General features: G+C 38.0%; 3 protein-coding genes and 2 long non-coding RNA genes across 5 annotated transcripts; 3 read left to right on the forward strand and 2 right to left on the reverse strand.

Moving 5' to 3' along the window:
* Positions 1 to 1,528: 1,528 nt before the first annotated feature.
* LOC117339459 (probable JmjC domain-containing histone demethylation protein 2C) lies at positions 1,529 to 183,748 on the reverse strand. The gene is given in 24 exon segments (XM_033901044.1): positions 1,529 to 4,343; positions 4,515 to 4,826; positions 6,176 to 6,441; positions 6,625 to 6,846; positions 7,117 to 7,288; positions 10,576 to 11,316; positions 11,458 to 11,570; positions 11,895 to 12,200; positions 12,415 to 12,632; positions 16,311 to 16,503; positions 16,730 to 17,381; positions 22,146 to 22,328; positions 33,620 to 35,947; positions 36,199 to 36,366; positions 36,733 to 36,970; positions 40,791 to 42,765; positions 45,942 to 46,110; positions 63,693 to 63,784; positions 97,608 to 97,692; positions 111,916 to 112,122; positions 132,398 to 132,514; positions 136,191 to 136,295; positions 136,297 to 136,344; positions 183,522 to 183,748. Coding segments are annotated over 24 exon segments (9,141 nt in total). The 5' UTR covers positions 183,678 to 183,748; the 3' UTR covers positions 1,529 to 4,268.
* On the forward strand, positions 43,336 to 45,464 carry LOC117339460. The gene is made up of 3 exons (XR_004535218.1): positions 43,336 to 43,441; positions 43,614 to 43,706; positions 44,711 to 45,464. It is a non-coding gene; the product is annotated as an uncharacterized LOC117339460 (long non-coding RNA).
* Positions 183,749 to 184,234: 486 nt separating the features above from the next.
* On the forward strand, positions 184,235 to 207,045 carry LOC117340097 (receptor expression-enhancing protein 1-like). Its single transcript, XM_033901885.1, has 10 exons — positions 184,235 to 184,384; positions 194,840 to 194,912; positions 197,414 to 197,490; positions 197,871 to 197,991; positions 199,585 to 199,698; positions 202,190 to 202,304; positions 203,333 to 203,356; positions 205,510 to 205,626; positions 206,041 to 206,129; positions 206,875 to 207,045. The coding sequence occupies exons 1-10, from the start codon at positions 184,353 to 184,355 to the stop codon at positions 206,941 to 206,943; spliced, it is 831 nt and encodes a 276-aa protein (XP_033757776.1). The 5' UTR covers positions 184,235 to 184,352; the 3' UTR covers positions 206,944 to 207,045.
* A 15,374-nt stretch (positions 207,046 to 222,419) lies between these two features.
* On the forward strand, positions 222,420 to 229,000 carry LOC117339416 (ADP-ribosylation factor-like protein 2). The gene is made up of 4 exons (XM_033900987.1): positions 222,420 to 222,625; positions 223,206 to 223,389; positions 224,313 to 224,491; positions 224,928 to 229,000. The coding sequence occupies exons 1-4, from the start codon at positions 222,467 to 222,469 to the stop codon at positions 225,099 to 225,101; spliced, it is 696 nt and encodes a 231-aa protein (XP_033756878.1). The 5' UTR covers positions 222,420 to 222,466; the 3' UTR covers positions 225,102 to 229,000.
* Positions 229,001 to 260,561: 31,561 nt separating this feature from the next.
* LOC117339360 lies at positions 260,562 to 262,540 on the reverse strand. Its single transcript, XR_004535178.1, has 2 exons — positions 262,330 to 262,540; positions 260,562 to 262,004 (listed from the first exon to the last, which is right to left on the reverse strand). It is a non-coding gene; the product is annotated as an uncharacterized LOC117339360 (long non-coding RNA).
* Between the last annotated feature and the right edge of the window lie 6,649 nt (positions 262,541 to 269,189).

The raw sequence follows: 269,189 nt of genomic DNA on the forward strand, positions 1-269,189 counted from the left end.
AGGTCATATGAGGACTGGTGTCATGGAGACACCTAGATCGAAGGTCATATGAGGGCTAGTGTCAAGAGACACCTAGAGAGAAGGTCATATGAGGACAGGTGTCAAGAGACACCTAGAGAGAAGGTCATATGAGGACAGGTGTCGAGGAGACACCTAGAGTGAAGGTCATATGAGGACGGGTGTCAAGGAGACACCTAGATCGAAGGTCATATGACGACGGGTGTCAAGGAGACACCATGAGTGAAGTTCATATGAGGACGGGTGTCAGGGAGACACCTAGAGTGAAGGTCATATGAGGACGGGTGTCAAGGAGACACCTAGAGTGAAGGTCATATGAGGACGGGTGTCAAGGAGACACCATGAGTGAAGGTCATATGAGGACGGGTGTCAAAGAGACACCTAGAGTGAAGGTCATATGAGGACGGGTGTCAAGGAGACACCTAGAGTATAAAGAGTAAGAAAGTACAGAAAGATAGCAGTGAGGAAAGAAAGAAAAATATTATGTGTGATCAGATCAGTATATGATATTTTACTAATTGGGGAGACAAGGCCCATTGTTAATGGTTGAATTTGAATTATTTTCACAATAGTAAGTACAAATCACTCCCTTTCCCACTTTCCAAGGATCAGTTCTATACTGCCAGCAGGGATCATACTTAAGCTTGTACCTTGCGTAAATAATTCTTATTTTGGAACAGAGTAAAACTGCAATGGAGTATATATGATGGTATATATATTAAACCACTATGACAATCTTTAACCGCAAACTTTTCTCATGAACAGGAAATTGGCTGTAGAATGTATTCAAGTCTGTAAATAAAGTTTTTGCTTTGATTGATTGTCTGGTAACAACAGATGTACAATGTCTAGAGTGGGCACATACAAGTCTTTGGCTTTTCTGTCTGGTGAACTACAGATGTATATTATACCTAGATTGGGCACATACAAGTCTTCGGCTTTTCTGTCTGGTGAACCATAAATATATACAATAATGTCTAGATTGGGCACATACAATGTCCAATGTCTAGATTGGGCACATACAAGTCCTCGGCTTTTCTGTCAGTTGAACTACAGATGTACATTATATCTAGATTGGGCACATACAAATCCTCTGCTTTTCTGACTGGTGAACTAGCTCATACAATAATATCTAGATTTGGCACATACAAGTCCTCGGCTTTTCTGTCAGGTGAACCATTAATACAATATCTAGATTGGGCACATACAAATCCTTTGCTTTTATGTCAGGTGAACCATAAATATATACAATAATATCCAGCTTAGGTACATGTAAGTCCTCAGCTTTAATTTCCTGTCGGGTGAAAAAGACGTAAAGTAATGTTCTATTTTACCTGTAAGCAAACAAGTGTGTTGACTTTGGTGAGCCAAAGACATAAAATGTGTATGACCAGCCGTCAGCGAGTCTGTTCAGTGAACCATGACGTATGATATTGTCTACAGACTAAGGCACATACAAGCCCACAGCTAGTATGTCAGGTGAACCATGTAAAATAAAAGTTAAGAGTAATTTATAGAGCAATGGATGTTTTATTAAGAATAGTAGGACATCTCTACGTCTAGTTGTAACACGCTCCAATGTGAGGTTATAACCTCACACCATATACCTGGCATTTCATAAAAAAATAATCCGTTACACACACACATATATATATGTATTATATATACATGAGGCTTGTCAACATCCAATGAACATTGATATCTATTTCTTCACATATAATCATCTGTTATCATACAAAAATCTGATGAATAATAATAATAATTTTAATAAATGTAAATTTGAAATTTGAACAAAGAAATTTTCAACAAATGTGATATTATATGAACTACAACAAGGTTTATCAAAAAACCAAAGTGAATTATAGGTAATAATAATGTAATAGTAATAAATGGCGATATCCATTAAATGGCCAGATGAGGCTATAATTAATGGGACAAAGCTGATTTTAATGTATTGTGCTACTTCTTCAAGCCTTCAATGGATAAAGCTCCAAAATTATATAATACACCAGTAATGGAACTATAAAATAATAGCCTTTACTCCACTATATCCAACACCCGCCCAGTCTCAGCGAAAAGCCGACCCCAGCCCGCCCAGTCTCGGCCAATGGAATGGATATATAAGTAAGAAAATGGGGAAGATTGGATCGCTTCAAATATGTGTGACCTTCACAACAAGCATACACAACAAGAGCTAGTTGTCAATTTTTTATTAAACTGAATGAAAATATTTTAATGAATTAAAAAAAAAAAAAATGTAGCTCCTCGACTACTGGCCCCAAATGATGAATCTTGAATATTCATGATTACAGAAAATGTATGAATTGGCAGTTTCGGCTTTGGAAAAAATGATATTTTTCACGGAACATTTTATACTGATTTTCATTCCGAATGAAAAGAATGTGAAAGAAAACTTACTCCAAATTCTCCTGACAAGAAGCAGTACTTTGGATACATCTATATATTCACTTAACTGAAGCAAGATGTTTTTCTGCCCTGGTCAAAAATACTTTCACTTTGATAAATTTTAATGAAATTTTACATTTATTTCAACAAAAATATATCTTTTTTCATTCATTGTATACAAGTAGCATTTATATTGATATTCATTATCAGCAACCAACGTTATGCAAATCACATCTATACTTAACCATTTACCATATGGTTGATGAGCACATAATTTGTCAAACAACATATCACGAACTTTCACGCCATACAACATCTTACAGTGACCTAATAAAGCTGGTACGCAAATTTGTGTTTTGTAAACAAACATGATGACCTTCAAAATTACTGTATGACCTTGACTACTGACCTTCCGAATGAGCACAAATTTTATAAACATAAATGCAGTTATTAGTTGCCTTATCTAGAAGCGATTCTCTGCTGATACACAATGCTAGTTATATATCACATGCTGCAGAGGGTCAAAGTTCACATTGTAATAGTAACCATGGAGACAGGTTGGGTAGAAAAGGTCAATAGAGGTCAAAACAGTCGGTCATCAGTATAATAACTATATAATCTATATATATATATATATATATCCATATACATAGATATATATAGATATAATGTACTTCATGTAATAATATTTATAATATATATTCTATTTTATCCCTGAAAGTTAAATGAGATCTAAGGCAATCAAACCTGCGAAGATGTATTCCGTTTGTTCTGGTTTCCCATTACATAACATATCCCCACAAGCTTGGCAACCAAGTTGTGCCTACTCCCAGCACACATAATAATACCACTGGCAAAACGTGGGTAAGGAGCGAAACAAAGATCACTTCAGCAGCTGTATCGTCCTCCCGAGACACAGCTGCCCAGTCGGGATGTCACTGAATTCCTTGTTTCACTTCCTACATCCACGCGCCACACATGTTTGTAACGACAAGGACTTTATATAAGATAAAAGAAAGACAAACACATTTCCAACATCACAACATAGCAATGGTATCTATCCGGTTGGCACTGTTCAGAATGTGTAATAATTCCTCCTTCCAGGAAACTGGAGAATCACATTTATGGGTAAAGAAGCTCTGAGAGTCTACACTAAGTAGTATCAAATGTATTGCTCTGTTTTTCTGTCGGGACAGATAAATAGGTCATATCCATGGGGGCCAAACCCTCCCCTCAAAGGGACGGCCCCCACACATCCTCACCGAGCAGGGCCTCGTATAAACGGCCTCACACTTCCTCAATGAAGTCCGGTGCGAAGCACATCCATGGCCAACACAACCTCACTGAGCCTTACTAAAGCCCTCGTACATCCTTGGCCCTAGTATTTCCTCACATGGCCTTTTGTGTCCAAGGAAGAACTCTCCTCACAGAGTTCCTCCAAGGTAATGTATCCACACGGCCCTGTTCTCATCACTTCCCTCTCCCTAGTGTTATATATATCACCTAGCCGGCACTCCTGTAGCACTCTTGTGGTCATAATGTCTTTGGCAGTGGTTTAAAGGTCAAGGTCATATAAATCCAGGTTAAACACTCTCAACTGAAAGCAATCTGACCATGTTGCTCTCCTCAGTGTTTCCTTCATGACCTGTTATTATGTATTAAATATCTGGGCTTTCGCCCATATTGTCCAATTCTTCTCGTTCTATGGTAAAAGTTTTTCACTTTTGAAGGAATAAATACAGATTTTTTATCTGAAATCTTCCAAGTTTCTCTGTCCATGATATTGGTTTTGATATGCTGACAACTTGTTGATATAAAGTACGTGGTCTACATGCAGCTGTTGTTTACTCGTTGTCCCGGTCTGCCTCGTTCAGGACAGCAATGGCATCCTTAACAGCATGATAAACAATGTTCTTCACCTACAACAACAACAAACAAAACTTAACAGGTGTTTGAATTTAAAATCAAAGTATTTTTTTTACTTTACTTTTATTTTTTGAATACATTTTATGTACTTCAGTTTTTTCAGATTTTCTGAGGTCAAAGACCAAAACATTAATATAGAGTAAAAAGTTGATAGAGGTACGTACCTGGAGTTTATCCTCATGGTTGGAATGTGTATCTGACAGCAGACGGAACTCCTGTGTCAATGAAAAGCAGTGGTTGAGGTGTTCAGGTGACACAAAGTCCTCGGCCACCTTAATACAGCTATGAAGGTTGCGCACCTGGTGGGGAGCGCCAGCTGGGATGAAGATGGCGTCTCCTGCACATTGGACGATGGTATATCCCAACACACCGTACTCCTTGTAGAGTCGATCGCGGAGATCCTCGTCAAGGTACCAACTCTGGTCGTGAATAGGGTCATGGTGCTGCTCGATGACCTCACCACGCTCTTTAGCAACCTACAACAGGAGGACATAACTTAAAACTACAATTCAAATCCAATATTTCACGATTAAACACCAATTGCATTCAGGAAATTGAGTATCATAATATTATCTTGTAACACAAATTTGTTGTCCCAGAAATTTTCAGTTTATTGAAATTTGAAGATTTAAAGACGAGTTGATCAGTTTACTGGGGCTGGTAATTACAGGTTTTAGGAGAGAATTCATATAGGATTGGCCTGTTATTCGATCCTTTTGACTTATACTAACGAGCGTCAATAAAATTTGTTGAAATGAAAAAATTAAAGGTTAATTTCTATGTGTTATTTCATCACCAACTAGTTGCAACGTTCTACAACAAAATTGATCACAATTCAACCTGTAAAATCTGTTTTCAAGTTTTTCTGTCGGTGATGGCAGACACATTTAGCCTCTAGAGGTTTGAATTAGAAAGTAATAACCTGCCATGATGCCTGGTAAAATTGGTTTGCATTGCTCCCCTACTGAGCTGTGTTATCTGAAGTGTACTTGGTACAGGTATTGGCAGCGTGTCACAACATTAGATTGATGTGACCTAAACAAACACATGAACGCCACGTAAGACAGGCACCCCCTGTACTCACATGTACTAATACAGAGATAGCCATGATTTACAGGTATCCATGGGCAGGTGCTCGCTGTGTACCCAGGTAAGATATCGTCCTACATAGCGATAGTCTAGCTGGCAGGAAATTGTCTACCTACAGATTGTTTGATTAGACTCGGGGCCAATCTCCGGTTTTACATGTTATAAAATGCTTTTATTTTCGGTTTGGATATATGTATAATTAACTTTAAATAGCAAACTGCTGAAAATTAAATAAAAAACTGCTGAAAATTATCTTCAGAAAGATTGGAGAATACCACACAAAATAAGCCCTCTCTCCCTTCACCACCAGAATATTCCCATCAGCTAATTGAGTGGTGTCATATTTTGACCTCTGTAGCTGATAGAGGACACTCCCAAAGTAACATCAACATCCTACATTACTGCCAAACAGCTGGAGGACCCAGACACACCTGTTAAAAAGTATACCACTTCCTGCATCACCAGTATTGCTTTTCATGTTTTGAACTTGAGATTCTATAACCAATGCTTGTATTTTTAGAAAGTTTTCCAGAGGCTTTGTTTTTAACAGTGACTACATAACATGCAGCTGCCAAAAGGGATGTAGACAAAGTTACCTTCACATGCTCCCAATATAGATTTTACAGCTGAAACACTTGATTAGACCTTCCTAAGATTCTAGATTTTCTTGTCTAATTGAACTGCTTGTCTACTCTTGAACTGCGTAGAGAGAATCTTTAAATTTCTGTGGGCCTACCTTGTTGAGGAAATCCCTCATTTTGTCAGCATCTCTTGCATCCCAGATCTGCCACAAAGCACCCGGCACTTCATGGACTTCTCGGACACGACGCTTGGTGATCATGTCACAACCAGCCTCGTCGATGGATTGGAGGGCAGCGTTTTCATAAAAGGCACGACCTCCTGCATCGTCATCAGGGATTCCGACATACACCATAACGTTGACAGCGTCCGATACGTCCAAATGTAGGTTCGTGGTGCCTTCTTCAGGGTGAAGTGCAGATCCTGTATGGGGTACAAAAATTGATGGTCAACTTTGGATAGGAAAATTGGGAAACAAAACTTGTGTAGAAACAATTTTTCATAATCAAAATCAATAGATTGTGAGAAAAAATATTATGATGCATCTGAAAGCTTTCGTTGATCGTCAAAAAAACAGGTATAACTTGAGCATGTGGTCCAACATACCATAAGCATTGTACATCTTCGGACCCAGGTCGGGCCTGACGAGGAAGTCGGGAAGTCTGGAAGCGAGGTTGAGGCGTCCCTGTCTATGTGTGTACTCTGGTAGGGGCAGGGCCTGCATCAGATCCTCAAAGTGCTGGGGCATGAGGTCACTGAAGTCGTCACCTGGTGGCCAGTCCTTCAGCTTCAGCAGGATCGGATCTCCCTCGTCATCAACCAGACGCTCTGTAAAACGTAGCAGGACATATAGAAAGAACTCAAATTGACCAAAAACAATACATCACAACTATTACATATATATGTCAAGTTCATCTGTATACTATTCACTCTCTCAGTCAGGATAATTCTGCGTCAATGTCGTTATGGGAGATTTTCAGGGTTTTGGAGAAAGTGGGTGGGATTTCCCTGTATGCTAAAAAGCTATTTTACCAAAATCAGCAAAAATCCTTGTACTAAACAGGGTCAGGATATTTGACAGGGAGGTTATCAACTCACCTGAGATTTTGTCAAATCCGTCCCAGAATGTGGCCATTGGGTGACCAACAATGAGACAGCCATTTCTGGTATTGATGAGATCGTTCTTGTGTTTACCAAAGTCCCGGGAGAAGGTTTTTGGACTCCATAGGTCTCTGTTCAAGCAGTTGTCCACACCAGACACCAGGACAGGCTGAAAGGAGAAAACATAGACAACATTACCGGATATCACTATCATGATTCTAATGTAAAGGACAGTTTTTTGTTTGTTTGTTGTTTTTTTTTTTGAGAAAATATTGACATCATAGGATATCACTATCTTGATAACAATTAATTTCTTGTTTCTTGTTACCTAACCTATGTCATCTTGTATATATATATATATAGTTTCCTCTGGCCCTGACACCATGCATGTCTGGTGTAGACATGGTGTCAGGGTCAGAGGATACTCAGGCTAGTATATATACTACAGTACATGGAATACATTTGATTTTGCCATTTTTTACTTATTTTTTTAGAATTTAGTGACACTTGAAAATTCTTCTTAATATTATTCATTATGTCAATGATTTGTGAAATATGTTTAACTCAACTTCACCAGGATTCATGTAACCATACAGCACTTAAAGTTAAACGTATATTGACAAAACAATCCAGCCAACCTTGAATTCATCATTGATTATTGAATGAAAATTTTCAAATTTTTAAGACTGAGTAGGTAGGTCAATTTACTTAAAGGAACGACTCAAAATTTAGAATTACAGGAAATTGTGTATCGACCAGACTTATTTGTGAATTGAAAACTTTGACTTAGATACACCTGTATACATTAATGCCATTAATATCTGTACTTTGAGGCTCATTCCTACTACAAATAAAACTGAACTTAGAACCAACAAAGGCTCTCTAAAACCTCTCAGATCATAAAACTACCTTGAAAGCATGCCAATTTGTGAATTGGTACCTGGCATAGATTTATAGCGGTGTATTTACATTCCCTCCGACCTTTGATATTTGTTTATTCTGTGGTGGGATACAGAATGTTGTTATGTATCAGGGTGACAATGATCTGCCTCACAAAAGACCTTTTATGTGAGAACAAATATTGAATGAAGTGTCCATTGATTTCTGTATGCTACAGTTTGATATGTTAGTGATCTATGGCCGGTGACGTGATTGGTGTGCAGGCCTGATCGACTCCACACAACACACCTTTTATCTCAACTCAATGCCACTGTAAGGCATCTGGGAAATGTTTGTGGGAAGTATATTTTAAACAGGAAGTATAATAAATAATAGGGGATTTATAGTACATTTATAGACCAAATATACCTGGCACGGCCAAAGACTGGTGCTACATTTTATACCCAATACAAAATATCATATATCAATACATAGGGCCGATGATTTATAACTAATACTAGAAAGTCGGTAAGACATAAATGCCCTGCTGCAACTTGACACCCCGAAACAGAGTTTGGTGAGGATGCCACTTGACACATCAGCAGTTTCTGAGATTAGCTATTACATTGCATCAGCACAGGACCAGACGGACATGGGTAACACTATATATGCCACCCCCCCCCCCCCCCCCCGCCTCTTTTCATGGCTTGGGGAGGGGGGGGGAGGGGGGGGGGGGGGGGGGGGGGGGGCATAACAACAATCTCTTACACATGGTGTCATACAACCATGGACACATGACAACAGCCTCCAGGAACTATGTATAACAGTATACATAAGATAATCAATGAATCGACCATTGAAATATCACTGGCTTATAAGTTTGCCTGTTTATATATTAATGTTGTACTGGGTAGCCCCTGACAGAGATGTACACCTCCATAATGGACCATTAATCACTCATAGCTGTAACACCAGCCATTAGGTACTACATACAGGTCTAACCAATCAGAGTTCTGTAATACTGCCAAGTGTATTGTACAGCCAATAGTTCAAATTCACTTAATTCATGTTTTGGTTTATTTTGTTTAACGTCCCATCAACAGCCAGGGACATTTAAGGACGTGCCAGATTTTGGAGGTGGAGGAAAGCCAGAGTACCCAGAGAAAAACCACCGGCCTACGGTCAGTACCTGGAAACTGCCCCACATAGGTTTCTAACTCGCAAACCATGCACCTTAACCACTTGGCCACTGCGGCCCCATCCTACTTCATGGTTTATGTCCATAACTATACAGCAATGCTTATGGGACTCATACTGATAATCCGAGAACCATAAATAAAGATGAGTGGTTAATCACAGAATTATTACATCCACACACTGATTATATGGTGCTAGAATTAGGTCATACAGATATTTCATATCAAAATTCAAGCACTTTTCCTGATGCTTCCAGGTACTTGCTTTTGTTGTAGGAAATTGGGGTATTGTTTTATCTGTTTTAACGTGATTAAAATACCTGTGACCCACCAAATAACAATTAAAACAGTAACATTACAATTGCATTACTTATTATCCTAACCAATTTAACTAACTGCTGACTTGCATCTCAGAATCAATGTTAAAATGTGTTTGTTTAGCTTTCATCAAATAAAATGACGGGTGATATTATGTAATTCTCACGTATGTTGTCTTTTTCCTTCACAAGCAATAAGACTTTAGAAAACACTGCTATGGAAACCTTGCAAATGTTTTCATTCAATCTAAAGGATGAACAACTTATTACAGTTTACATTGTCCACAAAATTTCTGCTTGCAAACAGGATGTTTCACTTCCATATTGTAAAGAAAAGGAGATCCTAGAATAGGTTGTACTGTTGGCGACAGAGATCTAACATTATAAGCTCTTTGAACTTTTTGGTGTCATATTTGTTTGACGAACATTTTCATGTTAGCATCAACCCTTCTTCACATTTTCAAATGTTTCTCTGACTGCCGATGAGATATGTTGGTGTTTTCTTCCATTATACTAATTTCTAAGCTTCCTACACACTCCACACCAAGCTGTATATAATGTCATACTGCCCCTGATATGGCTTTTATTCATTCCACCCATTTGTAGGTATAAACTAATTTATGGGACACCATCACTCACCCAGTGATCTACTTTCCATTTGTAACACACACTGCCTGGTTACTATGAATGGATAAGATCAATGAACTACATTTAAAATCCATATTATATAATTAAAATTTCTTTGATTTTTTTCTTAATTCTGCAACAAACATAAAAATAATATCAAGCACTCCAAAGTAAAACTCAAGGACACAATATGAAAATTCCAGGATTTTTCAAGCACTGATCTGAAATTCAAGCACTTTTCAAGCACTGATCTGAAATTCAAGCACTTTTCAAGCTCTGTATGAACCATGCCAGCTTGTATTCTTATCTCACTGATGCAATTCATATCTGTACCGACAGAACCCTTGGACTCAATATTGCCCCAAACCATCCCCCTATTAGTTACAGAAGCCAAAGACTGTCTTAAAGTCCAGTACCAAATATAATAACATGCTTACCTGTCCACGTTTCATCTGTTCCTGGAAGATCTTGAAGTTTCCGCGGTGTTTTGGGTCGTGGAGACGGAGAAGACGTCCATCACACAGCCAGGAGTGAGGTACATCCGGGTATAACACGCTGGTCTCCGTCAGGTTATGGACCAATATAGGCGTATCACATGCAATCATTCCACTATATCCAGAGCGAGGGATGTAATGCATTAATTTGATTGGCTGACTATTCTCGTCTCTAGGTAACTGCTTTTCAACAACTGACTGAATAATATCGTCTAGCGTACTACTTGTGTTGTTCTTTGACTTGGCCGGCTTTTTGTTACTTTCGCCACCAGATTTCACTTTGCCGGCCGTTTTTGTAAGTAATTCCCGTAATGTTGAGCAACTGGTCGGGGCTTTCTTGTCACCTTCACTTTCACCGACATTGCCCTGACCACATGGAGACACGGGCTCTGTGATTGGGTTGTACCCTTTCCCATATTTATCAGTCTCTCCACGGCGTTTGTTATACGGAGACTCACTTCGCTCTCTACTGTTTTCAGAGTCCATAGAAGCAACATCGGCCAACATTCTGAGCGGTGATGAACTGTCAGGACTATAACCACCCAGCGATGACTTTACGTTGCCATTGACCGCCTGAGAATCATGCTTCCTGTTGCCTTTGTGAGACTTGTGGTCATCACCGACGCCGTTGACCATCTTTCTGTTCTTCTCATTGGATATGTGGTTTAATGCATTGAGATACTTCTGGAAAAACAAAATTGAAACACATTACTACAGAGAAAATACAAATTGTACAGCAACATTGGTTAAAATATTCAAATTGTTTGGTTATTTTTATCATTTAACATTTCAGATAGAGGAAACTTCAATAGGTTGTAAACTCACCTGTGTTATTCCATTTTTTGGCGGGTATTTTATTGACTTATCACAAGCGCACTTGGATGGAATATCCCACTTGTTACGAATTTCGTGGATTAATCGGCCAACTTCCCAAAGGGCTGTAAAAGAATGTAAACCATCTTGATAAGTATCAATGAATTATGAAGTCACTTCCAGTAGATATGGGCAAACTTCAAACCTGTCCAACAGGTTCATTCATTGTAAAATTTCTGGCATCAAACTTCACAGAGTTACAAATGGCAAAACAGGCGTTTAAGTCTTAGTCAAAGTTAGAAGGAAGCAACATAGAGCAGTAAGTCCATATTTCATAACAACTCTGGTCCAACCAGTTGAAGTATTATATTTAAACCGTTTAAAAGTGAGCTAATTTTTGTCACAAAAAATAAACTGAATGAGCTACCGATGATTAGAATGAGACGTACCATCACGTGGAATGATTTGAGTGAGCATGAGTTTGTCGACCTCATGCTGTTGGCGATTGGAGCTGCAGGTTAGCCATCTCCTCTGGTCCTCACCAGGTGGAATCTCGTCCTCGTCATCTCCTTCCATCTCTTCTTTCTCCTCCTCGTCTTCCTCGCGCTTCAGGGCTTTCATTCGGACCTTGTAGCAGTCGAGGCAAACGACAAAGCCACACTTATGACACACCCAATGCATGTTGAAGAGAGTTGTGTCACAAACATCGCACATTTCTCTCACACCTGTTACTGCACGCTTCCACGCAATCTTGGCTGTAAACAGGTGAAATAGCATTGAGAATTTTGTTCAGTATTGTTCTACCATAATTCAAAATCAACGAAATTTGAAACAGAAACGGAGTTTAAAGGATATGTTGTTAAATAATCAGCATTTAAATTCATTATGGCGGGAATAATATTAATTTCTACCTTAGATGTCTTGGAACATTAAAGAATTAAATTATAAATCCTAATTAACGATGCTAACCTTCCTCGCCAGCCCATGAGCGTGCCTCCCTCTCCTGCTCCACCAGTTCACAGAACCGATCTCCGATTTTGGCCACAACATACTTGGATGTTTCAATGTCCATCTTCGGTTCCATGACGGGTGTGTGAGGAAGCCATGGTTCAATGTCATCATACTCGGCATCGGACAGTTCCGAAAACCCAGCGATGGTCAGGAAACCTTTCTGACTATATCTCAACCTGAATAAATAAATAAATAAATAAATAAATAAATAAAAACATAAACAAATAAACATGATTTTTATTGATGCTTGATTTAATTTGTAAAGGTCTAAAATGACTAGTGAGGTATGTTCTTTGTAGTAAATGACCAACTTAGAATATAACTGGTGACGGTTGTGCTATGAAAGCTGCGGTAGAGATGATCCACCACATGAGGTGTTTATGTGTACAGGCCAATACATTAGCCAGAGTTATGACCTTGACCTGGGATCTGATTTATCTCAGTTTCCTGGTCCTGTCATTTCCATTAACTCCATCAGTGCCCCATGTTTACAGCTGAGCTGGCCATGATGGTGGTGAGTAAAAACTGCAGGGAGCATCTCTCTTAGATAACAATATAGCCTACCAAGTTTATTTAGTTTGTAGATTCCTCTATAAACAGTACAATAACAGCATGGATAAGTTTTGAGACGGCCCCTAAAGCATTACTACTTTGACCTATTCTATCACCCCACTCCTCTTTATGGGTCATGAGTCTTTCCCCAGAACAGCTGAGAGAGTTTTCTGTCAACACATGGTGTTTCTTCATGTGGAAATCCCTCAGTACCATCAGGCCAGGGGTCCAAGGGGGGGAATGTTGGAGGTGGATAAACAACATAATTAAACTGTATCACCGGCCTGTCTCCTTCACTAAGTAAAGCCATTCCAGAGACCCAGCAACTATCTACAGATCAATATACTGGACAGAAATTCATTGTCCATCACCACTCACAACATTTATCATCCCTACAATAATCCCATATGGAATTCAACCAATTTTTTCAAATAATTAATTGAATTTTTTTATCTACAGAATCAAAATTCAAACATTCTATAACCACCACAACATGTGATTATACCCTGTACATGTTGTATTTCTTCATTAACAACCTATAAACATTTCTGGGCCTCTCAAGTCTGATGATCCATCATTCTGTGAGGGATTCATGGGTGACAGGAGGATGTGTGTATTCTCAAAATGGCTCATAAAAGTCTACAGCTATCAGAGTGATCTGTGCTGAAACAAACTAGGCTTGCTTGACTGAGTTTACAACAGCACCTGTTGTCAGCCTTACTCTCTGTATGACATCAGCTTGCTGGTGACATCAGTCAAGACCACAAAAACTAACCCTGACCTCTAGGATCCCCAGTCTAACATCAGTAAAGGTCACAAACCCTGACCTCTAGGGTCCTCAGTCTAACATCAGTAAAGGTCACAAACCCTGACCTCTAGGATCCCCAAGTCTAACATCAGTAAAGGTCACAAACCCAGACCTCTAGGACCCCAGTCTAACATCAATAAAGGTCACAAACTCTGACCTCTAGGATCCAGTAAAGGTCACAAACCCTGACCTCTAGGGTCCCCAGTCTAACATCAGTAAAGGTCACAAACCCTGACCTCTAGGATCCCCAGTCTAACATCAGTCAAGGTCACAAACCTTGACCTCTAGGATCCCCAAGTCCAACATCAGTCAAGGTCACAAACCTTGACCTCTAGGATCCCCAGTCTAACATCAGTAAAGGTCACAAACCTTGACCTCTAGGGTCCCAGCCTACAGATTCCCTAACCTGTACTATTCCCACTCCTTCAGAACAAAGACATACCACCAAATCACTAACTACAGAGCTGGGCTTGTTTGTAGCCATGCGAGAGAATCTGTAAAAACCAGAGTCTTCATTGACTTCTAAACACCCACATGAGTAATCACCACAAACACCTCCCGAACAGGAAATTGTCTGATTGTGGGAACTACACCTGTATCTTGTAATAACACAGAATTCAGCTATAATATTGTTATTACTAAATGTTTTCACAAGATACCCAAGAGACTAGGGAGGAAGAATGATAACAATTTAGTCTGGCAATGTAACTGTGCCAACACATATATTAATACAAAGTTGTGGGCTCCAGGAAAATCCGCTCCCCTGGCAACAGAACCTAAAGTATACCAACAACACCATGGGGGTAAAAGGACTTTAACATGCAATATTCATCTGGAAAGTACATTGTAGCTTATACAAGTGTTGAAAACAAAGACATTTTCTGTGGCGCTCAACGCTCGCTGGGCCATAACTATCATAATGGATGTATAAGGCATCGGGCGGCTAGAGGAACCAGAAAAACTACCTGATCATTTAAGTAAAGAGGAAAGAGCTCTTCAGAGAGTTACTAGGCAATTTATGGCTACCAAAAATTGTGTGTTGTTGAGCAGAACTGAACAGTTTATAGCCGGAAAGAGAAGAACACATGTTGAAGTGTGGATCGTTAGTGATGGGAATGTGTGCTGGAATTGTAGACGGCTATGGCCTCCGTCCCAGACTCCATCAATCCCCACTAAGTACCGGGCCAACTGTGCAGTATTTGGCTGCCTCGATTCTCTTTACACTCCAGCACAAAGAATCAAGTCTAGTCTGTTTACAATATTTCTCATCTTCATTTCTATTTTCCACTATGCGTAATTTATTGATTAAAATTGATTGATGGTCAAGAGAAAATCTTAAGATTCCAGCTTGTATTTTTATATTTTATATTTCATTAAATTTTGTCGGTGAAATCTATCGCTATTTATTGGGAGTGGAAGTTGATGATACTGGAGTTGAATTTTTACGTTGCCAGCTTCAGTAATCAGCTCCAGATGTCTGGCTACATGAACCTACACACTATCAAACAAGCACTCACTTCAAAATTTCAAGAGATTTTTCCCAGATAGTGCTTCAGAGTTTCTACTTACTACCTCTGTGACCCTACCTACAAATACACTACATGGTTTTTCTTCCGGCAATATTATAGGGATCAACACTTCAACAACAATCTGATAAACGTTTTAATTTTTCATTTTTTCAACCGACAGATTCTTATCTTTGAAGTGGTTCTTTTTATTTCATCTTCTGTACAGATCACCTTTTATCTCCAACGTTAGAAAAATTGTTTATCTCCGAAGGTTTTCCCATCACGTGATGTATATTGATGTTACATGCCCCCGTGATAGTATTACCAACATCACAGTGTTGGTAAGATTGTTGGGAGATGGTAAGAGCTGGGAAAACAAACACCATCCAGCATCAGGACCTTCATGGTGGAAGAGGATGTATCTAATCTATCACTCCACTATCATGGGTTTTAACGTTAGTGTGGTTTCTGTACCAAGGTACATGTAATTAAAGTCTGGGTAGATATGAATGCCATATGAATGCCATATGAATGCCGTAGGTTGATGGGTAGAAGCAGAAAGCATGTTGATATATGTATGTAAGCTTGAGAGAACCCCAGGTATATTTACGAGAGTTGCGTACAGGTAGGTTATAACAGATATGCCCAGGTGATCATGCATGCTGAGCTGATCATGCTGATATCATTATGGCTCCATAAAATACACAGACCTGCCAGGTGACAAGACAAAACCTCAGGCATTCTGACTCATCACAAAATTAAAACCACGTTCTCATCACATTTATTTGGAAATTCCAAACACACAATTTCTATATATACACGTACACAACAACATTCTACCTTTGACAAAGAATCAATAATCAGACTAGTAAAATACATATAAATTTCTAATATAAGTGTTTGAAGTTGAACCAAACGACAAAGATTACTTGTTTTGAATGAAAGAGAAATATTTATGTATATGTAAGTGACTTTTTTGTCCTCACCTCCTGAAGGCATAGAACCTGCAGAATATGTTGGGAAGTTTCTTGCTGCGCTGGGTGGGCGTCATCTTACATTCCCGACACTTCATGAGTTTTGGGGTGACCTCACTACATGAGCCATCTTGCAGAAAAGGCTGACATGTCCTTTTTAGGGTTGCTACTGTCGCCTTCACCAAGGGCTTATTGAATGAGGAACCTGTTAGGAAAGAAATGTCAAAGTTTAATTTCTCTCGGGACACAAATAAAGACATTTATTTATGGTCACAGGCAAAACAAATGAAGACTGGAGAAAGATCAAATTTTTTTTCAAGTAGCAGATAAATCTATTGACATTTTGTCAAACAAAACAACTATTCTGATATAATAACATTTACTGGGTACCGTGTAGTTTGTGATAGCCAATGCGGGCTACAAATACTTACCGTTGTTCTTGGCAATGAATTCCACTTCTTTAGGAGGAATGATGCTGTTATGTCCCCTATTCTTTTCTCTTTCCCACTCACGCTCTCTTTCCTTCAATTCGATATCTACTGCTTCCTGTTCTTTTCTTTCCCTTTCCCTCTCTTTCTCCTTTTCCCTTTCTCTATCCCTGCTTCTATCTCTTTCCCTGTCTTTATCCCGTTCGCGGTCTTTTTCAATTTCCCGTTCTCTTCCCCTTTCCCGTTCTCTTTCCTTTTCCCGTTCCTTTTCCCGCTGTTTTTCCTTTTTGTGCTTCTTCTTCTCCTTGCTGCTGATACTGCTGAGACTGCTAGATGAAGAAGAGAGAGAGGATGACAGCGGTGCCTCCATAGGCTTGGAAGTGTCCATAGGCTTGGGTCCATCGTTGGAAGACTCGCCTTGCTGACTGGAAGATTCCTGGGAGATATAGGAAGCATGTTTAGCTTCCTTTTTCTCTTTTTTGATAGGTTGGGTGGGGACGGGAGGACTGTTAGGGATACTGCTGCTGCCATTGTTCACTTCTGCCTCAAACTTGGGCTCTGACTTAATCTCTGTCTTGACTTCCAATTTGGGCTCCAGTTTTGGCTTCTTTACAGCGCCCCCATTGCTACGCTCATCCTCACTCGACTCTTTACTCTGTGAAAGTGTAAGAAGGAAACCATAAAAATGTTTTCTCGTGACAAAAACGAAAATATATTTTGTTTTGATAATCAAGGGTATGCATATACATATTAACAATGAGGAAAATTGAAAAATAAAATTTTAAAATCAGTAGAGGCCTTTGTAGTGAATATTTCCAATGTTTTGTAGTAAATGATTTCTAACATTATTGGTGAGATTTGAAATCCTTTCTGGGTGAGTGATAAAGACAAATCATCCAAATCTCACATCCAGCTACTTCAAAACCTGTGTCCAATCCATTAAAAGAAGCTGAACATCACTTCAACATTATAAACAACATTTTGACATCAATGATGGGCAAAACAAAGTTCTATAACAAGATACTTCAAGGATAGAAGCTTTAAAAGCTCAAAGTTTTGAGATGGGATTACAAAGCCACGACTTCAAAGTGGGTATAAAACCGATTGACTGATTACAATACACAAGAGGACTTGAACAACCAATAAGTCGCATGAAACCTAACATTAACAACCGCCATGATTGAGCATCATCCAGTTCTGGTAAAACCCTCAACGCAACAACAACACTGTAGACCTACACAATGCATTGTCAGATGGCTTTGTGCAAAGGTTCAATAGCCCCGTGTCTTTGTCCTGTGTTGGCATTGCTGACTACCGACTAGCACACAATGGCCTGCTCCATACAGAGGTGGGAGACTGTCAAGGCAATCAGGAGCAGGTCGATGGAGGCACATATTACACCATCAGGCCAATAGCTTACCCAAGAATATTGCCCGATCAATGACTTTTATTTTCTTTACAGTGTCGTGTGTGTTCAGTGAGTGATACAAGTGGACAACATTCCTGAGTTCTGTCTGAGTATTGATTTAATACTCCCGCGATTTCTTCCTGTATAGACTCTCACCTACAACCTCCTACCGACAAATCAGTTTACTTGTGGTGTATCAGCGATTTCCTAAGATATCCCTAACACTATATTACTCATCCTGTTATGATAGAGAGGCATTAAGACCTACAGCTTACCCTACAATAGACCCTGACAAACAACCAGGTAACACAGGCCCGGCTAACCTGTTTGTCTAGTACACATGGTGCAGGGCTTTACTAGGACGCTTTACTGGGACGCCATTGATTTCCTGCTACAATGTCCGCCATCACCACCACCACCACCACACTTACGACCCTTCTGATCTACACTACCTGTGGCTTAGTATAGCCCCCAAACATCTCTGCAATCCTCGTAGCCATCTCACTGAGTGTGCTGGATCTAAGCCACTATCCTACCAAGTCCTAATGTCATTTCTACAGCTCCTAGACAGATCATATCTGGGGCCCTCCACTACTAAATCAGCCTATTGATTTTCCACAACAGAAATTCCAACAAAACCCAATTTCGTGCCAGGCGTTGTGCTGATAACCCAGTGTATAAGCTGTATACCTTAGCGGCAGGCTTACTCCTCACTGCAATCATCTCATCTTATAACACATTCCTTAACACTTCAATTATTTATGCTCATGCAACAGTATTCCTAAGGGAATTACACCGATATCTAGGTTTATGGTTTTATATATAACCAGCCGCTGTAATAAACCCTGACATCTGTAGCTGTGTATCTGAGCCTGCATATCAGCTAGAAATTCAATTTAGACATGATGATTAACACTGATCCACTTGGTGATATAACCAGTCCTTACCTAAAGATTGTTGTGACCTATATATAGCTCAAGACAGTTTGCATATACAAATATTTATGAGCTAAGATCCTGAATAAAACTCAAATTACACCTGTACACTTATTTCAGTGTAAATTGCTAAATAAAGTTTCCCATTAATCAGTGTGATTAATGGAAGTTTGAGTAAACAGAGGTTAGAGCAGATTACTCTTGTAGCATTTAAGGTTCAGTTGGAGGTCACCTTCAAAGGAGAACTTGTAAACATAGGTACATTGAATTGTCGGAGCCTCACAGCTGGGCCATCAAACTTCTCATCTATAAGCTGTTACAATGGATTCTACACATGAGGGGTGATGGTAGGGGACTGGTGGGACCTGTTGAGCTGGTATGCGTGCCCAATAGTCAATAGACTGTGATCAGGATAAGTGGAAGTGAATTAATCTTATACAAGTATATATATTTTTTTATATTGTTCAAATGTCTAAACACAACATGGCAAATCACATACAGATTGGTGTCTGCAGATTTTAACAGAACAGGAAGCAGGAGTGTAGGAACTAGAAAAGACTCTGCAGTGGAATAAGCCCAAGGTCACTGGATAATACCTTAAACAACAACACACAAAGATCTGATGTATCCTCCTATCAGAGCCACACGGCCCATTCTCACAACCTCACAAGCCCCTGCCCACTCACCGTAAGATAAACCCCGGAGATGGTATCTATGGCGGGGATGTTTACTACACTAATATGCCGGAGGAGTGTTACAGCTGTACATGGGGCCTGTATCGACACTCCCCCAACACCACAACACTATCGTTGTTATGTCACAGTTACTTAACCATTAACCGGGGACATCAATTACATCTCCATTGAGAAAGTGTATATTCTTCCAGGTAGATATGGGATTAACATTTGAATCTATGTCATATACTCCTGAGGCAATATCTATATAATATGATACCAGCCAGTTTTTTCACGATAATAAGCTGCCTCTTGATTTATTCCAGGTAATGTTTACTATACAGAACGAGCTTTTGTTGGGCGAACTCATTACCATTAGGTGTCCGATCTAACTACCATTCACTGGGCAGACAGGTAGATTAAGCTTAACCGCAAACTTCCGGCTAGATGAACAAGGCTGTGTGTTGTGAGTGTTACACCCACGTCACCGTGAACGCCACATCACACCACAACTCCGGGTCACCACCATCAAACCCTGACAGTGACAAACAGCAATTAAGGTACAAGCCAGCGTTGCCATGGATAGTCATCAATGTTAATAAGCCGAAATCACTGGAAAAACCTTGGTACACTTTGAAGTTTGGTGGTCATGATGTTTTGATGAGTCAGACGGGGGTTATTCGGTGCTTTGTTCTGTGGAAGAGATCATGTAGTAGGGAAAAGATCGGTGCAAATTTCCACTGGATCCAACACGCAGGGATTACAAAGCTGACCCAGCTTTTGCAGGCCAAGTGGTGTGTACTCGGTGACTGCCGCCACTGTCATAGAACAACCCCAAAAAACTCTAACGTGTGGTTTTATAGCAACAGTTACGAGGGCTATTGAGAGCGTGCACTGGTGCAACTTCAACGTGTAATATCAACTGACTCAAGGACCTTATCTAGTATGAATAGCTGACATCAACAGCAAAACAACCTCAAAATAAATCTACAGCATAAATTGGAAATGAAAATAACTGAGGCGTAAGCCATTAATCACATCGAACTACTAAGACCTAGATTAAGTACACGGAAGATTGCTTAATTTTAAATCAATATCAACAAATACCAAGATGAGAATTACACTCATTATGTGTGACGCCTTTCCGACATTCGGTGTAGGCAAAACAAAAACCTCAAGTTATTTTTATTAGTATTGTGGTATCAACCATTCTATCAACTTACAGGGCTAAATATCCTTTAATCCCAGTAAATGCTAAAAGGTTCTATTTAATTTTCACAATTGGGGAACCAGCTCCCTACTTAAGCCAAAGAAATAATCTAGAAGACAAAAATAATCAATAACAGGCCCCCCCCCCCCAAATTTATTTCTGACATGAAAATTTAAGACCTTGTGGAGTGCAGATCTGGTGATGTGGAGAAGGGGGGGGGGGGGGGAGGAGGGGGAGGGGGAGGCTGCTGACTAGACTCTCTAATCACTTCAGGCGATGCTGTTTGCACACCATGCATGGTGGAGCAGAACCTTCTGCAGTACTTGACCCCCACTAGGGGTCACAGATCTATAGAGGAAGGACATCAAGCATGTAAACCTGCTCAACATGCTGCAGTAGGTACAGGCACTGCATGTTACCCCCTCCCTAACTATACACACAGCGGGAGAGGTTTATATATGCAGGTCGACCTGTTTTTCTGCAAACAAGGTGCCCCCTTCACTTCTATGGTGGTCTATAAACAGCTGTGATTGGTTCCACACCTCCAATGCAAAGTCTTCTTGTCAACTGTAGACAAGTAATTTGCCTGAATACTCTTTCAGCCAGCCACACTTCAAAGCCTGGAATTGCACACAGCCCAAAAGATGAGGTCTGGCGATAAAACAGGCACTTAATTAAATTGCATGGGGCAGTACAATAAATCGGCCATGTGCAGTATCACTGTGAAGCAGTCCATGAGAGAGATAGTATCTCCCATCAATGCTTGTAACATTCTATTACATAATAATGCAGCCAGAGCTACAGCCAGCCAACACTAGATGGTCTGCCCTAGGGAGCCTCGCCCACCCTGGTATAGACAGAGGATGGCATTTATGTAGGCTGAGAGTTGTTCAATACACCGGCCATACCATCACAATCCAAACTTATCCAAAAACTGGTACAGGAAACGAATTGTTGTAGGAAGATAACAGTCCACTTTTATCATGGAAAAGTAAATTTTATATCTCCTGTGTCCTCCAACGGTGAAATAAACACGATCACTAATACTACCTTCCAACATCTCACGACTCCAGAAGAGGCAAACATTGCTACCACCTATAAACATCCCAGAACAATACAGGTAACTCAGGAGAAATCTCTATTGTCTTCTGAGCTGAGTTCATACTAATCCTTTCTCTATAAATAGTATTACCTTGCTGTTATCCTTGTTTTTCTTGCCCTTCTTTTTGCCGACTGGGGCGGGGTTGGTGTTTGGGGTAGGGTTTGGGTTAGGGACGCTGTCTGCTGTAGCGTCGCTCGGTTGCTGTTCTTGTCGCTGCTTTTTACTAGTGTTGCTTCGCTTTTTCTGACGCTTTTTTCCTGGAACTTCTGGGTTCTGAAAATATAAACAAAATGAAGAATGATACAGAAATTAATATACACAAAATCTGGCAATTGGATCTGGAACACAGGTGTCTGTAAAGTGAGACAAACATGGAGATGCAGAAACTGACTACTAAGTCTGAAATGTGAGACAAAGATTGACATGCAGAATTGAACTACATGTATTAAGTTTTTAATGCAGTTGTTTTAAAGATGAGAACATTTTTTATACTCTTCTTAAGAGCCCAAAAAACATTGTATGAACACATCAAAAACAACATGTTAGTACATTTTTTCATGCTGGTACTGGGTTTAACACTTTTGCTGTGAACATTTGTTATCACAAGTTATCAGCGTTCATGCTTTTACATAGTTTACAACAGTTTTTCTGTGAATATGAATTTATCACACACCACATCAACACTGATAATGTCAAATGTATATTACAAACACACCTTTAAACAACAACAGACTTGTGATTGGCTGAGGGTCCCTGTTTCAATAATGACATCACAACATCAGATCAGATCCATATGCATTGTGATACACGCATAAGAGAGTTATAATCTAAATTTAAATTTCATTTCAACCTGAGAAATATTGTTTCCATGAATATTTTTAACAATATCATTGTGTGACGAACAGAATATTTGATACGACATAAATTTTTTTCACAAAAGCTCTCAAATAAATATGTTTCAAAAAATCTTATATGCGGTACAAACTCATGTAAAATTCTCTATATAAGCTATTAAAATGCGATCTGTTGTGATTTTGAATTTGAATAGTTGACATGTGCTGCTACATGATAACCTCTGATCTACTGTTAACTGTGACCAGAAACGAATGTATACAATACTTAAAACAGCTGATTTATTCCACCTCTTAATGTTGAACCATAAAACATTTATTCCATCCCTTACTGTTCTACCATAATATATAGAGACGATTTATTCCATCCCTTACTGTTCTACCATAATATATAGAGAGACGATTTATTCCATCCCTTACTGTTCTACCATAATATATAGAGAGACGATTTATTCCATCCCTTACTGTTGTACCATAATATATAGAGACGATTTATTCCATCCATTACTGTTCTACCATAATATATAGAGAGACGATTTATTCCATCCCTTACTGTTCTACCATTATATATATAGAGACGATTTATTCCATCCATTACTGTTCTACCATAATATATAGAGAGACGATTTATTCCATCCCTTACTGTTCTACCATAATATATAGAGAGACGATTTATTCCATCCATTACTGTTCTACCATAATATATAGAGAGACAAGAGCCTAATGTAAATCACAAACATCACAGAAAGCTTGGTAACAGCTGACAGCATTCAAAGTCACAACACAGCCCAGAAATAGATATTTCCAAAATGTCAGGAGGCAGCTGTTGTTGTTTGCCCACCAGCCATTATGCATGAATGCAACCAGGTCAAATTTTACACACTGCTACACAGGAAACAGTAAATATCATCTGTCAGAGGATAAAAGGCTGTGGGAAACAGCTGGGGCCTCCACTGAACCTGCCTCCACTGATGGCATGTAGAGATGGGGGCCTCCACTGATGACATGTAGAGGTGGGGGCCTCCACTAAACCTGTCTCCAGTGATGACATGTAGAGGTGGGGGCCTCCACTAAACCTGCCTCCAGTGATGACATGTAGAGGTGGGGGCCTCCAGTGATGACATGTAGAGGTGGGGGCTTCCACTAAACCTGTCTCCACTGATGACATGTAGAGGTGGGGGCCTCCACTAAACCTGTCTCCACTGATGACATGTAGAGGTGGGGGCCTCCACTGATGACATGTAGAGGTGGGGGCCTCCACTAAACCTGTCTCCAGTGATGACATGTAGAGGTGGGGGCCTCCACTAAACCTGTCTCCACTGATGACATGTAGAGGTGGGGGCCTCCACTGATGACATGTAGAGGTGGGGGCCTCCACTAAACCTGTCTCCAGTGATGACATGTAGAGGTGGGGGCCTCCACTAAACCTGTCTCCAGTGATGACATGTAGAGGTGGGGGCTTCCACTAAACCTGTCTCCACTGATGACATGTAGAGGTGGGGGCCTCCACTAAACCTGTCTCCAGTGATGACATGTAGAGGTGGGGGCCTCCACTAAACCTGTCTCCAGTGATGACATGTAGAGGTGGGGACCTGCACTGATGACATGTAGATGTGGGGGCCTCCACTAAACCTGTCTCCACTGATGACATGTAGAGGTGGGGGCCTCCACTGATGACATGTAGAGGTGGGGGCCTCCACTAAACCTGTCTCCAGTGATGACATGTAGAGGTGGGGGCTTCCACTAAACCTGTCTCACTGATGACATGTAGAGGTGGGGGCCTCCACTGATGACATGTAGAGGTGGGGGCCTCCACTAAACCTGTCTCCAGTGATGACATGTAGAGGTGGGGGCCTCCACTAAACCTGTCTCCAGTGATGACATGTAGAGGTGGGGGCCTCCACTGATGACATGTAGAGGTGGGGGCCTCCACTAAACCTGTCTCCACTGATGACATGTAGAGGTGGGGGCCTCCACTAAACCTGTCTCCACTGATGACATGTAGAGGTGGGGGCCTCCACTAAACCTGTCTCGATGACATGTAGAGGTGGGGGCCTCCACTAAACCTGTCTCCAGTGATGACATGTAGAGGTGGAAGCTTCCACTAAACCTGTCTCCACTGATGACATGTAGAGGTGGGGGCCTCCACTAAACCTGTCTCCACTGATGACATGTAGAGGTGGGGGCCTCCACTAAACCTGTCTCCAGTGATGACATGTAGAGGTGGGGGCCTCCACTAAACCTGTCTCCAGTGATGACATGTAGAGGTGGGGGCTTCCACTAAACCTGTCTCCACTGATGACATGTAGAGGTGGGGGCCTCCACTAAACCTCTCTCCACTGATGACATGTAGAGGTGGGGGCCTCCACTATACCTGTCTCCAGTGATGACATGTAGAGGTGGGGGCCTCCACTAAACCTGTCTCCACTGATGACATGTAGAGGTGGGGGCCTCCACTGATGACATGTAGAGGTGGGGGCCTCCTCTAAACCTGTCTCCAGTGATGACATGTAGAGGTGGGGGCCTCCACTATACCTGTCTCCACTGATGACATGTAGAGGTGGGGGCCTCCACTGATGACATGTAGAGGTGGGGGCCTCCTCTAAACCTGTCTCCACTGATGACATGTAGAGGTGGGGGCCACCACTGATGACATGTAGAGGTGGGGGCCTCCACTAAACCTGTCTCACTGATGACATGTAGAGGTGGGGGCCTCCACTAAACCTGTCTTCAGTGATGACATGTAGAGGTGGGGGCCTCCACTAAACCTGTCTCCACTGATGACATGTAGAGGTGGGGGCCTCCACTAAACCTGTCTCACTGATGACATGTAGAGGTGGGGGCCTCCACTGATGACATGTAGAGGTGGGGGCCTCCAGTGATGACATGTAGAGGTGGGGGCCTCCACTGATGACATGTAGAGGTGGGGGCCTCCACTGATGACATGTAGAGGTGGGGGCCTCCACTGATGACATGTAGAGGTGGTATGTATACAACCATATCATACTTAGAGTGCAGGGTTTATTGATTATAACATGAGGCCATTGGTACAGAGGCATAGTTTGGGGGTATGGTGGGGGGTTTGGGGCTGTTAACATACTTTGATATATTAACGGGGAGGGGGAGGGGGAGGGGGCAGGGGTCAGTGGGGTTTTAATGAGAACCCTCATTGAATGTATCCAATACCAAAAAAAAAAAAGTAGTTACTTAGAAATTAGACATGAAATTTGTGACTAGATGAGGCATCTACCAAACAAAGGTATATTTACTTGGTACTTATAATATACACCCTGTAAAACACAAAAGATGTAAACATAGTGTCATGATAAATATGTAGAATGGCATGGCTGTGATCTGTATTGTATAAAAGGTCATCTCCTCGGCCAATCACCATTGAATGAAATTCCTGTGTTTCTTAAACAATACACATTCTACCAAAACAGTTTCCTTACACAGCTTAGTTTAACACAACATAGTCTGTCTTTAGTTCTGAAAATGTCAACAAGTTCAAACAATTATCAATTGATTCATAAGTTCTGAAAATGTAAGCAAGTTTAAACAAATATGAATGGTAATCCATCAGATAAAGGATGTGATTCAGGATTTAACTGAATGATAAGAGTATGTAAATTTGTTCTGAGGGGCCGAGATAAGGATTGTGGTAAGGTAAAAACATTTTTGTGGCTTAATGTTCTCACCTGAACAATTGTGTACATGCAGGTAACAAATATATACCTAGGGTTGGGTAATATGAATGGTTTGTTGGTCAGTGGTGGTCCGTGGCATAATGATGAGCGTGGATAGGTATAGGAGAAGTATATTAACCACTGGTAGCCTTTATGATAAATAAAACCTGCTCCTATACCTACCACACTGTTATGTACATGGTGGCCTAAGGTAGAGATTAATGATTCTATAATGTAATGGTGTCTATCCCACACACACATGGTAAATGAGTCATCTCCATACCTTCCCTAGTCACCTTAGCAGGCTAACATTTCAATGTTTACACATCTTAACTGTATGCTATATCTTTGTTTACAATACACAGTGTATTGTGCAAACTGGACAGTCTCAAGACCAGAGATTTCAGACCGTTTGTAGGCAGTTCCAGGGTTGCAGATTCAACTTATTCACACTGCTGGAAGCAATTTACATTTTGTTTGAATCGGTTGTTTAGAGAAAAATCTATATTGGACATAAGTATAGAGAAAAATTTGGATCAGAGTTTAAAATACTTCATGTTTGTGTTAGTATCTGATCAACAACTTTTTTAAAACTCCATAATTTGTGTTTCTTCAATCCGTGAAAAACATTTTAAAATGCCTTGAATATCTTATTTAAATCTAAAAACATTTTTCATAAAACTTTTAGATGACTTTGATGCTTTTGATAGCGTTGATATCTCTATCTAGGCCTTTACTGATAGACCTCTATCTCATGGTAATCTTGAGTACTTCCTCTTTGAAGGAAATATAAATACTTCGGTACACAAATAAATCTATAGAACATCCCAATACAACAGATATAGATCTAGAAATCTAGAAATATCAATAAATCTATATAATACATCTGAATACAACATACCTGGATCTAGAAATGTCAATAAATCTATGATAAATCTCAATACAACAGAACTGGATCTAGAAATATCAATAAATCTACAGTACAGTACATGTTACAATGCAACAAACCTAAATCTAGAAATATTAATAACTATAATACATCTCAATACAACTGATCTGGATCTAGAAATATCAATAAATCTATGATACATCTCAATATAACAGATCCGGATCTAGAAATACCAATAAATCTATAAATATCAATAAATCTATGATACATCTCAATACAACAGTTCCGGATCTAGAAATACCAATAAATCTATAACACATCTCGATACAACAGATCTGGATCTAGAAATATCAATAAATCTATAACACATCTCGATACAACAGTCACCTGGATCTAGAAATATCAATAAATCTATGATAAATCTCAATACAACAGACCTTGATCTAGAAATATCAATAAATCTATAAACAGTCCCTATAGACAACTTATATCACACCAATAAATCTATAATATGATACACCTGGACGCAGAACAAACAAAACAATAACATTTATATAGCAGACATGGATATAAAACTAGAAATACAAATATATCTACAATATAAACCTTAATTTATACACACGTTGAAACATGGAAATATCTCTAAGTAACAAACATGTCAACCATATCCGACATGGGAATACACCCTACATATAAATCTAAAGAAAAAAATTGATATAGCTAGTTAAACATCAATAAAATATGTAATACTAGAATAAAAGTTGAAGGGGATACATAATCTTTTATACACAACAGCCATAAATAGATTCAATTTATCAGTTGACCTACATTTCCTGGGGATCTTTTAAAAAATACTGACTTGATTGCCCTTTGTGTTTCAATGTTTCCTGTGCCCTTTTTGAACCCTGTGTGTTTTTCACATTCCCTTATTGAGACTTCCTGTAGGTTTTCCCCAGCGAAGGACAAATCTTAACACTCAATAGATATTGCTGCCAACATGTTATCAGACAGCTTTAGGAGGAAATGGAACAGTGTGAAAAGACCGCTAGAATCTGGCAATGCTTTTCACCGCTTTAAATTTCATGAATATTTTGATTCCAAATCTTCACTGAAAAATGTAACCTGAAAACATGTATAATTTATGATCCGATGTACTAGGTGTAATTTAGCATTCCTGGCATGGGACCAAGATGATAATGCTGGATAATTGTATGAGCATGTTACACTTGTCTGCCTACCTACTGGTAGTCTCTTCCCTACACACAGCCATGAAAACAACTTCGTAGAAACCGGACTTCGTGAAACACGACCAGTCCTCCCTGTCTAAAATTAGTCTCGATATATATACCGTTCACCAGCTGGCTAGCTAGGCCTAGCGTAAATGTGTAAACACTAACTGTATGATCAGTATTTAAAAACAACAATCACTGGACATTTTGTTAAACTTGTTTTACATTTTGATTATTATTTACAAATTGTTATTAACACAACGTAAGCTAAACGCATGCATTGAATCATGTGTACATTAGCCTATATACAGTACACGTGTACGTATCAGTTACACAGGAAAATATACCGGCGAGCGATCATCGAACTTTTTTTTTCATACTTTCGTAAAAAAGTCAGTCATTTGTTTCTGTTTTGAAGAATAATGACACTTGTCAGCAAAGTCAGAAAGTTTGGTGATACACGCAAACATTGTTTCATCGACATTCTCGCGTGACTCTACGAACATTTTTATTTTGTCAACACTGTCCACGAACTCTACGAGAGTAGGAATTTTCAATTCAACCCCGGTATCACTATCGCTGTCCGACTCAGAGTCTTCCGATTTGTTATCCATTTTGTTTTTTATTTCCTCAATAACATCACTCTGTGTTGTTTGTTCAGTGGTGACAATATCCTCGTTGATCGTCACAAAATCGGCAAGCGAGATTTGGTCCTCGGAGATTGATCTCCATTCATTGGCTAACGTTGCCAGAGGGATGTTGTCATCTTCGCTTGATGAGCTGTCACTCATCGAGGTCACGACCTCGTTATGCACGATTCCGGCCTTCAAAAAACAGTTACGAATCGTGGTGGGCGTGACACACTTCCACGCTCGGTATATCCAGTCTACCGCAAGTCGAAGATTGATTTCAGGAGTGAGACTTTTATCAAAACATTTCAGCAAGTATTCAATGAGGAATCGACGGTACTTCTGTTTCAAATTGTTTATTATGCCTTGGTCCATCGGTTGTAATTTCGATGTCGTGTTTGGAGGCAAAAACACAAGTTTGATTGAACTCAAACCCTCCACATGCGGATGAGCAGTGCAGTTGTCTAACAGCATCAAAACCTGACGACCCTGTCGATTGAACTTGCGATCAAGTTTTAAAATCCATTCTCGGAATAGTTCCGTCACCATCCAGGCTTTCTTGTTCGCGTGGTATTCCACGGGAAGACTTTTTACATTCTTAAAACATCTGGGATTTTTAAATTTCCCGATCACCAAAAGTTTTAATTTTTCGGTTCCCGAAGCATTAGCTCCAACCAAAACCGTGATCCGTTCTTTACTTTTTTTACCCCCATGACAGTTTTCACCTTTTACTGTAAGTGTTCGATTAGGCGTCAGTTTAAAAAACAGGCCGGTTTCGTCGGCATTAAACACATTGTCTAGAGTGTAATTAGAAATGATGTCACCAACTTTATTTTTCCACTCATCCACAGTTTCCTCGGAAACGGAGGAACTTTCCCCAGAACTCACTTTGCTTGAAATACCCCTTCTTTTTTTGAAACGTTCAATGAAACCATTCGAGGATTTGAAGTCACTGTATCCGAGATCTTTCGCAAGATCCTCTGCTTTCGCGGAAAGTATTGGTCCATTGACGGGAATATTTTTATCACGCACATTGTGGAACCATTTAAAAAGCGCTTCCTCAATATCTGAGTGGTTTGCTGTCCGTAAATACTTGCGTTTTGGACTGAAAGTTCCAGTATTAAAAGCTTTCTCTATTTGTGCCCGATTTTTCAACAACGTACTCAACGAGTTTTGCGGTATGCCATAAGCCTCCGCTATGTTTTTTTTTGATTGAATTCCTTTGTCGACATCAATCAAAATTTGGTGTTTCGTTTGAAGATCCAATATCTTTCTCTTTTTCGGAGTAGCCATTTTGACACCTTCCTTCGTGTATAAAGTGACAAACAAATGAACAGTGACTTGTTTTTACAGCGATTTATATCGGGTAGGGTTAATGAGTTGTTTTCACAGTTCGTACATACAGGTAAATTATCCCGTGGGGACCCCCAGACCATATCGCACAAAGCGATAGTTCGTACATAGCGACTTCGTGAATACAGGATTAATTTACAAAGGTTTATATAGAGGCTCAGTAGGGGATTTTTAAAGACTTCGTGAAATGCGGTATATCGTTAAATCCGACTTCGTGAAATGTGGAGTTTACTGTAACTGGTAGTCTCTTCCCTACACACAGCCAACATCTATATATACCATCAACAACCCTTCCCCACCAGGTCTGGAATCTTAGGCACTTCTGCCAAATCACCACAGTTGGGGAGTTTCTCCTGTGTTTATTGTGATATATCTAGATCTATAAACATTTCCCAAAACAGTAATCCAGTGTATGATATATGATTCCAGTACCACGAGGGTCAATCTCCACACTGGACATCTGCCCTACTGGTCAAGCGGCACCATCAGGGTCAATCTCCACACTGGACAGCGCCCTACTGGTCAAGCGGCACCATCAGGGTCGATCTCCACACTTGACAGAAACCACATACCATAGTTAGGTGATAACCTACCAGTCCATAGTTAGCCAACTATCTAGGTAGATAGCCAACTATCTACCAGTCCATAGTTAGCCAACTATCTAGGTAGATAGCCAACTATCTACCAGTCCATAGATAGCCAACTATCTACCAGTCCATAGTTAGCCAACTATCTACCAATACATAGTTAGCCAACTATCTACCAGTCCATAGTTAGCCAACTATCTACCAATACATAGTTAGCCAACTATCTACCAATACATAGTTAGCCAACTATCTACCAGTCCATAGTTAGCCAACTACCTACTAGGTGATAACCTACCAGTTGATAGTTAGCCAACTATCTACCAATACATAGTTAGCCAACTACCTACCAGTCCATAGTTAGCCAACTATCTACCAATACATAGTTAGCCAACTATCTACCAGTCCATAGTTAGCCAACTATCTACCAATACATAGTTAGCCAACTATCTACCAGTCCATAGTTAGCCAACTATCTACCAATAAATAGTTAGCCAACTATCTACCAATACATAGTTAGCCAACTATCTACCAATACATAGTTAGCCAACTATCTACCAATACATAGTTAGCCAACTATCTACCAATACATAGTTAGCCAACTATCTACCAATACATAGTTAGCACTGTCCAAGTTAGCTAACTATCTACCAGTCCATAGTTGCATGACTATCTAACAGTCCATAGGACATGGATATCTACCAGTCCATAGTTACATGACTGTCAACCAGTCCATAGTTACATGACTGTCAACCAGTCCATAGTTACATGACTATTTACCAGTCCATAGTTACATGACTATCTACCAGTCCATAGTTACATGACTGTCAACCAGTCCATAGTTACATGACTGTCAACCAGTCCATAGTTACATGACTGTCAACCAGTCCATAGTTACATGACTATCTACCAGTCAGTAGTTACATGACTATCTACCAGTCAGTAGTGACATGACTATTTACCAGTCCATAGTTACATGACTATCTACAAGTCCATAGTTACATTACTATCAACCAGACAATAGCTACGCATGTGTGGTACAAGGCAAACACAACCCTAAACCTCTTAACACTAACTCTGGTGTATCCAAAATCTTTTCTTGCAAAACAAGTCACCCAGGACTCACACTGAATCATACAAAAGCACCTGTGTTATGAATCACTTAGGAAAGTTATATATATTTACATTAATGTAGTTTCCATGAATGATATAACCCATTCTTGATAAGTTACGCATTCAGAAGTCTCTAAACCTCTCCCTATATGAATATAACATATTTAATATGCAGCCCAATGATTAAAAAGAAGATTAGTATCACCAGAAAAAAACATTATCAGCAATCATCATCGGCTACCATTGGGCAATCGAACATGTCTAACATTCCAACAGTCCCATTAACTGTGTACAGCTGTCGTCAACAACACTAATAGGAAAACCTGATGATGCATGGGTAAGTCTATGAATAATTCCCCCCATTCTTCCTAAAATAACAACAATAAATTATATAATAACACTGTTATCAAGCATCTTGCCTCGTTTATTATGGCATGTCTGCACTTCTTATGATGTGTACACATTGGATATTCATAGTACATGCTGATCTGAAGGATAGGTGTCATTTGGCTATAGAGGAAAACAACACAAGACGGGACAAACAGGTTAGAGGACGTCAAAATAAAAACACGAGGATAATGAATATTTACAACACAATCTTGTTAGGAAGATTACATTCTAAAATCTAAACACATGGAGGTGCAGCCTTGTCAGATGGTGTAAAAAAGTTGATATATACACACACACAAGTGACAGCTGGTTTCCTGGTCTGTTTAGTCGTGGATTATGATTAGAAAATCTCGTTAAACATGGCACACACATATATATATATATATATTATATATACATCCCAGTGCAGCAATGTCACATAATGCATTAGACTACATGGGCAGTTCATGTGAAATACAAAAACAGTACAAATGCAGCCACCATGAGAAAAAGCACATGTCTGCCCTCCAGTTTCTGACAGCTTTCAGCATGTCTTAACTTACGACAGCTTCCATGCCCCATCTCATCAACAAATCATTCATGTACAGTAATAACTAAATACTTTTTAACAACATGATTTACACCAACCACTTCTCATGATGGCCATAAATATGTTAAATACAAAACACATCATAACAGAATAAATTAACAAGTTGAAAACATAACAAACATCACCAACGTTAGAAAGGTGTAAAGAAATGTTATAACTTCTCATACTTCAGTCAAATGGCACAAAATATAAATCATGTCTCGTAATTAAGGAGGCTAACAGGGCCCATTTCACTGTTACAGACAACTTACCTGAGCAGATTCTGTTTCTGATGCAGACGTAGTGGACTCGTCGTTACTGATAGAGTGATCCTTGAGGTTACCATTGATTCTAAGAGCACTGATTGGGGAACGGCTACCTCCTTCTTTACTCGGCGAGATGTAAGAACAATTCACATAACAATTCCGCACAATTTCTGCCTTTTGCTCACGACTATCTCCATGAGGAACTGGTGAGTTTTTTAACTCCTTGTCCTCGTCGGAGTGGCGTTGCAACCACGCCTTTTTCAGTTTGGGCGCGTTGCCGGACTTGTGAGGGGACGTATTGTCTGATTTGACGTGGGGCGGGGGACTAGGGGCACTGAGTGTGTCACTGTCGGTGTCTATCTGACCATTGGCCACACGATTGATGGTCTCCATCAGAGCAGTGTGGCTGCTGATACTACTGCTGCTGCTGCTGCTCAGTGTCTGAGAGTTGGAGTCATCAAGACCAGCACTGAGTTGTAGAGGATCACTTTTCCTACGTTGGTTTTGGGATTTGGGCTGAGACTGGGGCTGAGGCTGGGGTTGGGGTTGGGGTTGAGGCTGAGCCTGGGGCTGGGGCTGGGATTGGGGTTGGGCCTGGGGTTGGGGAGAGTTGTGCACCACTGGTTGAGGGGGCGGGGTCTGTCCCATTTGAGCTGGAGGAGGTGGGGGACTTTTCCCAATTGGATGCCATGATTGTTGCTGTTGTTGTTGTTGTTGTTGTGGTTTGGTCTCTGTGGTTGATGTTGGATGTAGCTGTTTACTACTATTACTGCTACCACTGTTATTTGACTTGCTTGATTTGTTCAAGTCCTGGTCTTGAAGAAATGCATTCTGAACAGCATTTTCCACAAATGACTTAAAACTATCCATAAATCCTGAAGCAGTTTGAGAACCTGTTGCTAACGAAGATGGGGAGGACATAAACGATGATGTAGATAAAGTTGATGACGAAAATGACGAGGATGGAGATGAAATTGTGTTCATTGCTGATTTGGTTGTCATGGTGACATTGGAGAGAGCACTAGACACAGTTGTACATGTTGTACTACTTGTAGTTGTATAAGGAGAGTGATTGGTCAATATCTGCGGAGTTGTCACTGGCACATTCAGTGCTGAATTGGCAACATTTTCTGCCTTCTGTCTCTTGCGTTGTGGTCCGTCCTTGATGACCTTGCGCTTAACTCCCTGTTGCCCAGCTGAACTGCTGGACTGGGAGGTGGGTGTTGGAATGTTTGCAGAGGAGTTACCTTTCTGCTGGTCATTATGAGTTGATGGCATTGACTTGACGGTGCTTTGTGAGTAGATTGGGTTGGGCACAAGTCCTTGCTGAATGAGACTATAACTGTAGGCCAGCGACCGCCCCGGTAGGGACACAGGAGGCTGGGCTATGGCTGCGGACATATAGTGACTGTTAGTACTGGATGCTGAAGACCCACTGGAGGATGAAGAGGACACTGATTTACCCCGATGATAATCCACGGGCTGACCTAGCATGGCGGATGCAAGCTGCTGGTGAGTCAAGCCCTGGCTGAGAGGGCTGTTGGATGGGATATGTTTATTTTCTCCTTTAAGGGAGCTGAGTGATACATGAGATCCTGATGAGGACAAGTCCATGGACCCAGAGATGTCGTGATGATAAGAACCTGTTGAGGGACTACTGCTGGCTAGGGCCGAGCGGGGCCGGTCGTGATGGTGACGGTCTGGGGTGTGGGCTGGCTTGGGTTGGGGTCGTGGGGAGGTGGAAGGGGGCATGGGAATAGTACTACTGTAGTGTGAATGGGCAGGGCGTGGGCTGGCAGACTTGCCACTGTCTTTACCCTTGTTTTCCACTATCACAGAGCTATGAGATTTGATGTCCTTTATCAATGGCGGAGGTACACCAGTTTTGGGTCGCTTGGGTGACGTTGAGCATGTGGACCCAGATTTAGAGTCTATATTCATTTTCTCTTCACTTTGTTTCTCTGCAGCTGCTAATCCATGCAGATGAAGCTGTTCTGGTGAGATATAGGTGTGCTGGAATGGTTGATAGCCATACAAACTGAAGTTAGGTTCCTGTTTCACTCCTGACCCTGAGCCAGACGATGAGACGGGAAAACCTTTGAACCCCTGTGCCTGTTGGTAATTGTGTGGTTTACTATCACTGGAACGGCTTGAACTGACCTTCTCCACTTTCTGTTCTGACTTATGTTCTGCAGCGAGAGCCTTCTGGCGCTCCTTCAAGAACTCTTCTTGCTTAGCAGCAGCTACATAGAGTTCTTGCTGCCTCATGATCTCATGTCGTCGAAGCATCTCTGTGTTATATGAAAGGTGACGCATCTCCTCTCTTTCACGGTCCTACAACAGACATAAGACAGTTTTCCAGATTAACAGTCTAACAACTCGGTTTCAGAATTCACGTTTCAGTCATTAAAATATAGTTGTTAAATATTGAAGTCCTTCAACAATATGCTTAAGATTTTCACTGAACATATTAAGTTTTCCTCACTTAACACATCCTTACCACAAAGACAAAGCTTAAGGTACAATGTGAAATGGTGCGGCACTTCCATAAATCGTGTAAGGGACACCAGTATATATATATATACCTGTTTGACTTTCTCTTCCATGCTCTTGATGATGTCCTGTTTATCAAGCTTCTCGCTGTGACTATAGTGGTAAGAGGAAGGGGACTGCTGTTCTGACTTGGGAGGGCCACTCTTGCCTGTGCCAAGGGTGATAGAGGGAGGGGCCCAGATCATGCCGGACTGCTGTGCCTAAAACACACCAGGGTATTGATAACATAGCTGTACTCTCAGACACGAGTGTTGAGAACAATGTACAGTCGAGTGAGCTCAAGTACAAGTCAACTTTCTGACAAGTATTTTTGGCTCAGGTGAGAATTGGCCAGGCCATCAATGTAAGGTCCAGTGGGCTTAATCACAAGCCAAGATTCTGGCAAGGATAAGACCACATCTTGTGTTAGTAGTTTAAACAACAGTTAGGTCTAAAGTTCTCTCCCTTAGACAGACCAAGCTGGAAGTGTAACTTAGCTAGGTACGTCCAACCTGGTCACACAAGGGGATGGTTTAGACGATACTGAACCAGGGTTAGAGATTAACTCAACATGGTGTTTCACTTACCCTTTGTTTAGCCAGCCTTAGGGATTGCTGGAAATGGTCATCCACAGCAGCTAAGGTATCGGCAGATTCTTTCAGAATTCTTTCCCTCTCCTGCCGCTGTTCGTGCTCGTGTTCCCTGCGTTTTCGTTCTAGCTCACGCTCTCGTTCACGTTCCAGGTGCTCCTTCTCCATGCGTTCTCGTTCAGCTCGCTCACGTTCAGCTCTTTCTCTTTCCATTTTCTCTCTTTCAATACGCTCCCTGAAAGTACAAAATCAAGAAATACCACTGGTCAATACTTATAAAACATTTGATACATGAAACAGGAAGACATGATTGTGTCAACAGAGACAGAGACTTTCAGTTACATAGGTTTAATCTTGCTCAACAACAAACTAACATACACTTTGTCAAATACATCCGAAAGCCTTTCAAACATGCACACAATGATTGTTTGGTGGAGAATGAAGATTCAATAACTACATTTGAATAATTATTTCAGCCCTTTCCTCGGCCAGACTTCCCAAGATTTCCTTACATGTTTTATTTATTTATCATGTTTTAATCAAAAGTTTAGTTACAATAACACGAATTTTAATGCGACTTTCTGTCATTTAATTCATGAAAAGATTGAGTAAGGATTGAGTAAGGATAGATCCCATCCCCCACACGTAAGATTTAAATCTGAGGAGACATGAAATGATTCCGCTAAGTCCCAATCCTTTTATAAGGCTTGCCTGATTGAACTGATTTATACCTTTAGAAATACACTGTTAGATATAGAGGATAATAGGACACTGCCCCAATCGGAATTGGTCTGATCATGCCGTACAGACAGGTCGAGTCGTGGTAATTAGCTCTGTAACTATACAGATCAGACTAGGTAAAAATTCAACATTCTCACTGGAATAATGGCGTTTAATTGACCAAAAACATCACCACAATGCGTGTATCTATAGATACAGGTACCTGGTAATGTAAGCCAATTACTTAAACCTTTGCCAGTTTTTGTCTACCTCCAGGGATCACAGATCCAGTTTTTATCAGGCTTACACTTTCCGTGGGTATTGTTGATGATTGGGCCTAATGGAAATGTGTTAAAGCCTACGTATTCGACATACATCAATAATACAAGATTTAATCAATGTTGTGGACCTGGCCGAAATCCAACACGGGAAATTACCATATTGTTAGATCAGATTTAATTTTTTTCTTTTATGTATATAACACACTTTTTTTAGGGGTGATAATAGGGAAAGTCAATGAAACAATATAAAAGAACTATTCAGAGATATTCTATGGGATAAATATGATGATTACCTTGTACCGGAACGAAATACAAAACGCCAACCTTAAGTTGTATGACTGATTGATATATATATACACAGAGCCTTGAGGTCAGATCTAAATGACATTTTAATATCACCGAGCCAAATGCGGACAAAGTCCAACAAGTAATGTTATGGAGTTATTAAGGCCAGGCAATTATGCTTGACAAGGCCCTGCTGACAACTACACTCTGTCTTTATCTCCACCTGATCGGTGGTTCTGTTGACGTCACTAGTAGACGGATTACCCCTGTAAACCTCTTACAATGCTACTTATAACTCGTGTGTCAAGGTAGTTCTGCCAATCATACACAAACAAATGTTACACAAATGCTTAAGTTGTATCGATACAAATGAAAATGTCGAGTTGCAACAATGCCGTTCCAATATTTCATGAATACACCTAATCCAGTTCCTAAAGCAGTTTACATTGTGCATGTTAATTCACAAATTCATTAACCTTTATTACCAAAGCAAAACCAAAGCAAATGTATTTGGCCTAATAAACAGACAGTTTGTATACAGAATAAGAGCTAATTTTTTTTTTTTAGAAATAGTCACTATATTACTTTTCTGCAATGACAATTCACACATAGCTCTCAAATGGTATGTATTGCCATATTAGAAAGTAAACAATTGTTTCATGAACTTGAATTAAGCATACCCCTCCCCCAGAATATAAAGGTGTGAGCGATCTTATTGGGTAGAATACGGTATATATATTTTGTAAGAAACATATGATCGTACAAAATCCCTACACTTCAACGAACATAAGTGGTATTGAATATTTCCCACAACTGCTGCCCAGATCAATATCGTTGGCCAATCTTTTCTTTGTCATATTTGAAGAGGAAATTCCTTTTGACACCTCATCGATATTGTTATCAGGATAAAATCAATGAGAGTGTAATCTCTATGGACATTTTATGATTTAAACATGGGGTATTGATCCAAGGGGCGTTGGTGCACAGGACCTTACAGCACACCATATATATAATATTCAGGCTAATTAAATCAGGTACATTATCTATCTCATGTATCTTAAACCTGCTTCAGATGAATAAATTCAAATAGGTAAAGAAAGAATATGACAAGAAAAAATCCATTTCCAAGAACCAGTTGGGAATTGGTGATTGCTTGTAACATACATATTGTTTTAATGAAATGTCAGTTCCATGGATTTTAAGGTTGGTTAGGTGGCACATTGCCTGCCAGCTTGACAGCTTGGGTTTTGATTCCCCAATCTGATGTGGAAAGCTTGAGGTATGAGGTCACCTGCCTCGACCATGTGATATAAATTGTTTCATAATTGTTGTAGAACAAACAGGTTGGCATTCATTCATTAGTTCTAATCTGATAATCCTTGGTAATGATGAAAAAATATTTTGTACATCAAATTTGTAAAATATGCAGCATCGAAATGGTTTTAATATTTGGATGAAATATGTCTGGTTGAACATCAACATAACTCGTGGTATTTGTGACCTTTGTGAATGTATACACACAGTAGATAAAATACTATGGTGAGAAGAGGCGATCTTGTCCACGTGTCACAAACACACACGACACACGCCTGGTGAAATGTGTTTGTCCATCACACTATCACTGACCAGGTTTGATTGACAACAGCTGCTCAATACCTTGGTATCAAACTGTGTGAGGTAAAAAGGTGCTAATATCATAGTATCAAACTGTATGTAGCATAGTGTTTATGAGGTTGGAAACTCTCTCCAGAAAGTCATGACAGTCATAAAAACACCCAAGGATTGTTAGAAAGCAACAACAAATGAGTTGTGAAAAATAATCGAAAAATTCAAATACAAATACTGTTGTTTGATTTAACAATTGTAAAATATAGTCATCTCACTAAATCAAAACCCTGTTTTCCAAGGGAATTCTAAACCTGCTAATGAGCCGTAGGTTGTCTACAGGGCAATGGTTCACAAACCACCAACAATAAAGATGACTACACCTCTATATAAAACCTGAAAATTACCTGTGTGACAACATGTCAACAGGGTATTTAAAGGTTTATTGTTCAATACCATTAGTATTTCTGGGGCATGACAGATTATCAATATTTCTCACTCAGAAATATTAAAATTATTGACAATTCTGCCCTGGGAGTTAAAGACGCATAGTACAGCGACTTGTCACCAATTCCATGGCCCATTTATAGATATTATATGTAAAAAAAAATATACTGACTGTGGATTTGGAATTTGTGCAAGTCCTTGTGACTGTATACAAGCTTATACCAATATCATCAGTAAGGGAACTTTATCCTTTCATTAACCTTTAAGTCTTTATCACATTATATATTACAGAGAATCACATTTCCAACTCTATATTCAGACACAAGAAGCTTACGACTAAGAGCATTATGGATTAACAACGAAAGTACAAAATGGATAAGAAAATAATACAGTATTACAAGTTATTGTCGAGACCACACAGAACATGATTCATTAACACAATCGCGATATAATAGGGGTTACTATTTATGTTCTGTAAGTAAACCTTCGTTTCTCATTCAAACTTTCACACAATCATACGCATAATCGAAATGTAAGGTAAGTGTGACCGAAGAACGGCTTTCAATCGAGAGGAAACAATAGCGAGGAAATAGACAAGAAGCAACATTCAAACTTACATTTGGAATCATATAATTGTCCTGTTGCGACACACTTGATCAAAGAATCAATTCTCAATAATACTTAAAAGCAGTCAAAGAATAAGAACAAATATCTCACCTTTCAATTCGCTCCCTTTCCTGTCGTTCCCTTTCTATCTGACGGTCTCTCTCAATTTTTTCTCTTTCCAGTCGGTCCATACGTTCCCTCTCTAAACGTTCACGTTCAATACGATCACGTTCGTATCGTTCCAACTCCCTTTCCTTCATGCTAAAGATGTCACGAAGAAGGTCCTCCTGTTTGCTGGCCAGCATCCACTGAGGTGGAACGGGCACTGAGGGGTACTTCTGCTGCCAGAGGAGTTCCAACTGGGCCATGGTCAGGTTGGCTGGAGGAGGGTATCCAGCCGACCTCTGAATCAACAGCGAGTTGGAATATTGCAAGGCAAGCTGCTGCTGCTGAATGGCCGCTAAGGTGGCATGGTCAAGTTGTCCAAGCCCCGGTGACAAGCCAAGCTGAGCCGCCGCCGCCGCCCCCATGGGATGGTATGACATGGAAGGGAGCACATGTGTGCGCGGGAGGGGATGGGTGGGGAATGATGTCGTGGTGGGCAGACTCCCTGAGGGGGGAGCTGAAGGGATGGGGTTATGTACACCAGGGTATGTTGAAGACTTGTGAGGGGGTCCCAACATGCTTTGCACATTGCTCTGAACTGGATTTTTCCTCATTAATTCGGGGTCCCTGTAGGGTAGAACAGGCTCTGTTCTATCGATGATGAGAGGACTAGATGCTGGACTGTTTTTACTGGATGTTGTTCTTAGATCGTCGAGCCGTGAGGACGGTCGTCGATCATCACCATAACCAGAATAGCTAGAATGTTCACTTGTCCGGGAACTGGACCGATCATTGGGTGTCTGATTGGAATTTCCGTAGTTGGATAAATCCTTGATGGGAACACTATCTGACCTTATGTCCTTTGATGGTACCACAATATCTGAAGACTCGCTATGAGGGGACACAGATTTAGTTTGGTTGATTGAGCTGCCAGTGTCTTCCCCATGGAGAGCTAGCTTTTCTGTCCTGGCTAGTTTCGTAATTTGGTCGGTTAGTGATCGGTTGACATCAATGCCAGCCAGAGAATTGGAAGGTGGATTACTACTACTTTCAGAAGAATTGTTACCTGCTAACAACCTCCGTTTCATAAAGTGCATATTATCGTCTGTGTCTGTTGACAGTGTTTCCACGTTAAGGTGCGAACTGTCGTAAGCGACAGCTTCACTTTCACTACCTGCACATTCCCTCGTCAGCAGTGTATCGCACAATACCACACTATCTGACACAGCACAGCATGTTAATACATCCTTTTCACTCGTAGATTTAGTTTTTGTATCATCATCTTTATTAACGGTTTCCTCTGTTACCTGTGATGAATCAGAGTCTGTTGTGCTCTTTACCACAGAGGTTTCTGAATCACATTTAGAAGCTTCTACCTTGTCACTAGCCTTCTTAACATCACAATGTTGCTCTTCCACATTCTTCCTCCTAGCAACAGCTGCCGGTGAAGTTTGTTTCCCTGAAACTTTGGATCTACGCGATTCTCTTTCACTTACTTTCCTAGAAGATTCAGTTTTTATAGGAGACGGTGATATTTGTCGTCGCTCTTTGGAATTAATTGATCTTGGAGTAGTCCGTGGTTCACTTCGATTTCGTAATTTTTTAGTAATTTCTGTCTGTCTTTTCTTTGAGACCACTGAAGAACATTTGTCTGGAGATAAATTGATATCACACTTTTTTAACTGTACTGTTGGCTTCCTGTCAAAAGACTTTGGCCGTTTAGTAACAGTTGGAGACACTGGAGGAGTCCTATCCTGATTTCCAGCACTTTTCCGACTATCGGATGACCTTGCCCTTTTCACAGGACTTAAAGTTTTCTCCTTTTTCTCCTCTAAAGATAAACCTTGTTTGCTGATATCCTTTGGTTTTGAACGTTTTCCTGTAGGAGTTGTCTGTACTGGGGCTGAAGGACTCCAGTCACTTTGATCATCAGTTCTGCGTTTGCGTTCCCGTGTTGGTTTTGTACGAACATTGGTTTTATCTACAAGGAACAATAGGAAATATTAGGCCACATCACAGATAACAGCTACACTTCTACACAAGTTAAAATGTCGTCTGGGTGAAATATTTAAACTGAGTATTAAATATCAATTCAGAGATTAAATTGTCCTGGCCCCAACTCAAGTCACAAATCATGTGCTAGTACCAATAACAAAATACCGGAGTTAATAACGTGTTACTCAAAAGGGAAAATCCATCTACTCCGATGTAAACATGAACATACATGGTAGGCATTAAAATTAATAATCCCATGTTCCATTACACACAGTGATTAATGGTATTACTGACCTGTACCCAGTCCTCTGTGGACTACTTGGGTTAATGCTATGATCCACAGTGGGACTAGCTTGGAGTAGAGATGAGGTCATACTGAACCCGATACCCAGCAGGGCCAGTATAGGTTATACACAACTATACAATGGGACCCGGCCACAGTACAAACTACACACTTTATCTAAGCTCTCGATCTTTTGAGAGTTACTGAACTGAATATAACAACACATCAACAATAATGCTGCCTCGCATGGCTGGTCGCGGCACAGAGCCAAGCCTTGGTGATATATCATTGACCTCCGGTACACACTATTGTAACCATCATAAAAGGTCTGTGCTTGTACTTCTCCACAATCCAGTGAACCCCAGATCGGATTTGTCAGGTATTTTTGTCTGCGCCTATACTCTGATCCTCTACACTTGTGCGTGATGTCATAACTTGTATCAGCTACACACACCATAAAGAAATTCTATATCTTTACAAGTTTGTATATTTTTTAGCGATAGAAGATAAAAGGAGATCTGGCTTTGTTTTCATTTGTGTTTTCTTTGCAGAAAAGCCAGACGAGCCAGCATGCTAAGATGACTAACATATGGGTCTGGAAATACACATGACTGTACTACAACGTAAATTCTCCATCACCTCAAGTATGTAACCACACAGTACAGAGACCACATGTACGATCACATGATCACTCCCCGCTTATCTTATTTGTACAAGCTCTTCCAGGGGCACATAAACTGGTGGTAAAGCAGGATCAAGTATTTGGCCTATTTTAAACAACTGTTATCAGTTTCTCTACGTAATTCATTGTGTAGTTATGTGTAATGTACTTTATTATATACAGGTTAAAGCTGGTCAGGGGGAAGCACGAGACACAGGAAAACATTATTGCACAACACCTTAACATGCCTTATCATTCTCCTTTATGTAAAACCCCGGCTATTTAACTTGATCATATTTAAATCATGCATGACTTCAGACTAATTACCATACAAATTATAATTAGATTGCTATTGATATCTGACAAAGATCCATCACACAAGATGAAAGATTGCTCTGTAATGAACAATGGAGTAAGCAATTGGCACATTTATATTCATCAGCCTTAGAATTAAGTGTATATCTTTTAAATACAATTATTTATCCCGAGACTGATCTTAAGGACTAATTTATTCACAACACCAGATATGAAGAGAAGAATATCATAAAAATAGCATGAATAGCTCATACGAACAATAAATTAGCACGGAAGAACAATACCACCTTTTTCCCTGTCATAAAGGCATTACAATATCCACACCTGCCAGGCAACAATGGGGCAGGCTGTGCTAATCAAGCCTTTGTTTGACTGCGACTAACAAGCAGGAGGTCAACACTGTTATACAAGTTCACCTGTCACCTTAGCCCAGCTCAGCAATATTGGTCTTTAGAGCTAACCTAATTATAGCATGCCTACATTGACACTAAATTATACAAGCTAAATCTCAATGTTGATCATGTACATTTAACAAATAAAACTCGAAAAAAAAGAAAAAAATTATTTTAGAATTTCATGGATATTATGAGACATCTTATAACAGTGAGATATCATGTAGAGACTTGACCTCCATGGATTTGAGATTAATATAAATCTTCATTGCTTTCACAGAATAAACACCATTTTGAAACGGGACACCCTCTGTAGTACATCAGGCTATGGGATCTAGCACATTGTCAGATGTCAAAACCGACTCATCAAAGTGTCAGACTGTGATACAACCGTTTTGCGTGATGCGAATCCCCTGTGCATACAATTAACCCGCGGATTCTCACCATCGCTAGACAAAGGATTGCCTTGATTGAAAATAAATTGTTCCTCAAAAACAATAAAAGTTTAATAGCCCCATCTGTAATTGATAGCAAGTTGAAATCGTAGTCAATACAAATACATTACTCACAGATGGGATATCAAAAACGACTCCGCGGCCGTACAAGGAACACTGGTGTTAAATATAACCAGTTTATTCTAAACAGCCCAGCTATTATGTAACTGTCTAAAAGCTTGCTGAAATATTCCTTTGTGAATTATGACCAACAAATTTTCTTGAAAAAAAATTTTGGGTAATGAAATATTTTTACTAATATTCCTCAGTAAACATTAAAAAAAAGTGTTTAGAAGTTTATGTGAATTTAGCTCGAGTGAGACATCAGATCTGTGCTTGCCTGCCAACAGCATGGCCCCATACACATGTATGCTACACGGCCATATTGGATAGCCTCACAATTCTACACTAAAAGCAGGTTAACATATGTTTATCATTCAAAGTTTTTTCCTTTTTTCATTTCCTAATCTCTCATTTCGACATAAAACATTTTTATACTTGAATGCCTTGACTATTAAACTTTCCTCAAGTATTGATTTTGAAAATCCATTTGAGGTTGCATAGTGGCGGCTACCATAACACAATAACAATATACGTACTGCATGTTAATGAAACATTTTTATATATACGGATTATACCCATACATACCTAACACAACACAGTATCTGAGATCTGGTCTCTAAATGTAAAATTCTCAGACATTTCAATAATGAATGACCTACTGCCTGACTAGGGTGAAAGCCCACCCAGACAAAGAAGAGGCAATATCGACCAAAGTCTACCGAGTCTGCTTTGACGATTTCCGATTAAACATTCATGTACAACATTGATTGTACCAGTGTAATGGAGAGAGAAAAAAACACTCGCAAGGTTTCATCAAATATGTACCTAGAGTTAATTTTATATCACGATTTCACACAGGAAAAACATTTGGAAATGCAGCGGAGGTGACCTAAATTTCCGTATAGAAATCCAACTTATTTTGAGTAATTGTGTAAAAGAAACGTAAATTCTTACCTTTTTCAGAATCTGGTGTGGGAGTGGTATTTCCAGTGGTAATTCCTTGCTGGCTTTGTGAAGTATTTTGTGGTGTAAGAAGTCGAGTTTTACTCGTCCGAGAGGGAGCCTTTGGAGTAGAATTGGCTGACTGTTCGGAAGGTTTTGGTGTACTCCGTGGAAATGTATTCTGTAAAGCACAAACAAGAATCTTGTTATTCTACATCCCAATATTCACATATGGATCCCCTCAAATCCACTTGTCTTAATCACACAGTAAATGCAGTCCAGTGAATATGGCGGACAGGCTGATTACAGTGTATCACATATAACAGCAGCTATGTCAGCCAACAGAAAAACAAATGTACTTGTATCATAGTAGTCCCTACCCTGTAGTCACTACTCGGTCTACTGGGGGTCAAAAAGCACTGGTACTACATAGAGAACCTGGGTGTGACTGAGGCCATGCTGTGTACACTTCGGTGGTGGCAGAGTATGACCTATCTACTCCAGCCCTGGGCGGTTGAGTCAACAGATTGTATGCCTGCCTTGTGTATGTATGACCTTCACAGTGAGGTTTGGCGGGCTATAACACCAAGGTCTATCATACCAGTGTGACTGCACTACCATCATCACTGGGGTACTACACTGAGTGTGGAAGCTGTCCAGTCAAGTGGCCATATACACAGCTGTGTAGTACAGGATACTTTCCGGTTATAATTGAACTATTTACCTGTGTAACTGTACATGTATACATACAAATCAGCTATTTGGCAGTGCGCCAGAATTACACACAATATCAATCATCTCTGGCAGTGGCATAGACATAGAAGGCTAAAAACAGGCATTTACACAGACAGATAGCAGGAAGGCTGGCACAGCCGCTTCTCCATAGATTAGGGATCAGTTATTACCATGATGAATGACACAGCCCCAGTACAGGCATGTCATCAATGGCTCCTACACACCATTAATGATAGACAGATGGTAATGATGGAAAAACAATCACTTTCTCAGATGGCCCAGCATGACATACATAAAGAGGCCAGTAAAATCAAGTTTGACTAACAGATTTTAAGATATTGGCAGATCGATAAAAACACATGAAATAAAGACCCAAAAACTGAATATCTTCAAAAGTAATAAAATGTTTTTATTCACGACCATACACAAACATTTAATTATTTCTGACAAGGTTTTTTATTGCGAGTACTTATTATTCCATGTCAAACCGTTTTGTACAACAATCGAGTTCATGTCTGGGTCATATACATGTTTAAAAGGTTAAATTTAAATTCCATCATTTATATTTTAATTTAACCTGTAGATGTTAAACCTTTTTAAGTTGATGATATTCAACATGGAGAAACCCGTAGTTGATAAAGTGAAATAGTTTTAAAGCCACAATGGCTACCCTAATCTGTATAGCGGAGCGTGACCTCATTTCTCTTACTTACCTTAACAAGGAGTGTACATATATCCCAAAGTTTAACAATACACTTAGGGCCGCTAAGAGACTTTACAAGTAAATGTCCATGGAATTAATTCCAGTCAAATTTAAAAGTTTTTATAGATTTGCCATGAGGCTGCCAAGTGCGTGTAGGGTACACACTGGTAACACAAGTGTGAAGTGGAATGGCCGGGGAATACAGACCCCCAGTTCTCTGAACAGCCTGCTTGTAATCTCTGGCATTCAGCGCTTCAGAGGTTTTATCATGCTAATGTTGCCTGCCTAGAGCAAGTTTCACAAACAGTCCCAGTCAACAATTACTCTGTTGATTATCACGGTCAGGGGGCGTCTTGCAATACTCTACTGATTACCACTAAGAGGGGGTCGTCTCAAAAGGTACTTTGTACTTGCCAGGAGACTTGTATTTTATTTATCTAATCAAGAACATATTACATATCAAAAGCCCCTGGCACTGGATAATCCCCGTTGAATACTTGAGCCTAAATAGCTTGTATCAACATGTTCAGTCAAATGTCCTTGTATTAACTGGTTATATTCAGACAATGATACAACTATTAAAAGTACAAATTAAATTAAAGCTCTAATGTGAACAGATAAAGGTTTCCTGAACAATACAGATTTGAATTATATATAACCTAAGGCCTATTTATACTAACGGACATGACACAAAGGTCAAGGTCATCCAACCTACCATTAACAAAACTCTCATCCTCATAGCCAATGGCTATCAATTAGCCTTGGGTACATTGTCACATTAACTGTTAATATATTGTACAATAGCATGTATGTAGCTCTCCACTCTTACCCCAGTTTTATTGTGGAAATGCAGATAAAATGCTGTCAATGTTAGAGATTAATTAAGTTTTAAGAGAATTTGCATGTTGGTTGCCACTCAATATTGGAGGTAGAAACGCAGTTAAGAATCTCTATGGAGTTTGTATTATTATCAAAGCTGACAGAAACAATAGACTAAGAGTTGATCAATACTGCGTCTGCCCGATTCCCTCCATAGTTTTATTATTCATCTGTGAAAAAGAGCGAAATAATGGACTCGCGTTGGCACAGCAATCACAGCCCTATATTTACTATGAATGTTGATCGATCAGCCCATATCCCTGAAGTTGTAGTATCTACACCAGCGGGGGTAATATTGTAATAGCTGTAGTGGTATCGGGACCGTCACCCACACTTTGTATGTCAATAGTAACTATATGCCTCACTTTGACTTCAGTCTGCTTTCCTCTGATGGCTCTCTTTGATCAATACACTGACGTTTGACTTGATTACTTTCTGAACGGTGCAGACTTTTACAACGTTCTTTACAAGTCGAGCAGCGATAGATTTTCTGCCAGCACTCTTTTGTCATGACTAAATGCGCAGGTGACAATGTATGCAAATTGCATGCGATTATATACATCGACCAACATAATTAGCATTACATGACCAGGCACTAAAATCTATATAAAATTGTCTCCTTCATGCCGACCTCTATTGTTAACCATTATGAAAGACGTACCTCTCAACAGCAGACAAGCCAAATTACCATTACAATTCAAAAACACTCGGCTTTGATATCGCCTCTGTTTTTATGCATAAGATTGCCAAAGAAAATTTGCATAATTTTCTTTCCAGGCCGTTTGATTCTGTACTCACGGTTGTAACATTTAATTCTGAGAGATTCTTTTGATGGCAAGTGAAACAGATTTTTTATACTGACAACTCCAACACAAATCTATTTGCATTTCAAATTTTGAATTATGCAGAACGGCAGCATGGATCATGTACCTTGATCTGAAATTACTTGTCTATTCTTGCCAAGTGAACTTACCACTCAGGTATCTAAGTTTTAACTGTCTGTGATAAACGATACATTTATTTCTGAAATCCTGCACTTTTTGTGCACTTTCAACATGATCAACTTAAGCATGAAATTTTTACCAAGCAGTGTCGGGTTCTTGCCAAGCTATCCAGAGATTCGTTTATCAACAACACCAGATCTCTTGCCAATTCACCTTGGATCAGAAAAGCAAATCTATCACTAGAACACTGATTATTAAACCAAGCCTAGCGACCTTCACCTTGCTTCAGGCTGCAAAGGGGACTGACTCCCCAAGAGGCATCATTATATTTTTCCTGCTGTACAAGCCTGCTGGTGATTTAGATCTTCTGACTCACAAAAATAAAATATTGCTTCCTGATCAATACAAATGGTGTTTGTAAATGAATGAAAAATAAATCGCCTGTGTGCATGTGCTGGTTAAAATACACTCATGGCAAAATGAATTTTTCCCTCGTTTGTTTTACAACTTTTTTTCATACTATTCCATGAGTAATTGATTTGCCAATTGAGTAACAAAATGGAATTACAGCACCAGAAGATGACATTGTGAGTTTGATGAAGGCGCTGATCAATACTCGCTGCATTCTTTCCTTCCAGCAAATACATCACAAGACAGCACCATCAACCAACTAATGCACTTCAATCATCTCAAAGGATTTTTTTTCTATTTACCATACAAGCCAACATGGGAGAAGAAAATGGATTTAAAAAATATCTCATGATTAAAATGGTAGTATGGGACCAGCACTTCAGCATGCAAGTAAAAGCATGGATGATCCATTTATAGGAATTTATAATAGAAATGGTAGACCCTACAAACTGACCGATCTCTGTAGGGATCGAAACCCCGAATTGATACAAACCCTGTGACATACCAGGCTAACATGTTTAGCATAAAGAGAAACATTAATGAGTGTCTAAGAAACAATACACCACATGTGACCCTACAGGGCCCTCAGGGTATTTGGTCAGGTGTGGTAGTGTGTCTATCAGGCCTCATGTGACAGACCTTTCATTACCACAGGCACCTGTCTACATCAGGATGTCAGGAAATAAACAGAATTCATAGGAAATAAATCACATACAACTGTGAACTAAGCTAGAACATCAACAGGAAAATAGAGTACAGCCTCGATCTATTGAATCATCAACATTGTGGTACAACTTAGGAAATAAACAGTCACAGCAAGAGTATTCACATAGATCAGACAAAGAGATACCAACAGGAAGAAAGAGAAAATCACAAACACTATTCTTGTCTACACTGCGGAAATAAATAGTATCCTGGTCGACCCAACACAGGAAATATACAACACAAACCTCATTTAGTACTGGGTGTTGTTTATATATTCAGATAGACCATATGAAGGGTATATATAATCACAGATATATATGTAGTATTTAAGTCACTCTAGGTATGTTAATAGGGCACCTGCTCAGGTTCAAATAATCTCTTTAGTCCTGTGTATTAGACTATTTAGTCAAATTTACCACGGATAATGTATGGTGTATGTTATCTGGATGACAACTCAATGTGCCAAGGAAGCAAGAGGTCTTGGTTCTGTACTGCCAGCCACATATTCTCTCACTCTTGGTTCTGTACTGTCAGCCACAGATTCTCTCACTCTTGGTTCTGTACTGTCAGCCACATATTCTCTCACTCTTGGTTCTGTACTGTCAGCCACAGATTCTCTCACTCTTGGTTCTGTACTGTCAGTTACATATTCTCTCACTCTTGGTTCTGTACTGTCAGCCACATATTCTCTCACTCTTGGTTCTGTACTACCAGCCACATATTCTCTCACTCTTAGTTCTGTACTGTCAGCCACATATTCTCTCATTCTTGGTTCTGTACTGTCAGCCACATATTCTCTCATTCTTGGTTCTGTACTGTCAGCCACATATTCTCTCACTCTTGGTTCTGTACTGTCAGCCACAGATTCTCTCACTCTTGGTTCTGTACTGCCAGCCACATATTCTCTCACTCTTGGTTCTGTACTGTCAGCCACATATTCTCTCACTCTTGGTTCTGTACTACCAGCCACATATTCTCTCACTCTTGGTTCTGTACTACCAGCCACATATTCTCTCACTCTTGGTTCTGTACTGTCAGCCACATATTCTCTCACTCTTAGTTCTGTACTGTCAGCCACATATTCTCTCACTCTTAGTTCTGTACTACCAGCCACATATTCTCTCACTCTTGGTTCTGTACTACCAGCCACATATTCTCTCACTCTTGGTTCTGTACTGTCAGCCACATATTCTCTCACTCTTGGTTCTGTACTGTCAGCCACATATTCTCTCACTCTTGGTTCTGTACTACCAGCCACATATTCTCTCACTCTGTACTGTCAGTTACATATTCTCTCACTCTTGGTTCTGTACTGTCAGCCACATATTCTCTCACTCTTGGTTCTGTACTACCAGCCACATATTCTCTCACTCTTGGTTCTGTACTACCAGCCACATATTCTCTCACTCTTGGTTCTGTAATGTCAGCCACATATTCTCTCACTCTTGGTTCTGTACTGCCAGCCACATATTCTCTCACTCTTGGTTCTGTACTACCAGCCACATATTCTCTCACTCTTGGTTCTGTACTACCAGCCACATATTCTCTCACTCTTAGTTCTGTAATGTCAGCCACATATTCTCTCACTCTTGGTTCTGTACTACCAGCCACATATTCTCTCACTCTTGGTTCTGTACTGTCAGCCACATATTCTCTCACTCTTGGTTCTGTACTGTCAGCCACATATTCTCTCACTCTTGGTTCTGTACTGCCAGCCACATATTCTCTCACTCTTGGTTCTGTACTACCAGCCACATATTCTCTCACTCTTGGTTCTGTACTGCCAGCCACATATTCTCTCACTCTTGGTTCTGTACTACCAGCCACATATTCTCTCACTCTTGGTTCTGTACTACCAGCCACATATTCTCTCACTCTTGGTTCTGTACTGTCAGCCACATATTCTCTCACTCTGTACTGTCAGCCACATATTCTCTCACTCTGTACTGCCAGCCACATATTCTCTCACTCTTGGTTCTGTACTGTCAGCCACATATTCTCTCACTCTTGGTTCTGTACTACCAGCCACATATTCTCTCACTCTTGGTTCTGTACTGTCAGCGACATATTCTCTCACTCTTGGTTCTGTACTGTCAGCGACATATTCTCTCACTCTTGGTTCTGTACTACCAGCCACATATTCTCTCACTCTTGGTTCTGTACTGTCAGTTACATATTCTCTCACTCTTGGTTCTGTACTGTCAGCCACATATTCTCTCACTCTTGGTTCTGTACTGTCAGCCACATATTCTCTCACTCTTGGTTCTGTACTACCAGCCACATATTCTCTCACAAGAGATGGAGTAGTATTGTTCCCAGTATACATGTCTACCACATATGGTGTAATAATGAGGGCCGTGTTTCTCCACTAGAGTACTACATCATATGTGTGTAATAAACAGGTTTGGCCTCCTTCCCAGACACAGTATTTGTACTGGTGGGAAGCATCACAGCCATACAGTGTAAACGTATTGTGTTGGTTAAACCTGTGTTATTTCGGTTAAACCTGTGTTATTTCGGTTAAACCTGTGTTATGTTGGTTAAACCTGTGTTATGTTGGTTAAACCTGTGTTATTTCGGTTAAACCTGTGTTATGTTGGTTAAACCTGTGTTATTTCGGTTAAACCTGTGTTATATTGGTTAAACCTGTGTTATGTTGGTTAAACCTGTGTTATTTCGGTTAAACCTGTGTTATGTTGGTTAAACCTGTGTTATTTCGGTTAAACCTGTGTTATGTTGGTTAAACCTGTGTTATTTCGGTTAAACCTGTGTTATGTTGGTTAAACCTGTGTTATTTCGGTTAAACCTGTGTTATGTTGGTTAAACCTGTGTTATTTCGGTTAAACCTGTGTTATGTTGGTTAAACCTGTGTTATGTTGTTTTTCTGTGTGTCTCATCAACTATCAGATGTCTTTATGTGTGTTTAACAATACCCTAAATACAGTACTATATGAAGTTCTCAAAAGTATCCTCCAACACAAGCCTCCATAAAATATCCGGGTGGCAAGAAAGATTTTCATGAAACATGCAATTTTACAGAATTCTCTGATGAAGTTGCAAATCAAAAAGGCTTTGTATATTTTGGTAAATACAATGCCCCGTGAAATTTGACCTGGTTATAAATACCATTACAAAGCCCAGTGAAATTTAACCTAGTTATAAATACCATTACAAAGCCCAGTGAAATTTGACAGGTTATAAATACCATTTCAATGCCCTGTGAAATTTGACAGGTTATAAATACCACCACAATGCCCCATGAAATGTGACCTGGTTATGAATTCAATTACATTAGCCCATGAAATGAGTCATTGTTATGAATGCCAATGCATTGCCCCATACTTTTGGATGAGGTCCAGGAGAAACAGTCCTGATACAGATGTAGATTCTGTTTCTCCACGGTTTGGCAGGAGTATGTGTAGGAGACAACAAACACCAACACTATTGTACAGGGTGCCAGAAACATGTGTCATATAGTATAAAACATCTCCCAATTCCTACCATGTTCTTCAGCAGCTACTACACTGCCTAGTATGAAACCATCACGCTGCATCACATTCAAACTATTTTGGGAAAACCCTAACTACGATCCGCACTACAATTTACAAATTGTAAAATAGACAGCATTAATGCAAGACCAAAATTTAAATTTACACTCAAATTACAGTCTATCAGATACGGGGCTCATTACTTGGAATAAAAACAAGATATTTGTCAGAAAAGCTTTCTTTTTTTTCTTCCAGTTGCTAGGAAACCAAACTTATTAGTGGAAGTGGCAATATCTAAAGAGCGGCACTATAGACAGCAGACTGTAATGATCTCTGGAGTAACCAGAACAATATATTGGCGTGAACTTAAAATTCAGGAGTTCACCATTGTATACTAAAGATACAATTGTTCTATTAGATTTTAACCAAGGAACAAATAGGAACCTGCATATAAAATTTAAAAAGGTCCTTACGGAGAGATTGAAAGAAATACCAATAACAGGAATGGTTCAGGTCACCAATGAACGGTTTCTGGTTTAGGAATGGTTCAGGTCACCAATGAACAGTTCTGGTTTAGGAATGGTTCAGGACACCAATGAACAGTTTCTGGTTTGGAATGGTTCAGGACACCAATGAACAGTTTCTGGTTTAGGAATTGTTCAGGACACCAATGAACAGTTTCTGGTTTAGGAATGGTTCAGGACACCAATGAACAGTTTCTGGTTTAGGAATGGTTCAGGACACCAATGAACAGTTTCTGGTTTAGGAATGGTTCAGGACACCAATGAACAGTTTCTGGTTTGGAATGGTTCAGGACACCAATGAACAGTTTCTGGTTTAGGAATGGTTCAGGACACCAATGAACAGTTTCTGGTTTGGAATGGTTCAGGACACCAATGAACAGTTTCTGGTTTAGGAATTGTTCAGGACACCAATGAACAGTTTCTGGTTTAGGAATGGTTCAGGACACCAATGAACAGTTTCTGGTTTAGGAATGGTTCAGGACACCAATGAACAGTTTCTGGTTTAGGAATGGTTCAGGACACCAATGAACAGTTTCTGGTTTGGAATGGTTCAGGACACCAATGAACAGTTTCTGGTTTAGGAATGGTTCAGGACACCAATGAACAGTTTCTGGCTTACTGAAGGACATTAAGAACAACCAACCATCTGATGATGCCGGACTAAAAATCAATCAGATTTGGAGTAATTTTAAAGAGACATGTCAATCATGCCTTTTTGCAGGAGAGGATATTGAATGGTGTCTGGTTTGTGGGTACCTTCGGTTGGTTATGTAATCGTGTTATCCACAGCTGGCTATAAAAGCTAATGGCATAAGCAAAGTGCCAATGATTGTCTACCTTAATACCTACTCAGAAAGCTTGGAAAAGTGCAACGGGGTGGTTTTATGTCACATGTTGACAGTCTTACAGCTAACAAAGCGGCTTTGTCAGGCAAAGCAAATCCTCTCAGCTTTAATAGGATTCAGTGAAGACAAGGGGCACTCATGAATCAATACTGTTCCGTATTCACCTCAGTCGAGCGAAGCAAGTTCGATTTCAAACTGAAGTCTTGGATCCATTAGGGAATCGAGCAAGCTAATCTACCTGGTTTTCAACTTCATGTCTTTAAGTTTTCTTTTGAGCCATTCTTGATTATGCCATATCTAAACTGTTTTACAGGTTTATTAAGGTCTAAACTCAATTTGCATCAATTCCGCTATCTCATTACATCAACATGTACTTAACAGTTAAATGAAGTATTCAATAGTTTAAATAGAAATGCAACAAATATTTTTGGTTTTGGTTGAATAAAGACATAGCAAGGTAAAATATCATGTATAAAATTGTTGCTTTAGAATGGTTAATCCGATCAACAAGAATACAATGCTACAGCTGAAACTTCCCCTTCGGGCCTCAGTATCAATGACCTTCACCTCACAGTGAGTAAACAACAGCATGGACCCTTGCCACCGTATCAAGTAATTAATTACTTCATGATCAATAGGAGCTGTGTTACATCTGATAGACCTTCATCTGGACATCTCTACTGCCTCAACTGTGGACCTGCTGTGGACCTGCCTTTCCATCTCCAATGGACATTCTAACCAGTCATCAACAAACGTACAGCCAAGAAAATAAACCCTATGTCACATTCATCGTAAAATTCTATTTTTGGTGTTGTTTATCACTGTGGCAGCCATTGGCTGAGCAGATATAAGGCAATTCACGTTGATGGTTCCGTATCCTCTGGGCTTCAACTCTTTCACAGACCAGGTAAAAACTGCAGTCAAGCCTAATGGTTTATTGACATAAAACAAGAATGATTTTCTTTACATCCCCTCCTGCTTCCTCTCTCTGCTCATTGATTGCCCCACTAATTTGATTCCCCTGCCTGAAGTATCTCTAAATGTAATTAGGAGTCTGTGGTATTGTTAGAAAGGCATCCACAACTGGTCGGTGTGGGTCTTCAAACACATGTGACCAACAGGAGCTCTAGACAAAAGTATAGTGGACAAGCTGTCCTTATAAAGCTCCATTTTATCTTCAGCAAAGGTACAGAGGAAATACAAAGTTAATGTTTAACAGTGGGCCAATGGAACTCACAACCAACAATATGTCAATGGAACTCACAACCAACAATATGTCAATGGAACTCACAACCAACAATATGTCAATGGAACTCACAACCAACAATATGTCTAAGGAACTTACAACCTTCTAAGAATACACCAATGGAAATCATGTTCTAACAATAGGCCAAATGGAATTCGAAACGTTCTAACAATGTGCCAATGGAAATTACAACGTTCTAACAATAGGCCAAAGAAACTCACAATGCTCTAATATTAGACCAAAGAAACTCACAATGTTCTCCTTACAATAGGCCTATGGAACTCACAATGTTCTTACAATAGGCCAATGGAACTCGCAATGTTCTTACAATACGCCAATGGAACTCACAACGTTCTGACAATAGGCCAAAGAAACTCACAATGTTTTAACTACACCGATGGAACTCGCAACGTTTTAGCAAAACTGCTTCGCAAATAAGCACTCTACATCACAAAAGAAGTCTTAGCATGTAAATCTTGCAAATTAACCGAAATAAACATTCCCTTTAGTAATGTTCGTGTCTTTATAATAATAGCTTACTTCAACAAAACGAAAGTAACAAGCAAGTACCTTTTTAATACTCATACAACAAAACTACTACAGTGGAATGTAATGCTATTTTTATTTTCCCACTGCATGCGATCTGTCGGTGGACTGAAGGAGAATAAAGACACACATAAAAGTCCCAGTGACCTTCCCTTTACACAGGGCAGCCCACACTATATATCAAGTAGCCTATTCTTCCTGAAGCGCTAGGAATCTTCTACCCTATCTATTCTTAGGGCAGGTGAAAAAGATAGGATGAAGGGCGATAAGTAGGTCAGCTGGCAGACTGGGGATCCTGTGGAATGTTTACTCAGTTCATTGTCAGGCTTATCACAGCTCCGATAACCTATGATCTCTATTGTTATCAGGGACGAGTCCCACCTAGTCATGTGACAGAGTTCATCAGGGTCTACCAGACTGATGGTGATCACCGGGCCTATAGTCATGTGACTGAGTTCATCAGGGTCTACCAGACTGATGGTGATCACAGGGCCAAGTCATGTGACAGTTCATCAGGGTCTATCAGACTGATGGTAATCACCGGGCCTATAGTCATGTGACTGAGTTCGTCAGGGCCTACCAGACTGATGGTGATCACAGGGCCAAGTCATGTGACAGTTCATCAGGGTCTATCAGACTGATGGTGATCACCGGGCCTAGTCATGTGACTGAGTTCAGCAGGGTCTACCAGACTGATGGTGATCACAGGGCCAAGTCATTTGACAGTTCATCAGGGTCTATCAGACTGATGGTGATCGCAGGGCCTATAGTCATGTGACCGAGTTCATCAGGGTCTACCAGACTGATGGTGATGGCAGGACCTAATCATGTGACTTGAGTTCATCAGGGTCTATCACAATGATATTAATCACTATATACATGGGCCAAGTCATGTGACCGAGTTTAGTAGGGTCTACCACAATGATGGTATTCACCAATACATGAACTTTGACTCAAAAGTATTGGACTGGCTTAGTGTAAGACAATAGAATAGTATTTGTTGGTATTTTACTGAACTGCAGCAGGCATGGATGGGCTTATTACCAGGCATGTGCTTATTGCTGGATTAATACAGTACCTGACCGAGGATTTCACGAACAGTTTCAGAACTGTCATGGACTGGGGACCCCACATCCCACAAGACCACACCTTATACAAAGACACACAAATACACCTGTACACAACACCAGACATCTCCGCACAAACCGGATCTAGTGCGACCTTCAAACCAACTTGTACCTAACCACAGAGTACTTCCTTTGTTCCGTCAATCACAGGTAAATCTACACAGGTAAGGTGATTTGTCGACAGGCCTACAGGTACCTGGCATTTTACACACAACAAAACAAACAATAACAGAATGTACATCATTAAATGCCTTATTATGTCCCCTGTAATTGCGAAATACAGCGAGAGACTTTAAACGTCACAGTACGAATATCATCTCTCGGTTTGACCATATACAACCTAATGTCAGCCTGGATTTACAGGTAATTTACTGACAAGTTTTAATGTCTGAAATGTTTCAGTTGTCAACAAAACCGCCTGCCTTTCTCTCATTGAGGCCTAGGCAAAACACATAAACAAACATTTATATACCCAAGCCATGGTGACAGACAAAGTCATGTTCCTCTTTGCCTGCCCTGTGGGAAAGCCTTTCCTGAGCACTCATGACAGCTTTTATGACAGACTATAATGAACAACAGAATGATTAATGTTCTGGCAAGCTATTGCTTCAAGCTTGATAGAAGTGAACTATTTTTGTAGCTTAGCTCCTCAATGCTTGGCAGATAAAGGCATTAATTCAAGACAGCCCCTTGAAACCTGACAGACAGTGTTTTGAGAGGAGTTGAGCGTATATACCTATGTAAATGTGGTAATGTATGGTATGGGCGACCTTCACCTCACTGACAGGATGAGTCATACCTTGCCTTTCAGTGTATTGTAAACTGGCTACACCAGCCATGTAGAATCTCCACAAAAACTGTGTCACTGATCTGCACAAAGAGATAGGGCCCAACACCCATCTGATAAGCCCCACGATTATCACATTACAAGTTCATCTACATAATATGTAAAATCTGAGGGGTGTACAATTAGTCCGCCTTTAGTTAAGTCCTCCAACAAAACCTGACTATACATCTAAAATAAGATGGTACAGACATGCTTTCAGGCTTACTTCATCTTCACAGAAAACAGATCCCATAATCAAATATGCTGTCCATGAAAGTCATGCCTGGTTATATTTTCCCTGTAGAATAATTACATATATTTTGACATGATCAGGTGGGCTGAATCATAAATCATGTTAGAGGCATTAAGTTCGGTTCTATATGTGTATGTTTATGGCTGTGTACCAAGTCGGGATGTATTACTGAGTATTATACATTACCAGCTCAACTTACAGAGCATTAAGTCACCATCAACAGACAGCTATGTATGAACAGTTAGCAGGAATATATTTACAAGTTTGTTTACTAGGCTTTTACCATCTGTTGTGGTTTGGAGAATTCATCATATATATATATATATACAGAACCTCTGCTGTGCTGTTGAAATAGGTTGATTTGTTTTAAAGTTTATTCACCTTTAAGATTATCACTCTGATTTGTATTACATCTGAAGCTGGTACAGTGTTTATCCTTCTCAAAGCAGCAACATATATTGGAGAACAAATGGCCTGCTGAAGACATATGTTGAAGGACAAATATTGAAAAAAATAATCTCATCTCAAAATGGCCACAAATATGTTTTCATGGCAGCCATCAACATCACTTAATTAAAAAATCGTTCTTGAAAAATAAAGAAGATTATGTCAGACTTGTGTAAACTCTCGAATGGTTCTATCAAGGTCTGATCCAATGACCACACAATCACTATCCCAGAAAGCCATAAAAAAAGAAATAATTATCACAAGGTCAAATCTTGACCGCCTTTGAACGCCACAACAGTCAGTACATCATGACCATCAAGAAGTGGATTTGTCACCATAAAGCAGCCTATAAAAGCTGCCGACTTTTTACCATGATGCGACGTGTTGAACCTTGGCAGGTTTCTGGCTTACGTTTTGCACAAGGGTCACTCACAATTCAGATGACGATGACACAGCAGTTTCCCTATTGGTATTTCTGACCCTAACACACAATTTATTCTGTAATGAGCCCAGGGGGCGACACAAACTCTTACTCAATGTAGAGGTGGGCTTATTATAGGATAATAACATAGAGCATTTGTAAGTATTTTACTGAACTTCAATAGATATAGGTGGGCTTGTTACTGGTATTGGCTTTTGCCATATAACACAACTATATCCTGAAGGCTGATTAAATTAAATATCCTCTCATGATCACCACATTTATTCATTCAAAGGTAGTCAACACTTTTCAATACTGAAATCTGTCTATAGATAGTCAGAACTGGTATTGCGCCCTATTCATGGTGATATTGTCCACAGGCTGTTACTGCCCGCCCTTCCCATGGAGGTTTCTGTTTCTATCCCACTATTGTCCCCGTGTGTGTGTGTGTGTGTGTGTGTGTGTGTGTATATATATATATAGGTGATATATAGAGGTAGGACTATACCAACACCATCCAGTAAAGATTAGCCAATACTCTCCACAACAATGCTCGAGGTGGAAATGGATTACGCTCAGTCAACCGAAAACAAACCCGATCAGGCATATGTATATGAAGGATTATTTTTGGAATGTTGTATAGAGAAATATGACTTTTTATGATATCAGTCATATTTAAGTTGACAGAGAAATCCTAGCTGTTCCATACCTCCTGGCTAATCACTGTAGGGACAAGTACCAACTGTAATGGCTGGTATGTTCTACAACCCTTCCTCTTCCCCTGTGGTAGATGTACATGGTCCTGTAGGTGAATAGGTACACCAGTTCCAAACTTTCTCCAGATCTGAAGCTGATTAATACCCTATGGGCTCCTATCTGGTTACTGAGACATTCCTGGACAGTGTATTCAGGTCATGATTTCTGGACAGTGGTCAGTTTAGTGTTACAACCAACAGATGACCTGTGGCTGTACTGGCATGATGACTGATGTGTATGTGTGGTACACTTTGGGGCCCAGGGCAGGTCAGCTCCCTAGGGGGTCAACACCATTACTGTGACAAACACCTAACAGCTGTCTTATTATGGCTCAAGGTCAAGGTCACAATCTGTGCAGCTATCCAGTGGTATGCCTTCTACTTCAGGGTGGGGGTGTTCTCACAACACACAAACTTGTAGTCTAAATAGGTGGTGAAACTAATCAAGGACAACCGATTTGGAGAGGCATAAACAGGCTTATTAACAGACATTGACTTATTGCTGAATAAATACAAAACCATTTAAAATTTGATAATATGGTGAATTTGGTACATGATAAATACTAATATTCATAAACAACTAGTTGCCATGGTGACTGTTCACATACCTGGGGAATGCCAGTAATAAGACTTTATTAGGTGGTTTTATTCAGTAGATTTTATGGGAGAGAGTGTATTACACCTCATAGTCGTGATGTTTGCTCGTTATACATCAATATTTCACTGCCATAAATATTTCACATGCTCAATATTTAACAGTAAACATAACAATGTGTGCTCTTTCACCTGATCCACTGTACCAATACTATGTACACAAAGGAAAATAACAATGGTACACATATATCAACCAAATGTAATCAATTTTAAAGAGCATCATCAGGGGAGACAACTTTACAGGACAACAGAGAATATAATTCAGTTAATTGTACAGAGGACAATTTGACAGAGGGGTCAGTTGTACAGAGGACAATTCAGGGAAGGGGTCAAATGTAGAGGACAACAGAGAAATGGGGTCAGTTGTAAAGGGCAGCAGAGAAATGGGGTCAGTTGTACAGGACAACAGAAAAATAGGGTCAGTTGTACAAGACAACAGAGAAATGGGGTCAGTTGTACAAGACAACAGAGAAATGGGGTCAGTTGTACAGGACAAGAGAAATGGGGTCAGTTGTAGTGGACAGCAGAGAAATGGGGTCAGTTGTACAGGGCAACAGAGAAATGGGGTCAGTTGTACAGGGCAACAGAGAAATGGGGTCAGTTGTACAGGACAACAGAGAAATGGGGTCAGTTGTACAGGACAACAGAAAAATAGGGTCAGTTGTACAAGACAACAGAGAAATGGGGTCAGTTGTACAGGACAAGAGAAATGGGGTCAGTTGTAGTGGACAGCAGAGAAATAGGGTCAGTTGTACAGGACAAGAGAAATGGGGTCAGTTGTACAGGACAACAGAGAAATGGGGTCAGTTGTAGAGGACAACAGAGAAATGGGGTCAGTTGTACAGGACAACAGAGAAATGGGGTCAGTTATAGTGGACAACAGAGAAATGGGGTCAGTTGTACAGGGCAACAGAGAAATGGGGTCAGTTGTACAGGACAACAGAGAAATGGGATCAGTTGTACAGAACAATTATAAAAGGGATAATTAGCACAGGACAACTTGGGAAAGGGGTCAGTTATACCGGACAACTCAGGAAACACGTCAGTTGTACATGACAACTCGGGAAAGGGTCAGTTGTACAGAACAACTCGACAAAGGAGTCAGTTGTTCATGACAACTCGGGAAACAGGTCAGCTGTGCTGGGAAACACAGATGGAGTTAATGTGTATAGTATACAATAGTAATGAAGTATTGATCTACAATGATATTGATTCGATGTAAGCATTTCTTTACATAAACTCACTTTATTGATAGTAACTCTTCGTCTTGTCAACTTAACAGTTTGCAACATATTTTATTGATCATCCCTGTTTTCTCTTGCTTCATTACACAATAAAACACACGGATCAGAGAATCTATATGTGTAACTAAATTACTTCAAAACAAGCTACACAGATGGTATCACCACAGAGCGTAACATCTACTGTACAATATCATCTGTGAGTGGGTACAAAGTACAATCACTAGAGTGTATGGTGGAGTACCATGATAGGTAAACACGCCTTGTACGCCAGGTAAACATGTAGGTATAGGCACCATGTGTGATAAAAGGTCGATCATCCCCCCACTGTACCGATCTCCTTGTGAGATACTGTCACAGATGCCAGATATATAATCATTTAGTACCCAATACGTTTGTATTAAAAGATACAAGATTTATTATGGAAAGATATGTTCTCAGCTTTCAATAAGCCCACAAATATTCTAACAGGGTAAAATAACTAGGCTATAATAATATTATTATTTACCCTTAAATGAAACACAGATAAAAACAATTTTATGATATTTAAGTTTTTTTCAGTAATCAGACTATTTTGGTAAGGCTGCATGGGCAGCAAAAATTTTGGTAGAGTGAAATTTTGGTGAAGTTGACTTCAATATCTGTATCCTTCAGTAACTGTCGATAGTTCCCTGTACCAAAACCTGTGTATTCAGCATGGAATCATTTTTAGACCATTTTCAGACTGACCTAATTTTAGTCAAGAAAATTACTGGACCAAAAATTTAGAAATAACAATTAACTTAATAGCAGAAAGAGTCCATTTCACCTAAAGTTTTTGTGTACATAATTTTACATATCAGCTAGATTATATACACTACACAGCCTGCTTTTATTTTCAGGTGTGGGCATGCAAAGACTATCTACCTCCACTTGTTAAACCACAGGTTTTTAAAGTATAAATTTCCATATTTCAGACAGTGTTTTGTAAACAAAGCCATTCCTACAATAAGAGTTATGACAAAGAGACTTACCGATGTGGACTGGAGATCTTTATCCTTATTAGTCTGTCTTGTGCGTCTTGGTCCAATGCCCACTTCCACTCCACGTAGTATAGAATCTACCACTGAAAGTACACAACCAGTTAACCAGTTAACAATACAGATCGTATGTAATATTGGGTGGTATAGTCCAGATACAAGTATACACAAATCACACCATTATCTACCAGAGACTGCAGGCAGGCTGGTCAAACTAAATCAAAGCTCTACAGCAGACGATGACAGAAATATCACAAGTTGTGGAGTTGAAATGTTCCAAGGTTGAATTTGAAACAGCCTAAAATGTTGGTGATATGAATCATCCTTCAGTATACTGCAGGTGTAAAGTGTGACCCAGCTTGGAGCTGCCACAGGCTGTGTGTTACAGACAAGTACAACAACATGGCAGCCACTGCAGAGTTAATGTAGGTCACTCGACAACAACACAGCTATCCTTCCTTACTGGGAATAAATACTCACATCTATCATCTTTTGGGGCTCAATCACAAGGAAATTTTCTTATGGGGCTAAACGAGCTTACTGTGTCATCAACCGTACAGATACATTCTGATCATACTACAACCCAAAACTAAACACAATTTAAACCAAAATATTGATGGTAGACCCATTTCCATTACCTCATAAGCTCTTTAGTAATGCAAAAATGTCTATCAGTTATACACAGCATGTTACTTTAAGACTTGATGAGTGTACGGCCTGTAAATATATCTTGCCTCAAAACCCACTGAGTGTTTGGCATGTAAATATATCTTACATCTTACCCCTAAACCTACTGAGTGTACGGCCTGTAAATATATCTTACCTCAAAACCCACTGAGTGTACAGCCTGTAAATATATCTTATCTCAAAACTCACTGAGTCTACGGCCTGTAAATATATCTTACCCTAAAACTCACTGAGTGTACGGCCTGTAAATATATCTTACCTCAAAACCCACTGAGTGTACTGCCTGTAAATATATCTTACCTCAAAACCCACTGAGTCTACGGCCTGTAAATATATCTTACCCTAAAACTCACTGAGTGTACGGCCTGTAAATATATCTTACCTCAAAACCCACTGAGTGTACTGCCTGTAAATATATCTTACCTCAAAACCCACTGAGTGTACTGCCTGTAAATATATCTTACCTCAAAACTCACTGAGTGTACGGCCTGTAAATATATCTTACCTCAAAACCCACTGAGTGTACGGCCTGTAAATATATCTTACCTCAAAACCCACTGAGTGTACGGCCTGTAAATATATCTTATCTCAAAACCCACTGAGTGTACTGCCTGTAAATATATCTTATCTCAAAACCCACTGAGTGTACTGCCTGTAAATATATCTTATCTCAAAACCCACTGAGTGTACTGCCTGTAAATATATCTTATCTCAAAACCCACTGAGTGTACGGCCTGTAAATATATCTTATCTCAAAACCCACTGAGTGTACTGCCTGTAAATATACCTTACCTCAAAACCCACTGAGTGTGCTGCCTGTAAATATATCTTATCTCAAAACCCACTGAGTGTACTGCCTGTAAATATATCTTATCTCAAAACCCACTGAGTGTACTGCCTGTAAATATATCTTATCTCAAAACCCACTGAGTGTACTGCCTGTAAATATATCTTATCTCAAAACCCACTGAGTGTACGGCCTGTAAATATATCTTATCTCAAAACCCACTGAGTGTACTGCCTGTAAATATACCTTACCTCAAAACCCACTGAGTGTGCTGCCTGTAAATATATCTTACCTCAAAACCCACTGAGTGTACGACCTGTAAATCTATCTTACCTCAAAACCCACTGAGTGTACGACCTGTAAATATATCTTACCTAAAAACCTACTATCTTACCTCAAAATACACTGACTGTCAATCTATATTACTTCAAAACCTACTGACTGTATGGCCTCAAAACACATCAACTGTACAATTGCACGATCTGTAAATCTATCTTACCTCAAAACCCACCAACTGTAAACAAATCTTACCTGGGAGCCTAAAGAGTATATAAATCTACAGTTATTCCTGACAGAAGCCAGCTACATCCTACTCCTTGTGGAGAGTGAAGGTGGATCTAGTGTGATCACTGTCTGATGGTGCCAGCACTAATGACCTGTGACATGATCATTAGACCCCCACTGTGTCCAATACCAGCAAATCAATACTACACCAAGGAGGAAACACTCTCCAGTAAGGTAGTGTATCATACACCAGTAGGGTAGAGGTGGGGACACTCTCCAGTAAGATAGACAGTGTATCATACACCAGTAGGGTAGAGGTGGAGACACTCTCCAGTAAGGTAGTGTATCATACACCAGTAGGGTAGAGGTGGAGACACTCTCCAGTAAGGTAGACAGTGTATCATACACCAGTAGGGTAGAGGTGGAGACACTCTCCAGTAAGGTAGACAGTGTATCATACACCAGTAGGGTAGAGGTGGGGACACTCTCCAGTAAGGTAGACAGTGTATCATACACCAGTAGGGTGGAGGTGGGGACACTCTCCAGTAAGGTAGACAGTGTATCATACACCAGTAGGGTAGAGGTGGAGACACTCTCCAGTAAGGTAGACAGTGTATCACACACCAGTAGGGTAGAGGTGGGGACACTCTCCAGTAAGGTAGACAGTGTATCATACACCAGTAGGGTAGAGGTGGGGACACTCTCCAGTAAGGTAGACAGTGTATCATACACCAGTAGGGTAGAGGTGGGGACACTCTCCAGTAAGGTAGACAGTGTATCACACACCAGTAGGGTAGAGGTGGAGACACTCTCCAGTAAGGTAGACAGTGTATCACACACCAGTAGGGTAGAGGTGGGGACACTCTCCAGTAAGGTAGACAGTGTATCACACACCAGTAGGGTAGAGGTGGGGACACTCTCCAGTAAGGTAGACAGTGTATCATACACCAGTAGGGTAGAGGTGGAGACACTCTCCAGTAAGGTAGACAGTGTATCATACACCAGTAGGGTAGAGGTGGGGACACTCTCCAGTAAGGTAGACAGTGTATCATACACCAGTAGGGTAGAGGTGGGGACACTCTCCAGTAAGGTAGACAGTGTATCACACACCAGTAGGGTGGAGGTGGGGACACTCTCCAGTAAGGTAGACAGTGTATCATACACCAGTAGGGTAGAGGTGGGGACACTCTCCAGTAAGGTAGACAGTGTATCATACACCAGTAGGGTAGAGGTGGGGACACCCTCCAGTAAGGTAGACAGTGTATCATACACCAGTAGGGTAGAGGTGGGGACACTCTCCAGTAAGGTAGACAGTGTATCATACACCAGTAGGGTAGAGGTGGGGACACTCTCCAGTAAGGTAGACGGTGTATCATACACCAGTAGGGTTAAGGTGGGGACACTCTCCAGTAAGGTAGACAGTGTATCATACACCAGTAGGGTAGAGGTGGAGACACTCTCCAGTAAGGTAGACAGTGTATCACACACCAGTAGGGTAGAGGTGGGGACACTCTCCAGTAAGGTAGACAGTGTATCATACACCAGTAGGGTAGAGGTGGGGACACTCTCCAGTAAGGTAGACAGTGTATCATACACCAGTAGGGTAGAGGTGGGGACACTCTCCAGTAAGGTAGACAGTGTATCATACACCAGTAGGGTAGAGGTGGGGACACTCTCCAGTAAGGTAGACAGTGTATCATACACCAGTAGGGTAGAGGTGGGGACACTCTCCAGTAAGGTAGACAGTGTATCATACACCAGTAGGGTAGAGGTGGAGACTCTCTCCAGTAAGGTAGACAGTGTATCATACACCAGTAGGGTAGAGGTGGAGACACTCTCCAGTAAGGTAGACAGTGTATCATACACCAGTAGGGTAGAGGTGGGGACACTCTCCAGTAAGGTAGTGTATCATACACCAGTAGGGTAGAGGTGGGGACACTCTCCAGTAAGGTAGACAGTGTATCACACACCAGTAGGGTAGAGGTGGGGACACTCTCCAGTAAGGTAGACAGTGTATCATACACCAGTAGGGTAGAGGTGGGGACACTCTCCAGTAAGGTAGACGGTGTATCATACACCAGTAGGGTAAAGGTGGGGACACTCTCCAGTAAGGTAGACAGTGTATCATACACCAGTAGGGTAGAGGTGGGGACACTCTCCAGTAAGGTAGACGGTGTATCATACACCAGTAGGGTAGAGGTGGGGACACTCTCCAGTAAGGTAGACAGTGTATCATACACCAGTAGGGTAGAGGTGGGGACACTCTCCAGTAAGGTAGACAGTGTATCATACACCAGTAGGGTAGAGGTGGGGACACTCTCCAGTAAGGTAGACAGTGTATCATACACCAGTAGGGTAGAGGTGGGGACACTCTCCAGTAAGGTAGACAGTGTATCACACACCAGTAGGGTAGAGGTGGGGACACTCTCCAGTAAGGTAGACAGTGTATCATACACCAGTAGGGTAGAGGTGGGGACACTCTCCAGTAAGGTAGACAGTGTATCACACACCAGTAGGGTAGAGGTGGAGACACTCTCCAGTAAGGTAGACGGTGTATCATACACCAGTAGGGTAGAGGTGGAGACACTCTCCAGTAAGGTAGACAGTGTATCACACACCAGTAGGGTAGAGGTGGGGACACTCTCCAGTAAGGTAGACAGTGTATCATACACCAGTAGGGTAGAGGTGGGGACACTCTCCAGTAAGGTAGACAGTGTATCATACACCAGTAGGGTAGAGGTGGGGACACTCTCCAGTAAGGTAGACAGTGTATCATACACCAGTAGGGTAGAGGTGGGGACACTCTCCAGTAAGGTAGACAGTGTATCATACACCAGTAGGGTAGAGGTGGAGACACTCTCCAGTAAGGTAGTGTATCATACACCAGTAGGGTAGAGGTGGGGACACTCTCCAGTAAGGTAGACAGTGTATCATACACCAGTAGGGTAGAGGTGGGGACACTCTCCAGTAAGGTAGTGTATCATACACCAGTAGGGTGGAGGTGGGGACACTCTCCAGTAAGGTAGACGGTGTATCATACACCAGTAGGGTAGAGGTGGAGACACTCTCCAGTAAGGTAGACAGTGTATCACACACCAGTAGGGTAGAGGTGGGGACACTCTCCAGTAAGGTAGACAGTGTATCATACACCAGTAGGGTAGAGGTGGGGACACTCTCCAGTAAGGTAGACAGTGTATCATACACCAGTAGGGTAGAGGTGGGGACACTCTCCAGTAAGGTAGACAGTGTATCACACACCGGTAGGGTAGAGGTGGAGACACTCTCCAGTAAGGTAGACAGTGTATCATACACCAGTAGGGTAGAGGTGGAGACACTCTCCAGTAAGGTAGACAGTGTATCATACACCAGTAGGGTAGAGGTGGAGACACTCTCCAGTAAGGTAGACAGTGTATCATACACCAGTAGGGTAGAGGTGGGGACACCCTCCAGTAAGGTAGACAGTGTATCATACACCAGTAGGGTAGAGGTGGGGACACTCTCCAGTAAGGTAGACAGTGTATCATACACCAGTAGGGTAGAGGTGGGGACACTCTCCAGTAAGGTAGACAGTGTATCATACACCAGTAGGGTAGAGGTGGAGACACTCTCCAGTAAGGTAGACAGTGTATCACACACCAGTAGGGTAGAGGTGGAGACACTCTCCAGTAAGGTAGACGGTGTATCATACACCAGTAGGGTAGAGGTGGGGACACTCTCCAGTAAGGTAGACAGTGTATCATACACCAGTAGGGTAGAGGTGGAGACACTCTCCAGTAAGGTAGACGGTGTATCACACACCAGTAGGGTAGAGGTGGGGACACTCTCCAGTAAGGTAGACAGTGTATCATACACCAGTAGGGTAGAGGTGGGGACACTCTCCAGTAAGGTAGACGGTGTATCACACACCAGTAGGGTAGAGGTGGGGACACTCTCCAGTAAGGTAGACAGTGTATCATACACCAGTAGGGTAGAGGTGGGGACACTCTCCAGTAAGGTAGACAGTGTATCATACACCAGTAGGGTGGAGGTGGGGACACTCTCCAGTAAGGTAGACAGTGTATCATACACCAGTAGGGTAGAGGTGGGGACACTCTCCAGTAAGGTAGACAGTGTATCATACACCAGTAGGGTACAGGTGGGGACACTCTCCAGTAAGGTAGACAGTGTATCATACACCAGTAGGGTAGAGGTGGAGACACTCTCCAGTAAGGTAGACAGTGTGTCATACACCAGTAGGGTAGAGGTGGAGACACTCTCCAGTAAGGTGGACAGTGTATCATACACCAGTAGGGTAGAGGTGGGGACACTCTCCAGTAAGGTGGACAGTGTATCATACACCAGTAGGGTAGAGGTGGAGACACTCTCCAGTAAGGTAGACAGTGTATCATACACCAGTAGGGTAGAGGTGGGGACACTCTCCAGTAAGGTAGACAGTGTATCATACACCAGTAGGGTAGAGGTGGGGACACTCTCCAGTAAGGTAGACAGTGTGTCATACACCAGTAGGGTAGAGGTGGAGACACTCTCCAGTAAGGTAGACAGTGTATCATACACCAGTAGGGTGGAGGTGGGGACAGTCTCCAGTAAGGTAGACAGTGTATCACACACCAGGAGGGTAGAGGTGGGGACACTCTCCAGTAAGGTAGACAGTGTATCATACACCAGTAGGGTAGAGGTGGAGACACTTTCCAGTAAGGTAGACAGTGTATCACACACCAGTAGGGTAGAGGTGGAGACACTCTCCAGTAAGGTAGACGGTGTATCATACGCCAATAGGGTAGAGGTGTGGACACTCTCCAGTAAGGTAGTGTATCATACACCAGTAGGGTGGAGGTGGGGACACTCTCCAGTAAGGTAGACAGTGTATCATACACCAGTAGGTAAAGGTGGGGACACTCTCCAGTAAGGTAGACAGTGTATCATACACCAGTAGGGTAGAGGTGGGGACACTCTCCAGTAAGGTAGACAGTGTATCATACACCAGTAGGGTAGAGGTGGGGACACTCTCCAGTAAGGTAAACGGTGCATCATACGCCAGTAGGGTAGAGGTGGGGACACTCTCCAGTAAGGTAGACAGTGTATCACACACCAGTAGGGTAGAGGTGGGGACACTCTCCAGTAAGGTAGACAGTGTATCATACACCAGTAGGGTAGAGGTGGAGACACTCTCCAGTAAGGTAGACAGTGTATCACACACCAGTAGGGTAGAGGTGGGGACACTCTCCAGTAAGGTAGACAGTGTATCACACACCAGTAGGGTGGAGGTGGGGACACTCTCCAGTAAGGTAGACAGTGTATCATACACCAGTAGGGTAGAGGTGGGGACACTCTCCAGTAAGGTAGACAGTGTATCATACACCAGTAGGGTGGAGGTGGGGACACTCTCCAGTAAGGTAGACAGTGTATCACACACCAGTAGGGTAGAGGTGGGGACACTCTCCAGTAAGGTAGACAGTGTATCACACACCAGTAGGGTAGAGGTGGGGACACTCTCCAGTAAGGTAGACAGTGTATCACACACCAGTAGGGTAGAGGTGGGGACACTCTCCAGTAAGGTAGACAGTGTATCATACACCAGTAGGGTAGAGGTGGGGACACTCTCCAGTAAGGTAGACAGTGTATCATACACCAGTAGGGTGGAGGTGGGGACACTCTCCAGTAAGGTAGACAGTGTATCACACACCAGTAGGGTAGAGGTGGGGACACTCTCCAGTAAGGTAGACAGTGTATCACACACCAGTAGGGTAGAGGTGGGGACACTCTCCAGTAAGGTAGACAGTGTATCACACACCAGTAGGGTAGAGGTGGGGACACTCTCCAGTAAGGTAGACAGTGTATCACACACCAGTAGGGTAGAGGTGGGGACACTCTCCAGTAAGGTAGACAGTGTATCACACACCAGTAGGGTAGAGGTGGGGACACTCTCCAGTAAGGTAGACAGTGTATCACACACCAGTAGGGTGGAGGTGGGGACACTCTCCAGTAAGGTAGACAGTGTATCATACACCAGTAGGGTAGAGGTGGGGACACTCTCCAGTAAGGTAGACAGTGTATCATACACCAGTAGGGTGGAGGTGGGGACACTCTCCAGTAAGGTAGACAGTGTATCACACACCAGTAGGGTAGAGGTGGGGACACTCTCCAGTAAGGTAGACAGTGTATCATACACCAGTAGGGTAGAGGTGGGGACACTCTCCAGTAAGATAGACAGTGTATCATACGCCAGTAGGGTAGAGGTGGGGACACTCTCCAGTAAGGTAGACAGTGTATCATACACCAGTAGGGTAGAGGTGGAGACACTCTCCAGTAAGGTAGACAGTGTATCATACACCAGTAGGGTAGAGGTGGGGACACTCTCCAGTAAGATAGACAGTGTATCATACGCCAGTAGGGTAGAGGTGGAGACACTCTCCAGTAAGGTAGACAGTGTATCATACACCAGTAGGGTAGAGGTGGAGACACTCTCCAGTAAGGTAGACAGTGTATCACACACCAGTAGGGTAGAGGTGGGGACACTCTCCAGTAAGATAGACAGTGTATCATACACCAGTAGGGTAGAGGTGGGGACACTCTCCAGTAAGATAGACAGTGTATCATACGCCAGTAGGGTAGAGGTGGAGACACTCTCCAGTAAGGTAGACAGTGTATCACACACCAGTAGGGTAGAGGTGGAGACACTCTCCAGTAAGGTAGACAGTGTATCACACACCAGTAGGGTAGAGGTGGGGACACTCTCCAGTAAGGTAGACAGTGTATCATACACCAGTAGGGTAGAGGTGGGGACACTCTCCAGTAAGATAGACAGTGTATCATACGCCAGTAGGGTAGAGGTGGGGACACTCTCCAGTAAGGTAGACAGTGTATCATACACCAGTAGGGTAGAGGTGGAGACACTCTCCAGTAAGGTAGACAGTGTATCATACACCAGTAGGGTAGAGGTGGGGACACTCTCCAGTAAGATAGACAGTGTATCATACGCCAGTAGGGTAGAGGTGGAGACACTCTCCAGTAAGGTAGACAGTGTATCATACACCAGTAGGGTAGAGGTGGAGACACTCTCCAGTAAGGTAGACAGTGTATCATACGCCAGTAGGGTAGAGGTGGGGACACTCTCCAGTAAGATAGACAGTGTATCATACGCCAGTAGGGTAGAGGTGGAGACACTCTCCAGTAAGGTAGACAGTGTATCATACACCAGTAGGGTAGAGGTGGGGACACTCTCCAGTAAGGTAGACAGTGTATCATACACCAGTAGGGTAGAGGTGGGGACACTCTCCAGTAAGGTAGACGGTGTATCACACACCAGTAGGGTAGAGGTGGAGACACTCTCCAGTAAGGTAGACAGTGTATCACACACCAGTAGGGTAGAGGTGGGGACACTCTCCAGTAAGGTAGACAGTGTATCATACACCAGTAGGGTAGAGGTGGGGACACTCTCCAGTAAGGTAGACAGTGTATCACACACCAGTAGGGTAGAGGTGGGGACACTCTCCAGTAAGGTAGACAGTGTATCATACACCAGTAGGGTAGAGGTGGAGACACTCTCCAGTAAGGTAGTGTATCACACACCAGTAGGGTAGAGGTGGGGACACTCTCCAGTAAGGTAGACAGTGTATCACACACCAGTAGGGTAGAGGTGGGGACACTCTCCAGTAAGGTAGACAGTGTATCATACACCAGTAGGGTAGAGGTGGGGACACTCTCCAGTAAGATAGACAGTGTATCATACGCCAGTAGGGTAGGGGTGGGGACACTCTCCAGTAAGGTAGACAGTGTATCATACACCAGTAGGTAAAGGTGGGGACACTCTCCAGTAAGGTAGACAGTGTATCATACACCAGTAGGGTAGAGGTGGGGACACTCTCCAGTAAGGTAGACAGTGTATCATACACCAGTAGGGTAGAGGTGGGGACACTCTCCAGTAAGGTAGACAGTGTATCATACACCAGTAGGGTAGAGGTGGGGACACTCTCCAGTAAGGTAGACAGTGTATCATACACCAGTAGGGTAGAGGTGGGGACACTCTCCAGTAAGGTAGACAGTGTATCATACACCAGTAGGGTAGAGGTGGGGACACTCTCCAGTAAGGTAGACAGTGTATGATACACCAGTAGGGTAGAGGTGGGGACACTCTCCAGTAAGGTAGACAGTGTATCACACACCAGTAGGGTAGAGGTGGGGACACTCTCCAGTAAGGTAGACAGTGTATCATACACCAGTAGGGTAGAGGTGGAGACACTCTCCAGTAAGGTAGACAGTGTATCATACACCGGTAGGGTAGAGGTGGAGACACTCTCCAGTAAGGTAGTGTATCATACACCAGTAGGGTAGAGGTGGGGACACTCTCCAGTAAGGTAGACAGTGTATCATACACCAGTAGGGTAGAGGTGGGGACACTCTCCAGTAAGGTAGACAGTGTATCACACACCAGTAGGGTAGAGGTGGGGACACTCTCCAGTAAGGTAGACAGTGTATCATACACCAGTAGGGTAGAGGTGGAGACACTCTCCAGTAAGGTAGACAGTGTATCATACACCAGTAGGGTAGAGGTGGAGACACTCTCCAGTAAGGTAGACAGTGTATCATACACCAGTAGGGTAGAGGTGGGGACACTCTCCAGTAAGGTAGACAGTGTATCACACACCAGTAGGGTAGAGGTGGAGACACTCTCCAGTAAGGTAGACAGTGTATCACACACCAGTAGGGTAGAGGTGGGGACACCCTCCAGTAAGGTAGACGGTGTATCATACACCAGTAGGGTAGAGGTGGGGACACTCTCCAGTAAGGTAGACAGTGTATCATACACCAGTAGGGTAGAGGTGGAGACACTCTCCAGTAAGGTAGACAGTGTATCACACACCAGTAGGGTAGAGGTGGAGACACTCTCCAGTAAGGTAGACAGTGTATCACACACCAGTAGGGTAGAGGTGGGGACACTCTCCAGTAAGGTAGACAGTGTATCATACACCAGTAGGGTAGAGGTGGGGACACTCTCCAGTAAGGTAGACAGTGTATCATACACCAGTAGGGTAGAGGTGGGGACACTCTCCAGTAAGGTAGACAGTGTATCACACACCAGTAGGGTAGAGGTGGAGACACTCTCCAGTAAGGTAGACAGTGTATCATACACCAGTAGGGTAGAGGTGGGGACACTCTCCAGTAAGGTAGACAGTGTATCATACACCAGTAGGGTAGAGGTGGGGACACTCTCCAGTAAGGTAGTGTATCATACACCAGTAGGGTAGAGGTGGAGACACTCTCCAGTAAGGTAGACAGTGTATCACACACCAGTAGGGTAGAGGTGGGGACACTCTCCAGTAAGGTAGACAGTGTATCATACACCAGTAGGGTAGAGGTGGAGACACTCTCCAGTAAGGTAGACAGTGTATCATACACCAGTAGGGTAGAGGTGGGGACACTCTCCAGTAAGGTAGACAGTGTATCACACACCAGTAGGGTAGAGGTGGAGACACTCTCCAGTAAGGTAGACAGTGTATCACACACCAGTAGGGTAGAGGTGGGGACACTCTCCAGTAAGGTAGACGGTGTATCATACACCAGTAGGGTAGAGGTGGGGACACTCTCCAGTAAGGTAGACAGTGTATCATACACCAGTAGGGTAGAGGTGGGGACACTCTCCAGTAAGGTAGACAGTGTATCATACACCAGTAGGGTAGAGGTGGGGACACTCTCCAGTAAGGTAGACAGTGTATCATACACCAGTAGGGTAGAGGTGGGGACACTCTCCAGTAAGGTAGACAGTGTATCACACACCAGTAGGGTAGAGGTGGGGACTCTCTCCAGTAAGGTAGACAGTGTATCATACACCAGTAGGGTAGAGGTGGGGACACTCTCCAGTAAGGTAGACAGTGTATCATACACCAGTAGGGTAGAGGTGGGGACACTCTCCAGTAAGGTAGACAGTGTATCACACACCAGTAGGGTAGAGGTGGGGACACTCTCCAGTAAGGTAGACAGTGTATCATACACCAGTAGGGTAGAGGTGGGGACACTCTCCAGTAAGGTAGACAGTGTATCATACACCAGTAGGGTAGAGGTGGGGACACTCTCCAGTAAGGTAGACAGTGTATCATACACCAGTAGGGTAGAGGTGGGGACACTCTCCAGTAAGGTAGACAGTGTATCATACACCAGTAGGGTAGAGGTGGGGACACTCTCCAGTAAGGTAGACAGTGTATCATACACCAGTAGGGTAGAGGTGGGGACACTCTCCAGTAAGGTAGACAGTGTATCATACACCAGTAGGGTAGAGGTGGGGACACCCTCCAGTAAGGTAGACAGTGTATCATACACCAGTAGGGTAGAGGTGGGGACATCTCTCCAGTAAGGTAGACAGTGTATCATACACCAGTAGGGTAGAGGTGGGGACACTCTCCAGTAAGGTAGACAGTGTATCACACACCAGTAGGGTAGAGGTGGGGCATCTCTCCAGTAAGGTAGACAGTGTATCATACACCAGTAGGGTAGAGGTGGGGACACTCTCCAGTAAGGTAGACAGTGTATCATACACCAGTAGGGTAGAGGTGGGGACACTCTCCAGTAAGGTAGACAGTGTATCATACACCAGTAGGGTAGAGGTGGGGACACTCTCCAGTAAGGTAGACAGTGTATCATACACCAGTAGGGTAGAGGTGGGGACACTCTCCAGTAAGGTAGACAGTGTATCATACACCAGTAGGGTAGAGGTGGGGACACTCTCCAGTAAGGTAGACAGTGTATCACACACCAGTAGGGTAGAGGTGGGGACTCTCTCCAGTAAGGTAGACAGTGTATCATACACCAGTAGGGTAGAGGTGGGGACACTCTCCAGTAAGGTAGACAGTGTATCATACACCAGTAGGGTAGAGGTGGGGACACTCTCCAGTAAGGTAGACAGTGTATCACACACCAGTAGGGTAGAGGTGGGGACACTCTCCAGTAAGGTAGACAGTGTATCATACACCAGTAGGGTAGAGGTGGAGACACTCTCCAGTAAGGTAGACAGTGTATCATACACCAGTAGGGTAGAGGTGGGGACACTCTCCAGTAAGGTAGACAGTGTATCATACACCAGTAGGGTAGAGGTGGAGACACTCTCCAGTAAGGTAGACAGTGTATCACACACCAGTAGGGTAGAGGTGGGGACACTCTCCAGTAAGGTAGACAGTGTATCATACACCAGTAGGGTAGAGGTGGGGACACTCTCCAGTAAGGTAGACAGTGTATCATACACCAGTAGGGTAGAGGTGGGGACACTCTCCAGTAAGGTAGACAGTGTATCATACACCAGTAGGGTAGAGGTGGAGACACTCTCCAGTAAGGTAGACAGTGTATCACACACCAGTAGGGTAGAGGTGGAGACACTCTCCAGTAAGGTAGACAGTGTATCACACACCAGTAGGGTAGAGGTGGGGACACTCTCCAGTAAGGTAGACAGTGTATCATACACCAGTAGGGTAGAGGTGGGGACACTCTCCAGTAAGGTAGACGGTGTATCATACACCAGTAGGGTAGAGGTGGGGACACTCTCCAGTAAGGTAGACAGTGTATCATACACCAGTAGGGTAGAGGTGGGGACACTCTCCAGTAAGGTAGACAGTGTATCATACACCAGTAGGGTGGAGGTGGGGACACTCTCCAGTAAGGTAGACAGTGTATCATACACCAGTAGGGTAGAGGTGGGGACACTCTCCAGTAAGGTAGACAGTGTATCATACGCCAATAGGGTAGAGGTGGGGACACTCTCCAGTAAGGTAGACAGTGTATCATACACCAGTAGGGTAGAGGTGGGGACACTCTCCAGTAAGGTAGACAGTGTATCATACACCAGTAGGGTAGAGGTTGGGACACTCTCCAGTAAGGTAGACAGTGTATCACACACCAGTAGGGTAGAGGTGGGGACACTCTCCAGTAAGGTAGACAGTGTATCACACACCAGTAGGGTAGAGGTGGAGACACTCTCCAGTAAGGTAGACGGTGTATCATACACCAGTAGGGTAGAGGTGGGGACACTCTCCAGTAAGGTAGACAGTGTATCATACACCAGTAGGGTAGAGGTGGGGACACCCTCCAGTAAGGTAGACAGTGTATCATACACCAGTAGGGTAGAGGTGGGGACACTCTCCAGTAAGGTAGACAGTGTATCATACACCAGTAGGGTAGAGGTGGGGACACTCTCCAGTAAGGTAGACGGTGTATCATACACCAGTAGGGTAGAGGTGGGGACACTCTCCAGTAAGGTAGACGGTGTATCATACACCAGTAGGGTAGAGGTGGGGACACTCTCCAGTAAGGTAGACAGTGTATCATACACCAGTAGGGTAGAGGTGGGGACACTCTCCAGTAAGGTAGACAGTGTATCATACACCAGTAGGGTAGAGGTGGGGACACTCTCCAGTAAGATAGACAGTGTATCATACACCAGTAGGGTAGAGGTGGGGACACTCTCCAGTAAGGTAGACAGTGTATCATACACCAGTAGGGTAGAGGTGGGGACACTCTCCAGTAAGGTAGACGGTGTATCATACACCAGTAGGGTAGAGGTGGGGACACTCTCCAGTAAGGTAGACAGTGTATCATACACCAGTAGGGTAGAGGTGGGGACACTCTCCAGTAAGGTAGACAGTGTATCATACACCAGTAGGGTGGAGGTGGGGACACTCTCCAGTAAGGTAGACAGTGTATCATACACCAGTAGGGTAGAGGTGGGGACACTCTCCAGTAAGGTAGACAGTGTATCACACACCAGTAGGGTAGAGGTGGGGACACTCTCCAGTAAGGTAGACAGTGTATCACACACCAGTAGGGTAGAGGTGGAGACACTCTCCAGTAAGGTAGACAGTGTATCATACACCAGTAGTGTAGAGGTGGGGACACTCTCCAGTAAGGTAGACAGTGTATCACACACCAGTAGGGTAGAGGTGGGGACACTCTCCAGTAAGGTAGACAGTGTATCATACACCAGTAGGGTAGAGGTGGGGACACTCTCCAGTAAGGTAGACAGTGTATCACACACCAGTAGGGTAGAGGTGGGGACACTCTCCAGTAAGGTAGACAGTGTATCATACACCAGTAGGGTAGAGGTGGGGACACTCTCCAGTAAGGTAGACAGTGTATCATACACCAGTAGGGTAGAGGTGGAGACACTCTCCAGTAAGGTAGACAGTGTATCATACACCAGTAGGGTAGAGGTGGGGACACTCTCCAGTAAGGTAGACAGTGTATCATACACCAGTAGGGTAGAGGTGGGGACACTCTCCAGTAAGGTAGTGTATCATACACCAGTAGGGTAGAGGTTGGGACACTCTCCAGTAAGGTAGACAGTGTATCATACACCAGTAGGGTAGAGGTGGGGACACTCTCCAGTAAGGTAGACAGTGTATCACACACCAGTAGGGTAGAGGTGGGGACACTCTCCAGTAAGGTAGACAGTGTATCATACACCAGTAGGGTAGAGGTGGGGACACTCTCCAGTAAGGTAGACAGTGTATCATACACCAGTAGGGTAGAGGTGGGGACACTCTCCAGTAAGGTAGACAGTGTATCACACACCAGTAGGGTAGAGGTGGGGACACTCTCCAGTAAGGTAGACAGTGTATCATACACCAGTAGGGTGGAGGTGGGGACACTCTCCAGTAAGGTAGACAGTGTATCACACACCAGTAGGGTAGAGGTGGGGACACTCTCCAGTAAGGTAGACAGTGTATCATACACCAGTAGGGTAGAGGTGGAGACACTCTCCAGTAAGGTAGACAGTGTATCACACACCAGTAGGGTAGAGGTGGGGACACTCTCCAGTAAGATACATTAAATGTAACAAAAGCATTCAAAACAATATATGTTGTAACCATGACAACATAAACCACATTTGTAGATCTTGTGATCATTAATTTGATGTCACAGTTTTAATGGTGATTTGTCGAAGAACATCTCAAAACATACATTTCTCCCGTTCCTGCTTTGGTGATATAGATCGAAATATTGAACACACTTTTGATAGTCTAACCCAGCAGAGCTCAATGAAAAATTGAACTAATATCAACAAAGGTAACAGTGACCTATATTTGATAAATTGGTGTCATTCCCAAATAAGATTTCAATAATGTAGCTTGATGATGGTTGGACCTCTGGTATTAATAAAGCTGAATGCCAGGTCAGGTAGAGATGATGGATAGACAGCCATACAGATGTCTGATTTCCATCATCACTAGTATATTGGATATAAAGTGTGTAATACCAATATCTCTATTGTTATTTCCTAGAAACTGTCACTCTAAATCTATATACCTTACAGTACAATAATATACACCAAGACAATATTCCAGCTGTCATATACAAATCTGTACAGGTCAACATCGGTAGGTATTATGGAGACAAAGCCCGACTTAAAGTACACAGGCATCTGTTACAATCAATATTTACCATATCCCTACCCAGCAAATCAATATCTACAGATGATGCTGTGAATTCTACCTGATAATGACAAGTCTCCACTTCTCTGAATTCAACTCATTACATCAGTTCCAACTGGTCTTTATCACATTACAGGCTATGTAAAGTATTTACTTCCAACACAAAGGAGGCAAATCAATATTACTACACTTGTAATAGTTGTAACATATTTCTTTATTTACACAATCCTCTGTTCTCACTTAAGGATGTATGTGACATCACCTGGATTTGACATGCAAACCTATGTTTTGTTCATTTGTTCATCTATTAGCTCCCCCCCCCCCCCCCCCACTCAGTATTACTACACTTGTAATACCTGTACCATATTTCTTTGTTTTCACAATCCTCTGTTCTCACTTAAGGGTGTATGTGACATCTCCTGGATTTGACACGCAAATCTATGTTTTGTTCATCTATTAGCCCCCCATCCATTTTCAATTGTCTCGATGCCAACCTGTTAAGGTCATATTTTGCCCCTTTAGTCCTGACATCAAAGGTAGGTCTCTAGTTTTAATCAATCCTACAACTTCAGGTACAAGTTAATGGGTGATGACTGCTATAAAGTAGTCGTTACAAAATTTATGGAAAAGCTCACAAAAGAATTCAAATTAACAACATTTTTGCTGGGAATTCTAAAGGAACAAATGTACATGCACCTAATTAAAATTCCTCATTAACACTAGCTGTGGATAGCTAATCAGAATATGTGCTATCAAATTAGCTGTTAATGAGGACAGCAGTGGAAATACTGGAGACAGGATGCTGTTGACTGCCACCAGGAAGACAAGGGGTAGGGAATGTATTAAAAAACAACTGAGAATAAAGACACGCAAAGAAAACTAATTCCAACTCAAAATCAATAAATTGTGGGCAAAATACGAGCAAACTATAGATTCACAAGGAGAATCTAAAGTAAAAGACCAGTAGTTCAAAGCAAGATATTTCCTATTCACAGGAAAGAATTGATTCAAAGCAAGATAGTTCCTATTCACAGAAAAGAATTGATTCAAAGCAAGATATTTCCTATTCACAGAAAAGAATTAATTCAAAGCAAGATATTTCCTATTCACAGAAAAGAACTGATTCAATGTGTAAAGCTATGTTGTAAGTAAATATTGAAGGAGCTGGAGAATGCATGAAAAGATCCTTATCGTCAAGGATTGCCGGTATGTGTAACATTATAAATTTTTTACATTAGATAGCGATTGCTCAGTTGGTTAGAGTGCCGGCCACGTCATCTCAAGATCCAAGGTACATGATTTGATGATCCCTACAAGTATCGTACTTAGATTTGCATGACTGTGTCATCCATGAAGCAGAAGATGCTTATCCTTGAGGAACACCTGGTCTTATTCTCCATTTTACTTTGTTAAGGGTATCTTTGTAAATCTATATTTGTTCATGTTTTGGGGTCATTTGGATAATCAGTTACACAATATTATAGGTAACTATTTATTAGACACAATAAATTTAAAATCAACATAAAAAGTTTGGGTAACAAGGAATAGATGATCTTTTCTCTTGCACTTATGCATACAAGGAAATTAATATATGAATTAAATCTTACTAATTAATTTTTTTTCCATATTTCAGAAAAACACGAAATATCTGTTTGATTTTTTCACAATTTCATGAATAATGAAAAATGCTCAGTTAAACCAACCACAAGGAAAAACCAAAGCAGATAGACATTCCAAAAAACCTAAGCAGATACACATTCCGAAAAACTAACTGATATAACATCTTAAGTTGATTCCACTTACTAAGAATCTGTTTGCTACGTAGCATCATTTTTTTCCCCTGCCAAAAATAGCATACCATCAAGCTGAAGTTTGTGCACAAGTAACATTACAGACCTTTAGACGCAAGATAAAACTTGGCATGCATGAGGTCCTGTAACTAGATAATTGGGATCGCTACAAGAAACCAGACCTTATCTCCACTGCTCTCTTACAACATATATCTTCCTCTATGCTGGAGATCAAATCACTGCTTCGTGAATATTCAAAATCCTTCTAGATACTCATCAACAGTTTTTATACCAATATTTTGAATCCAAATTTATCGTAACATCTGTGGGTAATCATCAAATGTTTATGTACATTGCAGACATTGGATGTGTATATCCCTCTAACTGGTACCTGATGCAATCAGTGGAAACTTCCTACTTAATCTCACCGAAGGTCTCTTATCTTAAATATGCAAATTCGGCTTGATTAAGATAATGCTGCTGTTGTGTGCAACATATCATTTCTCACTTACACTCGACTTGATTTTCAGGAACTCTTGTACTTCTACAGATTATGTTTTATATCTTTTAAACCTCCACTTGTTTAGAAATTGATTTTACCAATAGAAGTTTAATGGAAAGTTATTTCCACCACATTTAAATTCAGGGAAGACATATCCATTGCACTATCATTATGTAATATTCCAAAGAATGTCTTTCTGAAGTACATTCTTGAACACAATTACTTGTTGAAAGTGTGTATGCATCATACCAACGAAAGTAATGAATCATATTGATAGAATGGGGAGAACAAATTTCATAAAAACAAATAAAACTAAGACAAATTTTCTGTCATACCTTTTTTTTTTAATCTGAAAAATAATGAGTTGCCCGAAAAAGGGTAGCATAAATGCTTTAAAATCAATTTAAATGCTTTGCAATTCGAATGTCTAAGCAGGATGAAATGTAAAGTGAACCTTCAATCAATGGAAGGAGGTGTTGAGTGAATGTAGTTCAAGGTTGGTACTGTCAGAAGCAGGCATCAATCAGACATCCTACAGTAACACTTCAGCCTTGAACACAGCAAATTCTGACAAACGGCAGAAAACAAAACACACAAGACTGCTTCATTGATTTCTAATTATTCCTCAGTGTTAATCAACTTGCTTTTAATGACTTGGTGAAATATATATGAGAGAGGAGGAAACAGCCAATTAGAACGATAAAGAAGAGGGCTGCATAAGTGAGAGAAGATGAGAGAATAGCATGATCTACTTCCAAAACATATAACTTATTATTAGCACAACGGATGATGATTCTATCTTTATTGAGAGCTATTATCATAAATTTACCCCATCGTCTATATAGCTAGTAGGATTGACTACAGACATACCTGTTTAATCAGAGGTAGACAGACAGGTGCTACCGTTTAGTAGACATACTATCTCGGAAGTGCTTTCACAAACACAAATTTTTATCAAAATGTAAGAAAACAGTGATGTAATCTCAATTCAATTCTTCCACTTTATCACATTGACTACGAGGCGATGTAGGCCAACAGAATGGTATACAACACAGGACTGGGGAACAGACGAGACACGTAGGAAATGTATGCTACACAGAGGGGGCATCAGGAATGGGGGCGATATATGGCTAGTATGGGGGCATTAGGGAATGGGGGCAATAATGGCTACTGTGGGGGGCATTAGGAATGGGGGCAATACATGGCTACTGTGGGGGCATTAGGAATGGGGGCGATATATGGCTACTGTGGGGGCATTAGGAATGGGGGCAATACACGGCTACTGTGGGGGCATTAGGAATGGGGGCAATACACGGCTACTGTGGGGGCATCAGGAATGGGGGCAATATATGGCTAGTATGGGGCATTAGGAATGGGGGCAATACACAGATAATGTGGGGGCATCAGGAATGGGGGCAATATATGGCTACTGTGGGGGCATCAGGAATGGGGGCAATACAAGGCTATTGTGGGGGCATCAGGAATGGAGGCAATGCAAGGCTACTTTGAGGGCATCAGGAATGGGGGCAATGCAAGGCTACTTTGGGGGCATCAGAAATGGGGGCAATGCAAGGCTACTTTGAGGGCATCGGGAATGGGGGCAATGCAAGGCTACTTTGAGGGCATCGGGAATGGGGGCAATGCAAGGCTACTTTGAGGGCATCAGGAATGGGGACAATGCAAGGCTACTTTGAGGGCATCAGGAATGGGGGCAATGCAATGCTACTTGTGGGGGCATCAGGAATGGGGGCAATGCAAGGCTACTTTGAGGGCATCAGGAATGGGGGCAATGCAAGGCTACTTGTGCGGGACATCGGAATGGGGGCGATATATGGCTACTTTAGGGACACACAGGATAGGTACAGGGCAACAGATGAAAGATGAAGTCAAGTGGTACTGCAAGAAAGAAAGTTAAATGGTACAGAGGTCAGTATGAGGTGGCAGGCTGGTAGATACATTCAACACAGTCCAGACAGATAGGGATTGTACTGGGGAATGTTTTAGCAAGTTGGGTAGGGCATGATTCAATACAAATCCAAATCAATAGAGCAGTATAAACAGAGGAGTAGCTCCACTAAAAACAATAACCGGAAGTTGTCAATAAAAATAACCCAGCGTTATCGCTTTTGGGAACTTGTGTTTTTAATTTGAATGCATGATGCATAGAGTTAGATAATTTGATAATCATGTTTCTAATTGTAGCAAGTGTATCATTAGCAACAAAACACGCCACATAGCAGGCATGCCACAGGATTCTTTGTACATGTTTCCAAACCAGCACAACCAACTCTGGCAAGTCATCAAGCTATAAAAAGTAAGCAGAGCTTGTGCTATGGAGAAATGGAAGAAAGATTGATGCGAAACCCACAGGAGCACACGGAAATCAGTCATAGAATTGACAAGAAAGAAGAAAGTATGAAACAGAGGAAGTTTATTAAATTTTCCATCTGACACAATTACTGTTGAAGCATCCACCAGGCTGATACGGAATCAATGTACTTGGTTATTGAATTATCCAGCCAGACAAGGCAAATAGGTGGTGTTGTAGGGTTGTGTGATGATGGCTATTCAGGGCTAAAGGTTACAGGCACAGTGTTCAGTCACCCTCTCTCGGCTGTCTCCTTACACCAGGCTAGGCTATTGATTTTTTGACAAGATCAAGCAGACCCCTCCATCACCCCCAGTTTGGTTATCCACTTGTAGCTATATTACACATTATTATCCTACTGAACACAGGAGTCAATGAACGAAAGTGAAAACCCTCAAACAGAGGTTCAAAGATATCTTGAAACACCTTCGTGTTACTCGCCGTTAGCAAAGTTAAATGTAGGAATTGACTAATCAAATATGTATTCAACAAATAATAACTGATCAAATAGTATAATGATATTAATTTTTTGATTTCCGGGGCATTATTGGCGAAAAATCACACATTTGAGATATTAAAAGCAAGTGGAAATCTATAATTGAATACAGTTTATCGTTGAAAAATAAAACCAGAATAGTGTAACTTGTGCATGCAACAGAAAGACATTATGAGCTCACTGTCAGATATGGGCTTATTACCAGGCATAGACTTATTACGAGACATGGGCTTATTACCAGGCATAGACTTATTACGAGACATGGGCTTATTACCAGGCATAGACTTATTACGAGACATGGGCTTATTACCAGGCATAGACTTATTACGAGACATGGGCTTATTACCAGGCATGGGCTTATTACCAGGCATAGACTTATTACGAGACATGGGCTTATTACCAGGCATGGGCTTATTACCAGACATGGTCTTATTACCAGGCATGAGCTTATTGCCAGACATCGGTTTATTAGCATAATTGAGCTTACTGCCAGTCAGGGGCTTATTGCTGGATAAACATGGCAGAAGAAACCAATAACTTGTCATGTTCATTATAATATGAAATACACATGGCTTTGACAACTCAATCAAACCTTACATAAAAACACATGTGGATAAGAAATAAATGCAAATTATCAAGTGCAAGGTGTGTAGGTTGGCATCTTGACCTAGACATGATTTATCAATAAGCAGAATTGTGTAAACACACCAGGAACTACAGACAACACCTAACAACCAGGAGGCTCCTGTACACATGCCACACCAGATCACTAAAGTACACAGGATCCTTCAGAACCCGTCTCGATGATTCACCAACTTGTCTAAGGTTTTCTTAAAAAAACATTTATTCATTTTCAAGTAATGACAAAGGAAAAATGCTACAGATGAGATGTGAAGATTTGGAATGGTTAGAGCCAGGTAAACCCAGATGTGTATTGACTCTCAGGGATTCATCCCCTACACAGTTCTGGTGGAATAGTAAGAAAATCTCTTCCTTTATGTTCAGTCTACAGTCTCAAAGTGCCTGGATCAGTTTGAGAAGTTAGTATTTCAGATTTGGTAACCATTATCCATCAATTGAGTCTGGTTAATCCAAACAGTCATATATACCATCTTTATACACCCTTCAATATACCACCTTAATCTTTTCAATCATCCACTGACCCAAGTTTTGTCTTTTCCTTTGTTTTTATTTTCTCTGGAGCACCTGGTTATACTTTACAGGTGTCTCCAGGCAAATCCATATTTTTGTTTATATTTTGTCTTGATTTAATCAATTTAATGTTTGAATTATGGTTTTGTTATTATGATCTTATCATTATGGTGGTATTCTTGTTGTTTTTGTACCACACAATCCTAAACTCCCATCCTAACCCTTCCCCAACACTGTTTGATTTCTTACTACAAACCCTTCCCATCCCCTGTTTTAATCTCTTACCTCCAACCCTTTCATCATATGCTTACTTTACCTATGACCCCATCTCCCCCTCCACCCTCCCTTTTTTTATTTTGAGTTCATATAAAAAGATCACATCCTCCCATTAAGAATCTATTCAATACACAGACATGTCTGCGTAAAAATGTATCAACTTTCCTCATTCCCAGCTATTAAAAGAGAAACTAACACCAATGTCTCCGACATTTTCTCATTTCATAATCACATCTTTTCTCCTCAATTCCATTAACGCCTTACAAGAGGGCAATTTACAATTCAACAGTTTTGGTATGTAAAGATTAGTGTATTCCCTGCTGAGCCCTTGCCATTCCAATCCCATTATAAGGTACATCCTACCGGCTCATCGTGGCTCCTTCCTTCTATTGTGACACTAGAGGTTTGTTGTTGCCCCCCTCCCCCTCCAGGGGCCCCAGTCATCACGCAGACATAACCCCATAATGAAGAATGGGTTTTATGGGCCAGAAGCAGGCAGACTAAAATCAATACCTCCTGCACATCAGCCTCACAGAACACCATAATAAACGGTCTGGTACAGAAAATCAATTGGACTTGGTCCTATGATTACAATGGATACCAGCCAAGGAAAGCTGCTCATCATTCAGGTCAGCATTGTATGATCCCTTCAACAATGTGATTCCGAGACCCCTTGTATTAGTATGCTAATTAGTTTGTCCTTAGGGACCAATACACGATGAGACATGGCCGCAGAACAATGACCTAGTTTGTTGAAAATGTCCAATCTGAAAATTCATATTCTGCTGGGTTTAAGTCAGACAGGGACCTATAAGATGGGACTAGTCCTGTCGCTGAAGAACCGATGGTATTTACATAGAAACATCTTTGTCTGACAGTCTGTGTAGACTTAACTGCACCTGCTAAAACACAGTGACAGGATCCATGCTTTTCTTAGGATGCAGGGGCTACCGACCCCAGAAAAGATTGAGGAATTACGATAAAAACAAAATGGATGTTCTTTGCAGCTGCGATGCAGACAAGAGAAAAAGCGATTAGGACAAACCAGTGCTATTAAATTAAGCCTTTTTAGGCAATAAATCTTGCTATAGTGGCATCACCATGAATGCATTACTCTAGATTAGAATACATTAAATTTGCAAATACCAATTAATTTCATTTTTTTAATCAGATGATTTTGAAACATTATTCAATAGTCCACTTTTGATTCCCATAAAAGACAAATATTTGCATGTAATAGTTACTGGTGAAATTGACTTTATTATAAGACTTCAGTAAACTGTTTTGGTTGTTGGGTAGTCATTTACTTATGAATTGTGGAATTATCACTTGTACAATGGTAAGTAACCAGTAACAGGATCATCTATTCTATAGCTAAAGTGTTTCTGTATCTAACGGTTTGAAATCCATATGAAAGTACAGCTTATATGGGATATGTAAATATTCATAAAAGACTACAACATTGCTGGATAAAGTCACCCATCAGAATAACACTTTCAGTGTTGTTACTTTGACAATAAAGGTCCTGGTTTTATTTATTGTTTTACAGCCCGTTGGCAAGAGCCATTTGGTGCCAAATCGTCACAAAAACTAGGAAATGACTAAATATACAAGGGGTAAGGAACCATTTGGTGTCAAATTGTCAGTAAAACTAGGAAATGACTAAATATACAAAAGGTAAGGGACAATTTAGTGTCAAATTACTAGGAAATGAATAAATATTGTTACAAAATAGATTGGGTAGATACAAAAGGTAAGGAATGTCAAGGTCACATCGGCAAGGACATCGCAACAATGGACTTGATAGCAACACAAGTCAACCCATCAGTCTTTCCAAAAGCCAGACAACTATTTGTAATAGGGAGATGTCTACTCCAGTCCGCAAATGTTGGAACACAAAAGAACAACAAAACCCTGACAAGTTCACAACTACTACAAAATCAGGCAGACATGATGGGGCACTACCTCAACCGGAGAACACAAACATGCCCCCTACAGCATGAGAGAGCACAAACATGCCCCCTACAGCATGAGAGAGCACAAGTATGCCCCCTACAGCATGAGAGAGCACAACGATGCCCCCTACAGCATGAGAGAGCACAACCATGCCCCCTACAGCATGAGAGAACACAACCATAACCCCTACAGCATGAGAGAGCACAACCATGCCCCCTACAGCATGAGAGAACACAACCATAACCCCTACAGCATGAGAGAACACAAGCATGCCCCCTACAGCATGATAGAACACAAACATGCCCCATACAGCATGGGAGGACACAAACATGCCCCCTACAGCATGAGAGAACACAACCATAACCCCTACAGCATGAGAGAACACAACCATGCCCCCTTCAGCATGAGAGAACACAAGCATGCCCCCCTACAGCATGATAGAACACAACCATAACCCCTACAGCATGAGAGAACACAATCATGCCCCCTTCAGCATGAGAGAACACAAGCATGCCCCCCTACAGCATGATAGAACACAAACATGCCCCATACAGCATGAGAGAACACAAGCATGCCCCCCTACAGCATGATAGAACACAAACATGCCCCCTACAGCATGAGAACACAAACATGCCCCCTACAGCATGAGAGAACACAAGCATGCCCCCCTACAGCATGGGAGAACACAACCATGCCCCCTACAGCATGAGAACACAAACATGCCCCCTACAGCATGGGAGAACACAAGCATGCCCCCCTACAGCATGGGAGGACACAAACATGCCCCTACAGCATGATAGAACACGAGCATGCCCCTACAGCATGATAGAACACAAACATGCCCCCAACAGCATGGGAGAACACAAGCATGCCCCCCTACAGCATGAGAGAACACAAGCATGCCCCCTACAGCATGAGAGAACACAATCATGCCCCCTTCAGCATGAGAGAACACAAGCATGCCCCCATCAGCATGAGAGAACACAATCATGCCCCCTTCAGCATGAGAGAACACAAGCATGCCCCCATCAGCATGAGAGAACACAATCATGCCCCCTTCAGCATGAGAGAACACAAGCATGCCCCCATCAGCATGAGAGAACACAATCATGCCCCCTTCAGCATGAGAGAACACAACCTTGCCCCCTACACATGAGAGCACAACGATGCCCCCCTTTAGCATGAGAGAACACAATCATCCCCCCTTCAGCATGAGAGAACACAAGCATGCCCCCTTCAGCATGAGAGAACACAACCTTTCCCCCTACACATGAGAGCACAACGATGCCCCCCTTTAGCATGAGAGAACACAAGCATGCCCCCTTCAGGATGAGAGAACACAACCATGCCCCCTACAGCATGAGAGGACACCTTTGTGTAGTGATTAATCCATCAAAATATCTTAATACAGAAATTCATTATGATTTGGTTAATCTGAATCAGGGACAGGGGTAATTGATAAGTAATATTGCAGGTATTTTGTGATGTTTAGGAGGTTTCCCTGAGCCGTCGCCTCACACCAGAATCTGTCGGTGGTAAATACTTGTTAGTACTATATATGACCTTAATCATCACTACAACACGTCATTTATTGATAACTTCCTTCCTGAACCCATTTATCTGGTGCAGAAAGAGAAATGCCCCCGTAATGAATGACAGCCAATGGGACAGAGTTCTACAAAGGTATGCTTCTCCATCTAATCACAATCTACTACCAACATACCAAGGCGGCATGCCACCTAGAGAAATGCTTGGATGTGTTCCACAAACAAGTTACGGTTGCCGGGCCAGGAATGCTGTTTTGGCAGGATCTATTCTATAGTGATGTTAGGAATAGGCAGTGGCACTTATGGGTGCAAGTAAAATTGGGCAAGTGTTTACAAGCTCTAAATAACAAACCACACGATTGGCAGGGGGCCAAACATATACATCCCACTTACAGGACGGGAGGAGGTGTGCAGGTACACCAATTATAGTGCCTTAGGAACCACGTATGCTGGTACAGCGCGATGGTGAGAGAATATGGCTAATTCCGAGTGTAGTCTATCGTCACGAGGCACGTGCAAGAATTGTAGATCAATTTAAGTGAAAAACATCACGGTTGTTCTCTCCAAATCCTCCGGTCTCTTAGGTACCAACATTTTGACGATATAAACAGACATTGGCCATGTGTTCACCCTACAGCAACAAACATGGTCACTTCACTTTTAAGCCCTCAATAAGTTCAACAGATGCTTATTTCAAAATTTACGTTTTTCAGTCATGATGTGTAAACATATCCGCCCAAATAAATTGAGGGTGTCTGTGTTTCTTTTCCAATTGCCTTTTCAAGCATTTGCAGCCAAGCCCATTGATGTAAACATTACAAACATCAAACCTTATTTTGCCATTATTTCGTAAGCCAGACAGAAACAAATGTGGCCATGATCTATGTTCTTAATTGAAAACTGACTTGGTGTTACCTACATTGTTGTCTTTAATGTCTGAAGTTAATGATATGTACGCGACCTTTGTCATTTAAGCCACATAATTTATCGTGCCATAAAGGTCTCATCGTAAGTCAAAGATGGTGGCCGATTCTAGATTGTATACAAATCAAACTGAAAACAATAACCACACCCCCTACTTCTCTCCGTTTTCATTGCAGAGTCCCACAGGGTTTTTACCATGAAATATGATGTAGTTAATCTCTGTATTAACAGCTACAGCCAATCCAGGTATCGGTAGTTTAAAGCCAATCAGTAGATGGCCGTATTATAAGGCTATATAAATCTAGGTGAACCTTAGCCTCAGGCGTAGAAATACAAGGGTGGATTTCTAACATCAGCCATTTATAGCGATGAAACAATGACTGTGCCAAAAGTTAATGAAATGCATGCCTTACAGCAGAAATCAATAGGCATCAGTTTAGTTTGACATCCAGATTAAATTGTAGTCAATGCCCGATTACTATACTAGCTGTTCACCCCAGATTTAGGTTAATTGGTTAATGACTACTTAACTTTGTGATACAGAGAATCTACAGACATCATTATCTTCATCAAATTTCATTTACAGAGAATTCTCACATTGCTGTAACTTTCATCTAAAATGTTCAATTATGTTACAGCAGGTCAAATTTGGGGTCTGAAAGTGACCATAGTGATGTCATTAAAACCTGATATTTACCAATTACGATGTTACTTAGCTTTTCATCTTTTTGTAAGATTCTACGTATTTCATTGTAGGCCGATATAGGGACACAGGCCTTTAAGGTGATATCCGACAGCCTTTCTCATCATTGATTCTGTGCGACATTAACACAAATTTATTTGAAGTGACTCCATTGTCAAGGATCTAACTGTTGAAAAGTGTTGTTGCCATTTTAATGACCAAACACATTGAGTTAATGTGATGTTTTGGGAGAGCTAGATGCCTTAATTACAGGCCCGTGTTAAGCAGGTCAGAATGTTCTTAGCTGGCATTTACTGGTTTAGAAGTTACGCTGCCAACAGCGTGACTTGCCAGCGATATAAATATTCCTCTTCTCAAGGCTCTGCTGGGCACAGAAACAGTAAATTGCTGTAGTTACCTTGTCCAAAATATTTCCTTCCCTTACTAATGACGCTTCAGGCAAATTTATGAGGCAACTTCTTTAAGTGTACATGTCTAAACAACAAAACATCACCATCTGTTTGGGGATCGTAGACAGACTAATTTCATATTGTTCAATAATAAAGAGTTGAATTTTTCAGTTACTGTCAGTGAGATTACAACTCAATGTATATAAAGAACACATTTCACTGTATAGCCGCAGTGTTTTAAATCAACGTCTGCTAAACAGTACATCTCCTGTCAGACAGAACATTACACCAGTGGAACATTAAATCAGATAATGGAATCTATACCTTAGAGATGGCTTTGTCTACCGCAATTTATTTTCTGAACACTGTATATTTTTGCAATTGTCTTCCCAAAAACTGTAATTTTATTTTTTTGCAGTTTGGACAACAGTGGTCAAGGTTTGGTGTGACAGCAACCACATCTACATAACAAGAGATACCAAGCTCATCTTTACTTGTGTTATCAATATGTCGTTAACAGCAACAGGTAACCCTTCCTAACACCTTCACCATACCAACTTAAGAGGGGGTTCCTCAAAGGCATTTGAAAATAACCAGGACATTTCTGTGATTTATAACCTTGTGGTTATGTACAAAACTGCATAAAAAGCCTAAGATACAAACCTGCAAACATGCCTAGTTCTACCTTATACCTATGCTGTGTTACTCTAGACTATATTTATACCTCAAAATATTGCATTTCAAGGGCAAATAGGTGAACTCCACAGACCAGTTGGCATAGCTCCAGTAGGTGACAGTTTCAAGGTTTATTAGGCTTGGAAGTAAACACCACTTAACCAGACTAAATATCAGCCATTTCCCACATCACATGGCCAGCCCAAACAGAGAAGTGAAGTACAGAGGTTGTGAGCCAGCTATAATAATATCATCACATAGTTATACAGACAATCGGGCCCAACAGGCTAGACAGGCCCTAATCACTAGTAGTGATGACTTCACTCTGCCATTCTCTAGTCAGCACTGTTCCAGTCTAATGGACTAGTACAAATGTCTACTTAAGACATCATTAATTAAGGGTCATAAACTTTAATGTAAGTCAAACCTTTCTCAGCCAGGGAGTGTTGTACCAAAAATTCAGCACCGATGCCATTCTCTAGTCAGCACTGTTCCCCCGTCTAATGCACTAGTACAAATGTCTACTTAGACGTCGTTAATTAAGGGTCATGAACTTTGATGTAAGTCAAAATTTTCTCAGCCAGGGAGTGTTGTACCAAGAATTCAGCACCGATAATAAGATATGAAAATAACTGTTTATATTAGACTTGGTATACAGATGTGCTACAGATTCATTGAGATGACAAGCTAAGGGTATTATGCTTGGCATACAAAGCTGAGATATGTAGCGAAGGGTGGTATTACAGTTATTACAGGGTACTAAACCCGAGATATATAACTATGAGTATATGTAAGCTACATTGACATATGTTGTAGCCAGGAACAGCTGGGGAAATTAAAGCATGTTTTTTCTTTGATAGTAAAATTTGTTAGATATTCCCAAACTGATCATAAACTGGCTATGTTACATCAATCTTGATCATCTGCCTCCGGGCTCTCCGAGAGAAAAAAAATAGTGCATCTGATTATCATAAGCCAAACAGGTGAAATAAATTGTTATAATGCATATCAATATTTGAACCTCCCCATCCCCTGAGGTTGGAGGTAATTACTCGGCCTTCTCCTGTTTGTCTACAATGTTATCAAGTGCATGTAGACACGTCTTGCTCGTCAGCAGTGTGGAGTGAGATCAGCAGCCAAATTAAACATGAAAGTCCTTGTCTGGCGTGTATCAGCAGAAACTCTACAGGCCGTCCCAATCTACTGGGTTATTTATGAGCCTCTTCCTCCCAATTATCAGTACAAATGAAAATTATCTAATGATTAGTTGTTCGAAATATAGCAATTCATGTCAACATTGAGAATGAATGCTACCGGGAATACAATAATCATGTTTTTTTCCCTTTGCTACACATTTTTAAGGTCACAAATCCTTCAGAATATAAAGGTGGTTGGAATCATCTATTTTGGAATTTGAAAATTTTTATTTGCAAGTGATGAAAGTTCCAGGAGACTGAGATAAACCTCCTTCACCAGGAAGTGTATGAGAGTTTTAACAGGCGTTACCAATGGTTACATGTGCCATCATTAGACTGAAAATGCCACTTCACACTGGAGTCTTTTAGAATTTTAGAGCATTTAATTTCATCAAATGTTCAAAATTATTTGTAAGAGATGAACTTTTGAGGAGATTGAGGAAGAACCGCCAGAAAGTTCCATCAGGTATTAATGTAAATGGCTGTGTGTGCCATCATCAGAAAGCTCCATCAGGTGTTATTGTAAATGGCTGTGTGTGCCATCATCAGAATCTAAATGCTGCTTTCCTGACCACTGATCAATACCCATTACTACACCAGTAATGTTCATAGCATGATAAGATAAAATCCATCAAACTCTCAGAGTAATTTTTCCTGGTGACAACTCCCTAAGACCAGCCCTGTAGCCTACAGCCAACACCATCTCTTAATTATTTATCTGTAATCCATCAGCCTCATTAAATCAATTGTGAGAGTCTGAGCGTGCAACCTTCGCCTCATATCCGACACTTGACGAGAAGGGAACTTTCACCTGAGAGTGACACAGGATGCTCATTATTAATTTTACAAGAGAAACATTATCTCATTCTGCATGACGTCATATAAAAATATTGCTGCACAACATAATGATGTCTAGTGCGCAAGAAACTAGACTCGGACTTCATGTATCATTTTGTTACATGGACACCTAGAGCCATCTTCTAATCAGTCTCGAGGCAAACCAACAAATGTAATTGGAGAAAGAACCATCCAGTACTTCTTGAGAGATATGATAATGAAAATAAATAATAATTTAAAGATGAATCAATGACCATTGAAAGAGGGTGATAGCTGTAGGAATCATATTAGACAAGTTAGATTAGATAAGATTTGGAGCCAACCAGACAAAGCTGACAGAATTTTAAGAATGGAAAAAGGTCTATTTTAAATATGTAACAAGAAATGAATGTCAGACTGAAATGGTTATTCCTAACCAATAACCTAATGGCAATTTAAATAACCCTGCACTGGGTGATTCCATATATCAAACAGCTTCAAAAGTATTACATCAGGCCCTGGACGTAGAAAGACACCAAGGAATGATCTTCAATTAAGATTGACATCAAAACAAGGAAACTAAATTGCCAAACTAAAAGAAAAACATATTCGGTCAATGCTTTTGGTCGAGAATATCACCAAGGAATACACTAAGGTACTGCAGTAGACTGTGTCTAACTACAATTAACAGAGTTATAATCTTAGGGAGTGACAAATTGTTGTCAGTAAAATGAAGGTGACGTAATATTTGTGTGTTTACTTGTATTTCTGTCGTTGTCCACAAATAACAATGGAACAGAGCAAATGAGATGTGAGGTACAATACATCATTTGTGATGGAAGGCTAAAGGTTGGGGAAAAAACCCATAAACATGTCTTATTAATTCAAAAACAGACCGGCCTCTTGCATTAAGGTGTTTACATTAAAACATGTGTCACTCTTTGACACTGCCAAAGTAAACCAACTTCTAATGGCATTCATATTGGCTATGACTGACATGGACTAAGGTTGAAATAGTCCTTACATTGACATACTATTTTGAAGACATTTCCCCCTTTTTTTTTGTAAGAAAGCAAAGAAACACTGAATTTGAATGATTTGTCTCATTTGCTATGAGGCAAAAATATTCCAAAAGTACCAATGATTGGCTAGTTGGAGATTTAATTTGCATGAAATCCACTGAGGTGAGTATTAAATCCTACCGTGTATATCCTACTGAGGTGAGTGTTAATCCTAGAATGTTGACAAGTTATTAAATTACATATCTATATCTCATACTTTCTACTTAATAATGTCAAAATCAATAGGACTTACAACAGTCCTGTGTCAACAAAGATCCCAAAATTGAATTCCGTGGAACATTAAATAAACTCTTTGTCACAGTAGTGTAATTATGAGAGCCTCTCCGCTACTGAGCGTCAGATCCATTAAAATCTACCACATACTGTAAGTAATTACATCTTTAAAACATTTCCCTTTTCAATGTAGGCATAATAAAAAGCTATTTGCCTGTGGCAGGCAGCTAAATAATTATAAATCAACTGCCATTTTCATGTCTGAGGTCACGTGTGGAGATTAAAAAGTAATTTATGCGACAAAACCTCGATCCCATGTACACTAAAATTACACTGGGCTTAAAGTAGACCATAATTTGTCTCTGCTTCAAAAGAGTCATCAGTCAAAAAATCCCATTAAACACGAACAATATTTTATCGCGGAAAGATAATTGTAAAGTTTCACAAATAGCATTTTGAGACAGTCCCTGAAAGACACAATGTCAAGGTCTCTTTTAAATTGAGATATAAATCTATCTCGCTCAGAGAAATTTACTAAACACCCTCTTACACGAAAAAATAATTAATAACACAAAACCAAAAACCAACACAAATATTTTGAAGAAGGACAATGCTTTATCGACACCAGTATTTAAAGATTGGTAACGCTTGGATGATGACGTCTACATACAGAAATAACTGCTTAGTCATAAAGAGAATGTCCCCATCACAACAAGTTCTGCCTGCTATCATACCTGGGGTTATGTGTAGGTGAAATCTTGGCCTATCCTTGTATGATAACTCTACTATCTATAGCCGGGAGGCTTGGGTGATATATTTACCTTAACAACATGCTGCTAAAAAGTATTGAAATTATACCTTTCAATATGAGTAACAGGACAATTGTTGATATGTTTTTTTTTTTTAAATTTAGAACAGGGCTGATGACAGGAAATGACCTCTGACTAATATTACTGTGTTAAAAATCCCCAAAGACACAATGAACCTCCCTAATTCTTTAAATGTGTCGAGAATAAACAAAACAAAGGGCTATAACTCTGTAAAAAGTGAAATACAATTCATCCATATGGCACTCGGTTCTTCGAAATTTCATAAGTGAAATATAAGTTTAGTGAATGTTGGCAGAAAAGCACCGAAGTCAACTACCCCAGACAAGTGTCAGCAAATAAGTCTCACATTAGTAACACAAATCATCTTAACTACATCATATACTACTGTATTACAGAAAATTTTGACTACAGATATTAAGTTTATTTATTACGACCATGAGTCATGTGACAATAAGCAAGTCACCATGGTGACATGGCCATCATTAGGTGTTGTAGTGACTATTAGCTGGGTAAATGATCACAGTTATTTGCGGCTATATAGAGAACGAGCTAGGTGGTTTTACACGAACATCAGATCAATGGTAATAAGACTGATTGGGCCTTACCTCCATCATCAATTAATCGCATCTGTATGAGGGCTGGATCTTCATTGTGTTCCTCTAGTACGGTGTCATCTGTGACGGATAGAGTCTGAAACGACAACCAAGCACAAGATCACAATCTCGTCAACATTATACATTACACAAAGCCAGTGTCACACTGCTATTTAAACCCTGATCTCATTTCTGTAATGTCAATACTGCAATTCACACAAAACAGGCTGAAGTGGACTGCCTCTGCTGTAACAGAATCAATCGTCATCAAATTACAAATGTGTAAGGCATACCAGCTGTCCTCTGGTCACTCAATAATACAAAGTTACAACATAATGGAGGATGGTACCACATAGCTATCAGATGTAGGTCATCTTTTATGTCATTGTCAATTCATCAATATCTAAATTTGGGATAAGGGATAATATGTTAGAGCCACACTCCCTTGGAATTGTTCGTAATGGTGATTATCGGGATGTATTTTACCAGTGTGGGACAGAATATTGTAGCAATCAGTATGAAAAGGCGATATGGATGACATATATGTGTTTATCAAATGTCCTGAAAAATTCATAAATAGATACAAAATTTGACTAACTTAATCTGTTTCTGAAGCTTTAAATCTGATAATATGAAAGACTTAGGATTCTTTAGAACTCCAGCACACGAGTTGCTGTTCGAACAGAAGTATTGTCCTCATATCTTCTACAGTATGGGTACATTACTGAGGAGGCTGTCAACATTTGTGCTGATGATTGCAGACACAAAATGTCTATTGGCCTTGTGATAATATTCAATATATTCGACCACAATGTTCATCTAGTACACCATCCTTTTTTTAAAGTTCATCTTGTGTGTAAGCCTTTTGTTGTGCAACTTCCTTATACCTATGTGATGTCACTTCCTCCTGCCAACGTACCATTTTCTTCTCTAATGCAGAAAGATGGACAGTGTTCAATACAAAGTTTCAAAATATGGAGAACAACAGAGCAAGTTTGAAAATTATATTTTACCAATGTAACAAAATCACAAACGGGCTATCAACCACTTGTGAATCAGCAGTAGACATTAAAATTTCAATGAAAGCTCATGAATGAATATTGTAAATAAACTTATTACATTTTACAGAAATATCACCGTATCCCTTCTGTTATCAAGATTTCAACGGCCTTAGATATAATAGATTTTGTATTTTAACAAGACAGTTGGGATAAGAAACAACTTTGAATTTCTTAACATTTTAAACTCGAAATTGAAATAGCAAAAGTTAAAATTTATAAAAGAGGGGAAATCCTCAAAGAACCAACGTCCATTCGGTGTAGTTAAGGAAAAAGTTCGTATTCTAGGTCTCAAAAGTTAAATGTGTAACACAATTCGCAGGCAATTATTTTTAATGCCTACATCGGGATTCAATGTCATACACTAGGATACTACACTTCAACTGATTGAAATAAAAAAAAGAGAATTTCTCTCTAGCATGTTCTCTGGAGATTTCAGCCAAAGAAAAACTTTGGAATTGTACAGACAACATTTGCTATTTACATCTGATAATGAATTCTGCCACCAATAAGAGTCCAGTGTGACCTACAGTAGGAGAAGTTATATCCTGATTAGATTGGTGTTCAATATTCATCAGTTTGAAGGTTGATAAGTCAGAAGTTGTTTTGAACTCTATAAATACACACTTATCTACTGGCATGTTGCCATCTATCACTGGCCATCAAAATTTACATGAACTTCCTCAACCCTTCACAAACAGTGATAACCATGAATTATGTAAATACTGACAGTAACTCTGTGACTTTACATCTTATGTTAGTCAAGTCATGGCTCAAATTACACCTGGCTTTCATAGCCCTTACTTCAATATTTTAGGATTGCTTGTTACCCCAAAATATCCATAGCACTCAAAATACATTCAATATGCTCCACAACACAAAATTTCTAAGTATCGCTGCTTTTTTCCCTTCATGATTGCAATTTTAAGCAATCCTAAAAACTAAACACCTGTAAAAAGATTTTTATTTTTATTTATTTTTTTATTTTGGTAATGGCAGTTATTTCAACTGACACTTGATTTCTATTTAAAGCCAAACAACCAACTTACAACTACTATACAGTTCCTCGGAATGCCCACTCAGTACTGATAAAATCCAGTATGTCAACGACACACCACTTGTATCAGCTATGTGACCCTGGACTTTTAGCCCTGTTTACACCATGTCAATGTTTGCTGACTGAATTAATCATGACAAAGCCACGAGTTTGTCTGTATCAGCCCCATTATCTGTACTACAGCTTCATACCTGTACGTCTCAACTCCCTCACCTTGCCCACCAACTTTAGATGTATGGATAGTCTGACATTTTTTTAGACCACCAACTTTAGATGTATAGATAGTCTGACATTTTTTTAGACAAGTGCTGCTAATTGACCTTTTGCCACAGAAAATGTCATATAGCAATTAACTTCTCTAATAACTCATTACGAGATATTTTGAAGACTCGGATGACGATGCTTATAAGGAAATATGGTCATTTCTGCTTAGTGACTTGGAGACATACCAAAACCAACACTTCAGCTTTACTCATAAAAACATAATTGGAATAACAAACAGAAAATGCTGATTTATACAAAATGTGGCCCTTGAAAAAGAAAAATTGAGAATAAGACCAGGTTTTCCTGAAGAGTAAGCGTCCTCTGCCTCATCAATGAGACACGTTGTGTAAATCTAGGTCACATCCTGAAAATAAATCCACTGCATTCTCAACAAACAACACCCTTCATGTTTCTACCAATGAATGACCATTTCAACATAAAACATTTGAATTTAACTTTAAAATTTTCAGGATGTGTCAACCACAGAAATGCTTATATTTGCTTCACACATGGAAATTATTTGCCTTTGTTTCAATTAGAACCAATATTATTTGTTTCAGCAAAAAAAAAAAAAAAACGAAAAAAACCCCCATCTGTATTTGGCCTAAGACAATTAATTTCAATCTAAGATATTGAATCATCATTTGACATGAAATCCTTAAACCAGGCATACAACAACAGTGCTTTAGTGTCACGAAAGATTGATTAAATTAAAAAGGGACAGAACTGACAATGAGAATTTGTAATGGTGGCATAAGTTTATAGTTTTCCCTAGTCAGGAAAGACAGAATAGCTATTAATAAACTTATGTTTGCATGATAATTGCCAAGGTTTAGTACTATTTCTAACCTCCTCTACCATTAAGTTAAATCGTTAGCCTACCAGTATTATGTTGGCTGCTTCACCAGATTTATATCGTTCAGATTACAGTTTCAAGGTCTCTCGGTAGGACAATTATCTTGGTAATCTTGCCAGGAGTTCACTGATCTTATCAATATTCCTTATAGCTTCAAAAAATTTATTTGGATTTTAACAGCCTGCACCTAATGGAAGATGATGAGACATTTTCCATCCGCTAGGAAGTCATAATGCAGCTAGCTTCAAAGGAGAGCGGCATCATAAAGATTTCTGATCAATGAAACGTTGCAGTAATAGACTCATCATTCAAGTGATGTAGTGGCCCGATAGTGTATCAAATATTAAATATACCTCATGGATGATACATGGCAAAACAATTATCAAAAATACGTAAGGGTCAATGGCCATGTTAAAGATGAATAAATTTGAGGGTCTGCGCTTTATTTTCTAGAACATGGTTTATGCGAATAGAATCTTACACTTGTGACGATGTAACGCAGAAATTTCACATAAGATAGACACTAAAAATCCTTTATTTGCTTGGTTAGTGTTGGACCCAGTAATGAACTTCTGTGCAACATTTACAGATTTTTTACTATCTCCCTTTTCATATAATTTATTAATATGAAAAACAAAGATTTAAGCTGTATTAGAGGAACAAAGATGTTTTTGAAGATTTCGATAAAACTGTGGTTTAGAAGAATTTACCATTCAGGAAATTCAACAAAAAATCATTTAAAAACATTTAAATCTCTGCAGGTCCGTTTTTACAAATCCAGGATGTACTTCAACATTGACATAAAACATCAGTACTAAATCCTCGTTGACCTTGACCTGTAGTTGACAGGTGCCCAATCTGAGTGAGATGATTAAGTGAATGTACAGCAATGTTGTATGCTACCTCAGATCTAATCAGGATAAAGATATTCTAATCCTGTTTTTATGCGATTGATGAAGAGATTTGGAGACAAATATCACCAGTCACAAGGTGTTAGCCTTGACCTTGAGAGATCTGGCGCCTGCTCTCATATCCTGTATCAATTACTGCCGTCCTTCTACAAGACGGGAGTCCTAGCCTAATGCATTCTTTTTTCATGCCTTTCTCCAGTTTTACGACCAGAGAATTAATGTAGTACCTGGGAAATTGTCAGATGTTGAAAAAAAAACATCCTTTGAAATTTGAAGTTGTGAATACCATGTTACATTGTCACACATTAAAGCTTGCAGCCTTTTCCTCAGCCTCCATTGATCAGGAAACTGTTTTTATCTACCAGCAGATCCGTACTAGTCCTGTTATACAAGCTACTTTAAACTTATTCATTGTTAAGAAATAATATGCATTATCTAATCAATAGTTGAAATCCAACTTACAAACGATCAGGTGATCAATTTTTTATTGATTGTAAATTTCATTTCCAGATTCTAGCAAATGGTTGCTAATTACATTTCCTCTATAGAAAGTTCCAGTACGGAAAAAAATGTCTGTCATTTACAGGAATATCTTTTTTTACTGTCTGCAGTACATAACAGAATCACATAATAACATAGATGTTCCAGGAGCACTGATAATGGCTTCAGAGGGAGCTACTGTCGATATTGTCAGGACATTCACTTGGTGCTTAGTGAAAACTGACATTTACACCCTTTCCAACATTAATAATTCTACAGAAACAGCTTTGATCTCAGACTAGCTAGAGGCAGATTTTATTTATCAACTGTAAACTGTTGGCATATATTGTATTAGATCAAATCATCATTTGTTTAAAAAACAACATGAAAAGAAATATCTAATAAAGATTTGGAGGCAGTGTGAAAAGAGTTGAAACATCAATTTGAAATGAGCTGTACCAGATGTTTCACGGTATATTAGACAGCAAGTGAGCGACCTTGACCTTCAGAAGGTTCTGGGTACAGCAAGGTCACCGACTGGAGAGAAACATCAGTTTATATTTTGGTGAGGAGCCATCAATTTACACCATAAAAATATCTTCACATCAACCAATCCAATATCATCACCGAGATACAAATTGGTTCCATGGAAACACTCTTTCTAGCACACTTGCTGAAGACAAAACAGATCATTATTTTTCATATAAGTCCTACAATAGCTTGAACAATAGACCTTTATTTGTTTGCATGAGACATAAAATTCCTCAAGTGACATCTGTGACCTCTGGTATTAAAACATATTTGAAATTGTCTGAGAAACCTATTGAAGGTCAAATCCATTAAAAGACATGCTCTATTCTGATTGGACAACATATACCACATGGCCTAGATGGCTAACTGAATTTCCTTTTGTCAGATTGGTTTAATCAGGCACCTTGCTGTCTCACTCTGGTCCCTAGCTCTTTCCTAATGGAATTACTAATGGGAGATGGCATTGTCAGTGCAAGAATTGACCCAGATAAAATCCACCAGAGGAATCCCTCGACTGTGATGAATCTCCAGTAAACAATACAGTATTGTCTCCCCCAGGAAGTACATGGTTACCAAGAATTCCATGGAATATCATCTTAAAATCAGGAAATGGGAAATTAGAAAGGAACGCACAGGAGATGGTAAAATGAGAAATGACAAACCAATAAATATTCAATGAACTACACCGTAATAATGGTTGTGAACAAACATCACTTTACAATAACTAAAGAGGAAAGAATTTTTTTGTGGGTTGCGAGACGGTTTCAGAAATCGTTTCCTGTAAAAGCAATCGGCAATATGCATTTGGTGATTACACGATCGTAATGACATCAGTCCTATCTGTGCTCCAAATCTGCCTGACAAAGCAGGGTCCATGTCTCTGTAATCTAACATGTAGAATGTGATTATTTCTGTAGTAAAAATCAATTTCCATCAGTTATCCTTCCAAATCCCATGATATTTAATTTTCAGGGAAAAACTCCACAACAGTCGGATCATTTCGGCAGCTGAAACAAATGCAGTGCAGAGCCTGCAGCACTCAAGGTACAATATGAGTTAGAGATGTTTTTATTACTATCCAGCAGTATATTGCTTTTATCATTTGGAGTTAAGAAGACAAGTTAGTTGACGATGGCACTCAGCTTAAATGTGAACCCGAAAGATTTGCATAGCAGGACCTAAGCTTGTAGCCTGATATTAATCAAGCAGTTCCCCAGCGCTCCCCAACGACTAAATCAATCATGTACTGATTGATTTTTTCCGTGTGCATTTATTACATAATCCTGGATGCTTAGAAAGCTTTTGTTAGAAGTCTGTCTTTGTGCTTCATGTTAGGCAGCCATTCTTCGATACAAAACAGGCCAAATGTACACACTGTAATAATTTATCGCCTGAGTCTAATGGGTTAACTCCAGTTAGCCTATGAAAGGGTATTGTCTGAATTCTGTAGGTATAAAAACAGCTGTTACTAATGGAAATCATTCTTATTTCAGCATATCCATTCAGTGGGATATCTTATTGCTACATTTTTGTCACCTTAGATACAGTAATTTCAATAGCACATGATTTCTTATACTTCCATAAATTGTTTCTATAAATAATTCAAATAGAAGTATTATTTAACTATTGCAGATAAATACATCAACATGAATTAAGTAGAGGATTAAAGTTAACAAATACATCCAAACAAGTAACACTTAGTCGACAGCACATTTTCATTTAATAGCACAATCGTTGGCCTTTTTAAAATGTCACAACAATCTGAACGCATTATTGGGTTAACTTGACTTCAAATTAACAACCGTCACCTTTAGTGATATTGGCATTAAACATGGCCAACTACATTGTCTTTCTGATATGTCAATTATACAACAAATGTAGGTCATCTAACCACAAAACCACAGGTCAAGGTCACCCAACAGGTCAAGGTCAGATCATCACATATTTAAACTCTGGTACAATATGAGACTTTGACAATAGTTATATTTAGATAAAAGCCATGCATGCCATAGTTCGTGTTTTCTTCAGTGAAACAAAGAGGTGGTTCCAGGCACAAAATACATGTTGATGCTAAAGACACGAAAACCAATATCTTTACAAAAACAGCCTTTCAATTTCCTTGTGATGACCAAAATACTAAAATATGAGTATGGATAGTCAGGTGGCACAGTGGTAACACACTTGCCTTTCACATAGGTGGCTGGGGTTTGATTCCCCGATAGGGCCTGAAATGGTATGGGTCATACCTGCCCGACCAATTGTTTTTTCCCCGGTTCATCCGATTTCCTCCCACAGGAAGACCCCTCCCACCAGATTCAATCTGGGTCAACAAGCGTGAATAATATAAGCTGATACAACTTGTCTTGCAGTTGATGTAAAATGAATAAAGTTAACATTTACTGAAATATGTGATCTAGTTATAAACCATGAGTATGACCTTGATCTGGTTATAAACCATGAGTATGACCTTGATCTGGTTATAAACCATGAGTATGACCTTGATCTAGTTATAAACCATGAGTATGACCTTGATCTGGTTATAAACCATGAGTATGACCTTGATCTGGTTATAAACCATGAGTATGACCTTGATCTGGTTATAAACCATGAATATGACCTTGATCTAGTTATAAACCATGAGTATGACCTTGATCTGGTTATAAACCATGAGTATGACCTTGATCTAGTTATAAACCATGAGTATTACCTTGATCTAGTTATAAACCATGATTAAGACCTTGATCTGGTTATAAACCATGAGTATGACCTTGATCTAGTTATAAACCATGAATATGACCTTGATCTGGTTATAAACCATGAGTATGACCTTGATCTAGTTATAAACCATGAGTATGACCTTGATCTGGTTATAAACCATGAGTATGACCTTGATCTAGTTATAAACCATGATTAAGACCTTGATCTGGTTATAAACCATGAGTATGACCTTGATCTAGTTATAAACCATGAGCATGACCTTGATCTAGTTATAAACCATGAGTATGACCTTGATCTGGTTATAAACCATGAGTATGACCTTGATCTAGTTATAAACCATGAGTATGACCTTGATCTGGTTATAAACCATGAGTATGACCTTGATCTGGTTATAAACCATGAGTATGACCTTGATCTGGTTATAAACTAGGAGTATGACATTGATCTGGTTATAAACCATGAGTATGACCTTGATCTAGTTATAAACCATGAGTATGACCTTGATCTGGTTATAAACCATGAGCATGACCTATGTTTGGTATAAGAATTGACCCTTACTTGTTGTGTGTGTTAAATCTAACACCTTCTCCTTGGTGTACAACATAAAAATCAGCATCAGCCAAAACATTCAGTAATCAAATCTAATAACTCACAGTGTTCTCTTTAAAGTATTTTATTCTAGACTTCCCAAAGACTGACTTCTCTATTTCTCTACCATTGTAACTGAGACTACCATAATATATCAACACTCCCCTACAACAACTTGTGTGAAGGCTCACCCACCCTGTACTATATATCTCAGGGAGCAGGCAACCAGAAAATATGAGTAAAAAGAAACGTGATTCTTCTTTGGCAGGTGGCCCGTTGGTGTTATGTCTCCTTTCAATGTCAAACAGAAAATCTCTTGTGTACATTCCACCAAACTGTAACATGAAATCCGGCAGAAAAACAGGTGAAGTCTCAGTGATTGTAGACTAAGCAGATATCAGGTTATGATAAAAGCTCTCAGGTTCCCTGTCAGAACATGCAAGGTAGATCACTCGAGTGTGTAGCTACTCAATTAAAATGACATTTCCAGTCGCTGTACACAGGGCCATTTAATTACAAATTCCCGCTACTATCAACTGGCATAAAAGACCATGTTATCTGTAGAGTAAATAACCAGCAGCCCATTTAAATCTACAAATAATTAATGTCTGACTTTTTTGAACGGTTTCAGGTCTGGGTGAGGTATTAGGTGCCTGTATATATATGTATTGTGGTAAGCAGTTGTTGACATGTGGACCAGAGAACTCGTCAGAACCGTTGTACTTTCTGAGGATCGTTTAATCAGAGTCCTTAGGGTTGATGCTCCCTTCACCTTTGGTCAGCTGTATCAAACCTACCTGAAGATAAATAGTCTGGCTTGTTGATTAAATATATCATTACAACTCACACCTTGGGAACAGTGTCTAGACCTAGACATCGGAGATGAGTAGGAAAATGGAGTTTGGACAGTCTGTGTTAAAGGATATTAGCCATGGAGACTGCATCCTCAGGCAGTCAAACATGGAGACTGCTTCCTCAGGCAGTCAAACATGGAGACTGCTTCCTCAGGCAGTCAAACATGGAGACTGCTTCCTCAGGCAGTCAAACATGGAGACTGCTTCATCATGCAACTAAACATGGAGTTTGCTTCCTCATACAACCAAACTTGTAGACTGCTTCCTCAGTCAAACATGGAGACTGCTTCCTCAGGCAGTCAAACATGGAGACTGTCTCCTCAGTCAAACTTGTAGACTGTCTCCTCAGTGAAACATGGAGACTGCTTCCTCAGGCAGTCAAACATGGAGACTGTCTCCTCAGTCAAACTTGTAGACTGTCTCCTCAGTGAAACATGGAGACTGTCTCCTCAGTCAAACTTGTAGACTGTCTCCTCAGTCAAACATGGAGACTGCTTCCTCAGTCAAACATGGCGACAGTCTCCTCAGTCAAACTTGTAGACTGTCTCCTCAGTCAAACATGGAGACTGCTTCCTCAGTCAAACATGGCGACAGTCTCCTCAATCAAACATGGAGACTGCTTCATCAGTCAAACATGGAGACTGCTTCCTCAGGTAGTCAAACATGGAGACTGCTTCCTCAGGCAGTCAAACATGGAGACTGCTTCCTCATACAACCAAACTTGTAGACTGCTTCCTCAGTCAAACATGGAGACTGCTTCCTCAGGCAGTCAAACATGGAGACTGTCTCCTCAGTCAAACTTGTAGACTGTCTCCTCAGTGAAACATGGAGACTGCCTCCTCAGTCAAACATGGAGACTGTCTCCTCAGTCAAACATGGAGACTGCTTCCTCAGTCAAACATGGAGACTGCTTCCTCAGTCAAACTTGTAGACTGTCTCCTCAGTGAAACATGGAGACTGCCTCCTCAGTCAAACATGGAGACTGCTTCCTCAGGCAGTCAAACATGGCGACAGTCTCCTCAGTCAAACATGGCGACAGTCTCCTCAGTCAAACATGGAGACTGCTTTCTCAGTCAAACATGGAGACTGCCTCCTCAATCAAACATGGCGACAGTCTCCTCAGTCAAACATGGAGACTGTCTCCTCAGTCAAACATGGAGACTGTCTCCTCAGTCAAACATGGAGACTGTCTCCTCAGTCAAACATGGAGACTGTCTCCTCAGTCAAACATGGAGACTGTCTCCTCAGTCAAACATGGAGACTGTCTCCTCAGTCAAACTTGTAGACTGTCTCCTCAGTGAAACATGGAGACTGCTTCCTCAGTCAAACATGGAGACTGTCTCCTCAGTCAAACATGGAGACTGCTTCATCAGTCAAACATGGAGACTGCTTCCTCAGTCAAACATGGAGACTGTCTCCTCAGTCAAACTTGTAGACTGTCTCCTCAGTGAAACATGGAGACTGCTTCCTCAGTCAAACATGGCGACAAGTCTCCTCAATCAAACATGGAGACTGCTTCATCAGTCAAACATGGAGACTGCTTCCTCAGGCAGTCAAACATGGAGACTGTCTCCTCAGTCAAACTTGTAGACTGTCTCCTCAGTGAAACATGGAGACTGCTTCCTCAGTCAAACATGGCGACAGTCTCCTCAATCAAACATGGAGACTGCTTCCTCAGTCAAACATGGAGACTGCCTCCTCAATCAAACATGGAGACTGCTTCATCAGTCAAACATGGAAACTGTCTCCTCAATCAAACATGGAGACTGCCTCCTCTGTCAAACATGGAGACTGCTTCCTCAGTCAAACATGGAGACTGCCTCCTCAATCAAACATGGAGACTGCTTCATCAGTCAAACATGGAAACTGTCTTCTTAGTCTAACATTCTAAACTAGACATTTTCAATAAATCTGTAATTTAACCGTTGGTGAAGCTTATCAAAATGAAGTTTGTAACTCTGTTCATAAAGGTATATTATTCAGTATACAGCATTCCACCATCTAAAGAAGTACTTAAAAGCAAAACCTGGCAGCTGTATGTAAGTAGTGAGATATGACAAGAACAATAATATGTACCAATTACTACATAAGGACATAAAATAATAAGAGATGTAGAATGTTAAGTAGAGTGTAATATGTATCATTGCATCATCTGCAGTAGCCCTAGTGGTCGCCGAAACTAGTGACAGAAAGTTGTGTTCATATAATGTAGTATTTTTAAGTGTAACAGCACGATTCACAGCTCACAGCCATGAAGACATTCATGAGTCTCAAAAATTATATATATATTTACAGTTACAGTTGACAGGAATACATTAATGACTTTTCTAAAGAGGTTGCTATTTTTGTCCAAACGACTTCCTTCGTGATGCATTTATATTTTGGAATTCCTCTTGATTCATTATTGAGCTTGACTTCCTTCGTGATGCATTTATATTTTGGAATTCCTCTTGATTCATTATTGAGCTTGACTTCCTTCGTGATGCATTTATATTTGGAACTCCTCTTGATTCATTATTGAGCTTGACTTCCTTCGTGATGCATTTATATTTTGGAACTCCTCTTGATTCATTATTGAGCCTGACTTCCTTCGTGATGCATTTTTTTTTGGAACTCCTCTTGATTCATTATTGAGCTTGACTTCCTTCGTGATGCATTTATATTTTGGAATTCCTCTTGATTCATTATTGAGCTTGCCCTATGTCTCCAGACGCCAAGTTTAGTGACCATTGTCAAGATCCTTGAGTAGGAATCAAGAACCATTTAACATGTAGACTACACATACTTTGCTACAGAGGATTTCTACATATATGATTTAGTCAATATGTCTGTAACAGGAACAGAAACCAACTGTTCCCTATCCTGTAATCAAAACTACGCTGAGCTGTAAATATTGTTGAAATTTAAACAAGTTACACCTATAACATATGTTCTGACATTATCATAGGATCAACAGTCTGTACATGACTAACCCTGACCTTTCTATGGTGACCTTGACACAAGCATCAAGGTTATACTAACAACCATTATGTTTGCAGCAACAGACATAATGAGCCCTGATAAAATAAATCTGGAAAACACTTCGTTGAAGTGGTAGATGCCAATCTGTGAAGAAATGATAAATACAAAATATTTCCAATCTCCTCCACTTAAACTGTTAGTCTATATCTTCCTTGTTTTACTGTGACCTTCACCTTTCTTTGATTTCAAGTACATACAGACGAAATATGCAAAGTCAGCAATGTTTGTGAAGCAATATGTTTTATGTGTTCACGAACGAAAGTAGAAGAAAATGAAGATAAAGCTTTCAATATTTTCCTATCTATGGCAAATCTTTCAGTCAACAACACAATCTATTCGTTCTAACCATTCAAGGAAGAGGCATTGCTATAATGGTTTATTTGAAATTTTGAGAGATAAGAAAATGATAGTTAAAGAATTCCACTGAAAACATCCTAGATAACACATTACTTCACAGTTTGCAGAAACAAGATTTGTCTGAAGGCAATGTTAACTCAGAGTGGGTCAGATATTTTTTTCAAAGTAGGTCAAAGGTCACAGGCAAGACCAGCAAGTCTGCAAATGTAGTACCGATAGGTCTTCTACCAAGGAACACATTGTATTGTTAATGAACTGTAGAAATGTTTTAAAAAGCAGGTCAAAGGTCATGGTCAAGGTCAGCAAATGCAGCAGAAATGGAAAGGTCTTGTCACAATTGACACATGGGCAAAATGCCTAAACTGTATCCTCATTAGTATCGACACAACACTGTTCTATAAAAACTTTAAACTAGCCATCTACAGACGTCAATGCCACCAATGCCACCAATGCCACCAACAACATGATATAGCAATAGCTCCCTGGACTTTGTCCTGGTGAGCGAAAAAAATTAAAAGTTGCATTTTATCATACCTTTAGTGATAATATGTCTTTTAAACATACACAAAAAAGATTTGTTTGGAATCTAATGTAGGGAACTCAGAAGCAATGATCAAAGCAAAACAGGTGACAACCAATATTCTCTACCGGCCAGTAATGTAACTCGGTCGGCTTCTGTGATTGTCAATTTAGCCCATCAACCAATCCTGCCTCCAACAAGTTATGTTGCAAATAGGAATTAAATCCCCCATCACTATGCATTACATGTTTGGTTGTCTTGGCAACTCCAGGAAAAATGCAAATATAAAGTCTGCAGCATTGATCTTTGGGTTAATTTGTTTCTGGTATGATGAATCTGTGTCCTTGAAAACAGCATGTTTCTTTAAAACCGCTGTGCTGGTACATACATTATTGGCCAGAAAAATAGATTCTTGGAGGTTGTGGCTAGAAATCGCTATGATTTCTCCAGAATATCCGTAACAAATTTGGCAACCAGTAATGTTTGTGATGAGACTTCACTCAAGTAAGATGGAATATTGCATGGATTTAAGCTGTCAGGAGGCTTGCTGGGCTTCCTCGATAATGACCCACATATTACTGAAAGTGACGCTGATCTATTGCAACCAATCCATTTTCTCTCAACTTCCCCAAAAAAATTTTATTTGAAAAATAAAGAAAAGCCCATTACTCTGCATGCTGTAGTGCATAATAGTCAATTTCATTATGTGACACTTTGTCATTCCAGGAGATAGTTGGATACAAAATCAGGCAATGGTAGACGATAGATTATAGGAAATAGATATATTAGGACAAAGTAAAGAACCTAAGGGCTCAAGCCTCAATATCATTATGCAACAGTTTGCAATCACATAAAGTCCTTGCTTTCAAAGATACGCAATCATGAGTGGTATACAAGATATGTATATATACATAATCCTTTGTAAAATGAACAAAGGGCAATAACAGTGTATAAAAGGTACAAAACACAACTGTAATGTATTAACACTAAATCTGGGAGTTAAGTAATATGTATGCAATAAGCTGAGGACAAGCCAACACATTGACTGAAAGGTAGATCCTATAAGGGATAATTAAATTTTCTGCTGTTGCCCGTGACAACTCACCTTGGAAGTATGATTATAGGACTGTATAACAGCAGTATACCACTGGGTGGTTCCCTCCGCCCGATACACCTCCACACGGTACCCCACCAGAACCGAGGGCGTGGTCAGCAAGATCTTCTGACCGTCCTGGTAGTCCTGCCACGCCTTTATGGCTAGGCCAGTCTCAGGGAAGCGGCGTAGTGTCTGGGCCTTATTATCATCACCATCCTGTAACACAAATACACCACTGTTATTCATTTAAACAACAACAGTGACCCATTTACATTTTAACAACAACAGTGACCCAATTACAGTAAAACAACAACACATTGAACCATTTAGTTAAACAACAACACAGTGACCCAATTACAGTAAAACAACAACACATTGAACCATTTACAGTTAAACAACAACACAGTGACCCAATTACAGTTAAACAACAAGTGACCTAATTACAGTTAAACAACACTTCAGTGACCCAATTACAGTTAAACAACACTTCAGTGACCCAATTACAGTTAAACAACAACAGTGACCCAATTACAGTTAAACAACACTTCAGTGACCCAATTACAGTTAAACAACACTTCAGTGACCCAATTACAGTTAAACAACACTTCAGTGACCCAATTACAGTTAAACCACACGTCAATGTCCCATTAACAGTTAAACAACAACAGTGACCCAATTACAGTCAAACAACACTTCAGTGACCCAATTACAGTTAAACAACACTTCAGTGACCCAATTACAGTCAAACAACACTTCAGTGACCCAATTACAGTTAAACCACACGTCAATGTCCCATTAACAGTTAAACAACAACAGTGTGACCCCATGCATCTTCAGGACTTTTTGGGGCCATAAATGTTAGAAGAAACATTTACTAGGCCTGTAATATCTATACTGTTCTTTTTTTAAATGTTTGTTATCCCTTTTGAATTCCATCCCACCATTAACAGCTTATAAGTTAGCATGGCGTAGTGAGACTCCCAGTGTGAGGTAAATATACACGAATATTTTTGTTAAAAAAACAGATGGCGGCACAGTGTCAGATACTGCTTCCTGATTGTGTGTTTACTTACAATCTTTCAGGATTTAATTGGATTTGCCATGCTGAGGAAAATGGCTGATGAAACTGATAAAATATACACAAGAGGCTATTTTCTCATCAAAAACCAACTGTTTCTGCTGATACGAATAGTGTCATCCATATGCCATACAGAAATGGGAAACATTTATTCCTACAGTATACACGAGATTGTCATTGACATACTTTATTGATATAGGAAATAGTAACAGTGTTACTTCAACCTGAAGTCTTTGTCATCTTGAATCAAGAAAACATTGCAATATTTTCTCACAGGGATGATTCTCATATTTTAATTTTTCAGTAAAACACATTTTTAGCTAAGAGGTACTGCCAATTTGTAACTGTTAACAGGACGAAACATATCTGCAAGTTAATACTCCTCAACTTTTTGTATGATTTGTCTTCAGTTATAAATCTCATCTCCAAAAGCAATGCCTTTGAATCCAAATAAACTTGAAATTACTGATAGTAGCTAGGCATGGATTAATTGTAAAGAAGTAGAAGGTAGTGTTGTGCCCTTGGACTTTGATGTAGCACCAGAGTCTCTTCAGTTTAGGCCAGATGCTCTGATACTGTTGCATCATCAGCAGAATAATTAGATCTCTGGACTCAAGTGGGTAAAATATTGATATATATAAACTCATTCATGAAATCTACCAACATTTGTATAAAATCATAGTTACTTGACTAATAAAACAAAAATGAAAACAGCATCATCTGATGATTCCTACATTAGCCTACATGGTTAACCTTCGGTCAGTCTAAACAAAACTAAATAAATATTGATGAATTGTTTTAAATATATGAAATTATGCTTTAGAAAATAAACTCTCCGAGTCAATAATTCAAGCTTGAAGCTGCCATATCCAATGTACAACCAATATTTAATGACGGCCTGAACAATGGCATATTTTATAAATGGGTAAAATGGTGGTATATTTTTTAATTCAATGTTAATTTATCATTCAACTTAAATTTTCATTTTATGATAATTATTATCATTATTGTGAAGCAGAAGCTGAGAAGCCATTGTTAGGCCCCAAAACAGTACATGTTTGGTATGTGACACGCAAGTTACACTACCTTCTACCCTAAACATGTCTGTTGAGCCCTGCTAGATTTAAATGGAGTTTGCAAAAAATAAGAAAGTCTTACTCGTCCTTTGATTTGACATGTTCGGACTTAACAATTATAAACAATCAGAGTTTGAACTATCACTAGCTAGAAAATTATTGGTATAATTTTTGTGTTTTTGTTTTTTGCTGAAAAAATACATGTTTGAACAATAAGCCAAATAGAAATGGCTAGAGATAAACAGGTAGCTACATAACATCAAACATTGTAGGCATTACGCTAACTGGGATCACAACGATTGTGTTTCACGTGGTTATCAAGTAATACCTTGGATAAAACCAGGTTTATTTGAGTTGGAATAATATTTCACATATATTTTGCTATTCTGACTGCCAAAAATAAATTGGCATCCTGAAATGTTTCCCTGGTTGTAGGAAAATGCTCTTTGATAGCACATTTTACCCATGTGATGTCAAAAGTCGTTTCATATACGAATATCAAGACAACAGAAAAGCACTTTCAGCTACTAAGAGAAAAAAAAATGACACTAAGCTCTATGGTTCTGAAGAAGAAGTTGTCAAAAGAAAATCAACTGAAACCCAAATTGACCAACTCTGAAGGGAATTAACTACGGAACTTTTAAGTGTCTGTTTCCTCTAAAAACTTGTATTACAGAACAATACTGAAACATCTCGAGATCTACTTCATTGAAGGTCATGTCAATGGCCTAAAAGTAGATTCACATGTGCACTGTAGATTGAGTGGAGATATCCTACAAAAGAAAGTGATATGTTAGTTTGTACTTTTCATAACAGCTCTATAAAAATAACAATTGTTCAGTTTTTGCTTAACAAAATAAATATCAGAACTGTTAAGTTTTTGCTGAACAACAAACATATTTCTTTTGTTTACAAACTTTTATGATCTGAGGAATGTGGTATCAGCAGGAGCTACTAGTACACAGGTAGGAAGACATTTCTTATCTACTACAAAACTATGTCAGCTAACAAAACTTCAACCTAGCATGTCACCTCCGACATTGATGCATCACTAAGCCTTACAATAATATCTAAACTGACATGTCAGAGCCCCATTAATACTGAAGTGCTTTGAGACAGCCCCCTTTAAGTCTCCATTACCAACACTGGACTGAAGTGCTTTGAGACAGCCCCCTAAGTCTCCATTACCAACCCTGGACTGAAGTGCTTTGAGACAGCCCCCTTTAAGTCTCCATTACCAACACTGGACTGAAGTGCTTTGAGACAGCCCCCTTAGTCTCCATTACCAACCCTGGACTGAAGTGCTTTGAGATAGCCCCTATGTCTCCATTAACAATCCTCAACTGAAGTGCTTTGAGACAGTCCTCTATGTCTCCATTACCAACCCTCGTCTGAAGTGCTTTGAGACAGCCCCTATGTCTCCATTACCAACCCTGGACTGAAGTGCTTTGAGACAGCCCCCTTAGTCTCCATTACCAACCCTGGACTGAAGTGCTTTGAGACAGCCCCTATGTCTCCATTAACAATCCTCAACTGAAGTGCTTTGAGACAGTCCCCTATGTCTCCATTACCAACCCTGGACTGAAGTGCTTTGAGATAGCACCCTTAGTCTCCATTACCAACACTGGACTGAAGTGCTTTGAGACAGCCCCCTTAGTCTCCATTACCAACCCTTGACTGAAGTGCTTTGAGACAGCCCCTATGTCTCCATTACCAATCCTCAACCGAAGTGCTTTGAGACAGCCCCCTATGTCTCCATTACCAACCCTCGTCTGAAGTGCTTTGAGACAGCCCCCTAAGTCTCCATTACCAACCCTGGACTGAAGTGCTTTGAGACAGCCCCCTTAGTCTCCATTACCAACACTGGACTGAAGTGCTTTGAGACAGCCCCCTTAGTCTCCATTACCAACCCTGGACTGAAGTGCTTTGAGACAGCCCCTATGTCTCCATTAACAATCCTCAACTGAAGTGCTTTGAGACAGTCCCCTATGTCTCCATTACCAACCCTCGTCTGAAGTGCTTTGAGACAGCCCCTATGTCTCCATTACCAACCCTTGACTGAAGTGCTTTGAGACAGCCCCTATGTCTCCATTACCAATCCTCAACCGAAGTGCTTTGAGACAGCCCCCTATGTCTCCATTACCAACCCTCGTCTGAAGTGCTTTGAGACAGCCCCCTAAGTGAGTCTGGTGTTCCCTGTTGATGTCCTTCAAATGACCTAGACTAAAAATATCTCACAACAATTTGATCTCCTTCAAAGCATGTGATGGCAAGATTGATAAAAAGTCAACACTCAGCTGATCAATTTGGTTGGAAAGCCTGGGACTAGTGAGTGCAATATAAATAATGTATTGGTGCGTGGTTCATCTAATCTCTAACCAAGCTTTCTACCTACAGCCAATCTATACAAATATAACTGTACTGAAATGTACCATCCACCTCATCAATACTGTAACAGTAGACATGCAGTGGGTGTACTTAGACTTGAACAAATCAAATATGTAATGTGACTGTCCTGAAACAAAACATTGTTGATATTATTGAACTACAGCCCACACCTTGTTATGATCTATAGTGATGGTTTGTGATACCACAACTCCAACCTCCCTGTCTATCATACAGAGCTACTGTAATACACAACACAGCCATGTGTTTCCATTATTGATCAGCAGACACAAATAGTTGTGTACATACATTTACAAGTACTAAATCCAAGTCATATATATTTCATAATTCCAATATTATCCACCTGTACAACAGATTAAGTTTAAATGTGGATCAGACAAGCAGAACATTACCAGATCAGAATTAGTTATGTTTATATGTGTCTGATACACCTTGTTAAATACATTCTGCCACCATGTTAAAGGTAAAAGTGAGCTACCATGTGGTTTGACCTCTGCTACTATGTCAAATTCAGGGATTCAAGTTTCAGCCCCACAAGGTTCTTGGGTAGAGGCCTACTGGGGCTAAGGCGGCTCGGCCTAACAAAGAACATGTGCAGTAACACTTCCACCTGCAGTAATAAAAATACTTGCCTTTGTGGAAACTTGTTTGATGTCACGGCAGCTTTATGTAGAGTTACATAAAGCACAAAGCTACCCTGGAGATCTTTTATTCAATATTGATTCCAACAATAAAATGTGATACGAACCTGTAAGACTAAGGTCTTATTAAATTTCAAAAGAGATACTGTAATGACTACATCTCCAGACATGGCCTACTCAAGTTAGTGTGTAGTTGTCACTGAATCAAGTCAGCCTGTAGTTGTCACCGAAACCCTTACAATGGCTTTCTATCTACTGTTTCTATCACCTGAAAACATTCCGAACTTATGCCATCACTGAACGCCCTACAATGACTTTCTATCACCTCAAAATATTCTCACCTCTAGCGTCACTGAAACCCTTACTACAACTTTCTGTCATCTCAAAATGTTCTCTAATCTTGTTATAAATTATTTGAATAACAAAGAGAACATGACATCATATTTCAATTCTGCACACTGATTAAAGACAGAGTGCCATGAAGTTTAACAGGAAACATTGACAATAGAGCCTCAACCTGAGTAATTCTCAGTTTGTAGCAGGGTGAACAGGAGACAAGAACAGGTATAGCATGGCAGTGTCATATTTATTCACAAATACATGTTAAAACAATACTGTGGATAAAATAACACAGCTGAACCAGCAAAGGATTTATCCTAAAAAACATCACAGAGGAGTTTGTATGTGTAACCGGTTGAGTGTTTTGTCATTTCTCAAAGACCACACAGGTTCTCCAGTGACGTTCCAGAATTGAATAGAGCTAAACCACATCTCTGAAGTGCAGCAATAGCATGATTATATCAAATGCAGACGCAGCATGCGTCATACCAACCGAGGGAGTGGTATTAGTTGTAAGTCTGCCTGTATGGAACCTTTTTATTTAAAGCTTGTGTAACTAGGCCAGCACAGCTGACAGCTACTTAAGTCACGCCCACCATACAATTTCTCATAACCAATGAAACATACAACTTGTAAACAACCTAGGTCATATTTATTTTCTGACTCTTCGCTCTTTATGCGACACATTTTTTCTCTATATAGACCGCATTTTAATTCCACATTCAAGTAGCTTACAACAATTATAGCCTAAAAGTTGAAGTACATAGCATTGCAGCCATGCATGACCTACATTGTATAGGAGAGAAGCTGATTCAATATTTCAGTGTAAATACACAGTGTTTAAACACAGCTATAAAGGTGGTAACAATGAAGTGTCAGTGTTTATCTTTACCAGGTAAATATTAATGGTAGGGCTATAACTGTGACGAGCTCTTATCACATATTCTGGAGGGGCACAACACAGGGTAATTTCTACTGGAGGGGTCCAACACAGGGTAATTCTACTGGATGGGTACAACATAGGGTAATTCTACAGGAGGGGTCCAACACAGGGTAATTCTACAGGAGGGGTACAACACAGGGTAATTCTACTGGAGGGGTCCAACACAGGGTAATTCTACAGGAGGGGTACAACACAGGGTAATTTTACTGGAGGGGTACAACACAGGGTAATTCTACTGGAGGGGTACAACACAGGGTAATTCTACTGGAGGGGTACAACATAGGGTAATTCTACAGGAGGGGTACAACACAGGGTAATTCTACTGGAGGGGTAAACACACGGTAATTCTACTGGAGGGGTACAACACAGGGTAATTCTACTGAAGGGATACAACACAGGGTAATTCTACTGGAGGGGTACAACAAAGGGTAATTCTACTGGAGGTTCAACAGTTAAATGTAGTTAATATGTGTCAGTCTATAGGCAATTGCTGGAAGAGATGTTGAATGAAATCAAATCTACTGGAATTTGCAGGCAGAATAAACCAACCTTCACATATAGAACTAAAATAAACTAACCTTCACATATAGAAATAAAATAAATTATTTTACGGCAAATAAGTCACACTTTGCCAAATAATGAAAATAAACATCAAAGCAGAATGTTGTTGAGTGTTGAGTAGCGCTACACCCAGTTTACCAAGTAAAATGAACTTGCATGCCAAAAGAAGATTGGAGATGATAAAATGATTGGCAATGCTGTGACCTTGACACTGGTATGGTATCCCATGGAGATGTTTATTGGGAAGCCCTATGCTGTGACCTTGACACTGGCATGGTATCCCATGGAGATGTTTATTGGGAAGCCCTATGCTGTGACCTTGACACTGGTATGGTATCCCATGGAGATGTTTATTGGGAAGCCCTATGCTGTGACCTTGACACTGGTATGGTATCCCATGGAGATGTTTATTGGGAAGCCCTATGCTGTGACCTTGACACTGGTATGGTATCCCATGGAGATGTTTATAGGGAAGCACTATGCTGTGACCATGACACTGGTATGGTATCCATGGAGATGTTAACTGGGAAGCGCTATAGATATAATTGGAAGGACAAGAAGAGAAGGACAGAAGCTGGAGATCAACATTTCACAGATATGATTAATTATAAAATTCCTTTTGTGTGATTAGTGCGCATGAATACAATGCTCTGTAATTATGATTAATCATAAAATTCATTTCGTGTGATTAGTATGCAGGTATACAATGCTCTGTAATTAACTTGGAATGAAATGAAAAGGTGTTCCATTCCATTACCCGAGAGATATCGACCTTGTCCCTTTGACCTTCCTCTTTATATACAGTTCCAACGAGTGACTTACAAAACGTTTAAAAGGAAGAAACGTGTTTAGGGACCTGTGAATTAAATCTTGACTAGGGCCACTTTATGTGTGTACACTAAAGCCCTGATTTGAGTGGTGTCATTAGAGCTATATCAACCACCCTGTGTTTACAATACCCGCTCTGACCTCAATCCTGTAAACGGCTGTAGAATGACTAAGTAGAGTGGTGTTACCCCTGACCAGACATATATAATGGTAAGGCCGGGGCTTTGTGGAGTTTATGACACATTTGATGTGCGTGACCTTCAGTACAATTTGGGTAGCCACCCTGTTGTGACCAGACACATCGGACAGCTCCTATCTCTGTGGCAGACTTTCTACAAATAACTCACAAAAATAACACATGAAAATGACAGCTTCACAGCAACATCTAATTAAAATCTTTTCTTTTCATTTAAAAAATTGTCATTTTTCCAACATGCCTTTGCTTGTATTTGACCCCAGACAAGTGACCATTATGATCATGGTCCTCCCATTTCTATTGTCAAATCTCCCCACAAGACTCCATCCCAATAAAATTAATTATAGCCTGACCTTATTGGGGATTTGAATACAAAGGACAACACACCACTATTTTCTGTGACTATTCACCACTCGCCAAAGGTTCTTTGACCCATCAAGCCGAACAAGAAAATCTCTTATTTCCGAACAACCCCAGGAACTGTCAAAACACTCCACGAACGACTTGTCATTTATTGCTGAAAGCGAATTGTATCACGCAACAATAGCTGGTTGAATGCTGAGTTAGCAACTTCTCAGGTCGATATTAAGTTGTATTGCAGTCCTTTAATCCTGACTGTAAGAAATTGCTAGCAATTCAAACGGTGAAATTATATTTTCACCCTCAAACCATAAGAAATAGACAACAAACGATCTCGGCTATATCCTTGTTTGATCGCTTTCCACTTGTATGACCAGAGGGCGAATATCGGTGAACCGAAAATAAATGACTTGTTCCTGTTCCGACAGGATGTAAACATGACATAGGTTTAGGTAAATGAACACTGTGCTATATGGTTAAATTTCTCCAACAGTCAGGTGGAGTAATACAATATTGAGTGTACCCTGAGGGTGAAACAATACCATTAGGGAATTTCATGTGTATCATCTAGATTTTATTGTATATATTTGTTACGAGTATGAATGACCTAGATTAAGGACAGGACGGATAGACAAGAGAACAAATGTTGTAATTAATGCACGACAAAATATAGGAGACTGAAAAATTAACAAAGGGCCATAACTTGGTATATAATGTGATACAATTTCTGATATCAAAATACAATAACACTGCTTTTTATGTGTAGCACATTTGGTGAGTATTAGTAAAAGAATGGTGAAATTTTAGCTTTAAGTACATTTAAATTTAAAGTATTCTTAACGCCATGTCACTGAGACAGTCAGACGTCGGACAATTCAATATCATTTCCAGTTTTTAACTGGATTTTATCATATCAAATTGACAGATATCATCTGTAAATAATGATAAATTCTTGTAATATAATGTTTTAGAAAATCACAAAAAAAGATCTGTAAGTTTGATCAAATAAACAATATCCATTGTTCCCTATATCACAGACAATGCAAGGGGAGTATTCTCACGAGAAAGATTATGTAACACTTGATATTTCCTACACAGGAGGCGATTCACTCAATCATAGGGGTATTGCAGGCTCATCAATCAGTGCTTCAATACTTCCAGAACTGCAGGCATAGCACATATCAATCTGTGCACCAACACTAGAAAATTAATTAAATGAGGGACCAGGAAGGTTTAGAATTACAATATCTGATTAATTCTATTGTTTTTATCAACATAAACTCAAGTTAAAATCAACATTAAGTGTTTTTTAAGAACTTTTAATAAATTTGTGACCTTCGAATTTAATCAGATGATGTTAAAACCAGCTATGCTGGTTTCAGTATCAAAACCATAATCAGGGCATCTAGTAGACCCTCGAAAGTATATTCTTGACTCCCCAAAATGAGATCTGACTCTTGGGTTTGAAGGAATGGTCTATTTGACATTGTGTTTTGACCCTTCATACATCCCAGAAATAGTGATTTGTCTTCTGAAATTGCTAAAAATCAAGGGTCAACTGGATGCTCTGTATATTGATATATCCAGTCTAGGTCTTGGATAACCGATTTCCCTAGATTTCAGTTTCTTCCTGGTCCAAAACGTCTGAACATGACAGTTGTAACTCTTAACGAAGAACAAGTGTACGTGGACAGTTTGAATGCCCGAGTTTCATTGAAAGGTGAATCATTCGAAAAGATAATCACAATGAAATTTAGAGAACATCGCTCTAACATGCAAGTTGTCGGGTTCTGTGTTCAGGTATGTTTGAATAATTCATCACATCTTCCAGTGCTAAGAGTTGAACAAGACCTGAACGCCAATAGGAACCCATGCCGGACTAAAATGTCTGTTTGAAAGGACAATACAACCGGGATATAAATTCCCACTCCTAGACGAGAATCCTGCTGACTGTCGAGAGCTTGTGTTCTAAGGGTTCCTATACAACTCTCAACAAAACGTTGTGTCTGGTATGTCTTCAGTGTTGTCTGGGTCTTCAGACAATCAAATATACTCGAGGTCAATAGATGTCTTACAAAATGTTGTGCTTGAATCTTAACTTAGTTATCTGTACAGCAAAACTGGTATCGAAAGGACTAATTTTGTAGAGAATTGACTTTTTATTTTAAAAAAGCATGCCTTAAAACTAACTTGGTTACCGGTAGACTGCTGGGAATTGCCATTTATAATACTGAAGACTGTGTTGACGATGGTTATACAACCAGCCAACTTAATGTTCATCTATAATTAATGAGTTTTTCTGATATTTTCCAACATACAAGGAATTCAATTTTAACCAAATAAGACTTTTTTTGTTTTATTTTTCAACCCCCCCCCCCCCCCCCCCCCCGCTTTTTTTTTTTTTTTTTTTTTACCTTACTGTCTCAAACCTAGGTCACACACATGAGTGAAATAGCGTGGCTTAACATATTTAAAAATAACTTACTTCAGCATAATATAACGTACTTTAAGACACCTAGAATAACAACCTACTTCAGCGTAATTCAACGTACTTTAACATACTTAAACATAATTATTGCTGTAGTTTACTACAGTTTAACTTCCAAATAATTTGTGAAAACCTTGGGAGAGTGTAAGTGATAATCTATATTTTGAACATGTTCAAATGCTACCATAACACAAGCAAAATTTTTGAATGTAGTTGAATGTACTTGAGTAATATACTTTAATTACTTTCTGTGCCAGTCACCTGACTAGAACATATATACATACATTCATCATTGGCCCTATCATAATCTAGATTACTTTAACTTGTAAATACCATTCAGAATATGTTAAGTTGCGTTTTGTAACACATGTGACCTAGGCTTTATCATATTTTATTAGTGGCAGAAAAAACCCTACAAAAAACAGTTTCTTTGAAATTTCATGAAGATGTCTCCCATTAAGACCCCCCTGCCTGTCAATCTGAACTGAGCAGAGAATGTTTTGAAAAGAATATTGCACTTTACATCACTGACAGAAAAACTGCCAGAACACCACGCATAAATCCATAAAACAGACCCATCAATGCTTTAGTTTAGGGAATATCAATGTTTTTTAGAACCTAAATGTTCATTTTTGAGTCGGGTTTAAGCGTTTAAATTCGTAGCAACCTCTTGACGAGATAACCAAGAACGGTATTTACAAGTCAAATGATAGCGCAATGAATAATGCATGTAGTCATTTAAAGGCATCAATCTGGCCCATAAAGTGTCAGGGCTCCCCTCCTCATTGAAGAAGCACAAAAGCAACAAGCTATGGACTTGGGCTGTAGATTGATGGGTCCCGACTGTCTGCTGGGAGACAGTAAGCTAATGTCCATCACTCGACATTCCTGGAAGGGAGATTGGACACCATCTCTGTCAAGCCCCTGTCTCCATAAATCCACACCAGTAATACCTAAAGGCTCAGCATCAGGCTTACACCAGCTGCTTGATATTCTGTACAGGATTTCCCCCACTAAGCAGTATAACCAATCATTGATCGCCATCTGGTCACCAACATTTCATAAGACAAATCCCTTCCATTTTATTGTTGATACTCAATACTTCTGAACTGTTACAGGTATGGTAGACCATTACCTAAAGTGTTATATAGTTATCGTATAAAGACCATATAGATCTAATGTTTAACCCTTTGCAAACAACCAGAATCATCGATTGAATGCCAGTAAAATTTTTTTTTTTAGAAGAACAGTATTTTTCTTGCCTAGATATTTGCAATCATTTCCTATTGTAAAATTGTTTTTCCCAAACAAGTCATCAAATTCTCAAAATCTTGAAACCTTCTGAATCAGAATATTCCAGAATTACATGTTCTGGCTTTTTTTCTTACTTCACTATTGTGCAATAGCATTGTCTAAACATATAATTTGGGAAATTTAGAATTTGGAAGTAAGTTTCTTATTTGGAGAGTTGAACTTTAACCCACTCGCTACAAATTCCCAGTTGCTTAGAAACTGTTTGGGTGACCTTGGACAGTGACCTCTGTTTAAATGAGATGGAGAACTATTTAGGTGACCTTGGACAGTGACCTCTGATATACAAATGGATAACTGTTTATATTATATGACCTTGGACAGTGACCTCTGTTATACAAATGGATAACTGTTTATATTATATGACCTTGGACAGTGACCTCTGATATACAAATGGATAACTGTTTACACTATATGACCTTGGACAGTTACATGACCTTGGACAGTTACAATGTATGTAAGAGATGGAAAAGTGACCTCTGTTATATATACACAAGTATCTGATTTATTGTTCCTATAACAATGTAGAAATCCATCATACACATGCTGGTGTACTTGTTAACCCAGTCATGTGGACACATTGTACACAGAATCCAATACTTGATAGAGGAAGGACGCACTTAGCATGTCAGACAGTCAATAACATACACCAATACACAGGGACTACACCCAAACAGAAAATCAATACACGCCTACCATATATACTGTCATCTACACAATGTTACACAAAAACTCCACATTCAATTAATGTCTGATTAATGAGTCCATAATACATGTATGATTTATGTGTGATTGGCAGTCCCCTCTACACCTGTATAATGGCCCCGCGTGGTTAATGATAACAGACCTGGAGATAAAATTGTGGATGTGTATTCAGCACAATCTACTTGAATAAAGTGATTAATTCTATGGTAGATTGACTCGGATGGGCTATTTATGAACCAACCTATACCAGATATAGTGATATCTGTCCATTCTCCTTTCATGTACAATAGGTCAGGCCAGTTATGTTGTAATAGTGTTGTCTGGCTCAAAGCCAACACCAATACACACATTATTTATGTTCATAGATATGTTGAGTATATATATATACAAATATAGCACACACAGCACACCTACTTATGATGGCTATGGATTTTTTTCTCAATAATATAACTCTAATTTTACTGAAATAGTTATAAATATGTTCGTCGTCCTACAAGATATATTTTTAGTATTATTTAATGGGGATTCTGTAAAAATGTATACAGAAAAACAAATCATAGCCTTTCAGAGCAAATGAAGAGCAAATGGTAAGACAAGCGCTTCATTTGACTGGAATAAATGGCAGGCTCATGCTAACGGAATCAAGTAAGCCATGATGTTTTCAAACGGCCGCGTTTTTTGTAATGAGATTTTATCCTAAATGCATACATTACTGTAGTTTTAAATCGTTTAGAGGATTGCTTCATTAGTACCGCTTGTCCATGGTAAGTGGAACCAGATTTTCTTAATGAAAATTCAGAATCATGAAGAAATGTCAATTTAAACAAAAGCTATACTGACCATTGCGACATTCATCAAAGATAATGTCACATAACTCGTAAAATCATGGTGACAGTTTCTGGACACACAAATTCATTGTTGATTCTGATTATTATCATCAATTTCATCATAAATATTATGTTGTATGTATCTTGAAGCTTGCTTACAGCATTTTGATGTTGTTTGGTTGCTGCTGCAAGCCAATAGAGCTACGGTGACCTACATAAGGGTTGCAGTCTCCATCAGATCAATAGGAGGAGGTTAACCAGTTTCCAGTTGACATGGTGTAGATTTAATGTGAAAAGACATTTCCAGCTTGAGACTCGGAGCAGGGAGCCTAGGAACTGGTCGATAAAACACTGACAATAATGTGGTAAGTCTTTCTCACCGAGCATCCCAGGGTGTCCATGAAATGAAATAAAACTACTTGATCTATGTGAGGCCTGTATATATCCAAACCCCCATGTACACGTTGTTTATGGAAATGAAATCCACCACCACAGCCAGCAGAGCAATGACAAGATTAGTATATGGTAACAGTGACCTTGATCTCCAGTGAAGTAACATTTACACTACAATGGTAACTCAACCTCCAAAGGAAGTTTCACTGAAATCCATCCAGCAATGATGGCTGCTACTTCAGTACAAGCTCAACAAATATTTTTTCTGATTTTATTGATAGCTGTCCTTGATCTTTGTTACCAAAAAATAATGATATATTAACTTGTTCCAGTTGTACAAATGCTCAACCTTTAATGAAGTTTCATTGAAATCCAACCACAAATGGTGTCACTGCATTGATAGTGATGCTGTCAATGTGACAGAAAAATAAAATTGATACAGGGTATCCAAAATGTTTTGAATTTTATGGTGGGGAATAAATGTCTGTAAAATCAATAATTTGATGTCAACGACCCTTTTATGTCTGAAAGTGTGGAAATGTCAAACATCCACAAATGCTGATAAAAGTAAACACAATTTCCTCCCAAAAAACTTCTATACATACTAGGTACAGCCAACACTATATCAATAGCTTACTTCTTGTATATCTTCGTGTTAGGTAAAATTTTGTCTTTAACTTACTACACCAGTTAAAATGAAATGGAAAGCAGAATGAACACTGGTAAAAATATTCATTATTCAAAGACAGCATCATGAAAACATCACAAAATAGGTAGCAAAAAAAATCCAGAGATACCAAGACGAAATGTGTAAGAAATATTACAATATCAATATTCAGAGACAATACGACAAATTCAGAAACAAATACAAATATCAACACACTGTGTCAAGATTGTGGCAAAATGGGTAAGGAAAGACAATACTGACAGTATGACAAATTGAGTCACCAATATCAATACTCAGACAGTATGACAAATTGAGTCACCAATATCAATACTCAGACAGTATGACAAATTGAGTCAACAATATCAATACTCAGAGACAGTATGACAAATTGAGTCACTAATTTCAATACTCAGAGACAGTATGACAAATTGGGTCACTAATATCAATACTCAGGGACAGTATGACAAATTGAGTCACCAATATCAATACTCAGAGACAGTATGACAAATTGAGTCACTAATTTCAATACTCAGAGACAGTATGACAAATTGGGTCACTAATATCAATACTCAGGGACAGTATGACAAATTGAGTCACCAATATCAATACTCAGAGACAGTATGACAAATTGAGTCACCAATATCAATACTCAGAGACAGTATGACAAATTGAGTCACTAATTTCAATACTCAGAGACAGTATGACAAATTGGGTCACTAATATCAATACTCAGGGACAGTATGACAAATTGAGTCACCAATATCAATACTCAGAGACAGTATGACAAATTGAGTCACCAATATCAATACTCAGAGACAGTATAACAAATTGAGTTACCAATATCAATACTGAGCATGACAAATTGAGTACCAATATCAATACTCGGACAGTATGACAAATTGAGTCACCAATATCAATACTCGGACAGTATGACAAATTGGGTCACTAATATCAATAACAGGTGACAGAATGAGACCTAACTACAAATATCCTGTTATCAGGTACATTTATCTCACAGTGCATTGTGTTGACTGGTCTCATTATCTTCCTCCAGTACAAATACACAGGTCACCTTTATCATTAATAACCATTACTGTGCTGTAAATTGCCACGGCTGTATGTGAAATTGTTCTGGTCTATATTGAGTGCTCATCATTTGCTGACAATCAATACAGCCTCACCATGCCACCCACTTGGTCCTCTGGTGCATGTGACTACAGCTTGACTCCAGGGACACAAACACTGGGTAATTATCATAGCTCTTACCAGTCCTAAACCCCCTGATAATTGATCAGATTATACAGATGTACACCACCATCATCTTCCAATCATCATCCCCCAATCTATCGACACAAGGTGGCAACCTTCATAATAGCTGCCCTGCATGGTGTTGACATTGAACTTTCATATTCCACTCAAGGTGGTGACCTTGAACTTGCAGTTTCCACTCAAGAATGTGACCTTGAACTTTAGGTTCTATACATGGTTGTGACCATAGATTTACAGCTACCCATCAAGGTATTGACACTATTGAACCTTAATAATGACTGCAATGTTTCCAAAATATCAGATAACTTGCTGTGGTAATGAATCTGGTGTAATTTGCTCTCAAGGCTTGAGAAATATGACTAAAGTCTACACTTTATAATGTCAGAATACTTAAGTTTCAAGTTCACTTCACATAACATTACTCTGTACTAGTAAAATTGTCACTGGCATGCAATCTAGACCTAATGATAGCTAATATCATAGGGCTGTGAGTACAGGAACAGGACAGAGTGGTCGGGATACACAGAAGTTAACTGGTGCAGACAGTAAACAGCTCTAATGGGGAAACACCAACAATGGCTTGTACAGTATTGACACAGATCAAAGAGACACCATGAAACAATTATCATGTAATCAGCAAAGTATTCGACCATGAACATTTAATGTAGCATGCCGATTTCAGACCTATTACTGCCAAGTGTAATACTGAAATGTTCACTAATCACTGGTCAATGAGAACACTTCAATCCAGGGCTTTTTCGCACTGGTTTGGGAAGGGGCCTTTTTGTCTCATTTTGGGAAGAAAATTAATTAAATGAGAAAGATTTTTTCAGAAATAAAATCAAATTTTGGGTATTTGGCTTAAATATGAAATAATTTTAATTGGGAATGGGACAGGGCCCATAAACAGCCCCAGAAAGGCCTCAGAAAAAAGCCCTGCAATCCTGTCATATAGATTCTGACATTAACACCAGACTCCCTTGGAATTTATCTTTTAGCATTCCTCTATCTATTTCCAAGGAGTACATATGGAGTTTTCACCATTTAAGTTAGATAACACTAAAGCCATCTGGGCGTCTAAGGAATGAGGTTGAATAATGGAAACTGCTATGCAAATCTTGTTTTGCTTATTCATGGCCATATAAAGAACCTTCCACATTTCTGTAATCCTCCAGTAACTGCCATTCAATTCTACACATAAATCAAATTCAACAGTCTATGACCTAAATCAGAAAGCATGAAGAATCCTAAAATTGTCTAAAAAGAGGACTTGATTTGAATATAATTTATCGAAGCTATTTAAAATCCTTGAGAAGCAAACTAAATTGCCTCAATCAAGCTACAGAAATAACACATTCATCCTGAATACCTGTTATACAATTAAGTTTCTAATTCTAGCCAAGTAATTTAGAAGCTGTTTGTTCCGCTACCAGCCCTTTTAACGTCTAGCTTCTCTGACAAGTTTTATTCCCAATGAGTGGAATATATAAATTTAAAGGGAAGATTATGTATAGGAGATGGCTATTAAGAACTTGTATACATACATTTCGACTGTGGGGAAGCTTGTCGGTCACCCAAGCGAACCAACAAAGGATTGATTCATACCAGATTAAATACTGACCCAAGAACTAGGTATTGACCCCTTAATCTTTAGTTGAAAACTTGGCTTGGCAAACTCGTACACAATGATAGATCTAAAAATACTGCAAGAAACAACTTGTAACCAACCAGTTTATTTTGAAGGGATTAAGTTCTGGAAGACTTAATCAAGTCACTCTATAAACCAGACAGAAATACCTCACAAACGATTGTATTGGTTTGAATATATTAGACAGAGCTGTCTACATTTTCTAATTAGGGTACCAACAATTTAAAACCAAGATACAAAATCTATTGACAACATGAAGTGATTTTTCCTCAAATTAAGATTTTTTATGGAAGCCGTCAGACAGACCATGATCTTTGGTTCCACAACTCCACCTCATACTTGTGTCTCCGTTCCAATCATCTGACATCCTCTCTATACGAGAATGTATATAGACGGCCGTGGGACAAATTGCTAGCTCGACATTTGGTCAGGAACGTGTCAACCAGTAGCTGTCCAATTTTTCCCCAGTCAAATCTATAGGTCATAGGCTAAGACGAATACTTCTTCTACACCTACATTAGGACAAGTCTTGATTAACAAGACATATAACTCAACTTTGTTTTTTACCCAGAATATAAAGCCTGTCTATCTTACCCTATGGGCATGATTACTTCACCAAACGAACATAAAATTACCCAATTTCCTCCACCAAATAGACTCAGCATTCTTTACCCATGGGACACAACATAACTTCACTAATTGTCTTTCCAAAGGGCATCACCTCCTTCCTATTTTACCGTAGCATTACCTCACTTCTACCCAAGGGACATAACTCCAATTTTCTTGAACCAAAGGATATAACTCACTCCTAATTAACAAACATGTCCCTATACATTTTTTTTAACTCCAAGAAAATTACCTCACACATTTTCACCCAAGAGACATTACATAAATCTTCCCAGCCCCGGGGAGATTCCCTCCATCCACTTTATCACTAACATATTACCTTGTGTCTTGTAACAAGGTTAAAATTGCAATTTAATTGCATCTAAAACATTTTTATTATCTACATAGCAGCATTTTTGTTCCCCTAACAATCATTTGCTTCAAGAATATGCACATATAAATGAATCTTACATTAATATTATTTTGGTAGAGAAAATGAAGTAAAACTATCTGCCAAGAACACCATAGAAAGCTGCCAAGACCTCTACCCAACCCAACATCTGATCCATGGAGCAATGGTGATATGGACATGCTGATGGTCAAACCACAGATGTTGAAGAAAAAAGTTTCTCGATCTTATGTTAGTGATCTAAAAAGAACTTGCAAGGGAGTTTTCAGTGAGAGAAGACACCAGTATAAAAAGAATATAGTCCTTAATCAACTGGCAGACGGTGTTGGTAGTACTTTTCCTGGGTATTTTTTTTCATTTTATTTTTTGGTGGGGTTTGGGGGAGGGGGTTACAATTAATTAAATTGGGAAATTTTAATTATGTTAAAAGTTAACATGCTAATGATTATTTCATGTGTCTTATGAGCTATCTCTGTATACATGATGGCTTACACCAATTTTGATGCTTGACTGTTCTTTTTTTTAATTTTGTGTAATATTTTGTTATTAAAATGTTCTGTATCTCTTTAAGTTTTAATCTATGGACACAACTGAGAATCTAAAATTTCTTTCTCGGAACAATAAGACTAAAATGCATTAGGCATGGGGTTGATTTGTACACCCAGTTATATAGGCAATACAAACACTGGTTGGTATGTTATTTACAAAGGGGCAATATCCATTAAAACAGCCTGGAGATAAGGAGGCCCTGTCTGTGGCCTGATAAGTAGGACAGTGTTGGATCTGTTGGTGTCTCATACAATAGACAAATCATACCCTGTCATCAACACAGACCACAAAGACCCGCATTGAAAGTCTGTCTACTGCTGACCTTGATACAAAGTTAGCAGTTGTATTATATTTCTGCAGTCACAGGGCATTTTGTGTGTTATATATGATCATAGTTGGAAGGTCAGCCATGTGCTTACAGATATCAATACCATAAACGAAATGCTATATTAATGAGTGGATAGAGATTCTTCAGAGAGAGGTACTTTCTCATGTTTAACTATCTTGTTTATCTTAAAAGAATCAACATTTTTTTTAACTTGAACAAGACACATGGTTTGATTAGACAGTGAACTGTCTTGCTTTTAACTGGCACAAGACAAAAGGTTTGCTTGGGCAGTGAACTGTCTTTCTATTAACTGGCACAAGATACATGGTTTGCTTGAGCAGTTAAGTGTCTTGCTATTAACTGGCACAAGATACATGGTTTGCTTGAGCAGTTAAGTGTCTTGCTATTAACTGGCATAAGACACATGGTTTGCTTGGCCAGTGAACTGTCTTGCTATTAACTGGCAAAAGATAATGGTTTGCTTGGGCAATGAACTGTCTTGCTATTTAACTGGCACAAAACACATGGTTTGTTTGGGCATTGAACTGTCTTGCTATTAACCGTCATAAGAAACATATTTTGTTTTGGTATTGATCGGTCACACTTTTAACTGGCACAAGACAAATATTTTGTTTGGGCACTGAACTGTCTTGCTGTAGTATTTACAGGTGTTACCATGCAATGACAGAGCTTTGCAGGCAAACATCCTATTACAATCAGCATACATTGGTAAATCAGTCCGATAAGCAACACTTTTATGGGCTCCTGTACACCTTTCCTTGTTCACAAGTGTGTTTATTAGGTTGATTACATCACTTATTTGTTTTTACGGAAAGCTTATAGGAAATATATTATCTACTTACCGAATGTGACTTTAAGCTCTTGTCATCTACCAAGCCCAAGAACTTATCAGCTAGGAACTCGATAGGCTTCTTCTTGCTGCTGTTGAGACAAGCCTTGTCTACAATGGTTCGGAAGTTCTGTAAAATATGATCAGTTGTCAAGATATATTAAGGACAGACCAAGAATTATTTGATACATATTGGTAATAAATGAAAAAATAACAGAAAAAGAACACAATACCATTGTGTAATGTATCTAACCTATGAACAGATCAATAGATGGAACAAATGAAAGAACAGACGTTGCTATGTTTCCATGGCAACAGGATGATCCAGAGATATGACTATTTGTTTTCTATAGTAACAGGAAAATATGGAAAATGATAATTCCAACTAACAAAACCACCAACATTTTTATTCCAAACAAATAACTTATTCTTGTCAACAACTCTGAAAGAAACGGCAAAGCATTGGCAAGCAACCCAAAATTTTTGGACAACAAACTCTTTGGTTCAAAAACCAAGACAGTGCCATATGACTATATGGAAGGGACAAGACAGGATTTCAGTAGGCAGAATACTGTCATTATGCACATCTAGACATTACATAAAGATTGGAACATTCATAAGCAAGATTCGTTCAAAATTAGGATCCAAGAAAAGACAAGACCCTGGAACAGTTTTTCTGAGTATGGGTGTGTAATTAAACTGGTAACAACCAGGGTTAGAGAGTACAGCATCTTGTTTATACCCTCCAGCTCTCCATATGTAACAGATATACGATCACATTATTGTGATGGCTTCTCAACCATGCTTTCTTGCTGGTGGAGCGGAAGCCGTAACCACACAAGTTAAAAAGCTCGCCAGACAACTAAGAATGCAGGTGTTAGACCTAGAGGGTATATCGCAACATCACATGGCCGAGCAGAAAGTTTAATTAAAGAAAAAAAGACAATTTGTCAATTTCAGACAAACCATGTGTAAACACATGAATTAATGAGTGGTTCTACAACCATTGATGACAAGCATGGATAGAGAAAACCTAACAAAAGTGTTAGTCAAGTGACGATACAAGATTTACCCTCATGGATGCAGGAGACCATGATCTGCACTCACCTAAGGTCAACTGGTTTGAGTGATTGCAAACAATGAGATATGTCATTTGTAATAACAAATGTATATAGAATTAGCATGACTTTCCAACAGAAAGTGAGAAACATGTCAAAAAGAAATATAATTTTTTCATCATTGTAAATAATTTAACATACAAGAGATGGAAAACGAACCAAGCTTGGATGGAAGAGTTGAAATCAGTCCACAGTAACAAAGAGTAGTTTTTACAAGGACCTAACTTTCTTATATATTCACATTTTGAGATGTTCCCTATAGAAGTTTATAACCACTATGTACACAGAAAAAGTAATGTTTTATGGAGGTAGGCTGCTGGTTTATGGCTGAAAACACCACATATACTGGTAAGTAATTTCAGAATTGCCAGGAATCAAGCAAATTCAGTACGACTGCATGCTGTGTCAGTTACAGCCTTAGAATAGCTTCTCTTGTGGAAAATTCACAGAACTGTTATCACCAAGACTACACTTGGGGACTCAATCATACAACTCTTATCACAGTGAAATTGCAAACAGATAGCTGGAGTGCAGCGATAGACATAAAATATTCCAAATGTGCCGGCTTTCTTGAAGTGAATTCAAATATCATGAAGGGTTTCAAAATCCCTGGTTTCATCTGTTTTTTTCTCTCCAGGAATACGAATCTTGGTATTGATTTTTACCGCCTTTAGTCATTTTCCCAGGGAGACATTAAACCTTAATGATGAGTTCATGATCTCATCATTTCCATGTGGTAATGAAGATGCAGGTTTCATGGCTTCTAATGTTGCTAGAAATTAATGTTTTTATGAGAATTTAAGAATTATGATATGCCACCAAAAAAATTTCATTTCATTTAAAGTTAATCAAATCCAACTGCATTATTATCTTCCTAAATGTGTAAACAAGATTTCATAGAGTGAATAATTGAAATTCTACCAAACTTTGTTAATTTTACATCCAGATAAATCACTCTGTAAAAATAATTGAAATTTCTCAAAATGATCAACACAAGGTTAAACCTTAACCACTATCTGCAATTTTCGTGCAATTGAGTGAGAGCATTTGAAAAATGTTTGCTATGTTGTTGTCGAGAGAATCTGCATCAATAGGTCAGGTCTGAGTGAGAGCTCTCGACTACATATCTGTGATGGCTTCCAGTTATACAGGGATTCAGCTCTGAGCGTGTGATGGATTTAAAAGATGTAGAAATTAATGACATGTCTGGTCGACTCAGCCCCCTGGCTTCTAACATTGTTGACTATATATATTATCTCTTTAGCTCTGTCCTATGACCATAAATCCCCTGCTGCCTTAGGCTGGATAGGAAATGCAAAAGTAGAAAGAAATAAATCAGTTGAAATTGTAATTAAATATTGATTTCCAATGGTTGCCAGGCAACGGCAACAGAGTTGTGAGCCTGGCCCATACCAGACCACGGCTGTGCCCTGCTGGGGCTGAGCTGCTTTAGTGCTGCTATATATGGCTCTCTTCACACCAATAAAATTATCACCAACATCTGCCCAAAACTGTTTTTCTAACAATTTACAGAATGCTGTCTACTTGTCAACATATATTAGTATAATTTGTTTTGGCCGTGACCTTTTAAGATTCTATTTGTACACAGGGTTCATTCTTCATACATTCTTTACCAAGTAAATATGGAGAACTCCCCATAGAGGCTACGTTCGGTTAAAATAAAAGTCATAATGTATGAATTCAAAAGATAAGTCTTATGAATCTGTCAACCGTAATTGTATTTTACTTTAATAATTAACCAAGAACTTCAAAGGTCAGAATTTAAATTACTTTCTAACTTTTTTATTCACAAACGTTTTCTCAACCTGTGTGTAGAATTATAGAATCCTTTTTCAAGCAGAAGTGCCAAACCAAAAAAAAAAAAAACCAAAAAAAAATCATTTAAATTTTCCAGGCACTGTAATAAAATCCTATCGATCAGTAAATGTAATTGGTGTCTAATATGAGCAGTAGACCAAAGGAAACCAATCTTGCAACAAGTACACTTGAGGCAACAAACTCAAGAAGGAAGGGTAAGATGAAAATAGAATTCCCGCTAGGGAAGCCAGTCACCTCAAAGCACATCTGCAGTCAAGCAATTGATTTTTGTGGTTGTTTCTAATTTGTACAGCTCTCAGCCATCTACCATCCATCTTTCAACAGGCAGGAATCTATAGATGTTTCTGAGGGACTTTTAGTAGGCTAGTCCATAATGCAGAGATCACTATCATCAAGTATTAATCTGGCTCTCATCTCTGCCCAATAACATGTAAAATTACATTGATTTTAATCGGGTGGACTATTTACATTAGCAGTAAGCATCTTCAAACAACAGATAATTGGTTTAATTATAAAAAAAAAATGTTCATTCTGCATACAATTATCATAGTTTTTTTTTCTTTAACATGATAACGACTAACACATGAAATTGATGAAGATGATTTAGTCATAATGAAGTTTTTTTTATTTGATCTTTGACTTTGATGACCTGCATTGCACACGCGATCAAACAATTATTGATATGATCCAACATTTGCCGAACTTCCCAATCCCAAAGAAATAAAGTCAATCTTCATTTGAAATCAATCCTACCTCTTTGCATGCGTAATAGATTGCAATTTTGAAATGGAATACCAGTAAAACAATTGAACCTGAATATCTTAACATGCAAAGTATGTTCCTACTTACCAAACCTGGCCAGCTGATTGGCTGTTCAGAATTCTCGGGGTCGGCTCTCTCAGCCCAGACAATGGTGTGCTCCACAAGAAATAGCTGGAAAATTTCGTGAACGCGGAACCCACTCTCGACGCTGCCAATGTCTGTCGTCAAACTCGACCAGAACCTGAAAAGGCAATTACAAAACGTTGAGGAACAATATTGTAACAAGTCTTGTATAATATCTGCGTTCCAAGTGGTTGATCAATACCACACCGAGAAACAAATGACGGAAAACCACTAGAGATTCAAACTGGGTGACAGTGTCAGCGATCACACACTAGCTCCGTGAGTGGCCGCCGTATTACCAGACAGACTCCACAAATACAGACCTCCGTTTAATGTAAAACAACCTATTGCTATTCTTACCAAAAATCATTACGACAGGTTTGGTGATGTGTCTGAATTTCCACATCTACATTCTTAATAAAGGGGCCCAATGGCCTGTGTAAGCTACCTGTTATATACTGCTGTTGAATATTTCATCTGAGACCTTCAAAGTGGGTCAAGGCCATTTTTTAAACCTATTTGATTGTATATATATAACCTAATTTAACATGCTGAAGGTTATACTCCATTTATATGAAATGCCATTATCTCATAACATATCATGGAGTTCCGTCTGAAGGATCTAAATGAACTGACTCATGTGACCTTAGCTAAGGTTATTTATCGGTAGAAACTTGAGAGCATTTTATCTATGCAGAATACAGACACTATAGCGCTTCTAAATTTCTAAAGGAGCTCTTGAGTCATTCGAAGTTTTTCATATATTTGACCTCCTTGGGCTTAAAAACTGGTCAAGGTCATTATCAATTAAACAAACATTAAAGCCATTTACCACAGAAAATCACAGACTAAATATCACCCTATTATTATTGATTAATAGGGAATAAAAACAAATATGATATGTGATTTTTTTGTTTGTTTGCTATGTACGTTGTTTGTGACATGAATTTCCATGGTCATTTTTAGTCTCCTTGTAGTAGCTTGTTGCTACCTCAATGAAGAACTCATAGGAGGCCCATAGCAGAACTTATTCAGAGTAATTGGGATAAAGTTTCTTGTCCAATGGTACAAACACTACAACACATAAAAGTTTATGTCAAAAGTAAATGTTTCCACATTTTACCAAAGTTATTATCTTCAGCTTTATATTCTATCAAACCACAAAAGTAAACAAGTGCACTGCAAACAGATGCATAATACGCCTGTCTGACCCTATCCAATGATTTTTTTTTTGTTTAATATTTAAAGCATTCTTGGACATGGTAATAGTTGTCCCAGCAGAAATCAACACCGGAAATAAAATCAACAATTATGCAAGAAAGTCAATTTTGAACACAACATGAACATCCATAGGCAACCATAGCAAATATTGGGATAATACCACTTGATCAGGCTGAAGTGAAGACCTCTGAAAAACATGCACCTAAACTTTTAACTGGACAGACAACTGTTCGGACAGATGTAGATGCTATACCATAATACGCCTGTCAAACTTCAACTTCAACTGAAAATACTGTAACCAAAATAACCTGTGTGCTTCCTTTCTCATGAAAACTAATGACTTCATTATCAGCACCCTTCGTGAGGAAGTGACATAAATGGCATCACTTGAACGCAGACACAAGCTGGCATCGAAATTTCAAAGAAAATATAAGAAATGCTTTGAATTATACATTCCAAATTATTACCACATGAAAATAATGGATGGGCAGTGAAAAAGAGCCTTGTGCCTGCTAAGAGATCCTAGATCTACAGCCGCTTTTAGAGACAAAGAGCAGGCTTGGAGTGGAATCAGACTCGAGGAGAAGCGTGGGAAAATGTATCTTACTTTCACATGTTCCTGGTGGGGAGTTGAGTTTTTATGTTTATCTTTTCACGTGTCATATTTCAGGGTTTATGGGTTATGTATGCAATCAAGTCATTTTAGCTTCTCAGGAAAAAAGATAGGGCCCGTGCCAGAGGCCAGGGTCTACATATGCCGAGGTCCTAACAGTACTCAAGTGGAGCGCAGGATCAACACGCCAAAACATCAAGAATCTCGTGGATGTGCCAACATAGCGGACAGCATGGAATTAATTTAAGTTCTTTTGATACTGCGATGATTGAAGTACTTACTGCTCTGTCATAAAACGGCAATAGAACTGACAGACAGGATTTTTCTTAATCCACGTAGATCTAACAGGGAAGTAGTCAGCAGTGTATACAGGAGCCTAGCAGAAGGGTACACGCTTAGAATGTTTGTATTATAATTAATTTTAAACTGACTATAGTAATGTAAAACCATTTTTAGAAATTAAAGTCAGCATCAATGAGGTGCACATGGGTACATTTACATGCCAAGATAATGCATATATGTAACAACATTGACTTGGTAAACATTTCTATAATGCAAATGCTTAAAGAACTGATCATGATCCATAATTTTAATTTTTTTTATTTTATAAAAGTATCAGTTCATGTACATAATTTAGTAAAATAATTAAAATTTTGTAATTAAATAAAAACAAAATGTAAATGTAAAAATGTAGCAGGATAATTTTACAATAGATAGCCATCTGGTTATGCATTAGTGGCAAAAAAGAAAGGTTTGAACTTCAGGCAAATTATCTACATAACATATGACCTCGAACAGCATTAAAGTATTGTATCAGTACAGAGTGACCTAGATCTCCTTATCTACCAATTTATCTATACATACATACAATGTAAGAGAAACTTGGCGGACTGGACAAGTGCCTGTTAAATGTAGCTGGTCATTAAGAGACCATTAAAGTGGTTGTTGACTGTGTAATCACCAGACTAATGTGTTCTATTATTACACCAGGGTTGCCTCGGTCATTCACATGCTCAAACATAAACAGGTGGATATTTTCAGCTCTGCAGGAAAAAATATTTAGATATCAGCCAGGATAAAATTCAATTCCACACTGATTATCTGCTATCAGAAAAAGGAGAATGTAACATGTAACCTGTCTCTCAGACTCTTTTTTCCCCCCCACAACCAAATTTAAATCTGCCATATAAACATACTGCCAATAGTGATGTAAGGGAAGTAATTCAAAGAATATTACTGACAAACACACACAATTTGAAAAGTGTTGTTATAAGAGTTACTTCCCCTTTACCAAGTAACAGCCACTGTTTGTTTACGTTTTCGCCTTGTACTGTTAAAGTAGGTTATACCATCCATCATTGAATTGCAAAAGTAAACTGCTGACTTTTATTGAGAATCTTCAAGATTATATTAATACATGTTTTCATGTTTCATATAAGTTTAAACGTTTTAAGAAATTAATAGTTAATATGCTTACAAAGTTAACAAAGTTATGCTATAATGTAGTTGACAAAATGTTCATAAAATAAGTTTTAAATTTCTGTAAAATTCACTCGTTTGTAATATACAGGAGTTCCAATATTCAGAGTCCTTGTCAGCAACTAAAACTTGTAAGCTACATATGTATGTATAATACATATATATCCATGCTCTGTTGCACTCAAATTTAAATTAACAAAAACTTGATAAAGAATTCTGAAATAATTAAAATTTCATTCACAATTTAACTATATAATAACATAATTTTTATAAAAGTAGAAAAGTACTTTCATGTGGAACATTAAAATGCTAAAAACATAATTGACCATGTAATAAACCTAAATACAGTGCATTTTCACAGTATGGGCATATCTGCAAATGACATCAGTTGATTTCAGTACTGTATTGATGAAAGTATTACTGATATAGCAAAATAGGCAAACAAATATATTGAAGAGGGAAAAAATGACAACTACAAAAGTCACTTCACAATGATATCATTTTATTTTAGTACCTTTTTAATGAGAAGTGTTACTTTTATTGCCAAAGGTTAGGCAAGAAAATTGAAGAATCCTTTTGTCTTCCATTGTACAAATACATGTATACCCCAAGCAATTAATTATTTCCATGTACTTAAACTGTACGACTGTCTTCTCCAAACTAAACTTTTAAAATGGCAATTTTGGCAGAAATATTACATTTCTGATTGACCTAGAAATCAACCTAGAAATCAACACCAATGTGTCAAGGACATCATGATGATCAGCCGAAAATTATAGCCGTAGAAAATTAATTAAAACTTGTTAGAAGTAGTTTTCCAAAAATGGTGATCAAGGCAGTCATATTGGATTTTTGATTGATAAAGGAAATCGGAAAATAGAACTTGAGTTTGCAGAACAGAAGTTAAACATATGTATATGGACTTTCAATGAGCAGCGTGATTTTTTTCTGGGCCATACTGTGATTATCCCTATGAAATTTTATTGAAATCCCTTCAACAGAACTGTAGCTAAAAGCTCAACATGGAGTTTCAAAAAGAATGCAATATTCCCCAAACTGAAAATAATAATGACATATCCATATATTCAGATCCATTTACCAAACCTGTAGCTTAGATTTCAAAAATAGCTGCTGTAGTGGCCATTCTCGATTGTCACCAATGATTACATCACTTTGTCTCATATTTCTATGAAGATAAATTTGACTGAAATCCCTGCAGCAAAACTTTTAAAATATCTGCAGTGATGATATCTGTCATGACAGGAAAACAATGCCATTTAGACAGCGACATGTAATGAACATGTCCATTAAATTTCACTGAAATTTTTTCAGCAATTAAGAGAATGTTAAATTTATGACAGGTTACAGCAAACGAGGACAGATCATGACAGCCATTGAACCCTTGATTTAGGTACATGTGTACTAACAAATTCCTCCCCTTATTTCTTGGCTTGTAGCTCCTTAACATCTATATTACAGCATTTAGTCGGGTTGTCTGAAGGATGAGTAGTAGTATTACAAAATAGAACTTACACATTCATAAATCACAGTAGTAAAGTGGGATCGGAGAGAATCTCACCAATGACCTTGACATTTATAGAGTTGGCTGGTGTCCAGGCTCTGTCAAGTGTTGTAGACACCTAGACAAACTGTGTATAACATATCAACACTCCAAATCTACGTTTTATAGGAGATTAAAGAACTTTTATATTATACCAATAAACACAGAAACGTATCTGACAAGAAAAAAAAAACATCAATGAAATTTCAGAAAAGACTTCAGTGATTTGGTTTATCTGAATTCAGATGCCTGAAGCAATCATAACTTGCAGGAGTATAAATTCTGGGCATCAAAACAGACCAAATCGAGTCTGGATATTTCATTAAGAAAGTTTAAACCTGTATTTCCAAAGCAGATTTAAGTCAGGATGACTTCCCATGGATATATAATACTCATTTTCCAAAGGTGACATCCCCATTGTATTAAAACAGATACGATACACTCAAGTATCTGAAGATGTCTTTATCTGCTTTTCTGAACAGATATCCCAAACATCTTTAAAACAGACTACATTTGAGGATACACTTGATGTAACTAGAACACTGACAGGTCAGAAAGGAAAAATATGATTTTTTATATCATTGATAGTCCAGTCATATTTTACAGTATTTTTTCTGGTTGTAAAGTTAACTATGAATAAGAAAATCATTGGTTAAAGCATGTCAAAGTATTTAAAGAAAGAAGAACATGTGAAAGTTAATATATTTTTCACATCTAGTTCTAGGCCAAAGCTTATAGTCTTATTGTAGTAACATTCCATTGCTGATCAGCTGTTCGAGACCCAGACACTGGTTTAAATTATTGAACACATTTTTGTCAGCATCACTCACATAATTTGATGTATTATATCTTTATGTCTTTGGCTGATTAACAGACCCTGCCTGGGGCGTCATGTCCAAATTCATTCCTAATAACATGTTGCTCTTTGATACGTCTTCAGTTGAAGTCCGACTTCAACTGTGTCAAGGTCACTGAAATGTTTTTGTGTTTTACATCTTGGGATTGACTGCTATTGTAATTATTTTTATGTATTGTGATGAAGATTTAATGTTTTCATATTGGTTATTTTGCTAATTTGTTGTTTTCCATGAGTGTCGCATATTCTGTGGCTTCTTGAATCCTTAGATGTCTTTACAATATTGATGAGGGAAAGGGGAGGGGGGTATATATGCAAAATTTGAAATTTTGGGACATCTTCCGCTCAAGGATATTTCCAAAATTCTGAGGATTTTTGACAATTGTTCTTTTGTTATTTGTACCTTTTTATATGTTACGTATACAGTGTAATTAATTTACTGGTATTTATGACAGCTCTAAATTATCTGTAGCGCAGACTCTTCCTATATCTTGAGGTTGAGATCCAGAGAAGCTTGGGCTATATTTTAATTCAAACAGATTTAACACTGCACATGTTTAATTGTTACTTACTACTTACAAACCAGACCCTTCATTTATTCTTGGGTCTCCTGGAATCCTGGAGAGTTTGGGAATAATTATTATAGTTTCATCCTGTCCATAGATGGGCTAGACTTTAGAAAAGGTTCACTAGATCTAGATTTCTATACAACTTTCCATCAATTGTATCTTCATTTTCCTTCAAAAAAACGTTAACCCTTTAGGGCATGCATAAATTATCATTTGTCTAGACCTCTGTCACTTTATTTTTAAAGACAAATTTGAAGTCTAATGTTTACATAATTTCCTGGGGGCTTGTCAAGTATTAGATAAAAAGTATCATAGTCAATAAAGCAAGTTAACGGAGAGACACCATTACAATATACCCCTTATAATCATCAAGAAGCCATCTGCCTATATTGTTAAGGTAAACATTTGATACTTGGAATTCAAAACACATTATACATGTACTATGATGTGCTTGTTTCCATCCATCTCAATATTTGCTGAGCTTACAAAAAAATGAAAATACCAGTATAAAACTCATTTGTTAGGTTTTTATTTGATTTATCTAAACATTAAATACCTTCTAACTAACAGCCAGGGTCATGAATGGAGATCCACTTTGCCCTTGACCTTTGGACCCGAATGACCTTTGACCAAGTGACCTTGATTCTGGTGAGTTGACGTCTTGTATAATTCTGACCAGCATGCTTCATAATGCCATAACAAAATGTTTATCAATGAAAAGATACAATATTTGACCATGACCTTTGACCCAGTGAATTTGACCTTTAGTCAGCTGAATCCACATCTCCAAGACAGATACCCCTGGATCTGGATCTATCTTCACATCTCCTGGAGAAATGCATGGATGTGTGTAGTATATATATATATATATATATATAACCAAGGCATATATACCACTTGATATGAAATGGCTTTTTCTCTTTAAGATCCTATGTATCAATATGTGTGATATGGTGTTTACCCTGAATCTGTCAGTTAACTCTTGGCTGTGTCCCCATGAGGATGGAGTTGGTTTTACATTGTTTAACATCCTATCAACAACTATGGCCACTTGAGGACCTATGATGACTTTTAGTCTCAGAACAGGCCTGTAATCCCTCTGTAAAGCAGCGGTGATGACCAGTCAATGTTCACATGGTCATTGATCGACCGGTCAGCAGCACCAACTGACCGACAAACCAATGACCTCAGACCAATTCCTATAATGCCTCGATAGATCAGACTTTGTGTTCGGAGATGTGATAAACGAAGACAATAGATCAGACTTTGTGTTCGGAGATGTGATAAACGAAGACAAGACAACATTATGCTCCCTAAAACACATTCCTTCTCATGGAATCATCTCTTCTGGTGCTATCACTGAAATAAGAACAACACTTTTCTGCTCAATGCAAATCTAATTAGCCCGGAGATTACCATTAATTGTGTATCCTTGAGACGTCCATTTTGAAATAAAGACAATTAGTTTACAGCTGTTAAGAGCACTGTATCAGTAGCCATCACTCTACGGTAACAAGACAGGTCCTGTGTTACACCATCAGAATATAACACCTCCGTCCCAGGGATCCAGACACCTGCTTCAGACATCCCCGTGTAAACAGACACTTACTGAATCACAGTTGAGGCACCATTCAAAAATCAAAACTGTCCTTACCCATCACTTGTTTGAAATCAATATGCAGATACTTTAAATCAAATTGTAACCAGTTTTCAAATACCCATATTTGCAATGTTTTTTTTATTTCAACAAGATTCAAGATCAATTTTGTTTTTTAGTTTTCAAATCTACAAGTTCAATTAATTCCATGCCTAAACCATGATATGATGCCCTATTATTCTACTAAAACCCTTGTATATCATTTGTTTCTCTGTTGCTTTCTCCTTATGACAAGTTATTGATGGTATGTAGCGCTATATATAGGTCCAGTGTAGAAATGCTTTCAATATTAATCAATTAATAATTGTGTAGTTGATCATTATTTTTATCGGAATCTATGATCAGAACAACACTTCCTGGAACACAATTGTTATTGGACTAAAACCCTTGTATATCATTTGCTTCTCTGTTGTTTTCTCCTTGTGACAAGTCATTGATGGTATATGTAGGTCGAGTTCAGAAATGCTTTCAATATTAATCAATTAATTGTGTAGTTGATCATTATTTTTATCAGGATCTATGATCAGAACAACACTTCCCGGAACACGATTGTTTTCCCATACAGTTTTGTGCCTGCCTTAGTTAGAGATGTATCAGTCAAATCAACCAGGAGGCTGCATAAGCAATTCATCGGCAAGGCAATATTTCTAATGCAATATAGAGACGGTGTATCTGCAGCAAAGCAATTTTCATTTAGTATTTAACTAATTCTACAAAGGAAGATTACCCCGTATTATCTCATGCGCTCATGTGGATGGAGTTAAAACTGTCAAGAGTTAAAATCAGAGGAAATAATAAAATCGAGTTTGAATGGAAATCTTGCAAAAGGTTGGAGCTCTGCAGCAGCCTATCATAATGTACAATCTGCTTTTATGTGCGGACATCCTTTCCAAACTGACTTGATCAATATCGCCCTGCTCCTCTATCCCAACACAATGCAACAGTTCTGCTACATGTAACAACAAAAAAGGCTGGAGGAAGGTCAAGGTCACAGTGTTCCATTCAGCCCAATGGGAGGTACATATCAGATTTTAGCAATCCAGCAACATCATGTAGAAGCTTGAGAAATATTATCAATATTTATTGATTGCCAAACATGAATGTTGGGAATATAGGGGCACTCTTAAAATTGTAGAGCACAAGAGCCTGCAGCCAGCTGTAGTGTCTCGAGATAGCAGCATTTTATGGGAGGCTGGAAAGCTGTCTGTGGTGGCGACCACATGTAGCAGGTTAAGTAGTACAGATCTGGAGTTATAATATTTACTGTCTGTGACTGGTAGATGAACACTTATTCTGGTAATATTAGCATTCATTGAATTATACGGGTATGACACAATTTATCATGTCATAAGCGTGATACAAGATTCTGATATCCTTACTGGTGATGGTATAAGCAGTGATGGTAGCATGTTTTACCAAATTGATCATTTCTGATATTTCACTGGTAAAAATGTAATTAATAAAATAGTACGGTAATGATCTTTATAGTTCAAAAGGAATTTATTGAATGAAAAGGCAAGGGCTACCAGCTGTGTTTGGACCTAATTTACTGAAAAATTGGAGCCATATAGCCATAGCCACACTGTAAGATTGTAATATGGACTTAGTGAGACTTTGACAGCACACAGGTCTATCCGACAAGGACCGATAAAGTAATGACATAATAATACAACACTCTGGCAATTAGATTCCATGGTGGCCATCTTGGATTATGAAATCTTGATAAAAATGTATCATAAACTATCCAAAAAGTAAAATCCATGGTGGCCATCTTGAATTATGGAATCTTGATAAAATGTATTATAAACTTTTCAAAAAGTAAAATCCATGGTGGCCATCTTGGACTATGGAATCTTGATAATATGCATTATATTATGTGTATGTATTGCAGGTAGCAGTCATCCTTTGATTGAGTAGTAATAAAGCCATCTTGACAAAGGAAGGTGTTGATCTTCATTTACTATCCACTAAGTAACATCACTGCTAGCAAAAACCTGATAAAATTAAGGCAGATCCTCAGCACGACCAACACTATACCATCCTAAACCATGTGTACACCGTAGTGTATAAAATCATCCTACACCATAGTGTAGTGTATAAAATCACTGAGATAGTAAAGTAGTATACCCACAATGTAAACAGGTCTGACCTAAAAAGATATACTTATCTGTCAGCACTTAGTTAGGACAGGAAATGTTTACAGGACTAAGACACATACATTATCAACCACTAGAGGTCTAAACATGTTATACCCATGCTTACAGTACATTCTTTATTTACATTGATTTCCTCTTGCAGACAGCCGTGTTACACCATACATGCTCTGAAACACAGCCTAGCCCTAATGTAAATTTAGTTGAATTATCCAACCACAACAACATATATTCACAGTAAAAACATCCTGGTCCAAACCGAAAAGGCCATGAAACTTTTAATAGTTCAGTTAATATATCACAACACCAATAGGTCTTTGGTGATCTGTGGTTCAATCCCAACCCTTGATGGTTCATGTTTCTTAGGAAGCTGATGAGAAATTATGTCCAATGCTATCATAGTTGGACAGGACACTTAAGTACTCAAGGGCCTACAATGTGTTGTTAGTGAGGTAGCCTCAAGCTACTGCAAGGAGACCCAGCCTCAACATGACCCCGGCTATTAGAAAATGAACCTGGCTATTAGAAAATGAACCTGGCTTTTGGAAAACGACCCTGGCTATTGGAAAATGAACCTGGCTATTGGCAGGGGGTGAACAAATCACATAGAGGACAAACTTGTCAAATAAAACATATTGCAATATATGTATCTGTTCTATTTTTGGTAAGTCATCATCAATCAGTACATCATCTGGTATAGGTTACTGTCTCCTCTAGGTTAGATTGTTTTATTTGTTCATAATTCCATAACTAACTTGTTTTTTCTAGTTCTGAAATTAACTGATTTACTTTTATGACTGAATATGACCAGAACACAATAATGTCATTTAAGAATGCTGTTCAAGAATGATGAGGAAGAATTTATAGTGTCATCACACTCGAATGCCACATCTGATCGTGGAAGTCCAATGCCCCCTATCCAGTCACATTCTATGGACAACCAATCCTTACCACCAACTTGAAAGCTAAACATCAAGCAGAAGTTATACCTCTTTAGTATGTCTGGACAAGGGGACACAAAACCTAGAAGAAACTAAGGTCTTAAGTGACACTCCAATGTAAAGGTATCCATTAGAAGATCTAGAGGTTGTTTACAAACAAGAGAGAAGATAAAATCCCAAATTTAGGTTGCCTCTTATTTACAAATCATGCAATAGGGGAAACAAATATATTTTGCCTGTCAATGCCCTGCAGGTCCCTGCCAATAGTTACGAAATACTCTGTATATTGGCCAATGACACACATATTCATTAAAATGTGACACCAAAACACCAGAAGCTTGTATGTCCTACTGTATGAAAATACCAGATCGGGAAATAGTTGCATTAATTTTTTAACTCTACAATTACATCACTCTATTAATTAAACTAAACTCAAGCTTTTTGTCATGTTCTTTAGTTTCAATACATATATATATAAACCCCTATATATGGACATGAATTTAAATACCAGTAGATTAAATGTATTAAAGTATAGTACAAGTGTACATGTGTATCAATCGTTTGTCCTAATTTAACCCTTCTATATATAGATTTGCTGACAGCTAATAAGTAGTAATTATATATATTGCACACACCATCTCCAGACACATGCTAACAATTACAATAGGGACCAGCTGGGCTGTCTAACAGTACATGGCCCATGTGTCTAGATACCGCTGGCACAAACACAATATATAACACATCTTGTAACAGTGCAGTTCACTGAACTATTTAGCAGTGGGTTAGGTTTCTACAGTAGGACAGTGTAATATGGCGGAGTTACACAGGAACACTCACTGAGAAGGTTCATTAAACACCCTTTGTGGGTGGCAATGACAAATCAGTATTGCGCTAATCTTTCATTTACTCATTTAAAAATTTACCTTTTTACAGTCATTAGCATAATTGCATATCACTCCAATTGTGTAAGGGTATAAACATCAGTAAGTAAACTACATGTGTAAGGGGGGTATAAACATCAGTAAACTACATGTGTAAGGGGGTATAAACATCAGTAAACTACATGTGTAAAGTGTATAAACATCAGTAATTAAACTAAATGTGTAAGGGGGTATAAACATCAGTAATTAAACTACATGTGTAAGGGGGTATAAACATCAGTAAACTACATGTGTAAAGTGTATAAACATCAGTAATTAAACTACATGTGTAAGGGGGGTATAAACATCAGTAAACTACATGTGTAAAGTGTATAAACATCAGTAATTAAACTACATGTGTAAGGGGGGTATAAACATCAGTAATAAACTACATGTGTAAGGGGGGTATAAACATCAGTAAACTACATGTGTAAGGGGGTATAAACATCAGTAAACTACATGTGTAAGGGGTATAAACATCAGTAAACTACATGTGTAAGGGGGTATAAACATCAGTAAACTACATGTGTAAGGGGGTATAAACATCAGTAAACTACATGTGTAAGGGGGTATAAACATCAGTAAACTACATGTGTAAGGGGGTATAAACATCAGTAAACTACATGTGTAAGGGGGTATAAACATCAGTAAACTACATGTGTAAGGGGTATAAACATCAGTAATTAAACTACATGTGTAAGGAGGTATAAACATCAGTAAACTACATGTGTAAGGGGGTATTTAAACATCAGTAATTAAACTACATGTGTAAGGGGTATAAACATCAGTAAACTACATGTGTAAGGGGGTATAAACATCAGTAAACTACATGTGTAAGGGGGTATTTAAACATCAGTAATTAAACTACATGTGTAAGGGGGTATAAACATCAGCTAAACTACATGTGTACGGGGGATAAACATCAGTAAGAAGACTACATGTGTAAGGAGGGTATAAACATCAGTAAAACTACAGTGTAAGGGGGTATAAAACATCAGTAATTAAACTCATGTGTTAAGGGTATAAACATCAGTAAAACTTACATGTGTAAGGGGGGGTATAAACATCAGTAAACTACATGTGTAATGGGCGTATAAACATCCAGTTAAACTACATGCTGTAAGGGGGGTATAAACATCCTAAAGACATTGTGTAAGGGGTATAAACATCAGTAATTAAACTACATGTGTAAGGGGTATAAACATCAGTAAACTACATGTGTAAGGGGGTAAAACATCAGTAAACTACATGGGTAAGGGGGGTATAAAACATCAGTAATTACAAATACATGTGTAAGGTACCTGATAAACATCAGTAAACTACATGTGTAAGGGGGGTATAAACATCAGTAAACTACATGTGTAAGGGGGTATAAACATCAGTAAACTACATGTGTAAGGGGGTATAAACATCAGTAAACTACATGTGTAAGGGGGTATAAACATCAGTAAACTACATGTGTAAGGGGGGTATAAACATCAGTAAACTACATGTGTAAGGGGGTATAAACATCAGTAAGTAAACTACATGTGTAAGGGGGGTATAAACATCAGTAAACTACATGTGTAAGGGGGTATAAACATCAGTAATTAAACTACATGTGTAAGGGGGTATAAACATCAGTAAACTACATGTGTAAGGGGGTATAAACATCAGTAAACTACATGTGTAAGGGGGTATAAACATCAGTAAACTACATGTGTAAGGGGGGTATAAACATCAATAAACTACATGTGTAAGGGGGTATAAACATCAGTAAACTACATGTGTAAGGGGGTATAAACATCAGTAAACTACATGTGTAAGGGGGGTATAAACATCAGTAAACTACATGTGTAAGGGGGTATAAACATCAGTAATTAAACTACATGTGTAAGGGGGGTATACACATCAGTAAACTACATGTGTAAGGGGGTATTAACATCAGTAAACTACATGTGTAAGGGGGGTATAAACATCAGTAAACTACATGTGTAAGGGGGTATTAACATCAGTAAACTACATGTGTAAGGGGGGTATAAACATCAGTAAACTACATGTGTAAGGGGGTATAAACATCAGTAAGTAAACTACATGTGTAAGGGGGTATGAACATCAGTAAACTACATGTGTAAGGGGGTATAAACATCAGTAAACTACATGTGTAAGGGGGGTATAAACATCAGTAAACTACATGTGTAAGGGGGTATAAACATCAGTAAGTAAACTACATGTGTAAGGGGGTATAAACATCAGTAAACTACATGTGTAAGGGGGGTATTAACATCAGTAAACTACATGTGTAAGGGGGGTATAAACATCAGTAAACTACATGTGTAAGGGGGTATAAACATCAGTAAGTAAACTACATGTGTAAGGGGGTATAAACATCAGTAAACTACATGTGTAAGGGGGTATAAACATCAGTAAGTAAACTACATGTGTAAGGGGGTATGAACATCAGTAAACTACATGAGTAAGGGAGGTATAAACATCAGTAAACTACATGTGTAAGGGGGTATAAACATCAGTAAACTACATGTGTAAGGGGTATAAACATCAGTAAGTAAACTACATGTGTAAGGGGGTATAAACATCAGTAAACTACATGTGTAAGGGGGGTATAAACATCAGTAAAATACATGTGTAAGGGGGGTATAAACATCAATAAACTACATGTGTAAGGGGTATAAACATCAGTAAACTACATGTGTAAGGGGGGTATAAACATCAGTAATTAAACTACATGTGTAAGGGGTATAAACATCAGTAATTAAACTACATGTGTAAGGGGGTATAAACATCAGTAAACTACATGTGTAAGGGGGTATAAACATCAGTAAACTACATGTGTAAGGGGGTATAAACATCAGTAAACTACATGTGTAAGGGGTATAAACATCAGTAAACTACATGTGTAAGGGGGGTATAAACATCAGTAATTAAACTACATGTGTAAGGGGGGTATAAACATCAGTAATTAAACTACATGTGTAAGGGGGTATAAACATCAGTAATTAAACTACATGTGTAAGGGGGGTATAAACATCAATAAACTACATGTGTAAGGGGGGTATAAACATCAGTAAACTACATGTGTAAGGGGTATAAACATCAGTAATTAAACTACATGTGTAAAGGGGGTATACACATCAGTAATTAAACTACATGTTCCATGTACCAAAACTTGTTTTTCCTCTATCCGAGGAGCAATACACCAACATTAGTGAAAGAGTGGTACCATTCCACACTGAAAAATATCTAGAAAGTGACAGCATTACATAAAACAATTGATCCCACTTAGAGTGGACAACAATCCTCTAAATTCAAAGACAATACAACAAATAAAACAGATTTATAAAGAGATTACATTTCTTTACAAACAATGTTTTGCTCGTTGTGACATTAGCTGAAGACTAGTTGCATATGTTCAGCATCATGGACGGCAGTGTATAATTTGTTGAAATTAACACTCAAACAGCAAGTTCTACAGTAAATCTTTACCTAAACCAGAAATCAAACAGTGATGAAATCTAAAACAATAGGAATCTGCTGGCTATTGTCTTTGTCTACATGTGTACAGTACACATGTGTGACTGGTAGAGTCAGTGTGACCCAGTATTCTAGGTACCTGATCTGATCATGATAAGCTACAGGTCTGTCTGACTGGAGATCTGGGCTGATAAAAACAACATCAACACAACACTCTCCATACATTACTTAAAATATACCATATATTTACTGTAGAGTCAGTGTATAGTAGTCTGTTAAAATACACTGCAGGTTACGTTGGGCGACATTCAAACACCACTTGATTTCAATGAGAAGCACTACCACTGCAGATTCAATGAAAATGTTTACTTTACGTAAGTGGGGTTATTAACATATAACACTTGATACAGTGGTGTAGAAAAGTATTGGAACAATACACAACCACAAAAAACTTCTGATAATTGCCTCCACACTAAAGCACCAATACTTAACAACAATATGTCGGCTATTGAGATCCCAACCAAACACCCAGGTTTAAGTGGCATTTATAAATCTCACCAGAACATGTAGTGCAGCAGTTTATTATATAAATAAACAAATATCGCTAAGGTCTTACGTGTGCTTATATATTAAGGATACTTGGGGGAACTATATTTCAACCCCTGATATGTCAGGTAGTCCATAAATATGTAACGTATTTGTACATTTCTGTAACACAGAAAACCTACACCATTATAACTACCGAGGCATACAGTGGTGCTTGTATGTACCTTCCTCATTACAAGGATCGGGTTTTGGTGTCAGTTACCATCGATACAAAGGCATCTGTGTATGTTCAAGGTCAACCTCTGTTTAAAATATTCATGCGACTGAATTTTAAATACGACACATCATGTTGGTGAATGGTATTGTACTAAAGTCTCGTTTATAGTTCAGAGATGACTTGAATTACCTGCGTACAGACATCGTACAGACATCGGTCAGATAAATTCCTCACAACAAGCAGGTGGCCGAGATATAGGTGCCTACATAAGTAAATACATTGGTACTCGTGTTAAACATCTCATCTCATTACAAGGCACATCAGAGCCTGTCAAAGGCTGGCCATGGCACAAATTTGTCAGAGGACCAAAAAATTTAACAAGGCGAGACTAGACTTCAACCACAGGACCATCAGATTCAGGCCTTGAGCTGTCTGGTCACTAAAAGATGACCCAGTACAGACCTATATAGTCTAGACATATATCACAGTATGTACCTAGCTTATGTCTGGTATATATATTATCAATTATCAATCACTGCAGGAAATTCTATACATCACACTAACTAATGATGAACATTTTCAAATTATCACAACACTTTTGATATACTGTTTTCAGTAACTTTCAAAAAACAAAACATCATTAAGAAGTCTCATTTTATATTGCATCATAATTATACATGCCATAGTTACTTTGCATTATAGTGAGAATTTGACGGCTGAATAGCCGTTTGCATTGTGACTTTAAGTCTTTTGCGCCGTGACTGCCATTTATTTGCAAGTCAAACACCTGTTAGATTCTGATTTATGTTTTGGAGTTCTGCCTGATTTAATATAGTCAGCCCTACATTTTGAGACCTCTATCAAGTCTGATGACAATTTTGAGATCCCCACTGAATATACGCCAAGTCGGGGTCACATCATACATGCACATATACATTAAGATATTTCTACACAAATAAAAAACCCAGACTACACTCAGTGGTTTCTTAAATCCCTTGGTAAAGATCCACATTAAAGTAAGTATTTGTATTCAACATAAACAATTGTTTTGGTCTCGATATAAACAATGAAAAATTTCAAATATTGAAATGTATTGCCTTTGAGCTGTATTTTTATGCTATATTACTTTAGAGCTGTTTTTATTATGCTAGACTACAATGGAGTCCAGATATCTGTGTTCAAAGGCAATAAATGTCCAGACATCCCAGATATAATTGTTTTAAATGTCTGTAAATTCCTTCAACCAAAACACAGATCCAGCAACATTCATTTGCCTATAAATTCTTGCTAACAGGTGTCTTGTCAAAAGGGGGTTGTCTCAAAACCTAATTCAGACACTGGATCTTGATTGGAGTTCATTGCTGAAATCATGTTATTTCTACATATTACATTGACTATGGATCATTACATAATTGTTAGAAAGACTGTCATCTGTACAATAATATACAAATCTGTCTCGCATGCAATTGAAAATCACCAGGTCCATCTGATAATGTGTACCCATATGTAAAACAAAAACAAACCTAGAGGTCACATTCAAAATCAAAGATATCTAACAAGTTTAATTAATTTCTTGTTCATTTATTTTTGGGTTATCAATATTTCCCAGTCCCAAGTGGGATGCATCATGCCGGAGATCAAAATTTCATTAGTCGGAAAAGTGCACAGTCAACAATTATGCTCATAATTAATAATTTTTATCTCAATTAATACATTTTAACTTTACAAAAAATGATTATAAAATCTTAATATTGATTACTGTATCATTCGAAATGCTTTCATGGAACCTGAAATCTTTGGGAAACAGAAAGCATATTCATTGGCTTTGAAGCCTGATAAAGTGGTTGAATTAATAAATAACAAATGCAATCTGTCCCTGAATGTATTAGACAGCGAGACAACAGAATCGGATCGGCAATGACAAGATTAACAAAGCTCTAAAATAAAACATTGGTTCTGAAAATATCCAATAAATAATTATATGATGGATGCATGATTCCTGAAAAGCTATGTCCGATACAAGTCTGGGAGTTTATCCAGATAAATCAAACTATCGTGAATGTCAGAATTTCGTGACCGTCATAACTCCGCACTTATGTACAGTTAAGAAACATCATTGAAAAAGTGTATGTCCATGTAGATTCTTACTTTAGTTATACAATATAAAAACACTCTGCCCTGACACCTGACATTTATAAAACACAAGCTCCAATCACTACACACGACACCCAATGGACTTCCGACTAGACATAGGTACATTTACCGCCACCACTAATGGACTCGATGGCTTCCAGTGGAAGTCTGGACAAGTACATAAAACAGAACTTCTTTTAGACGCGGAGAATCGAGAAAAAAGTTTTCAGGAATTGTTATTGGATTTTATTTCATACCCTTAAAAAAAACGCTTAAGTATTTCTAAATGGCATAAAACTTGGGAAACATCTGGTTTTATCAGCAATTTAGCAAGACTTTTTCAAATATGATCATCTTCAGGTACCGCATTAATGCACAACCTCGTCTAAAATGTTTTTATCCTGATTCTGTGGTGAGCCACTGGACCAGATACCAGGGAGACCTGATCCCATTGCCTTGCTGACAAAACCAGAACTCCACAGGAAAGCATTACTTCCTGACAATTAGTTGGGAGTACATATTTGACAGTTCAACTGGAGTCGGACCTCTCTCTCTTCCATGACTGGGTTTATTGATGTATGACTTTGGATTTTTTTCATCAGTGTTGTTATTTCCAAATGATTTTATCTTGAAAAATATTTGCATCTGTAAATAAAAGTACTTTGAAAATTGCTTGCTATGATCTAGATTTTTTACTTATGAATGGTTTTGTTCCTGAAATATGAAGTGCTTTATATATCAAATGAATCATTATTTTCAAATGATTGAAATATATAAAGAACAAATTCTGCTTATCCAACAAACTTTGAAAATTGTTTATTGCGATCATTAATTCTAATGATACATCAAGTCAGCGAACAGATAGAAATATAAGTATGAAAGTTCAAACTGTGAAAATTTGTCATGAAATTTATTCAAAGAATATGCCAGTTATATAGGCCAATGAGAAGCTCATTTGTATGTATACAGCTTAACAGCCAAATGTTACTACCAACAGTAACGATGCAATCGTGATTTAAAGATTTTACAGATGTATGTCAGCAACATTTCAACATCGCAGGGTAACACAAGATATTCTGTCAATGCTTCCTCTGTACGATTTGTATTCAGAAATCGATACCGAGTTGGTGTGATTAAGTGCTCGGGATTAGTTAAAATGATTGGAAATACTTCTGTTTTATTCCATGCACTTTTAATACTCAAGCTTTTGCACTTTTGCAATGCACTTGTATTTATAATCATATCACCACCAGCAGCTTGGATTGAGGAACTGACTATAACGAGGGACCGAACTATAAATCTGAGTTGATATTATTGACATCTGAAACTTCCCAAATTGTATATACATGTATATACTCACTTGTGTCGAACACGTTTGAATCGAATACATCGGATGAGTCGAATATTGCATTCGGTCCCAATTTTTTCCCTTCTTTATCTTAGTAAATTAAACACAGATTATTCGAACACTGATGAATCGAATACTGCGGTTGTGTCGAATATATTTTGTGGTCCCTCCCTTCTAAACTATACCAAAATTTCCATTTTTGTGTCAAACATCAAAGGCGTCATGCTTTCCTCGGGTAAAATTTGACACCTGAAACTTCACACAATGTATATGACAGATTTGTTTTACGTCATGTTTTTATACAGATTTGTTTTACGTCATGTTTTTATGTGAAATTCAATGTACAAATGAAGCCGTATTGCATCTTTTAATAACATAAAATTCACTGTAAATTAAGAAGGTAGCTCTGAAACAAAAAACATTTTATGTTGAACATCTGTACTGTAGATAAGTATACCCTACATTTTTTTTTTGGCACATCTTGATCCCATCTGACATTAGGAACCAGCTGTTGTTACCCCTACTTCACAACTAGCTATAGCACTTTAATGACATCATGTGGGATTTTATAAATTGAAGACTAGAATCTGAGATGATCTCGAGAAACGATATTGAATCAAAGGACATGCAGATGGGATTATACCATTGATTTCTGCACAATTAGAAAACTAATATCTCTGAGGTAGGGCCCAAAAAGACCTGATGGTCACTCACGTAGAGAGACTCCCTGTCCCCAAAACATGGTCGAACGGGAATTTGTGACATTAAATAAAATGGAATCTGTGACTTTAGTATAATTTTCCATACTCCTCACAATTTGATCAGGCTCAACATCACCATGCTCAGCACCAGTGCAGTACAATAACCATTCAGTTGAAATTGGAAAATCAGCCGCAGAACAAAGTGTAAAATTTACATACTTGTTTAAAGTCATCGCGACATATCTCATGACCTATCCAAACAATGTTCAACGAAAGTGAAAGTAAACCTATGAACGACATGATAAAAACAGCTCAAAGGTGTCACTTTTAGAGACAAGGAACAGAACTGGGATATTGAAATGTTTTATTCCGTTTTTTAGAATTTTTAGCTATTGTTGAAAAGGGGGCGTGGTGAGTTATCTATTTTGACGGGTACCTATTTTTAGTATTGTATCTGGTTTTCTATCAAACTCGACCCCTATTCAAGCCGGCACTTAGCTACCATGTAAACAAATAATCCTGCATATGCACATCAATGTAACATGATTTGATATAAGCTTGGTTTTGTTTAAATATTGCTGTTTTCAGACCAAATCATTTTAAATAGAAACATTTTTACCTAGCCCTTCCTGGCTACATGATCTAATACAGAGGATTGTCACTAGTCACTGGTGGTTTGGTTATGAATGGATCATTATGAATGGATCATTATGAATGGATCGGGAACATGTTACATTCTGTCAGTAGGTATCCTCTACAACACAATAAATCGTAACATCTCTGAGACATACGATGTGAAGAATCTGCCTAGAAAGCAGTGATTGGAAATGCAATTTCACCATAATACCACAGGTGAAAAACTGCATTCATAAATGAAAGCTTTCATATTGTTTCTGGAATCCTATGGAATATTTGTACATGCCAAATGTAGATTGCAATATTTTTTATTACACATACTGTCTAATCACATTTTGTATTTTAGAAGCAGTTGCTGCTTTTGCTGACAGAGCTGTCCCGATTTGCAGCTTGGAAGGAATCTTGCTGACTGTCAGCCAGATGGCCCGTTGGATCCAAGCTAATCAGTGCACCTCACAATGTAAGGTGGTACCATCTATACTAAGGCAGACTTCTTTGTACGAAGCCAGTCATTGTACCTCTAAAACTGAACCTATACCACACGTGGACACAAGGTCACTGAAGGTCCATTGAACTGGAATACAGACTCCCACCCCCTCCCCCACGCCACCCCTCCCCCACGGACCCCCACTCCCCTGACCCCCAATATTCATGTTCAAGGTCAACATGAAAGGTTTGGCACACCCATATTTTCCCAGTAGCACCCTATATCAATAATATACACTGGCAAAACAAATTGGTGTGGCCACCCCCACTACACACATGCTGGTTGAAGGGCAGGAAGGAAAGGCCAGACTATCCACCCACACACATATGGTCAGTAATTTCTGTATGTACCATGTCTAAAGACTGGCTGACCCAATATATCTGGTACTAGTAAAACAGTAAATCGGAATATATTGTGAAACCCTGAAATTTAAATTTTGGAAAATAAACAATAAGTAAATGGTATATCATTATTTTTTATTAATGTATTCTTAGATGATTAATGCTAACATTGTAAGGAAGACAACTGAATTAGCTCAGCAGTGTGTTTGTTTACCGAGTTTATCGCCCCATGAACAGCGAAGGTCATTTTGAGGCGGGGTCTCCTTGTAGTAACTGGTAACTCAATAACAATATTATATACATCTAATGCTTTGACAAATGTCTTTTTTCGTTTGAAGACTACTTGCTTAATCTTAATGCAGAAAATCTAGAAGTCAACAGTCAACATGCAAGTTTCTCTAATATGATGTGGCCAACTTCCAAAACCTAAATATGCAGGAAATTTCTAGATAAAATTGTATTCTAATCCACAGGCCAAGTTATACATTATATATACACACACACACACACATGCTAACCACAAATATTTCTGTGGTGTAACAGATGTACAGACTTACACTGGCAGGATTATACCACGGTGTACAATATTTATAGACTTGTCAAATCACTACAGAAATGTCCAAAGGCAGACATACTTTTAACTGCAGATCATAAAATATCGCATTTTAATGCATTAGAGTACATATGATCACATTATTTTGTCTAAATTTATCCAACCTTGGCATTTCCTCTTTATGTTCATCACAACCTCCCATGTTTGTGAATTTCCCACTGTTAGGGGATTATATTGGTTAAAGTGTACTATAATACACACACAAAATCTCGTCAAGGTTGGAAGGTTCAAAAACAAGTCAGGTAAACCAGCACATATGGACATACATCAGCCGATATTATCTAACATACAGTACAGCAAATCTCCTGCCATTGTAAATAAGGTTTAGTTTGAATTACATACCCAACACTATTCACAAAGTTTGCTATGGCCGGCTTGAATCAACAATTGTCCTGATCTTACTATTATCTGGCCGTGTGAATGGCTAAAGGTTTGTAGATATTTAAAGGGAAACAGTTCTTTGTCAAATTCAGTCACCAATATAATGTGGACTAATTGTATTGTTGAAATCAGCAATTGACAAATGATTTTAATGACTACAGATTTTGCACACTAGTTTCATACACAAGTGTACACACTTACTAGATAGAATGTTGTGATCAGGTGAAGCTTGAGAAGATGTGTTGTTGCCGAAATCAATAATTTCTGTATTAGAAGTAAGTTCTACAAACTTCACTTTCAAATGGAGATGAGGTCGATGGGAAAGCTGTGCAATGTTTACTTTATTATACAAGTTCCTTTACAATAAACTTAGACCGGGATGTAATGTACAGCTTCAGTCGTCTAAGTCTTCGTTAACAATGGATAATTCTAACCTAAACAGTGTCTATTCTTATACCGTCCACATACATACACTCAAGCATTAGCATCCCTTCCTTTATATTTGTCTTCACGCACCCACAAAATATCTTCCAATATTCTAAGTAAATATTCTTGTGAATTTATGCTAGAGAATTTCACAATGGAAATATTTATTTAGATGTTTGGTCTGCTTGGTAAACATTCAGGACAATTTTTTCCTGTAATAAGAATATCTTCCAATATTCTAAGTAAATATTCAAACTGGTAAACTTTTGCTTGGAAATTTCACAATGGAAATATTTATTTAGATGTTTGGTCTGCTTGGTAAACATTCAGGACAATTTTCCCCTGTAGTAGGATGTTTGGAAGCTATATAGGACATAGAATATATAATAAAGAGCCTGGACAAAATTCAAAATGACCCCTAATATTTTTAGATTGGATTTTTTTGTCTGATAATTTTGATAATTAATGAAGCTATGTTGTTGATATAATTGCTTTGATACATTACAATTCAACAAACAATATGTGAAGGCAGTTTGTCCATTAACAAACGTCTCTGTTGGTATGTCGAGTTGTCCTGACATGTAGAGGAAACACCATCAATAGTAAACAATCAGCTTTATTGGTGATTAATTAATGGTGATCAATAAATCTATTGAGTCTCTCTATCCAGTGTTTACTGAGAGCCAGCTTTTTACCACATGACTGTTACGTTATTCTGGGAATACATCCATGTCCAATTTATTGGTGTACAGATCTTGTGAAACATACAACATCATAAGATGACATTCAAATAAACTAAACTAAATCTGCATTAATAATTAACCAAAACCTCAGCAGTTTTTGACAATTAAAACCCCCTCAGACTTAGTTTTGTTGATGACAATGTACATGGATTATATACAGATACAACTTGACTTTACTTTATCCTTGGTTTGGCCTTATCAAGAATTTAAATACTTTTTCTACCATACTTAACTTAATATACATCCAATTAACCTGATGGAGGACCATCAACATTCTCATGACCAGAGAAGTAAGAGATCTATGCCAGAAATAGGTTTTGACATCTCCCCCAGAGGCAAGTCTACATCCCACCTCCAGCTATGTATAGCCTGTGGGAGTAGTTCAGGTGACTGACCAGGTCAAGGGTCATTAGATATGGAGCTACTGCCACAGCCCATCACTAACAACAATGAGCTCGCTGACCAAGATCTATTACCTCTCACCAGTACACTTTCTCTCTTCACCAGTCACCTCCACAAAGATTATTTCATGTATGTCTGAGATCCCTAACTTCAGTGTACAATCACTTAAATATCATTTAGAACAACTTTCTTCCTTCACCAGAGTCACCTTCACAAAGAATTTTTCACGTATGTCGGAGACAACTATCCCTTTAAATATTATTAAGAATAAATACATTTTGCTAATATTGCAATAAATATGCATATTTCTTCTATAGTCGTGTGCCAATTCAATACCTTGCCTCTAAATTAGCAGATCCAAAACAATTTTTCTTTCAATTCAAAAGCACTGTATTTGCCAATGTTGGAAAATTCAATTTACATCCTTTGCCAGGAAACTAGTTCAATAAACCCAGGCAAATTTCATCAATAAACCATGTTGTATATCAAAAATATCAAATTGGAAACTTTTCTGAGCACCCAGTCACATTAATCATGCACATTCCTCCAGTTCAGCACATGAAACCTGTCAGCTGCAGAGATTTATTCAAATGGCCTGTACAAGAATGGGACGGCCTTACTTTGAAGTACGATCACATCCCTTCGTGCTGAGATACTATACATAAACAATGTGAACCAGAAGTCTCTCATCCTTCACACTGGATCCTGATTGAAATCGGCTCCAGCATAAACATGGCCTGGATTCTATAATAGGATACCAACAGGCGTCAGTAGTTTCCTTGGTAGAGTACTATTATAACAGGCCATGTCTAGGCTTTCTATAATAGGATACTAACAGGCTTCAGTAGTTTCCTAGGTAGAGTACTATTATAACAGGCCATGTCGAGGCTTTCTATAATAGGATACCAACAGGCTTCAGTAGTGTCCTAGGACGGTAGAGTACTATTATAACAGGCCATGTCTAGGCTTTCTATAATAGGATACCAACAGGCTTCGGTAGTGTCCTAGGTAGAGTACTATTATAACAGGCCATGTCGAGGCTTTCTATAATAGGATACTAACAGGCTTCAGTAGTTTCCTAGGTAGAGTACTATTATAACAGACCATGTCTAGGCTTTCTATAATAGGATACTAACAGGCTTCAGTAGTTTCCTAGGTAGAGTACTATTATAACAGGCCATGTCTAGGCTTTCTATAATAGGATACCAACAGGCTGGGTAGTGTCCTAGGTAGAGTACTATTATAACAGGCCATGTCTAGGCTTTCTATAATAGGATACTAACAGGCTTCGGTAGTGTCCTAGGTAGAGTACTGTTATAACAGGCCATGTCTAGGCTTTCTATAATAGGATACTAACAGGCTTCGGTAGTGTCCTAGGTAGAGTACTGTTATAACAGGCCATGTCTAGGCTAGTGTGGCCTGTATCTAGGAAGTTAGTTCCCGGGATTATCACCAACATGACTTCGACTATTTAGGCAGAATACAAAGGTTCTATAGTCACAATGGATTAGATGACCTAATGCTTACCTACCCAATCTAGTTTTCAGTGAACTAGTTTCTACAGTAAAGATATTGCAGTCCTTTCATATCATACTGACTAAATTAACGACTGAATTTGACAATGCATGCAATATATTACGGGAGTCTGGTTTTATTAAACCACAGCAGCCTTTCAATATTTGTTTCAGAAAGTCTTATATTACACAAACTGGGATGATGAACAGGTCTGACACTTGCTGTCTCAGATGCTGGTCTCGCCCAGCACAATAACCTGTCATCCCACACTGCCAAATCTATTATCAATACAGGGCAGGTTCCATAAGGGTCACATCAACCTAGTTTCTATAATAAGATATAACAGTTCTATTCAGGTCACAATGGCCTAGTTTCAATAATAAGATATAACAGTTCTATTCAGATCACAGTGGCCTAGTTTCTATAATAAGATATAACAGTTCTATTCAGGTCACAGTGGCCTAGTTTCTATAAGATATAACAGTTCTATTCAGATCACAGTGGCCTAGTTTCTATAATAAGATATAAAACTTCTATAAAGGTCACATTGGCCTAAATTCTATAATAAGATATAACAGTTCTATTCAGGTCACTGTGGCCTACTTTCTATAATAAGATATAACAGTTCTATTCAGGTCACAGTGGCCTAGTTCCATCTGTGATGTGTGTTTTATCTAGGTCATACATTATATGTTGGCCATAGTGACCTAGTTTCTATAAGATTTCCAAGGTCATATCAATAACGAGATTAACAATTATCTAGTCAGTGGCAGTGATGTGATTCTACAGTTTTCCTACAAACTTACAAGGTATAATTTCATACTTTGAACAGTCCACATGTAGATTTGGATATTTTTTTTACTACAAATGACATATATACATACTTAGTATACTTAGACATCAGACAAGAGGAACTGTAAACTACGAAACAAGATAAAGACTGCATAATTTGATTTCAAATCTTTGCATTCAAAAGATATAACATTTTATTTGAATCATATTTTCATAATAAATGTTTATTCATCACCAATTTACAACAAACCCAACAATTATCACCAATCACTAGTATAACTGTGTGCTAACAACATGGACAAATGAATACCACACTTGTATATCACAACTGTCAAATGTGTATTTAGGTCAAATCTCACCTGATAATTCATCCTTCATTATTTATGTTTGTATTTGTAATATCAATCCTTAAAAGATATTTTATAATGAAGGCCATGTATAACCTTTATAATGATCAAACAAATAATTTGTGTTCAAATAACAAAATAAATATTTTACTTGATGCTAAACAATATCAGAAAAGCATGATTTTTTGCTACGCTATTAATTACTCAAGAATTTTCATCTCCTTTAAATTGTTTTCTAAAGGAAATTAATTACAAATGATGCACAAATTAATGAGAAACTAATTGGTCTAAATTATTTTAAATCATTTAATTGCACGGCTCATCCTCAGAATTTACAAATACAACAAGGTCAATAACATTATGAACATTTTTCCTAGAATGCATTTTGCAAAGTTGCAACAATGATTCTTTTAGAAAATGATTTATCAACAGGCAATGATATTTATTTTATTTTGTTCACAATACAAGGTCATTAATATTATAAACACTTTCACCATAAAATATTTTGCAAAGCTGCAACAATGCTTCTTTTTAAAGCATTTATCAACAGATAATAATAGCTTTCATTTTATTTTGTACACAGCTAATTATCGCGTTTCATGTTGTCCATAATAAAATTATTCCTGGGCTGAAAGCCACCATGAGTTGTGTAGTGTCAGACAATTTATGTACATTTCCTCCAGTTTGTGGTTCACAGTGACAACAAGTCTGCGCCTCCATGTGTACACACCAAAGATCAATATCAACTGCCTTAGCCTAATGTGTGTAGTAGTGTAATGCTGAACGGAACTACTTTTTGTTTGCCTTTTGAGACGGCCCCTCAAATAACAGCTGGCCTCCTGCCAGCTTTGAGTGTTATGACCCAGATACATGTAAAACCCTAGTGGCTTTATATGGCTCCAGATAGCATGACTGTACTTGTAGCATGGCTGAACATATTACACTACCTTTCTCCCTACTACAACAATCTACTGTACAACATGCTACTCTATAATAATTTTCCTCAGATTATTATTAATTTTGTGACTTGAGTGATTATTGATATATGAAACCTAATACTGTGGTTTTAAGAAGGAATCACAGCATCCCATCAGTCTATTCTACTGCAATAGTTCATTATTAGGCTCAGGGAACTTATGACAACACTGGCAGATACAATGATGATAAACTGTGCTGAAAATCCATTTAACACAGACTTTTCCCATACACTGTATTAATCTTGATAATGATATCATTCAAGAAGAACTTCTGAAATAAATTATCATCGTTTTTTGCAGATGATCACATGTAACTTAGTTAAGTCTCATGCATCTCTTTTCAAGATTTTTTTTTTTCTGAAGCAGGTAATCAAAATACCACAACTGATGTTTTACCGATAAATCTCATTTCTCATTACTTTTTAATGAAATTAAGGAGCTCTACTAGAAAATAATCATGTCTATATGAATAAAGAAATGACTTTGCTAGAAAATCCATCTGATTCAAGTGAGGAAATAATAACAGCAATCGGACTTTCTTACTAAAACGCCAACATAAAGACAATACACATCTAGCTTTGAAGATTTTCTGATTAAATTATACCCAAGAAGCAGTTTGTACCAGTAAGTGTAAATTTTTTTCAACAAACTAATAATAATGATATAAGGTTGATTCTTGGTCAACCTTACACAGGAGATTAAATTAAATCTATTCCGAATCTGTCCTAAATGTTTTTGGCATTTAGAACCAGCTATTTACCATATATTCCAGACATTTTAATTTCTAAATTACTCTTAGACTTAATTAACTTTCCTTCGCCCATCTGTTTTCTGCAAAGGAAAGCATTCAGCTTGTAACTGGGTGACTGCATAAGATATATATGGGTATAAGTCGATAAGGATTTAAAATGTAAAAGGTTTTCTCTAATGTTAACAACATATATCTGCAGTCTTTGTGAATGTTTATTGATGTATAAATTCAACTCCTGCTATGCTGATAATCTAAACCTCAACACAAAACATTTCACCGAAAACACTGCTGTAGACTTCAAATAACAAAACATCACTGTCTACAAATATCATAGTCAATGTCAACATCAACATAAAACATCCCTGATTGACATCAACATAAAATATTCCATTTGACATCAACATAAAATATCCTGGTCTACATCAACATAAAACATCCGGGTTGACATCAACATATATTTCCCCAGTCTATATCAACATAAACTATTCAAGTTGACACCAACATAAAATATTCCAGTCTACATCAACACAAAACATCCGGGTTGACATCAATTTATAACATCCTCGGTCTACTTCAACATAAAACATCCCAGTCTATATATCAATACACAAACCATCCCCAGTTGACATCAACATATAATCTCCCAGCCTACATCAACATAAAACATCCAGGTTGACATCAATATAAAACATCCCCAGTTGACATCAACATAAAACATCCCCAGTTGACATCAACACAAACTATCAAAGTTGACATCGACACAAACCATCCCCAGTTGACATCAATTTATAACATCCTCAGTTGACATCAATTTATAACATCCCCAGTTGACATCGACACAAACCATCCCCAGTTGACATCAATTTATAACATCCCCAATTGACATCAATTTATAACATCCCCAGTTGACATCAACACAAAACATCCCCAGTTGACATCAATTTATAACATCCCCAGTTGACATCAATGTATAACATCCCCAATCGACATCAATTTATAACATCCCCAGTTGACATCAATTTATAACATCCCCAGTTGACATCAACACAAACCATCCCCAGTTGACATCAACACAAACCATCCCCAGTTAACATCAACACAAACCATACCCAGTTGACATCAACACAAACCATCCCCAGTTGACATCAACACAAACCATCCCCAGTTGACATCAACACAAACCATACCCAGTTGACATCAACACTAGGAACTAATAACATTAGTCCTTACCATTTAAACTAGTTTAGTGTTGTTTCTGAATGATTGTCATGGTACTTTTATAAAGCTGCTCAAGAGAGAAAGGCTTTGTAAGATAACGTTTTAAAAAGAAGAACTATCCATGGAAGATAAAGTTACATGTACAGTAACAAGAAGCATCTTATAGCAACGATACATTATTTCTTCCATACATCTATGTTATGATTGCAGGATCATTCATTTAAAATTCATTTGAGTCAATGATTGTTCATTCCATGATGAACTGCTTGCATTCATGAAGAATATTTATGTCTTTTAATGTGATGTGAATGACTGATGACAATATAACCAGAAATCCTTTGGATGGCACCTCTATAAAACGAATCCTGAAGTCTAGGTATATGGAAGGTGTTTTGATGAAATAGCCTAAAAGTAATGTCTATTTCAAAATAATCAACAAACACATTTCTAAACAAAATCAACAGCAATGTATTAAATAAGATTATGGATTGCTTGTACTTAAATTCCACAAATCACATGCCTAATTCTTGACACAATGATATGGGCATTGTTGAAGATGAGACAACCACACAATGTTATCTGCTGAAAGGGGTTGACTGCATGAGATCTAGAAATCTTGAAAGAATAAAACATTGCCCAGCTTTATTGCTGTAGTTTGCAATACATTATGGCGGCCTGGTTATATAGTGAAAGATATGACAGAAATACCCATTTTGACACATTCCAAAGCTGCTTAAAAGACCTTGTGTTCTTGTCATATTTTGAAAGAGCTAGTCTCTGTTAAAAAGAACACACTTGAGATGGCTGTCACAACCTTTGTTTCAAGTGCCCAATTGATCTGGAAATGCGTTTTCTAAATTTTGAACTCTCGGGAAATCCACATCCAAATCCACCATTTTTTGTTGATGCGAAAATTGGAAAGGTAATTTTTTTTATTTAATTTTAATTTTCTCAAATCTGAACCGTAAATCTGACCAAAGAATAAATAAAATTGATATAGCCTCATTGAACCTTTTTTGTTCAAATAATGTTGATAAAATGATAATTTCACTAAAGCAAATGTATACAATCCAATTCAATATTTTCATAAATAGGAAATATACTGAACAATAAACTGAAACTTAGACTACCAATAGATGATAAGTCCAAAAGACATCCATGCATCTGCAATGCTTATTATGAGAAATACAATTTAATGAATATTATTTACACAATTTGATGCAATTCATGTTAAAACATTTTTAAGTTGATGTTACAGGTTCCCCGAATGTTAAATAGTTCACTGGTAAGTTTGCCATCCAGACGCTCTGGAGGAAGTACCAACAAACTGACTCAGTTATTGACCTCAGAAACCAACCAAGACAAAAGTTTTATATAAGTCGGTCTCATCTCAAAGCAAGATTTACAATAGCACGAACCACATGTGAAACACCTGTTTTAGTGCTCAAATTATAAGAAATCAGTTATAGGAGACAATTTGTCATGTCTCTGGGTAGATCATATTTTTACTCAAAGAGTACTCAGAGAGGTCAAGGTGTCATCTGTGGTTCACAAGACCAGACTGGGCCAGTGCCCCAAGCTGCTGATGACTGCAGACTGTACAGAAGGAAAGGTGAGAGGAATGATTCCAACTGTGTTATATCAAGAGGGACAACTTTGGAGGCGGTTCAGTGATGATTTGGGGAGGTATGTTCCGATTTGAGGAAATTTAACAATGGCCTTGTATCAAACAAATGTCTTACAGCCATTTGCAGTACCCCATATCAGGGGCAACCGTGGAATGATTCTGCAGTCCGAATTTAAATCCGATTCAGCATCTCTTGAAAAGGATTGTGAGGGCAAGAGGCCATCAACAGAACTTTGGTCAGCTGAAGCAAAACATTAAAACTCGATGGAATATCGATGAAACAGCGACGTCAAGCTGTTACCAATGCACATGGAGGCCATACGCGATATTAATTTAGATTGTGACTGTCACTTTTGTGGGCGACGGTCTTGTAGGTTGCAATACCAGCTCCAATCACATTTCAATGCCTCATTTCATCAAATATGAATAATCAATTGATAATCTACAATAAATCTGATTGTTTATTATCATTTTATGAATCAAAATGTAGGTAACCACTTTAAAACTTTGGTAAGAGTAATTCAAATATAATTTCCTTTTTCAAGACCACAAAATTCTAGCACCAAGGTTGTGGTTTTCTAATATATTCGACACCGGCATATATATTCACAAATACTGTAATACAGGGCAGGAAAATATGACTTTGAGCTGTGTCACATAAGGGTAGCAAGTCATGTTAATGAACATCTTAAATCATTTCAGTTACATACATACATCCTGTCATCCCTCATAATCAGCTTAATGTCGCATGGCCTGTAGACATGTAATTTATACTTATACAAGCCTACATATATGACAGAGATGTTTTACCCTGGTTTACAGACCAAGAAAAACCATTTCCTCAAGCTAAAAATTGGGTTATTTTCCTTAAATGAAGACTGCTCTGTAGATCATCCAAATTTTAAAGAAAATATAACCATATTTTTACCGTTTGAAATTAAACAGCCATTTGGCCCGTTATAAATTTTTAACAGATATAACAATGCCTATTTCAACAAGTTCATAATGATGAGAAGTCAAATACTGAAATTGCTCAAGTGAGAATCTGTGTTCTAGTATTTCTTCATGAATTTTAATCAAGTTTTATTTTGAACCCATTATTCTTCATAAAATCCTTTTTATAGTCAGAATAGTGTAAGTTAAAACATTTTGACAAGGAATAAAAGACAAAATGAAATATAGACATCTTATCTGACCCTGAAGCATTAAGAGGTCATATAGATCTACACATGTACACTACTTTATATTTATAAAATACTGAATAAGGGTTGTATTAACCCCATCTATATATAGCGTGGAACTTCCCTAAACCGATCATGCACGGTACATGAATATCTGGCCAGTTAAAAGAGGGTTCAGTTTAGAGAAGTGATCCATTTTGACCGGTCATGGATCGGGATAATATTGAGCGGATGACATTTCGTATCTTTGAAGCAGTGTATATGTTGATATTACGGAAGTTAATGAATACATAAAATTCAGAATTTATAAAAATTAAACTAATAAAATAAGTTTTATTACTGATTGAAAGCGTATTCTATAATTTTATCATTTCACAATGCTGTCATCGGCGCTGACTTGCATCCGGCCTGTCGTTACACCTCTGTGCTTATGAGGGTTCAAGTATGGGTATTTATCTCATTCCACACTAGGATGGATTTACAAATTAAAATAAAAACAATAATTTTAAACATTAACCAGCTCCTACTGAAGGACATCGATATCGCATTTTAAAATGAAGCCTGGGCTATATAAATTTCCTATTATATGCAAAGGACTATATATGTATGGCAAAAATAGCCCATTAAGGGCCTCATACAAATTAGATGGGAAACTCCAGCTTTCTAGCTCTTCTTGTTTTCTCAAAGTTAACAGACTTCACCACTTTGAAGATCCATGGTGATTTGCAAGGTTTCATCTAGCCTGATTTGATTAGTACACAATTAAATCATAATGTTCCCCCAGTGGTAGGTGTTACGTACCAATTTACCTACTACAAGGGTAATACCCAAAGACAAAGCTTACGGCAACAATCGTCACAGGTGTTCCAGTCATGTTGACTCAGGTACGGCCAGTTTACAGAATTTTGGGTATATTTTCACCATTCTGGACACAAAATCAATTTGGTATTCGGAATTCAGATGGAACAGTATTACAAGTTTTTTTATTGCTATAATAAAAGAAAAGATCAATTCTGTACATTGTCATTTCGATAAGTATCAAGAGGCAATTGGTTTTGAGAAGGATCTGTTGTGGAAAGTTGCACAATATATATATATTTTTCTAAAATAGTGATTTCAGAATATGTATGTTTCAGAATTGGGACTGACATTTAAAATAAAACACTTTTTGTTACTAGTGAATGCAAATTTTTAATAAAGTTTTCCCAATTATGCACATACGTCTCCTCAGTAGACAAATTCAACAAACATTGTCTTTTATAACAGTCAAATCACATCTGACATAGCTATATGATTGACCATGAAATAGTTTCAGTTAAGAGTTGTCTCCTCTTTGTCATTATTACAATATACTTACAATAAGTATTTTGAATAATAATAAAGAAAAGAAATGCACTCACACTTGTAAGCCTGAAGACCTTCAAATTATCTACCTTTTATAGATTGAACTTTTTCGTTGGATAACTGGTATATTGGAACCATTTCTACTATAAAATTATCACACCAGTCTTCTTCATCAACACAAAAGACTAAGGTTACATATAATTAGATCTACTTTTGAGGGGTGGTGTTAATAACAGCACAAAAAGATCAAAACATATTTAGCCAGTGCCATTGAATATTCATTCATGATCTATCCTCCAATAAATTACTTACATACAACTCAATTGGACCCTTAACCAACACTTTTTATCTTAACTGATCTTGAAGTACACCAGATCGCAAATCCCAGTACCACCAAAATGCAATCCCTGTTCTAGAAAAGAATACCAAATACAGATCTATCATAATGCAAACATTTGACATAGTAAAATTTGAAATGAAAAGAAAAATAAAGATTCACCAAGAATTCAAAGTATTACAAATATGGAATAAAAAAAAAGAGAAAAAAAAAGAACAAGATAATAGGTCTGTCACCAACCTAGTTTTTAGGAACTATTATATATATATATAAAACAAATGAAATCCACATCATTGTATGCTAAGTGAATGGTGTCACTAACAATCACATGTACTTTCCTGCTCATTATGTCAAAAACTTGTTCCACTGTACAAGAAAACAATAATTTTCAAAAGTTTTCTCCTTGAAAATTTAAAGGTTTTAATGATGTAGTGACCGAGATTTAAACATTTTCCATTGTGCAAGATTAAGATCGTATTCAAACAAGCCAAAGTGTCAGCGTAGTACTTTACATTCCAAAACTATGAGTCCCTTTCTCTGCATGAATTCCCCACACAAAATGACCCAAAACTGGAAGATTGTTACATGGGTGTTTCACACTCGAGCGTTTCCCTCAGCCACACACAGAATTCGCCCCTGTTTGGGACATAATTGTACACATGCATGATAGCTCAGATTTATACAGCATCATTATAGACATCAAAATTACACATACCTAATTTTCCATCACATTTTGTGAAAAGCTTTGTTAAACCAACAGATTTTGTGTTAGAAAATGTTTTCAAAAGATTTTTTTTCTTCTTCAAATGAATACAGCACAATATTGTGAAAAGACACACAGAAAATCAAAGACTTCATAAATCATCATCTGTACAATTACAGAAACATAATATAAGTCATAGAGAACTGCACACAAAATATAAGGTAAATTTTATTTCAAAAGAATAAATTCTGAATAGGAATGATACAGGTTATAGAAATCTATATCCCAAGGAAAGAAATATATAGTATCAATATTACTATACCATAGATGAAGCTCAACAAAGCACGGCACAATATTTGTATAGAAATCCACCATATTAATATAAAATTGTAAGATTTGGACTAATTAGTATACACCACAGCCCTGTACAGGGTTAAAGTACCAACAGGTCCTGTGACTCTAGATAATAAAACCAGAAACTCAATCAGTTTGTTGGCCCGATCCAGAAAGAACATTTCATTGGGAGTTTGGCTATAGAAGTTACCAATCAATAATATAAATCTATAATCAATAGAAATTCATTAACATGTTAACAATTCATTATCTCTCCCACAAACGAAGGCAGTCGTAAAGTACCAGCTAAATTATTCAAGTGGAGTGCTGAAATCTTCAAAAGGTTGCCAGGCTACTAGAACAGACATTAACAAATTGGCCATATTCCATGTTTACATTTTATGTTATATCCAATCCACTACGAAAATGTTATCATTGAGGACTTGTAAATAATAAAAACTTCTTGATTGTTCAGTTTGTTCCTTTTCACATTAAACAAATTGCCTCACACACAAAAAATCACTATATTCTTGATAAATAGAATCCAACAGGCTATTTCTATATTTCTCAGACAAATTTTGATGTTCTAACAACTATGATGGATGGTGTTTATCAAGACTCAAACTTTGATTGATCAGGTCTTGTTATGAATAGTTAAATCAATGAGAAATCCTGGGAACACTGACGGTTGGGACCAATTATATTAGCATACTGCAATTTATCAACCAGTTGTCAAACCTTGTCACTCAAAAGCACAATTAAAAGTAACTAGATTTTATTAATTATTTACATTGTACACAAGTGTATTAATATTCAACAGTTTACAAAATGTTCTCCACAAATATCACTACAGTACTAGTATTGAAATGGAAATAACATACAAATATCACAACAGTACTAGTATTAAAATAGAAAATTACATACAAAGTCAACCAATTTCTCATCATATTCTGAATTTGAATAATCATTTTTTCAAAATGTACTCTGTAATTAAACTTGAAAGTGCACATGGAATTAAGAAAAAGAAAAAAAAATACTTCATTTTTCATAGCATCTCATCTTAAATCTAATAATCATGTAAAAATTGTCCTTCTTCACAAATAAAGACAATATAAACATGTTGTTTTTTTCAAATGATGATTTTTTTTCTTCTCTGGTATCATAAGCCCATATATTCCCGTAATTACCCGATCCCCAGTTGAACTGTTAAGTTTGGTAACATCTTCACTTTCATTGAATTTTTTACTCGTTAAAACTTTTAACATAACATTATACATAATTGACAAATATCATGCATGCAACTTAAACTGAATTTTGCATCTATCTATAATGATTTACAATCCACAAACTATCCTTGAATTGATAATAATTAATTAAAACAAAATCTCGGAGATCAAGAGTAAATAAACTTCAGCATGAAAAAAAACATAATATATATCACATCTACATCAGATGGTCAGGGATGTTATTTATTAACATGTTTTATTTCTAATTCTCTAAAGACAAGGAAACAATTTAGAAATTATTATGAAAATGTACACATATATATCAAATCCATTAGAATGGGTTCAATTACGAAATTCAAAATATACTTTATCTTCTTTCACAAAAGTAATAATTTCTGATGGAAAATTTTAGTATGCAATGGCACATGTACAATAGCAGGGTTATTTTCCATATAATTGTTTCTCATCTGAAATGGCAAGTTCTGATTAGATGCATTTCAAAGATACTATGCATGAACTCAACCCAAGCCCTGAATCAAAGAGAAATTAGTGCCCTCGTTTCAAACCAAAACATTTCTACAGAAGAAAGGATTTTTTTCTTGTGTATCTAGATTAGATGCCATGAAAATACTGTGTACATATATATGAAAGGATTTCCCTCTATTAGCTCTTGTTTTTTACTCTCTTATCTACATAAGCTAAGTCCCCCCCCAAAAAAACTGTGTCTGCTTGCCGACATGAGTAATAAAGATAGGCCAAAGGTTATCAAAATATTTCCAGCATAGAGATAATATTCCAGTCTTCCTATCTAAAACTCTGGGTAAATTTTTTAATTCTCGCTCATCAGCCTACAGATCATGTAAAGCAAATGCAAAGTTTTATTTACATAAAAACACATTGCTTATAAATTCAACACAATATAGATATCTTTATAGTTCCTGGATAAATTTGAGCGTTCCTTTGGCCACATGTGTTTAACTTTTTCCTCAAAGTAGATTAAGAGTTGGTAGAATTACCCTTTGAGACCACCCCCGAGTGAAACAAAGGAATGTTAGCATGGCAAAGCCCTTTGAAAACACACCTGATTACAGCAGACTTGTGATATTGATTCTTCACAGTAGAAAACTAGGACTGAGCCACATACTCAGGCATTGCCAGATAAACTGTAGGCATTTAGGCTGGAAGCACTTGTCAGAAAAGGACAGTCTCTCTAAGGTCAAGAATTCAAGCCGAATTAAAAGTAAACATTCAATTAGAATTCCGCTTTTATGACAGAGTAATGGGTTTTTTGGCAAGGCTTGTATATGTATATAAATGTCCTTGAATATTTTCTATACAAACATCAAATCCAACCAATATAATTTGTCATGTTTAAACTTTATATTAATTAATATAAATAATTCTCGCAAAGATAACACTGTTATTATAAACAAATTGTTTCATGTAAAAAGATTATTATTTTAATTTTTTTTTCTCTTTGAAATATTCATAAAAGTTTGTTCTGACACTACCGCTTTCATAGCAGTTTCTTGAAAACAAATTACATAACATGTAAAAGTGAAATTTCGTCATCAGTCTACTGAAAGTGATCAATCACCTTAATATGATTAAACTGGTCTAAATCATCTATGAAACATTTTTTCAGCCTTGTGGTTTCACAAAAACAGCCAAAGCAATCAATCTTAGTGTGTTTCTCAAGAGACACCATACTTTAATTTAAAAGCAGTATTATGAATTTGATTCAATTCACAGAATTGTTTTTCCTTTTTGTAACCAGTACATTTTAGACATTTTCAGTTATTTCAGCAAGACACTACTGATAAATTTCTCTTTCTACAACCCCTGTTTTTGGGCACTAGTCTCAGACCCTGGACAACAAGCTCATTTTGCCAAGATTTATTTTTAATCCAATGTAACTAATAATATCCTGTTCAGATCTGATTATTGATAAACCCATCACATAGAATGTATTATAAACTTCTTTATGGGGTTTTGAAATTTAAACAGAGAATTCATTGGTTAACATCTGGATTTCAATCCAACATTATGTGAAAATGGCAATATTGTATCACAATTATTCTTTTTTTATCTTTATTTTCATTGATCAGAATCTTTCAGTTTTATCAAAAGATACCACAGCCATATACATGGGGAAAACATGGCTCCTTTTTGTTTTGACAGAACACATCATTCAGAAGTTAATTTAAATATTCCTTTCAACTTGAGCTTTGAATTCAATATTTAAGGTCAATAATTACACTAGAGGGATTGCAGAAAATGTTCAAAACATCCAGGTCAGGAAAAATCAATGATGTTAAAATACCCGGTAGAACAACAGTATTGATCAGTGGTAACAGATGGCTGATTATAGTGAAACTCTCCAAGTTTATCTATAATGTATCATTCTGCCCTGATTATGGTTTTAACATCTGGCAACAGATAATTGTAGGTATTAGTTCCCTGTGCTCTAAAAGGTGGGAAAATGCTTTCTATTTCTCACAATGAAAATATACCAAATGAAAGTAAAATAGTTGAATTAAAAGAAAAAATACATGAACTTCCATATCAGTGCTGTGCATATAATTGATCAGGAATATGCAACAAAATTTGAATGTAAGAAAGAAATGGAGTTAATTTGTTTACAACGAAGTCATTAATGCAGTTTTGATTAAAAGCTGTCTATAACCAAGGTCTGTTTCAGGTTGTCTGATCTGAGGGCCTCTATTTACCTGGCATTTATTTGATCTTTAGGATGATAGAAGTGCACGTACAGACAATTGTCTCGCGATCTCCATTTATATTCAAAAACATGTTCAACAAAACAAACCTGTTATTATGCAAAATTATTCCTTCTAAATGTTCCGTAAGCATGGTTTCTTATCAAAACCTTTAAAACACTTGATCAACAACAAAGAAGATTCATTTTTCAAATTACTTTCTGGTATTTTTATGAGAATTAAGAGATAATGAGCAATACAAAGCCCATCATATTCCCGTTAAAATATCCTGCTAGAAGCCATATGCATACCGTATATGATATATATAAGTAGTAACAGTGACCTTGTCCTCGACCTTGACACCTTGAAACATGAACTTGTATGACGTTTTCTCTCAAACATGACAATTGTATGAAATTTGATCATGATCACTAAGAGCAATGAAAATGATTTTCTATATATAGCAACAGTAGCTTTGTCCTTGACCTTAATTGCTACCCTGAAACATAAACTTGTTTGACGTATAATCACAACTGACAAATGTATCAAGTTTAATTGAACTCTGGTTAAAAATGAAGTCACCAGAATGCTGAAAAAGGGCGAACGCAGACACATACGTACAAACTGAACTATGTTTATCCCTTTAGCTTCCCCGACTTCGCTGAGAGGGGATAATAAGCCTTGTGGAACACAATAAGCTTAAAATAGTACATTAAAGAAAGACTGCCTTGAGCTTGCAATAAGTTGCACAAGAATTTACCCTGGAAAAATCCTGATCAGAGAGGTTTGTGGACAGAAGCTTAGACTCCAGCTGTCTCACACAAGTTGGTAAAATCTGATTACGTTCTAGTATTGAATTTATGATCATATAAGCCCAAAACCTTTCTCTGCTCCACTTCCTACATGTGTGAATTTTCCTTTCTTATGTAAAGACATCCCAGCCGATTCTGTCATCACCCAAGGTGTTGAAGAAAAAGGAAAATTGATTTTTCCAACAGAGACAGAGTAGAAAGCTTCTTTCCTCCAGAGCTGAGTCATTTGAAAAGACAAGATGTGTGTGACTCTATGCACGGATCTTATGCAAAAACCTAAAAGCATTTTTGTATGGCAAAAAAACCCACCAATGTTGTGGAGTATTCCAGCAACTCGACTACCTCCCCTGAATCAATACTACGTCCACTGCGGCTGGTCCATTACAATTACTGGCGTGAGACATTAGACAAAAAACACCATCAATTCTGTGGCTTCATTAGCATGTAGAGTAGGGTAACCATGGATATCTACAAAGGAATTTAATGTAACGAAAAAAAAATCTGGTTTACTGATGAGGCTGATATCTTGTAAGAGAACCTGTGGTTACAACCAGTGAACATTATTCCATGTAAGTTGTGACATGATTTTGTAACATGTTGGTACCATGGTCAGTCCCCTCGATGTAAACATATACTTATTTTCATTTGAAATAGACAAAGCAAAAGAGAGATTAAGTACTCAAGATTATTATGCATTTTTAATCTATCTATATTGCATTCTCTCTACAATTTTTAAGATAAAATTAAAGCATTCATAGATCAAAACACATCATAAACCAAGAGCATTAATCAAAATCTATTCCAAATAAAGAAATCTAAAATGTTAGCCTTACGTCAAATTAATATGAATGTTTTACATACAACCACTACATTATTGTTAATTCTTTTGCTTTATTATCCATTGTTAAATTTATTTGACTTTCAAAGTCCAACCTTATGCAATGGATTTTGCATTTTATAGTTCTGCATATTTGAACCCATCAAAGAGATATTCGGATATATTTATCAATTTACGCAATGTTCATATTATTACTAAATTCATGTAAAAAGATGTTTGTTATATATATGTTCAGCATTGATCAGCGGGGGAAAATCCAGAAACTTTTCTGAATTGATCTAAAGTTTTACAGCCATTTAAGACCTAGAAATTTCTGAAGACAAACCTTTGCTTATCTTGTAAGCAGGGATAACTCTGGAGGGGGCCAAAATGGCCCACCAAAACCCACAAATTTCTTAAATTTTCTATGTTTTGGCCAGTACGATTTCAGAAATCTTGTCAAAATGGCCCATGATTTTTGGGTCCAGGGTGAACCCTGTTGTAAGTGGTAAATCCCTCCTGACAAGTAGACTGTTTCTTTAACTCTGTTATATTAATTCACTGTTTGTGACTGTAAGGCTAATAACCCCATCACTCATAACCAGGACCATGGCCATTTGCCTGGAGCCTGCAGTGAACCATCTTATTACCATACAAAACAGACCATGTCCCTTACTGGTCTCAAATACACACCAACCTTATACACCACCCCAAACTTCAAGTGTACAAGTGATTGAAAATAGGCCACATGTAAGTCAAGGGCAAACCAGTTCACATCAACATACATTTCAATACCCAGATTTAGTTCAACAAAGAAATGAATATAGTACAGCACAAGTTTTGTTATCTTAAAATTCCTTCAAATTGGGCAAAAACTGTTAAAATATTTACTTATAATTATAGGCCAGCTTTTCTCATATTTCAACACAAATGACCACAATTTATGACTTGTGCACCGATGGGCTTCGAACTCAAGATCTACAAACTCATAATCTACAGCATCAATACTGGCACTTATATACATACAGTCAAACCTCGATGATTCAAACTTCGTTGATTCAAATTTCTCGCTGTATCGAACTTTTTGCTTGGTCCCGAATTTTCTCACTATATAACACTACTAACGAAACTATGTATGATTCGAATTTTTATAAATCGAAGTTTTCGATGTATCAAACTTTTTTCATGACCCATTAGCTATGATATTATAGGTAATTGACATCTCATGATTCGAACAGAAACTTTACCTGTACTGACCACTGGACAGGTGTTTGTCGTGACCCCTGCGGCAAGATTTCACACCTCTTCCCCAAATGCCTTGACTGACAATAGGGATAACGATAGCGTGTGTTGTCACTCCCGGTCATGGGGTTTATTAATAATCAGACCAAATTGGTAGATACAAGGTGTATTTAGAAGCCATGACATTTAATCACTCCGGTAAAACATTTCGGTAGTCGTCTCTGATAATCTCCGCCGCCATTGAAATCAGCGGTCGGTGAGTAAATTTTACAGAACTGTAAAACAACCGGACCAATTTTAAACACCAACAATTAGCGATGGCTTCACTCACATTCAAAGTGTCACGTTTCAAACTTATACATAAATATCCAAGTAAATCGATTATTTGTCATTCAATCATGCATTCTCCAACCAATCGGCATTCCGTATTTTATATGCACATAACGTAAACGCACGTGTCTTTAGCAGAAAAGCCTAACGACTTACGTAAGTGTGCATTGTACTTCTTTTGTTTTATCTGTTAAACGTGATAAGTGTTTTGTAACCGATACATATTTTGTTTAATTAATAAAATGCTTAGGTATAATTAATGAAAAGAATTTTTATTTTGTTGTGTTTGAGGTATAAATTAACTAAACTTTTCGATGTGAGCCTGACAGGCTGATAGTTAAATCTACATGGAATATGATCATGAAATTACAAGTGTAATATTGAAGCTATGTCTGGATGTCACAACAAAATTTCAATTTCGATTCATTTTCTAACATCTAAAGTGAAGACTTGGTGTGATTTCAACAACAGAAATGTATCTAATTTATTTCAGTCTAACAACAATGATTTCCGAACCTTACAGATTGAACCTTATAGATAATCCATGTGTGATTATTGGTATGGATTCCCTGTGGAATGATCAATCAGTACTAGCTACATACTAGATTAAGCAGATCTGATGCCGTTGTCTCTTCCTTTGTTGAATTCTTCAATCACTGCTACTCTACATGAGAAACAGCATTATGGATCTGGACAATATCCGACATTCTCTGATGATGATCTTGCATGGTTTTCACAAGCCCGAGGTGGAATTACCTCAAAGATTGTGATTCAATCTTTTACAGAAATGTACAATATCATTTCAGACTTGATCAGAGATTCAGACTGTCAGCTAGTTCATTGCTGAAATAGTTACTGTTGTCTTATTTTTTTTTGTCAGTATAGTAGCTAGGTCTGACAAGCCGAGTTGGACTGGACTCTTCAACATATATCATGAGGTCTGTAAGGAATGAGCTGAACAAATAACAAGAATTGTGGTGTAAGATCGCTAATCTATGTAAACATTATGATCAATATTATGTTACAAATAGAAAAGTGTAAGTTCTCAAATGTCATGATGTCACAATAAACAATTTCTCAACAGTTGGATTAACTGTTTAAATTTGTGATCTCCCTGGGTGATGTGGTACATATGCAGGCCCTGCAGGGGTTACCCATCCCATTATCATTCTGCAATTTGTCCATGTCCAATATCAATTACCATAATATTTCAAGAAAAATCAAAACTAATATTCTGCCAATGTTTTTTACATTGACAAAATCAGCAATGATTCCATGGTTTGAAAGGCTTATATATATTGTATAACCTTAATACTTTGAATTTCCACTTTACATGTGAATATTATTTGACTTCTGAATATTAGTTAACTGTCTATATATATGCATGTGAAGAAGTTTCAACTGAAGTCACTAAGTGACCTAAAACATTAGATGGTCGTATATCAATGTAATAATCCAGATATGGTTAATATCTAGGGTAAAGGATTAAATGTGCTGGGTATAGACTCCTACATGTAGCTACATGTAGCTGAGTTAGTAGGGAACTTGACTGTCTTATGACCTAACAAAGCAAGTTTCCAGGTACCGATCATAAGCTAGGTAATAGCCACTTTGTAGTGAAGTTTAGGATTCTGTTAGATGCATGGACTATGAATGTTTATGATAGGTTTTGATCAGAGTATTGGATTTAAAGAATAAAGTAAACAATTCTGCTTGTGATGTGGCTATAGGTAGATAATGGTACACCTGGTTAGGGTCTACTCAGAACAAGTGTTCACTGACTACAGACACAAGACGGACAGCATGGTAGCATACTGGTTAACTAGTCAGGCAGCTTTACTGTTAATTTTACCTGACAATGGGTAGACTTGGTGCCACTGTGACAGATGGCTGACCACCAGTAGCCAAGCCCACACATGTCCATAGGGCAGAGGCTTGTATTCATAAGTCAGTAAAATATAAGTAGTAAATGAAGATGACTGGGATGTTTTAGAGTAGAGGAAAACAAATCATAAAGGCTCAGAAAACTTATGAAATTATTTGTTTTCTTGATATTACAGTTTTAAATAAAAGCATATGAATGAAAATTTGAAAACAAAACCTTAATCATCATTTTTTTCATTCATAGGTATGCTATAACATTACCTCATTATCAACAAAAACTTTTTATATATACATACTTTCTTATACAAAATTGTGAATTTGTGATTTTTGATAATTATAAACAAAGATAAGCTGATAAAGCCTTGCCCAAATACCTCATCTAAAATTAGCTAGGCAACAGGTATGATGCCTAGACATTAGGGGTCATCTCAAAAGGTATTTTTACTACTACTTCAGGAATGGACACCAAGATTTGTCTTTACTCAGTAGTTTTTTCAAGAATCTGACATTAAATTTCATCTTGGTCAACACCACATAATTTATGGTATAGACTTTATTTTCCTTCTCTATATAAAAAAAATACCCTACATACATTTTTAGCTGAACCATATGGGCAGTAATTATGGTGTATATTATTCAACATCACATAAATATATCAAGTCCTTTGCAAAAACTTGGAAATGTATTATCTTGGTATAATTTCTTTGCTTCGACAGCAAAGTTTTTTGAAAAAAATATGCAGCCTCATTTCATCATTGGTCACTCAACTCAAGAAATTGTCCTAGTATAGGACAAATTATATGCAAACACATGAACTTGGAAGACAAAGCAATGAACCCCGATTTCTCCCAGCTGTAAAACTAGAACAAAGTTCAGCTGCAATTCTTGCATCACCACTCCATCGATCTCTGAAGGCAAGCACCAAGCTTTAGATATAATCTGATCACCATACAACCCAATATGTAGCACAATTTGGAGCCAAATTTTTTTGGTTCCATTTCGTATAAAAACTATCAAAAATCGTTACAAAAACTGAAATTAGATTTAATAATGAAACAAATACTTTGTCTTTTTGGCATAGAATAAATAACATGTAAACTGAAGGAAAAATCTGATTTGTGGCTTTTGGAGAGTGTCTCTATTCAGGGAATGTTCGTCTGATTAGGGACTTTTCCTCTGATTCTGAGGAGAACATTTGTGAGACGGAATGGAAATTTCAGGAGTAAACTACAGATTTTGAGATCTGACTACAGTGAAATAATTTCAATGGGATCCATTTTATGTCTCTCCTCCACAGATCATTAATAAGCTTTAGTTTTGTAATGAACAATTCCGCTGCTTGATATTCAATAAAAATTAACAATCAGTCTTATTTTAAAGATAAAGTGTTGAAATGATTTACAAAGAAAATTGTTATTGAACTTATATCACCAGAATTATAATAAAATTCTCATCATTGATATATATAAAGAAGGCCTAGTATTTTTATTTGATCTATTTATTTTCCATTAACCTTATTAGCAAATGTACTTGATGGATTTTTTATATCCAATCAATGAGTCAATGTTATTGAACAAAAATTGAAATAGATCTAGTGACCAAGAACTAATGTAGGAATGACTGGGGTCCAAACAAATCAGATTTGTATGCATCAAATAAGTATATTTTATGCAACTTTTATATTTTCAAATAATTTTGAATCGGAAATTCGAATTCATTATCATTTAAACGATCCTTGTACTTTCTCAAACCTACAACTCAATCTCTCAATGTTTGAGGACTTCGAATTTTCTTTACTATGAATGACACCAAACCTTAATTTCTACCATCCAAATAGTGGGTTCTGTAAGTCAATTTAATGATGGGCTCACAACTCTTTCAAATACAGAATATTTCTATTAACATTTCTATTAGCATTAACATTTTAGTGCAGATTTAGATTTAAACAAATTTTGAAAGCTAAATTTTTTTCTGCTATAAGTAAAACTCTCTATTGAACAATAAAATTATAGTAATCAACCAAATTGTATATTTTACAATTTGCTAAATCATGAATTTCATAAACTGTACTTGATCTGTGGTAATAAGAAAATATTATAACAAACTGAAATTATAAGTCATCTGTTGCTCAAGATCAGAATTAAGATTGGCAAGTTCATTTTAACACATGTACACTGTTCTTCCAGCTTTGTGAACAGAAAGAGCAAATGGCCAGCATTGTAATCTGACGAATAAAGGCTTCCAGGGATCGGATCCTTTGTGTTGAAAGTAAAATCAGCATGGAACCGCAAGTAGGTGAAATACACACGCTGGGATTGTCCAAAACCCCAATGAACTTGGGACGAGCCACACCTTCTTTGGTTTGTCCCATTCGACATTTACACTAAACTTTTTCCAACAGCCTATACTTAAAATCTCTACTCTGTAACTGTAGTTGTAAAATGATTTATACCAAACGATCAAAATAATCATATATAAACAAAAACAATAAAAATATGTAGAGTGGCATAATATTGGAACGTGGTCCTAGTGCCCGGTCATGTCAGTAGTCACACACAAAAAACCCAATGCCGTGTGAACACATGACCTAGTATACAGGCACACATGTTTGAGGAAAGAACTTGCAAATTATAAATGAAAGTAAGCTAAAACTGCACATTATATTTATTTAAGTGTACAGTTATACAAATATCACACATTCAACACGAAATGTTATTCTGTACTTACCGAGACATCGGGGTTACTGGTATCTTTACCAGTAACTGCTCGTACAACTCCACTCCGCCATTCCCATTCGACAATTTTGCTAAGTTTTAACTTCCCAGAACACCGCACAGAGAGAAATCTTTTCCCAACTATTTCCTCTCTACTCTTATACGCCATTGCTTCACAATGTATCCATTTTTGTAGTTTCACATTACTCCAAATATTAGGAAACTTTTAACAAAATTCCTATGTCTCCTTTCTCCAGAGTACTGCGTATGAATACATAACACAAAGTTTGACATTTGGGGTCATTAGGTCATGAGTTATAAACAAATATCCTCAAGATAATATAGTGCGATCAAAAATAACACATTTCTCTAGTTAAATGGTACAAAACATTGTAAAATGAATGTAAGAATATGTTTAAAACACACCATGATGCTACAAATTGGATAAATACGCATTTCTAATGAAAATACACAAATTAATTGAATGAGATTTGTCCCAGTTTCAAAAAAAAAAATGATAAGTCACTTTCAGCTGATATTCAGTTCCCGTTGAAGACTTATAAATCATTATTTTGCAGATACTTTATTTAGCAGTTTTATGATAAATTGACTCTGAACCATGCATTACAGCAAAACAATAGCAATAAGTTATTTTTAGGATGTGAGCGGGTAATGTTTACATTTGTTGTTTCGATATACAACAGGAGTTGTCTCCCCTAGCAATCACCTGTTCAGAGGGCGCTTTCAACAGAAGACATTTCTTACTAGGGTTGATTTCGAATTTTTCACCTCTCGTAATGTTTTATTTCAACGTTTATTCATAAGTATTACTCAAGAAGCCAAGATGGTGTCGGCCATTTTATCAAGGTTTGTCATGTGAGTATATCAAGTGTGTAACTAACCTTATTAATGGCGGGATTGATCGAAGACGAGGAACAAAAGTTATGTAAAGTTTCAGATGAATATTGACACTGAAAACTATCTGAAATCAACATGAAAGTAAAAACAATATGAAGGAAATCGATCATAATCATTATACATCAACCTCTGTCAGTTTATGTCCATGGACACGTTTCATTTGTATACCGTTAAAGTTATCATGGCTATATATAGTTACACCTCAGCTGACAAAGTATTTGTTGTGTATTTGTAGGGATTATCCAGCCAAACAATAAAGTATGATATGGGGTTGAAACGTTATGTGAGTGACTGTATATGCACACAATGTGACATCTTACTTAAGAAATGAATTTTAAAATTGTTACACTCGGATATTGTCCAGCCCTGGGGATTTCATTTTGGCTCGTAGGAACATGTCAATTAAGCCCCAGTTGACCTAAGGTGCTCTCATTGTGTGTAAACTTTATTTATTTTACGACATTTCTGAAACAAGTTATATTAACTTGTTAATCACGCTTGTTGGCACGAATGGAAGCGTGTTAGTGGTCTTACTGTGGAAGGAAACCAGAGAACCCGGGATCAGGGGATTCAGACCCCAGTCGCCTAGGTGAAAGGCAAGTGTGCTACCACTGTGCCTCCCAACCACCCATGCTATCAACATGTTCCCTATGCATCTATGTTCAGGTAATTTGGTGACAGTACATATGAAAGAGGAGCAGGATAGTGTAATTCTGACAGAATTTCAACTATAGATAAGATGAAACCCGTGTAACAGGAGAGGAGAAAATGTAGCGGCCAGACCGGGGTTCGAACCCGGGACCTCCGAACACTAGCCGGATGCTCTACCAATTGAGCTACCTGGTCACCGATGATAGACCCAGTCCAGTCCCGCTACACACCTCCCCCCTTTTTTTTTAAGTCTTCGACCCAAAGACTTCACAACTCTCAACCCAGGTTCGGGTATCCCCTTGTCAAGTATTCACCTTACTTGAAACAAGGTTTGGCCACTGGCACCAAATGCAATAGGAGTGGAAAAATGCACGGCCAGACCGGGGTTCGAACCCAGGGACCTCCGAACACTAGCCGTATGCTCTACCGATTGAGCTACCTGGTCGCCAATGATCGACCCGGTCCAGTTCCGCTACACCCGCAATAGGCTGTGTCATAGATCACTGCTTCAGTATATATAGGAATTTGATTCCTAGACTAAAGTCGGCTGATCAGTTTGATGTCCCCTAGCTGCCATAACGTAGCTCTAGACGACGGACAGATAATTTCTGACAGAAGATAGATGTCAGAGTTATGATTCCCTCAAATTGACGGTAGTGTTGCAAAACAATGAACCTCGAAAATGCTACAAATAATGGATGTCATGTAACTTTACAGAAATATTTGGTCTGTAACAGAGTGCAGAATTAATTAAATTTTAAATAACTGCATCTGCTAGGAATCGAACCCAGGAATCCTTGGCTTACTAGTCTTACGCCCAACCGATCGAGCTAAAGAGAAGATCTCTCTAGCCGAGTGGTATATGGCGGCTAGTATTTACCAGGGCTACAGGTATAAAAAGGATCTCTCTAGCCGAGTGCAGGGTTTTCCTGTCATTTTGTTTTAGGGAGTCCCAGGGACTCCTCAACTTTAAGATTGGGAGTCCCAGCAGAAATTCAGGAGTCCCATTTTTAACTTTGTGAAATTGACATGTGTACTGTTAACGTTAACACAAAGAAACTTCCGATGGTTCGCCGCATGGTTACAAACTTCGTCTACATCATAGTTGTTTAGATGTTCGATTAGCCAAACGCAAGACTTTAACCATTTCAATCTCACGGAAGACTCGGATTTACCCTGATCATAAATGACCTATATATAGCTATTCAAGGCCTAGATTTGTAAAAACAACTATTAATACCAGCGAGAAATGAACACGGCACAATACCGACAAAAAGTTCTGTTTTTAGCGATGTGGTTATGTAGTTTAATTAGACGTTTGTCTATTTATCATTGCGTCCCATGGACGCAAATACATTTTTTTTGCGAGTCCTTCATGATGTGTTTGCGTCTTAGACGCAGAAAACCTGTGTCCGGGAAAACCCTGCTGAGTGGTATATGGCGAAGCTAGTATTCACCAGGGTTACAGGTATAATCAAACATATCTAATGTAATTAAGCAATGTATTAGCCTCCCATCGCATCTCGAAATCTTCAATAAGCACAGTCCAATATTATACTACTCGGAGTTGTCTCAGTAATGTGCTATGATAAACTCTCACGAGGATGCTGATCCAAATATGGTATTCTGTAACCATATACTAAAGCTACTCTGATACCTTTAACCAGTTTTTTGTAAGTCTTGTGAAGAAAGCGCATCTTTCTTTGTGTTTTTATTCGATTCCAGAATGTTTGACCTTGCTCACCGTGGTATATATCTTCACATCCATTCATACGTTGAAATCTCGTAGGAAATCTCATTAGCATCAATTTATTTTGATTGCCTTGTATTATAAAGAAATTTATCTTTACAGTTGTATTAACGATGGAGGTATATTTGAACTGATTTCTCTGTGTGTCTTGCTCATTTATTGGATTTTACTATTTATTGTCAAAGAAGTGACATAATGTGTAAGTTTGTGGATTTAATATTGATAATAGATACCAGAAACATCAATTACATGTTTTTTTATCCCAGAAAACTTTAATCAAAGCTTAATATATACTTTCTGATGTGAATCAGATTGGGGCTTTCTACACTATCGGCAATGAGAGGGACTTCATACCCTGTTGGAGAGCAGTTTAGGCAGGGTATGAATATTTGTTCTAGCTGTCCCCATGTAGGCATAATGGTATTCTTTTTGGTTTTCCTCCACCATTAGACAGCAACTAGTGTTGGTGCATTTTTCTGGGGTTGGGTGGATGTATGACAGTACTTTCAGAGTTCTAAGACATGTTTCATCGCGTGTTTATGCTTGTATGGTTTATACACCACACATTAACACTTCAATTGTTCAATGCTAAAGACACTAAACCATTGCAAGTAATCCTTTGTAAAATGTATTATTGTACAATTGTGTAGAAGCAGGTGTTCGGACTCCAAAGGCCTTTACTTACATAAGTATGTAGACAATTTTTCAGTTGAGATGTCCATTCAGTGACATTTTTAGTCCACCTTTATCAGATGGTGGGCTATTCAATTTGCCCTGCATCCATGGTCTTTCCATCCGTAAACAATCCTTAGCTTGTTATCACTTTTTCTTGAAAAGTTCTAGAAGGATATATTTTCTCAGACTTAATGTGAAGGTTCACCTTTGCGTCTTATGGTGCCAAATCACTTTTGATTTTGATCAGAAAAAGAAAATGGCTGATAGGCAACCCTCTTTGATTTTGAAAATTGATGATTTTTATCGCTATTTCTTGAAAAAAAATGGAGGAATGTTGTTCAAACTTCACATGTAGGATACACTTGTTCTGGTAATAAGATTATTAAGAAAAAGAAAAAAGGGAAAAGTAGAAAGAAGGTCAGTCTAACATCGGTATCCATGGTGTGTGGTTCAAGACTCCCTACCCAAGCCGCTTTTGTGTTTCTCAGGAAGCTGAGAAACGTGCTGGTCTGTGCTGTCATGGTTGTGTCCTTGGGCAAGACACTTAACCCTAATTTCCCTGGATAGCATGTGACAAGATTGCTGTATGCTATATATTCAGTGTTAGATATTCGCCAACTACTATAAGGAATCCCTGCCTAAAAATGACCCTGGGTGTTCACAAGGCCAAAAACCAAGCAAAAATTTTTTTTTTTTTTGAAAATCAACACCATTAATGTTTTGTGTGCAGACTTGAATATGACGGACTCGGGACATCCTGCATCTTTTTCGCTCACCGGAACATTGTTCAGAGGAGGTATTGCTATAAACCCCCACCATCAGTGTCGGCCAAAGACAGCTAGGTCAAAATAGTGTTGTGTCGATACTAGTGAAGATAAAGTTTAGCTATTTGACTTGGGTTCCTTGTGAAAAAACCTTTCCATTTGCAGTCCTGCTGACCTTGACATTGACCTTTGACTGCTTTTAAAAAACTTTAACTTTGGCCACTGTATGTTATAGCTGTATGAGATAGGGCTTTCATATTTAATGTGTTTTATCGTGACAAGACCTTTCCATTGATACTGTAACGGGAGCTTGGGATGACATATCCTGACTATAGCTGGATATCTATCCCGATTTCTAGATGATTGTATAGTGGTTTGACGAGAAGAGTTGTATAAGGTTCGCTAACTCTAACGGAGATATTTATTTACATTTTGATATTTACAAACACTAGGTTTGTCTGGTAATCAGATTTGTACAATGACACAGTATTTATACTGGACTCTAGATATAACTTACTTAATTAAAGACTACCCCACATCCCGAAATATAAGAAAACCCTATTATAAATTGCCGGATCAACCGGGACTCTAATTTTACCCCTACCTTTTTGCTTGCAAGTCCGAAACAGAGTAACCGAATTCTGAACACTCACAGCTTTTTATATTCCCAACTCCCCATATGCATGTGCAGGCATTCCCAACCAATGGACTACGTCCGAAAAGGGGGCATTGCCTGCACACACTTACAATTAGCGCCAAATTAGCATACGTAAACAAAAGCTGCGGCTCTCTCCAATTTCGCTAGTATAAAGCTTACTAAACCTACACAAATCTGATTCCCATCACAATACATTTGCAGACTTGCTGACCTCGATTTTGATCTTTGATCTACTTTTGAAATTTCAAATTTCAACCTACTCAGTAAGCTTAAAATTTAGTTTTTCCCTCTGGACAGTTGTTTTCTCCAATGAGTTAGAGTTTGTCAAGAGAAGGGTGTTCTCATATCATGTCAAGCTGTACACACTTTCTATCACTGAACAAGATCTTGTCTAAATTTTGATTTTGTAACAGCTGGTTGAAGTATGAATCTGTTTGGACGGACTGTTCCACAGGCGTGTTTGTTGTGGGGCAGATCTGTGAACAAGGGTATTGATTTAAATAATTGTCAAAGTAAATATGGTGACAGTGTCCCCATATTTTCCTGGTCAAATCCCTCACAATCCTCTCTCCTAGTCCCATCTCTGCAACATTATTTTCCTATCTTATATTTTAAATTAACCAATCAAAGATCATCATACTGCTTCTAGGCGTATATAGCTGTCATTGTAAGATCATTTTTGATTGGATGAGAAAGTAGCCACAGGAATCTCTGCCGCCTAGTCATGCATCACTTAACATGAGGTCGTCAGAAAGACTTTAGACCAGATTTACCATTTGAACAACATTGTTTTGCAGAAGTTTCAAGACAAAATCTCAAATGACCTATTCTAATCGCCTTTTTGTATATCATCATCTCAATCATTTGTCCATAAACAATTTATATGTTCATCTTTTTCTCAGGAACACCTGAACCAATTCAATGACCAAAATTGTGAATGGTCCCTACCACAAAGGGACTTAGGAGCAGGGCAAAAAGGGGTCAGATTGACTGAAATTTCAAAAACAAAATCATCTTAAGACATTTGATAGAATTTAATATTCTTCAAAGGTGCTTTACCAAAATTGTTATTTTCAAGACCTGGCATGGGCTCTCACATTTCCACCTGGAAAAGGAGTAAACTTTACTATAATTCTTATAGGGAAATTACATTTTTGAGTATGTTTTGTTTAATTTTCATTGAAAATAATACAAACGTGGTAAGAATAATCAGTTTTGGATGGCAATTACCCACTTCTGTTGTTGTTTGGCCATGCATTTTACTGAAGTTGGTATAGGATCATACAATTTGACAAAAATATCCATTGCTTCGCTAGCGATGAAAAAGTTACAAAATCAAAACTATGGTTACTTTTTATGTAACGGATCACATGATTAATTAAATTTAAATCACTGTCAACAAATGAAAAAAATGAATACCAAAACTTGTGTAACAAATATGGAGGCAGAGCATGATAGAATTTTTTCAGGCTGTAATTATTAATCCACTTAAAAGGAGAAGCATGACATTTTGGAGTTTGTAACTAGTGGTATTTTTAAAAATATACAACATCACATCCTATTCTTGTTATCAATCGGGGCAGCAGTGGCCGAGTGGTTAAGGTGTCCCGACACTTTATCACTATAACCCTCCACCTCTGGGTTGCGAGTTCGAAACCTACGTGGGGCAGTTGCCAGGTACTGACCGTAGGCCGGTGGTTTTTCTCCGGGTACTCCGGCTAGCCTCCACCTCCAAAACCTGGCATGTCCTTAAATGACCCCGGCTGTTAATAGGACGTTAAACAAAAACAAACCAAACCAAATTGTTATCAATTAGTCATAATTACTCAATGTTGGGGACATAGCACCTCATTTACATCTGGATTGGGAGTATTTCAGACTGTAGGGATTATATATAAGCAGGGCCACTCATTAGTGTAAGACAATTTGAGCTCGATCTAGTTGTTATTGGAAATTTCTACTGTATTCTATGGCTAGGATAATGGCCTTTATAAAGTTTTGTGACAATTTTGTCTTTTCCAATCCCTGACCTAAGCTTAATGATACCTAATAATGTAACCTTCTATTTCACCAATTTGTAGGCCAGTACACATTTACATCAATGGGGATGGCGTATAGATGGCATTATGATCCTGTTATAGTTTAATTAGGGCGCATTGTGTCAAGTTACATACATATTCATTGTAGTATGACCAGATCATTTTGTCTTTGTCGCGGTCATTCCTCCCAATTTACGACTTATGGTCATGTGACATGCCCATTGGATCAATCAGATCAATGGGTTCACTGACCTACACTTGAGGAATGGTTTAGTGACCCCTGGGCAGGCCATTTAGGTAATGATTTAGCAGAGAATACAAATAAACATGAAGTGTTCAGGCCACAGGGAAAAATACAATCAAATGAGCATCTGATAAATTAAGAGAGATGTTAAACAATTAATTGGAGATGAATGGTTAGGACAATGTTTTAGGAAAATGTAAAACAGTTAAATGGAGATGAAATGTTATGACAATGTAAAATAATTTATTGGTTATGAATGGTTAGGACAATGTAGAACAATTTATTGGTTATGAATGGTTAGGACAATGTAGAACAATTTGAGATGAATTGTTAGGACAATGTAGAACAATTGATTTGAGATGAATGGTTAGGACAATATTATTAATGTAAACAATGAATTAGAGATGAATTTTTATGACAATGTAAAACAATAAGTTAAGGATAAAAATTTAGGACAATATAGAACAATTTATTGGTTATGAATTGTTCGGACAATGTAAAACAATTAATTAGAGATGATTGGTTCGGACAATGTAAAACAATTAATTAGAGATGATTGGTTAATGTAAAACAATAAATTAGGGATAAAAATTTAGGACAAATTAGAACAATTAATTGGAGGTGAATTGCTAGGAAAATGTCAAACAATTGAGTTGAGGTAGATAAATTGTTAGGACAATTAAGACATCTTGACATGGTTATTGTTAGGACAATGTAAAAGAATTGGCCATGAATGGTAAAGGACGATATTAAACAAATAATTGAACTAGAATGGTTGGACTGTTACAATGTAAAACAATTAATCAGGCATGAATTGTAAGGATGTGAAAACCAGTAAATTGAACTTATAGGATAATGACACAATATTTTTGACAATTTAGAAAAAAGAACAATTACATTGATATTTAGGAAAATTTAGAAGAAAAAAAAACAATTAATTGAACATTCATGATATTTGGGACAATTTGTTTTTACACAATACACAGACTACAGAGTTTCCCATACAAAAGGAAAGCCAATGTTTTTGGGTGTACCAAGGGACACCTGCTAACTTAGTTTTAATCAGTTTGTTTACTTTCAATTTAGTCAAGCCTATCAAGCACTAAAGCATTCATCACAAATACAAAAAGTTCTTGGAAAGTGTGTGTGGTCTTAAGTGACACCAATATAACCCTGTTTGCCGTTGGGTAGATGATTCAAGATTCATGTTGGCAGTGGAGCCATGGTATTTACAAATTTGTGCTAATCATACCTATAGGTAAACATTCGGGTGAAGCATGGTGTGTTATATGTTAAAGGATTACTGGGTATGTGTTTAAATTCCTGTTTAGTGACTGGACCCTTTGATGACCACGTGTGTTAGAGTAGTTTGTAAAACCTGGTGAGCTGCTTAAATTAAAACTTAGATTTCAGAAACTTAGATTTCATCCTTACTCTGTGTTTGAAAACTGATCGACATTAGCACCTCGCTTGTATTAGAAAAAGTTATACTGCCTATATATTGTAACTAATTATCTGCTGTGGTCTTTTGACTTCTGGTTCCTGGTACAAAGCAATATCTGTTGATTTTTACAGTAGAGCTGCTTTGTGCTAACAGAAAGCCCCAGTTTAGTACAGGACTTGGTTCTTTTGTCTGTCAATATACTTATATGAGGTCTGTGTTTGTGCTTAACACATTTCCTTACCAAAGGGAAATAACTCTTATAATGTGATATCAAAAATTATTTAGAATGAACGTATCTGTCCATATGCATGTCTACTTTGTAAGGTCAGACTGAATTTGAACATGTTTCAAGAATTTTATTTCATTCTTAGAGATTTAAATTCAAATTGTTTAGAAGAAATAATAAGCCATATATCGACCGATAATCTCGTCTTTTGCACCCAACATGTCGCTACCATGTGGAGTTTTGTATACAAGGTGGCTCCTTGTGCTGCTGATAATGAAATACAAGCCAGGTATAGACTGGAAACACCTGATTGGTCTAACAACTTACTTATCAGGATACAGAGGGGTGATGAGGGTACGATTTGGTTGCCATGGCGATGTTTGATATTGGGTTGTGCTCACTTTCAGAGCTACCATTATAACATTGGTATGTAAGAATGTATGTGGATGATATATAGGTGAGGGAAAGTTGGTATCTCCTACACATCTCCATGTTCTTTGTTTACTATACACAACTCGTGTTCCCTACTTCACTGGGGTAATCAACATAATGTTATGAGTCCCTGCCAAGTTTATAAAGTGTGCAGCTGGCTGATTTGGCAGCAGGTTTGATGTTAGAGATATAAGTTGAGGAGGTTGATAGTTGTAAGTCTGTAAAACATGTGAGCCAGGATTCAACCAAACTTCTACTACACATACTGTACAAATCTTGATTTTCGAAACACATGGATATTATTCCTGACCCAGTATGACTTAAGTTGTAGAAGTGATTATTCCTGGCGCAGTAAGACTTAAGTTGTAGGAGTGATCGGTGAGCGTGTCAGCATGTGTAGAGTCTATATCTTCATGAAATGACAATTACCACCTGCTCAAAGTTTCGTTTTAGAGGTGCCTTATTCCTGGATTTCGAGTGATTGTTTTGATTTGTCTGGCAACGTACAGTCTTGTCAACAAATTTTGATTCTGAAATGATGGTCAAAAGAACTTCATTTGACATTTGAGGAAAATGGAAGGAAATTTTTAGATTCTCAGAAAGTAGGTCAAATTTTCTGAGGGCTGAAAATTATTTTTAAAAAGTGGCCAACATGTGGACTGATATAGTATGGCAGAAAGTAGGTCAAATTTCTGTAAATTGAAACTTTTGACAGAAAATGGGTCAAATTTCTTTTAATTGAAAATTTTGGAAGCAGGTCAAGTAACTGTGTATTGGAAATTATGGCAGAAAATAGGTCAAGCGTGTTTGGGCTTAAAATTATGGTAGAAAGAAGGTGAAACTTTAATAGACTGCATCCTGGAGTCAGTTTGACAGTAAAATCACAATTGATTTAGAGTGTTCTGCTCCAGATCCCATAAGTAATTACAATGGAATTAATTTAGGATTCTGTCGATTATGGACCATAAGCTGCTCAGTCTAACGTCATCCTCTACTTTCCTCTGTTGTATAAAGTACCGGGCAGCGACTTCACAAACATGTACACCATCATCCAATATTACACAACTGATGCATAGTAGCAATTCATAAAATATTATTTTAGCTTCGATAAATGGGAGTTTAATTCTTTTTGTTCGGCCATGTGGGATATGTTACGTGTGTGTGTTTGTGGATGATACAGTCTCGGCCTACATCACGAAATTCTCTCAAGAGATGATTGACACCAATCCTGAAAGGAATTTGACAGCATCTTTGAAACTTTATTCTGATTTAACATCCACGTGCTGTATGGATATGTACAGGAAAAACCACTTAAACAAACTACTGGATTTATTGCACCTTGAAACAAGATGTCTGGGAATAAATTGAACTACTATGCGTTATAACTGGTGAAGTACTCCGGGCAAGACATGTGTTGTTGCTGTGCTGAAATATGTTAATATCAATTTATACATCAGTGGTGTCCACATTCAAACAGGCTGTCTACGAAATCCTCAATCAAACCAGTCCCTATCTTTATGCTGTTTGTAGATTGGTATGTGGGACACTGTATCCAGCCTACGCCTCCTACAAGGCCATCCGCACCAAAAATGTGAAGGAATATGTAAGTATGCTCTTGATCATCACTGAAAAATTCTGTTTTGGAGTAATCTGTTGTCCAATATCAACTACTCTTTAACGTGAAATTTCATGTGTATCAACATTTTTAGCCCACCATCATCAGATGGTGGGCTATTCAAATCGCCCTGCGTCCGTGGTCCGTCGTCCGTCCGTCCGTCCGTCCCTCCCTCCGTCCGTCCGTCCGTCCGTCCGTCCGTCCGTCCGTAAACAATTCTTGTTATCGCTAATCCTCAGAAAGTACTGAAGGGATCTTTCTCAAATTTCATCTGTAGGTTCCCCTTGGTGCCTAGTTATGCATATTGCATTTTGGGACCGATCGGAAAACAACATGGCCGACAGGCAGCCATCTTGGATTTTGACCATTGAAGTTTGTTATCGCTATTTCTGAGAAAGGACTGAAGGGATCTTTCTCAAATTTCATATGTAGGTTCCCCTTGGTGCTTAGTTATGCATATTGCATTTTAGGACCAATCGGAAAACAACATGGCCGACAGGCAGCCATCTTGGATTTTGACCATTGAAGTTTGTTATCGCTATTTCTGAGAAAGTACTGAAGGGATCTTTCTCAAATTTCATCTGTAGGTTCCCCTTGGTGCCTAGTTATGCATATTGCATTTTGGGACCGATCGGAAAACAACATGGCCGACAGGCAGCCATCTTGGATTTTGACCATTGAAGTTTGTTATCGCTATTTCTGAGAAAGTACTGAAGGGATCTTTCTCAAATTTCATATGTAGGTTCCCCTTGGTGCTTAGTTATGCATATTGCATTTTAGGACCAATCAGAAAGCAACATGGCCGACAGGCAGCCATCTTGGATTTTGACCATTGAAGTTTGTTATCGCTATTTCTGAGAAAGTACTGAAGGGATATTTCTCAAATTTCATACGTGGGTTTCCCTTGGTGCCTAGTTATGCATATTGCATTTTGGGACCGATCGGAAAACAACATGGCCGACAGGCAGCCATCTTGGATTTTGACCATTAAAGTTTGTTATCGCTATTTCTGAGAAAGTACTGAAGGGATCTTTCTCCAATGTCATATGTAGGTTCCCCTTGGCGCTTAGTTATGCATATTGCATTTTGAGACCAATCAGAAAACAACATGGCCGTCAGGCAGCCATCTTGGATTTTGACAATTGAAGTTTGTTATCGCTAATTCTCAGAAAGCACTGAAGGGATCTTCCTGAAATTTCATATGTAGGTTCCCCTTGGTGCGTAGTTATGCATATTGTATTTTGAGACTATTCAGAAAACAACATGGCCGACAGGCAACCATCTTGGATTTCGAAAATTGAAACTGGTTATCGCTATTTCTAAGAAACTAATGAAGGGATCTTCCTGAAATTTCATATGTAGGTTCCCCCATGTGCCTTGTTATGCATCTTGCATTTTGAGACCAATCGGAAAATAACATGGCCGACAGGCAGCCATCTTGGATTTTGACAATTGAAGTTTGTTATCGCTATTTCTCAGAAAGTAATGAAGGAATCTTTCTCAAATTCCATATATAGGTTCCCCTTGGTGCCTAAATCTTAAATTTTGTATATAGGTTTTTCCTTGTTTGAAAAGTACTAGAGGTTTCTTCTGAATTTACACCGATTAGTAAGACTTAGAAGAAGAGAAAAGTAGAGAAAAGATCAATCTGACATGGAACCTATGAAGAACATTCAATGGTGGGCGCCAAGATCCCTCTGGGATCTCTTGTTAGCTAACCTGGTCCAAAGGACCATGAGTTTATGCTGTGGTGCGGCATCCGTTGTCTGTCAACTTTTCTTAAAATCACTTCTTGTCAAGAACGACAGATTGAATTTTGACCAAATTTGGTCTGAAGCATCCTTGGGTGAAGGGGAACCAGTTCTTTATAAACAGTGGGTCTGGTCTCCAAGGGCCAGAGGAGTGTGGCCCAATAGGGGAAATAGTAAATTCTTTGAAATACTTCTTCTGTAGGACTGAAAGGTTTGGTTTGGTTTGTTTTTGTTTAACGTCCTATTAACAGCGAGGGTCTGAAACGATTTTATTTGAAGCATCCTAGGGTGAAGAGGAACCAACTTTGTATAAATAGTTTGCCTTGCCTGCAGGGGCCTAGGTTCAGAGCCCAATAGTGGAAATATAGCAAATTCTTTAAAATCCTTCTGTAATTATGTAATGAACTTATTATGTATCAACAACAGATCTTGCTCCCAATGGGTTGGAGGGGTGGGGCTCAAAAGGAATATTAAGACAAATTCATTGAAGTGCTGTTGAGTGCTTTTCAGCTTAATTGGCTTTAAATCTTAAAGGTAAGAAGGACTACTGTCGGTAAAGTAGATTGTCAGTGACTGGTAATGAATGTGAGAATAAGAAATGTTTGGTAATAAAAATAATTACATCATAGATTACAACAGGTAACCATCAAATTTCTTCTTTCAGGAAAAATATGTAATATGTCTCCTAAGTATTTGATTTAAGTCTTATACACAATTTCTTCTGTCCTATTTTAACAGGTAAAATGGATGATGTACTGGATAGTATTTGCCATTTTCTTGTCAGTGGAGACATTTTCGGATGTGCTTTTATCATGGTATGTAGCTTGTATTTCTAGCTGATTTAGTCTTCATTGTAGCATAAGTATTCTGTAAACAGGTTCCTATCCTGTGATCACTGTCTAATGAACAGGTTCCAGTCCTAAGATCGGTATCATGTGAACAGGTTCCTATCCTAAGATCAGTATCTTGTGAACAGATTCCTATTCTGAGATCAGTATCTTGTGAACAGGTAACTATCCTAAGATCAATATCTTGTGAACAGTTAAGATTATCATTTTATCACGATCAGGAGTTACATCAGTTTCAGATGAGGACAGCTGGTCCTTTTTTCAACTGATGAATCTTCAGCCATAAAAAACAGTTTTAACTATTATTTTTAAAAACATGTCTTAATTATTGTTTTTCTCTTTTTCAGGCTGCCATTTTATTACGAGGTAAAAATGGTGTTTGTGATATGGATGCTGTCTCCAATAACCAAGGGATCCAGTTATCTTTACAAGAAGTTTGTACATCCACACTTGGTAAAGAGAGAAAAGGTTTGTTTTCACACCGACACAGTACATCCACACTTGGTAAAGAGAGAAAAGGTTTGTTTTCACACCGACACAGTACATCCACACTTGGTAAAGAGAGAAAAGGTTTGTTTTCACACCGACACAGTACATCCACACTTGGTAAAGAGAGAAAAGGTTTGTTTTCACACTGACACAGTACATCCACACTTGGTAAAGAGAGAAAAGGTTTGTTTTCACACTGACACAGTACATCCACACTTGGTAAAGAGAGAAAAGGTTTGTTTTCACACCGACACAGTACATCCACACTTGGTAAAGAGAGAAAAGGTTTGTTTTCACACCGACACAGTACATCCACACTTGGTAAAGAGAGAAAAGGTTTGTTTTCACACCGACACAGTACATCCACACTTGGTAAAGAGAGAAAAGGTTTGTTTTCACACTGACACAGTACATCCACACTTGGTAAAGAGAGAAAAGGTTTGTTTTCACACCGACACAGTACATCCACACTTGGTAAAGAGAGAAAAGGTTTGTTTTCACACCGACACAGTACATCCACACTTGGTAAAGAGAGAAAAGGTTTGTTTTCACACCGACACAGTACATCCACACTTGGTAAAGAGAGAAAAGGTTTGTTTTCACACCGACACAGTACATCCACACTTGGTAAAGAGAGAAAAGGTTTGTTTTCACACTGACACAGTACATCCACACTTGGTAAAGAGAGAAAAGGTTTGTTTTCACACCGACACAGTACATCCACACTTGGTAAAGAGAGAAAAGGTTTGTTTTCACACTGACACAGTACATCCACACTTGGTAAAGAGAGAAAAGGTTTGTTTTCACACCGACACAGTACATCCACACTTGGTAAAGAGAGAAAAGGTTTGTTTTCACACCGACACAGTACATCCACACTTGGTAAAGAGAGAAAAGGTTTGTTTTCACACTGACACAGTGGACAAATTGGATATAGTATACATTTGTCCTTTGTGTTCATACATTTCGATGGCATTCACCACTTTATCTGGTCATCTGACCCAAAAGGTGAACAACACATATTTTAGGCTTCTTCACAAGTGCCACCAGCGGTATTCAGCTGACTAAATGCTGTTATTTTTCGAGTCAGTCCGAAATCAAAGATGGCCTCCATATTGAAAAACACATTTAAATTTCTCCAGTTACACTGATGCTATTGAGCTGAAAATTGGTTGGGATGCTAAGAACAGAAAGTCAACACAGTGATGTTATTTTTTTTTTTGGCCTGGTGAAAACTTGGACATGGCAGCCACAATTTGACCTTTGACCTGTATCAGTAAAAAGTGTTCCCCCTCTGTCCCCAACACTACTAGTCGCTTGAACTTCATTCTTGGTGCATTAATTACACAAGTTTTGACTGTATCTATTCTCTGTAATAACCAATGTGATTTATGGTCAAAATATGTCTGGTACCTGGGAATGGGCCAAGGATTGGAATTTGAATACCCAGGGACAAAATTCTGTGACATGATCAAAACCAGGAGAAAAATTATAAGAACTTATTGTTTATTTATTAAATATTTTTTCAGACTTATCTCTGGTGATAATGAATATTGTGAATTTGTGTTTCAGGAAATAGATGAATACATATCCCAGGCAACAAAGCAGGGCTACTCCACCCTAATGACCCTGGGTCAACGAGGCCTTACTTACGCCACAAATGTTGTGGTGAAAACAGCTATACGGGTAGGTTACCATGAATATTGTTAAAACAGCTATACAGGTAGGTTACCATGGATATTGTTAAAACAGCTATGCGGGTAGGTTACCATAGAATGTTAAAACAGCGATACGTGTCGGTTACCGTGGAATGTTGTTAAAACAGCTATACAGGTAGGTTACCATGGGTATTGTTAAAACAGCTATGCGGGTAGGTTACCATGGAATGTTAAAACAGCGATACATGTAGGTTACTATGGAATGTTGTAGTTTTGGCAGTGTTAAAATAGAAGGTTGTGGTAAGGAGTAAGGTTAACATGGACCTTGATGGTAAGAATGATTATTTAGGTTGGTTACCATGAAAATTAGTGATCTTTATCATAGATGTAAAAATATAAAGACTAATAGAATCTTTCCCTACCTTGAGGGTGTGACAGAGAAATCTCAACCTTCGGGGGAGATTCTTGAATGTCCAACCCGAGGCTTGCCGAGGGTTTGGACATTCAAGAATCTCCCCCGAAGGTTGAGATTTCTTTGTTACACCCTCAAGGTAGGGAATGGTTATTTTTCTCCCACCTCTTTTCTTTATGTGTTTTCCCATCGGCGATCTCCGTCTGTTTGTAAACAAGTACACATGTCAAAAAAAACGCGGGAAATATGCACACATTTCAATTCATCCATTTCACGTGGGGTGACGTCACTCACTCATCACTGTCCGACTCGGAGTAAATCACACGAGGTCGCTTTGAAATCGACTTTGTGTTGTCATTATGGCTGTGGAAATGGATGTTAAATGTTCCCCCACTGATTGTTGATCCATAAAACACCGATCTTGTGACATCGGACGGAGTTGGGCACAAGGAAATGCTGTTGTTTGATCTTTTTACTTGTGACAGTTGAACAATTTTGTCGCGATCGGTGCAGGTAGGTGCACTTGTGCTCTCAGTTTCAGTTGTAGGCCTACAGTTGGGGGATTCATTTGTATTTGAAAGAATGGCAGACATTTTTTGTTTTTGGAAACTGTTCAGTTGTCTGTAGTTGTTTAGAGACTGAGATCGCTTTGTAGACCTGTATTATTGTGTACACAATTTGTTTGTTGACGTAGCAGACGACGTAATGTAAACAAAAAAAACAGTTCCGGTAGTACTTCCTGCGAAGAAAGTGAGCGCGTGAAATCTGTCACACCCTAGGGTATGACAGATTGCACGCGCTAAAAAAGACAGAGAAATCTTGTACACTCAAAACGGGAGACAAATCAGTGAAAGATGGGAGAAATGTATATCACTAAGTATTAAATACACAGTGTAATTAGATAAAAACATAATGATTCACGGTTAAAACACCCAGACATTACATGTCAAAAATTTTGAGTTATGTCTGAAACATGATCCATATTATATACATTGTTTATAGATAACTACTTAGGTACTCCATTTTATCTCTACAATGTACACAAAACAGTGATAATTGAACATGAGCAGAATATTCATGAATACGGTAATCAGATCTTTCAATTGTTACCCAGAGAGCACTTTCAGGTCGAGCTTACTGAACCGTAAACCAGACACTTGTTCCCAAGTTAGTATTGATTAACAGGCTGTCACTCACAAAAAAAATCATTTAATGTCATTATTTAGTTTTGACAAGTCAGTAAATCTCAATATTCTACTGTTACAAATAAATTGTGAATTCATAATCATTAAGAAAATACAATGTTTTGAAGTCGAAAAACCTGTTGTTAACAGTGGAAAAACCATCTAGAAAAACCATGATGTTAACGGAAGAAGTAAAGAAATGAATTTAGCAGGACCATGAAAAGTTTCGTGTAACAAAATTAATTCTAAATTTTTAGATAAGCAAGATAAATAAACTGTTTAAAAATCTGTTCAAGTTACCTGAAACATTTTCCTGTCATGGTAAGAGTAAAATAAAATATGGTGTATGGTGAATCCTGGATTCAAAGAATCGCGGTGGCTGAGTGGTTAAGGTGTCCCGACACTTTATCACTAGCCCTCCACCTCTGGGTTGTGAGTTCGAAACCTAAGTGGGGCAGTTGCCTGATACTGACTGTAGGCCGGTGGTTTTTCTCCGGGTACTCTGGCTTTCCTCCACCTCCAAAACCTGGCATGTCCTTAAATGACCCTGGCTGTTAATAGGACGTTAAACAAAACAAACAACCATGACCTATTTCGATATTATGAAACATTTTCATTTTACATTTTTGAATGTTTTTATTAAGTAAATACACTTCCATATATCACAAACAGTAATGGATTTTATGGATGTTTCAGTGACTATGCTGTGATAATATTACAACCATGTTGAAAATGAACTTTTTGTAGGGCTGCACTTGTAGAACATGTATAACGTAAGAGAGTATTTATGTGAAAGGATTTTTGTAAAAACAGTTAAAAGTTTTATTTGTGACGTTTTGGTGATTATACTGTTTTTAGATTTATCAGATCATGTGACAATCCTTTATTTTTATCAGATCATGTGACAATAAACTATTTTTCAGGGTCAGACTACACTAGTAGAACATGTACGTAAGAGTTATAGCACTAACGACCTAAGAGTTCCAGACGACTCTCAGAATGCTCCAGGAAATCTGATGGATAGCGATGAAGAATTCGGTGAGTATATCATCAACGCTTAGACAGAAATCACACACGCAACGTTAGAATTTGTTTAGAAATAGAGACAAATACCAAAAAGATTGATACATTGTGGTAGCTGGAATGATTTGATGATTCTGGTGATCATTGCTTTAGATGTTGTAGTGACATTAAGCATGTACGCTTCCTAACAAAAGGCCATAGATACTGAAAAGATGCTGTTGATGTACTGATCATTTTGTGTACTTATTTTGACAGATAAAATTGTGATTATTTAAATGTATCTCTGATCCATTAATCCTCTTTAGATTGGTATAAAAAGTAAGAGTTTTAAGGTTTAAAGGGTTCTCTTAAGGAAGGTAATAAAAGTCTTTAAGAATAATATTATATACACTTGACCATAGAATATTTGTAGGACTCAATCATTTCATCAATTTTATCTGTCTCCAATGTACTTGTCTGCTAATAAACCCATGTCTGGTAATAAGCACACCCGTTTCTTTTTCAGTTCAGTGAAAATGCTAGCACATTCTATTTCATTATCCTGCAGTTTGTTGGTTTGTTTGTTTGCTGGGTTTATTACCCTGTGAACAGCCATAGTCATTGATGCAGGGTCGCCTTGTAGTAGTTGGTGACTACCTCACTGAACAACATATGAATGGTCCAATTCATATCATCTAGAGCAAAGTGTCTTTCTTGAGGACATAACCATGACAGCACAGATCGCCCCATTTCTCAGCTTCAACATACACCGACATGCGTATGGAGAGTTGAACCACGCACCTCAGATCTTCATCCTGAGCTTACGCGGCCAGCTCTCTACCCGACATAGCTATCCCTGCCCCTCAGTAACCCCTATATTGCTTAAAGGTTTATTTCCCAGTCCATGGGTTTATTGCATGATAAATACAGTATATGTCATTAAATTGTAAAAATAATTTTTCAGATAATTTTAGTTTGAATGGAAGTACGGCTTCCACATTCTCACGTTAATATTGTAGTTCAGGTTAACATATCTAACTTACTATCTTTTTTGTTTGATTTAGAAATACAAGCTGAGAACATTAACGGTAATAGTTTAACACTGCGGCTGTATCTAATTGGGTTCTTTGAATTACGCATGCTACCTCAATACCCTGATTTCTGTACTAAAATACTCCCTTATTAAAACGAAGATATTATGATTCACAAGAACACATAAACTAGCAAACCATACTTATTTCACTTTATCAGTGCTATTAACAATAATCTATAAACATACAATTGAATTATGTGTTGCAGGTTTATGAAGTTCAGTTAACCTCTGCCATGTTTCACCACTAAAAAACAAAGAAATAATCGGTTATGTAATTCACATATAGTGATTATCTATGTGTAAAGTTATAGGATATAGTAGTTGTTTTAAGATGATATTTTAGGATAAAGTAGTTAAAAGATAAATTTTTTTAGGATAAAGTAGTTTTAGAATAAAGCAGTTCTAGGATAAAGTACTTATAGGATAAAATATTTGTAGTATAAAGTAATTGTCTTAAGATATTGTTATAAAATAAAGTAGTTATAGGATAAAATATTTGTTGGATAAAGTAGTTGTAAGATAAATAGTTGTAGGATAAAGTAGTTGTTTTAGAATAAAGCAGTTCTAAGATAAAGTAGTTATCTGATAAAGTAGTTATAGGATAAAGTAGTTGTTATTAGATACTAATATTAAATGCTGTAACTGTTTTCATAATGTTGTAACAGTTCCACTTTAATACATAATTGGTGTGTTTATTGATTACGAGCCCTCATGACATTACCACCTTCAAATACAACAAAACTCACACGGATCATTTGATGATTTAATTATTTTCTGAAAATAACACAAACATTACACACCATTTTCTTAAATATTGTTCTCACAGTCATTATGATTCAATTAGATTATTCTTGATTATTTGAATTTACAACATGTATATACTGTGTCCTTGTAAATATTCTAGAAATATTGAAAGGAAGTTTTACTGATCTTCATGAAAATTCTTGATAAACATCAGGATTTATTTGGACATTTCAAGAAACATTGTTGATTTAGAGTATATGTGAATTGTCTTGTTATAGAGAAGTCTAGCCACCAATCACCAGTAAGCTTTTGTTATCTAATGTGTGCCCAGTACCAGTTCACTTCCTTCATTGGTCAAAATTTCACTTCCTTGATTCCGACAATAACCAAGACATTAACAAAACTCCTGCATACAGTTTCATATTGTTGAGAGAATCTAATTTTGCATGAATATCAAATCCATGTTTGAGTGTTTGTATAATATTCATATTTTGGTGTAATATGTCATGGTTAAGTACATATAGTATTGTGAGAGATTCTTTATATCCACTTTGCTTTAGAGTAATATATTTGCTTTGATATTGCAGTTGATCTTTATATCCATGACATGAAGACATTTGTCCTTAAAATAATAATAAAACCTGTGACCCAAACCCCTCCCTCTGGTACAAAACCTTGTGGTCCCTACATCAATGCATGGTGGCGCCCCTCCTGGTTAATGGCGAAATTTTAGTTGATTCCCGAGTACAGCATATATGCTTATTTAGTTGATTCCTGGGTATGTTGAATTCAGCTGATATGCTTATTTAGTTGATTCCTCGGTATGTTGAATACAGCTGATATGCTTATTTAGGAAATATCAGGACTTTTGTGAACCTTGTGTTATTTCTCGAGAAAACTTGTTGTGTCTTTATATAATTACGTACCTCTAATATTTTGTTCATTTAATGTTAATAACTTAATAGAAAAAATCAATCTTAGACTTTATTTGTGATATGCTATTGTACAATTTAAATGAAATATGTTTTTAGAAATCTGGTTTCATTGCTGGTATAAGATTTCTTGTAGTGAAAACATTGAAGGTTTTTGATTACATAGAAGAAACTTGCGTGATGTTCTGCATCAAAATCTTTTGTTCATTAATCTGATATAATGACTCATCATTTTAATTGGAAGGTTGCTTATCATCTTATGCCTTTTCAATATTTTCTCAAGTGTACATTTACAATATTTTGTTCAGCTTTTATTCACGCCATATTTCTACAGTTTGTATCCAAACATTTACCATTTGTACAGTCTTCACATTGGTAAGTCCCGAGCATTAACCAGTTGGTTTGTGTCATTATTTTGTTGGTAGGGCCTATAAACCCAGTTAAATACAATTAATGGGTATTTTGGTTACAGATGAGCGACTTTCTGAAGACAACAGAGAGATAGAGAGGAGGAAAGACAAGAGAAAACTACACAGAAGTTCGAGTGATGTCACAGATAGCCGGTCTGTCAGGCCACTGAAGGCTCCAGGTACACAGCCTATAGTGATATATTTCACTAGTTTATCTCAAATATTTTACAAGATTAAGAAATCAAATTAAAAACTTCTTGTAATGTTTTCTTTACTTAAATATATGTTTAAATGCATGCCTCACTCCCTTTGGGGCCGCGGTGGCCGAGTGGTTAAGGTGTCCCGACACTTTAACACTAGCCCTCCACCTCTGGGTTGCGAGTTCGAAACCTACGTGGGGCAGTTGCCAGGTACTGACCGTAGGCCGGTGGTTTTTCTCCGGGTACTCCGGCTTTCCTCCACCTCCAAAACCTGGCACGTCCTTAAATGACCCTGGCTGTTAATAGGACGTTATACAAAACAAACCAAACCACTCCCTGTAAACTTTGACCTGTTTTAAAACATGCCTCACTTCCTGTAAACTTTGTCCTCAGGTCTTTCCAAGTTGGAGGAAGAGGAAGAAGAGCAAATTTCATACTCAGAAGAAGTGTATTACACACAAAACTACTATAGCCCAAAGGATGTAAGTGTTTTAACATCATAGCCCCACACACCGCATAGAATGGTTGAGGAAATTTTCATGATTCTGTTAAAATCTAAATTGGGAAATGGTTTCAGAATAAAGGTGCTTTTGTGTGTAGTATTATGTACAGTCTTGTAAATTGTTGGAGAATAAATCATTATTCACGCACGGAATACAACCAGGTAAAGTATTGTTGGATAGGAACTTCACAAAGCCATTTGTCTGTTAGAATGTAACATTTTGTGTGGTGTTGGTTTGTGTGTCTTTGTCCTAACACTGAAATTACTTGTCAAACTTGAATGATACTGATATAGTGTAGTTTTGAACAATTCAGATAATTCTTCGACCTGATAAGATTTTACTGGGACAATGTGTTTATTGAGCTACTGTAAATGGACTTCTTCATAATTATTTGAGTAACTGTAAAACCATGTTTGTGATGTGCGCTCTGTGTTTGGTAAGCTTGGTTAGCTTCACCAGAGTTATTTGAGTAACTGTAAAACCATGTTTGTGATTGCGCTCTGTGTTTGGTAAGTTTGGTTAGCTTCACCAGAGTTATTTGAGTAACTGTTAAACCATGTTTGTGATGTGTTCACTGTGTTTGGTAAGCTTGGTTAGCTTCACCAGAGTTATTTGAGTAACTGTTAAACCATGTTTGTGATGTGTGTTCTGTGTTTGGTAAGCTTGGTTAGCTTCACCAGAGAACTAGACAAGCTTAGAGTGGGCTTTACCATCCTCGTTTCAGCACAAGAATGACCCGTACGGAACATTACCTCGCACACGAGCTAGAACGAGATCCAAGCTTCACCAATGACCGCCATTGCACTCCCTGCATACAACCAAGACATGTCCTGTAGTCACAAAAACAGAGGCTGTTGTCCGTTATATATTCCTACAGATCAGCAACCTTAAACCTTAAACCTTAAACCCTAACAGCAACAAGAAAAACCTGCAATCCTTATCACTGCTCTGTCTGCAATGTCCATACTAATGTTGTATTTAAAATATGTGTGGTTAGATATTACATATTTCATGTAGATATTAAAGGTTGAAATTTTCACTAATGATCAATGTATTGCATATGTAAAAAGTGATTGGATCAAATAACTTTTGATAGGCCTAATCCAGATATCGACCATTTCCCACTTATTAATTTTGAAAACACATTTTGTGCATTTGTTTGATTTATTCAACTTAACTATAAGGTAGTAAGAATTTTTTATGCCTATGATATAAGCTAATACTTGTGACTGTATCATCCACAAGAACAATATTCAAAGATAATAAGATCATTTCTATTAATACAATATGATGTTATATGGAATAAGGTAGAAATAATTGTGCATGAAAAAGAAGTACCTGTTTTATCTGAAGTAGTAGATAATGTACTACTGTTGGTACACAGTTTGATTGGTGTATAAAACAGCGTACATCACCATTTCCTGTCATTTCACAACAACCATTGTACCTCTGAACTGCTCAATTATTGAGGAATTCCAAATCCATTAGGACTCAGGATCATGATTCAGACTTCAGTCCAAAGTTAGAATGAAGATAAAATAAATATTTCACAAAGTTGAGATTTCTAGGGGAGTAGCCTTTCATTACGTACATTTATGTATGTTAACATTTTTCGTGGGAATTGAAAACCTTCAAATGAATTGACATTCATATTTGGACTACAGTTATAACAGTCATTACCCCGGGTCTACAATTTAATTGGCTTTGTTTGTGAAGGGCTTGTATTGATAATACAAAGGTGGTGGAACACTTTTCATACTGGACAGGGATGATTGGTGACATTCATGTTCATGTCATAATATATAATTACAGTGAAAAATGAATTTTTTGTGAGGTTCTGTTTTTGTGATATTTTTCGTAACTGTGATTTTTGCATGAGAATTAACCCCACAAAATATGAATAACATGTAATTGTCATTTCGTACCATGTCAGGTCTGAGCTTTTTCAATGATTTTGCATCAAGCCGAAGCTATAGTCTATAGTCATTGACTCTTTTACATGTACAATTTGTAAAAGCATAATATGTTAACAAATCACCAACTAATATGTATATATGAACATTTTCTGAAACAATGTTCTTGTCAAGAGAATTTTTAATAATCTATTTCGCATTTTACAAATTATTTTTCATGTGTGACTTTGTGTTGTGCAAGTGATATTTATGAAGTGTCTTTTGCAGGGCTCTAAAGGCAGAAAAAGAAAAACACAGTCACAACCAAATTTGCTGAATTCACAGAAAACGGAATGATCACAGTTGTCCTTATCTGTAAACAGATTTGTTAAATGTTAACGGAAACTTTTTAACCAACTATAGAATTATGTCTGTGCTGTATATTACTGACCAGTCACATAAGAGCAATTACTACAATACTGAATGGCTGTATTAGTAGTTAGAACATGCAGAGAAGATTCAATACTTTGCAAGAATCAATATGAATGATAATGATAACTATTTATTCAAGTTATTGACCTATTTTTTGACATTTACTTTTGAGGTGATTTCATCAAACCACTAAAAATAGTGCATTTAGATAATTTAATTTTAAGTAGATTATAGATAAGCAATAAATGTGATGATATAAGATGCTTACTTCAAAAACCATGACAACATAAAAATTATGGCAGTATGGAAGGATTACACACTAAAAAGGTTTGAGATATCTGTTTTTAGTTGGAAAACATTTGAAGATTCCAATTATACTGAGGGAGAATAAGCTAAATGTAATTATCTTCCTTTGAATCATTGACTGCTTCCTGCAGTTATAAATTTTGTGAATGTGAGGTTTTAAAAATTTTAAAATGCATGATTGTTTAAAGTTTGAAAGGTTATGGTTGATCTCTTATATACATGAATTTTTTTTCTGTTTGGTTTTAACATTTAATGAATTGTTCTGTCAGACAGACATGTTACTTGACAATTTATTTCTATTATGCTGGTTCATCATAGTATGTACATAAGGGAGATAATCCTGTAAATATTGCTATGTATTCAGCATTGAATTACAAGTCCAAGTTTCAGTGTATTGAAGGAGAGCAAACTGTCTTGTTTTCAGTTTTAACTTGCCAAATTTGTTGTACATAACTTCTGATATAGCTTGCAATGCATTATTTATGAATGTTGAGATTTTTTATCCCTATTGCTGTATTACAGTGTCTGGAATGAGGTCGTAAATGAGTGTGTAATGTCACTGTTAATTATAAAATTAACATGATTCATGATTTATTCTAATTACATATCTTCAAGAAATTATTCTATTTTCTGTATATAGAATTTTTGTAAGTAAATCTGATTTGGGTTGTAAACCTTAGAAATTTTTGCCCTAAATGCTTATGAATGTGCTGATTATTTTTACAAACCAAATAATTTATGTTAGCTTTAGCATGATTTGAATCTCTTCCATTTTCTCTGGCACCTTGCACTATCTGGAATGAATATGTGACTTGTCCTTTGAATGAGAGGGTAGGTGCTAATGTTGTGAGATATGCTGTAAATGATTTTAATTCTGCACTGCTGTGGGTCCATTTACTATGTGATAATGCGATCGTGACTCCCCTACATACAACTTCCTGAATGAGAGTTAATCAACATGACATGCAGTTTGAACCGTCTCATTTATGTCCTAGTCATAACTGTCATCTTTTCTGTCCGAAGCTTGGGGAAAAAAAAAGGAAAATAGTCTGTTTACATATAATGGATAGTTTTCCAGAGAAATTTGATTCAAAAGGTTTAATTTGACCGGTGATGTGATAAAATTAAAAGAAATCAATGTTTCATATTTTGAACATTATCAATATGCATAATTAATATTTAATTAGATCAGAAAATGTTGTAAGAATAGCTAAAGAAATTACTTACTAACCTAGTAATGCACAATTCATAAAAGCAATCATCCTCACTTTTTCTCCCCCTTTCCAATTTTTTTTTTTATTATTATTATTATTATTTGCTCAACATTCTCTTACATTTTATTTTGCACGATTTATATGTAACCTTTATATAAACAAACACCTTTTTGTAATCACTTTGTGGGACGGGATCACCTTTTTCTGCAATTTTATGCTTATTCTGTTGTTAACCCCTATATAAACAACGGGGAAATATAAACCAGTTCAATGGAAACAAGAAACTGTAAAAGATATTTTGGATAAATATTTTTGTTGTATTTTGTTGTTTTCTATGATTTCTCCCTATAACACATTGTTATGTTGTAGTATCCTTATCACAGAACACATTCCAACAGTTGAAGGTCTTTTCTATCCGATATTTTCTCACCAGTAACTACACTTATTTCCATAACTTAGTGAATCTCAGGATGTGGTGTAATCGCTCATGTTTTGGTGACATTCTCTTAGAAGTAAATGTTCAAATTGCCATGTCATTCTTGAAATTAGAAATTTCTGGAGTTTTCTATTGTACTTATTTTTGTTGACCAATTTTATATGAACTTAAAACATTTGTGAACCATGATTAATACTGTACTAAATAAGTGTTTTGTTTCATAAAGATATGCTGTATGCTTGTCAATATTAAGAGGTCGTAGAATTCGATTATCAGTGAAATACAGTTCAATTTTGTTTAATATTGACTGAAAGTCACTTTTGTTGAGAAAAGTTGGACAAGCATGCAATGTAATTTGATAAAGATGGAAAGATGTGTTTAATCTGAGAGACTTGTGTGACTAAGGCTGAATTTCCGTGTTAGATACTAACGAGTAAAATTCATCTATTATATGGGGGAAAAAAATAGAGAAATAATAAGGTTTTTGTTCATTTCAGCCAATATGTGTGGTTCAATAGTAACTAGCCCAAGTTTCTCTTGGCCCTAACACCATGTCTGGTGTAGGCCACACATGGTGTTAGGGCTAGAGGAAACTCGGACAAAGTATTAACCTGCAGTGGAAACTGGTGGCGGTGATGATAATAAACAATTAGGAATATATTATACTATTTTTTCAGTAATTTTGATGATAAAATAAGAGTTAATTGATACTAGTCCAGAGTAGGGAATGTTAAATGTAGGGTGTACTGGCAATATTCATATTTTCCTTTTGTTTGTGTGGAATTGTAAAAGCAAGAAAACATGACTGGTTTAAGAAAAACTACCATTAGTGAAGTGGCACGAAGCCTTATATAAAAGGAGATTATTTATTGGATGTTGAATATTGAAGTCTTTCATTGCCACAGTTACTTACTAATGCTGTGTCTTCCATCTGAATGAGTAAAATTTGTGGTGCATACACAGGTCGGACAGTCGTCTGCTCACTGAACTAGAATCTTGCCACAAGAGTTTCTTTGAAAAATTTCTCTACAAAAGTTCCTGTCTACGTTTTTTGTTTAATTTTTAGTATATACATGTATCTTCTGATGTGAAAGTTATTTCCCAGATATGTTGAACAAATAATATTTTTTCTAATTTTTGAGGTTGATGATTGATGTCAAACTTTGACATAAACTGCCATCCATAAAGAACTTGTATCATTTTGACTCGTTGAATATAATAAGTATGTCAGAAACCTTAACTTTGCAATTTCTTGGAAGATTATTTTATCAATGATAATATCAAATTCTTATGACAATAAGCCACCACGGTGAAGTTTAAGGGTCAGTGGAGGGACCTATTGTCCAAAATGTTCAAAATTGCACAGAATGATGAAAAAAAAGCATTATACTACATGTATATGATTCCTACAAAAAATATTTCATTTTATGAAAAAATGCTCCCTATCAACAAAATCTAAAAAGAACAATATTGCAAAAATGTTTCGAGGATCTGTGTCATCGGTAACTGTATCGACTATTGATAGCATATAAAAAATTAAAAAAATTATGATAGAAGTTATCTGTCCCGACACTTTGACACTAAGCCCTCCACCTCTGGGTTGCGAGTTCAAAACCTACGTGGGGCAGTTTCCAGGTACTGACCGTAGGTCGGTGGTTTTTCTCCGGGTACTCTGACTTTCCTCCACCTGGCGCGTTCTTAAATGACCCTGGCTGTTAAAGGACGTTAAACAAAATAAAACCAAACCAAAATCTGACAACAAACACAATACATGTGTATTCAACTATATAAATCTGAATTTCCAAATAATTTCTGTAAAGTGTGCAGGAACTTTAAAATGGATGGCGGTGTAAAGGTGTGTGAGTAGTTGTTGATAACCTAGAAACATTATTACTTGTTGAAGTTTTATAAGATTTAATTGAAATGCTGTAGGCATATTAATCTGTCAGAGCAGTATGTGCACAGTGCCACATGCTCATTATTCCATTGAACGATATAATTGATTGTATCTTGTAAACATCAATGCTCTGATATGAATATGCTTACAGCATCTTGTTCCTGTAGGAAAATTAGTTAACAAATATTAGTATACCTTGTTATAGACTGAAAATACTGTAATATAAAAGTCAGTTGTTATTAGTTCACATTGAATAATCAAAGAAGTTGAGATAGAATATTATTATTATAATGATATAATAGTTATATCTAATGCTAGAATATACCCATCCATCCTTATATATACAGTACTATTGTGTATGTATTTTACTTGGATATAAACAGGGTAATTTCTGATGACAGGGACTTGGAACAAATTTCCATTTCACAGTTCATTATATGCAATATGTATAGACTGTGGGATTGGAAAATCTGCCATATCCCTGTGTTTCTGGAAGCACAATTGGACGTTAAGAAACCAGTGTAGCACACATCTAGACATTTAAGAGAGCCAAGAACCAGAGGAAATTGTAGTTAACAGTGAGAAAGTTTTCTGTTTTAATTTTGAAATCAGCATGAGAAAAATGATATAATACACTGTACATGTGTTTAAATTTTGAAATCAGAATGAGAAAAATGATATAAAACAGGTGTTTTAATTTTGAAATCAGAATCAGAAAAATTATATGATACATGTGTTTTAATTTTAAAATCAGAATCAGAAAAATTATATAATACATGTATTTTAGTTTGGACATTTATATAACACGCAGATCACCAGAATGATGACTTGATATTTTAGTTCTTTACGGAAACTGTTCTAGTTGATATTAGTGTTGTAAAAACAAATAGCATCATCTTAGTTTTTTCTGGATACAGTACCGGAAATGACTCCATGAAATTCTGAGATTAGTTGCAATATTTATTTTTTTTTCAAAGATGTGTGGCCTATATTTCTTCTCAGTTTTACATCTGTTTAATGTGAATACTAAAGATAGCCCATTGACTTGTGTTGTGACCCACAGTTGACCTTTGTGATATGTACATATTGGAGGACTTGAGTAATCAAGTGCCTGTTTTTACATTGTTACAGAAGGCTGGTTATAAGTATGAGATCTCGGCAAGACCTGAAAGTACCTCTAGCTTTTAAATCTTTTAAACTTGTACATAAAATTACATAATGAAGCTATAATACTTGTACCCACACCAACTCCAGCAAGCACAGCGCTTAATTCAATAACCTATCATGGAGCATACTTCAGTATAATGCATCAAATTTGATAATTTAATTTTCATTAAAAACTAATATGATTAAGAGCAGATCTATTGTCTATGATTACATTTTGATTGGAGTGTATAAGTTGCCTGGCGCACCATTTTCTGTGTTGACAAATTCGCCTGACACGTATTTTCCTGTGTCGACTTTCCTGGTACAGGGTTTTCAGGAATCATACACTATAACCAGCACCATGCTTAAAGCCATATATTAACTCTGTTATCAACTTCTATTGTACGGGTGCTTGAGGGATTCATTTTCTATAAATATTAGTGAAATAAATGCAACAATCTTGTTTTAAATTGTCTTGTTCTTGGTTTTTAGCTTACAGAGTACGGAGTGCCAGTAAGCTTATTGTATGGTGCAGCCTCTGTCGTCCATCCATCTCAACTTCTTACTTTGAATGGCATCTTCCAAGTCTTAGTAACTGTAAAAGCAATAATGGTCCTGGTAGGCTTTTAAGTACCAAGGATGGAGTGCTGAAAAGTTTCCAGATATGAATATTCTTGACTCTTTTCCAATGACAAGGTTCAAATTTATTTAAAATAGCGTTATTTGCAAATCCATAGGATCTAGCATTGCTAGAATTTGTTTGTTTGCCAAGTTGATCAAGCCAAGGTCATTTTGAGGCAGGATCTCCTTGTAAAACATTCAGACCTGTAATAGCGGACACACTTATATAGCCAACACTAGTCCATAACAGACAGGACCAGGAATATCCCAATGAAAATCACTACATTTATCATGTTTATTGTGGACACCTCCCTAATTCGGACAGCAAGCACTTATTTTTGTCCCTAAATTCTGTATAACGAGAGACCAATGTCATTTGTCATTAATTAGTGTGTAAAAAGTCTCTAAATAACCAATAGTGACCTGACTGTCTGGACCAGTGGATCAGAAATCTGGTTACTAATGGTTAACTGTCTATCTGGATCAGAAATCTGGTTACCAATGGTGACCTGTCTGTCTGGACCAGTGAATCAGAAATCTGGTTACCAATGGTGACCTGTCTGCCCAGACAAGTGGATCAGAAATCTGGTTACCAATGTTGACCTGTCTATCTGTACCAGTGGATCAGAAATCTGGTTACCAATGGTGACATGACTGTCTGGATCAGAAATCTGGTTACCAATTGTGACCTGTCTATCTCGACCAGTGAATCAGAAATCTGGTTACCAATGTTGACATGTCTGTCTGGACCAGTGGATCAGAAATCTGGTTACCAATGGTGACCTGTCTGTCTGGATCAGAAATCTGGTTACCAATGGTGACCTATCTATCTGGGCCATTGGATCAGAAATCTGGTTACCAATGGTGACCTGTCTGTCTGGATCAGAAATCTGGTTACCAATTGTGACATGTCTGTCTGAACCAGTGGATCAGAAATCTGGTTACCAATGGTGACCTGTCTGTCTGGACCAGTGGATCAGAAATCTGGTTACCAATGGTGCCCTGTCTGTCTGGATCAGAAATCTGGTTACCAATGGTGACCTATCTATCTGGACCATTGGATCAGAAATCTGGTTACCAATGGTGACCTGTCTGTCTGGATCAGAAATCTGGTTACCAATGGTGACCTGTCTGTCTGGACCAGTGGATCAGAAATCTGGTTACCAATGGTGACCTGTCTGTCTGGACCAGTGGATCAGAAATCTGGTTACCAATGGTGACCTGTCTGTCTCGACCAGTGAATCAGATATCTGGTTACCAATGGTGACCTGTCTGTCTGTACCAGTGGATCAGAAATCTGGTTACCAATGGTGACCTATCTATCTGGACCAGTGGATCAGAAATCTGGTTACCAATGGTGACCCGTCTGTCTGGATCAGAAATCTGGTTACCAATGGTGACCTATCTATCTGGACAATTGGATCAGAAATCTGGTTACCAATGGTGAGCTGTCTGGATCAGAAATCTGGTTACCAATGGTGACCTGTCTGTTTGGACCAGTGAATCAGAAATCTGGTTACCAATGTTGACATGTCTATCTGTACCAGTGGATCAAAAATCTGGTTACCAATGGTGACCTGACTGTCTGGATCAGAAATCTGGTTACCAATGGTGACCTGTCTGTCTCGACCAGTGAATCAGAAATCTGGTTACCAATGGTGACCTGTCTGTCTGGACCAGTGGATCTGAAATCTGGTTACCAATGGTGCCCTGTCTGTCTCGACCAGTGAATCAGATATCTGGTTACCAATGTTGACCTGTCTATCTGTACCAGTGGATCAGAAATCTGGTTACCAATGGTGACTCATCTATCTGGACCAGTGGATCAGAAATCTGGTTACCAATGGTGAGCTGTCTGTCTGGATCAGAAATCTGGTTACCAATGGTGACCTGTCTGGACCAGTGAATCAGAAATCTGGTTACCAATGTTGACATGTCTATCTGTACCAGTGGATCAGAAATCTGGTAACCAATGGTGACCTGACTGTCTGGATCAGAAATCTGGTTACCAATGGTGACCTGTCTGGACCAGTGAATCAGAAATCTGGTTACCAATGTTGACATGTCTATCTGTACCAGTGGATCAGAAATCTGGTAACCAATGGTGACCTGACTGTCTGGATCAGAAATCTGGTTACCAATGGTGACCTGTCTGTCTCGACCAGTGAATCAGAAATCTGGTTACCAATGGTGACCTTTCTGTCTGGACCAGTGGATCTGAAATCTGGTTACCAATGGTGACCTGTCTGTCTCGACCAGTGAATCAGATATCTGGTTACCAATGTTGACCTGTCTATCTGTACCAGTGGATCAGAAATCTGGTTACCAATGGTGACCTATCTATCTGGACCAGTGGATCAGAAATCTGGTTACCAATGGTGACCCGTCTGTCTGGATCAGAAATCTGGTTACCAATGGTGACCTTTCTGTCTGGACCAGTGGATCTGAAATCTGGTTACCAATGGTGACCTGTCTGTCTCGACCAGTGAATCAGATATCTGGTTACCAATGTTGACCTGTCTATCTGTACCAGTGGATCAGAAATCTGGTTACCAATGGTGACCTATCTATCTGGACCAGTGGATCAGAAATCTGGTTACCAATGGTGACCCGTCTGTCTGGATCAGAAATCTGGTTACCAATGGTGACCTATCTATCTGGACAATTGGATCAGAAATCTGGTTACCAATGGTGACCTGTCTGTCTGGATCAGAAATCTGGTTACCAATGGTGACCTATCTATCTGGGCCATTGGATCAGAAATCTGGTTACCAATGGTGACCTGTCTGTCTGGATCAGAAATCTGGTTACCAATGATGACATGTCTGTCTGAACCAGTGGATCAGAAATATGGTTACCAATGGTGACCTGTCTGTCTGGACCAGTGGATCAGAAATCTGGTTACCAATTGTGCCCTGTCTGTCTGGATCAGAAATCTGGTTACCAATGGTGACCTATCTATCTGGACAATTGGATCAGAAATCTGGTTACCAATGGTGACCTGTCTTGACCAGTGAATCAGAAATCTGGTTACCAATGTTGACATGTCTATCTGTACCAGTGGATCAGAAATCTGGTTACCAATGGTGACCTGACTGTCTGGATCAGAAATCTGGTTACCAATGGTGACCTGTCTGTCTCGACCAGTGAATCAGACATCTGGTTACCAATGTTGACCTGTCTATCTGTACCAGTGGATCAGAAATCTGGTTACCAATGGTGACCTGACTGTCTGGATCAGAAATCTGGTTACCAATGGTGACCTGTCTGTCTCGACCAGTGAATCAGAAATCTGGTTACCAATGGTGACCTGTCTGTCTGGACCAGTGGATCAGAAATCTGGTAACCAATGGTGACCTGTCTGTCTTGACCAGTGAATCAGAAATCTGGTTACCAATGTTGACATGTCTATCTGTACCAGTGGATCAGAAATCTGGTTACCAATGGTGACCTGACTGTCTGGATCAGAAATCTGGTTACCAATGGTGACCTGTCTGTCTCGACCAGTGAATCAGACATCTGGTTACCAATGTTGACCTGTCTATCTGTACCAGTGGATCAGAAATCTGGTTACCAATGGTGACCTGACTGTCTGGATCAGAAATCTGGTTACCAATGGTGACCTGTCTGTCTCGACCAGTGAATCAGAAATCTGGTTACCAATGGTGACCTGTCTGTCTGGACCAGTGGATCAGAAATCTGGTAACCAATGGTGACCTGTCTGTCTGGACCAGTGGATCAGAAATCAACGCTATTTGGTTGATGTAGTTCTAAGCCAATTCTATAGTGGATCCTGGATACCAGTGATGCAAAACAGATGTTCAGTGATTATTAGAAGTTAAAGGGTAGTCTGTTCGACAGCATCTCAGCAAACGCTAGAGCATATCCTAGTTAGAACAACTATAGTTAATAGCACTTTACACTACACACAGGGACTGCCAATGGGTTATGGGTATTAGGTCAGGAAGGAAAATAGAAAATATCGCCAAAACCACTTTGGCTATGAAATCGATATACATCTATATGAAAGTCCTCGGTTTGGGGTTAATATCAACAAATTGAAAACAAGACTTGGTCTTTTTTAGCGCACCTGTTAGCTGATGCTGTTCCCCCGGCGTCGGTGTCGGCGTCGGCGTCGGCGTCGGCGTCGGTGTTCCATCCCAAGACTCCAAAGTTTTTGGGGAAAGCTTGTAAGTCCAAAAGTACACACCTCAAGCCCTTCTTATTTAGTTGATAGATTCATTAGAGGTCCAGAAGTGATGTTATGGCAAAATCATGCAGTGGAAAGGGGTTTTTTTGTATTGGCATTTTACCATTTTTTAGACTTAACTCTTTTTCTTTGGCACTAAAACCCACTTTAAAGTTTTTTGGGTAAGTTTTTGGACATCCGGGAATCATGTTATGTGACGTACAATTTCAAAATGACATGTTTATACATAAATAAAAAATGAGTGCATAGTGTGATTGCTACTGCCGGTGAGCTTCGCAATCATCGATTGCACTTGTTGGACTGCAGCATATCACACATAAACTTAAGTTAGCCAATCTACCAATCTGATATACACTTTTGATTATTCGTGTCAATAATATATTTTATATGAAAACCTTACAAGTACGCTATAAAGATGACAGATGTATCTGTTTAGGAAATAGTTGTCTCAGAAAAAAAAAATTGATGACGCCATGCAAGTTTGGGCACTTGACCAGATCATGACTAGTGGCGAACAAACACTTTGGGACTGGGAGAGACTCTGCCTTAACACAATCATATAAGGAAACAATAAGCAGGGAATGGACAAACTGCTTTGATAATGAAGACAGATTCGAGTGTTCAACAGAGAAAGACAGTAGTCAACAACATGGTAAAGAATTCAAGAGTTTGAAAGTGCACCATCCTTGAACTGGAACCATTCAAATGGATAAATGCGTGCAATTTTGCCACACGATTTTCCTGTAAGGATACCGTAGTATGTAGACAAGATATGTAAGCTTTGATTTCGAAGAAATATTAGCAGTTTCTTACAGCTTATGACGTCAAAATCAAACTTCAAGTCAGAGTTTTTATGTAACTCCCCGATGTTGACGGGATACCGTTAGTGTGAGATTAATACCGAGGTTGACCCGTTGACCATCAAGAACCTTAACTCTGTATGATACCAGTACAGTTTGTTTGTTTGTGTTTGTTTAACGTCCTGTTAACAGCCAGGGTCATTTAAGGACATGCCAGGTTTTGGAGGTGGAGGAAAGTCGGATTACCCGGAGAAAAACCACCGGCCTACGGTCAGTACCTGGCAACTGCCCCACGTAGGTTTCGAACTCGCAACCCAGAGGTGGAGGGCTAGTGATACAGTGTCGGGACAACACCACTCGGCCACCGCGGCCCTTATGCCAGTACAATGTAACACTTGTAATATATCCTTCAATGACCATTGTTTTAACATTTGACTAAACTTCAATAAAAACAGAGACATATTTAATGTTACAGATTTTTAAAAGTGCCCGTAATAGCGGGGTTGCAAAATTTAAATATTTTATTACAAGTCGCTAATATATAGAAGTCTAGATCCTATAAACGGAAAAGATAATTTGATAAAATAAATAAATTTTGATGAAAGTCTTTGTCCTGTGTAACCATCAAGATTTTTCAATTTCAGTGAAACATTACAATATGCGTCAGATTTAAAACAGTCAATAGCCCATCAGTAATTTATTAGTCCTGGCCATATCTTATAGGTTTTTTTTTTTTATCTTCCCTGAACTCTTATAAATATTAATATGCTGATGCTTATGCTTTATAGATACAGGTTCTCGGGAAATTTTATCAAATGTTTGTTTTTAAATTTTATTCATTTCATAATTTAGTGTATGGGTGTGCTAAAAACAAAATTGCTTCCTTAATAATGTTTTTTTTTTTTTTTTTTTTTCTTAATATCTTCATTGTGTATGTCCAGGGTATGTTTTCCAACCCTGATATTCATATTCAAAATTCGAAAACTGAGCTACCACGGAATTAGATTAAGATCTTGTGGATATGGTTAGCGTTGATGTGACCAACATGGAGACTGACCCATTACCAACAGTCAGCGATCAGCAATTTTACAGGTCAGGTTATAACCTTTGGGATTTTAGATAAGATATTGTAGGTTGACTCAAATATTCCGGACAAACATATTTCACGGAGGTGTCAGTATCAGCAGTATAAAGCTTGCATCACAGCCAGAAAATGCAATTGCAAAGAGGGCAAATGTGTCTGGGCTAGTTCCTGCCATCAGAATCATTGCTATGTATAAGTTGGTAATTTAGTTTCAACGTATAGAACACTTGCATCTAACACCGTTACAACTTTTGATAAAATGTTTAACTCTTTAAAGATGTGGTTGTCATGTACTCAACTGGCAATGTATCCCATACCGTGACAGAAATCTAAAACTATGTGTTCCTTACCGTCACAGCCAGAGATCTGAAACTATGTGTTCCTTACCGTGACAGCCAGGGATCTGAAACTATGTGTTCCTTACCGTCAGAGCCAGAGATCTGAAACTATGTGTTCCTTACCGTGACAGCCAGGGATCTGAAACTATGTGTTCCTTACCGTGACAGCCAGGGATCTGAAACTATGTGTTCCTTACCGTCAGAGCCAGAGATCTGAAACTATGTGTTCCTTACCGTGACAGCCAGAGATCTGTAACTATGTGTTCCTTACCGTGACAGCCAGGGATCTGAAACTATGTGTTCCTTACCGTGACAGCCAGGGATCTGAAACTGTGTTCCTTACCGTGACAGTCAGAGATCTGAAACTATGTGTTCCTTACCGTGAGAGTCAGAGATCTGAAACTTTGTGTTCCTTACCGTGACAGTCAGGGATATGAAACTATGTGTTCCTTACCGTAAGAGTCAGGGATATGAAACTATGTGTTCCTTACCGTGACAGTCAGGGATATGAAACTATGTGTTCCTTACCGTGAGAGTCAGGGATCTGAAACTATGGCCGTTTTCGTTTTAATGGTCCAAACGGTTAATGCCAGTTGGACCGGTTTGTTCGTTTATGAAATAAAGACGGATCTTGTGATTTTATATTGTTTTCAGACCTTGATAAAGACTTTCAAGGCCTGTATTAACATTTGCACGTCCTTCAAGATATTTGTTTGAAATATTACATTTAAAAACTGATTAACCGGTTTGTTCACATAAACAAACAGGACCTAAGTGTTCAATACCGTTACAACCATGCACCTGAAATTATGTGTCCCGAGAATTTATGGTGCATCTAAAATGAAGAGTAATTAGATTTTTTTACGATGGATAAAAATGTTCATTTAAAATCGTAAGAGTACTAATGAGTTGAGTGGCTGTACCATGTACCAATCATTTCCAGGAACTCTTCATAGTTCAATTTGGTAAGTGCCAAATTTCATGGTGTAATAATATAAACAAAAATCCGAAACTGTGGTTTAAGAAAATTCCGAATGTGAGCATTCATTTATATTTGTGCACGTGGATGTCTTGATGCACAAAGCAATTCAGCATTGAATCTATAGTAGTAAAATCATGCAGTAGCTCAACTGCTTCTTTACAATGAATTATAATCTATTCTACTGATTTATTCCCAATACCTATCCATTGACACTGAATGTCTTGACTTGCTTCCATCTGTTTATCTGCGAACCATTTTCAATTCATGTTTTACTATCACTTTCCAATATACAAATGTATATCGACAACTTTTGTCACGAATAGCAGAAAGAGTGTTGTCGTCAGCATAGTTATATAATTTAGCAGCTTTGGTGAAAAGGAAAACATAATTAATGAAAATGTTAAAAATTGCTGGGCCTATATTGAATGATTCCTTTTACCACATTTTGCGCTGTGCTTTTGTTATTTCTTATTCAAAATAATCGTTGCCTTCTATTTGAGAGGTTTTTGACAAGTTCAAACCGCGTTATCTCGAACACCATATATATCATATGCCCTCAACTTACCCAATAACAGATCTGGTAGGACATGTGTTTAAAGTTTCTATAATTTGGCTGAATTTTAAAAGGAATTTTATATTAAACTATATGTTATTGGTCCGGATTGATTCCGTCATCCGATTCGGTGAGTGTTGCATCCGCTAACAATTTCATCAGTGTGAAGTATACGTAAAGCGAAAGTACTGATTACCGAGATGGCACAGTACCCGCAAAGAGAACGGTACTCACAAACACCAGGTCTTATGATCTTTATGAGTTTTAAACACTAGACACAGACACAGGCCTACACAACAAGAAAATGCCCGTCTTATATTGTGTTTTTCATTGATTCAGAAGAAGCGTTTTCTTGACGTAGACTTTGATTGTCATCACGTGACATCCTGACAACAAAATCGTAGTATGGCACTGGTTTGGTTGCAGCAAACTTGGAATGCCAACCGTGTGGTTATTACGGTAGCTACCAGTGCAGCCACAGCAGCCATCGCTTACAGCATATACAGACTTCTCTTCATCGAAAAAGAGGAAGAAGCGGATGAGTACTTTGAATCTATAGTCCTTGTAAGTCCATCACCCGAACGTGTCTCGACCAGTTCTTGAGTGCGTTAGAACTCTTATGCATCCTCAAAACTGAGAATAAAAATACTCTCAATTTTGACATATTCGTTTAGAAGTATGCCATCAAGTTCATGATAAAAATGACATTGGAAGTTTCGCTTGATATGATTAAGTTATGATTAAGGAATTATTCATTCAAAATACAGTATCTAACAGCAAACAAACAATAGGCCTACCAAGATAAATTAAGTTACAGGCGATATTACTAGATTCTATGTATCCTGTGCTCATTGACAATCTTAATCTTCAAATTAAAAAATAACAAATCACAAATAATGAAAATGAAGAAAGTAATATATTTGCAAACGATTACTAAAGATTTTCTCATGCAATTTCCAAGACCATCTTTGATCCTATCAAAGTTTGTTGTATTTTATGTTATATTAAGTGAGAGACAAATGCTGTGCAGAAACAATTTGGCTCTATAGTGTACAGTAACAGTGGTTTACATTTCTTGTTCCTATATGTATATTGGTACAATGTGTGATAATTATTATAAACTGTGTTACTATTGCACTTTCAGTCAAAGGATCCTCCCAGTAAAAAGATTCTAGTGATTGGATTAGATGGTGCTGGTAAGACAAGCTTTGTGAGGTGTTTTGGTAAAGGCAACAAAGATGGGAAAGCATATGATGAGCCTCGGCCAACTGTAGGATTTAACGTTAAAAGTGTCAACATGGGATCAGTTCTGTTAGATTTCTGGGACGGTAAGTAATGTCTCATAGTGGGAGACTTGTGTTACAATAACAATGTGAGTTAGAAATGTATTACAGACTACAGAGCTCTAATGCCTTTACCTAAAATTTTGATACTGTTGTTCACATGTGAGAAAAAAGGAGACATGCAACAAAGTCTTTTGTAAGCTTAACATAGTAACAAATGCCTCATGGCATCATAAGTATGATGTCATAATTTACAATGGGAGATAATATAGATTATGATGTCATGGATTATTGTTAATAGGTTACTATGCACACAACAGAGTAAAGTATGTTGTTCAAGGATACAACACAGCGTCTGTGCCGTGACTTAAACTAGTGAACCTTCCTACCACTAGACCACCGTGCCTCGGTCCAGATTTAAGCATGTGAGGGGTTTTAGTGTGGGAGTTTTCAGGAGAAAACCCTCTTTTTCAGGCAGGGTTGGGTTCCACATATTTTCACCCAATCAATTCTCAGTTGCCATCATGAATTTTTTTTAATTACTAGCTATAGTTTACTGCCTACAAGACTCCGCTTATTGCTAGGTTTAGTCTCATAAACTGAAGGCGGTGTTCTGTCGGTTTTAGTTAATTTCTAGTTTACCACCTATATCTCACCGACAATAGTCATTGTTGTGTCAGCATTAATTAGTTACTGGTTTACCACCTATATCTCACCGACAATAGTCATTATTGTGTCAGCATTAATTAGTTACTGGTTTACCACCTATATCTCACCGACAATAGTCATTGTTGTGTCAGCATTAATTAGTTACTGGTTTACCGCCTACATTTCACCCACAATAGTCATTGTTGAGTCGACATTCCTAACTGAACACCATTACTCTGCCAGATCACTCTTTGAGTAACTCATCAGAATGTCGTATATTTAGCAATGTTCTATACTAAATCCTTTGAATTTGCTTTCAGTTGGAGGGTCAGTGGTATGCCGTGAATACTGGAAACAGTTTTTACAAAGTATACACAACATTGTTTGGGTAGTAGATGCTTCAAATCGTGAGAGAATTCAGGAATCCAGAGATGCCCTCATTAAGTTTCTACAAAATGATCAAGAGATACGTCCGCTTCTCATAGTGGCAAATAAACAGGTAACTGTGGGCGACACACTTTCTAATGTGTCACTAAAATCTCGTTTATTTTATGTGCCTCTCTTCTCCTCTCTTTATTTGTATTGAATGCTGTTAATCAAGTGCAATGAAAAAGATAATTTGATAAATAAAAGTGGGCTATAATAGAATAAAATTGTGAATTTCATAAAAGTTATTTCATAAGTATCAGTCAAATGAAAATATCACAAAATTATTTCTTATCCCTCATGGTTTGGCTAGCAACATAACTGGAAACTGGCTATCAACTGTAAAGTTGTACATATGTTGTCAGTCAAAAAGTTATCCAGCATAGTATAAGAGAGAATCTAATATGCCAGGAAACTATCATGGTAATTATAAGTTAGTATTCATAGAGTATCATAACATTCAAAATTGAACCATAACTTAAAATCATGTAATTTTTTTTAAATTCCAGGACTGCAAAGGTGCTATGAAGTTATCAGAAATTAAACAGCATCTTCAGGTGGATTCATCTGCTGTGATTGACAAGTTTACTAGAGACATTAAAATTGTCGGAACACAAACACCACAAGGTGGGACAAGGAAAGGAATATGGGCTGCATACAAGAAACTTCTGGAAATGCCTTGAATAAGCAATAGTTATAGTTTTCTAATATAAGTATATATATCAAATGGATGTTAAGATAAAATCCATCTACAGGTTTATGATCCAGGTTAAAATAAAAGGATTCAGAGAAACTGAGAATTTTTTTTTTAATATTCATAAACATGAAAAAAATTCATCAAAAAAATATAAAAATGTATTGTATATGTACATTGTATTTAAGTTTAGATTATGGAGAGCATAATATATGAAGTTTAAGAATATCGATGAAATGAAAATAAACTAAATAAAAATGATAAAAAATTGTCAGTAACTCAGTGAATGTAGAATCTATGATTATATTTTATGTAATAAATTATTCTGTAGTATACAAATAGAAATCATGAAACAATTAAATGGTTACAGAGAATTTTATACTAAATTTACTTGTAATCTATGAATGTTTTTTTTTTTGAATGAAATTTGTTGAATTGAAATGGAAGTAGTTGAAAACTGGTTAATTGCAATATAAATTCAAATATAAGCAGGAACTTATTTTCCTGTTTTTGTTGTTGTTTTTAGCTATTTTATGCATTTATCTGTATGCTGAATTGCTCAATGCTGAAATAATGTGCATGGAAATGTATACAATTATGGAAATTAAGATGAATTCCTAAATGTGACTGCTTACTTTTGGGAAGTCAGTGTTTCAATTGCCTTTATCAAAGTTTTAACACATTAAAAATCTGATTTTTCTAATGTCTTCCTCAGCAGAGAAAATCATATCTACTTAGAACATTCAGTATATAAGTTCATATTGGCCAAATGTCAAATCTCTGTTTTTTACATTCGAAATATGCTTACGGAAATGTATTTTCTAGTGACTTTATTTAAGTGTGTGAAGAAATTTGAATCTCGTGTCAATTTGAAATTATCATAAAATCAGTGTTTTGATGGCATGCACATTTTTTTTATAAAAAAACTTTACACTTTAAATCAATTAAATGATGCTATGCCTGCCAATTCTCATCCTATTCCTCATCCATTTGTCAGTCCATCAACATTTTGGCTTGTAGTACTCTCAGTACTCCAACTAGATAATTTAGCTATATTTATGAAAATATATACAAGTGTACATTTATTTCCTACTGCAGACCATTAAACGTGAGCCTTGTTCCATTAAAGTGTCATTATATAATTTGTACAGCATATCATTATTGCAGTACATTTTCTCATCTATGTACACCCAACAGTCGTAATCTTTGTCCAGACATTTGAGAAATTCTAACATTTGCTGGACCATTTTGGACTACAGAGGTTTCATTTTCATCCCTTTGAAGTGTTGACAAACATATTTGATATTGTAAATTAAAAATAATGCAGTTATTATCAATACAACTTCTACAAATTGGTAGAACCGGAACAGCTGCGGAATACAACTTCCGTATTCAAGGAAACTTTTTATATTTCTGTTTAAATTGTCCTTTGTAAGAGGCCCTTATTTTTTAGGCCCTTATTTTCCCCTCTTTGTTATAATTTATAATTTAAGGCCTGTAAGTGCCATTCATCGGGCTGGTTTTTCCCGTAACACATGATGTTGTGATTTTAATGTAGAAATGTATGCTAGTTGTTCTGTTGAAATTTTTAATAATGTATCAGTATATTTACATAGTCTAAACAACAAAGACTGTCGTTTTATCATGTATAAATTAACAAGCAAATTGAGAAACTGTTGTTTTACTGTAAATTGTAGTAAATAAACTTGCCAATTTATTTGAAGACTGGAATCGCACAATCACTTGCACAATGTGATAAGTTATGAGGTATTTATATATGGTTTGGTGAGCTTTGATAGCCAAAGGTGAAATTGTTGATATTAGTATTTATACCTTGTTATTAAGTAACTAATGCACAAATGTTAACTTTATCAAATAATAATTTAATATTTTTTTTTTCATTACTCTTGCAAGATTTTTGTTCCTCTTGTAAAGGAAATGTAGTTCAATGTATGATAAACGAGAAAATTATTTCAAATCACTATCTAGTAAGTATTGTTATCATATCTGAGTATATAAAAAAAAAAAAATTGGTAAGAGAGATTATAAGAAGAGAAATATTGCAAACAAGAAGTGCAGGACATTTTCCGTATCAGTACATACTGAGAAGATGCCCTTAGAATTCTTCAAATCTGAAGAACAAATTAAATATCAGAGGCATGGAGCTCCAAACATATTATGATCTATACATATGCTTTGTATACAGATTCTAAAGTATACACAGACGTAATCTGTACTGTTAGAATTTATTTTATAATATTTCCTTAGCAATAATTCATTTACAAATATTTGAATGCTGAATCTGGTAATCCCAGGCTTTCTTAAAAAAAAGGTTATTTCTTATTATCAGGGAGCATATCAGCAAAGTACTTTTGTCTAAAAAGGTCAAATATACTGCTGCCTAAATTCTTATTAGAATGCCCCATAGATATTGTTTGAAGCTGAAATATCACTTCACAAGATTATGTATGCATACAATTGTTGTTTTCTTCTTTGTTGTTTTTATACCCCCCCCCCCCCCCCCCCCCCCCCCCCGTTAGGTAAAAGAGGGTATCAATTTGTGTGTCCTCTTGTGCATCTGTGCCTCTGTCTGTGATGACCTTGTGTACATGATGTCTCATGAACACATTTAGTTAACAATGTCTACACCTGATTATATTTTGCTAGTCATCGGTCAAGGTCAAAGGTCACGCTTGACCACTATTAAAATAAAAAGCTTGTGTACACAGTATCACATGAACCACTGAACAAATTTAGCTCATATTCACATCATAACATCACAGCATCAAATTCCGAACCTGATTGGATTTTGGTGGTCATCGGTCAAGATTAACGGTCGCGAAGATTACACTTGACCACTTCTGAAATTAAAGAGGATGTGAAACTGAAGGTTTCTCTGGACAGATTATTTTGTTCATGAGGGCGGTGGGATACTCTATGAGGCCCTGCTCACTTTCCTTTTATAACCACCCCTGGACAGATTATTTTGTTCATGAGGGTGGTGGGAAACTATATGAGTATATATAGGCCCTGCTCACTTTCCTTTTATTACCAGTCATTACAGAGTATGTTTATTTTAGATCAGCGGATCCTAAGTGATTTCCTAATCCATCCCTCTGTCTGTAGGAATTCCTGCATTTATTAAAGATCTCTAGGACATTCCTCATATAGTGACTGTGTGTTATATAAAATTATGTAGTACATTGAGCAAATTAGAAGAAGTTTCACTTTCATTTTGATTAAGAATTAATTATATAGAGTACATGTACTTGGATTCAAAAGCAACATTACTCAATAGCCTTAGTTTTTTTCTGGCACCAACACCAGATATTGGACATTATAAGTAAAATGTATATGGACTTCCACCAGACATTCGATATTATAAATGTACCCCAACTGGACATCTGTCCATCCTTATCTCCACCAACTGGGAATAGAAATCTGTGTGTCAAAATGTCTGGCCTGTTGTGTTGGGGCCAGTAGAAACTTAATTAGCTACATTACTCATATCAATGTATTTACTGTGTTGTTGTTTATTTTCATATAATGTTGTTAAATTGTACATTCTGGCCTGCTGAGACATATATTTATATATAGCGAACAGTCCCAGTAAAATCAATATTTAGTACACAGCATCATGGACCTTCAATCTTGTTAAATCTCTTGGTGAAATTAACATAGGATTATCTCCCTTTACATACTTCATTCATTAACTGTGACATTTTTAACTTAAGATTTTGTGTCTTAAAATATAATTATTTCTCTGTATTTTTTTTTTTTTTTGAATCTTAGAAGCCTATATACATAGTTATTGTACATGTGGACCCTGTGATACTGATTTATACATTTGTACATGTTATCGCATGAAATAAACTTGTTAAAAAACAGTGTATGTATACATGTCATTCTTTACTAAGATAATGACGTTACAAAAAGTATGCTAAAATAGGTTTCATCTTTAAAAATTGTGGTGATAAGGAGTTTGAGTTTAAAATACTTTCCACAATAGATTCATATCACAGTTCATTAAACAAGAGGCCCAGAGGGTCTGCATCGCTTACCTTGATATTTCAGTAATTGTGGCATATGACTCTAATTTTAATAAGTCATATTTAAAATATTTTTCTACTTTTCAATTGCCTCTCCCAACAATGGCCCTAATTTAGTAACCTAGTGCCCTGTGATATATTAACCTAGAGTCTGTACTTGGTTAAATCATGGCCCCAACTTGGTAAACATTGTATCCTGGGGTAGTTACCTAGTGTCCTGACATAGTAACCTAGTGTCCTGACGTAGTAACCTAGTGTTCTGACGTAGTAACCAAGTGTCCTGACGTAGTAACCTAGTGTCCTGACGTAGTAACCTAGTGTCCTGACGTAGTAACCTAGTATCCTGACGTAGTAACCTAGTGTCCTGACGTAGTAACCTAGTGTTCTGACGTAGTAACCTTGTGTCCTGACGTAGTAACCTAGTGTCCTGATGTAGTAACCTAGTGTCCTGACCTAGTATCCTAGTGTCCTGATGTAGTAACCTAGTATCCTGACGTAGTAACCTAGTGTCCTGACGTAACCTAGTGTCCTGTGGTAGTAACCTAGTGTCCTGACGTAGTAACCTAGTGTCCTGACGTAGTAACCTAGTGTCCTGACGTAGTAACCTAGTGTCCTGATGTAGTAACCTAGTGTCGTGATGTAGTAGCCTTGTGTCCTGACGTAGTAACCTAGTGTCCTGATGTAGTAACCTAGTGTCATGACATAGTAACCTAGTGTCCTGACGTAGTAACCTAGTGTCCTGACGTAGTAACCTAGTGTCCTGACGTAGTAACCTAGTGTCCTGACGTAGTAACCTAGTGTCCTGATGTAGTAACCTAGTATCCTGACGTAGTAACCTAGTGTCCTGACGTAGTAACCTAGTGTCCTGACGTAGTAACCTGGTGTCCTGACGTAGTAACCTAGTGTCCTGGCGTAGTAACCTAGTGTCCTGACGTAGTAACCTAGTGTCATGACATAGTAACCTAGTGTCCTGATGTACTAACCTAGTGTCATGACATAGTAACCTTTTGTCCTGACGTAGTAACCTAGTGTCCTGACGTAGTAACCTAGTGTCCTGATGTAGTAACCTAGTGTCCTGACGTAGTAACCTAGTGTCCTGACGTAGTAACCTAGTGTCCTGACGTAGTAACCTAGTGTCCTGACGTAGTAACCTAGTGTCCTGACATAGTAACCTAGTGTCCTGATGTAGTAACCTAGGGTCCTGACGTAGTAACCTAGGATCCTAACGTGGTAACCTAGTGTCCTGATGTACTAACCTAGTATCCTGACGTAGTAACCTAGTGTCCTGACGTAGTAACCTATTGTCCTGACGTAGTAACCTATTGTCCTGACGTAGTAACCTAGTGTCCTGATGTAGTAACCTAGTGTCGTGATGTAGTAGCCTTGTGTCCTGACGTAGTAACCTAGTGTCCTGACGTAGTAACCTAGTGTCCTGACGTAGTAACCTAGTGTCCTGATGTAGTAACCTAGTATCCTGACGTAGTAACCTAGTGTCCTGATGTACTAACCTAGTGTCCTGACATAGTATCCTAGTGTCCTGACATAGTAACCTAGTTTCCTGACGTAGTAACCTTGTGTCCTGACGTAGTGACCTTGTGTCCTGATGTAGTGACCTTGTGTCCTGATGTAGTAACCTATTGTCCTGACGTAGTAACCTAATGTCCTGACGTAGTAACCTAGTGTCCTGACGTAGTAACCTAGTGTCCTGATGTAGTAACCTAGTGTCGTGATGTAGTAACCTAGTGTCCTGACGTAGTAACCTAGTGTCCTGACGTAGTAACCTAGTGTCCTGACGTAGTAACCTAGTGTCCTGATGTACTAACCTAGTGTCGTGATGTAGTAGCTTTGTGTCCTGACGTAGTAACCTAGTGTCCTGACGTAGTAACCTAGTGTCCTGACGTAGTAACCTAGTGTCCTGATGTAGTAACCTAGTATCCTGACGTAGTAACCTAGTGTCCTGATGTACTAACCTAGTGTCCTGACGTAGTGACCTTGTGTCCTGATGTAGTGACCTTGTGTCCTGACGTAGTAACCTAGTGTCCTGACGTAGTAACCTAGTGTCCTGATGTAGTAACCTAGTATCCTGACGTAGTAACCTAGTGTCCTGATGTACTAACCTAGTGTCCTGACGTAGTGACCTTGTGTCCTGATGTAGTGACCTTGTGTCCTGACGTAGTAACCTAGTGTCCTGATGTAGTAACCTAGTGTCCTGACGTAGTAACCTAGTGTCCTGATGTACTAACCTAGTGTCCTGACGTAGTAACCTAGTCAGTAGTGTCCTGACGTAGTAACCTAGTGTCCTGATGTACTAACCTAGTGTCATGACATAGTAACCTTTTGTCCTGACGTAGTAACCTAGTGCCCTGACGTAGTAACCTAGTGTCCTGACGTAGTAACCTAGTGTCCTGATGTAGTAACCTAGTGTCCTGACATAGTATCCTAGTGTCCTGACATAGTAACCTAGTTTCCTGACGTAGTAACCTAGTGTCCTGACGTAGTAACCTAGTGTCCTGACGTAGTAACCTAGTGTCATGACGTAGTAACCTAGTGTCCTGATGTAGTAACCTAGTATCCTGACGTAGTAACCTATTGTCCTGATGTAGTAACCTGGTGTCCTGACGTAGCAACCTAGTGTCCTGATGAAGTAACCTAGTGTCCTGACGTTGTAACCTATTGTCCTGACGTAGTAACCTAGTGTCCTGGCGTAGTAACCTAGTGTCCTGATGTAGTAACCTAGTGTCCTGATGTAGTAACCTAGTGTCCCGATGTAGTAACCTAATGTCCTGACGTAGTAACCTAGTGTCCTGACGTAGTAACCTAGGGTCCTGATGTAGTAACCTATTGTCCTGACGTAGTAACCTAGTGTCCTGACGTAGTAACTAGTGTCCTGACGTAGTAACCTATTGTCCTGACGTAGTAACCTAGTGTCCTGACGTAGTAACCTAGTGTCCTGACGTAGTAACTAGTGTCCTGACGTAGTAACCCAGTGTCCTGACGTAGTAACCTAGTGTCCTGATGTAGTAACCTAGTGTCCTGACATAGTATCCTAGTGTCCTGACATAGTAACCTAGTTTCCTGACGTAGTAACCTAGTGTCCTGACGTAGTAACCTAGTGTCGTGACGTAGTAACCTTGTGTCGTGACGTAGTAACCTAGTGTCCTGACGTAGTAACCTAGTGTCCTGATGTAGTAACCTAGTGTCCTGAGGTAGTAACCTAGTGTCATGACGTAGTAACCTAGTGTCCTGACGTAGTAACCTAGTGTCCTGACGTAGTAACCTAGTGTCCTGGCTTAGTAACCTAATGTCCTGACGTAGTAACCTAGTGTCCTGACGTTGTAACCTATTGTCCTGATGTAGTAACCTAGTGTCCTGATGTAGTAACCTAGTGTCCTGATGTAGTAACCTAGTGTCCTGACGTAGTAACCTAGTGTCCTGACGTAGTAACCTAGTGTCCTGACGTAGTAACCTAGTGTCCTGATGTAGTAACCTAGTGTCCTGACGTAGTAACCTAGGGTCCTGACGTAGTAACCTATTGTCCTGACGTAGTAACCTAGTGTCCTGACGTAGTAACTAGTGTCCTGACGTAGTAACCTTTTGTCCTGACGTAGTAACCTAGTGTCCTGACGTAGTAACCTAGTGTCCTGACGTAGTAACTAGTGTCCTGACGTAGTAACCCAGTGTCCTGACGTAGTAACCTAGTGTCCTGATGTAGTAACCTAGTGTCCTGACATAATATCCTAGTGTCCTGACATAGTAACCTTGTGTCCTGACGTAGTAACCTAGTGTCCTGACGTAGTAACCTAGTGTCCTGGCTTAGTAACCTAATGTCCTGACGTAGTAACGTAGTGTCCTGACATAGTAATCTAGTGTCCTGACGTAGTAACCTAGTGTCCTGTTGAAGTAACCTAGTGTCCTGACGTAGTAACCTAGTGTCCTTGCGTAGTAACCTAGTGTCCTGACATAGTATCCTAGTGTCCTGACATAGTAACCTAGTGTCCTGACGTAGTAACCTAGTGTCCTGACGTAGTGACCTTGTGTCCTGACGTAGTAACCTTGTGTCCTGACGTAGTAACCTAGTGTCCTGGCGTAGTAACCTTGTGTCCTGACGTAGTAACCTAGTGTCCTGACGTAGTAACCTAGTGTCCTGATGTAATTACCTAGTGTCCTGACGTAGTAACCTAGTGTCTTGACGTAGTAACCTTGTGTCCTGACGTAGTAACCTTGTGTCCTGACGTAGTAACCTAGTGTCCTGACGTAGTAACCTAGTGTCGTGACGTAGTAACCTAGTATCCTGATGTAGTAACCTAGTGTCCTGACGAAGCAACCTGGTGTCCTGACGTAGCAACCTGGTGTCCTGACGTAGCAACCTAGTGTCCTGACGTAGCAACCTAGTGTCCTGACGTAGTAACCTGGTGTCCTGACGTAGTAACCTGGTGTCCTGACGTAGTAACCTGGTGTCCTGACGTAGCAACCTAGTGTCCTGGCGTAGTAACCTAGTGTCCTGACGTAGTATCCTAGTGTCCTGACGTTGTAACCTTGTGTCATGACGTAGTAACCTAGTGTCCTGACGTAGTAACCTTGTGTCCTGACGTAGTAACCTAGTGTCCTTATGTAGTAACCTAGTGTCCTGACGTAGCAACCTAGTGTCCTGACGTAGTAACCTGGTGTCCTGACGTAGTAACCTGGTGTCCTGACGTAGTAACCTATTGTCCTGACGTAGTAACCTAGTGTCCTGACGTAGTAACCTAGTGTCCTGATGTAGTAACCTAGTATCCTGACGTAGTAACCTATTGTCCTGACGTAGTAACCTATTGTCCTGACGTAGTAACCTAGTGTCCTGATGTAGTAACCTAGTGTCCTGACGTAGTAACCTAGTGTCCTGACGTAGTAACCTAGTGTCCTGACGTAGTAACCTAGTGTCCTGACGTAGTAACCTAGTGTCCTGACGTAGTAACCTAGTGTCCTGATGTAGTAATCTATTGTCCTGACGTAGCAACCTAGTGTCCTGATGTAGTAACCTAGTGTCCTGATGTAGTAACCTAGTGTCCTGACGTAGTAACCTAGTGTCCTGACGTAGTAACCTAGTGTCGTGATGTACTAACCTTGTGTCCTAACGTGGTAACCTAGTGTCCTGATGTACTAACCTTGTGTCCTGACGTAGTAACCTAGTGTCCTGATGTAGTAACCTAGTGTCGTGATGTAGTAGCCTTGTTGCCTGGATTCTCTATCGAGCTAAATCAACTACATATAATCTTGGACACCAATTAAATTTATGACCTGAACTTAATTAATCTTGTGCGATTTTGTCCGACGTAAGATAATAACTTTTTGTCTTTAATCCAACGTGTTTAGGACATGTTTAAAACCCTCGATTTTAAAGGGTCTGATATGTAGGAGCAACAGAGGGATATTGTTAAAGTTTCCGTTATGGTTTCTTGTGCCTAATAAATACACATGTAACAATCAGTAGAGCAAATATATATCAAAATAGTTCGGCACGACCAAAATGTATTAGCAAGCAATTTTGTTTTTTGAAAAATGAACTTTAAATATGTAATAAATAATAATGTAACGCTAAAATGCTATAAAGTGAAGTTTGAATCACAAGATATGCATCCCTATTGTAAAAAGACATCGACATTGGGTACGAACCCCAATGTGTCGACATGTTGGATATTGGCGGGATAAAAGTCTAGGGAACAAACTGCTCTATAACATATGACGTCATTTATAGCTCTACGTCCAGGTCAATTCCTAAACCAGGTAAATCATATTTAATATATGACTTGATAAGACTTTATGAATTTATCAGACTTCATATGCACTTTATTTCGATCTTTCAGAATATGAGATATTCTCAGTGAAATAAATGAACGAAAATGCTTACCGCCATTCTTGAAAGCTGGAACAAGCATCTTCTTCCACTCTTGTCGTTTTTGTCAGCTCTTTCATTAAAACTTCAGCGAAAAATTCAGGTTAAACCGCGCGCTCTTCAATACATAATGTACTGAATCAATTTTGCAAAATATAACAATCTCATTAATATAGATAAACGAAAATGTTAACTACCATCCTGAAATGCTGGAACAAACATTTTCTTTCAGTTCCGTACGCTTTTGTCTGCCCTTTCGTGAAATATTCAGAGAAAAATTCGGTTTAAACCGCGCGCTCGTCATTACTGAAATCAATTTCCCTTAGAGAAATAGATTATCTATGACAAATAGAATGACGCCCACTTCACATATATTTTTGTTACTTTGTATGAAATAACAAGACATGTACATGTACTCATCCAATTACTTGTAAGGTCATTCAACGTGCGTTTCAGGCGCAGAACCTCAACCCCTGCTAATAAAAAACAACAAACAACAACATCAACAACAATAATATACCAAGTCCAGATACCTATGCAGATGATATTTTATATAACTTAGGTTCCTTGTTTCAGAATTAACACAAATCTAATGAGTTCGACGCAGACACAGGGTAATAGATTTTTTTCCCAACCGATTTAGTTTTTATCCCAAACCATGTACAGACAGACATCAATAACTATCTGTACTGTAGATAAACAAGTTATTAGTTGTCATGGAATTAATTAAAACTGACTTTTTTTTTTTTTTTTTTTTTTAAATAACAATGATTGATAAAATACCGAGATTAATAATGTAAGTTAAAAGTCAACGCCGATTACATAAACATAAAGTTTGTGACACAAGAAATGCATCCCTATTGTAAAACGACAACGTCATTGGAACTCCAATGTGTCGACATGTTGGATATTGACGGGATACAAGTCTTGTGAAACAAACTTGTTTGAAAAATTGGATGGAATCATTTGCTATAGTCTACAGACAGTGCATTTCTGAAAAGAGTCGTTTTGAAAATTCTGAATAACATGCTTGTAATTTTGCATTTCAACTTAAATTGTTTTAAAACGATACATTGCCTTCTTAGTTACGGTTATTTAGAACAATTGTATACCACCTTTCTCCATCGTCGAAGTGATTTTTTGATTTTCAGTCACCTTTTCTTGTCCGTCTTCTCATTCAAACTCTGCCAATTTAAAACTTTCAAACATGGCTGGCTTTCTTGCAGACGACACTTTGAAACGAAATTTTACGCATGCTCAACGGGTATTGAACTTCTCTGTGACGATTGGCTGTCGGCTCCTGCATTTTAATTGACAGGAAATATAAATTTCGGGGCGTGTTTTCACGTCGGAATGAAATGGCATTGGATGGAATGTCTGTGTTGACGATGTTGCGTATTGATAATGATGAAATTGGCTGTAAAATAAGTGAACTTCTTTATATCGATATGGGAGAGCAGAAAAATACCTTGACGACAGTATATGTCTTAATATTAATGAAGTGTGCCCAAAAATAGCAGTGCTATGGTACCTAAAATCGCCCATTTCTTGGGATTTTAAAAGAAAAAAAGGTATGCAGAAGAGTGAAATGACTTCATATCACTAACAGTATGCCGTTGGTTTAACGTGACACAGTTGACTGGGCATCCACCTACCAGCAGGACGACCAGGGTTCGAATCCCTGATCGGACAAGTACATTTATCTGGATACCTGCCAGGCTACTTGGGCTTCATCCGAGAATTTCAGTATCCTCTGTGTCTTGGAATCCAAGCTGATTTATTTATTTATTTTGATCATTAATTCGGTAACTGGGAAATGATGACCACTAAAATTTATCATGTACACAATATGAACAATTTCTTTAAAAAATCCAATAACTCACTAAAATCATTATGGCCATGTTTTTTTTTTAAAAGATGCAGTGATTGTATCAAAATGAACCAGAGCCTCTTCATGTACGTATCACGGGGGAAGTCCACGTTTATTTAGCAGTTTCCAGGTTGGTTGGTTGGTTTTATTTTGCTTAGTTCTCGTAAGCAAATGTTAAACGATATCTTTGATTTTGATGAGACTCATCCATATTTTAAAGATTCTATTTTTTCACGATCTTATTAATACCTTTCAATAGATATGTAAACAAAAAGCAAATTATACAAGTAAATAGATTTGTGATGTAAATAGTAATTTCTCAATGAATTCCATAGTAAGAAAAAAAACAAAAACAATGGATTCGCTTGAATCCAACCTAAACCCTTTTTCACGTATTTCCATTAAATTATTTTTACGTGTTTGTAAATTTGTGAATTATTTAGCTCGTTTTGGTCTTAAAAACATATGGTTTATGCACATAGCTTATATAGTAATATAATAATCATAATGGCACATGATAAATGTATGTTTAGTTTAGTGCTATAGACAGTGCACACGGTAGGCTTTAATTACGGACATAGTTTCTATATCTGGCTCGACCACTTAAATTAGGGTGAAGACTGAAGAAGACCCGAGGTTTGTGGTTCGACGCTCCCTAGCCCGAGTTTCCTCCGACCCTGACACCAAGTCTGGTGTAGGCCTAGTCAGGGCCAGAGGAAAATCGGACTAGGCGCTCCCTACCCGTGGTAGTTAGTGTTTATCGGGAAGCTGAGAAACGGGCTGGTCTGTGTTATCGTGGCTGTTACTTAGGGCAAGTCACTTTATCCTAATTACACTGGATGGCATGCGACGGGCCTCTCGTACGTTGTTCAATGGTGTAGTCACCAACTACTACAAGAAGACACCCACGCCCTCAAAATGACATTGGCTGTTCACAGGGCGATAAACCTAGCAAAAAAAATAATAATAAAAGATAAATAAATAAAAAAAACAACGACCAACTAACTGCTGTCTGTGACAATTCTCTTTTTATTATTAGCAAGTGCATTGATTGAGAGACGCCATTTTACACATAATATGCTATCATGACATCAATGATTATTACGTATAGATAATTAAAAATAATATCTTACTATCTGCAAAATACAACATTTACGATGTCAGTTATCTCATGGTCGCCACGTACTGAGATCATAAGTAAACAGAACACAGCACAAGGGAATTTCAAAGATGGTGTCTGCCAAGTTTTCATTTATTCACGGAGCAACGTTGATCCAGGATGTTTCCAAATTACATAAGATATCTTATAAACTTTAAATAAGATATCTTATAGACATATACGAATCTTAAACATATACGATATCTTACATAATTTGGTTAAATACTGGATCAACATTGCTTCGCGAATAAATGACTTGACATAATGATGTCTTGTTTACCATGAAAAAAATGTACTAAAATTTCAATAAACAAAATGTAGTTTAAATATCTGTCCTGGCAAAATGATTTTGTAGGGACAATTGCTTGCACGAGCTTTACCTGTTGGCTAGCCCGAGTTTCCTCTGGCCCTGACACCATGCCTGATGTAGGAAAGCATGGTATCAGGGCCAGAGGAAACTCGGTCTACCTGTTGGCCAATTCATTCAATGGTTAAGACATTTCCAATTAAAATACTTTGAAAAGAAATTGGCTGTTTCGACATGTTCAGTGACACGGGCTACCTTAGTACACGTGTCAGTATGTCACCAATGAGAGAATGGGAGGACCACGTGTCAGTATGTCACCAATGAGAGGATGGGAGGACCACGTGTCAGTATGTCACCAATGAGAGGATGGGAGGACCAGGAAAGTCGTTCAGACAATGCATCTTACATCATTGTGATATATACCTTTGTTTACTTAGTCAATGACACGCTTGACTGAATCCAGGTCACGCTGTCGTGATTATAAGGAAACTTTTTATAATACATCTCCGCGCCGAGCTGAAATATCCATTCAGCATTCTTTGAAACAAAAAAAACAACAAAAAACAAACAAAAAACAAACAAAAAACTAACATATTTTTAGCTTAATCACAATGAGAAAGAAAACATCGTATATTTTTGCTTATTCACATTTTTATTCCGGTATACTCAAAAGACGTCATTCAAAGTTTAATGTGTTTTCTCCACGACAAAATACGCCATACATATCTAAACCTATTTCACATTAACAAATATGCTTCAGCGCCGACAGCCTATACGTTATCTGTCACAAAAATGCTTAAAATTACATCTGCGGCATAAAAACTATGATGATCGTTTATAAGGCCTTATGTTATACTCCCACCAAAGTGACCTGTCGTTTTGACCTTTGATTGGCAGACACGTCGATATTCATGTAGGGAATATAAGTGTATTGTATGCAACAGCTTAAATGCCGCCTTAGACTTTTCACATTGGCGAGTTCGAATCCCCAAAAGATTTGTTTTTCCTTTATAATAAAGGAAGAGATTTTTTTGCTTAACTCCATGCCATATACTCCAACAATGTTAGAGGATTACACAGCGAGAAACTTATGACGGGTCGGTTGGCGTCAGAACCAAAAAATAGCGAGAGACCTTTAGCTAGCTGAAGTACATGCCATGCAGTCATACAGAGTTCATTCTGATCTATCAAGAGTTACTTCCCCTTTATGTCCTTGTGGCGGGACAGCCGAGATGGGGCCAATAATGTACGGAGTTAAATTTAACATAGAATTTTAATTAGATTTCCCTAATCACTATAGGCATATCTCTCTCGATGGTTTGTGTGACGCATAACGGGGTTCCCCAAGGATCTATCGTAGCTCCCATCCTTTTTTACAGTAGCTTACAGACGATGGCTCAGTCAAAGCCTTCCGTTTTGAAAAAAAGGTGACTGTAGCTGTAATTCGTCAAATTGGTTTAAATCACACGAAAAGCATGTCAATACTGACAAATTTTAGGCCATTTCACCCGTGGTTGCTATATAACATTTTTGTTTAACGTCTTAATACACACTATTTTATTGTACCTTACGTAATTTTTTTTTATCTCTTTACTACACATTAGGGACCGCGGTTGTCGAGTGGTTAAGGTGTCCGGACACTTTATCACTAGCCCTCCACCTCTGGGTTGCGAGTTCGAAACCTACGTGGGGCAGTTGCCTGGTACTGACTTTAGGCCGGTGGTTTTTCTCGGGGTACTCCAGCTTTCCTCCACCTCCAAAACCTGGCACGTCCTTAAATGACAATGACTGTAAATAGGACGTTAAACAAAATAAACCCAAATATACTACATTACATGTACATTGTATTCGCTTTATTCTGTAAAAACGCATGTCTAATGCGTCCGTATGATATACAAGTCTTGTTTAACTAAAATTCTGTCTTGAGTTTATCTTGATACTGTAGGTGATCACATCTAGCTCTGATTTGTTACACTCTGATTATATGCTGTTCCCTAAATTTGTCGCAGTAATAGCTCACACGAGCTAATGTTCCTTGTTAATTGTTTGTGGCAGTAATAGCTCACACGAACTAATGTTCCTTGTTAATTGTTTGTGGCAGTAATAGCTCACACGAACTAATGTTCCTTGTTAATTGTTTGTGGCAGTAATAGCTCACACGAGCTAGTGTTCCTTGTTAATTGTTTGTGGCAGTAATAGCTCACACGAGGTAATGTTTGTTAATTGTTTGTGGCAGTAATAGCTCACACGAGGTAATGTTTGTTAATTGTTTGTGGCAGTAATAGCTCACACGAGCGAGTGTTCCTTGTTAATTGTTTGTGGCAGTAATAGCTCACACGAGGTAATGTTTGTTAATTGTTTGTGGCAGTAATAGCTCATACGAGCTAGTGTTCCTTGTGAATTCTTTGTCGCAATAATAGCTCACTCGAGCGTATGTTCCTTCCTTATACATTTTGTACGCGACGTTAAACTTATCTAACTGTATCTTTTGTGCACTCAGCGATACTTTGGGAATTTCAACTCTGTGCTATATCTGCACTAAGTCTTTATAATTCTTATTTATAGCTTGTAATAGTGTAACTATTATGCTGAGATTTTTTTTTTATAAATACATAGCTTTTCGGTATATATGGTGATGAATTGCTATGTACCGAGCGAATCCCACAGCATTCATTAAAGCCCATTGGATACGTTTGTGGAGAGGATCTTCGTACGTCAAGTTTAATCGACCTATATGAAGAAGGAAGCCCTAATTAGAATAAATAGATGATCTATACCATCTTTGGTAACCCGGGGTCGCTATAATCTGATCAAAATATATTTCTACCTGAAACTAATTGCATTAGGGTTTAGATGATATATCTTAAGAGGTACTACGATCAGCGAACAAAATGCTAAAACAATCTACAGAAATCAAACTTGGAGAAATTGTTTTAGTTTAAACTATGTTTTATTGGTTAATTTCCATTTAACGATATAGATACAACATATCGATTATACAAAAAAAAAAAAAAAAAATCAGCAGCAAGTGTCAAGACACTTATATAAATCTGACACCTATATATATACATTTTGTATATAGATTGACGTTACATAACAGCATAGACATGATAAAACACAACATCGTATCACAATGACAATAGAGTCTAATATGAAAAAAATCAGTTGGAATTTGATCAAATAGTTAAATACATTGTAGTTAATAAAAATGGGAGAAAAACGTGAATGTGGGATTTGCTGCTTCCATCTGGTTGTAGATATATAAAGAACGTTTTTCAATAAACGAAGGAAGACTACATGTAGGCGTCCACACCTTTGGTTGGTTACCGACGATGTATATATACCAGGCTGTCGTGTTGTTCCGGAAGCAAAACTCAAAGACTTGCTGCTGGAATGCCACGGTAGATAATTTGCTTTTCGAAAATGTCAAAAATGATTAATTCAGGATGTACTCTTCCTTATCTTTTCCACCATCATCCTCACAGGGACTTGGTATATATTCTAAGCCTAATTATAAAATATTATATTATATTTGTGCCAAATCCCTGTTACTACAACTACAAGAGTATACTTTAGCTGTAGCCCCAGAGGGCAGTGCTAACCATCTAATATTTGACGCATTTTTTCTTGTTTGTCTTTTGTTTGTTTTGTTTTGTTTTTCTTTGCCTGTTAAGTGTTGTTGTTGTACTTATGAAATAACGACGAGATTATCAAATTACACACTTTGATATGTAAATCTAAGATTCTCAATTTTCGTTTGTGATAGTCCAGTGTTCAAAATATACCGCATCAAATATGTTAAGGTGAAAACTTCTTCTCAAAACTGAATAAATAGATAAATGAATAAAGACAGATAAATAAATGAATATAGATAAATGAATATAGATAAATAACCAAAAATTAGATAAAATAGATAATATATAATAATGATAAAAATATCTTGTACAGTCTAATCTCTATCTAAACTTTCGTTTTGTGATAGTCCAATGTTCAAACACATCAGACGGATATCTTATTACCAAAACTAAATAATAAAAGAAAATAAGATAATAAAAATTTAAAAAAAAGATAAGATAAAATGAATAATGATTAAAAACTCTCTTTTTTCACAAGTAAAACCTAATATCTATCTATCAATTTGTCATTTGTTTAAAACTTGTCAACATTAAAGTAATTAGTACCACACAAGTTGTTTTGCGACTTTAAAAATATTGACCTTTAATATCTTGGAATTATTTTTTTTCTGTTGAACTGCCGAGTTCAGGATTAAACTAACTAGACTTTGATCGACAAGTCCTCATCTTCAATCACTAAGGCCATCACACGAGGAAATACTTATACTTCGTTTCCGTTTTGAAGTGACAATTTCATGGTTGATAGGGTAATTATGACTTAATACTTAATCATAATACATAAGGTTATAAGTGAGTGTATGATTCATGACCTTAGTTAATTAACCGTTAACTGACCGAGCGATCTGTTAGTCTACTGGCGACGATCCTGACGGGTCTAATGTACAGTCTGTAACTTAAGGTTTTCATTGTCACTATATACCGATAGGTACCCACACCTATACTGTATTATCAGTTACAGAGCTCGGTATTTTATGGTGTTCCGTTAGGGCCAAATTTTCAATATCGCTCCTTCGCTCCTTCGACCTAAACGCGAAGGAGCGAAAACACGATGGCAAGGAGCGAAGTTCCATCGCTCCTTCGCCATCGTATTTTCGCTCCTTCGCTCCTTCGCTTCTTCGCTACTTCGTCATTGTTTTTCGCTCCTTCGCTTCTTCGCTCCTTCGTCATCGTATTTTCGCCCCTTCGCTTCTTCGCTCCTTCGTCATCGTATTTTCGCTCCTTCGCTTTTTTCGCTCCTTCGCTTCTTCGCTCATTCGCCATCGTTTTTTTGCTCCTTCGCTCCTTCGCTTCTTCGCTCCTTCGTCATCGTATTTTCGCTCCTTCGCTTCTTCGCTCCTTCGTCATCGTATTTTCGCTCCTTCGCCATCGTGTTTTCGCTCCTTCGCTCCTTCGCTCCTTCGCGTTTAGGTCGAAGGAGCGAAGGAGCGATATTGGAAATTTGGCCCTAACGGAAGACCATAGTATTTTAAGTTAACAGCACGTTATAATTTTTAAAGATATGTTCCCTGTCATTGAAATGACTGTAAGTATCGCGAGGTGCACTTTGGAACAACACTATTCAATCTGATTAAATTACACCATGTCAGTTATGAGAGTTCTGATTTAATTAAATCGAACACTTTTGTAATATTATGAACAATCTATGACGTCACAAGTAGTATATGACTTCGTCCGATTGTCTCTGTAGAGAAAACATACCGCCCGAATAGAAAGTCTTCCGCTTATTTTATAAATATATTCGATAAATATATATGACGTTAACATTTTGTCATCGTTTTCATTGGCTGTTCCTTTCAGAAATCGATTAATTGAAGATGGCTGCCTCCGTTTGATTTTCCCATCACATTTCAAAAATCTGTCAAAATGAAGAGTTTCTTAGTTATGTGATAAAGATATCTTAAACGTTCATTTCATATAAGAGTTTATGAAACTCGTCTCGAAGTTTCAATTGTTACTCTCAAAGGTTCGAAAAATGAAAACTTCTAAGACTGGTGTCGTAAAATACTACTGTTCGAGAAAACAGATAATATTGAATTGGTTAAACACGGATCCGTAATAGGGATCGATACAGCATCTTGGGTACCCTCCTTGAAATAACTGTAGCTCCATTATTGATAAGAACTTAACAGTTATTCAAACGGCCCACGTGAAGAAGGAAAATGAAAATTATTTTTCGTAAATAAGGTGAAAGACGGAATCATGTAAATGAATCCGACATGTAAGCGAAAACGTAATTCTAACTTTAAGCGGATTGCGAGAACATCATCTGAACACAATAAAGAATTACATATGGCGGGTCCCGTCGATGAAGCAGAAGACGTTTAGCATTCCGGAACACCTGGTCTTATTCTCCTTGTACTGTTTTAAATACATGCATTTTGTTATATTTTATTATCGCTGTGTCGAGTTTGGATTGATTTCTTTTTCCTATCGGCATTCTCTATTAGTTTTCCCCCATGACATAACGACAAGCAGTGATAAATGTCACGGCACTCTGCTATGTCGGCCGTCATGGTTCGATGAACACGCCCTTCATTACTCTGTAAGTTACGTACGGATCGTCACAGACAGGCGAGGACAAATCCATTTTTTCGGGAGATATACTCTTTGTTGTCAGTGTTTTACAGGACAAAAATCATTCTGTAGTAAAATTATATACGCGTATAAAGGATCGTTTAGTTTTTAGAATAACTTATATGTACAACATGAAATATCAGACCACATTGCAATACAGGTGTTACATCTGCAGATAATTTAACGTCGAGAAATTAAACAAATGTTATACAATGTGCCGTCTTTGATAGTACATTAAATGATTATTAAGCTGCAAATGTCAATTTTTTATTTGTCTTAGATTTGTTGAATCGTATTTTAATGTCAGACAAACAGCTTACCTATCATATAAATCACCAAAAGGGTTTACCTGTAGACTCGCAAGGGGGCGGTGGCCAAGTGGTTAAGGTATCTCGACACTAGCCCTCCACCTCTGGGTCGCGAGTTCGAAACCCAAGTGGGGCAGTTGCCAGGTACTGACCGTAGGACGGTGGTTTTTTCTCAGGGGACACCGGCTTTCCTCCATCTCTAAAACCTGGCACGCCCTTAAATGACACTGGCTGTTAATAGGACGTTAAACAAAATAAACCAAAGAATTGCGGGAGAAAACGGAAGGCCGAGGTAACATATTTCAGCCTCTTTACAAAGATAGAAAATCAATATTACACAATACATACAACATCGCATTGTATTTGTACGTACACTAATGGTTAACAGTTGATGAAATATATAATTTATAAACTTATAATGGAGGACAAACAATGGAAAATATAAATCGGATAAATTTACACAATTGATTTTAGCGAGTCGGTATCATTAGTATTCATTAAGGATTGGAATTTCATTACATTTATTCTCGAACATAAATAAAATTGTCTTTTACTGGTAAATCTAGTATATAATAACAAATAGTGAAACTCGTCTCCAACCTTTCCATTATTAGAATATGTTCAAATTATATCTTCTCGTGGAACATTTTTAAACCTTCCTGCTCCAATTATTTTATGGTAAGTTGTTCTGAATAAACATAGTGTGATTCGGTCTCTATCATTTAGCTATTCAAGAATTTTTTTTCGAATTCTAAGGTTTCCGTAAATTTACTATTTTTTTTACTGGAAAATCCTAGACAGTAACTAATGATACGTACGTTTATAGTATTAACGGGAAGAAAAACTCTAAGTAAAGTCTCCGTATACCATGTAACTAGGCATACTTCTTTCAAAAGCAAAATTGTACAAAACTTTAATGTAAACGTCCAATTGTTTCTAAATTAACGAAACCCCATATTTCACAGTCATACAAAAAGATAGGTTTTACTATTTGTAAAAAACAAATCGTAAACACATTGTACAGACAAATTCTAATTTCTACCTTATTTGTAATATCATTGATAGCTATGATAGCTTTCCTTATATTATTATCCATAGCATCTACAAAAGAGTTTGTAAGTGAAAAGACAGGGCCTAAGTTATTAAGTTCTTAACCATCTCAATTTCTTCGACATGGAAATTGTAAGCAGGCAAGTTAATATAACGAGCTTTTGTAAAAATAGCAGATTTGGGTTTGTTAGTGTTAACATAAAGTTTCCAAAGTATTCAATAACCGTTAGATATATCTTATTGTCTCTGTACGTCTTACGGACAATCAGAGAACAGAATTGTATTTTATGTATACATCTAGATGTTCCTGAATTTTCTATCCACACAACTTGCCCCTAGGACATTATTTTTGACTCATAAAGTGTTCAAAATCAATCAAAAAGAGGCTGAACAAAAATGGTGGACGACTTACACATTGTTTCAATCCATTTTCACCCGTGAAATAGGCAGAAATTTCACCATTAAATGAAATTCTAAACTTGATATCTTGATACATATTTAAAAAAAAATACACGCTGTACATACTCCAACGATGTTAAGAGAATTACACGGTGAAAAAAACAGGTCGGTCGGCCTCAGAACGAAACACGATATATGTTGATGAAGGGCCTTACAGTGCATTTCCTACCACGCCGCTTTTCGGACAATTTCTGCACCAAAACCAGACCACTGGTCACTTTCCTTTTGAAATGACCACTGCCAACACTCGCTATGGGTTGTTTGTTTGCTGGTTTTATCGCCCCGTGAAGAACCATGGTCATTTTGAAGCGGGGTCCCCTGTTTGCGAGGTGCATGTGTGTGATGTATTTGTGTGTTCTGGAAAGCTACAGTATATTGGTGTTTGTCTCCTTGTGATAGCGCAAATCTGATGTCTAATTTGTAGTACAACCTCACTCAATCATACTGGCCAAGATATCCAGCAGGACACCCGAACCGGCCACCTTATACTGACAACGGGCAAATCAGTTGCCCACACAAAAATGCCGACGAGCGTTAAGCGAGAATAGCAACTACCATTTTTATAGGCTCTCTATGCCTCGACCAGGAGAAAGAACCGAAAGCCTTCCTCACAAGTGCGAACGTTTAACTAAATGTGAAAAGTGAGGCAGTGTCAAGGTTGACATTAGGGAGAGGCCGAGTGGTTAAGGTGTCCCTGATACTTTATCACTAGCCCTCCACCTCTGGGTTGCGAATTCGAAACCTACGTGGGACAGTTGCTTGGTACTGACCGTAGGTCGGTGGTTTTTCTCCGGGTACTCTGGCTTTCCTCCACCTACAAAACCTGGCACGTCCTTAAATGACCCTGGTTGTTAATAGGACGTTAAACAAAAATAAACCAAACCAATAAACCAAACATTAGGGAGAAGAAAGTTGTTTAGAAACAGGAGAAAATTTGTAAGATCCCAAACTTAGTTGCCTCTTACAATCATGCAATGAGGGAAGCAGGCACGATTCGTACGCCCTATCCGCAAGGATACATACCGATTGCATGTTGTTAATGTAGACTGGGAAGTAGAGATGTTACTACCAAGAAAATGGAAAATCCACAACAGGAAAATTGTAAGCAGGAAACTTGTTTAATAGTATGAAGTATGACAGTAAAAAGTTAAACAAGGGCTTGGTTGAGTAATTAGCTGTAAAGCTTTGTTTACAAAAAATCCAAATCAAAGGAGGAAGGTCTTGATCATAAATGTGTATTCTAGGAGATTGTAACGCAACAGAATGGCTAGCTTGTGCGTTATCTTCAGAAAATTCAGAATTTGGTTTGGTTTATTTCGTTTAACGTCCTATCAACAGCCAGGGTCATTTAAGGACGTGCCAGGTTTTGGAGGTCGAGGAAAGCCGGAGTACCCGGAGAAAAACCACCAGCGTACGGTCAGTACCTGGCAACTGCCCCACGTAGGTTTCGAACTCACAACCCAGAGGTGGAGGGCTTGTGATGAAGTGTCGGGACACCTTAACAACTCGGCCACCGCGGCCCCAGGAAATTCGGAAAATGTGTAGGTAACATTTCCTTGGCTATCTATCAAGCAAGCCTAGTCGTTTTTGTAGACAGATGTAAAAATTAGATGTTAACATGTTAAAGTGTTTGTAAATGAAGTATTTTCGACAACATTTGAACAGGATGCACACTTTAGTGCAAGATAGATCGCGTTTAAATACAACACATGAACTCTACCACGTCATTAAATGACGTCATAGGGTAATAATGTGATCATTTAATTGTGGTTGTACCACATTTGTACTCTGATGATATCAAACAAGTTTCGTTATGTATGTAACTAACGCCCACCTTGATGATTTGTATTTATATGTAAAAAGCACTTAACATTTGCAACTAAAAATTTCGTGGTTTTAATATCACATGCGATACACATCCACAATAGTGAACTGAGGTGAATGTACTTTCGTTCAACGATCTTTCTACTACAATGATATAATTATCCGAAACCGTCCTTCGATGTGTGTGACCAAGTGTATAACGAAACTAGGGCTAAACATGAACACTGTAGGATCAGCATTCTCAGTTCCAATTACGCATCAACTTGTATTCAACAATATTTTTTTTTATTCCTCCAGGATATATCCACCTTTTCATTTTATTTTGAATTCTTCTCGGTATATCTAATAAGTACATCAGGATTGTCGTCACTGATTTATGTTTGAATGGTCGTCACTGATTTAGGTTTGGATGGTCGTCAGTGATTTAGGTTTGGATGGTCGTCAGTGATTTAGGTTTGGATGGTCGTCAGTGATTTAGGTTTGGATGGTCGTCAGTGATTTAGGTTTGGATGGTCGTCAGTGATTTAGGTTTGGATGGTCGTCAGTGATTTAGGTTTTGATGGTCGTCACTGATTTAGGTTTGGATGGTCCCCACTGATTTAGGTTTGGATGGTCGTCACTGATTTAGGTTTGGATGGTCCCCACTGATTTAGGTTTGGATAGTCAACACTGATTTAGGTTTGGATAGTCAACACTGATTTAGGTTTGGATGGTCGTCACTGATTTAGGTTTGGATGGTCGTCACTGATTTAGGTTTGGATGGTCGTCACTGATTTAGGTTTGGATGGTCGTCACTGATTTAGGTTTGGATGGTCCTGACTGATTTAGGCTTGGATGGTCCTGACTGATTTAGGTTTGGATGGTCCCCACTGATTTAGGTTTGGATAGTCAACACTGATTTAGGTTTGGATGGTCGTCACTGATTTAGGTTTTGATGGTCGTCACTGATTTAGGTTTGGATGGTCCCCACTGATTTAGGTTTGGATGGTCGTCACTGATTAAGGTTTTGGATGGTCCTCACTGATTTAGGTTTGGATGGCCGTCACTGATTTAGGTTTGGATGGTCGTCACTGTTTAGGTTTGGATGGTCGTCACTGATTAAGGATTGGATGGTCGTCACTGATTTAGGTTTGGATGGTCGTCACTGATTAAGGTTTTGGATGGTCGTCACTGATTTAGGTTTGGATGGCCGTCACTGATTTAGGTTTGGATGGTCGTCACTGATTAAGGTTTGGATGGTCCTCACTGATTTAGGTTTGGATGGCCGTCACTGATTTAGGTTTGGATGGTCGTCACTGTTTAGGTTTGGATGGTCGTCACTGATTAAGGTTTTGGATGGTCGTCACTGATTTAGGTTTGGATGGCCGTCACTGATTTAGGTTTGGATGGTCGTCACTGATTAAGGTTTTGGATGGTCCTCACTGATTTAGGTTTGGATGGCCGTCACTGATTTAGGTTTGGATGGTCGTCACTGTTTAGGTTTGGATGGTCGTCACTGATTAAGGTTTTGGATGGTCGTCACTGTTTAGGTTTGGATGGTGGTCACTGATTTAGGTTTGGATAGTCGTCAGTGATTTAGGTTTGGATGGTCGTCACTGATTTAGGTTTGGATGGTCGTCACTGATTTAGGTTTGGATGGTCGTCACTGATTTAGGTTTGGATGGTCGTCACTGATTTAGGTTTGGATGTTCGTCACTGATTTAGGTTTGGATGGTCGTCACTGATTTAGGTTTGGATGGTCATCACTGATTTAGGTTTGGACGGTCGTCACTGATTTAGGTTTGGATGGTCGTCACTGATTTAGGTTTGGATGGTCATCACTGATTTAGGTTTGGATGTTCGTCACTGATTTAGGTTTGGATGGTCGTCACTGATTTAGGTTTGGACGGTCGTCACTGATTTAGGTTTGGATGGTCGTCACTGATTTATGTTTGGATGGTCCTGACTGATTTAGGTTTGGATGGTGGTCACTGATTTAGGTTTGGATGGTCCTCACTGATTTAGGTTTGGATGGTCGTCAGTGATTTAGGTTTGGATGGTCATCACTGATTTAGGTTTGGACGGTCGTCACTGATTTAGGTTTGGATGGTCGTCACTGATTTAGGTTTGGATGGTCCCCACTGATTTAGGTTTGGATGTCGTCACTGATTTAGGTTTGGATGGTCGTGACTGATTTAGGTTTGGATGGTGGTCACTGATTTAGGTTTGGATGGTCGTCACTGATTTAGGTTTGGATGGTGGTCACTGAGTAAGGTTTGGATGGTCATCACTGATTTAGGTTTGGATGGTCGTCACTGATTTAGGTTTGGATGTTCGTCACTGATTTAGGTTTGGATGGTCGTCACTGATTTAGGTTTGGATAGTCCTCCATGATTTATGTTTGGATGGTCGTGACTGATTTAGGTTTGGATGGTCATCACTGATTTAGGTTTGGACGGTCGTCACTGATTTAGGTTTGGATGGTCGTCACTGATTTAGGTTTGGATGGTCATCACTGATTTAGGTTTGGACGGTCGTCACTGATTTAGGTTTGGATGGTCGTCACTGATTTAGGTTTGGATGGTCCCCACTGATTTAGGTTTGGATGTCGTCACTGATTTAGGTTTGGATGGTCGTGACTGATTTAGGTTTGGATGGTGGTCACTGATTTAGGTTTGGATGGTCGTCACTGATTTAGGTTTGGATGGTGGTCACTGAGTAAGGTTTGGATGGTCATCACTGATTTAGGTTTGGATGGTCGTCAGTGATTTAGGTTTGGATGGTCGTCACTGATTTAGGTTTGGATGGTCGTCAGTGATTTAGGTTTGGATGGTCGTGACTGATTTAGGTTTGGATGGTCGTCAATGATTTAGGTTTGGATGGTCGTCACTGATTTAGGTTTGGATGGTCGTCACTGATTTGGGTTTGGATGGTCGTCACTGATTTAGGTTTGGATGGTCGTGACTGATTTAGGTTTGGATGGTCGTCACTGATTTAGGTTTGGATGGTCGTCAGTGATTTAGGTTTGGATGGTCGTCACTGATTTAGGTTTGGATGGTCGTCACTGATTTAGGTTTGGATGGTCGTCACTGATTTGGGTTTGGATAGTCCTCCATGATTTATGTTTGGATGGTCGTCACTGATTTAGGTTTGGATGGTCGTCAGTGATTTAGGTTTGGATGGTCGTCACTGATTTAGGTTTGGATGGTCGTCACTGATTTAGGTTTGGATGGTCGTCAGTGATTTAGGTTTGGATGGTCGTCAGTGATTTAGGTTTGGATGGTCCCCACTGATTTAGGTTTGGATGGTCGTCACTGATTTAGGTTTGGATGGTCGTCACTGAGTAATGTTTGGATGGTCGTCACTGATTTAGGTTTGGATGGTCCCCACTGATTTAGGTTTGGATGGTCCCCACTGATTTCGGTTTGGATGGTCGTCACTGATTTAGGTTTGGATGGTCGTCACTGATTTAGGTTTGGATGGTCCCCACTGATTTAGGTTTAGATAGTCGTCACTGATTTAGGTTTGGATGGTCGTCACTGATTTAGGTTTGGATGGTCGTCACTGATTTAGGTTTGGATGGTCGTCACTGATTTAGGTTTGGATGGTCGTCAGTGATTTAGGTTTGGATGGTCGTCACTGTGTAAGGTTTGGATGGTCGTCACTGATTTAGGTTTGGATGGTCCTCAATGATTTAGGTTTGGATGGTCGTCACTGATTTAGGTTTGGATGGTCGTCACTGTTTAGGTTTGGATGGTCGTCACTGATTTAGGTTTGGATGGTCGTCACTGATTTAGGTTTGGATGGTCGTCACTGATTTAGGTTTGGATGGTCGTCACTGATTTAGGTTTGGATGGTCGTCAGTGATTTAGGTTTGGATGGTCGTCACTGATTTATGTTTGGATGGTCGTCACTGATTTAGGTTTGGATGGTCGTCACTGTGTAAGGTTTGGATGGTCGTCACTGATTTAGGTTTGGATGATCGTCACTGATTTAGGTTTGGATGGTCGTCACTGTGTAAGGTTTGGATGGTCGTCACTGATTTAGGTTAGATGGTCCTCAATGATTTAGGTTTGGATGGTCGTCACAGATTTAGGTTTGGATGATCGTCACTGATTTAGGTTTGGATGGTCGCCACTGATTTATGTTTGGATGGTCCTGACTGATTTATGTTTGGATGATCGTCACTGATTTAGGTTTGGATGGTCGTCACTGTGTAAGGTTTGGATGGTCGTCACTGATTTAGGTTTGGATGGTCAACACTGATTTAGGTTTGGATGGTCGTCACTGATTTAGGTTTGGATGGTCGTCAGTGATTTAGGTTTGGATGGTCGTCACTGATTTAGGTTTGGATGGTCAACACTGATTAAGGTTTGGACGGTCGTCACTGATTTAGGTTTGGATGGTCGTCACTGATTTAGGTTTGGATGGTCGTCACCGATTTAGGTTTGGATGGTCGTCACTGATTTAGGTTTGGATGGTCGTCAGTGATTTAGGTTTGGATGGTCGTCACTGATTTAGGTTTGGATGGTCGTCACTGATTCATGTTTGGATGGTCGTCACTGATTTAGGTTTGGATGGTCGTCACTGATTTAGGTTTGGATGGTCGTCACTGATTTAGGTTTGGATGGTCGTCACTGATTTAGGTTTGGATGGTCGTCACTGATTTAGGTTTGGATGGTCGTCACTGATTTAGGTTTGGATGGTCCCCACTGATTTAGGTTTGGATGGTCGTCAGTGATTTAGGTTTTGATGGTCGTCACTGATTTAGGTTTGGATGGTCGTCACTGATTTAGGTTTGGATGATCGTCAGTGATTTAGGTTTGGATGGTCGTCACTGATTTAGGTGTGGATGGTCGTCACTGATTTAGGTTTGGATGGTGGTCACTGATTAAGGTTTGGATGGTCGTCACTGATTTAGGTTTTGATGGTCGTCACTGATTTAGGTTTGGATGGTGGTGACTGATTTAGGTTTGGATGGTCGTCACTGATTTAGGTTTTGATGGTCATCACTGATTTAGGTTTGGATGGTCGTCACTGATTAAGGTTTGGATGGTCAACACTGATTTAGGTTTGGATGGTGGTCAGTGATTAAGGTTTGGATGGTCAACACTGATTTAGGTTTGGATGGTGGTCAGTGATTTAGGTTTGGATGGTCGTCAGTGATTTAGGTTTGGATGGTCGTCACTGATTTAGGTTTGGGTGGTGGTCACTGATTTAGGTTTGGATGGTCGTCACTGATTTAGGTTTGGATGGTCGTGACTGATTTAGGTTTGGATGGTCGTCACTGATTTAGGTTTGGATGGTCGTCAGTGATTTAGGTTTTGATGGTCGTCACTGATTTAGGTTTGGATGGTCGTCACTGATTTAGGTTTGGATGGTCGTCACTGATTTAGGTTTGGATGGTGGTCACTGATTTAGGTTTGGATGGTCCTGACTGATTTAGGTTTGGATGGTCGTCACTGATTTAGGTTTGGATGGTCGTCACTGATTTAGGTTTGGATGGTCGTCAGTGATTTAGGTTTTGATGGTCGTCACTGATTTAGGTTTGGATGGTCGTCACTGATTTAGGTTTAGATGGTGGTCACTGATTTAGGTTTGGATGGTGGTCACTGATTTAGGTTGAGATGGTCGTCACTGATTTAGGTTTGGATGGTTCTCAATGATTTAGATTTGGATGGTCGTCACTGATTTAGGTTTGGATGGTCGTCAGTGATTTAGGTTTGGATGGTCGTCACTGATTTAGGTTTGGATGGTCGTCACTGATTTAGGTTTGGATGGTTCTCAATGATTTAGATTTGGATGGTCATCACTGATTAAGGTTTGGATAGTCAACACTGATTTAGGTTTGGATGGTCGTCACTGATTTAGGTTTGGATGGTCGTCACTGATTTAGGTTTGGATGGTCGTCACTGATTTAGGTTAGATGGTCCTCAATGATTTAGGTTTGGATGGTCGTCACAGATTTAGGTTTGGATGATCGTCACTGATTTAGGTTTGGATGGTCGCCACTGATTTATGTTTGGATGGTCCTGACTGATTTATGTTTGGATGGTCCTCTCTGATTTGGGTTTGGATGGTCGTCACTGATTTAGGTTTGGATGGTCGTCACTGATTTAGGTTTTGATGGCCGTCCCTGATTTAGGTTTGGATGGTCGTCACTGATTTAGGTTTGGATGGTCGTCACTGATTTAGGTTTGGATGGTCGTCACTGATTTAGGTTTGGACGGTCATCACTGATTTAGGTTTGGATGGTCATCACTGATTTAGGTTTGGATAGTCGTCAGTGATTTAGGTTTGGATGGTCGTCACTGATTTAGGTTTGGATGGTCGTCACTGATTTAGGTTTGGATGGTCGTCACTGATTTAGGTTTGGACGGTCCTCACTAATTTTGGTTTGGATGGTCGTCACTAATTTTGGTTTGGATGGTCCTCTGTCTTTAGTTTTGATGATTTTGTAAGGTACACGCGATGATCGATAAAGGCAGAGTGATCCGAATTTTCATGCAGCTTCTATTATCCCATTCACGGCGGCGCTGTTGTTTGGTTATGGTCCAGAATTGGTCAAATCGAAGAGACCTTGTTGATGACATGCATGGCACGGTTAACAGTTTTCCGGTCATGGACGCACTAAACACCAAAGTAAATATCTCTGAGCATTACTACACAAGCTTATACATACATGGTCCAAGCCTTTTAACATGACGAACATATTACCGTGACGTAAAAGGAATATTGCGAGTATTGCCATGGCATTTTTAGTGGCTGATGTTCTGTGTCATTGTCAGTATTATTCACATAAAAATGCTTCTGGTCACATATTAATTAATACTTTTCAAAATCACGCAACATTTTACGTCACGTTAATATATATGCTAGTCACTATTATAGGAATGGACCATGTACCCATCTTTATAAAGCTGGACTATAATTGCTTACTAACGAATAATGCTGTTGGTGGCTGTTTGGAAATTGTTATGACGTAACGCGCGATGTTGGTGACACCGCTTCTAAAGAAGCATACTGCTTTCTAAAAGCGCTGCCGTCTTTTTCGTCGATAGGGTCTTGGTGTGATATTATATATCATTCAAAACGTGTTTTAATGTAAATTCTATTTGTGTCAATTATAAGTGGTATATCGAAAGATAAACACGTTTTATATTGCTTAAACAACCTCAAATATGCCCAAATAACGCTTGTAACGCGTAACATCTTCGGGCTTAGTCGTTTAAAAAAGAATATTTAAAAACGCGCCAAAGGTGGACACAAACTAAAAAAATGACGTATGGAAGTGAAAATGACGTCTTTATGACGTCAGATGATTTCAACAGTGTAGCGAATCTGCAAATGAGATAAAATATACCCAAACCAGCTCCACTCAACATGTAACGCTGGGCCGAGAAAAAAACCGGTAAAAGTTTAAGGTTTTACTGGGGGAAAATGGTAAGTCATTTTAATTATCTGAATTTATATCTGAAATGTGCTTTTGCTGAATGTATCAACTTAAGAAAATTTTCTTTTCAAAACAACGTTTTCATTTAGAAGAGGTAAATTTAGAATTTCCGTAAATTGTCCAGCAGCTAATTTTGTGTCATTTCTTGCATATATAAGGGTTTTGGTGACATTTTATAGTGGATTACCAGATGCAAAATTAAGAAATTACATCATATGAAAAATGTGTCTGTACTGAATATTACGAAACATCTTTCGTTTTGATAATGCGGCTAATAATAAAAAAACGATACCATAGTTATAAATTTCCGTAAAATGTCCACTTAAATATGCCGACGCATTAAAAACGTCATGTACGATAGTACGTCACGTTACACATTATTTAGTAGAAATCGTTTTCAAATCACATCTATAGCTACAGATTGCATGGAAAATGTTTGTGAATTATAAATAGATATCTGTACAAATTTTTGTTTTTTAATAATACTAGAAGGATTGGGAAGGGGAGAGGTGCGTAATCCCGTAAACGATATAGAAGCTACATGAAATTTATCTTATTTATAAAGTATCAGGCGTCAACGTTTTAGTGCTCTGGAATGTGTATATCATTATCACTGTCAAAACAAAATATGGCGCAGACTGACCCCCCCCCCCCCCCCCCCCCCCCCTCGGACTTCATAGCTAATAGCGAGTTTTTTTTATTCTTTTCAAACGTTGGATCGCTCCCCCAGTCTTGGATAAATATTTAATTACAGGATACTGGGGTACAATTGCCCTCTCTAACGTCCACGGAACGCATCAAATTATTCAAACAGAAGCGCGAAGAAAGTAGGAAAAGAAAACGCAGAGAATATTATGAAAAAGAGAAAAATCGCGTTAAAGTGAATCACAAAAATGTATCAAAGTCAGCACTGTTCAAACGAAACCAACGTGCTAAAACCAAAGAACAAGAAGAAAAAAATAAAACGAAAAAACTTAAAACTAAAGCACGTGTACAGAAATACAGAGAAAATAAAAAGAAAACAAGCATAGGCGACAAAAACATGACAGACTCTGTAGAAAAATCTTTCAAAAATAGAATGAGCAAGTGTAGGTCTTTAATGCGTTTCAAAGAGAATCTACCGAATACTCCAGTGAGAAGAAGTGCGGTAATATCTGCATATTTAGATTCTAAATCTCCAACTGCAGAATTTCTTCGGAAAGAGAAAAAATGTGTTCCGCCTGAAGATATTGAAAATATCGAACTCGCGAATTGTGTACTCAATGACATGAAACAGGCTATTCAAAGTACCAAAACCAAACGCTCAGATGATGCCAGATCGTCTATTAATGTAATATGTGCGTCTGTTAACGGTCCTAATTCAGCAGAAAAGAAAATCCAAAAGAAAATAGCTCGCAAACTAGGTTTACCAGCTAGGCGTATTTCTGGCGGGAAACGTATTCGTCATCGGGTATTGACGTCTGAAAAATCTTCCTGGACGGAGACCTGTCGGAAAACACGCGCCGATAAAATATCGGACTCGGACAGGAAGAAAGCGTACGATTTCTGGACAGCTTCTCAAAATTCGCGACCAACCGGGAATAAGAATGACATCAAACGAGTAAGAATTCGTCCTAAATGTTACTCTAGTCACATGATCCATGTACTCGAGAAAACACAAACGGAAATTTATCTTGCTTTTAAAGCAGCGTATCCCAATGTAAAAATGTGTCAGAGAACATTTGAAAGGTGTAAACCTTACTATGTAATTCCAACGCGACAGAAAGATCGGAACACATGTTGTTGTAGATATCATGTCGAAACGAGAACTGTATTCAAAGACTGCATGGATTTCCGAAGAAATATGATAAAGCACAAATCGGAGGATGAAAAGGAACAATACCCAATATACGATCACTTGAAGGAAATTGTTCTGACAACATTCTGCAATCAAAGAGATGACAACATTGATTGTATCAACCGAGAATGCAAAAACTGTGGCGTAAATTTATTGTCATTTCATGCTGAAGAATATGATAAGTCTGACTCTACTCCACAAGTCACGTGGTCGAAATACGAATACGTTAGCATCAATGTGAAGAAAAACAAAGAAATAAAAAAAACTATGCTTAGTAAAGAAAACTACTGCACCAGGAGAGATGTTCTCGTATCTAAGACATTTATTAGTCTCATTTCCGGCCCATCAATTCCGCGCGAATTGGCAAACAACACAAATGAAAACCTTACTTGAAAATTTACCGATAAATGACTGCATTTGTATTCATGATTTTTCTGAAAACTTTTCATGCATCGAAAAAAATGAGCTTCAATCTAGTTATTTTCAGAAAAATGAAATCTCAATCCACGTTACTGTTATTCATAGACATTCAGTTCTTGAATATGATGGAATAGACAGTACAGAAGATAGGCCGAACATCGTTACAGAACACTTCTTTGTTATAAGTCCGGACTTAAATCACGACCAATACTTCACATATGCTGTCCAACGTCTGGTATCGGAATACCTTAAATCTATAGCTTATCCAACAGAGAAAATGCATGAATTTACAGACGGATGTCAAGCTCAATACAAAAGCCGTCACTGTATGGGTTCAGTGGCTCATGCATGCGAAGATTTCGGGTACACCACATTAATCAGAAATTATTTTGAAACTTCGCATGGAAAGGGGCCCCAAGATGCTGCCGGGGGATGTTTCAAGCGGAAGGCAGAAATGGCAGTCATACGAGGAGCAGAGACTATCCAGTCTGCAAAAGACTTGTATAATTTTGGAAAAACCAAGTGTGAACAACCAAGTGAGACTGCTAATTGTAAGCAAGACACTTCAGGTAAGTAAGTCTTACAAAAAAGTTTATGCCACAAATATTGTAGCACCTATATAGGCTAGCAGGCCCGTTGGAAGGAAATTCATAAATGCCAGGATGGGGTGTTAAGTTATATGTTGATGACAATAATTACTCTTTCATTACATGTGACAATTTCATCAACCTAAGGACGCCATAATAATTGGAGGGGTGGGGGGGACAGGGTGTGTGTGTGTGTGTGTGTGTGTGTGTGTGTGTGTGTGTGTGCTTCCGTGTGTGCTTCCAATGGGGCTGAAGGGTAAAAAAATCGTATGGATGTCAGGAGCGGATCCAGAATTATTTTTCGGGGGGGGGGGGTCCAACCGTCAGAATTTTCCAAGGGGGGGGGGGGGGGGGGGGGGGGGGGGGGGGGGGCGAGGAATACATCATGGTTTTTGGTTGTTCTTTTTGAAATTTTAAAATTCCAGTTGGGCGGTCCGGACTCGAGTTATATCCATGTCTTAATAAGGACGGATTCAGTAGTCATACATCAGATTTTGAAATAAAACCAAACTTTACATCGTAAACTATTCATAAACAATGTAAAATATGTTACATTATACTTTTGGGCTTTCATGGAATTTTAACTGTTTTTCAGGTATATCGAGGCGGTTTCGCGTGAAACAAATATACGGTTTAAACCAATCCCCCAAAACAGGAAAATACACCAAATAATAACCACCGGGAATCCCTCACTTCTGTTCATCCGTAATCTCTCGTGCTATACTTGCGATGAATGTATCGAGGGAAACTATGGATCTTGTGTTAATCAACACGTCGGGAAAACAACGACAGCAAACATCAGCCGGGAAAATGTCAACGACGCAGAAGTCGATGTAGATGATACGGAGGAAGAACCACACGGATTACTTGATTTATGTCAGCCCGGTAGCATACTGGCTGTATACACAGACGACCCTAATGAAGACTTTTATTTATTCAGAGCTGAAAGTCCGCCCGAAAAGCTGAAAAGGAAGACAAAAGACAGTTGGGGGGCGACATTTGAAAAAGGACATGAAATCATACGGGGGGTTTATTTTGAGGCCACGAATGTCGATTTTCGCTACCGTCTTTTAAATGACAGACATGCCGTGGTGCCATCATGCTCTGTGAGACACATTTTGATGAATGCGAGTATGACCAATAAAACTCTTGTCATCAGTAAAACCGACAACGAGGAAATATTGGCATCAATGTCTGAAGTTTTTCGAAATTAATGAAATTTGAAAGTCGCGAATTTGACATTACATAAACTGAATATAATGTATATTTGATTATTTGTGTGATTGAAGTATGTTTAAATTATATTTAGAATAAGGAAAATTGTTTGATGAAGAGTCACTGCATATTAAGACACCGCGTCAAGAAAGCGACGTCACAAAAACGGCGTAAATATGTTACGCATATGGTCGCCAACATCGCGCGTTACGTCTATACCTGTGATATCACTATACTATTTACTTCGTAGCTGTATGCATCTATATATTTCTTTGAATGTTCTGATTCATGAGCAATTAAAACAACTATAAAGAAGCTTACTTGGTGGTGTCAAAGCAATACGCCCCGTACCGGCAACCGCTAAAAATAGTAACAGCGTCCGAGAGGAAACCTTGCCCCCAACCCCGGTTGCATCGGTAGGGGATTAATACATCATTATATATATCAACCTATGTATGCAAGTTCGTGGACAAGAACATTTATGAGATCATATTAAATAAGTGTTGGAATACTAATAGGTAACAAATATGCATTTAATTGTATGATAATCAGCTTGACAAGGGAAGACGGTAATAGTTTTACTCTAATAGACAGTAAAGAAATATGCAAATCTGGCAAGGTTTTTTGTTACATATTCAATAAACTGACTTTCAAAAGAAACCAAGGGAAGAAGGTTAAGAAGAGACAAAATATCGTATCACTGTTGAAATTGTGAATACTGTCAAAACGAAATTTAATTATTAAGAAATTGTTTACAGAGAGTCGATGACGTCACGTGGGCGGATTGTGATGCGCCACTAGGTAACCACCGAGGCAAGGCGTACCAGGTGAGGTAAAACAAACAACTGATACATTGTGTAAATATTTTTATCTATAATTTGATTTTTTACATAGTAAATCTTCCAAACATCACTGATAAGATTTTGTTTAGCATACAAATATTATTAACATAATATTGAGCGTGGCATCTCAGTTCATAAAATCAAGATCAATAAGTGTTAACAAGTCAAATTTTTTCTAAGATTTTAATTAATGCTATTTGATTCTGAGCACTAAATACATTTGATAATGAAACAATGTGTATAGAAATCGTAACAGTACGAACTTTAAAGCACCATGAAGTTTCTCTTTCGCCAATATTTTGTATATCACATCATTTTATGTTATCCTGGTAACCGACCCGGTCCGGGGAAATTTCCCTTTACTTTAATCAGCACCATCGGAAACCCACGAGACTGTTGTTACCCAGGAAACAAACGACAGAGCAAAATCTCGTGAGTTTCCGACGATGCTTAATCAGCCAGACTCGTAATAAGCTATGGGTCACCGTTTCGATCCCTATCGGAGGCATTGAATAAATATATACATGATATTTTTTTCTATTTCATAGAAATCATGGCATGCATGCAGTGGCATCTTCATATGCATTCTATTAAAAATACAATTCTTCATACACAAAGACTGTAACTACCAAGATATCATAATTCTCATACTGCCCCCTTCCAAGTGTTACATATATAGTCAAACGATATCTAATGGTATATTGCACATGTACAATAACTGAAACAAAATGTGATTTTGATTTAGATATATATATATTTTAACTTAACAGACATTTGTCAGAAATATTGTGATTTAGATATATATATTTTAACTTTACATAAATTTGTCAGAAATACTGTATCTGATGCAGTGTTTACATTACCTTATTTTATTGTAACTATTTAACGATAATTAATGACTTGCTGTCATAAAGATGGTTTCTGAAGCAATCTATAATCTAACAGATTTAATAACGCTATATATATTTTACTAATGACAATTGACTTTCTGTCAAAGATTGAAAGATTGCAACTAAAACGACCTTTTCACCAAAAATACTTCCTTTTCGTCATACTTACATAAACTCGTAAAGGCCACACTGATCATTGTGGAGTGATAATCTAACTTGTTACGAGACTGTCTATAATAAGGCTGAACTCCGTATAAAATAATTGTGAGAAACATAAGCCTATAAATTATCATATTATTATAATCCATCTCCGTTTTTTACCACACTGCATCATCATTATAAATTAACTGATTTATCTGTGTCACCATCATGATCTATTATCGTGACATTTGATTGACCTGTCACCATCAGGTATATACGTCTACAGGTGAATGTTTTACCTGTGACCGAACAAGAAAAGAGACCTCTCAAGATCACACAGAGGTCAAACGACCTAGAACATATATGGATATACGTCCCTGAACAGACCTAGAACTGTATGGATATACGTCCCTGAACAGACCTAAGACATAATATATTGATGAACGTCCCTGATCAGACCTGAGACAATATGGATATATACGTCCCTGAACAGACATAAGACATATATAGATATACGTCCCTGAACAGACCTAAGACATATATAGATATACGTCCCTGAACAGACCTAAGACATAATATATAGATATACGTCCCTGAACAGACCTAAGACATATATAGATATACGTCCCTGAACAGACCTAAGACATAATATATAGATATACGTCCCTGAACAGACCTAAGACATATATAGATATACGTCCCTGAACAGACCTAAGACATATATAGATATACGTCCCTGAACAGACATAAGACATATATAGATATACGTCCCTGAACAGACCTAAGACATATACAGATATACGTCCCTGAACAGACCTAAGACATATATAGATATACGTCCCTGAACAGACATAAGACATATATAGATGTACGTCCCTGAACAGACATAAGACATATATAGATATACGTCCCTGAACAGACCTAAGACATATACAGATATACGTCCCTGAACAGACCTAAGACATATATAGATATACGTCCCTGAACAGACATAAGACATATATAGATATACGTCCCTGAACAGACCTAAGACATATATAGATATACGTCCCTGAACAGACCTAAGACATATATAGATATACGTCCCTGAACAGACCTAAGACATAATATATAGATATACGTCCCTGAACAGACCTAAGACATATATAGATATACGTCCCTGAACAGACCTAAGACATAATATATAGATATACGTCCCTGAACAGACCTAAGACATATATAGATATACGTCCCTGAACAGACCTAAGACATATATAGATATACGTCCCTGAACAGACCTAAGACATATACAGATATACGTCCCTGAACAGACCTAAGACATATATAGATATACGTCCCTGAACAGACATAAGACATATATAGATGTACGTCCCTGAACAGACATAAGACATATATAGATAAACGTCCCTGAACAGACATAAGACATATATAGATATACGTCCCTGAACAGACCTAAGACATATATAGATATACGTCCCTGAACAGACATAAGACATATATAGATGTACGTCCCTGAACAGACATATAAGACATATATAGATAAACGTCCCTGAACAGACATAGGACATATATAGATATACGTCCCTGAACAGACCTAGGACATATATAGATATACATCCCTGAACAGACCTAGGACATATATAGATGTACGTCCCTGAACAGACATAAGACATATACAGATATACGTCCCTGAACAGATTAATCTTAATACGCAGCGAAATTAATATTGTTTGGAAACATTTAAAACTTTCAGAGTAAAAATCAAATAAATTGATACCATTCTTATCTTAGGTTACGATAGAATATGTTACTGAAGAGCATCATTCTCTTTTCGCATTTCAAACGAGTAGATTCAGGAGAATCAAATAAATTTTGGTCATATCTCCGTTTAAAAATCTACAATATTTATGTATATAAAATATATGATTTGTAAATATATCTGCGTAAGGAATCACATACTGTTTTAGGAGAGAAAAATAAAATATATGGTTAGCTGTATGTTTGTTTTCGAATCCCCGTAAAGTAATACAGGCATAAGTACATGCATACGAAGTACATGTATGTCGATTTATATAATAATATAGGGTTTACCCTAGATGTAATATATTCATATATTAAACTGACACTTTTACCTTGCTTTTATGGACTTTCACTTGTTTACATACTTCTTCAGTTATTTCAACTAAAAACTTAATAACTAAATCTAAAACCAATTCAAAAAAGTCTTATTGTACCTCATAAAATGATTACCATGGACACAATGGCACGTGATGAAGTAAACAGTCATCTGGGATGTCTTAAGAAAACGTATTATCTTAATAATCACACATCTACTCATTTAACAAACAAATGGAATAAAAGAATTTGGGGAAGAGACATTTTAAGGGGTATGTTTTATTTCGGATTTGGATTACAGTTGGTGGAGGTTAGCAAAGATAAAATACAGAAATTCGTCAAGGTATTCTCAAGAGAGAATGTGAGTAATGTTTTGGTCCATAGAATATTTAAAACTAATCATACCATTCATTTGGAATGATGGCACAAGGTACTTGTGAACTACTCAATTCTTTAGTATTGCATCAAAAAACATTGATGCGAGTATGCATGAGTCTATTACATAGTATTCAGACTTTATAATCATCTATACAATGTTTTATATAGACAATGAGTTATATAGAAAAGCTGAATTCTGACCTATTTCTAGCAAATGAAATATTTCTCTACTAATTTGATGCGTTCTGTAACAACTTCTGTTAATGATATCTATGATGAAGCTGCGTCAGCCGTATAAAAACCTATATAAAATTGTGTGAATAAGTAGTGTTTTTTTTCAACATACATTTTAATATCTTTAAGAGAACAAACAATACACTGTGCTTCTTATCTATCTAAAATATTTGATTGCAAATTGTGACGTAATAGAATAAAACATAAACATTGCAATCGGGAACCTTCGTATTTCTACGTTCTTTTTATTTTCCTACGAAGATACCCGACCGATAAAAATTGTTAAATTTGAAGCAGTACCGCAAGTGCGTAAAATAGATATTACAAATAATCTTCAACAGAAACCACATTAAAGATTCATGACACGTAAACAATAAAAACAAATTAGCATTAAAAATCTATTCCAAACACTTAAATGAACCTTAAAAGCTTTAAACATTTTAAAAATCAATCCACAGTTAACAAACATTTATGAATCACAAAAATAATAATTATTCAATAGAATGGCAAGAATAAGGAATACGGCCCTTACTTTTGCGAATTTACAAATAAAACATTTCTATTATTTATAAAAAAAGCAATGTTACAATAAACACTATATTGCCGAATACTTATTACGATATACTGAAGAAAATATTTCTTGTCGTTGCGACAAAGTCACCGTTTTCGTCCTTTTGATCTCTCCAGTTCGTGGTATATATCACATGTATACTAGACCTGGTAGATAAGGACATGTCTTAAGAAGCACCATCATCTAACGGCAGTATAAAAATAAACATTCTCCATTTGTGAACAACTTCTATTGTACTATACAAAACATCAAGTATTCCCCGTGCTTGTGTGATTAAAAAATTAGAAAAACATTTGTTGCTGTTCCATAATTCAATATTATGTACCGAAACAGTTTCTTCGTGAGGACTTCCGATGACCAAGAAAATCCCAACACAATCTTAAAATTAAAAATCCTCCAAACAACGGCAAAAATGTAACAATTAAGCAGAGACTAAGACCAGGCATTCTGGAAGGATTAGCGTCTTACGTCTCTCTGTTAGTGTAGCCTTAATTATTATATAATGTTAATGACATTAATCTATACATTGCATTTTAAAAATTCTTTGCTGATCGATGACAGATTTTGTGATATTCTCCGAAAATTATACTTTTTTTCAGAATATGTGTGATCTAGGACCAGTATATAAATAAAGCACGAATCATTTCGTGTTAGGATTTATCGTATAAAATCATTAAGGACTTCTCGTTTTGTACATTGTAGGTTTTTCACATAAAATTATAATGAATACATAGATGATTTTTATAATCTAATCTGTAACTCACAATAAAAGCAGTTAATTTCGAGTTAAAGTCTTTGATAGCAGAAGCATTATAAAAATTGATGTTGTAACAAATGGCGCCGACTTCTTGTAACATACATTACTATTGCTTACAAATTTGATCAACGGTGTTTTTGGTCAGCTAGTTACGCACGAGTGAAAAATATCAAAATATTAGCCACACGAGTGAAATATATTTGGTATTACTGAAGACACTGTTAGATATTCTGTTTATTACATTTTTTATCAACAAAAAACCTACCCCGTATGCTAACTAGGCCTACAGCGAAAGTTTGCATACAAAAAAGTAGTTTCCCCTGTCCAGGTGCTGTAATTCTTTGATATTTCACTGGTAAAAATGTAATAAAAAACAATATGCAATATTTACGAAAATTTCTACTTTGTTTCATAATTTTAACATCATTTCAATAAGGCCTTTGAAATTCCTATTGTTGGATAACTAAGGACCCCGTCACAACTCACCAATCTGTTTAACAATATTGTTTTCTCAATTCGCTATAACAGAATGCTACTGCAAATACAAGTTACTCTATATCATTTCGTTTAAGCGAGTCTTAAATTTTGTTGTTACCAAAAGTACTACGGCACCAACACTTTCCTTATTTCAATGAATAAGTAAGCCCACCAAAATATTTTACAATGTCTTGATATACCTGAAATGTATTTCAATTCACAGTGCATTGAACACATGTCTATAAAATATGTAAATTGTCAAATTAATATGGCTCCCAAAAGAAATCCATACAAATATACTATTTATTGTTTAAGGGTAAACTAAAGATTGGTTAGCAACACCTATTATCGAATGACTACCAAGGTATATATATGCCAGTCTGTGCTCAGGTTTCAGTAGACTAGATTTAGTTAAGAAATAATTAACGATGATTCGTGTATTGTTGCAGGATATACAACGAGGACGAGGATATTTTGCAATTAAATTAATAACGAAGGCCGCAGGCCTGAGTTATTAATTAAAATTGCAAAATATGCAAGTCTGAGTTGTATATCCTGCAACAATACACCAGTCAAAATTGATTATTTCCATTCTACCATGTACTGTTTAGTTCTGAGATCCACCTCTTTCAAATAGAAAAACGGCAAAGAAACCCCGGGAAAAACGTGTAATTTATTTCTTGAGTTTTGCATTATTTTGTTGATAAAATATACATTTCTTTACAGGCACTACAGTACTACAATCAAGAACATCTATCATATGGCATTGATTTTTTAAAATTAAAAAAAAAGGGATGAAAAAAGCGGCCTTCATAGGATTCGAACTCGCGTCGGAATAAAAAATGAACAAAGACTAACCCATTAGCCCACTCGGCTACAGTAACCGTATTCTTTCTGGGTGAATATTAGATACATAACATTGTAACAGCCGTGACTCACGAGCGTGTGTTATTGGCACGAGCGTGTATTATTGGAAAATAATACATGGTTTTAAACCAATCAAAACTGGCGCTGCATAGCAAACATGGTAGAATATATAATAATACATGTAGAAACTAACTGAATTGTTTTCATCACATCAGAATTCTGTTTTAAAATGAACATACCCTAAAACTTGCAACAAAGCATACATTCAATGCAAAGATAACACCTTTCATTTAGATACACAACGATTCAGAAAAAGATAATTTTATGACTTTGGCTGCTGTGACCATTGTGATTAACTTTAAATCCCTGCTATATTGATGTCTCTGGGTAAAACTAATCACTGGAGACCAACGAGACTCCGCTCTGTCGATTGTATGACACAGGACAAAGCAGTCAGGTGACTTTCCAGTGACAATGGGTTAAACTAATATAGTCTAAAAGGATATGAAAATTTAGCAATGAATACTAACATATACACAGAAATTTAACATCCACTTCATAAAATATGCTGTAGTTCTATTTTTGCCATGTCTTTGTTGAATTCTATCAATGCAAAAAAAAATGATATTTAGAGAATGGTGTTCATATGATAAGGTGATATTTTGTAATATGGAGATTTGATCATTGACAAATCAGGGCGGTACATCGCAAATATTCTGTATATAGCACAGGATCTAGGCACACATTCCTAACCCCACCATACTACACATACATACTGACTGTGAAGTTGAGAATTGCCAAGTCCCTTTGGTACACATTCCTAACCCCACCATACTACACATACATACTGACTGTGAAGTTGAGAATTGCCAAGTCCCTGTGATTTACAGTATAGAACAACTGGCAACAATACTGCCAATTACTGCTATCTGGGCCCAGTTGTTCAAAAGATGATTAGCTTCATCACTTGATTAGTGAAAATTTAATTTCTCATTTGTTGAAAAACCTGTGAGTATATCGTCTTTAAATTATGCCAATTGGAAGAGAATTAAGAATTACAGAATTTCCTAGAGTTTTGTCAACTTAGTTCTAACAGAAATTATCATATCAGGATTTGAAAAATGCTGTTAAAATGTGTTTAGCCTAATCACCTTTGAACAACTGGGCCCTGAATTTTAATGATCGAGATACATGTGAAAGTGATGTATCCAGTTAATTCATGAAAAAATTATAAACATCAATAAAACAGAAATTTTGAAAAGAAAAATAAAGTCAAGTGCCTGATGATGACTTGATTATGCTGCAACAAAATTAATTTGGTCGTTGATGATCTTCCTCTAAAACTGTTTAATCTGTTATGACAAACATATACTCTAGGGTAAAGCTTTCACAGGAACCTAGATAATCACAGACTTGTCTACAAAATAAACCTGATCACATTCCCCCCCAAGAAGTTATTTTGTACACCTTATTTTCAATACAATGCATCATAGATTTTGATTGCTTTAGAGAAATAAAATTTGTTTTACTTAGTAAAACAAAAAGACAAAAATAAAATCAATCAATTTATAATGGAAAACAGACAATACAAAAATGATAAATCACATTAAACGTTTACAATTATAAAATTAAAACATTGAAAATTACATTTAGCAGTCATTATTTCTATCAATGTTAACATAATTCATTATTATACAAAATCAATTTAATATCACGTTCAGAGAGACAGATTCCTCACAGAAAATGTCTGTTTCCTTGGCACCATGAGAAACACTTGTAAGGACTGTACACATATTGACTAAGGCTACGTGAGGTGAGGATTTCAACGTGTGTATACCTGACCGTGGTATGACTTAGTTTACATAACGCCATATCAAAAACATTAAAAACTCATTTTTAATTACAAATCTGCCACATCACACCTCAAAATCTATTAATAGGCATCATTGTGACTTTTCACTAATTCATTACCAGCATTAGATATTAAAGCTGTGTAATAGAACAGGAACGAGCAGTGAAAGAAACGTTAAAATTTTTGGGCAAATTTAAAGATGACGCAAATACATTAAAACTTCAAAAGGAAAGAGCCAAAATCAGGTGTAGATAAGAGTGTCTTAAGTCATCAATAACAATGTCAAGTCCTCCTCCAGAGTACTTCAGGGGGCACTAGTAATCCCAATTTGTCCTGATGAAGCCTCGAAGAGAGA

Source organism: Pecten maximus, chromosome 12 (assembly GCF_902652985.1).
Source record: "Pecten maximus chromosome 12, xPecMax1.1, whole genome shotgun sequence".
Lineage (NCBI taxonomy): Eukaryota > Metazoa > Mollusca > Bivalvia > Pectinida > Pectinidae > Pecten > Pecten maximus.

Excerpts from the sequence above, each read along its gene's own strand:
- LOC117340097 (XM_033901885.1), top strand. The coding sequence starts at position 184,353 with ATGGTGTCGGCCATTTTATCAAGGTTTGTCAT. Across the intron at positions 194,913-197,413 it reads CCAAAAATGTGAAGGAATAT|GTAAAATGGATGATGTACTG; the intron begins GTAAGTATGCTC and ends CTATTTTAACAG. Across the intron at positions 206,130-206,874 it reads ACTACTATAGCCCAAAGGAT|CACAAGAATGACCCGTACGG; the intron begins GTAAGTGTTTTA and ends TCCTCGTTTCAG.
- LOC117339416 (XM_033900987.1), top strand. The coding sequence starts at position 222,467 with ATGGCACTGGTTTGGTTGCAGCAAACTTGGAATGCCAACCGTGTGGTT. Across the intron at positions 222,626-223,205 it reads ACTTTGAATCTATAGTCCTT|TCAAAGGATCCTCCCAGTAA; the intron begins GTAAGTCCATCA and ends TTGCACTTTCAG. Across the intron at positions 224,492-224,927 it reads TCATAGTGGCAAATAAACAG|GACTGCAAAGGTGCTATGAA; the intron begins GTAACTGTGGGC and ends TTTAAATTCCAG.